This window comes from Microtus oregoni, unplaced genomic scaffold (genome assembly GCF_018167655.1).
Source record: "Microtus oregoni isolate MIOR12 unplaced genomic scaffold, Mior012 000008F_ref0000371, whole genome shotgun sequence".
NCBI classification, from domain to species: domain Eukaryota; kingdom Metazoa; phylum Chordata; class Mammalia; order Rodentia; family Cricetidae; genus Microtus; species Microtus oregoni.
In genome coordinates this window covers 4,275,489-4,563,846 of record NW_024543067.1, presented here as the reverse complement: position 1 = coordinate 4,563,846, position 288,358 = coordinate 4,275,489, and the positions used below count along the sequence as shown (strand labels likewise).

The window sequence follows — 288,358 nt, the reverse complement described above, 5'->3', positions numbered from 1 at the left end:
GTAGTTACGTTTGCAAAGCTGTTAACAAACAACTGCCCTACACGCCTTGGGAAAGGAGTTATTTATCTTGGCTCAGGATTTCCTAGGGTTCAGTTTGCATTTACTCAGTCCCACGTGCTGGAACAGTACTCCACGGTGGCAGGAGTTTGTGGCCAAGAGCAGCTGTCCATATCACAGAACCAGGAAGCAGAAGCAAACTAGAGAGTAGCAGAGGAAAAGACACCATTTAGGACCTACATCCTCTAGGACGACCCCATCTCCGAGCCATCACAATGATGAGGGACCAAGTGTCCAAGCGAGAAACCTATGGGGCACTTTTCAGATTCAAATATAAAACCAACTGTTAGAAACTGGCATGCGCTCAGCCATTGGTGCTTCAGTGAGCCCTTCAGGTGACTTAAAGACAGGTGGAATACAGGCATCTCATATTCAAAGGTTCTGTTTGCTTTGTTTTAGGACAAAGACCTCGTCCTTGGCGCGTACACATTTCAACTCTCTATTTCCAGGCAGGGCTGAGGATCTCTGTTGAGGTCCTCTAAGTTCACTGAGTGTTCACTGAGTGCACAGTAGACTTAGGCACTGAGCTAGGTCTACGGCCACGGCTACATTTGTAGCTATATTCACACAAACAAAGCAAAGTCTCTTTTTCTGAGATGATCACAAGCTAGGAGGGCAGCAGTGGTGTGGATGGATGAATTCCATACAGGCTCATGTCTGCTGTCACGGTAGGTAGCCTGGAGCCCAAGGGAAGGTAGTAGATTCATTGAAAAGACCAGATAGAGGGCCAGAAGGAAGCAATAGCTGAACAAAGTCTTTGTGTATGTGTGTTGTGTGCATGTGCACAGGTGTAAGCAGGTGTGTGCATGTACAAGCTTGTGGAGCCCAGAGGCTGGTGCCAGGTGTTTTCCTCAATCGCCCTTTACACAATTATGACTTTTGCATATTTAAAGATATATTTTATTTTATGTAAAGGAGTGTTTTGCCTACACGAATGTCTCTGTATCACATGCATGCCTAGTGTCTGCAGAAGTCAGAAGAGAGCATTGGAGGAGTAGTTCCTCTGGAAGTGGAGTGATGGACAGTTGCTTGCACCATGTGGGTACCGAGATTAAAATTTGGGACAAACCAAGTGCTCTTAACCACTGAGCCATCTCTCCAGGTCTCACACTGTTATTTTGAGAAAGTGTCTCTCATTGACTTCGAACTCACAGATGTGGCTAGGCTGGTTGGCCGTCAAGCCCAGGAGCCCTCCTTCTTGCTGTCCTCCCAAGTACTAAGGCTACACTCATGACACTATACCCAGCTGTCACAGGGGTGCTGGCAACTGACCTTGGGAGCTTGGGTCCCTTATACAAGCAAGTTCTTTACCAAGAGTCATTTCCCTGTGTTTTTTGTTTGTTTGTTTGTTTTGTTTTCTGTGGTTATTTATTTATTTTATAAGATCTTTGGTTGTATCCCTAGCTGGCCCAGAACCAGGTTACACTGAGGTTGTTGCAATCTTCCTGACTCCCAAGGGCTGGGATTACAGGTGTGCACCACCCTGACCCAGTGAGCTAAGTCTTGAAGGTAAGGAAAATGTTCTAGGGAATGCAGGATGCCCCTTTCAGGCAGAGAAATCAGCGCGTGCAAAGGCTCTGGGTCATAGGGAAAACCTGAAGGAAACGGCTTCATTGGGAAAGTCCAAAATGCTTCGCGGAGATGAAATATCAGAAATGAAGTTAGGAGTGTGGCGTCCGAAACTGGACAGGTAACCCCTGTTCCCCGGGGGGATTCCTAGCTCATGGGAAAGGCCTCAAAATGTGGTTGTACCTGGCATTGGGTGCACGGGGCCTTTGTGACAGGTTGCTGAGCTAAGTAGCCAGACTGAGCTTCAAACTTAGTGGTCAGCTGCAAACACCACTCCGGCCCAAGGAAGAGAACTCCGCGGGAGAATTTCACACAAGCATGAAGTTTGCTCCAAGGTCTGTGAAAGGAAGACAGACTGCACAGGTCTGAAACCACAGAAACTCCACCCCCACAGCACACAGACAGCTAGATGTCCCCCATCCCTCTTGGAATAAGCAGCAGTATCCATCCCACCGCGCTGAGAGACTTCTGCCTCAGTGCGCCCAGCACAGACAGACGACGCTGGCAGGGCTGCTCTGTCTTGCAGCCGGGAGCCTGCACACAGCTGCTAAGTTTCTTCCCCCCTCACGTTCAGCTGGAACATTCTGCACTTTCTTCCTCCAACTCTTTCAAAGCAAGTCATTTTCCTCCTGAGGAAGGACGCCCATTGTTCCTGTGACATTAAAGATAGGTCTTCAGTGTTTTCTCTTAAGGCAGCAATTGGTGGAGTTCAGCTGTATTCTGGGGACTAGTCAGGAGGAGACAACATTATACAAAGAGACGATGTGAGACAAAAATTGCTCTCTTCAGCCTTCCCAGCCTCTTCCGTATGCAGATTTCAAGCCAGTGCTCTGCCCTGGTGCGACTGGGCTTGCGGGGGAATTGGAAGGGAGGGGCGGGATATGTGGGTCTCCTCGAAGCACCCTTCCAGCTGCCCGGGGAAGCTGGGTGGCACTGGGAATTGGTGATGGACAGTATGTGACGGGAAGGAAGGGCTGGATGGCAGGAGATTAAAGAAGAATGCCTTTCTTGCTTTGTTTTTCTTGGGAATTTCTTCGGAGGAGTTGTGCAAGGAGGACTGGTTATCCAGTTCAAGAACTTTCCTTTCCAATGGAGGTACGCAAATTCATTTCCCAGTGCCTCTTCCTGACAATGGCACGGTCAAATGTTACTCCTGAAGTGTGGCCCTCGCTAAGATCGGAGCAGCGAGTCCGTTGCCTACCAAAGACATCATTTCTTTTTTTCAGTCATTAATTCAATTTGTCTATGGTCTTTGGTTCCCACTCTTGGGAAAATCACTTAGATTACTTCATGCGTCCATTTCCTCTTCTGCAAAATGGGAACATGTGTTATATGCAGAAATGTGTGACCTTTTGATGTTTGACATGATGTTGTCATCTACGAAGTCTGTGTTTCAGTGTTTAAAAAAATTACAAAAATATCTCATAATGGCTCAGTGTGTAAAAGTGCTTGCCTGATGATCTGAGTTCGATCCCTGGAACCTGTATAAACATAGAAGGAGAGAACGATTTCCCACAAAGTGGTTTTTTTTCATCTATACATGAAAGCTGTAGCATATATAATACACATACATATATATGTGTGTGATATATATGTGTAACACACATATATATGTGGAATATATAATATACATATATAATACACATACATAATGATAATAAAATGTTTAAATCTCATAGATACTAAATATTTGTGTGCACATGTGTGTGAGTGTGTTGGTACATACACATTAGTGTAGTATCAGCAGAGGTCAAAACGGGGAGCCTGATTCTTCAGAGCTGGAGTTATAGGGTACTTCGGAAAACCACCAAGCAATCTTAACTGCTGAGCCAGTCCCAAATGTCACAACATTGTAAGCAAATTTACAGATTTGTGTTGGGCTGCATTCATAGCTCATAGGTATCCTATCACATGCCATGATAACTTGGTACATGTTAAAGTTGAATTTCCTCATATGGCTGTTGTATGTGCTAAATAATACATTGCCTATAACCTTTATGGTTCTTGGAAGCTTACATTCTCTATAAACATTTGGTGTATGCTGTTGCTTGCAGTATCAAGTAGTCTACGGACTTTTACTAAGTACCACTGCTATGCTCCTGGCCTCTGAAGAGAGGACAAAGAAAGGACCAGGAAGCTCCAGGTGATCTGTGGAGGGGGCAGAGCAGGCTGTGACAGGTTGGGGGTGGAGATGAAAGCCAAGAACAGACAAGCCCTGCCTACGACGCAGATGAAAGAGGAACACCCAGGTAAGGCCAGTGTCCAGAGAAGAGGTGGTTCGTCTGGTGACGTGGTGGATGACCCTGGACAAGAAGATGCTGTTGAGCCTCCAAGTAAGTCGGAGGACTTCTTGCCAGAGGATTCAGCTTGTGTCAAGATAGTCCAAGCATGGGGCCAGAAGCAGGGGGTATGGGAAGAGCTGCCCTATTGGGAGGTGCAGAGGGCAGGGCTGGAAAGTTTAGGTTCGTCTTTGGGGTGTGTTTCAGAAATAGACGAAAAGTTGTGCAAAGGTTAATTTCTGTAGCATTAGCTTCCTAAGGAAGTGTTGATATTTTGGTTCGCTTGCTTTGAGACAGGGTGTCATGTAGTCCAGGCTGGCCTTGAAGTTCTGATGTTCTTGTCCCCCCCTCCTCTTAAGTACCACAATGAGTGGTATGCAGCCCCCCTCACTCCATGCCAAGTTTATTTGTTTGTGTAGGGCTGAGACCTGCACCTAGAGTTTTGTGTATATTGAAGACACATGCTACAAACTCAGCTGCATTTTCAGCCCTTATGTTTGGTTGTTTGAAGCCTGGTCTCAGGCTGTGTTTCAAGCCTTTCATGCTGGCTTTGAACTTTGAGTGATGCTTCTGCCTTCGCTACATGGGTACTAGGTTTAAAAGTGTGAGCCACCACACCTGGTTTTAAAGGGAGTCCTGGAACATTTTCCTGACTCTTGAGGCTGCCTCCATTGGAAAACCTTTCTTTCCTATAGGCAGGCTATGATAAACAAATCACGGAGTCTAGTGGCCGGCAGGTGGTAGAGGAGATCCAAAGGTACCAATGGCTAAGGGTGACACTGTAGACTTTTAGTCCCTTCTAAGTCCTTTAACTTAGGCCTTTGTGGGTCTAAGTTGGTTAGCTCCTCTGTCTGCCTCATCTCCATGAGACCCTGATCTTGTACCTGCAGAAATTTGCAGATGAAGGCACTCAGCCCTGTTTGAAAAATGCGTAGGTAACAGATTTATCCATCTCTCTGTGGTTTTCTGCACTCACTTCCCGGAAGGAATTGTGAGCAGCTTTCTTGTCTTCTGGCTGCCATTTTCACCTTGGGAGACCAGCTTTGGTTTCTGCAGTTTACAGTGATAGGAAGAAGAAAAGGAGGGAAGGAAGAGAAGGAAGCTGCCCTCTGCTCTTCCTGCTCACCTGGTCAGATTCCTGGATGGGCTGAGTAGAGGCTGGATTCTATTCTGCCCAACCAAGATGGACTTCTCAGGAGTGGGTTCTGCCAAGTAGAAGAAAAGCTGGGTCCACGCCTAGGCCTCAAAGTCTCTTCTGCTAGCTTTGCTCAGCTCCTTTAACCTTTTGGCTTAATATGCAGACTCAAAAGAAGAGCCCGAGGAACCAGGTAGATTATTATCTCTCCAGCACCATGTAGATTATTCTGGAATTAGACCACTACTGTCAATTTTATTTGGTGATTCCAGTTGGGCCTCTGAATTATCCCTGTAATTTTGTGCACTCTGTGTATCTCAGGCTGTCAGAGAAATCCTATAATTAATTTTCTAGGTGACAAAAAATTTTAAGGAATAGCTAAATAAATGGAGCTAAATTTAGAGTTCTGACCCTGTACAATGGAATGTGGCAAGAGGCAGGGGAGCGATCTGTGGCTGGGAGAGGGAGAGTCTCCCTTCTATCCAAAAGGTGGCAGCAGAAATTACCTCAATTAACTGAAGAAGAAGCCAGGCCTCCTCTGCCAGCCCGCCAGGAGCCCTGGCACACTCCTCTTCCCTTTTCTGCCAGAATTCCAGGCCACTCTCACCAAGCCATCCCCAACTCCATCTGCTGCTCCCGTCTGGGACTGATCCCCAGGCCCCCATCACTTCATGTCTCCTCCTCCAGTTCAGCATTCCAGAAGGAGCAGGGTCAGGAGTTCACACAGCAAAGAAAGCTCAGCCCAGAGCCACTTAGCAAGGAGCTCAGAGAGAAGAGGCCAGGGCTGTGTCTGGCCCGCACAAACTCCATGGACAGTGGGAAAGGCCTTGTGCAAGCTCAGTAGTCAGTCAGATCTCTGGGGAAACATAAGATCCAATGTTTATCAAGCTCTTCATCCAAGTCTTTTGTATTTGATTTCATGTATTATTATATGGCCTCACGATTAGCCCAAGCTACCCTGAACACACCAAGTAGTCCAGGATGACCCCATATTCCCAATCCTCCGAACTCAGACTTCTGTGTGCTGACACTATAGGGATATGCCACTACACTGAGCTCTTTTGCCTCTTTTTCCTACCCCCACCCCCACCCCCGCCACCCAGCCTTTTTAAATGTATTTAGTTAGCTTTGATTTTGTTTTTTTGTTTTGTTTTTCTGTTTGTTTGCTTTGAGACAGCATCTCACTACGTAAGCCTGTCTAATACAGTCTCTCTGTGTAGCCCAGGCTCGCTCAAGTGCATGGCAGTCTTCCTGAGTGCTGGATCATGGACATGCACCTCCAGGCCTACCTTCGTCCTAGCTTTTCAATGCTGAGAGTGCTCTGTGCTGGATGTCTGTACATGACAAGAATAGCTTAGTGCTCACTGGGAGCTAGAACTGTCTAGGTTTTGGTTTTCTGGCAGTGAGCAAAAGACCAGTCCTTGGCTGCATTCTGCTTACCTCCTCATAGAGGTAAACGTGGTAACTGACAGACAAATGTGCCTGCTTAGACATGGGGACCTGGAGGAGGAAGGGCACAGTGAAGTACCAAGTGACAGAAGAGGCGGTCCCAGCTTCCAGGAGGGCGCTCAGGGCCAGTATGGCTGAGGAAAGCATAGGAGTCGGCACCTGAAGGAGCCGAGGCAACAGCCCTGGCCTGGGGAGTGGGATTGGACTAAGGCAGAAGGCTACGTGAGAAACCCCTGAGACAGGAAATGCTAAGTGGCCTCTCACAGACCCAGGGTGAATCCTCTAGGAGAGGCATATGAAGGGAGACACGTTTTAAAAAATAATTACTGTTTTAATTTCACTGTGGTTGTTTAGACTGGGGATAAGCAAGCTCTATGTGTTTATATAGTCAAGAGCTAGGCTTAGTTTTTATGTTCTTAAGTGGTTGGGGAAGAAAATCAAAAGAAGTCTGTTTTGTGACATGTGAGAACTAAAGGAAATTCAAATTTCCCAAGTGCTAAGTAAGGTTTTCCTGGAAGAAAGCCACGTTCATTCATTTATGTCCTTCCTATGGCTCCTTCCGTGCTGCCATGGAGGAGCTGGGGTCAGGACAGAGACCGTATGGCTGTGAAGAACAAACTCTGTACGTTTTGACATTGGATAGAAAATTCTTATTAATTCCTGGTTTCTGCAATATAAGGAGAGTGGCTATGCCTTCGTTTTGAAGTCAGGAATGAACCCCTTTGGACGAGTGGGCTGTCCCTCATTTCCAGAGAAGGGGCAGAAGTACCAACTCCCTTCAGAGACCTCGGAGAGCTAATGAAATAAAGACTTGATGACACTAGTGAGTGTTTGGTATTTGTAGCTCTTGTAATGATTAAGCCTAATAACGTACAGAGGTCGGTGGAAGCATGCTACCGACCGAGGGATGCTCGCCTCCCCCTGGAATCTGTATGTTACAATGGTGTTTGAGCCTTTAGGGCATAATTACATGTAGATAAGAGCATGAGCGTGGAGGTCTCAGAGTGTTTGACCTTACAAATAGACACTAGAGTGTACCCTCCTCTCCCAATCAGGGGAGGACACAAAGAATTGACAGCCAGGCAGTCATCTGCAAGCCAGAAAGTTGGTCCTCACCTGAACCGCAGAGGCATCTTCATCTCGGGTTTTCATCTTCTAGTGAGTGAGAACTGAGTGTCTGATGGATGCTCTCCGAGCTGGCAAAGACAAGCAAAGAACCACTGTCCTTTTCCAGGAAGCCAGAGAAGTAGTCGCTTTTAGAGAAGAAATCAACATTTCCCAGGTGAAAAGAGAAAAAGAGAAAACTCAATGCTCCTGCCAAGCGCTGGTGGTGTGAGTTGGGCACGCGGTGATTGGGGAGTGGAGGCGGCTCATGTCAGAGTAGTGATGGAGGCTGGAGAGGAAGGAAGCATTTAGTACAAAGGAAACTGGAAATTCACGCTAGCGAGAGGCCAGGTACCCCGTTCTCAAAGCGACCTCCTGCATCGAGTCTTGCCCATTTGATCTTTGAAGTGTTCCATTTACTATCCCCAAAGTCATCTCAGAACGGAGGGTTTTGGAAAGCCAGCAAGTGAGGACACCTGCTGTTTATTCTTTCGTGGCCACAGGCTAGCCAGCTAGTTTCCCAGCCCCTTCTCCATGGCCGGTAGCCTGCTGATCATGGAGATTGAGGTGAATAGGGAAGACGGGGCTCCTGACATCTGCCCGTGAAGAAGGAAATACCCCTTTCAAAGAAGAACGCAAGGTACCGAGAAGACAGCACACTCTGACCTAATAAAGTCTCGGTGGATTTAGGCTGCAGACGTTGGAAAGTTTTTGAAGGGTTCTAAACAGGAAAGCAACGTTCTCAGTCTTGCCTTTAAAAGGATGCCCCTGACTCCTGCCGTTCAGAAGGAGCGGGACTAGAAGCGGCTGCCACAGTGGTTCATGGAGGACACAGTAGAAGCGGCTGTGGAGATGAAGGATTGCACTGACCGAGGAAACAGAGCAGAGAGATCTGGCATGGGAGTCAGGAGCCCGATAAGGGTATGGAGCTTGAAGATGGTGGAGGTGACAGACAGAGTACTCTGTGACACTGTACACATTGTGAAGCTGTTTTCTGCCATGGGCAATAAGAGAGGGCACAGGTCAGGGAGAGAGGGCTAGGGGGTACAGAGCGCAGGATGGGGTTGCTGGGCTGGTGCTGCCTTTGAGGGATTCAACTAACTGGCCTGTAGCTCTAATTGAAGCTAGAAGTCAGGGAGTCATTAGTAAGTTGGTGGTATCACTGAGAGACAGATCCTCTTACTCATATGCTGGCTGTATTCATGGGATGAAAATGTGTGACCTAGTCAGAGTTTCTATCGCTATTTTAAAACATGATGACCAAAAAGCAAATCGTGGAAAGAAGGATTTATCAGATTTATACTTTCACATTGTAGCCTGTCACTGAAGGAAGTCAGGACAGGAACTCAAACAGGGCAGGAAACCAGAGACAAGAGCTGATGCAGAGGCCATGGAGGGATGCTGCTAACTGGCTTGCTTCCCTTGGCTTGCTCAAACTGCTTTCTTTTGAACCCAGAACTACCTGGCCAGAGATGGCACCACCGCCCACATGGGTTGTGCCCCCCATCACTAATTAAGAAAATATCTTATATTCAAGTCTTTTTCGGGGGGGGGGGTGTTTGAGACAGAGTTTTTCTGTGTGACAGCCCTAACTGTCCTGGAACTCACTTTGTAGTCCAGGCTGCCCTCGAACTCACAGAGATCCTCCTGCCTCTGCTTCTCAAGTGCTGGGATTAAAGCCATACACCACAGCACCTATCTTCCAGCCAGATCTTATGGAAGTATTTTCTCAGTTAAGGTTCCCTCTTTTCAGATAACTCTAGTCTGTGTGTCAAGTTGACATAAGACTAGACAGCACAGTGCACATAATATTCTATCTTTCAAACACATGAGTCTTTAACCCCCTATGATTGCCGTGTCTCCTCCCCTGATTGTACAGTTTTATAGGAAGCTGCCAACACAACAAACCATCTGAAGCCTCCAATGAAGCAATTATAGAATGTGGAAGAAACAATCAATTGACTGTAAACTCTGCAGCAAGAACTGCCCAGAAATAGAGGGCAGGTAACAGGCTGACTGCCATTAAGTCAATGTAACCTGATGTCTTATTGGAAACTGCCTGCCCCCCCCCATCAGTATGCACAAAGAAAAAACTGTCCCTTACAGACTACCACTGCCTACCCACCAATCAGTGCTAGTCTCAGAAGCATCGGTCTGTAATCACGAGGGAGAGGTTCACGTTGGGGAAGTTACTCGTGAAGAACTTTTGATGGCAGCGGGATCTACCCAGGCAGCAGGATCTATCCAGGTAAAAGAATTCAGCATTCCTTTCATTTGGCTCTTGAGACTGAACCACTCTGCTCAAGAGATGTTCAATCTCTGGCAGTGATGACAGCGTTAAGATTTCCATTGCACTGTGGCAGCCCTATGCATGCCATGCCTGTAACTCTCACAGCAAACTTGCCAAGTGGGTATTGTTTAGCTTCAACATATAATAAGGAAAGGGAGACATCGTCTAAGTCATTTGGCAGGTATCATAGAACTCTGATGCAAGCCAGCTGCCTCAAGCCAGATCTGTCTGACATCACAGTGCATCCATCTGGTCTACCTACCAACTGGCCACCTTTGTCTGAACTCTTTGTGTTGTATTTATATTTGCCCTATTCTCTTGATCTTTGGGCTATCAGAAGATCCTTACTGGTGCCACCACTTGCTGTCTTGGGCTCACACTCTGGAGTAACTTCTTTTTTCTTTTTCTTTTTTAGAATTTTATTTAAATAACATATTTTTCATTTATTTTACATACCAACTGCAGTTTCTCCTCCTATATACCTCCCCTCCCCAGTTTCCCATCTACCCCCTTGCCATCCACTCCTCCTCCATCTCTAGAGAAACTTATATGAGACCTTAAAGAGAGTGACGCTTGATGAGATGTGACTATATTGCCTTCCTTTCTTGCCCCTCTGCAGTACTTTTTCCTGTTTCTCTAGCCATTTCAAGCTCTGATGGCCATTCTTTCTTCCCTTGCAACATTTTCGCTTATTTAAAAACTCTGGAGTACACTAGATTCCTTACCCTACTCATAGTGGGGTTGTTTGGTAACCACTTGGATCAGATCCCCAGACACCAGCATGGTACTACACAGAGACATCAGTAATGGTGCCGATTATTATTATTTTATTGCTATTAAGGAAGATAGGACCTGCTCTTCCCTTCAGCGCAATGAGAGGCATGAGGTTCTCACAGCCATTAGCATCTTGATGTTCATGTATAGTGATATTTTATTTGTGTTTTATAAATAAATCTCAACAGAATACCAGAAGGTAAAACAAAGTCCCTAGAGGCCAGGCAGTGGGATCTTTAATCCCAGGATTTAGGAGACAAAGGTGGTTGGATCTCTGTGAGTTCAAGGCCACCCTGACTCACACAAGATCAATGCAGAAACAGATCCAGGTGGTGGTGGCTCACACCTTTAATCCCAGTGCTAGGGAGTCATATGCCTTTAATCCCAGTACTAGAGAGGAATATAAACCAGGACGAGACAGGAACTTGCTCTCCTTCAGTCTGAGGATTTCCTAGAAGTAAGAGTTCTCTAGTGGCGTGACGGCTTTGCTTTTCTGATCTTCAGGATGAACCGTAATATACGTCTCTGGGTTTTTATTATTCATGCTACATTCATGCATATATATACACACAATACTTCCCTGTTCCCCACAGGAAGCCAGAAGACTTGGGCTGTGTACAAGTTACTCATGGAGCCTTCACTTGTCTTGTTGGAAAAAAGTGTTTTCCCAATCACTTAAAAACAGGAAATCTCTGGATCCAGGGGTAGGTTGATCCCGAATTTCCTGAGAAACCGAAACACTGCTTTCCAGAGTGGTTGCACAAGTTTGCATTCCCACCAGCAATGGGTGAGTGTACCCCTTTCTCCACAACCTCTCCAGCAAAGGCTATCATTGGTGTTTTTTATTTTAGCCATTCTGACAGGTGTAAGGTGGTATCTTAAAGTTGTCTTGATTTGCATTTCCCTGATCGCTAAGGAAGTTGAGCATGACCTTAAGTGTCTTTTGGCCATTTGAAGTTCTTCTGTTGAGAATTCTCTGTTCAGATCAGTGCCCCATTTTATAATTGGGTTGATTAGCCTTTTACGGTCTAGTTTCTTGAGTTCTTTATATATTTTGGAGATCAAACCTTTGTCAGTTGCAGGGTTGGTGAAGATCTTCTCCCAGTCCGTGGGTTGTCTTTTTGTCTTAGTGACAGTGTCCTTTGCTTTACAGAAGCTTCTCAGCCTCAGGAAGTCCCATTTATTCAATGATGCCCTTAGTGTCTGTGCTGCTGGGGTTATACATAGGAAGTGGTCTCCTGTGCCCATGTGCTGTAGAGTACTTCCCACTTTCTCTTCTATCAGGTTCAGTGTGTTCTTGGGAATATACCCAAGAGAGGCCCTATCATACAACAAAAGTATATGCTCAACTATGTTCATGGCAGCATTGTTTGTAATAGCCAGAACCTGGAAACAACCTAGATGCCCTTCAATGGAAGAATGGATGAAGAAAGTATGGAATATATACATATTAGAGTATTACTCAGCAGTAAAAAACAAGGACTTCTTGAATTTTGCATACAAATGGATGGAAATAGAAAACACTATCCTGAGTGAGGTAAGCCAGACCCAAAAAGAGGAACATGGGATGTACTCACTCATATTTGGTTTCTATCCATAAATAAAGGACATTGAGCCTATAATTCATGTTCCTAGAGAAGCTAAATAAGGTGAATCCAAAGACAAACACATAGGCATCCTCAGGAATATTAACCTTCATCAGGCGATGAAAGGAGACAGAGACAGAGACCCACACGGGAGCACCGGACAGAAATCTCAAGGTCCAAATCAGGAGCAGAAGGAGACGGAGCACGAGCAAGGAACTCAGGACCACGAGGGGTGCACCCACACACTGAGACAATGGGGATGTTCTATTGGGATCTCACCAAGGCCAGCTGGCCTAGGTCTGAAAAAGCATGGGATAAATCCGGACTAGCTGAACATAGCGGACAATGAGGAATACTGAGAATTCAAGAACAATTGCAGTGGGTTTTTGATCCTACTGCACGTACTGGCTTTGTGGGAGCCTAGGCAGTTTGAATGCTCACCTTACGAGACCTGGATAGAGGTGGGCAGTCCTTGGGCTTCCCACAGGTCAGGGAACCCTGATTGCTCTTCGAGCAGATGAGGGGGGGGGACTTGATTGGGGGAGGGGGAGGGAAATGGGAAGCGGTTGTGGGGACGAGGCAGAAATCCTTAATAAATAAATAAATTAAAAAAAAAAACAGGAAATCTCATATTTACCCCCCCCCCTTTTTAAGACAGTCACAGGAAACCAGAATTACAGGGAAAATTTTTTAAAGAGCACATGATTTTTATTTGCTGAGAAACTAAAGTCCTTCTGTAGGTTGCTTTCTCAAGCATACTCCATTTTATTAAAAAGAGAAGGCTGACTACCTCTTAAGACTCTGATCCATCTTCATATTGACTCATCTGGAAATAACAAAGTTCCTAAGTCTCCTTGGCTAATCGCAGAGGTGCTTCTTTTTAAGGGATTTCTTGGTAAGGTATTTTACATGCCTTTTAGAGGACTTTTTCTCAGAAATGACTGATTGCATTCTTCAAGTATTCAATATGAACATCATTCCTGACTTCCAGTTTGTTCAGTAACTTAGGTTTCTCCAGTAAAAATGAGTTCAAGTTTCCAAAATCAAAATTCCCTCTCCTGTCAGATGAGTAAAGTCCAAATGAAGCCTCTAGGTTGACATCTTAGGTTTGTCTTTCTGCATCATCATCTTGACTCAGTGCCTGTGAAAGATCTAGGGTAAGACGGGAAGAAACATGCTTTGTGCCCATTTCCCCTCCTCTATGCTGGCATTCTCTAGTTCAAACTTAAGAAGGTCTTCGCTGTGAGTTCAATATGACTTCATCGACCCTGTTGTGTCTGCTGTCGATCTCTGTGAGTTCTTCTTCTTCTTCTTTTTCTTTTTTAGAATAGTTATTACTATTTATTTGTAACAAGGTCTTGGCTATTAAAGGACCACTGTAAGCCGAAATGACTAAAGGTTTTGTCTGATTATATCAACATTCCTTGCTCAAGGATGAAATGTTAGAATTTGTATATGTTTTTTTTAATTTTCTTTTTGTGTGACTTTTTGAAAATTGTTTTTATTTAGCTATATATTTTCTCCACCCTCTCCCTTCCTCCTCTATTCCTTTCTACCCTCTCCCATAAATACCACACTCCCAATTTACACAGGAGATCTTGACTTTTTCTACTTCCCATGTACATTAGAACCATGTATGTCACTCTTAGGATCCTATTGTTGTCTAGGTTCTCTGGGATTGTGATTTGTAGGCTGGTATTTTTTTGTTTTTATTTTTGTTTTTTTGCTTTATGTCTAAAAGCCACTTACGAGTGAGTGCATATAATAATTGTCTTTCTGGGTCTGGGTTACCACACTCAATATGATGTTTTCTAGATCCATCCATTTGCCTGCAAATTTCAAGATGTCATTAATTTTTTTCCATTGTATAGTACTCCAATGTGTAAATGTACCACATTTTTCTTATCCATTCTTTGGTAGAGGGGCATTTAGGTTGTTTCCAGGTTCTGGCTATGACAAACAATGCTTCTATGAACATAGTCGAACACATGTCCTTGTAGCATGATTGAGCATCCTTTCAGGAGGTTCCATTTATTAATTGTTTCTCTCAGTGTCTGTGTTACTGGGGTTATATTTAGGAAGTGGTCTCCTGTGCCAATGTGTTCAAGTATACATCCCACTTTCTTTTCTATGAAGTTCAGTGTGGCTGGCTTTATGTTGAGGTCTTTGATCCATCTGGACTTGAGTTTTGTGCATGGTGATAGATATGCATCTATTTTCATTCTTCTACATGTTGATATCCAATTATGCCAGCACCATTTGTTAAATATGCTTTCTTTTTTCCATTTGATATTTTTTTGCTTCTTTGTCAAAAATCAGGTGTTCATAGGTGTGTGTGTGTGTGTGTGTGTGTATGTGTGTGTACTAGTATTCTAGTATTCAGGTTTCGATTCAGTTCCATTGGTCCTCCTGTCTGTTTTTCTGCCAGTACTAGGCTGTTTTCACTACTGTAGCTCTGCAGTAGAGTTTGAAGTCAGGAATTGTGATGCCTCCAGAAGTTCTTTTATTGTACAGGATTGTTTTGGCTATCCTGGGTTTTTTGCTTTTCCATATGAAGTTGAGTACCGTTCCTTCAAGGTCTGTGAAGAATTTTACTGGGATTTTGATGGGCATTGCATTGAATCTGTAGATTGCTTTTGGTAAGATTGCCATTTTTACTATGTTATCTCTACCTACCCAAAAGCATGAGAGATCTTTCCACTTTCTGGTATCTTCTTCAATTTCTTTCTTCGACAATGTAAAGTTCTGATATGGGAGTTCCCTCTGTGTGCTGTGATTACCATTAATGAATAAAGAAACTACCTTGACCTATTGATAGAGCAGAACTTAGGTAGGCAGAGAGGACTGGACTGAACGTTGGGTGAAAGAAGGGTGGAGTCAGAGATGCTATGATCCCTGCCAGAGATAGATGTGCTGAAACTTTGCTGGTAGACCACAATCTCATGGTGATACACAGATTAATAGAAATGGATTAAATTAAGATGATCAGTGGTTTTTATTTTTCAGTTTGTTTATATGGTGGATAACACTGACAGATTTTTATATGTTGAACCATCCCTGTATCTCTGGGATGAAGTTGACTTGATCATGATAGATGATTTTTCTGATGCGTTCTTGGATTCGATTTGCCAGTATTTTATTCAGTATTTGTTGCATCAATGCTCTTGAGGGAGATTGATCTGTAATTCTCTTTCTTAGTAATACCTTTATGTGGTTTGGGTATCAGGGTAATTGTGGCCTCATAAAAAGAGTTTGGCAATGTTCCTATTGTATGGAATAATTTGAAAAGTATTGGTATTAGTTCTTTGAAAATCTTGTAGAATTCTGAGCTGAAACCATCTGGTCCCAGATTTTTTTGGTTGGGAGATTTTATGTTCCTATTTTTTTTAAGCAGTTATGGGTCTGTTTAATTTGCTTATCTGGTCTTAATTTAATTCTGGTAAATAATATTTATCCAGAAAGTTGTCCATTTCCTTTAAGTTTTCCAATTTTGTGGAGTACATGTTTTCAAAGTATGACCTGATGATTCCTGGATTTCTTCTGTATCTGTTGTTATGTCCCCCTTTTCATTTCTGATTTTGTTAATTTGGATATTCTCTCTCTGCCTTTTGGTTTGGATAAAGGTTTGTCTATTTTGTTGATTTTCTCAAAGAACCAACTCTTTGTCTCATTGATTCTTTGTATTGTTTTCTTTGTTTCTATTTTGTTGTTTTTAGCTCTCAATTTGATTATTTCCTGCCATCTAGTTCTCTTGAGTGAGCTTGTTTCTTTTTGTTCTAAAGTTTTCAAATGTTCTGTTAATTCACTAGTGTGAGATTTTCCCCAGCTTCTTTATGTAGGCATTTAGTGCAATGAACTTTCCTCTTAACACTGCTTTCATTGTGTCCCATAAATTTGGGTATGTTGTGGTAGTCATTTTCATTGAATTTTAGGAAGTCTTTAATTTCTCCTTTTATTTTTTCTTTGACCCATTGATGCTTCAGGTGATCCCTGTTTAATTTCCATGTGTTTGTGGGTGCTCTGGAATTAGTGTTGCTGTTGAATTCTAGTTGAAGTCATGGTGATCCGATAAGATACATGGGGTTATTCCAATTTTTTTTGTATCTGTTGAGATTTGTTTTGTTACTGAGTATGTGGTCAGTTTTTGAGAAGGTTCCATTAGGTGCTGAGAAGAAGGTGTATTCTTTTCTGTTTGGATGGAATATTCTATAGATGTCCGTTTAGTCCATTTGAGTCATAACATCTGTTAGTTCCCTTATTTCTCTGTTAAGTTTCTGTCTGACTGACCTGTCCGGTGGTGAGAGGGGAGTGTTGAAGTCTCCCACTATTAGTGTGTAGGGTTTAATGTATGATTTAAGCTTTAGAAGCGTTTCTTTACATATGAGGGTACCCTTGTATTCTATTCTTCCCCAAGCTTTCTCAGGCTTTCTGTGGATTCAGTTATCCACGTCTGGGCGCCATTCTGTAGGATCACAGACTTGTGCTGTCCCACCCAGCTGTAGTGGCTTTCCCTTAGAGCAGAGGTTCTCAGACCTGTGCATGTGTGTGAACGGCAGAGTGTGTGATAAAAAGATGCAGCTGTGCCAAGGGCATGAAGAGCCCTCAAAATGCCTTATTCTTTCGTGGGATAATGAATCCTGCTTTATCTGAACCACTGTGTGTGGCCACACTGTGTTTGGCTCCCATGTCACCCAGGAGTCCTTGAGGAGTGTAATGTTTGAAACCAAAACCAAATGAGCCCAGACCAAAATGGATTTAAAAGAAATCTCCATGACTTCCATCCCAACCGTGCACCTGACAGGAGATTAGCTTTAGACTATGTAAAGAACTCTGAAAATTAAACACCCCAAGCCCCTCATTCAGACCAATAAATGGGAAAATGCATTGAGCAGATAGTTCTCAAAAGAAGAAACACAAATGACCACTACACATGTGAAGAAATGCTCGACATCATTAGCCACGAGGGGAATAATAATTTAAAGTACATTGAGATTCTACCTCACCCCAGCCCGAGCTGCTATCATCTAGAAAACAAACGACAGTAATCGCTGGTGAGGATGTGGGGAAAGAGGACCTTTATCCCCTGCTGATGGGAATGTAAACTGCTGCGGCTGCTACAGAAATTATGTAAAGGGTCCCCCCAAAACAAAATTACAACTACCACGTGGCCCATGTACAGCTCCTCCTGGGTATATAGCCCAAGGAATCGAAGTCAGCAAACCACAGAGATTGCACTCCCATGCTTATTATTACACTATTCACAAAAGTTAAGACGTGGAACCAGGAGCTGGAGAGTTGGCTCAGTGGTTAAGAGCTCTGGCTGCTCTTCAAGAGGATCTGGGTTCAATTCCCAGCACCCTCATGGCAGCTCACAACCATCTATATCTCCAATTCCAGGGACCTGATATGTTTTTCTGGCCTCCTCGGGCACTGCACATGTGTTATGTACAGACATATGTGTGCCAGCAAAGTACCTATATAAATAAAATACAAATAATAAATCGTTGGAGAATGAAAGAAATAGAAACAACCTAGATATCCATGCAAATGAATAACAGAAATTGCACACACATATACACAAAACCAAGTTTTATTTGTTCATAGAAAAGAATGAACTTATATTTGCAGAAGAATGGATGGTACCACAGATCACCATGGTAAGCAAAATAAGTTAGATTCAGACAAATATCACATCTGATATCATATGTGGAATCTAGATGTGTGTATGTGTGTTTGTGTGTGTGTGTGTGTGTGAGAGAGAGAGAGAGAGAGAGAGAGAGAGAGAGAGAGAGAACAGAAGTGAGACTGTGAGGGAAGAGGAAAGAAGAGGGTGAACAAGAAAGAGTAACTGGGAGAGAGAAACTTACATGCTTTCTCTCATATGCAGAATATAGATATAAAACACCAGTGTGTGTGTGTGTGTGTGTGTGTGTGTGTGTGTTTAAAATATAAAAGCAGAAGAGAGACAATCTGGGTGGTCAGAAAGGGACCAGTTAAAAGTGGGTAGAGAGAGAATGGACAGGATGGGATAGTGGGGTAGTGATTATGAACAATGTATAATAGTATATAAGCATAAAATGTCATAATGAGACCTACTATTTTGTGCTAAATTAATTTTTACAAAGAAAATATTTTAAAAGATTTTGTTTGTCCAAACACAAAGAGTTCTAGAAATCATGTAGCTTATAATTCCACATAGGAATTCTCTCTCTCCTCCCTCCTCCCATAAACATGGTTGTGTATACACCATGTGCACATGCATTTCTATATGTGCACACATGTCTTGTGTGCTGATTTTTCTGTCCCCCTTCTAGTTCCATTATTCACCCTTCTTGAACACAGGAAATGTCTGCTTCCCAAATACTTTATGCTGGGCCTCTGGAGTCAGGATTGGGGTCCATTTAATAACATCAGTCGGGACACCAATCCTCTTTTTCTTAGCAACCTAACACATGCTTTCATGGGAGACTCTTTTGATCTTTTGTATTGTCTTTTGTATCTATCACCGAGGACAGTAAGATGGTGTGACCCATCTGGGTAAGTCCTGACAGTGAGACTTCTTTGGAGAACATTATGATGAGGCTGGGGATCCGTGACAACAGGACAAAGCACAGACTTAACCATCAGTAAACATCCCTGAGGGTTTTTACTTCCCCCTCCCCTGCAGGCCCAGAAACTTCTGAACCTCTATTCTGCTGGTTGCTGGAGTTCATTGTATTTTGTTTTACAGGCCTCACTTCTTGCTCCTTCCCCACCCCAGACAGTGAGTGGATATCCAGATTCCTGAAATAATGTCACATCTCCCTTTGTGCCCCTTGTGTCTAGCATCAAGACCCAGTCATTGTGGATGGAATAGAAATCGTGAGAGGGAATGTTTGAAAGAACCCAAGGTCAGAATGAAGTCCGTCATTTCTCCAAGCATCAAATAGAAGAGTACACCGGCTTAAAATCTTCCAGGATAAGCTCCAAGATGTTTAATTCTCATCCTTTCCAGAACTCTCTCTAATGAATGTAACCAAACACGTGAGAATTTGAGACCTTCCATGGCACCAGCTGCCTGATTTCCAACTAGAAGCCCTAGGCAGGTTCTGTGGAAGACAATTAGGTGAGTGCAGACAAGTTAATACTAACAGCTCATCTTGATGCCTGCACTGACCCTGGATTCAGACAAAGGTGTTCTTCCCTCTAATCCTCTGTGGCAGGACAGATGGTACTTACAACCCAGCTCAGCATCTGGGAGATGTTTTTCATGCCAAAAATTAAGATGCACATTCTCTTCCGTGTCCCTCACTTGCAGCTGGAGGACTTGGACAGTCTTGCCGGGAGCTTGGGCATTGTACAGCTCCCTTGTCTATCGAGGCTGCTGCTGCAGACACAGAAACTGCAGCAAAAGAAGGAAGCAGAGTTGCAACCAAGCTGGAAACTTCCTGGTATGCTGATGGGATTTTCCTGTCTCTTGAGGTTTGGGGCTTTTTATTTTGAGACATAGCTGTGTATACGATGCTGTCCTCAGCTTGCAATGTAGCTTAGGTTGGCCTCAAACTCGTCATTCTACCTCTCTTGACTCCTGAATGCTGGGATCATAGGCATACGGCCCCATGCCCAGCCAATTCTTTTAATTTTCCATCTTGTTGGCAATTGCTGTGAATCTACCATGTGCCAATAGATGCTAGAGGAGAAACAGATGATCAGCCTCTGCCCTGGAGAAACTCACGGTCTGGGTGCAAGTAAGCACTAAGTAGGGGTACTCCGAGACCCTGATGAATGCAGAGAGGAGATGGTTCACTAGTATGAAGGGAGGCCAAAATAAAACCTCAGATTTAGGGAGGCCACGTCATGACCCCCTAGATTTGTATAACTTTTTTGTGTAATATATGGTTTTAATGCTTGCACAAATTTGTCTCACTTTATTCCTTCTAACTTTTGTTGGACTGCAGTCCCAAACACTTCAGCAAACCCAGCAGCAGTCTGAAGATGCAGTTGAGTTGGTAGGATGCTTGCCTACTGTGTCCAATGCCCTGGGTTTGATCCACAGCACCACATCAAACCAGGTGTGGTGACTGTAATCCCAGTACCAAGAGGTAGGGGCAGGAGGATTAGAAATTCTAATAGCTATATGTAGACCCTCTCTGGAAAACAACAACGATTTAAAAAAAAAAAGGCAAATGGAGTTTCTCAGATCATTGGAAGGTGAATTCTTAGATTTTCACTCATCTTGTCTTTTGTCTTAACGTGTGTTGGAGTCTGGAGTTGGTGCAATGGTGAACCAAATCTCCATCTGATCCTTAAAGGCTGTAAAAGCAAGTCCCTTGCATCGCTGGTCATGTTTGTGGTCCTTGAGTCTAACTTAACGAATATGGTGTCTCAGTAGTGAAAAGATGGAGAAGCCGTCTCTTCCGCCATGACTCAGGAGAGCTGATATCCCTAACGATGTGACTGTTTACTTTCCTGGGCTCAGTGGCTTAGAACTCTCCCGAACCTAGCCCAGACACTCCAAACCGCTACTACCAACCCTTGCATTGTGCAGTCTGACTTCAGCTTAACTCTCAATATCGTTTGAGAAACAATTTATTTAATTATTGATCAAACTCGCTCACTGAGGTTTGTGGTTCAACCTTCTGCCTCGGCTAACTGGCCAGCCCAGCTCCAGAGACTGATCACACTCATCAGAGACTCTCAATACTGACAATTGGCTGGGAAAGAAGAGAGAGCCCTTACCCAACTGTGTGGTGCAAAATGGCTTCCCACACAGGTGTGGGGCAGATGCTGGCCATACTTTGAAAGACGGCCATGTATGGAGCAACTTCCTGTATTGCGTCTGTAGTTATTTTGGCAGTATCTGAGGGCTATGTTCAGTGCCGCAACCCACAAGCCTTACTCAAGAATCAGCTACCCCTGCTTCACTACCGATCTCTGCCAAACACGCTGGAACATCTGAGTTCGCTGCCCACCAAGATGGAATACAAACGGCAGAATCTAGTTGAACACATGATTCGGGGAATTCTTTGTTTTTTCCCTGCGATAATTGGGTTTATCTAAGGGTATGTGGCTGAACAGTTTGGGTGGACTGTCTATATAGTGATGGCCAGATTTGCTTTTTTGTGTTTGTTGACACTTCCTATTGCTGATATCCCCTCAAGTGATTACCCATTCAAGTCTTAGGCACAGAAGACAAGAAATCAGGGGACAGAGAAATTAAGAGACATGCTAAAAATAATTGATCGGAGCTTTGACGATTCAGCACCTGCTTTTATTTCCTGTAAGATGAGCTGAATTGCTTCCATAACCAAACCTGATCTTAAGCCACCTCTGTCTGCCCAGCACAGCTGTGCAGAGATCTAGCTGTCCTTGCTTCATTTCTAATCCAGCTGTATTTTAACTTATAACTATTTATACCATCTCTTTATAATCTTGTTATAGATAACAGGAATATAAGTATGCAGTGCTTCTTTCAGGTGTACAAAATGAATTAACACCTCAGAACTGGCAGTATTTTTTTTTCTGTTTCTAATGCAGTTTTGCAATAGTTCCCACTACCAAGACTAGGCTGTCTCCAAGCTAAAATCCTCCTGCTTCAGCCTCACAAACTGCTGGGACTGCAGGCACCTGCTACCCCACCTGGCTTGATAGTCTCATTTGTAACTATTAAAGTTTCATGATCCATGTGAAGCACTGAACTATTTTAATGGTGGTTTTGTTGTTGTTGGTGGTGGTGGTGTTTTTTGTTTGTTCCTTTGTTTGATTTGGTTTTCTGAGATAAGGTCTGACTATATAGCCTTGGTGGGTCCTAGAACTTGCTCCATGGACAGGGCTGGCCTTGAACTCACAGAGTTCTACCTGTCTTCTGCTCTGGAGTACTGGAGTTAAAGGCATAACCCACCATGATTAACCCAAATGGTTTTAATTAAAACTCATAGTGGAAAATAAAAAGCATGGGAGCATTAAAAGGAGCTATTTCTGACATAGTTATTTCTTTTTTTTTTCTTCTTTTTTTTTATTTTTTTTTTAATTTATTTATTTATTAAGGATTTCTGCCTCGTCCCCACAACCGCTTCCCATTTCCCTCCCCCTCCCCCAATCAAGTCCCCCCCCCTCATCTGCTCGAAGAGCAATCAGGGTTCCCTGACCTGTGGGAAGCCCAAGGACTGCCCACCTCTATCCAGGTCTCGTAAGGTGAGCATTCAAACTGCCTAGGCTCCCACAAAGCCAGTACGTGCAGTAGGATCAAAAACCCACTGCAATTGTTCTTGAATTCTCAGTATTCCTCATTGTCCGCTATGTTCAGCTAGTCCGGATTTATCCCATGCTTTTTCAGACCTAGGCCAGCTGGCCTTGGTGAGATCCCAATAGAACATCCCCATTGTCTCAGTGTGTGGGTGCACCCCTCGTGGTCCTGAGTTCCTTGCTCGTGCTCCGTCTCCTTCTGCTCCTGATTTGGACCTTGAGATTTCTGTCCGGTGCTCCCGTGTGGGTCTCTGTCTCTGTCTCCTTTCATCGCCTGATGAAGGTTAATATTCCTGAGGATGCCTATGTGTTTGTCTTTGGATTCACCTTATTTAGCTTCTCTAGGAACATGAATTATAGGCTCAATGTCCTTTATTTATGGATAGAAACCAAATATGAGTGAGTACATCCCATGTTCCTCTTTTTGGGTCTGGCTTACCTCACTCAGGATAGTGTTTTCTATTTCCATCCATTTGTATGCAAAATTCAAGAAGTCCTTGTTTTTTACTGCTGAGTAATACTCTAATATGTATATATTCCATACTTTCTTCATCCATTCATCCGTTGAAGGGCATCTAGGTTGTTTCCAGGTTCTGGCTATTACAAACAATGCTGCCATGAACATAGTTGAGCATATACTTTTGTTGTATGATAGGGCCTCTCTTGGGTATATTCCCAAGAGTGGTATTGCTGGATCCAGGGGTAGGTTGATCCCGAATTTCCTGAGAAACCGAAACACTGCTTTCCAGAGTGGTTGCACAAGTTTGCATTCCCACCAGCAATGGGTGAGTGTACCCCTTTCTCCACAACCTCTCCAGCAAAGGCTATCATTGGTGTTTTTTATTTTAGCCATTCTGACAGGTGTAAGGTGGTATCTTAAAGTTGTCTTGATTTGCATTTCCCTGATCGCTAAGGAAGTTGAGCATGACCTTAAGTGTCTTTTGGCCATTTGAAGTTCTTCTGTTGAGAATTCTCTGTTCAGATCAGTGCCCCATTTTATAATTGGGTTGATTAGCCTTTTACGGTCTAGTTTCTTGAGTTCTTTATATATTTTGGAGATCAAACCTTTGTCAGTTGCAGGGTTGGTGAAGATCTTCTCCCAGTCAGTGGGTTGTCTTTTTGTCTTAGTGACAGTGTCCTTTGCTTTACAGAAGCTTCTCAGCCTCAGGAAGTCCCATTTATTCAATGATGCCCTTAGTGTCTGTGCTGCTGGGGTTATACATAGGAAGTGGTCTCCTGTGCCCATGTGCTGTAGAGTACTTCCCACTTTCTCTTCTATCAGGTTCAGTGTGTTCGGACTGATATTGAGGTCTTTAATCCATTTGGATTTGAGTTTTGTGCATGGTGATAGATATGGATCTATTTTCATTCTTCTACAGATTGACATCCAGTTTTGCCAGCACCATTTGTTGAAGATGCTCTCTTTTTTCCATTGTATACTTTTAGCTCCTTTATCGAAGATCAGGTGTTCATAGGTTTGTGGGTTAATGTCAGGGTCTTCTATTCGATTCCATTGGTCGACTTCTCTGTTTTTATGCCAATACCAAGCTGTTTTCAATACTGTAGCTCTGTAATAGAGTTTGAAGTCAGGGATGGTAATGCCTCCAGACAAACCTTTATTGTATAAGATTGTTTTGGCTATCCTGGGTTTTTTGTTTTTCCATATAAAGTTGATTATTGTCTTCTCCAGATCTGTGAAGAATTTTGATGGGATTTTGATGGGGATTGCATTGAATCTATAGATTGCTTTTGGTAGAATTGCCATTTTTACTATGTTGGTCCTCCCAATCCAAGAGCAAGGGAGGTCTTTCCATTTTCTGGTGTCTTCTTCAATTTCTTTCTTCAAAGACTTATAGTTCTTGTCAAGTAGATCTTTCACTTCCTTGGTCAGGGTTACCCCAAGGTATTTTATGCTATTTGTGGCTATCGTGAAAGGTGATGCTTCTCTGATTTCCCTCTCTGCTTCCTTATCCTTGGTGTATAGGAAGGCAACTGATTTTTTGGAGTTGATCTTGTATCCTGCCACGTTACTAAAGCTGTTTATCAGCTGTAGGAGTTCTTTGGTAGAATTTTTGGGGTCGCTTATGTACACTATCATATCATCTGCAAATAACGAAAGCTTAACTTCTTCCTTTCCAATACGAATCCCCTTGATCTCCTTATGTTGTCTTATTGCTATTGCTAGAATTTCAAGCACTATATTGAAGAGGTATGGCGAGAGTGGACATCCTTGTCGTGTTCCTGATTTTAGTGGGATGGCTTTGAGTTTTTCTCCGTTTAATTTAATGTTAGCTGTTGGCTTGCTGTAAATAGCTTTTATTATATTTAGGTAGGACCCTTGTATCCCTATTCTCTCCAAGACCTTTATCATAAAGGGGTGTTGAATTTTGTCGAATGCTTTTTCCGCATCTAGTGAAATGATCATATGGTTTTTTTCTTTCAGTTTATTTATATGGTGGATTACATTGATAGATTTGCGTATGTTGAACCAGCCCTGCATCTCTGGGATGAAGCCTACTTGATCATAATGGATAATTTTTCTTATGTGTTCTTGGATTCGGTTTGCCAGTATTTTATTGAAGATTTTTGCGTCGATGTTCATGAGTGAGATCGGTCTGTAATTCTCTTTCTTGGTTGGGTCTTTTTGTGGTTTTGGTATCAGGGTAACTGTAGCTTCATAAAAGGAATTTGGCAATGACTCTTCTGATTCTATATTGTGAAATACCTTAAGGAGTATAGGTATTAATTCTTCTTGGAAGTTCTGGTAGAATTCTGCATTGAAACCATCTGGTCCTGGGCTTTTTTTCGAAGGGAGATTTTTGATAACCATTTCTAATTCTTCGCGAGAAACCGGTCTATTTAGATCATTCACCTGGTCTTGGTTTAGCTTTGGTATATGATACTTATTTAAAAAAATGTCCATTTCTTTTGTATTTTCCAGTTTTGTGGCATACAGGCTTTTGTAGTAAGATCTAATGATTCTCTGAATTTCCTCTGTGTCTGTGGTTATGTCCCCCTTTTCATTTCTGATCTTATTTATTTGCGTGTTCTCTCTCTGTCGTTTAATTAGTTTGGATAGGGGTTTGTCGATCTTGTTGATTTTCTCCAAGAACCAGCTTTTTGTTTCATTGATTCTTTGGACTGTTTTCTGTGTTTCTATTTTGTTGATTTCAGCCCTCAGTTTTATTATTTCCAGTCTTCTACTTCTCCTGGGCGCGTCTGCTTCTTTTTTTTCTAGAGCTTTCAGGTGTGTTTTTAAGTCCCCAATGTATGCATTCTCCGTTTTCTTTAAGTGGGCACTTAGTGCTATGAACTTTCCTCTTAGCACTGCTTTCATTGTGTCCCATAGGTTTGAGTATGTTGTCCCTTTATTTTCATTAAATTCAAGGAAGACTTTAATTTCTTTCTTGATTTCTTCCTTGACCCAGGTGTGGTTCAGTAGTTGACTGTTCAGTTTCCATGAGTTTGTCGGTTTTTTGGGGGCAGCGTGGTTGTTGCCTTCTAACTTTAATCCGTGATGATCTGATAAGACACAGGTGGACACTGATATTTTTTTGTATCTGTGGAGGTTTCCTTTGTTTCCGAGTATGTGGTCAATTTTTGAGAAGGTTCCATGAGCTGCAGAGAAGAAGGTATATTCTTTCCTATTTGGGTGGAATGTTCTATAGATGTCTGTTAAGTCCATTTGCTTCATTACCTCCAATAATTCTCTTAATTCTCTATTAGGTTTCTGTCTGATTGACCTGTCCCTTGGAGAGAGAGGTGTGTTGAAGTCTCCTACTACTAGTGTGTGTGGTTTGATGTCTGCCTTGAGTTCTAGTAATATTTCTTTTACATAAGTAGGTGCTTTTATATTGGGGGCGTATATATTCAGGATTGAGACGTCCTCTTGATGAATTGTTCCTGTTATGAGTATAAAGTGACCGTCTCGGTCTCTTCTGATTGATTTTAGTTTGAAGTCAGTTTTGTTAGAAATTAGTATGGCCACACCTGCTTTTTTCTTAGGACCATTTGCTTGAAACACCTTTTCCCAATCCTTTACTCTGAGTAGGTGCCTGTCTTTGTGGTTGAGATGTGTTTCTTGCAAACAGCAGAATGTTGGATCCTGTTTTCGTATCCAATCTTTTAGCCTGTGCCTTTTTATAGGTGAATTGAGCCCATTAATATTAAGTGATATTAATGACCAGTGGTTGTTTACTCCGGTTATTCTTATTGCTTTTGGTAGTAGAGATTGTGTGTCTCCTTTCTTTGAGATGTGCTCGTGAAGGGTCATTAGATGCCTGGGTTATTGTAGGCAGTGTTGGCAGTGTTGGATTCCTTGGGTTGCGATTTTCCTTCTATTACTTTCTGTAGGGCTGGATTTGTGGCTACGTATTGTTTAAATTTGTTCTTATCCTGGAATGTCTTGTTTTCTCCGTTGATAGTGAACGATAGCTTGGCTGGGTATAGTAGTTTGGGTTTGCATCCATGGTCTCTTAGCTTCTGCAGAACCTCTATCCAGGACCTTCTGGCTTTCATAGTTTCCATCGAGAAGTCAGGTGTAAGTCTGATCGGTTTACCTTTATAAGTTACTTGCCCTTTTTCTTTTGCAGCTCTTAATATTCTTTCTTTAACCTGTATATTTTGTGTTTTGATTATTATATGGCGAGGAGATGTTTTTCTTTGATCCAGTCTGTTTGGTGTTCTGTATGCTTCTTGAATATTTAAATGAATATCTTTCTTTAAGTTGGGAAAGTTTTCTTCCATAATTTTGTTGAAAATATTTTCTGAGCCTTTGAGCTGTGACTCTTCTCCTTCTTCTATTCCTATTATTCTTAGGTTTGGTTTTTTTATTGTGTCCCATAGTTCCTGAATGTTTTGTGTTGAGAATTTGTTGGCTTTGCTGTTTTCTTTAATCTGTTCGTTTATTTTCTCTATGGTGTCCTCAGCATCTGAGAGTCTTTCTTCTAGCTCTTGTATTCTATTGATTATGCTTGTTTCTGTAGACTCTGCTCGTTGGCCTAGATTTTCCATATCCAGCTGGTCCTCAGTTTGTATTTTCTTCTTTGCCTTCATTTCAGTTTTCAATTCTTGAACTGTTTCCATTACCTGTTTGATGGTTTTTTCTTGGTTTCCCAGGGTATCATGTACGTATTTACTCATTTCTTCAAACTTTTTGTTATACTTCTCATCCATTTCTATAAGGGCATTTTTTACATGTTGTTTAAGGGACTCTATTATCTTCATAAAGTCGATTTTTTCCACTTCTTCTGTGTTAGGTTGTTCAAATACTTCTGTTGTAAGATCATTGGGTTCTGATGTTTTCATGTTGTTTTTCGGATTATTGGGTGAGTTCTTGCCTTGGCGCCTGCCCATCTCCTCCTATTGATCCTATCCAATGGATCCTTTAGAAACCGGATCAGGTTTCCCTGCTGGCCAAGGGCTCCGCTTACAAAATGCCCTCACTCTCTTTCGTGGTTCCTGCTGCAGGCCAAGAACCCTCTCACCCCTCCGAAGGATCTTCAGGACAGGACCAGGCTCCCCTTGTGCCAGTGACCTGGCCAACCAAAGGCCTACCTCTTTGATTCAATTGTAGTAGGGCAATCTGCTCTCCTTATTGCACGCCTGTCCCAGCCGCTTGGGTCTGGCCGCTGCTCAGCCGCGTCTGGCGCTGCTGCCACCGCGGCGCCTCTGTGCGTCTGGCGCCGCCGCCGCTGCGCCTCTGACATAGTTATTTCTTTTCACCATTCATGAATTCAGCCACCTTCCAGTATTCTTTACTGACCATGGATAGGAGCTGGTAGAACTTTATTTAAAATAATGAGCTTACCTAAATCATTTTAACCAACTCTCCTTTTCAAACAGCTAGTCCCAAGGAAGGCTATGCTGGTTGGAGAGACCAACAACTTCTACATCATTTCATATTTATTTTCTCACTCTGTCCATACTGTAGCCTTGATGGGAAAGTCATTTTCACAATAAAACAGACTCTGCAGAGTTACTTTATCTGCCCAGGCTCACATATCTAGGAGCTCATGGCTCAGCTCCTACAGTGCCATGGCGTGACTGAGTATAACCTAGAAAGAAATCTCCTATGACCTACCTGTAATTATTACTATATCTCAAAGGTTATTATTTCCCATATAATATCTATTTCACCTAATCATATCTTTTTACTCAGAATGTGTCTTTTTGCCTTGGTGAGATTTTTAAGGATTGTTCTTTCTTGAGTAGTCTTTTTATTAGTAAATATAACTTCATACAAATCTTCTGCTATCCGCGACGGCTTTGTAAGGCTGATGACCCAAGGGGAGTGTACAAGCTTGGTAGCCCATCCTAGGAGCGGACAGCACAGATCTGAGAGTGAGATCCTGACGCTCCCAGACTGTCCTTGTCAGGCTCAGACACAATCAAAGCCGTTGACCTTCACCAGTTTTTATGAAACACGTGACTCTTTTTCAGCTGTTGCTAAGCCTTCTCCTTACATTTGTCCTATTGTTTCTGATCCCACATACATTTCTGATCCTATTAAATCCCACCCTAATTTTTTCTATCTTCCTAACTTAGCTTGATAGCATTGCTATTTTGCCCAACCCCTTCAATCTCCACATACATATAGACTGTTCTTTCTCTCTCTTCTACTCTGAACCTGGTTACCCCCAAATCAAAGTGCACAGCCATGCTATGGACTCACTTTATCTCAAATCCATCACCTCATTAGTGCAGGGCCCCTGACCCTATCAAGATGTTCACACGATACTGATTTTTTCCCTTGCTCCTCTCTTTGCTTCAAAACTTCACTTTCCCACTAGGCCAATCACCATTATTAGGTCCTACTCATTACACATGTCCTTGTGTCCCATGTCACACTGAAAAGAATGACCATCAGTCAGATTTCCCCAGCTCTGCCACTGGTGTCTTCCATGCTTGCCCAGCTTGCCTTTCTTCCTCCCACGGAGTAAGAGAGGTCTTTCTTTGTGTAAATGATAGTCTTTCTAGATCAACTGAAGACTTTCCTTAAATGTATTCAAGATTTTTACTCCTTCCTCTTCTTAATTTTTTCCTCAATCAAACTCCTTCCTGTTTTATCAACAGCCTCTGTATGCTTGTTCATTCCTTCACCTCAAACTAAAAATGTGGTCAAGTTCCTCATGCATAAACCTTTCTTGTTGGGTAGGGATCTCAGCGGTTGAGGATCTGCCTAGCATGCACAGGACCCTGGGTTTACTCCCCAGCAAGACAAAAATAACAAGATAAACAAAACCCCTTCCTCTTTCATTGTCTGCCCTACCTCTAAGGAACCATCCATGGCCACAAATTCTATTTCTTCCTTTCCCTTCAACACAGTTGTCTTTCTTCCATCACGCCTTTGTAACTGTTGATTTTCTCCAGGCAAAATCCAGAACTTTCTTAATTTACTTCTTTGCCATATCTGACCTTCTGGGATCTCTTCGTTTAAACCCTTTTCCTTTGACATTCCTCATACTGGTCTCGGTCTCACTCCAGTCTTTCAAAGCTGGTGTCTTCCATGACACTATTTTCGATGGGTGGTTCTTGCTCTCACTGTTTCTGACAGAACTTCACCACCATACCCAGATAGTGATGTGGAGGGGATGCTTTGCTAGCAGAGAGCACAGTGGAGGGGCCACTCAACACAGGAAACCCTAAGATGCTCTTTATTGGATTAAAAGAGCTGCTACTGTCTCATATCTATTACTCAACTCTATATCAAGAAACCTGATTTTCTGTCAGCACACAAAAGCAAATTTATCTCTTTCTAATGTGAACCTACATGAACTGGGTTAAAATGATATTTTTAAAAATAATAAATCAATGCATTATTTGTGTAATAAGTTGATATTAGAAAGTTCTGTGTTTTGTCTTGGGTAAATCAATTGAGAGTGGAATGTCTGCGTCATTGATTAAGTTTGTGTTTAGCTTTATAAAAAGACTGTTAAATATTTTCCAAGTGATGGATTCATTTACATTTTTACCACTAGTGTATGAGAATTCTAGTTCTGTATCATCCTAGTTAGGGTTGGTATTGCTATGATGGAACTCCATGACCAAAATAAGATGGGGAGGAAAGGGTTTATTTTGCTTATACTTCCTCAGTAATGTTCACCATCAAAGGAAGTCAGGACAGGAACTCAAACAGAGCAGGACCCTGTAGGCAGGAAGTGACGCAGAGGCCATGGAGAGGTGCTGCTTAATGACTTACCTCCACTACATGACTTGCTCAGCTTGTTTTTTTATAGAACCCAGGACCTCCAGCACCACCCACAACAGCCTGGGCACTCCCCCATTGATCACTAATTAAGAAAATGCCTTACAGCCAGATCTTAGGAAGCATTTTCTCAGTTGAAGTTAGAAACTTTCAGGTAACTAGCTTGAGTCAAGTTGACACAAAACTAGCCAGAACAATTGACCCTTCATCAATTTAACACACAAGCACATTGGTGTTAAGTCTTTATTGTTCATTTCCAAGATCACACATTAACATCAATATCACAATATGAAACATTATCCAGACTTTAAAAGTTCTGAAGTCTTTACAGATTCAAACTTTGACCATCTCTGGAACACAGCTTCTGCTTGCTGACCCGCAGGAAACACTCGCTTCTCAGAAGATTTCACCTCAGTAATGCTGGCTGGTCTCTTCTTAATCACTGCTAATGTCTCAGGTCCAGCTGACCAGCATCAAGTATCCCTGCAAAGCAAAGGTTTTGCTTCAGCAGTTCTGGGATCTTGTTAGTCACAGCTGATTCTTCAGCCCCAGCTAACCAGAACCACAGATTCTTCACACAAAAAGCCCAGGAGAGTCTTTGCTTCCCTCTGGAGCTTCACAAGCCAGGCCTCCATTGTCTGCCCCTCTCTCAACATTCTTACCTTCCAGACTCCTACAGAAGAGCCCACTGAGCTCACAACACTCAATAACTCTTCTAGCCCAAAGTTTCAAAGTCCTTTCACAATCCTTCCCAAAAGATGGTCAGGTCTGTCACGGCAATGCCCCACTCCTGGTACCAGTTTGTATTAGTTAGGGTTACTATTGCTATGATGAAACACTATAACCAAAATCAACATGGGGAGGAAGGTCAAGGTGACATTAAACTAGCCAGAACAATATTCATTGGGCCTTACCAGCTGCATTAATTTTAACTACTCTAGTGAATGTGAAATAGTATGTTATCAGGAGTTTAATTTAAATTTTTATGATGACTAGAGTTATTGAATATACCATTGATATATTTGTTAGTTATATTTGTCTGTCTTCTTACTAGTTCCAAACTTAAAATAACTGAAATAAAATCCATGGCCAGCGATTGGTGTATCTATTCTATGGCACAGTAGACAGCCATGGGAAAGAATGATGATCAACTTAAATAGCAGCAAATAAATTTCACAGACGGTAGGGTGAGAGAATGAAGCCAGATGTAGAAGAACATAGACTGCATGTATTCATTTATATGGAGGTCAAGGACAGTCACAGCTAACTCATGGAGTAAGAAATGCAGCAACCATTGCTCTGAGGGTGATTGATTGATAAAGAAAGCACACAAAAGAACTTTCTCCGGGCCCAGTGTGGCAGTTCAGTTGGTAAATCTGTTGCCTTGCAAGTGTAACAACTTGAGTTTGATCCCCCAGAACCCATGTTTAAAACAACAAGAAAGCTGGGGATTGTGTTACAAAATTGTAATTCCAGTTGCGGGGCATCAGAGACAGGCAGAGTCCTAAGGTTCCCCGGGCTACCCAGCCGTGCCTGCTCAGTGAGTTCCAGGCAAAGAAACACTGTCTTAAAAAAAAAAAAGTAAGAAAATAACAACTTAAAAAATAACCCAAGTGTTTCTCATCTGAGGAGCAACAACTGAGGTTTATCTTCTTCTTAACACACACCTAAACATCTATAAGCCTACATACCTACACAATACCTTTTAAAATACAACATTAAATTATTTTAAGCTTTTCTTTCTGTCTTTTTTTTTCTGTTTTTTAACTAGTGCCTTCTGTCTCTCCAGTCAGCATTGCGTGGCAACGCAGGAACCGGGGGCTCGTGGAAAGGTAGGAAGCTCGTTAGGCGAGTCTGCAGTTAGCACAGAGGGCAGAAGGTGAGGCGCATGTTTAATGGAGTGTACTGTGCTATCTGTGCTGAATTCATCTCTTAATTGGGAGGGCCTGCCCTGAAAGCCTTGACGCCTGTAAGCTACAACCTCTTTTTCATCAGCTGAAGCGTCACAGACCATTTTTAAAAATCTACTGGATGAAAAGGGAAAATGTCGCATTGTGTCTCATAAGTCTAAAAAAAAAAAAAATTGGTGGTCTTGGCTGTCCAAATCTCTGACTGGTCTTGCTGGTGGCTACCCTTGAGGCTTCTGTCCTAGAGTTGGCTCATCAGTAAGGGCGGAGGACCCTGAGAATGCTGAAATGCCTGGGTCTCTTGTTTTTTCTATCAGTTTCTTTTTCCACTATGGCTTTGCAACAGTACACCCAGATTCCTACATGCAGGCCCAGGGCTCCTTAGAGCACAGAATTAGAAGCCACCAAGTCCAAGACGTATGCCTCAAGTGCCTTGCTATCCCTTCTTGTGCAGTCTGATACTGAAAGAAGAGCTCAGTTCCAGTCTAGACTAAAGGGAAATGCCCTGGCTTCATTTCTGTTGCTGTGATCAAATGCACTCACAGAAAGCAACTTAGCGGAGACAGGGGTTATGTCTGCTTACAATTCTAGGTTACAGCTCACCAGGTGGGAGGTCAAAGCAGAAAATTCAAAGCACTGATCACATCACCTCCACAGTCAGTAGCCGAGAGCAATGACAGCATGCAGGCCACTTCCTTGCTTGCTGGTGCTTAGTTCAGTCACTCTACCCACGGTCTAGTCAGAACTCCAGGCCTAGGGAATGGTACTGCCCATACTGGGCTGGGTTTTCCCACGTAAGTTAACTTAATTAAGATAATCCCCCCACAAAGATGCCACACGCCAAACCAAAATAGACAATCTCTCCTTGGAATTCTCTTCCTAGGTAATTGCAGGTGGTGTGTTGTTGGTGATTAAAGCTAACCATCACGAGAAGGTGCTAACAACGCTTGCTTCAACAGCACTGTAATAGTGTACCAGGTATTTTGTACACATTGACACATTCGTACAACAGGTAAGAAGTTCCTGTCTGTTTCTCAGACTCTTTTCTTGATATTGCCTAATATTTTTATTTCTAGCTTCATGATCTCCCTGAATAATGTATTCACTGATATACAACAAAACCCCATCTCCACGCCCTTCCTCTCCCCACTGCCTGCCCCAAGTACTTGTAATTAAACCTAAGTCATCACACATCCTAAGCAAGTGGTCAACTTCTGAGTTAGATTCCATGTATGTACGTGTGTGTGTATGTGTGTGGGGGGGTGGGGAGGTGTATGTGTGTGAGGGTGTGTGTGTGCATGTGTGTGTATGTGTGTGTGAGTGTGAGGCTGTGGGGGGGGATGTGTGTGTATGTGTGTGTGTGTGTGGTGTGTGTAGGGGGCCGACCTCACTATGTTGCTGGTGTCCACCTCACTTTGTATCCCAAGCAGACCTTGACTTTGAAATCCTCCTGCCTCAGCTTTCAAATGGTGGAATTTACAGGCTGATTTGCTTTTCAGAGTGCTAATCTCTCCCTCATTCAGATGAATTTGCATATCTCCCCCAGGAGAATATTCATTTCCAAGTTCTTGATAGAGCATCTTTTAGCTTTCAGGTGCCAACAATTAAGGTTTTAGAGTGTCTCCCTTGCTATACCTTTACCCTCCATGCATGGGTTTCAAAACCAGAACAGAGGAAAATTCCAGTTGTTTTCATTGGTGCTTTGACAATTGTGGATATTTGCAAGAAAGCTAGGGTAAGACTATCTTAGAAAGCTGGGGATGGAGTGTGGAGGTAGAACTTTTGCCCAGTACTCGCAAAGCCCAGTGTAGCTCTGGACCATATAAACAGACTGCAGTAGCAAATGCTCTAATCCCAACACCAGGAGGGTGGAGTCAGAAGGGTAAGAAGTTCAAGATAACTCTCTGCTCTAGCAAAATTAGAGGCCAGCTGGGGCTCCATGAGATCATGCTTTTCAAGAAAAAAAAGACTTTGAGATAATACAGGCATTTTCTTTGTTCCTGCCACACAGACTTCTGCCCTCACGCAGCACAAGAACCCTCCACTTAGTTCAGGCAGCACTCAGAGGGTCTCAAGCTCATTGCATCCTAAAGGAAGGCCACAGACAAACACAGGAGAACAAAGGCATCCATTTTCAACCTTGAGTCTCAAAGGCACCCTTTCAAAGGCCAGACGAAGGAATACAGGTTGGTATAAAAGTTTCTCTCAAAAGCTTTGCTTGTGTGTGTGTGTCTGAAGATCAGGAGACACTGAATGATGATATAGGAAAGGCAACATTTACTGTAATTTCCAAGTCTTGGGCTGGGGCAGGGGCTAAGGAAAAGCAAGAGAACTGTATTAAGTATTTCTGAGTAGAGGTGCAGAGTACTGTTTAGATTTTCAGATATTGCAGGCTGGGGTCTCTGAGTCTATTCTGAAATGATGTTGGGGTGCAAAATGCTGACTAGCAGTTAAAGCCCCAGACAAGAAGCAGAAAGAAGCAGGACTGGGCAGGGGAGAGGCCAAACTGTGATTGAAGCCTGACTAAGTGTTGGGAGAAGGAACTCTGGAGTAAGCGTGATTCATTAGAATTGTTCCGTCTTGGGCAGAAAGACTGGAGCCCCATACCCCCGCTTTACTCAGCCCCTGGACACAAGCTGCCCTGCGGAGGGTGTGGCCTTGGGAACCGTCATGTTCTGCATCTGGAAAGACTGACAGCTGGAGAGCACCTGCTGTCTGTTCTCTGCAGCTGGACAACATCTGCCTGCAGAAGGAAGAAGTTGAGCAGAGTGTCTCCAACTCTGCCTCCCTGCTTCTCCCTCACTATGCAGGGGAAATAGCACCCCTCTATGTGGAAGATGATCTTAACTAGATATAGTAAGTCTAAAGAAATGGCCTGGACTGAACTTCTTAAGAATCATGAGGGGGAAGCACCCAGTGCTGAAGCAGAGAGGAATAGAGGCAAGGTACATAAAAGGTCCAAAATAGCAGACCATCATGGGAGAGTCTGGAAGCTTCCTGTGATGCCAAGAGGGACCAAGAAAAGTAGCCAGAGAATAGAATAAGGGATATGTCTTAATTAGGGTTTCTGCTGCAAGGAAGAGACAATAAGACCATGACAAACATAAAGGTTTACATTATAAGGGAAAACATTTCATTGGGTGGACTCACAGTTTCAGAGGTCAAGTTCATTATCATGGCAGAGAACATGATGACATGCAGGCAGACATGGTGCTGGAGAAGTAGCTGAGAGTCCTACATCTTACAGGCAACAGGAAGTTAACTGAGACCCTGGGCACAGTATCCTGAGCATAGGAAACTTCAAAGCCCACCTCCATCCTGACACACTTCCTCCAACAAAGCCATACCCACTCCAACAAATAATGCTACTTTCTATGAGATTATAGGGGTCAAGTGCATTCAAACCACCACAGGCTATTTGGAGTAATTGATCCTTGGGTTTGATGGTAGGGGAGGGGCCATGTATGGTCAGAATAGATAGAGATATATAGCAAAGACAGATTCAGACATAAAAACCTCTGAATGTTTTACAGTGTGTTTAAAAATACATATAGGCTTGGGAGAGAAAAGAAAAAGGATAGAGAAAGTTCTTCAAAAAAAAAAAAAGTAATAGAGCAGTCGGGTGTGGTGGCACATGCCTTTAATCCTAGCACTTGGGAGGCAGAAGATCTCTGTGAGTTCAAGGCCAGTCTGGTCTGCAGAGTGAGGTCCAGGACAGCCAAAGATACACAGAGAAACCCTGTCTCAAAAAAAAATCAAAAGCTAAAAAATATCAGAAATAGAGTAAAAAAATAGCCATGTAAAGATGGAAAATACACAAAGAGTCTGGATCATGTATATTATTGTGTTTTCTTTGAATTTTTGATTGTAAATGAACTAAGTACAGAGAGACATTTCATTGTATCGACTGCTAAGCTAAACCAACATGCATATATTTTAAGGGTATCTTGACTTTGAAAATTAAGTCTAAGGACATGTTACTTTAGAAAACAGGTTCTGTTTTTGTTTCCACAGAGGAGAGAAAGCTTTGGATTCCTTACTGGCCAATATTGTTTGAACAAACAAAACCCCCTGAAGTGATGGCTCAGGTGGTCCAACATTCATGACCGCTTCAGGACTGCTGGCTGAGATGGACCTACCACACAGGATCCCCCATGAAAGACCTGATTAACAGCACCCCTAATCAGCAGAAAGTTGTCTAAAAAAACTATGCCCAAATTTCCAAATATTGTTTATAAATGTTTGTTTTCATTTAAAAGGGGCTGACTATAAATGGTTAATAGTCAGTCAAGTTTTTCTAAAGAAAAAAGGGGATATGATACAAAAAATGAATACTTTAAGGTTAATTTTGTTATATGTATATTTCTGCTCTTGTTTAAGATAATGTATTTGTGCAGCCCATTTATAAATATAATATATAATTAAGAAATACAGATTAATAGTCTTCTATAATAGTCAAACTATAGTCATGCTTGTTAGGTTTTCTACATGTACAGAGATATATTTCATGTAGATAGGTATTCTTCAAACCTTTAAAGATCTATAGAATATGGAATTTAAAATGTTTTAAGAACCTAGACTTTTCTCAACAGTGAGACATGTCTGCTTCTGGCAGCACCAATTACTTCAGAGAGGTTGATGGGCATTGAAGAAACTTGTTGTGGAATTGCCTTCAAGGAGCAAGAAACTGCTCTTGCTTGGATTTCTTGATGGTGTGCTGTATGAACTTGACATACAGGACCCACAGAAAAGTGACCGTTGAACTTTCCAAAAGATGAGATGGTTCTTCAAGGTACCTGCCTCACAGAAGAAACTGCCAGACATTTTGCTGGACACAGAAGACAGCAACTGATAAATTTGGGCATTACAAGGCAGAACAGATCTTCAAATTTTCTGCTTCACTGAAAGTTTCCAGATATTATTGGCCTGTAGGCTGAAGATGGTTGCCCCAACATTACAGAAGAACTTTGGGTGACTATCCACACAGTGAGATGTCTCTTTCATTTCTAGAACTTTGGAAGTTGCTTACAATATACTTCCTGTTTACTTAGGTAATATTGTATCCATCTAGGGTCTTTTCCTTGGTTATGATAAAAGATAAATTAGATATAAAACTTTAGACTCACAAAGGTAGGATAGATGATAAAGTATTTTCCTTAATTTGTCAAATGTAAATGGACTAAATTTTGTAACTATACTTCTTTCTTGGTAACTATTTTGTATGTGAAATGTTAAGACCTTCCTTTTTAATTAGACAGAAAGGGGGAGATGATGTGAATGTCCTTTTATATATGTGCTGCTTTTATTGGTTGATGAATAAAGCTGTTTTGGCCAATGGCTTAGCAGAGTAAAGCCAGGTGGGAAATCTGCAGAGAGATATATAGAGAGAATAAAAGGAGTCAAGGAGATGCCACCTAGTCACCAAAGGAGAAAGATGCCAGAACATTACTGGTAAGCCACAGCCTCATGTCTATACATAGACTGATATAAATTGGTTAATTTAAGATGTAAGAGTGAACTAAAAATGTGCCTGAGCCATTGGACAAAGAGTGTTGTAATTCATATAGTTTCTGTGTGATTATTCAGGTCTGGGAGGCTGTGAAACGAAAGCACATTCTTTGTCTACAATCATGTTAGCTTATAAAAGTGAGATTAATTGAAGACTACCTGGAGCCAAGTTCTTAGATTCTAACTAGAATAGATGATGGTGTAGAAACAGGTCTCATCTACTTTTTCTGTCCACGGCTAAGTTGATCAAGTTGTGCTGAGGTCCACTACCTCTACCAAAAGAAATAAGACTTCTTGAGCAAAAGAAAGGGGCTAAAAAAAAACCCAAAGTGACTGAGGTAAAACTTAAAATGATAGAGAAAACCCCAAGTAACTGATTTATCAAGAATTTCATAGATTTGGGCTAGGGAGGTGGTTGTGCAAACCTACTGGGCTGGGTTTGATAGCTCATCCCATGATGAAAGGGGAAACCAACGTCTAAAAGATAGAAAACTATCACATGTGCATTCTGGTACATGTGCAAACACACACACACACACACACACACACACACAAAACATTAAAAGAGTGCTGGAATCACGAATATTTGAGTTTTCAATCATTAAGCAACACAGACGCCCTGGATGAATACTAAGTTAAGTTATAAGAAAAATATTTTGAAAGTGATATTTTTATTCATTTGCACCATAGATTGAAAATTCATGCTAGAATATAAATATGAAATGATCAAAGAAGCAATTATGACTTTAGTCAGTAAGAGAAAAAAAACTGTGAACCAACCAAAAGACCCAAGCTCGCTGTAGGCCATGCATGCAACTTCTGAGAATGTTATCTTAAACTTCACACTCCAGACATGACTGACGCAACAAACAGATACAGGTACTTCCATGATCAAGAACCCTGGGTTACTAATTTACATTTTTTTTTTTTACAATTGTACTTTCATGTGTCAGACCTAATAACAATAACAAGATACTACCCTGGCTGCAAAGAGTAGAGAAATTGAAAACCAAGGGACAGAAATGGTCTTAAACTATTTTGGGCAAGAAATACTGGCCTCTTGCACTTTAGGAGGTGGTAATGCAGATGAAAACCTTCACAATCCTCCAGATACACCTGGAATGATCTGGGGAAGGCTCATTAAGATGTGCTGCTGGCTAAAATGTGCACGAGGGATAGGGGTATGGCTCTAATTTGGGTTTTAAGCAACAGGGAAGAAGATGGTAGGTAGCATTTATGCATATGGGAAAACTTGCTGAGGGCTAGAGGCCAGCTTTGTGAGGAGAGGAGAGAAAGCAAGTGGTGTGCGTGTGTATGCATGTGTGTGTGCGTGTGTGTGCGCGCGTTTGTGCACGTGTGCGTGCATGTGTGTGCGTGTGTGTGCATGTGTGTGCGTGCGTGCGTGCATATTGAACTTTTGAAAGTATTAAACATTCGCGTGCTCTGGCATTGTCTTGTTGACATCCAGGTTGGAGTTTGCTGGTGAAGTTATTCATTTGAGAATTATGAACATAAACTTAGCATTCAGAACCAAGGACTAGGGAAGATCAGTTGTGGAGTTACTGAATGTAGCCGTAAGCGAGTCCAGTGTAGGGCAGATTAGATCTCTAAGGTTATTGCAGATGGTTGTTCCTTGCTTTACTGCCTGCATTTTCCAAGGTGTTCACACTGTGAGTATATTACTTTTATAACCAGAAGACAAATAAAAACCTTTATAAACCTGCTGCAGGTACTCAGAAACGCATCTTGGCAACTTCCCTGCTTCTTTTCTCAGGGAAAAAAAAAGGGGGGGAGGAGGCTTTTCACCTGGAATGAGCCTTAAAAATATTAATGCAGTTATTTAATTGAGCATCTTTGAGGCCCTGTTTGCATGCAAATCAGCAGCAAGCCCATCTCTTCTGCAGCGCAAATGAGCCACTCACAACCTAACCGGAGTCTTGTTGCTGATTGAACCTGTGCCTGATTAGGTGTTGCTCGAGTTCTGGAGTGTGTAATGGGGCTGTTTATTTGTCGGGATTGACAGCAATGACTAAGTTATTTTCCTCCCCCTCCCCCACTTCAGTGAGGAAGAAGAGGAAGTGGCTGTGCCTGCAATGCCAAGATCCCGATGCGTGTGTGTGTGTGTGTGTGTGTGTGTGTGTGTGTGTGCGCGGAACATGATCATCCTATTCAGTAAAAAGTATGGCAGAGCCTACACATCTTTGGGGTGTTTTACCAGAAACCTTAGATAAAGAGTTTTCATAGTTTATCTGGGAGGACATCCATGCAGTGCTAAGAGAGCTTCCTGGCCAGAGATGTATTCATCCAACTAAAAGTCACTAGTTCCCTTCTGTGTTCCTGAGCACACAGGGCAGAGACACAGATTAATATGACCTTGTATGTCTTTTTGAGGAATACACATTCTAGCAAATTGTTTTTGGATTCAGTTTGGTTAGGAGTGGGTTAAGGAAAGTTGGGCTTGTTATAGAAACACAGAGCCATGGAGAGGAGTGTGGCTCAAGGTCAAGGCTCCCCGGAACAGATAATAATGGCTACTGTCTATCTGTTGAACTGCTAGGCATGGACCTTCATGTGGATTAATTTATTTCTTTCAACGACTTATGCGGTAGGTAGTACTGGTTTATTGGAGGAAAACTCGGGCTCAGAGCTGTTAAATGTGAGATATTTAAAGGCAAAGAAGGGCTCAGGTTGTAGTCCAGCTGCTAGAATGCTCCCTTAGCAAGTATTCCCAGCACCTCATAAACTATGAATGGTGTTAAAAGTCTACAATCCCCGTTCTTAGGCTCCATACAGGAGGATCAGAGGTTCAAGACCACCCTCCACTATATATGAAGTTGGAAGCCAGCCTGTGTCAGAGCCCTTGTCTCAAAAAGAAAACAAAGAAACAAAAACAGAAAGGAATTGGCTAGGATCGGGGTGGAGGAAGTGTTTCAAGCAATTAGAACAAGATGTGGAATCGGATAGAGGTAAAGAGAAGCTGGGGGAACATAGACAATGGGTGTCAGCTCTGAGTGACAGTTGAGTTAAGTAGGGATCTGGGGCGAGGGCCTAAGGAGTGATGTTGTCGAGGGTCTTGAGATGTTGTAATTCAGAGCACCTTGGAATCAGGTTTGCTGCCATCTTGGCTGCCACATGTGGTCTGGTTAGACTGCAGGAGACAGATAGGCAGTGAAGGGAGGGGCCTTGATACACAGAGTAAAGCCCCAGCATAGGAGTGAGTGTGGTTACAGGCTGATGTATGCAACCATCTTGTGGACAGGTGGACCTACTAGACGTGAGACGCTAGTGGGAGGGAGGAACCAGCCAAGGCTGAGATCTCTCCTTGGCAACTGGGTTAATGGTGGTGTTTCCCAGGGACTTCCAGTCCCAGGGGAGGAGGCAGCTGAGTATGGGCAGATGGTGCTTGGCATTTTTTTTTTTTTTCAGCGTCTTGAGACTGAATCTCTGGGGAATAAGGCAAAACAATGACCAAGCAAACCGACAGAAAGAGAAGAATATCCCGCATGTGGGAACCAACCAAGCAGTCAACCAAACAGTGAGCACCTCTTACTCTGCCCACCCCCTCCCGCTACAGTCTGGAATGCCATTTTGTGCCTCTCTTTCTTTATCTTAGTAAAAAAAGAGTGGGTGACTGCCTCATTGGTCAGGGGTGCTTGCTATTCTTGCAGAGGACCAGGGTTTGATTCTCAGCATCCATGTCAGGCAGCTCACAAATACCTATTACTCCAGCGCCAGAGGATCCAACACCCTTTCCTGTGGCTACTTACCTGCTCACACACTCAGGCACCATTGCGCATGCACGTGCGCGAGCGTGTGTGTGTGTGTGTGTGTGTGTGTGTGTGTGCGCACACACACACACACACAAATAAAAATAAAATAAATCTATAAAAATTAAGCAAAAACTCTAAAAAGCATGCATTCCTGAGGTCTTTCACACATTTATTGCTGGCGTGGCCCTTTCTTCCCCTTTGCTCTCTGGGAGGGCTTAAACTAGTTACGGCTCTCATTGGTACGACAAAATAGCCAGCAAACGCAACCTAAGAATGGAAATATTTAATTTGGTCCACAGTTTAAGGTGTAGTGGCAGCAATATGAAGCCATGGTCACATCACACCTGGCCAAGAAGCAGAGAAAGGTTTACTGGCACTCAGATTGCCTTCTTCTGTTCATTCAGTCTGAGATCTCAGTCCATGGAGTGATGCCACTTACTTCTAGTGTGGGTCCTCCTAGCTCAGTTCTTCTAATCTGGAGACTCTTTGCAGTCACACAAAGTTTGTCTCCTTCTAAGACCTTTCAAGTTGGCAATTACTATTATCCTTCACAGGCCTTAGTTCTTCAAGCCCGTATGCTCCTTTTCTAAGGACCATGGGGGAGATTTCAGAAGTCCATTCTTTGAGGAAGGATAGGCAGGGCTTTACCTATGACCACCCTGTTTTACAGAATAGGAAAGAAGAGTGCAACATCAAATGACTTCCTGGCTCCATTTCAAGTTAACAGTGGAGCCAATGGTCAAAGAGACTCAGAAAATTCCAAGGGCCCCCACTTTCACCTGTTCTCATTACATTCCTGAGAAGCAGGGTGGATGCATGTTAGGGGCTGGAAGCACAAACTCTGGGCCCTTAACATGATAGTCCATAAACATGCTTTCTGCCATCCCATCCTTAGGTTCCTTTCAATGACTTTATCCAAATCAAAGCACAAACATATTAGGTCATAGGGCAAGCACATTTACACAGGAGAGTATGACTTTGTGACTAAACCAAGCTGAAACCAGCAGTGCTAGAGATGGCCACACAAATGAGCTCTCAGGGTAGGGTGCTCACCTAGCATGCAGGAAGCACAACATAAAACCTACTGTGACGGGACATGACGGGAGGGGAACGGAGCAAGAAGAGTAGCGTGCATCTCCGTCCACTTTAAGCCATCTCACACTCGCGTGTAATCCCCAACACCGTGAAAGTGCTAAGTGACTAGCCCGACTGCATTATGAAGGACCCAGAGACAAGAGCACCATGTCTGCGCATGATCAGCACAGACGCAGGTTTCTGTTAAGCAAATATTTTTCCTTCCTGCGGTTGCCTGAATGTGTAGCTGCAGAAGTTACATATGCAGAAAGCTGACTGTGCACGACCACACACTTCCAGGCCAGTAATAAAGATGGAGCAATTGGGAGAAGAAGAAGGTCAAGTTGATTGCCCAAAGCTATAGAGTCAGTGGACTAGTAAGGATCTGACTATTATCCGCAGTTCTCGGTCGTGACGTGGTTTCAAAATTCAGCCACTTTACATTTCGGGTTGCATGCCTCTTCTATTCCATGGTGCCCCAAACACCTGGGCTATCATCCAAAGGTCCATCAGAGGCTGGAGAACTGGCTTAGTGACTCAGAGCGTGTACTGCTCTGTAAGAGGACCTGAGTTCATTCCCAGCCTTGATTTCGGGTGGCTCACCACTGTCTCCTGTCCCAGGTCATCTGTTACTCTCTTCTGGCCTCCGCTGGAACTGCACCCAAGTGTGCAAACCTCTCACAGACACATACATGTTGTTAAAAGTAAAAAAATAAAACCTCTTAAAGGCTCCTCAGAGTAGAATCCCTTCCCTGGGCCATTGATAGAACCTATCCACCACTCTAGGGGAAGGTTTTGTTTTTTTCTGACACTTGCGCCTTGATTGTCCCTGTACTAATTCCTTTGTTCATTGCTGTGGCAAAAATGTCTGTTTTTTGTTTTTTTCCAGCAGTTCAGGACCCCAGCCCATAGAACAGTGATGCTGTCTTCTCACCTCAGTTAGCCTGATCAGAAGAATCCCTCACAGACGCGCCCAGAACTTCCTTCTGTGTGAGTCTAGATCCAGTCAAGCTGACAATCTATATTAACTCTCACAATCCCTTTCCTTCTTGGGTCCCAAACAGCACTCCCCGTTCTGAAATGCCCAGCAGCCTCTAAGCCGATGCTAGACCTGAAAAGGACAGACGGGAGGCAGGGCCACTAAAAGCCCGAGGAATGGGAGCCACGAATGAGCTTGGGCCTGTAGCCACAGTCTTTTTATACGGCCTCCTGGAGTGGGTCCTTTCAGCTCCGGGGAAAGGTCAGAATTTCAATCTGATGTTTTCACACATATTAAATGGGTTTCACAAGTACTGTTGCTGCCTGGCTCCTTTCTCTAAACAATGTGGTGAAGCTGCCTTTGCTGAGAGAAGCTACATTCCTTCTGCCTTGTGATGTGGTCTTTGGAAGTCATGCATGCAGCCAGCTAAACCAAACTTAGCTGCTTTGTTAATGAGAGCGAGCTTGAGAGAGAAAGGATGAATAGACAGAGCGTTTGCTTTCCAGGTTCAACTCAAAAAGCCAAATCATTGAAGAGGAAAGGAAGTCTCCTCTCTGACTCCCAGGATGACCTGTCCTTTCTTCATTCAGTGGGTGGTGGTGGTGGTGGTGATGTCTAGAAGGATGGGGTGCAAAGGAAGCTCCCCCATCTCCTCACACACCCTTCTAAGAGCTGTTCTTGCTCACATTAAGCATGCTGCCATGCCCATTCATGTGTCCCCACCACTAGCATGCTGGCATGTCCATTCATGTGTCCCCACCGCTAGCATGCTGGCATGTCCATTCATGTGTCCCCACCGCTAGCATGCTGGCATGTCCATTCATGTGTCCCCACTGCTATCGCTGCGAATTCTGACTTCTGCTACCTGCTTCTCTTCCAGGCTCTCCTCCTTACTCTGTTCAGGCTCTGTCTATCTCTGAGGAGGAAAGGATTGGTTAAAGGGCCCTTCAGCAAGAGTGCTGGAGTTCAGCACTCTGGGGTTTTCTTCAGGAGCGCCTGGAATTGCAGACAAAGACATTTTTCATCTACCCAAGCTGCATATTTTTACTTCGAGATTTTAAAAAAGCAATATCAAGCTCAGAGAGTAAATGGAACATCGATGCCAAATCAGATGAGAACTAACACTTGGTATCAACAGGAATATATTTGAATTTAAAAAGGCTAGCTGCATCTGACTGCAATGCGTCTCTGCTTCTGAGAGTCTGGGCTGAGTCGTGTGGGAGGAGGGGAGAGCAGAACGCTTCATCAGCCGTCCATCCATCCTTTTCTCCCTGAGACGTTATTGAGTTCTGATCCGGGGCCAGGGTCTGTGTATGGCAGCTGCGAGACAGGAAACAAATGAGACAAAGAGACGTGGTGGAGGAGCAGCGGCAAGAAGGACTCAGGCTGCCTATAAACCCCATCTGAGGTGTGAAGCCCCAGCAACGATCGAACCTCTCACTGAGGGCTCTAATCTACAAACCAAGTCAATAACAGCCGTCACCTCAAAAGGTTGGCGAAGCTAAGGGTGGACTGGATCGTGACCTGTCCATCCTAAAGACCCATTCACCTGGGATCCTCATGATCTGTTTGGAAAAAGGAGTATTTACGGGGTGTTGTGAGCGATCTTGAGACAATGCCATTCTCGATGGGGATGGGTTCTACATTCAATAACATGTCTTTAGAAGTGAAAAAGCAGCTCTGGCGACGTAATACTTGACTTAGCAAACACACTGCCCTGGGTTCTCATCCCTAAAAACATAGTAGCAGTGGAGGGAGAGAGAGAGAGAGAGAGAGAGAGAGAGAGAGAGAGAGAGAGGAGAGGATGTAGGAACATGGAGGAGGCAATGTGCAGAAAACAGCAGAGACTAGACTCATACATCTGTAAAATAAAAAAAAAAAAAACAAACAACACATCTCTGCCACCAGAAGCTAAGAGGAGCACTGAGCAGAGTCTCCTAAAAGCCTCCAAAAGAACCCCCGAGCCTTTCAATTTCTGTCCTTCAGAACAAAGAGAATATTTACACATATGTCAACATTGCTGCTGTTCTCACCCACCGAGCTTGTGGTCATCTGTGATGAGAAAAGCGAAGGCAAGGACTAAATGAAAGCTGGCGTTCTTGAAGCATGGAGACCTTCGCTGGAACGTGACCAGTCTTCGTGGAGCATGGCTGAAAACAGGGACTAGGAGAGTGAGGGCGAGGCTCTGCCCTGTGCCCGGGAAGGAGAGAGGGAGGGCTTCCCACCTGAAGTGACATTTTGGCTATGTAGCAGAGAGCAGGTGATTCCAGAAGAAAGGAGTTGGCACCAGAGCCACAGGAGGTATGAACTGCCTGACATTTTCAGAGAATGGTGACTGCCATCCTTGGAGGTGTCGTTTGAATTCTCTGATTGAATGGTGTTCCCTACATACTCCGGGCTCATGAGACTACGGAAACCTGTTTTTTTCTGCACCTGAGCCCAATAGAGAAGAGGTGGGATGGCAAAGAGGTTCCCTGTGTTTCCCCTGCAAGTGGGCCCTGTCATGTCCCTTGGTGAGCTCTGAACTTTGGTCAGAGTGACCACTAGGATTGAAGTCTCTCTTCCAAAGGGCTGCAAGAAACCACTGTTTCAGGCTCAATCAACACAGAGAACAGTCTTCCATTTTAACACAGCTTTGGGATCTTTTTACTCATTGAGCTCAGTTAACTAAATGGTAGTGAACTTGCCTTGACGTCAACTAGCTTTTACTTTGCAGCAGTTAAACCTGCTTCTGTCTAGAAATCCCAAACTAAACTACATGCCAATAGCTTAAATCCTTAAGTCCTTCGATTTCCCCAGCACCACCCTCAGCACTCCTCCAGGACATGTATGGACCAGTCACCTTCCATTTAGTGACCCATTGGGCATCACTGAGTGGAAACAAAGCACTCATACTCACGTGACCGGTCTCATGATAGCTGCTGCCATCTATTCCAGGAGAAATTGCAGAAAGAAGGAGAAAAGTAAATAAACAAATAAATAAATAAATAAAGGAGGATGAGTGAAAAGACCATCTGGAGAAAGAGGTAGAACCTCTAGCCACAGAGGAAAATTTTCTTAGAAAATTTCATGAGTCCCTTCTCTTACATTTTCCTGGTCAGAATTGGGACGCTTGTTGCAGAAACCTGTGGAAGCTGTGGAAGCCAGGGGTGGTGGTGCACACCTTTAATCCTGGCACTCGAGGTGCAGAGACAGCCAGAGCCCTGTGAATTCAAGGCCAGCCTAGTCCGCAAAGCAAGTTTCAGAGCAGCCAGGGCTAGGTAGTGAGATTGTCTCAAGCAAAACAAAACGAAGCAAAGCAAAGAAAGAAAGAAACACTGAAAAATATGTTTTCAAAAGCTGGGCACATCAGGCATGGTTGCTAAACACTTCTAATTGGGAGGCAGAAGAAGCCAGATCTCTATGAGTTCAAGCTAGACTTGTCTCTACAGTGAGTGCCGGGACAGTTGAGGCAACACATTAAACCACTGTCACAAACAAACAAACAAAAACAATCCGGGACAGCTGAACATTTACCCACTCCAGCTCATGTTAAATCCTGCAAGGAACCGGGTGGTGGTAGCTCATGCCTTTAATACCAGCACTTGGGAGGCAGAGACAGGCGAATCTCAGTGAATTCAAGGCCAGCTGGTCTACAAAACAAGTTCCAGGACAGCCAGGACTGTGGCACAGAGAAACCCTGTCTTGAAAAACAAAAACAACAAGAAGAAACTTAGCAAGGTACAGAGGCTTAATTAACCTGCCCAAGAGATAACACAATCAAAGGGTCCACTGTGGCTGAGTGAAGGTGACCCAACCTTAAATCTAGTCCTGACCAGTATCCTTTGTTTCATATGTCCGTGGCCTCTACTTCAGTTCCTGCCCTGACTTCCTCCATAATGGGCTGTGGTGTTGAAGTGTAAGTAAAATTTGCCCTTTCCTCCCGAGTTGCTTACAGTCAGGGTCACGGTGTTTTGTCACGGTGATGGAAACTCTAAGACAATGCTCTTTCATGCTTAACACAGCTTCGTGAAACTTGGCCCAGTGAGGAAGCTGCTGGCAAAATGCTAAGTGAAATGTAGAAACCATGGAAGGTTCGATAACCCCTAGGAGCTATGGATCACTTCCCCGTTTCTATTAGCCAATATACTATGCAGACTGGAAGGTTCTAATTTCAATGACTGCACAGAAACATGAAAAATATTTACACCGTGAGGTGAAGATTTATAAAAAATCTCTTCACCATATTGTTTATTCATTGATCTATTTTGTTTTTTTTGAGACAGGGTTTCTCTATTGCAGCCCTGGCTGTCTTGGAACTCACTCTCTAGACCAGGCTGGTCTCAAACTCAGAGATCGTCTGCCTCTATTTCCCAAGCGCTGGCGTTTAAGGTGTGTACCACCACTGTCCGAATATTCATATATGAACCATGGAAGGAGAGACCAACAACAAAAGGGCTAAAAAACATTCCAGAATATGAACGTGGGAGGGACCTAAGTTACTTTAATACCCTCCTCCCGGCTGGCATTTCTTTAAGAACTATAAAAATAAACTTATTTATTTACTTAGAGACAAGGTGTCATTACATATCTCTGACCAGTGTGGAGCTTGCTGCCCTGGAACTCAAGAGATCTCCCTCTGCCCTCTGAGTGATAGGATTAAATATCGACATCACCACACCCAGCTAAAAAGAAATTCTTAAGGTTTCACCTATGCTAAAAGCCCAATTCCGCCCCCCACCCCATTCACTTGTACAAGGTAGGAGGTAGTAGGTGCTTGATTTTGTTAAGCTTATTCCTAAGAGTGATGGCCTGACAGTGGGAAAAAAAAGGAAAAAAGGCGGGGGGGGGCGGAGATGAGGGTTGGGGGGAACATATCCTACAGCACCATTTGCTTCAGTATAGGAGGGAAGGCTCACTTAATAATAGATTTGCCATATGCCTCTCTAAATCAAGGGCATTCCCTTAGGCAGACAGAAAACACCCACCCTCAAGACCAGTACATAGAGGGCTAGCTGCATCAACGCACAGGCCCAAGGCTTCCTAAAGATCGAATGAAGGCCCCAGCAGAACCTTTGATGGAAGTTCCCTTTACAAATCTCAATTTTACCCTCCTCGTTTGTAAGCTGTCGAAAGACCCGAGCCACGTCAGTCTGTCTGTTCATTATCAAGTTGCTGGCACCACACCTACTAAAAAATGTATAAGCACCTGGCTGATGGGAGGAGCAGCCTGTGCTTTTGAAGAACACAAGGTTTCCGTGTCTCCCGTTGTTCTGTTTTGCACGGTGGTAGAAGCTCCTGGCTTACATTCTTTCTGGACTCATTGGTAGTCTAGACCAGACATTTTCCAACCCCTATGTGGATAGTTGGGACTGTGACCGGGTCAAGTCCATAACGTGCGTGTGCTATTACCTGGAGAGATTACTTGCTAAGCTCTCGCAGTGGCCCTGGGATATATGTGCCGTGATGAAAGTCTCCTCACATTACCAGACGGAGAAGCTAGGGTTACAGGAGGAAGGCCACACCACAGAATTCAAACAGACCTCTACTATGCTAAGCCAGAGGGGTTAAACTTCGCTTTGTGGCCCCTACAATGGCTAAGACATCTACAAGTCCATTCCCTCTACATAAAACAGAGAGAAAGCATGGGTTAGACATAAACTCAGTTAATGACGCTGTTCGTAACGGTTGTTAAAAGTCACTGGAGAACAGCATCTCTGCATCGAGGATGCCTGTTGAATGAGGAACTTATTGTGAAATCCTCCTACATCCTGAGGACTCCCAAGACCGTTAGAAGAATGATTCTCCTGACAGATGCTTGTTTTGTGTTCTCTACCGAGTGAGCCCAGACCCGGGCACCTGGGAGTCTATATAGCTTCACAAATATATATTTTTGTCAACTCGCAGCTACCATCCCTAGGCATCATCCTTGCTTATCTGAGTTTGTTTCCAGCACACACAGTGATCTCATTTCCCAACTCTCCATCGACCAAGGGCGAACAAAGTACTAAGGAAGGGCAAGGCAACCAGGGTGTCTTTGTGACTAATTCCTCCTCTGACTGCTAACAGGGTGGCTTAAAATCCTTTAAAGGAATGGTGATAATTTGTGCCTGATACACAACACAGTAAGGTAACTTGTGTTGTGGCACAGGGTTTGAGGAGGTAGAGGTGCCAATCGGGATCCTCCAGCGGCTGTGACTATCATGGGCTCAGAGCTCCTGGATGAGGTTCCAGTACTGGCATTTGTTCCTGAAGCTTCATTTTGATCCACAATTTATGTTGGAGGGGGGTGTACATGGTGTGTGTGTGTGTGTGTTGTGGTGGTGGTGGAGGGGGTAGTAGTTGTGGTGATCCTCTTGCACCAATCTCTTAGACACTGAGATTTCAGGTGTGAGCTACCACAACCAAGTGATTCTCATTTGTGGTGGAAAACATCCCCTCCATCAGCGTTTCATCCATGTTGCACGTCCTGATGCAGGAATGCTGACATTTAAAACTTCAGCTCACCCTTCACCCTGATCTCCCATTTTCCACATCTGTTTAGATTCAGTACGTAGACTGGAAACGGGTTTTGTCATTCCCTGCCAGCCTGCCTGTCTGTAACCACACCCACAAATGACTTACGACAGATGCACATAGACACATGTGAAAAAAATTCTTTATTAATTTCTCACATTTCATTACAAAATGTATGTTGCAAACAACTTGAATAACCTACTTGTGGTTTTTATTTACTTTTTTTTATTTTTCATTTTTTGTGTGTTTAAACCCTTGGCTTCAAGGAGTCAGGATCCCTCTTGTCCTTCATCAAGTTTCAGGAAACACTGATTATTGGAGTCAATAGGTTATCATTTTGCTATTTATTTTCTTCTCTCAAGCTCTGAAAAAAAATGTCCTCTGTATAAATTAAACAACAAAAAAAATGTTGTAAATTCTATGTCATTACAGTCAACAGAAACAGAATGCATCCAAAAATGTGTGGCCACAAAACATCAGGTATATGTATGGAAAAGGGGAAAAAAATGACATTCTAGCCTTGTTAAAAGGATAATGGTCCCATGTTTTTATTAACAGGTTAGCAAAACAAAATCCAATGGATTACAATATTTACATGTTATTTGAAAAATAAAGTAGTGATAAAAGCATGTCACAATTATTTTCTCTTTTTTTCTTTCGTTGTTTTGTTTGTTTGTTTTTGGTAATCATCGCAAACATCCAATCCAGGCATGAAACTGTTTAGTACATTGGAAATGAGGCCAATCAAAAACAAGTAAGGACACAAATGAATCTTTGTCTAGATATTTCACACTTTCCCCCTTTTTTGCTTTCCATATGATGGCCCCCCATCCCTAAAAAACATTAAATTAACACCCTACAAATAAAAATTTTAATAGCAAAAAAAAGCTGAAAAATTAAAACAAAACAAAACAAAAAGAAAAACATGCTTTTCAAGTAAGTACTTACTTCACAAGTTTGACATCTTTCCATGGATTTTATTTGAAGCTATGTGGGACACCGTCATCTCAGTAGTCCCTCATCCCTTCTGGCCCGCCCCCCAACCCATCAACCCTTCCAAGTTAAAAAAACAAAAACGAAAAACAAAAAACCAACAACAAAAACAAAAGAAGAAACATAGTAACCAAAGGACATACATTCGCCAACACACATTCATCACACATGTGTACTTATGCACACACACACACACACACACACACCCCTAAAACCTAAGCTTCAAGAAAGCTCTTCTATACTTTTTGGAACGAAACCCCTTGTTCACAATCAGAACATACTATAAATGTAGACTTAAGTTTAGTCTAAGATGCCCTAGCCAAATGACAAGAAAGAAAGAAAGAAAGAAAGAAAGAAAGAAAGAAGGAAAGAAAGAAGGAAGGAAGGAAAGAGAGAGAAAAGCTTATGTGGGGAAACAGACCAGCTAGATGGAAAGAGAAAAGCCCTTCTTCAGGCTCCCTGTAGGATATGCCATCTCTTGCCCGTGCTCGTGAAAGGATGGCTCCCCCAAGAAACGAGAAAACCTCACAATGCAGAAAGCAAACAAAACAGAGTTCAAATCACACACGAAAGCCAGCCCCAGTCGAAGAGAGATTGTTGGTATGAGACAGACAACGTGTTCGTTTAAGAAGCGAAAAGGTGAGAGGACCTCTTTGTCTGGCCCATGTGCTGCATAGCTGTGCCGGGAGGTTGGTTCTTTAAATTAAAAAACAAAAGAAAAACAAAACAGCAACAACAACAAGGGACGTTGACCTCTTTGTATTAAAATTATAAAAATTCCTATGCACACACGCACACACACAAAAATCCTCTACCGCTCCATCGACCTCCAATGAGAACAACCACAGACACACAAAGGACAACTCACATGGAAAAAGAACAACCGAATTTGTGCTGTGTTCGTAACACTCAGACCAAGAGGAAATAAACATGTGGCCAACGAAACCCCACAATCACCTTAAAATTAGTTCACACGAACCCTACCAAATTCTAAATTATAGCTGAACACTAAGAAACGGCTTACCTGGAGTACGGGGTGACAGTTCACACACACCTACCTAGCCATTAAAGTCTGTTTCTCTTTTTTTTTGTTTGTTTGTTTTGTTTTTTACTAAAATAATTAAAAAAATCACAGTATTTTAAGAAATAAAACCCGCGTGGGGATTTTAAGCACAATTTGTGTTCCTTTCTTTAAAAGTCTTTCTCTTTCCCCTCCGTTCACCATCCTGTCCAGCAGCTCTCCCTACAGTTAACCACAAGGGCGACAGGTAGTACAGAGAAACGCGGAGACTTCCCTTGGTTAAGTCTGAGGTACTAGGAAACAGGTGACTCTTGTATGCAGAGCAGTTTTTTTTCTGTTCTGTTATTATTATTATTTATTATTTTTTTCTCCCAAAGCGGCTGCAGTTAGGTCTTGAAAAAAAGCTTAAGGTATTAAAACTAGAAAAACGCACGGAAAGTTGTGCGCCCACAAAGTTGTTCCCCTAGGAGAACTCTTCTACTGTCCCCGAGCTTCGGTTTGCCACACACTGTCCGAGAGGGTCACGGCGAGTGCCCGCCGTGCCCGTGGAAGGTACTTCCCAAACCGCAGCCGACGAAAACTTCCGTGGTGACTGAAGATCCGGGAAGAAGGATGTAGGGACGGGACAGGAGCCACGTATTCCGATCGTTTAAATAACTTTAATTTACATACTCACTCACACAGCTACCAGTGCTTTGAAAATAGATTGTTTAGTCCTAAGAGCAGCTTTGTTCTCTCTTCTCTGTCCCCTCCCTTCTCAGCCCACGCCGGCCCGCCCACATTTTCATCACGGTTCAAGTAAGGTTTGATAAGAATTTCACCAAACTCTCATTCGTTTTTGGCCTCTGCATCCTCCAGGAGAGATTTGTCGGCAGCTACTACACAGATGGCTACGGTTTCACTCTTTAGGGAAAAGTCTATCCCGATTGGCTCATCGTCTTCCTTCGCCTCTATGGAGGGCAGCTGCATCCTATCGTCTACCATCTCTTTTGTATGGACTTCGTCTCTGCTCACTTGGTTGGTGTCATGCAATGCCCTGGGAAAACAAAACGGCAGAAACAGACGTCAGCCAGACGCGGTGGTGGCACAGGTCTCTAATTCCAACCATTACATAGTGAGGTGGGGATGGGGGAGAGGAGTTGGGGTTCAGGAGCTGAGTACAAACTTACGGATCATTCCCTGGGCATCATCATCTTTCTCTTTTAAGACAGGGCATTCTCACTGGCTAGGTCAAATCTAGTAGGCTGGCTAGCTAGTAAGCTCAAGGGATCCTTCTGGCTCTGCCTCCCCAGACCTGGCAAGCCAGATACACACTGCCATGCCCAGCTTTTGTTTTCGTTTAAGACAGGGTTTCTCTGGCTGTCGAAACTCTCTTTGTAGACCAGGCTGGCCTCAAACTCAAGAGATTCACCTGCCTCTGCCTCCTGACTAAAGGTGTGCACCACCATTTTTAACCTGGGTTCTGGGCAGGGAGCTGAAATCCTCAAGCATTTTATTAGCTGAGTGAACCTCCTGGGCCCCTCACAGGTATTTCCTCAGTAAACCAACAAATCTCATCTGCGCTTACTTCTCTGATCCTAAAAGCAAAGGAATTCGATGTGTATATAACTAAGTTGCCAGGGATTTTCTTTTTGTCATGTAAACCTCTTTCTTTCTAACAATTTGGATCCTGAAAAATATTCAATGTTGTCCTATGCTATGATTATGCCACGTTTTCTTTCCACCTTAGTATGTTTTGATATCTCCTTCCCTGAGCTACAGCGGGGAAATAGCAAGAACTTCCTCATGTTTAAACCCGTCGGCTGAGCTCAGAAGCTTATTAGGTCCTGGCCAATCATGATTAAGGAGCAACTCTAGTATTTAAGATTAATCAGGTCTATTACTAAATCACCCAAACATACAAAAATCTAAAAACCTGTAGTTCTATTCTCAAAAGTCTGGACACCTTACGGGCATCTCACACAAACCACAACTGACTTCTCTCTGTTTGGGGTGGACTAAGGGTTCCTTGAAGAAGGAGCAATTTTACCTTCAAAGAGGTGAGCAGTCAGAACCTCATAGGAACGTTTTACCTCCTTTACCTGGGAGGCGGGTGGGATGGAGCTGTATCTCTGAGGTAAGTCATGGGCATGATCAAGGCCATTCATAAAACGAGCAACACAGAAGCCAGAAACTCAGATCCAGATTCACATTCTCTCAGAGATGGGCAAACCAAGAGATACACTACCCTCGAGCCTGGGGAATCGCGTCACCTGATCTGTGTCAAGGGGGATGTTTTAAAGTGACACGGGCGGGCTGGTCTACGTACTCTCAGAGAAAGTCTAGTCTCCCTCCCAGTTCTCGATCACTTGGGACAAAGGTCTTCTTAGGGCCCCGACTTACAGGCCGTGTCTCAGCACATGTCGTTCCCACTCAGAGCCCTGAGAGAACGTCCGTCCACAGAATTCACATGGAAATCGCTTCTCCGTGTTCACACCAGTCCCGCGGTCAGAAAATCTCATCAGCTCTGCCAACAGAAAGGAAGGACCTGCGTGAGAACTGTGTGCTTCCGGAATCAACATTTGTGGGGAAATGGCTCCTGACTTACCTGGGAAGCTACCCCGTGGGCCATCACCAGACTTGATGCTTGGATAGCTCTCAGGAACTGTCCTGAGTTCCAGTCACTTAAGCAATAGCTTCCACCATTAACAAATCTCCTGCCAGAAAAGGCTCCTGGGTCTCCTCTGGGATCCCATGGCATCTATCTTCTAATTAACCCATCCCTTCTGCACACTCTGGGTGAGGGCTCTGACAGCTTGGCTGCTACTCAGTGTCTCTCTGAATCAGCTTCCTCTTTTCACCAAGAAGGAAACAGACCCCAGGAAGAACCCAGCATGGTCATATAGTATAGACCACAGGGCTTTTTACTCAATCCCAAGTGAGTCCGAAGCTTTATAACGTGAGTTCAACGTGTTCCGGGGACAGTTAGAAGCCCTGCAAAGAACCTCGTGTGATGGGGCCCTAGACAGTGTGACGTGGGTCGGGGTGGGGGCCTATATAAAAGCGTGTCTAGTACAGAGAGATGGCTCAGGGAATTAGTGTTGCTTGCCACCAGGCCTGATCTGAGTCTACTCCCTGGAACCCACATGACGGGAGAAGAAAACCAGCAACTCCTGCAAGTATGACCGCCGCATATGTCGCTCTCTCACGCGTGCCATAAATAAACACATGGAATCGTTAAAAAAGAAAAGAAGGCATGTCCTTAGTCAATGACGGATCCTGGTCCAGCTGCTCAGTGTTTATTCCTCAACCAGTGATATTCACAAATGCAGGGCCAGACAGACATTTCGGGACCGGTCTGGTGTACACATCAAATATTGACGCAGCTGTTTTGTTTACTCCTGTGATACTGGCACAAGTGAGGGGTCTGATAAACGTGGTCGTTTAGCTAATTGCTTTTAGGCCACACCCCGTGGCAAGCTCAAAGGTGAGGGCTCACATGGCCTTTGTGCTGTCCTGTGTCGTAAGCCCCCAAGTCTTACATTGGCCCACGGAGGGTCAAGACCTCACACTGGTAAGCCATTCTGCAAAAAGGATGAAGTTTGGGGGAAATCTGATCATCATCATCTCTGTGGGCCCCACAGACGAGATGTCACAGGAAGACATCTCCTGCTTGAAATGCTCCCATAGCTCAGGGAATCTTCAGGACACTAACTGGGGCTCTGTTCCCACAAAAGGCTATGTGAACAAGACCAGTTTTCACAAAAGACGAGACATCTCACAAATTAAGAAGATCACCACACAAGCCATTAAAAATAATTGCACAGACTATCTTCCTTGATTCTTTTCACTGGAAATGAGACAGCACCATCTGCTCCGCGCATTAATTCCTTAGCAGGGATTATCTTGGGCAAGAAATCAACAGAATGCCTTCCTGACTCCTCCCAGTTGCATAATGAGTGGGGGCGGGGCGGGCAGCGTTAGGCTTGGGTTCTTTCAATTTCTTCATGCGTGGCTGCTCTCTGAAATTCCCTCTGAGCTTCCCGGGCCGATCTTGCTGTGTGTCTGTGTTGAGCACACTCCCCAGCTCTCTTGTTTGGAAAGGAACTGGGTAGCAAGAAGGCCGTGGAGCCCCCAGCGGAAGGCATCTCTATGAAAGCCCAGATTACCCGTGAGGAGAATGTTGCTTGCACTTGCTCCTTTGCCCTCAGGAAACATGAAGCCAGTCATCTATTGTCTCCAAGGGCACATGCTCAGCTTCATCCTCAAAGAAGAAGCCATTCTACCTGTCAGATCTTAAATCACTCTCCCTCAGCTTGAGAGCTGAGCTAATACCCCCTCCTGTCCTCTGCTAGAAGCCAGGATGTCTGGCAAAAATACCCGAGGCTATTGTTGACTCTGTCTTCTTGGCAAGAATCTACTGAGGTGGTGGAAGATTGATTCTAGATGGTTTCAAAGGGGATGGGACAAAGGAAGCTGTTCTTGCAAGGACGAGTGGCAGGGAAGGGACGGTTTTGGCTTGCAATTCCTAAGGCACTAGGGTCAGTCCCCCATACTAACTTGTTTACCCGAGAAGGACTTTTGCATCATGTGTTTAGGTCTGGTGGATGCAGACACAACACTTTCCAGGGAGAAGCAGAAGGCCTGCCATTCTCTCTAGTTTCATCTGGTTTCCCGCTGAGAGCCCAATGGGCAAAGAGAGTCCGAGCTGGACCAGCCTGATTGCTACCTTACACATCTCACCATGGACTGTGCTTCCTCACGGCCTAGGCTTGTTTCATCTATTTTTGGGAGACATCACTGGGGAAACAGAGGACTCTGGAATGCTGATGGCTTCAGTAATAGCATGTGCTCAGCCTTAGACACGAGAAAGCCATGATACCCAATAAGGAATCTTTTATCTCCTAAAGAGGGACAGCAAGGTCAGAGCATCAGGAAGAAAAAGGACCCTCTGTGCCCTCAGTCGGAACCATCCTTTCCCTCCCTCTCCCTGAGGACACTCAAAACAGTGCAGGGATGGTAAGAATTTGTTATGAAGAACATGTTTGTGAAAAGGTTTTTTTTTTCCTTAAAAAAAAAAAGAAGAGAAAAAAAGGCATATTTCTGGGTTCACAATCATATCCTTGAGAAGAAATGGCGTGATCCACAGGTGAGCAAGTTTGGTTTGTGTCAGCTCACGAGCTGGCCATAGGAAGTAGCTTGACTAGTGAGCTTGACAGCCAGGCTCTGTTATCTTTGTTGGTTGAAGATTCAAAGGCCAAACTGGTTATCACAGTGGAAGGGCGTGGCTGAGAAACCCACACCAGAAAAGAACTACCTACGAAAGACACCTGGCTCAGGCTGACCCGATGTTCTGCCGTGGGCCCTTAGAGTCTAGCCCCAGGGCCCATACACCCTCAGATTTCATGGCTAGGTTCTCTTTGATAAAGAACGTTTTATCACTTGGGGGGTTGGAAGTGTGTGCAGTGTACAATGGAGCCAGAAGACTGTGAGATTCAACTTCGCTGGGTTTATAGTTTAGTTACCTACTATACTCTAAATAGGTCATAGGTCCATGCCTTGGCTATCATGTCATTTAATCAGTGATTTTGGCTGTGTTGGGGTGAGAAGGTGGCTTCTCACACAATAGGCAAATACTCTTATCAGTCAGTTACATCTCTAGGCCTTTCTTATCTTTATAATACCAAATAACCACAGAAGACCCCCCCCAAAAAAAACACAATAATCTAATGTGATCAAGATAAAAAGTTTGAAATCAGGCAGTGGTGGCACACACCCTTAATCCCAGCACTCGGGAGGCAGAGTCAGGTGGACGACCTCTGTGAGTTCAAGGCCAGCCTGGTCTAAAGTAGAGTTCAAGGACAACTAGAGCTACACAGAGAAAACATAAAAAGCTCCACATTCTGTGACTTTAGGATGATATTGCAAAGCTAAGGTAATCAAAACAGCCTAAAATCAGATTCATGGACCAATGGAGCAGAACAGAGTCCAGAAGTGAATCTTTACATTTACAGCCATTGATTTTTGAGAAGGTTGCCAATATCACGCAATTTACAAGAAAAGACAGTCTTGTAAATGATCACCAGGACAATTGGGCATCCTAGGCAGAAGGAAGAAACCAGATCCTGATCTCCCAGCAAGAAAAAAGAAAAAAAAAAACCTCAAAAGAAGAAGTAAGAGATTGAAATGCCATGTAAGCCCCAAGGCTGTAAACACTGCTGGAGGAAACAGGGAATCTCCATGACACCGGTCTCAAGATGGGTCTGAAGACGATTTTTCATGTTTTTTACATGACCCCCAAAGCACAAGTGAAAAGAGCAAAAAAAATAGACGAACAGGAGCTAAATCAAGCTGAAAAGTTTCTGAGCCTTTAAGGAGACATTGGATGAAAAGGCGCCCACAGAGTGGAGGTGACATCTTCAGACCACACATCTGCCACAGAGTCAACATCCCAGACGTATGCAGAACCCAAACAACTCAGCCAATACTTGAGTGAAGAATTTCCCCAATTAAGAAATAGACAAAGGTTTTGTACAAGCGTTTCTCAGAAGATATGCAAAGGACATCAGCTATAAAGGCATTCTGCATCACGAACAGGAGGGAATGCAAATTCAAGCCTTAGGTGCTGCTCCATAGCAGTTAAGAGTGTCTACGACCAAAAGTGGGAACGCTAACAAGTGTCGGTGAAGCTAAGGAAAGCACAACACTGTAGACTCCTAGCTAATTAGGAACAAAAATTAGGGTAGCCATTATGGACCATTCTAAGTTCCTTAGCAAGCTCACGACTGGCTTGACATCCAAAGAAAACCAGGCGAGTCTACCAAGGCCCTTTGTGTGTGAAAGGATACAGAAGAGATGACGCACACACCCACTGGTGTGCCCTTTACACCGTTCTCCTTTAAGACAGGGAATCCTGTCGTCTGAGGCAACACGGATGAGGGCTGCATGTGAAAGGAAATAAACCGTGTGCAAAGGCAAACCCTAAACGGTTTCACTCAATGTGAAACCTCAGTCAAACTCAGTGACGTGGGTATTGCCAAAGCCCATGGGTGGGCAGCTGGGGACACACTGGTCAAGACACCAAGTTTCATGTAGATAGGAAGAGTGAGAGTTCAGGAGATCAATTTTCTATCGTGGTGACTATCATTAATAACGTTGCTGAAGTTTGAAACTGCTCAGTTGATTTGAGTTCTTACTTCTCAAGATAAGTATGTGAGAAAAAAATTATATTAACTAGCTCCATTTAGCCATTCCACAATTTTAAAACACTTAAATATACAATATTTTTTGCTTGTCAATTTAAACCAAAGAACATACCAAAGTTCAAAGTCTGAAGATTTTAAGTTAAAAAAATCTCTATACCGTCCACCCTATCACTATTATACACCACTAATATCACTGCCACCATCACTATTATTTGATAGTTGGTGATCTCACCAAAACATGAAGCCAAGTCCTACAGACAGGGGTCATGATCTGACTGGGTAGCTGAAGAAACCCCTTCATGCTTCATGAGACTAAAGAAACAATGTTCAGTAATGGCCGTTAATATGATTTTCCTGTCACTGCAATGGTGGTAGCTACAAGCTTTTCCCTCATATTTACAGTATCCATGCATGAACTTTTTACTCAATCTGTAGTAACTCAAAGAACCCATCCCAGGCTACCTTACTTCTTTTGAATTTTGAGTATGTCTGTGGCTACGTGCAGGGGGTGCAGAACACATGGAGGCCAGAAGGAATCTGAGCTCCTAGAGCTGGTTACAGGTGGCTGTGAGCTGCCAAAACTGAGTGCTGGTAACTGAACTTCGGTTCTTTCAAGAGTAGCAAGCACTCTTAGCTGCTGGACCCTCCTCTTTCTAGCCCTCCATTCCCATCCCAACATACATGTAGGCACGCATACCTCAGTCAGCCTGAGCACGCCTAGAGTGTTCCATGTTTAACCAGCAGATAAGAACAACTTTTTAGATCTCCTAAATGAGTTATCTGTAACTAACACATTTTGGAATCCTTTTTATCTTAGAATAATGGCAGAAGGGCAGTTAAAATATAGTTCAAAACTCCCACAAAACCTTTGCTGTTGTTTTCTGCATGTACACAGAAGGACGAGAGAGACAGTCTCTCCCTCTTGACAGAGTGGAAACAGAGCTCTAAGGGAGTTAAGAGGAAGGCCTGCAGGGGAACGTGTAGAGAGTTCAAGTTCATTGCATCCTCTCACTACGACCCTAGCAGCATCATTCTAACGGAGTGTGAGGTTCCAAGTTCACTCCCGCTCCTCGATAGCCCCACAGTGTCATTCAGCCTGCTCTTTGCTTATCTTCATTTTGAAGGTTCCTCCGAACTAGTTTTCCTTGCCAGGAGCCATATTTTTTCCCTCCAGCAAACATATATCTATAATTAGGAAGAAAATCTCTGTTTTCCTTGGAGTGTCTATAGCTGGTAATAGTTTGTAAAGACAGGGCCCCTGATGCTGCCGAAGCCGGTCTGTTCTGCTACTTAACCAAGAAGGATCATTCCTTCTGTTCTTCCTACAGCAGCCTCCTGCCTCCCTTCTGTCTCGGTTGTGGACGCTCTGGGTGCAATCTGGAACTCAGAGGGCAGGGTGAGACTAACCTCTGTCTTCAGCCTTGCTGCTCATTTCGTCATCCTTGTCCTCATCGTCGCTGCTGGAACTCTCCATCTTCTCCTTCATCTGTTCCAGCTGATCCAAGTTAACCCGTCCAACTAGCTCGAAGTTCCGGCTGACCTGAAAAAGGCCCAAGCAGATGATGGAATAATGAACCAGACTGCACGGGCTCTCTCGGGAGGAGATCATTCCAGCAGAATTTCCCCCTATGTCTGTGTGTTTGCATCTGAGACCAAACTAACTAGGAGCCTGAGAGGTCCTTTTCTTCACTCTGACTCTCAGTGACAGAACTGTCCCTGACTCCCCACTCCACAGAGAACATCATTGAACCTTCTCATCAAACTTGTGAGACACGGGTACCGAACACAAAGCCCAAGGCATCACAAAACCTATAGTACTGAGTCAACTCTAAGTTAAAAAAAAATACGAGCATCTTTAGCCCCCCAAACTTTTAGTAGCTCTGCATGCAAAGATGCTCTTTGAGGTATCCTGACTACCGGCAATGAGAATCAGAACTTTCTTCCATGCTCCTGTCAACCACACTTCTAGGCTGTTCTAGCCAGAACCACAAGACTTCTGACTCTTAACTTTATAGACTCTTAGCCTCTACTGGAGACCATACTATTGCTACTAGTTTAGCTATGTATTTGAAACTGACCATAGCCTACTTATGAGACTAGGATTACCTAAAAAACAAAACAAAACAAAACAAAAACCTCACAGCTAAGTAACCTTAAGAGCTCATTCAGTGTGTGTTAACTATGGGGCTGATGAGATCCTTCAGTGGGAAAAGGATTTACTGCTCAAGGGTGAGGACCTGAGTTCTGGTCTCCAGCACCACATAAAAGCCCAGAAGAGAAGTTCCAGGCTCAGGAACAGACCCATCTCAAAACAAAGTGAAGAACATGTACACACACAGTGGATGATTTTTGTTTACCTAAAATGTAGTTAGGATAATGGGGGAACCTGAGCTTTCTTCAAAGTATCGCTCAAAGGAAGCAATAATCCAAACTAGAAAATCTATAGCGCTCTGGTTACGAGGTCAGTGGGAGCACAAAATTTGCCGTCTCTGTTCCTCACATCTGAACTTTGGCAGCCGCATGCACCGAGCTGTTAGGGATGACAGGCGAGGCCGCTAAAACAAGCCGGAGATTACAGCTCTGGATGAGGTGGGTGCTCCGATCCCCTGTGGAAGGCCAGGGAGGGGAGTGCCAAGACAAACATGACTTGGTTCCTGCCTCAGAAGCTCACAGTACGGCTGTCGAATGACGGCAGACATCAATAATTAGGGAGGCCGCTTCCACAGCTGCCGTGGTAGACGGCACAATGAGGGCACAGGAGAGGAAAGAGGGCTCACAAGACAGTTCGAAATATTCTCTGGGGCCAGGCTGGGACAAAGATTTGCTGAGCATCACCAATTCCATATGCCTGGCAGATGGGCTCGTCATCATTTGCTGTGGCAAATGTGAGAGAACTCGACTCAGAGGACCGGGGCCAACGCAGTGCTGAGAGAAGACTGAACACGGCCCTGGCAACTCTGGATAGAAGACTGGAACATCTGAAGGGAGGCAGAAGGCTCGCTCGTTCATGGTGGTTTGCTGGTCTACCTAGGAAAATGGAATCCATGAAATCAGTGGATTTTGCTCTCTCCTTGCCAGGCCTGGGGTTCCTCTTTGCAGCCCCTGGTTCTCACGAAGCTCATGGTACCAGAAGGAGATCTGTCATTAAACCAAATGCTCTGTTGTCTGTCTTCCTTTACAGGAATTTCTGATGAACTATGCTTGTGTGTTTTCCCTCCCTAGGAAACAGTTCAACGCTTTGGATTCTGCACAATGTTGAAACAGTATGTGGCATTTCCACGGTAGACGTTCATCCCGAGACAACCCAGGATTTATCTGTCCTGAAGATGTCTGTAATCTTTGCAAGGCAATTAAGACGTAAAACTATTTTTTTTTTTGCTATGTAATGAGAAGATTTCTAAAATTAAAAAAAAATCTTTATAGTGCTGGGTTATTCTAACGTTTAAAACCCCCAAACCAGCCATCTAAATGCTAATCTGAACACAGAAGAAAGAAGCCTTTCTCCCGCCCTGCTTAGCCCCACCATCTCTCTTGTTTGGATCACCATTGCAAAATTGGTTCGGCAGCATCCATTCTCCCCTTTTCCTGTATCTATTCCCCGGTGTGGTCACAGCCATCGTTAAGGAAATGTTAGGAGACTGGGGAAAGAACTAAGTCAGTAAGAGCTTCCTGTACAAGAGTGAGGAACAAAGTTTGGATCCCCGGGACCCACATAAAATGTTGGACGTGGTAGTGCGCCCTTCAGTCCTAGCTCTGAGGAGCTGGAGACAGAAAGATTTGCTGGGACTTTGGGTGGGTGAGCCCCAGCATTGTTGAGAGTTCCTGTGGAGAGTGATTAAGGAAGATACTCAGTGGCCTCTGGGCTCCATACATGTGTATACAAAAGCCCCATCTACACACACACACACACACACACACGCACACACACACACACACGTCACAGGCTTGTAAAATATCAATCTTCACCCTGAGGACAAAATCCATTGGGGGGGACGAGTGTGGTTTACACACCTTCTCCAAGCAACCCTTGTTCCCATCACCTCAACTCACTGAGCTTCCCAGCACATTCCTATTCCTAAGCCTGCACTCCGGAACCTGCTGTATCCCTCACACACAATGACACAGCGCACAAGTTTATCTTCCCATGAGACACCCAATCAGGATGCTCCTATTCCCGACCATTTATTCTCGCCATCAGAGCAGCCAGAGTACCCTTCCCTCTCTAGAAAAAGTAACAGCAGATCACATGGGACCATGGCCCATTGCTGGCATCTGTAATGCCTGGTGGTCACTAACTGACACCATGGTGCTGAGAATGACTTACGCACAGGCAGAGATATGACTCTTGTAAGCTCTTGTAAGATCACAGAGCCTCTCCCACAATGATTAGACTGCTCAGAAGCCGCCAGGAGTGCCAGGTGAAGACGCACACAGCTGAATGTGCATCAACACCTATTTACGGAAAGCAAGGTAGGGAATCTGCACTGCTTCGTTGGTCAGAAAATATGCTCTTGAGCTTTCCAACTCCTTAAAATTTTCCAACACCTTCTTGGATGATGGGTCATGCCAACTCAAGTGGTGTGTTGGTGTTAGCCCATGGATCACCCTTCTGCTAACCCCTGACTTAGGCACAGCTGCAAGCAGCTCGTTGGCTGTCTTTGAAAATCAGATGGTGATACAGGAAGAGAATCGGTGTGAAAAACAAAATAGTATCTGTACGATTGCCCGCAGGATGCAGATTTAAAATGCTGTGAAAGGAGCTGGAAAGGTGGCTCAGCGGTTAAGAGGATTGGCTGTTCTTCCATAGGACCCAGGTTCAATTCCCAGCAACCACATGATGGCTCACAAGCATCATGAACTCCAATCTCCGGCGATGCAACACCCTCTTCTGACTTCTGTGGGCACCAGGCACGCACACATATGCAGTCAAAACACTGGTTTACATAAAAATAAATAAGATAGTAATTTGAAAAGCATGTTGCATTCTCAGGTGGCAGTGCCCCTTCAAAGAGTTATGGTGAAACCTTAAAGAGAGGACACATCCAACGTTCATCCGGTTGTCCTGAATGGCAGGATTCCTTTCCTTTTTTCTGGTTGAATAATATTCCATCATGCATACCACAATTTTCTTCATTTATTACACACCAGCAGATGCTTTGGTGGTTTCCATGTAAACAATACGATGACAGCAGGAGCACATGGTCTCAGGGGAGAGGGGATACCAGATCGTCTTCTCCTTACATTTTCAGAAGAGGAACAGTTGGTCCAATGTACTCCACTCATGCCTCCCACTAAGCTGTATCTCCAGTCCTTTTACTGTTTTCTACTTTTTATAGAGGAGACAGCGTCTCACTATCATGGTAGGCTGTCCAGCCTGACCTTGAACTTACTCCAAAGCTAAGGCAGACCTTGACCTTCCAGACATCTTATTTCAGCATCTGGAATGACTGGATTCACCTACCTGAGTCACCAGGTCTAGCTCAATTTTTATCTTCTCGAGGAACCTCCTGCCCTTCTCCACAAAGGCTGCATGAATTTCCATTCTTACCAGCAGTGCTCAAGGGGGCTCTTCCTCCAAGGGTTCCACAGCACCACACGGTGAACCTCAATAATACATTGTTTTCGTTGTCAACTATGCCTCAACTAAGTTGGAAGAAAAGGAAAGGAAAACATCCCAGGCAAGTAAAGCATCTGGGTGGTCTGAAAGTTCTTCAGAGGCCGCTGTGAGCTGGGCTGGTGTGATATCTCATTATGGTTGCTTCTATGAGGAACAGAGCATGCTGGATCCTCAGTCTTGGTTTAACCTTGTGTGTCTTATCTGCTTTGGGGTAGCAAACACCTCTTACTTTGCTGTGTATGGCCAGTGCAGACTGTTAGGTCAAGTGTGCACTTCACATGCAAGGAGTTATTTAACTTTATCGGGTGACATGAAAACCCATGAGACTACAATGCATAAAGAATTCATAGCATTCGCCTCCCATGAATTTGATTGCTGGTGTGAAAATAATACTAGACATTTTCTATGAGATTAAAAAGTACTTATTAAATATCTGTTATAGACTATAAATGTATGCAGTAGTTTTGACAGTCATCCTTTTAACCTTGGACTGCTGTGTACACAATTACAGTTGTTTTCTACGTCGGAAGATGAGAACACATATACTAGAGTCATGAAGTGGGTTCTCTTCTCTTCAGGAGCCATAGCTCCGTTTGTTTTTTCTCCTATAGCAAACCACCCGTGACAGTACAAAAGTACTTGCAGGATGCAGGAAAAAATGCCTGCTATGGTGAGATTTGCTAGTCCAGGAAAAAAAGAAAAGAAAAGAAAGGAAAACGGTATCTATAACAATGTTGTGTTGCAAACTCTAACGGACAAGTAGCATGCCTTGAGATGTGTCCTTCAAAATAAAAGTTCTGTTAAGAACAGTACAAACAGAGGACCATGGAATAACTATACAGGTATGGAGCACAGAAGACAAGGACCAGATCCACTTTCTTGAAACACAGTCGAGTTTTTCACAAAGTTTTGACAGACAAAAGTCCAGATGAAGTCTACTTATTTGGAAACCTTGGTATGTAACTCCAGACACAAGTGCTGAAGGAAGCCAGGAGAAGGGCAGCATCAACAAGCTCTGACCCGATCAGCTGAGCTGTTGCCAGGCTTCTGAACCCAAAGCACAAAGGCAAAAGATGCTGGCAAGGCCACTAAGTTTCGCTAACTTGAAAAAACAGGCTTCTTCAAATTCCATCTTTGAGAAGCAATTCCAGATTCATTTAGTTGAGTGTCTATAGCAGGAGAGGCAGTGTTAGATTGTGGAAAGAAATTCAGGCCTGTGTCTGCAGAGAAGCAAGTTGGAGTGGGAGCCTTGGGTTTTGACAGGGGAAGAAAGTGGATACTTTCAAAGGTTATGGGTAAATAACATCTTTGTCTAATGCTGACTTGATAAATATTGTCCAAGGCTCTTGGAGGCACACACTTCTGAAAAATGGTCACATTTCTTGTCTGATTCTGGCTTCTCTGCCTTCTCAACCCCATGAAGAGACAGATGTCCAGTTGACACATCAACAAACAAAGCCAACAGGAGGGAGAGCAATGTTGAGATAACACAAACCTCCAGGGAGGCCTAGAGCCTGTGGAAGTCTTCGGAAGCCTTGGACTGTCCACTGGTAGTTAGCCCAGAAATTAATTGCAATACAAAAATGTGGATAAAGGTATGTTTGATAGTTTGAAATGAGGGAAGATTTATAGTATGGAGATTTTTAGAAATTATTTTATTAAAGAATAAAAATCAAAGATAAATATTAAGGAGTAAATCTGAGAGATACACAGAGTGACAGAGACATGATCCTGCTCTGCCCCTCTCCACTTCCTGGGTTAATGCCTCAAGTATGCATTAATAAGGTTCTATTGGTCCAACAACCAATTTGGTAGGGCATACTTTGAAAAGGCCGCACAACCCCTCGGACTCTCCTCTTCCTCCTCGGGGTGTCCTATGTCCTTCTGAGTCGGCCAGGAAACTCTTTGGTCCACCCAGGCCAACTGAATGTGAACTCTGTTTTCCAAATTGAGGTCAGACTCTATTGGTGGCATCAGAGCAACCAATACAAGCATCTCTCCCCCAAACACTGTAGTTTAACTCTAAACTCCTTTTCTGAAACTTGTACTACTGTGTATTACATGAATTCAGAAAACTGGATTAAGAGCCCAGAACTTGCTGTTTGTTTCTGGGTTGAAGGTTCTGTTGTTTCCTGAAAACGGCTGCTTGCCTGCACGCGCGCATACACACACACACACACACACACACACACACACACAGAGTCAAAAATACACATTTCTTGGAGTTCAATTGCTTGAGGCTCCATTTGTATAAAAAATTAAAACCACTTCAAAGTAAATTCAATTAGTAAATGTATAATGCCTGAATAGACTGTCCTAAATGTAATATACCGAACATGATAATTTTATGAGAAAACCAAGTTGGAAATAATATATTTTTACGTTCCTTTAAGTGGAAAAGAGATTTCAGGATCATAAAGAGCATTAACAAGGTACTGCATATGCTTAAATTTTTCCTTTAAAAATGTGTGCTTTTTTAAGTGAGAAATGTAAGTTTTTTTTGGAAGTAGTGTTGCTGACTGATTTCCTTCTGCATGTACAGGGGGAGGGGAGGAGGAGGAGAAATGGACAGAAAAGAAAATGAGGCCTTCCAGAGGATCTAGCGAGATGGGAAACAAGCAGGGAGTGAACGGGTGATAAAACAAAACAGCTGCACTCTTTGCTTTAGATCCCAGGAGATTACACAACTCCTTGCTCGCTGACGGAGAAGGGTCTGGAAGGACAAGGTTCTGTTTGTCACCTCTAAAATGAGGGTTCTGATTGTCGCCCCTTCTCCTCTGCACTCTGGCTTCTGAGGAAAAACATGGCAGCCTGCGTCAAGTGCCCTTGACATTTTGGTTCGTAAATGCAATGATGTATTTGACTTCGAGGACCCTTTCTGATATTAACAGCTTTCCGTCCACCTGGCACACGGTATTGGTGTCTTTAAAGATCGCTTCGGGTCTCCAGCTTTTGCAGGGAGCATTCAGATGGCCAAGGCTGATGAAAAGCCCAGCTCTGATTAATAAAATCCTTTCACGGGAAAACACATCCTATGGTGCCTTACTTTCCCTTAGGTTTTCTTCCCCACGCAACATCCTCTCAAGCGGTTTGAGACGGAATATAAAAAGCACTATACTTAGCAGTGTCTTATTGAAAATGTGGCAGCCATCCTCAACTCGGGTTTTATTGTTGGCAGCTCACGCATTAATCAGGCTCTATTGGTCCAACGATCAATTTCGTAGGACATACTTCAGAAACTTAGCAACTGCTGAGGACTTACTGTGGGGTTGAATTTGGGAATTGGAGTATAATTCACTGACCATTTAATTTATCTATTTTAAATGATCAACTAATTTTTTTTTTTTAAAAAAAAGTAGATTTACTCACTGGTACAACCCTCACCCAAGGCAGCTTAGAAATATCCTTCTCTCTGACCCATCCCTCACATCCTTTATAATCAAGCCTTACTTTCAAGATTCAGTCCCAGGCAAGTCCTGAGCTGCTTCCCGTGGCTACGTTTATGTATTTTCCAGAAAGTCACATGAAACCGAAGTCTGGCTTCTGTCCATCTACTGTGATCTGAGATCCATCCATGCCATGAAATGCTAGTAATTCATTCCTTACTCATGGGCAGCTTTCCACTGGATAGACAGTCTGTATTTCATCTACCCATCTACTTAAAGGCAGTGTGGTGCTGTGAAGAAGAATGGCCCCCACAGGCTCACGGACTTGAATGCTTGGTCATTAGGAAGGGTGCTACTTGGCAGGGATTAGGAGGTGTCCTCTGGTTGGAGTGGGTGTGGCCTCCTTGGAAAAAGTATGTCACCATGGGTGGGCTTTGAGTTTTCAAGAGTCCAAGCCAGGTTCAACGTCTCTCTTCCTGCTGCCTGGGGATCCAGGTGTAGACCTCTCAGTTCCAACTCCACCCTACCTGCCTGTGGACTACCATGTGTCCCACCATGACAAGAATGGACTAAACCTCTGATTGTAAGCCAGCTCCAATGAAATGCTTTCTTTATAAGAGTGGTCACGGCATTTCCTCACAGTAATAGAAAATTGACAGCCAGGATAGGATTGCTGGGTCTGATGTCAACACGATGCGTAACATTGAAACAGCTTGCCAAAGCACTCCAGAGCAGCTGTAATCTTGTACGCTCCTACCAGCACGCCATGGTGTTTTCCACCTTTCTCCACATCCCCAACAACACCTCGGTACTGACAGCCTGGGATCAACCACCTTGGTAGTTAGTGAAAACTTACTACCTCCTTAACCTCTGCTTTGCTGGTGATAGATTGTGCCAAGCATCTTTGAATGGAGCATTTACCCACTTTTTTGTCCTTTTCTAGAAAATTGGCTATTCAATTTTTCACTCACACTGAGTAGAACTGGTTCCGTGGCCTGGTGCAAATAATTGGCTAATATCTGTTTTAGGTTTGTTTCTTGGCCTTTTTTCTTAATGCCATCTTTTAAAGAGCAAACACTTAATCCTGATGACATTCAACTTATATTCTTTTTTTCTCTTAATGTCCACAACTTTTATGCTTTATCTAAGTATTATTCTGTTACCCAATGTCTCAGAATTCCTTATTTCACTAATGTCTATAGGTTATCCCAAATATTATGATCAATTTTAACAGATTTTTTTGTACAGTTATGTAAAGACCAGGGGTTGAAACTTATATATGTAAACCCAGCTGTTCCAGAACTACCTTTGAAAGAACGCCATCTCTCTATTGTATTGACATGCTTGGTGGAAACCAATGGACCACATTTACGTGACAGTCTATTCTTGGACTTTTTTTTCTTCTGTTCCCTTAGACTGTGTGTTTGTACTTGTAATAATGGCGCACTCTTTTAGTTACTATAACTTCACTTCATTTCGAAAGCAAGAAGGACTGAGTCTCCCAACTTTGTTTCTTTTCATCATTTAGACAAATTCAGTGATTCTTAACCTTTCTAATGCTGCAGTCCATTAATACAGTTCCTCATGGTGCGGTGATCCCAACCACAAAATTATTTCGTTTTTATTTCATAATAGTAATTTTGCTACTGTTATGAACCATAATGCAAATATCTGTTAAGCAGGATAGCTGATATGAGGCCCCGTGACAAGGTCATTCAACCCCCCAAAGATGTTGTGAACCATAGTTTGAGAAGCACTTGACTAATCCACCACCACACAAATTTTAGATTCCGTTTAACAATTTCTATAAAAAAATTACTTCTCAAAGTTTTGAACAGAGATTATATTAAATCTGTAGGTTAGTTTAGGAAAAATGATCAATACTAATTTTACTGTAGCTCTCAATAACTAGGTTGTTATTTTGATGCTAATAGATACAGTTAGTCTTTTATAATTTTTGTTTTCAGCATTTAGGAATTCAGTTTTGTGTACCTATCTTACATCCTGCTACATCGATAAGCTCCTGAGTATTCTAGTAGCTTTCATGTAGTTTCATCAGGATTTTGTAGCTACTAAGATTGGCAAATAAAATAAGCGATATTTCTTTCTGATTCATTCTCTCAGGCCTTTAATTCCTCGTTTTTGTGATAAAGTCATTAACATCTCCATTTGCATCCTCAGCAAGTCTCCTGAGCACACCTCCAGCCCCATACCTTTCCCATGTGTGCACTGTTCACCCTGACGACCAGCCATGTTCTCCTGGGGCCCAGCACCAGTGCCCATCATCTGAGAGCTGTCATTTAAGAGGTGAATAAAGAATAGAAAACGAGAAAAAGAAAGTGCTTCTATCTAACATGAATCTCATAAACTTAGGAACAGAGACAAAGATGGAACTCACTGGGCATGCTCAAAGTGGCGACTCCTCAGCCCTTGGAAGGTGCTCATTGGATTTAACACACTCGTCAGCCACAAGAAAGGGCAAGGTTTAAAAATATACCATAACATGGTAAAGGTATAACAGAAGTGATCTAAAATACAAGATATTGTTACTGATTTCATATTTTAGGCCTTTGAGAGCATGGTTGCCTTTATGTTTTATACAATTTTTGCTGTATTGGAGCACAATCGAATTCACAAACAGTGTATGGAGCATAGATTGAGTGCCAACATGCAGGAAGTACAAGGATTTTGTCTGCTCTTACCAGGCCTCTGAGCACCGTACAACAATCCCCGTGGTTAAACCAGAAAACAACCGCCACACTAAAGCGGCTTCTTAATGCATACACAATCGGCAATGGGGCGAAAGTAATTACTCAGGTTTTTCTGTTTGAAAAGTTCTGAAGCTGGTCCCCTCTTTCTGGAGAACCCCACTTCCCAACCCACATTCCCTAGCTCCAGACTTCAATACCCTGTCCAGGAAGCCTTTGGCTGGCTCCATTATTTTGTTTGGTTTCTAACCCTCTCTGGGTTTCTTAGTAGCTCAGAAGCCACTGCAACAACTCAAGAAGAATTGAGACTAATTCAGTGGTTGCCAGCCACTGTCAACAGCAGTGACTTGTCAATAGGCTATTCTCAGAAACAATTACTAATCATAACTCCTCCTGTGCTGGGGGCCATGTGCAAAACCTGGAGTGCTCACCTAGAGCCACGGTAAACCAAATAAGCCCTACCCCAAGTAAGACAGTCAGTCATGGAGGATGGCTCTGATTCTCAGCAAACCACAGAAGAGAATTTACTCCACAAATCTCCATCACATGTCCTTCTTAATCCATCAGAACAATCAGTTTCTTAAATTGTTCAGATATACATAGTGATGCCTTTGAAAGTCTCTGTCCTTAGCAAAACCCTGGAAAGAACTTACATGACCGAGAGTCAACGGGTTGGGAACTAAGAACCCACACTCTGTCTCCTTTGGTTGGGCAAAGTTTTATCCGAAAACTACTGCGTTCATTCAGTGATGCCCTGGCCATGCTTTCTTTCTTGTTGTGGTAATGGTGGGTTTGAGCAATTGCCAGTGAAATCACAGAAATCAAAGCCCAACAGAGCCACTGACTGCCCTTTCCAGGAAGTCTGCCCACTGTGATAGCAAAACACATTTAAAATAAGACAGCAAAATTGTAGTCAGGATATAAAACAAACAAACAAACAAACAAAAAAGCAAGATAAGGCGCTTTATACATAATATAAACAAAATTCTGTAAAACAAATAAAATCAAGTAAAGAAAAGTAAAGATCCCCTAACATTTTGGATGGTGGTGGTATGACTGTCTTTTCCACCCTACCTACTTTTCTGAACAAGGTCTACAATGATCCTATATTTATTTTATTCTAAGAAAGTGAAGGCTTACTGTAATTATTACTTTAATTCATCTCTCTGTCTCGCACACAGTAGGTATGACAATGGTGACCTGTCTCCCCAAGGGGGCCCTCCCCACAGGAGTGCGGAGGTGGGGAGGGGAGGGAGGCCGGAAGTCCTGGGCTAGTACCTTATGCTCATCCCGGAGGTGACTGTCCAGTTCTTCCGTGTGCTTGGTCTCATAGTAGCAGAGCTGGCATTTGTAAGGTTTCAGTTCATTGTGCTTTTCTATGTGTTGCTGCAGGCTCTCGTCACTGGAGCATGTGAAGGTACATTTATCACAGCGGAAAACAACTCCCTGCAAGTATTTTGACAGTTTGGAACGGCACACTTCAATGGGGACAACGCGCTCTTCTGTGGAAACAAATTGAATGGAGAGATGGGCGTTTTTACCGACAGAAAGCACATGTTCCTTCTCTGGGACATAAAAATAATGGACCCACTCAATTCCGATAACTCCTCGTGGGTCTTGGTCTGTGAACAACACACACATGCACAGTGGCCCTCCCTGATGTTCCCATATGCCGCACAATCCTCTGGCACACCTGGGTCCTTTGAGACCAAAAGCTTCTGTGTACTTAATACCAACAGTGATGTAGAAATAGATGTGGAGCGGGCAGAAAGGTGTTAGATAACTTCTAAGGGGAGGCGGTGAAGGCAGGTTGGGCATGGAAGTGGCTGCCATCTTTACCAACATTAGCAACCATTGACAAAACCCACTATAATGTCCTTTGGCGAGGGCAATGATGACTGGATGCCAGGTATCTCCAAGAGAAGGAAATGGGTATCAACTGGGTACCCAAGTGCCACCACAGTGTTTCCCCTTCTGATAACATCATGGTTAGAGTTACTCCCATTTTCAGGACAAATAGAAATAAGGAACAGTAGCCTACTTCTATCCCGGGGATGAAAGCCAGCGTCTCATACAGGCTCGGCTAGCATCAGTAAAGAACAAGCTTTAAAAACGTTCTAAAGTTCAGACACAGCAATGGACAGGGCTGAGAGGTGAACCCAGGTTGGCCTCATTGCTACTTTTATTCCTATCCCCCCCCCCCCCCAGTGAAGATGTTTTCAAAGATACCCCCTCTTCCATCCCGAAAGCAAGGGGCTCTCAACTAAAACAAATCTAGAAACCGCCTAACAAGTACACTTAGCTTACAAGGGAAACGGCTGTGGGCAGCATTGAGGAGGGAGGTGGGGACCCCTGTTGGAACCTCTGAAGGTCTGCGCCACTCTAGAAAAATCTGTGATCCAATTGCCACAAGAGGAAGAAAACTCAGCAGGAAAGAGCGGATTTGGGTGTCTTTCTCAGCCACATGCCAAATGTTGGAGGGCTGGAAATGCATGCGTGTGTGTATTTTGCACTCTCTCACCCTTGTGTTTAACTGCTCAAATTAAATTTCACACCAGTCTGCCCAGAGTATTGGCACATGTGCCAGATATCCATAACTGGGATAAAATTAAAATCTGTGCTATATATGCAAGAATCAAATATAGCATGTGTTTTCATGCTGAGTCTGGATTTCAGAAGACTCCGGAAGTTTACACATGGACGCACACAACATATACTTATAGTATTTAGAAACAGCAATGTATTATTAAGTCAGAAAAGCATGATTTTATTCCCAGAGACACTGAGAAGCGATGTTAGTCTTTTGCACGCCCATGCGACTGCCTCCTCCTTCGTTACTGGCTGCCTTCGGGCCCGAAGGAATTTCTCCCACCCAACGTCACGTCTTCATCTCAACCACAACATTCTAACTGTGGACCACTCACTGCCTTGGAGCTCTTGAATATAGTGCCTCATCGGCCAGCAAAATGCTGGGCAGAGAAAGCGTGGAGGGTGTGTGCCTACAATATACTCCCCAGAGATCTAATGCATATGTTATTTTCCCTCTACAAAGATCCAGTTGCTTATTTAGAAATATAAATATTTTTTTAGACTAAAGTATAGCAGACAGCTAAGAAACACATGATTATAAAGTAATCCACACATTTTCTTAGAATAGCAAATATTTAACAGTCTTCTGAGCCATTCAGTTCCACGGTTTGGTGTAAGTGGAGGGCGGGGTAGGGGGAGAATGCCTTGGCATAAGCTAGCTAGCCTGAGGAAGTCTGTGCTAGAATCTTCTACTCCCCTACGCCTGGGTTCCTTAAGATCATGGCTGACATCTGGGGCTAGACAGTTCTTTGTTGTGGAGCACTGTCCTGTGGCTTGTAGTATGTTTAGCAGCTTCTATGGTCTTCATCCACCAGATTCTTCTAGTGATCGTTCCTGTACACCCCAAAATTCCAGCACAGCAGTGCACCCCTGGGAGGCTGGAAGGGCTGGTGGAGAACCATCATGCTTAGCAACACCAGGCATGAACTTCGGTGACATCACGTAAAGTAGACCTGACTAAGACCCTAAACGCTGTGTAGGGGATAGCAAGGTAGCAGTGGCAACAGGGATCAATTTCATACTGAGGTTGAACTCACAGAAAGGGCTGCCATGATCATGTTTGGCACTTCCTTGAGGCCGCAGCCCTCCTGTTCCTTCTATACTTGTTCCTGATTTATCTTGTCATTTTTACTGCTTCCTCTTTTATTCTTTGGCTCCAGCCTGGCCCATCTGCCCTAGATCTGTCAACTTCAGTGGAGATGAGGAACAGCTGGACACACTTTTCCACGTAACAATACCTCGGATGCCACGAGGACAGCTATTCAGTCACTCAACGGTCTGTTTCCTTGCAATCAATTATTGGGTCTCCCAAATCCCCTTGGTACAGATCCCCCTTTCGATTCCTCTACCACCTTGGTTACTTTTCTTTGCAGTTGCTAATTTCACGAAGCATCATTAAGAACTTTACCCAAAGGTCTAAGCATTCAGAGTCATGCTCTGGAGTTCAAATGCTAATAGCAATAAAAACTAACACACGACTTTACAATTGATTAAAAGCCTATTATGAGGCAACCTCTTTTAGGTGTCACAGGGTTACATATGGATATATCAGTTAATATTGGTGTTACCATTTGAAGATATCTGCACAATCCACCCCACACAATAAACAACTAAATGGACTTTTAAAAATTAAAAAAATGGAATACAAAACTTCCCATTTCTAAACTAAGATATAAGTTTAAATGGACCAAATCCCTCACTTACATACATGTGTAAGCTAAACTGGTATGGACTGACTCCTGCCTTGGCTATAGGAACTCATATTTCTGTGAGAACTCATGGGTCTTTCTTGACTTCACACCTCTCAAAATTACCCTGGCCAAGAAATGGCCTGAATCAGGCCCATTGTGACTCAGCTCCTGGTGAGGGTTGCAAAAAAAAAAAAAAATATATATATATATGGTAATGTCACCAGCTCACCACAAGATGGATGGTCCATCTCATCACCCCCTCCTCAACTGGCACTTGCTGCCACAGTGAGACGTGAAACCGGAGAGTGTGGCCTCCGGAGTGACGACACGGGTGTAGCAAGGGCAGAGCAGAGCATGCTGCAGTGCAGCCAGGAGCCCAGGAGGAAAAGCTGCAGAAATGAAACCAAACCACTGAGTGCCAGTTCTCAGCGGGAAGCCACAAGGCCATGGAGCCCAGAGCCGCCAGGGAAGAACTCTCCTGGAAAGAGCTCTGTAAATCTTAAATAAGGCAGCGCAAAGCTGGAACTCCTTTACAGCCACAAACTTGGTGTGCAAGGCATCAACCCGGAAGACTGAGCCCAAAGACTCATCACTACTTGTTGAACAACTGAGTGACAAAGGCCAAAGACCAGAGAAAACTATTAAGTCCGATGTCAGCACACTTGGGAGATGGAGGCAGCAAAGTGCGGGGCTAGCCTAGGCAAGGCACTAAGTTTCAGGTCAGGTTCTGCTCTGTAAGACCCCATTTCAAAGGGGTAGGGTGAGGAAAAGGACAAGGAGGAAGGTGAGGAGAAGTAGAGGGATAGGAAGAGGAAAAGAAGGAAAAGAAAAAGATACCATTATTTTCAAAAAGCCATAAATAGATAAGCATAAGCCACTAGCTCCTGGTAAGAGCTATTAAGTTTTGGCATTGGCTGATTTCTAGAGAGAGATAGGAACAGTTGATACCTCTATCACGTAAGGATACTGATGGAAGGGACCATATAATTTCCCTAAATCAAAATAATATTGTCAGTCTGGTTGATTTTCTCTCTTAAAACCAAAGTGACCCTAACTAGTTAGCGGCGATGACTTCCATCCAGGATGCTCACCTTCAAGGCTCAGCTTCCCTCAGCGTTCAATTACTAAAGCAGAAAACAGAACCTTGAAGTTAGTGCGCCCACTGAAGAGCAACCACCGTGACTACACAGCCACATAACCACAGCGTAAATATGCGTCAAAAGCTTTAAGCCCCACAATTCAATCTGTGCTCAAATTTTCAGGCTCGCTATGAGGGACAATTGAGCAAGTGGTGTACGGGCGCCATGTTTCCAGTCATGGTCTACACATAAAGCCTGTACTCATGAAGCCTCATTCGCTGGTTATTATGTCTCTCTCCACTAAAGGTCAACTTCCCTCAGAGAACAAATGTTGCCTGACTCTTGGGGGCTGGACTACCCGTTTCTTAAAACGCCAGTAGATAGGCTACAAATCCATTTCTCAAACGAAAGCTCACCCAAAGTCCTACCAGATGGATTCATGAAACAAACTGCCCAGTTAAACTACCAGATCTCACTGGACGTTGACTGATCTAAATCCATAGCTCTTAAAGAAACAGAGAGGTCTAACGATCCCTTGCTTCAACCTCAGCTAGACTGTTATTTAACAGGTGTCTAGCTGGCACTCCGATTTAAAACGATTTTTCCTGACTTCCTGTCTGTCTATTAAGTAAAGGTCAAACTTCTGCATCCGCCTCCAAAGCCTCCAGAAGACACTTTCTTCAAGGCTTCCTGTTCTCTTAGGGTACCTGGAATAGTTTGCTGCCGTGCTGCAAACAGGTCCTGCCCCCAGTGGCTTAAGTGGTTTATTAATAAATTACCCTCCCAAGTAGTAGTTGATAGTATCCCCTCAATTTATGCTCATTTGGAACCCCAGAATATGACTATCGGGATAGAGTTTGGGGATGTAATTAAGATAAAAGAGGTCATATTAGATGAAGACTGGCCTACAATTCAATGTCTGATGGTTTTATATGAGAACTCACAAAAAGAAACACACTGGGAATGAGAGCCCAAGAAGGAGGCGGAAGTTGGGTGGAAGCCAATCTAAGCTAAGGATACCAAAGAATGCCAGAGAGTTAGGGCATGATGAGGCATCAAAGTTAGAATCTCACACAGCGTAGGAACATGATCTGTCACTGACTTGAATTCCCCTCATCCCATCAAGTAGGGTTTTCTTTTTTTTTTGTTTTGTTTTCTAGTTTTTTGAGACAAGGTTTCTCTGTGGTTTTGGAGCCTGTCCTGGAACTAGCTCTTGTAGACCAGGCTAGCCCCAAACTCACAGAGATCCACCTGTCTCTGCCTCCCAAGTGCTGGGATTAAAGGCATGTGCCACCACCGCCCAGCTCAGTTATCTTGAAGTTTTACACAAAGCACAGCCTTGTTGATAATTCTTGCTTCTCTAACTATTTAGTGTCACCAAGTTGGTAGCCATGTATCTCAGTGTGGCCCACCTAAGTTTTCCCTGTGAGATGCTGCCATGGTTCGGGTCGAAAGGCACCTTTGTCCATGGCCCATCTCTTTCCCAAACACAAACAGGACTCCTAGACACCCATCATTCACTGTCTCGGATATGCTCTGCATGTGTTTATCTTGAGGAGGCCACGTTTGGCTTTTCTATACTCCACCATCCACAGACGGCCACACAGAATGCAGCAAGCATCAAGCAAACAATGAGCATTTGCTGAACTTAGGAATCAGTAGGATGTTCCCTTTGCCATGGCCAGTACGCATCCTTGATTAGTTCCCATGCAGACTTCCATGGAACAGACTCCTCTCTCCTCCTCACTGACTTCAGTGCATCACTGTGCCCCCGCAAAGAGTGATGGCGACTCTCTTTGTCAGTAGCAGGTCTGTCTCGGGGCCAGGTCTGAAGTTGTTTTTCTTGCCTTTCATCCCAAGGTTTTTAATTAACCGAGGCCTCAGAAACATCTCATTCTCTGAACCCTAGAGACTAAAGATGTTTATCCATCCAGAGCAGGCAGTGCACAGGTGCAGAAGCCTCATCTTATTACTCTGGGATCAGCCCCAGGGTTGATCGGCAAGGCAGACATCTGACTGCATCGCTGAGATGCCAAGACCTCTCTGATCTGCCTTCAAGTGGAGTCGGACACCCGAGCCGGAAGTCAGTAGGTACAGCCCTCGGCCACCTGTGGATTGGAGTCCTCCTCTTTGACATCCATCCCCTACAAAGAGTTTTGTCTTTAGGCCAGCTTTCACCACCTCTAGAACACTGAACAAGTGACACCAGCTTCCCAAGGGGGTGAGAGGGAGGCCTGGGATTCAGAGCAAGAGCTGTGGATCAAATGCACCTGGGTTCCAATCCTAGCTTGTTACCCAAGAGCCCTTGGGCTGTAGGGAAGTTTTTCTGAACCTGGGTCATATCAACCATGCTGGGTTTGGCAAACTAGCGAGCTAACTAGAAAACACTTAGCATAGTGCCCATGACTGAGTGAAGGCTCACTAATGGCAGCCACACTACTGATCCCTAGCTGCACATTTTGGGACCATATTTCTATCTTGGTGAGGACAATATTCACATATCCAGAAAACTCTCTCCCTAAGCAAACAGAAGAGGTGATGTCACCAATGATGGGAAATGGAAAGAGACACAAGAACAAAAGATTGGGACTGATTCCCTACCTGCTGGAGGAGTGACTCTGGCTAAGTTACTTTAGCTCTCTACAGCTCTACTGAATAGATTGATATGCCCGAAAACCAAAACTTTGCCAGCACCAATGTGATTGGATATTCAACTGACATTCTACGTAAACATTCCAAAATCTTAAGCTCTCAGAACTCTGAAACACTTCTGGTCTCTGGCATTGCATATTCTGGGACATGCAACATGCAGTGTATGTTACGAAGGGCCCAACACACAATGTTGTGTATCCCTGCCTGTTCACTGCAGAGCTTCCCAGACTTCAGGGTCTAGATTGTAGGAAATCGCTTAATAAACACCCCAAAGCCAGCTGCTTCTGTTTCTTTCCCTATCTTGGTAGGCAAAGATGTCAAGGACAAATCTGCGGGCACGGTTAATGAAAGATGGGGACCTTGGGCACTCAACGGCGTCTCCAAACTGTTGCTGAGACCATTCCTATTGTCAGTAGCACTTTCTGCTGGCCTCGTTTCTGTTCACACTTGCCTTTGCTTCTTCATTTGTTTTTAATACAACAGCTCTGCGGGACTGACTTTGAGCTACTTTAAATCCTTTGTGTGATGAAGCAGAGTTCCAAGAAAGACACCGAATTAAAAAAGCAGAAAGGAGACAGACAAGCAAAAATCCCCATAGTCTTCCTCAGCTTTCAGCTTCATAGCTACAAAACAGGAGGCCATGTGTTGGCTGCTGTTGCCTATAGCGCTGTGCTGACGATGGGGCAACTGGGTGCTGGGAGCTCTCTGTCAAGCGCTCCTGGCCTCTGTGCAGAAAGACTCACCCCCGTCTCTGTCTTCCTTAAGTCAGCTCCGACAAGAAAAGTCATTGAGCTTGTCAGCCATCAAAGCTCTGATCCTGCTGGGCAGCAATATGGGAAGTGACAGGAGCCAGTGAGGATTCACGGCAGTCAGCAAGGACTCACCGATGATGTTCTCTGGGCACCGGCTCCACCGATGGCCTCCACCCAAGCTGGGATGAGGCACACAGCTACAGGAACACATGGCTCGGGGACCAGAAGCCAGGTGACTGAGGCAAAACACCAGGCAAGAAGCCGAGCGCCAAGAATCCCTGACTAAATACTACTGCGCCGCTTTTGCCTGGCTCACAGGTGGTTGGCCCATCCGGGTACCGTCTCTCATCTTAGTAGACTGCCATGGAAGGAAGAAACAGACAGAGCACTGCAGATGTTGCGTTGTCTGTGAGATTTGGGATGATATAGGCACATCACAGGCATGCTGTCCAACAGTTCTGGGGAAAGGTACTTTGTAAATGTCTCCACCCTTGCATCTGAGGGACCTGGGCAGACAAGGTGATGGACGCCATTGCATCTGAGGGACATTGAGGCAGGAAAGCAGAAGACATATTCTCCTTTGGCCAAGTGTGGCAAACACTGGAAAGCTTTCGAAGGGTAGAGACAAAAGAAAGATGATGAGAAAGAGGAGGGAGACAGGAAGGAAGAGGAAGCAAGGGATGGGAAGGGATGCAAAGATGAGAGACTGCAAGACAAACAAGACTGGCCGTGGGTACTCATTTCTCCACCTATCCGCAAGAGGATCTTTTGGTCAAAATGTGCCATCAGCATATTTTCTTCCCATACAAAAGACTCCCATTGGCTAGAGATGTTTTAATTGGCCAAAGTGAACTAAAAAAAAAAAAAAAAAGCCCAAGAGGGCTAGTCCATGTCTATAAGTCTAGCAACCCCAGGAAGTAACTGAGCCAGGGGGATTTCAAGTTTGAAGCAAACTTGGGCTACATGGAGAGATCCTGTTTCAAACAAAATCAAAGGAAACAACCCACGTGCTCTCATAAGGGTCCCTGCTGAGCAGCGGGAACGCACATCCAACGACCCCCCACTGTGCGTCTACTAGGAACAGAACCCTACCAGGAACCCCACCAGCTAGCCTCTCACAGAATGATCCCATCTTACAGAGAAGCTGTACAGAGGAGGATCCAAACCAGAACGATCTAGCGCTCAATCCATGGGTTCTCTGCCCAGCAGTCTGCTCTGCAACTCTTTCTCCCTGTCCATTTCAAACCAAACTCCACTTGGTGCCTGGGAAAGAATCATTTCCGTCTTTGCCTTCCTTCCCTGGGCTCACTGTCCAGAAAGCTAGAATCCCTTGGTGGCAAGGCATTCAGAATGGGAAATTCCTGATGTCCACAACCCCGATGGAAGGGTTCCTGAGATCCCCTATCCCATGCCTCCCCCAGGAAGGAATTCTACTGATGTGTCTTATCCACTGAATATCGGCAGTTGTCACTGTGACTCTAGCCTGGAGGAGCAAAGCCCCGGGGAAGAGGGCAATGCCGCAGTGGTCCACAGGCAGCATCCTCAAAATGCTGCAGCGCCACCTCCCAGGAGGACCCAAGACACCCGAGCCAGTTTGAAGGTTACCTCGGTGCAACACGATGTGGTCGATCATGTTGCGTTTGTATTTGGTGTGATAGAGGCAGAGAGGGCAGCGGAGATCTTTGGGGCCTTCCTCTGGGACCGCAGAATGCCCAGCTTCCACGTGCATAGTAAAAGCAGATCTAAGAGAGAAGGGACAGAGACCATGACTGTCGCGGGATGTGTCTCCTGCTGGCACACCTCTTGCAGGTGCCCACAGATGGCGCCCCTGCTTGAGAAGCCTAAACTGAAGCTGTTGTGTTTGTTGACCACAGCTTCCTTGGGCCAGGTAACCCATCAATGGACATAACAGGGGCAACTACTCAGCTACTTGGCTGGAATTGAGGTTTTTTTATAAAGACATAAATACCCTAAATATTTTATTCCTGAAAACTAGAAGTTGCCTATTGAGCCAGCTCTGGTGAGCATGTCTGTAAATGCCAGCTACTCAAAGGGCTGAGGTTGGAGAATCACAAGTTCAAGGCTCAGGTGGATTAAATAATGATTTCAAGGTGAGCCTAGATAACTAAGTGAGAACTTGGATAGAGCGCCCAGCACCACACAGAGACACAGAAATTACGTATTAAATAATACAAAAACAAGAGGACCAACTCTGCCTCACGCAAGTATTGGAAGGGCTGTTTTAAATCTTGGCTGACTCCTAACCTGCCTTCGCAAGTCTTGGCACTGTCGCCCGGAAAGCATGAGAACAGGTTGTTCAGGTGTCAGTCACGGCGACTGCGACCAGGCTCCCTCAGCTTGGAAGTGCAGCAGCTTAAACGTGGAGGGGCCCTGATGCCTCTGCCTCCCCTTGTCTCAAATCCTTAAACTTGACAACCCTTGAATGTCTCATAACAAACACATGGCGGGCAGGAGAAACTGCTCAGTGGGTAGAGACGCTTGCTGTGGAGTCTGGTGGACTGAGGAGCCCCATGATGGGAGGAAAGAACTGACCCCCACACAGGTGGGACCTCTCGTGACCTCCTTAATGGCATGTGTGTGTGCAGACCGATAAAATGGATAAGTAAAAGGAATAAGTTCCTTCTATTCTCCTTTGGCAACCTTCCTCTAATGAGTTCTTTCTCATGCTTCCTTAAAATATACATTTGTAAAAAAGAGAGAGAGAGAGACCTAGTGCTTAACACACACACACACACACACACACACACACACACACACACACACACGGATGCTCTCTGAAAGAAAAACATGTACTGGACCAGGGCAGACCTTTGATCCAACCCCACATTGTTTAGAAGCCCATACACTCTGATCGTTTGTCTTCATGTGACCCTTGACTCCTTGCCACAGGTCCCAAGTAGTCTTTCTGAAACTAGCTTCCTTCTGGAAAGACAGAACCCAACCATCCTTTCACACCTTGATAGAACCTTCCTGGAGCTGCAGGCAGAGAGATGTAAGGGAAGAGTGTGGTGAGGGCCAGAGCAGGGGCAGCCACTGTGGTGTTCCACAACTGCTCTTCCCGACACTTACTTAAAGCCTGTATAAAAGGAGCAGTCTTTGCACTTGAAAAGCTTCTTCCCTCCGTGTTTGTCCCGGTAATGGCGCCTGATGCTCTGGATGTAGCCCGAGGAGAATTCACAGAATTCGCAGTGAAGAACGGCTTCTGCCTTCTGCTCTGTGCCAGCGGCAGTCCCAGAAGAAGGCACGGGGCTAACACGGCTATTGTTTCTTGCCAGGGCAGCCGACTGGTAGTGATTCAATTGTTGCTGAACATCGGGGGGCTCCGAGTAAGAGGAGTCTGTGGAGAGACAGGGACAGTGACCTGGACCACCTAGGACATAGTGTGGGGTGGTGCTTGCTTCAAAGCCCCTCACCTCAGGGTCTCCCCTACTAGATTTATTAAGACATAATCAACAAAACAGAACACATCTATTGGGGCTGGGGAGCTGACATGTGCTGGGGATTGGCAGCGTGTTTGCAATATAAGATTGAATTTCACACTGGCACCTTCACACAGTAGAGCAGAGCTGGGGAAGTGAGATGGGAAGGTACCTAGAAGCTACAGACCAACTAGCCTAGTCACATCATGCCTCAAAAATCAAGGTGGACAGCAATTGAGGAAGACGAGAGATGATGACCACTATCCTACAATGTGTCTGCGCATGCGTGTGCACACTCACACACAGACCTTACACCACGAAACTATTACCACAGTGAAGTTCATCAGCTCATCCCCTTCCTCCCGTGGCTAGCTAGCACTCTCTGGTGTGTGGTGGGCACTATTAAGACCTTAGGTTCCAAGAGCATCTTCCAGTATTAACCTGCTGCACACAGGACCCCCTCTCTCCTTCCACCTGAAGTTTGTCTCTTCTGACCAGCATCACCTGGTCAGTCGTGAGTAGTTTTTAAGGGGGAGTGACACCTCTCATCTTCATGTCACTCACCACCCCGGAGCTGGGAAGCACGCGCAGAGTGACAGAAAGGGACAATACCCCTTTGCGCCTGACTTTGAGGGCTCATGACCTCGTGTTTTGTTTCAAAGCAAAATTCCGAGGTTCAAAGTTTCAAGGTGAAGGAAGATAGGAGGCTTAGTTTATTTTCTAAGGAAACTGGAGTGTGACAATAGGCTACCACAGGACATCCATCCTCACAGGGGGAATAAACGAACCAGCCAGTGCACACAGGGTCTCAACGATGCAACAGCCCTCCCCCGCCCCGCCCAGATTTTCACACCAGCCACATTATTATCATTATTTCAAAAGCCAGTCTGGAGCAGGAGTGCGCAGGCACATGGCACGCCGACAAATACGAAAATGTTTTCTGCCTTTGGAGTCAAGAGATTTGAAATTTAAAATCTAAAAATCCGATAGTGTTCTCCTGGAAGAGCCGTTTAAAGCTTAGTCAGCATTAAGATGGAGATTTATTCACAAATCCCATTAAAATGAAATTCCAAACAAGTCTCTCTGAAAGGTATTTTTAAGTATGCAGCTCTGAGGGAGGAGGATGGAAACGGAGAGCAAGAACCTTAACCCCAGGAGCGCGAGCAGCAAGTCCTGGCGAAATGGGATGGGGAGGCTAGGGGGAGCACCTTTTCCCAGCACACTCCTGGGGAGTCGGTGATCCCAATTCAACAATGCTGTGCACACAGCCTGCGGCTGCCTGTGAAGACTAAGGAGGCAGCCTGTGGAACCACCCTAAAGAATGGAATGAAAACAAAGGGTCTCTTTTTTCTTCATAAGCAAAGAAGGGACAGACGTTACACAAGCCTTCTCCCCATCTGATGGATGCTTCATTTTCTCAGGTACAGTCCCCCCAGATGAAATACGGACTAATCTTGTAAAAATTAATACTTGACCACACCAAGATCAACCATCATTTCATTGGTCTCTTGGCCAACAGTGTGGGAGCTGCCTTCCTGACTGCAGGGTGGTGTATTCCTGCCCCACCCACCTCTGCCGTAAAACACTAAGATACCTTTCACTTCTTGTTGCTCTGTCTGTCCCCCAGGGCATGTTCCTTAAGATCGAGAACCTCTTTTATAAACAAGCCTGCCAGGAGCCAAAAAATAAAACAAAAGGAAAAGTAACTCAGTCTACAGAGCCTCCGGGTGTTCACCTACAGGTGTGTATGCAGGAGACAAAGGAAGATAGGAAAGGCACAGCCTGTGGTGCAGTCTCAGTTCCTTATCTCCACTCCTTTATTCCTCTACCTTCTGCTGATGAACCCACTCAGGACCACAGGAATGGACTGCCAACTTCTCCTTCTTTCCTTCAATAGTAGGCTTGTTTACCATTTCTCAGATCGTGTCTCTGTTTAAGCCCCAAGACCCCGTTACACCACACACTTAGAGATGTTCCCAACACTCCACTCCGCCATGAACGCTTTCCCAGTGAGGGCTGGGCACAGCCAGCCAGTGTCCCCAGAACTCCCAACCCTCTTGACAGAGAGGCTGTCCTCTAGACACTCAGCCCTGCAGCATGGCTTTTCTGAAAGCAACAGGCCAAAGCCACATCTTGCTGGAGGAGATCTGTGCCCCAACCACAAATCCACCCAGAGAACAATCCCATGTCCTAAGGAAAGGTCTGTTTCTTACTAAATGGTTGAAGCATCCTCAAGAAATGGCACACATCTAGGGAGTCTCACAGGTTTGTTTTAATGCCGAGCACATCTCAGACACCAGGTACCTGACAGCTGAAATCCCTTGAACACAAAGCTATAAAGAAATAAATGGCTCCTAGGCAGGCATTAAGCCAGGCTAACCCTTTCTTCACCTGCCACTCACTCAACCAGATTCACCTACCTCGCCCTTAGGCCGACCCCTCTAGCCGGGAGCCTCCTTCTAGTGAACACACTCTGTTATTGTTGTTTCTAGACTCGATTGCAACATTATCCCATCTCTCATAAAACAAAAGCAAAACAGCAAAACCACTCAAACTCTAAAATGTAAATTTATATAGCATCTGAAAAATGGAAGCAATCTCAGCGGAACATTTCAACAAACGAGACTCAACAATTCCAAAGAAACAACGGCCGCCATCCATGCTCTCAACGCCTTTTTTCATGGTTCAAATTAGGACAGGTAAACAAACTCTCTCACAAACACGAGCGAATCCCAGCAGCTATGACACATCTTTAACAGTTCCCAGGGCTGCAGCAACCCACTTTGTGGGACCTGTCAGAGCTTGGCTTTCTCCCAGGTCCTTTGTTTGTAAATAAAGTAACACTCTGAGCACTGATGTCAAATGCATTCATTTGTATGACTCCTCTGATCTTGTAAAGGCCAGCTTGCTATGCAATAGAAGATACCAGTTTGTTCATGAATTGCAGGCCTGAGTCCCAGAGGAGGCAGCGACAGGCAGACCTGTTCAAGGCTAGCCTGGTCTACATAATAAGTTCCAGGTTAGCCAAGGCTAAGTAGTGAGAGTCTGTCTTAAAACAATAATGAGATGTTGGACCAACTGTTCTCACACAATTATAAAATTTCTCATGCTGAGACAGGGCTAGAACAGTACACACAGACAAATGAAGGGCTAGCACTTGGGAGGAGGCAGGACTCTAAGACAGCCAGAAATTTTAAAGCAGAAAGAGACTGCATTCCAGAGGCACCTTCCCAGCCCTCTCTGGTTTACTGTGTTCCTTAGAGGGCTACTTGGATCTTTCTTGCTAATTCTAGGTCCCCTGGAGTGTGAGCCAGAGCTAGGTGTCAATCCTCTCACTTTCAGCTTTTCTTCATCCTCCAAACTTTAGCCACTGCAGAAACAACCACAAGAAAGTGGCCTTCACAAGGCCAAAGGCAGAAAGGTGAACGTTGTAAGAACTGTGTGCCTGGAAGAAGGAGCCTTTTGATGGAGCCACAGTGCTGAACACACATTTGTTAGCGCTGTCTTGGTGCCAGGGTACGTTGCTGGCTCTGGGAACTCAAGGCCAAAGAAGTCACGAAGGGTATCTTCAGATCTGTGACCATTACTAAGTGGCTGCAGCTCCCTCAAGAAATAGCTCAGGGGAACGTGCTGGTAGTTGGCGGTTAGGGAAACACAGACCTTCTTTACATCTCCAAAGCTCATCCCACCCTCTGAAGCAATAAAAGAGGCACAGAAAACAAGTGCACAGCCTCAGAAAGCTGCTCTGCCAGGGGACTGAAGACAGGAAGGCAGGAATCAGCCACTCACGGAAGGATGCTCTTGCGTGCTGAAGTGATACAGATCGGTGCCATTCTGGAGGTCAAGGCTTAATGTTCTGCAGCTCCAAAAAGAAACAGTGAGAGACAGACAAGGGTAGCCAGCCACCACATTCAATTGTACGGGAGCTAAGTTTCTATGTAGACTCGGGAGACAGCCTCGATGGTTAGTGGGAATCAAATACCAGGAAAAAGAAAGACAAAAGAATTTAAGGTAAGTCCATTTCTGAGGTGGACAGAAGGCAAAGGATTATTCATCAGCAAATGTTTACTGGCCACTGAGTAAACAGGACACCTGTTCCGGGACCGTAAGACTTGATCCCTGTCTTCAAGCAACTCATTGTCTCAGGAAGACATATAAGTGACTGGTTACGATACAATGCAAACAACTGGACATTTTAGAGACATCTGCAAAGACGGGGAGAGGAAGAGGGACAGTCAGCATCATTTAGTGACTGATTGTGGGAGTGCAGGAGACGGAGCAGGGCTGTCAAAGAGAATCCTGAGTATCCATTAATAAATATGTCTGGTATTAATTACTGCACTAATCAGTGAGATCAACATCAGAACTGCAGATACTGAATGTTTCATGACCCCAGCTGTACTTGTACTTTACAGCATTCATTCGGAGATGAGTAAAGAGAAATCTAAACAACTACATTCTTACAATGGAAAAGTAAAGATGACGGGCTTGAGCGATGGCCTGGGGGCAAAGAGCATGATCTGCTATGGCAGAAGACCCAAGCTGGTTCTCAGTACCCACATCTGGTGGCTCACAAACTCCTATACACCTAGCTCCAGGAGATCGGACACTCTCTTCTGTCTTCCTCAGTTACATACACACACGTGTACACACACAAACACACACACAGGGTATAATTAAAAATAAAAACAAGGAACTTGAGAAATGGCTCAGGAGTCTGGAAGAACCAGGACCCACATTGGTAGGTAGGTAGTGGGTAGCTACAACTTCCTATAACTCAAGCTCCAGGAGATCTGCCTCCCTTTTCTGACCTCAATGGGCACTCAAACACACACACACACACACACACACACACACACACACACACACACACATATATATGGATGAAGACACAGACATACACAAATAAAATGAAATATTAAATGTGAGTCCTTTTAAAAATGAAGATGAGAACTAGGAGAGTGGATATAAATAGAAACACAAATAGAAAGAAGGTGGTATAGGTTGTGGAAGCAAAACTTTAAAATCTCAAAGTCCATAGTACAAAAACATCAAAACTGAGGCATGCTGATGTACCCTTGTAATCCCATCGTCACTCGGGAGGCAGAACCAAGAGGGTCGCTACAGGTTCAAGACTACATGCTGTCTACATGCTGAGTTCCAGGCCAGCCAGGCTCATGTAGCAAGACCTCACTCTAAACAATCAAAAGGAAGGTTTAATAATAATACATGGATCATAATTTTCTTCAGAAAAGCAGATGATGCACCAGCTAAAGGTTGGTTAATTTAAATGCATGTAGAGATCACCAAAAGAGGATGGGGATTAAGTGGAGATGAACAAGAATGGGGTCCACTACCTCCAGCCAAGAAATGATAGAAGGAGAAGAGCTAGAGACACACTGAGCTTCTGGCATGGCATGCAGTTTGGATGATAGAACCATTTAGAAACTTTGACAAAAGACAAAAGCAATCAGAGATTTATGTGTATGTCAACAATATCCCAGGAATCCAGAGAGAGCAGAGAATTCTGTAGCACTGGGAAACGTAATGCCCTTTGGGGATGATAACACCAGTCCTTCATCTGCAGCTGAGGAAGGAGCTCAGGGGATGCCTCAAAACCATTCAGTATGCTACAAACCAGCTCCTCAAATTCTTCCTCTCGCATTATGAATGTTAATACTCAGTTCCTGTATTCATTCACATTAGAGGTGTAACACGTGCTAGGCAAAGACCTCATGACACCCCGCCCCCATCATCTCTGCTCCTGTTCTCCATCCCATGCCTTTACACCCATTGATCTCTTGGGTCTTCCCATTCCACAATTACAACTCAGCGTCATGTCTGCTCCTTCGTCCTGAATGATTGTGGTACACGGATATATCTGATGTGCACACGGCTCTTCAGTCTGGCCCATCCCACGGTTTCAGATGGTTTCTAATTCCTTGAACACGTCAAGGACGTTATTGATGTTGGTCCTTGGTCAGGTCAGATTATTCACTGTTCTCCTGCAATTCCTACCCAGCCTTTAAAACTGTTGAGGAGCTTCCTCTTCTGTGAAAAAGTTCCCATCAAATCAAATGGACTTTTTGTTCTTCAAGTCTATACTCTGTCAATGCATAAACATCTGCAATTCTCTCCACCACCTTATTATACATTATACCTCATGCTATGTTAAGTTGTCTTAGGCATTGCCAACATACTTGGCCAGATCAAGGCTGCAGACAAATAAAATAAAATAAAATAAAATCCATCTTATGGAGGCATTTTCTCAACGGAGATTTCCATCTCTCAGATAATCCAAGCTGGCATCATGTTGACCAAAAACTAACTAGCACATATGCAAGACATAAAGATCTACCACACAGCAACATGCAGGGTAGTTAATATGATACTAAATATTGAAAATTTGGAAAATGTTTGCTAGGCTGAATTTGTGAAGAAAAATATTTATAAATATATAAGTATACATGCACATATATGTTCCTGAGTGTGGTCTAGGAATGGCCCCCATTGACTCATATATTTGAATGCTTAGTCATTAGGGAGTGTGCTTCTTGACAGGGATTAGGAGGCATGGCCTTTTAGAGTAAGTGTGTCACCAGAGCTGGGCTTTGGCATTTCAAATGTTCAAGCCAGGCCCAGTGACTCTCTCTGTCTTGCTGCCTATGAATCTTGATATAGAACCATCAGGTCCTTCTCGAGCACCACATCTGTCTATGTGCCGCCATGCTTCCCATCATGCTGATGGCGTATCATGTTCAACTCCCTGTGTGCCGCCACGGCATCTCATGTTCGTCTGTCTATGTGCTGCTATACTTCCCATCATGCTAATGGCATATCATGTTCATGTGCCTATGTATCATCATGCTTTCCATCAAGTTGGTGACGTATCATGTTCATGGTGTCTCTTCATAGCAATGGAACACCGGCTAAGATACTGAGTATGTAGCATAGAGTTGTCAAGAAAACTCACGAACTTCAATAAATACAAGTATATGAAAAGATTTCTTGCACTCTATATAAGGTCCGTTGTACCTCAATTCTACTCTTTCTCAAGATACTTGCTGTTCAAGAAAACTGGCACGCAGAATTATAATAAAAACTACAGGTGGTCAATATAACTTTCTAGTTACTTCTCCTGGGATGTTCTGTTTCACTGGGCCATTGCAAAAGAAAACTGTGTACAAAACGAAGCTATCAGACACATGCCATCTCAATTCTGGATAGTGTCTGTGGGGGACCTTAAATCTCTAGAGACAGTTACATTATTTTATTTCCTCCTTTTGATTATGTCTTGAGAATCTCCAGACCAGGGACCCTGGCACCTTCCTGTCTTCTTTCATCGGTGGAGTTCTCTGGTCTGGGTGAGTAAGATTATGATACAATGGCCAGGGGAACAATGGATGCTGGATGACTATATATAGGAATTCTAGGCTTGGTTGTCATGGAAACAAACGGAAAAACAAACACCTAATCCTGAAAATAAATCTGAGGCCAAACTTGAAGGAAACAGACTTTGAAAACTTCCTGTTGCTCTGATGAGTGAAAACAAAACTATGAAATATGATCAGGGGTTAGATGGGGGGGGGATGTCACAAACAATACAGAATACCCTCATCTTCACAACCACAGAAGCAGCCAAAACACCGGCATTCTCTCTTTTTGAGTGTGACTTATTTGCCATCACACTTCAGCTCTTTGGTCTTGGTTTTGGTTTTTGGAGACAAGGTTTCTCTGTATAGCCCTGGATGTCCTGGAACTCACTATGCAAACCAGGGAGCCTTGATCTCAGAGCTCTGGCTGTCTCTACCTCCCAAGTGCTGGGCTCTAATCCACACTTTCCAAGGCTACTACACACATGGGCATCAAGCTATCTACTACTTTCTAAATTTTTGTAAGCTGACTTCCTTTGGAACTTTGCTCAGGGCCTATATTAAAACAAGAACCCAGTAAACCCGCTGTAAATACCCAGAGTTCAAACTGAAAACACGGGCCTGCAAAACTGAGACTTAAAAGCAAAATCCAATTGGCCAAATGCCACTCGCATTTTGGGCGCCAGTTTAATAGAGCCTTCCCACTGAAATACTGACCTACTTTCCCAGAGACAAGCTTAGATCTTAATTACAAGGACAATGGTTTCTATACACTGGAATTTGAATGGAAAGGCATTTCAGAGTCCACAGCCATTCTAAGAAGCCAAGGGCCCTCATTTCTGGCTGTACCTCTGAATCAGCTGTGAGACAGCGGGTGCAGGAACATCTGGAGACCATGCACAGCATTCTCGTCTCCCTTTTACGCAGCCTTTGGTAGACACAGATGTTTGCGAGATGCTCAGCTGTGTACGAGTCACACCCACTGAATACACCGTGACTGAACACAATCAACATCAAGGCCATTTATATAACAAGAGAGCACTTGGCCACCAATGGCAGAGTATTCCTGGGTTACCTTCAGGCGTTTCCCTCCACCAGGAACGTGCTCTCATTCCAGATACGTAATGCGCACATTGCTCATCTTACATAAGGGCTTATAGTGGCTCAGAAAAGCCGAGATGGCTTCTTGTTAGGCAGACAGTCAACAGGGAAACAGCAACCTAACCTGGGGCTCCTGTGTGGCCCAGTTTTTTAAAAGTGTCCTTTTCTTCCCCTCTGGCCACAGGCATTAAGATACATTCTTCACTAGATGGCATTCATAACTCAAAGCCTCTGTTCTTTAACAGGCTAGAAATTTGCAGGAAAGCAAATGAATGCAAGGGAAAGGGGCCTCTTCCTAAGATTTTTATTGTCCTTTCTCTAAGGAAACTCTGGGTGGCATCTGCCATTGTTAACTGAGAGGTTCTCACGATACCAAATGCATAACTCACCTGCAACTCCTTTGAATTGTGTGATGAGGAAGGAATGTTTCCCGCTGCTCATTTCCATCCTATAGATGGCTTTATCACACTGCGCTATCCTATAAAAAGCTACGGAGCTCAAAGGCTCCTTCCTTTCTAGAAACGACTTGTCCTCCTCCACAGAGAGCTCCCAATAACCTCAGAAGGTACTTAGAGCTCACAGGCCCTATGGGTGAAATCTTGGTGCTTCCTCAAGACCTGCCTTGAGGGGAGATGCCCACCGACTTCATGGAGCTGGCCACAGTGTATGCAGGGCTGGCTACGAGCCGAGCTGTGTGAGCCAGACAGGAAACCATTGTGGAGATTGCTTAAAAGATAAATCAGGAAGAAAGTACATCTGGCCTAAGCACATAAATTTAGAGACATGTAGGGCTCCGAGGGACGGTATGGAAATCAGGAGGGAAGGGAGACGCCTGAACAGAACAGGGATGAGCAGCCTCACTTCAAAACACAAAGCTATGCTAAAACAGGGCCTGAGGGGCTGGAGAGATGGCTCAGTGGTTAAGAGCATTGCCTGCTCTTCCAAAGGTCCTGAGTTCAATTCCCGGCAACCACATGGTGGCTCACAACCATCTGTAAAGAGGTCTGATGCCCTCTTCTGGCCTGCAGACATGCACACAGACAGAATATTGTATACATAATAAATAAATATTAAAAAAAAAGAAAAAAAAATAAAAAAATAAAACAGGGCCTGAGCTGGATTCTCTGAACCAACAAACCCAGTGGGTTTCTTAGCCTTCATGCCTTAATTTCCACATACTCTCGTCAGCGGAAGAAAACCCCCCGGTCTGGGTTAAGCTGTACTTTTAATCACTGTTAAAGCAGTAGGCTCTTCCCCTAGGGTAGTTCCTCCACCCACTTCAGATTCGCCTGGAGGAGCACTGCTCAGTGAAGCTGCCTGTAGTGTGTAATGTACATTTCCCTGGGGCTGGAGGGCTCAGAGAGTGAGGCAGAGAGATTCACCTAGTACTGGCTTTATGTTGATGGCTCTGTTTGGTATGGGTTGATGGTCTCTTACTGATCTTCACTGTGACCTTACAGAACTGTTGCTTCCCATTCTATAGATGAGAAACCTGAAGGGGAGAATAAGAACCAGACAATATTCCCTCTTTAGAATGTGCTTCAAAGACCCTCACAGCCCTGTAGAAACTCTCAACCAAGCAGACTATTGGTTTGCCATTTGTCAAAAGGAGATGACAATGGCCAACTTGAGTGATAACAGTGTGTGAAGGACGGGTAGGGCCTATTACATAGGCAATGCTTCCAAGACTTCTCAGTGCCACATCGATTAAAGCCCACATCATACAGACTTTGCATTGAATAAGAGTATTCCAGGGTCGTTTTTCACAAGTGAGGGATGGGATCACTGGGCGACAGGGTTGAATAGAGTGGCAACTGCTCACATGGCCATGATGATGGGACAGGGTAGTCATTCCATCTCTGTGCACAAGGGAGACGCTCACAGGTCCTCTTTGGCTGGTTGTCTCTGGGCAAACCTAAATTCATGGCTACTGTGAGCTTGATCCACATGTTGGAAGCAGACATCAAAGAAAGGCAGGGGTCAACCTAAATAATCAACCCAAATAATACAGACAGAATGGTCACCCTGGTTTTGTTAGGTAACAATGCACACAGGATGGACACATATCGGCTTGTTCAAATGGGCTTGTCAGAACAAATTTAATTCCCAAATCGCAGTGAATTTTCTAGCATATATTCTGGCGTTCATTTCCTTTTGCTTTTTTCAAACTTGTTTGCAGTTTGAGAAAGGTTCTTGACGTTCAGTTTATCGGTGTGGCCTGTCCACCTATGGGTGGCTTCCCAGCCACTTTTGCTTGCTTTCCTGTGAGAGCATCTCTTGCTATACCGTGCTCAATGCCTGATGTCTGCGAGGGACAGTGTCACAGACTTCTAGGTCTGCATGATTTTGGACTTTGGGTTTTCCTGTGACTGACTAGGACACCTTGGGTTCCCTGGGAACCTGGCCTAGCCTGCCTGGCTTCCCAGGACTGTTGGTCCACTTAATCTTTCAACTGGAGGTCCATAAAACAGGTGGAAGGGTGAGCAAGTACAGAAGGTCACACAGAAAGAACAACTTGGTCACGATCCAGAGTGTGAGGCCTGAATCAACTCAACAAGGCACCGACAATCTGTAGCTCAATGCGCAAGAGTGAAGACATGATGGAGGGTGACCCAGGGGGAGAGTGGGGCCCACATAAGAACTTTCTCTGCTGACTTAGAACTTACTCTGAAAACAAAGTGTACAGTCCTTAAAGGGCTTGAGACAGGGCGGGTGAGCTAGAAGCCCTATATTTGAACTATTTCCATGTCTAGAGCATTTACTATTGCCCTGGCCCAAACCAATAAATAAAGCAGCTTGCTTTAAACAGACTCCCCTTCCCTACCGATGACACAGTCCCACCAGCAACCCGACCCCATGCTCCATTAAGTAGAAAACACTACTGTTTCTCGTCTGGATTTTACTGGTGTATTGGAACTGTTTGTCTGAAACTCAGTCCCTACTGTTTCTGCCGCACACATCTGGAATCGATTACAGGCTTAGCCAGGGACAGGAAAGAAGGCAACTCAGGGGTCTGCCTTTTCTGCTCCCTATTTACCCTTCATGTGCAAACAAAGAAGCACAGGCAACTCTGTGGTATATTGGCACACTGCAGACAGTGTGCGCTCGGCATCCAAGTGGGCAGTCAACAGCCTGGGATCTTTGGAACGTTCTGAGATCACCGAGTCCCAGTATCACCCCCAAAGGGCCCAGAGCTGCGTTTTGCTCTGTAGTTTTAACATCCACGTGTCAACTCAGGGACACTTAATACCCATGTCCTGGTTTCATTTTAGTCTCAACTGAGTAGTCAAAATATTGTCAACTAATAGCATATTCTTCTGGGTTTATTAGCTCTTTAGAAATGGCTTGCTGATTCACAACAAATATAAAATGGCTCTATATTAGTAATTTTAAAAAGATGAATTATCCTTAATTATGTGTATGAGTGTGCATCCATGTGCAAGAGTGTCCTGTCCATGTGAGTGCCAGTGCCCAAGGAGACCAGAAGAGGATGTTAGAATCCCCTGGAGCTGGAGCTAAAGGCTGTGGTGAGCAGTATGCAGTAGGTGCTAGGAACAGAACTCAGGTCCTCTGCAGGACCTGTACGCACTCTTAATGGATGAGACAGCTCTCCAGTTCCTACATGAGCAATTGATAGGGACAAAATTAACCGAACTTCGTATTCCAAGAGCTCTTGGTTTAGCAGGGGAATCAGGACACCACACAGCAGTGAGAATGAAACAAACATCCCTGGGAAGTTACCTGCACGGCTGGAAAAGTGTGGAGCTCTGGAGATGCCTGTGCGCACACGCACACAAACACAAAAGTTTCAGATCTTGATTCAATGCTTTAAACTTCTGGAATGTGGGAGGCAAACAGCTTTCATTTTGCATTTACAGGACCTCTCCTCCAGGAAGACGCCAGCCCTGTGCCAGGTGTTTAGAACAGGAAGAAGATAAAACCTTTGCCCCTAATGAGTTCCCTTCGGGCAATATAATGGAGATAACAGAACAGGCCACAAGGAAGGGCTAAGGAAAAAAAAAAAATCACAGGATCACGAGATTGGAGGGAAGAGACTGGACTCGTATCTGGAGCCATCACAGAAGTGCAGGGATCTGCACAGAGCTTTGAAGGCTAAATGGGGTCTGGAGATGGAGAGATAGAGAGATGGATAATGGGGGAAAGCAGAGACAACTGCAAATAGGTAGCAAGAACCAGGCTCATTGCAATTTGGCAAAAGCAGGACAATGAACAGCCAGCAGCAGAAAGAAGCCTGGAGATGGAGTGGGTTTGGAGAGCCCTGAGTCCAACAGCTTTTAAACAGGCCATAGGGAGCTGTTAAATGTTTCTGGGCAGAGAATGAGAGCAGTGAGAATATACAGAATAGAGGTGGAATGGTAATAACTTGGGTAAGAGATGAAACAGGAAGCGACAGGACAAGGAAGGCAACTGACTGCCTGCTATAAAATGGGTCCAATATGGCCAGCAGATGAATTTTTGATGAATCCCAAAAGTTTGGGGCCTGTTTGGGAAGTGGTTGATCTGGTCCAGGCAGTACGGCAGAGTGAGAGTTAGGGCATGAGCTTGTGAGGGGCAAGAGCAGAGGAGCGCACAGACAGCCAGGCCGAGGTAGAAGCGATGTTGGCAGAAGGGAAGCCATTATCTGAGAGTCCAGGGGGCCTGAAATAGACAGCAGGATTAAAACCCGGGAAGAGGATTCGCCTACAAGAAAGATCAGCAGTTTTAATTACCATAGAACACACATACACACACACATACACAAGGATGGGGCAAGAGACGAGTGTGCAAGTCACTGAAGGAGAGAAAGGAGCAGCAGATGTTCGGTGCAAGAAGCCAGGCCTATTTCCAGAGTGAATGGCGCAGGAGTCAGACAACAGGAGACCAGTTCAGGAGAGCGGTTCCATGGAATGCTGAGAGGAGAATACAGACTCTAGCAGTTTTAGGCAAGAAAGACTGAGTGGCAAGGAAGTCAGAGAGGGAATGAGGATCCTTTCAAGAGAGATGAGCAAGGCAGCCAGGGCAACTACAAGAAAAGACTTGCAGAAGGTCGTATTCAAAAATGGCTTTAGCATCTCGAACACTGAGCGCTTTCCTGGGGCTCACAGTGGTAGTTTTCCTAGCATTTTAGGGGAATCTGGCATATCAACAAATGAGGTTTAAGGATGAGGCGTGGCAGGGCATGGTGGCAGCTGCTTTGAATCCTAGCATAAGGGAGGCAAAGGCAGGCAGATCTCTGTGAGTTTGAGGCCAGCATGTTCTACAGTGAGTTCTAGGCCAGCTAGGGCAACATCCTGCTTTGTTTACAGAAGCAGAGCGACAGAGAGAAACAGCTCTGGTATCACAATTGCCAGCACAGGACCCCAGCCCTGCAAGTGTTGTCAACTCAAGCAACACCACTCTCATGAACTTACTTCTCTTCATCCTAAAACAGCAGGGACCTGGTCATAGTTCTTGTTTCAAGGGATTGTTGTGTATGTAGAGAAACAATTCCTACTTCCAGTATGAAGGTAATAAATGAGAATTATTAATTAAAATATGTATCGCTAATTGACCATCATACTAGGAACAGGTCAGTCAGAGATTGGGACTTAACATCCCCTTGGCCCATTCGGGACACCAAATGTTAAAGTTTCTGATAGAGGTGGTTTCCATTAAGCACCAACACTCAAATTTATATAACTTGGGTTACGGCATCAGGATCACTTCCCAAACACTGAGTTATTTTATATTCGAAGGAAGCAAAGTAAAGAAACTTCATTTCAGAGCCAAAGGTATGACATGAGTTTTAGGGGATTCTCTCCTTTTTAATAACCGTGATTCTTTGACTGGCGGATCACTTCCCAAACACTGATTTATGTTGGGGAATATTATTTTCAGGTGTATTAATTTTGTTCATGCTGCATTTGATGAACTGTAAAGCTGTGATTCTTTCCTTGTCTAACACACCTGATCCTCCTAATAAAGAGCTGACTGGCCAGTAGCGGGGCAGGAGCAAGGACAGAAGGGGTTAGCAGGCAGAGAGGATAAACAGGAGAAGCGAAGAGAAGAGAGAGAGCAAGGAGAGGAGGACCTCAGGGGCCAGTCACCGAGCCACACAGCAAGTCACAGAGAAAGAAGTAAAGAAAGGTATACAGAAATAGAGAAAGATAAAGCCCAGAGGCAAAAGGTAGTCAGCATAACATAAGGTAAGAAAAGTTGCTAAAAAAAAAACCAAACCAAGCTAAGGCCGGCATTCACAACTAAGAAGAAGCCTCTGTGCGTGTTTACTTGGGAGCTGGGTGATGGCCCCCCCCCCCAAAAAAAAAGTCAAAAAAGTAAAACACCACACAACAGAATTATTTTAGATTTGACAAAAGCAAAGGAAAGGAACTTTATTTCAGATTCCAAGGTAAGATATGGGTTTTAGGGAATCGCCCCTCTTTTTAATAATCGCTATTCTTTGACTGGTGATAAATGATCATGAATTGCTAAGATATTTACCTTTGCTGTACTATCTTAATAATATCTAATAATAATTTTAGATATTAGAGCACATCCATTTGATCCCTGAAATGACCTCAGAAAGTGGGCGTTGCTGTTTTACATATTTTGGGAAAGCAAGACTCAGAGAGGATTTAAGGATAGTCATGCATGATACCGAGCTAGCTCAGCAGGGCACCCACCAAAGAGCACACATTTCATTGCAGTGTGAAAGCTACTTCCTAGACCCCAGCCTGCAACAGCCCTCGAATCCCCCTCAAACTCAGTGATCTGAAGACTAAGTCAATGAGAACGGCCTGGAGAACTCATCACAAAAGGATCATTTGCCTCATTTTCAGTAGCTCTAGTGGAGTAAGAACGATCTTTGTTGGCGTTGGCTCAGTCAAAAACGAATCCAGTGGCGCACAGTAAGGGGCACACCCCAAGTCAGCACTGCTACATCGCCCCCCACCCCCCGAATTCCACTGGAAAGGAACTGTTAGGAGTTGGGGCAGAGGAACCGTAGAACATCTGGACGCTTTCCCCGAGGATGACTGATTGGCACCACAGAAACAAAGAATGAGCGTCCGGGGTGGAACTTGGACAGGCTGAAGAAATAATCAGGTGTCGCAGATCTGTGGCTGTCGATAACCTACGCCTCCCTTCTAGATCCAGGAAGCTCAGGGGTACAATGTAAGCTGCTCCCCACCGTCTGGAAGTTGGCTCTGGGGCACAGCTGGTCCTATGTGACATACTGAGCCCCCATAGCCCCTCCTGAGACAAAGATGACTGAGGGCAAAAGCAGCCACCAAAGCTTCCTTTCCTATGTTAGTTTGCCTTCTCTGATTTTAAAAAAAGTACGCAAATAAATAAGGAATCTCACGTTGACTAGAATCACTACTTTTTCGGCCAACAGTTTTCAGTCTTCGTTCATAGTAGGTAATATTTATGTCCTGAGCACACCCCCGAGGTATATGGGAACTCAGAGGATATTCCTGGCAATCAAAGATTGCAGGAGTAGAACCACGGACTAATGTAGCCTTTCAAAAAATAAAAAAAATAGCAAAACAAAAAACTCCCAACTATCTTAAAAGGGAAAAAATATTTTATTTGAATATCAAGCTTGATCTTTCAAATAATTAAGTTTTCTATCTGGGAGTAGTGGTTCACACCTGTAATCCTACCACTTGGGAAGCTGAGACCAGATTGTCGTGAGATTGAGACCAGCATGCATGGGAGATAATATATGTGTATATATATGTATTATATATTATATAAATGTATCTTAGATATATACAAATATATGTATTTAAAATTTAAACAGTTCAAGAACGATCTTGGTTATAGATTGAAAACCTATTTCAAAAATTAAAAAAAAATCATCAAGACTCAAAAAGAGTCATTCTTTTCAGGGACACATTATGGAGGTTATAAACCAAAATGCAAAAAAAAATAATAATCCTGCAGACGAATTAGGAAAAACCATCTTATTTTGTTGCCATAACAACATATAGAATTCACTAATTTTTAACGTGTCTATGGGGAATTTCATTGACAATTTAACCGTCTGCCTGTGGTTTAGTTATAGTCAACAGGCTTCTGCCTGCAGACATGTTGGTGGCATTAGTTTAGCCTGCGCACAAGGTAGATGTGAGTTCCTTCATCTTCCTTTCTGCAAATTCCTAATTAAAAATTTACCCAGGGGCAAAATTTCAAAACACTGTAAAATCATCATAATAATAAAATCACAACTTACAAGTACAATAATTTGTGATTGCCGTAGCTATTAACTACACAGCTGCTCACTCCTTTTTCTTTGGGACAAGAAAGATAGGCAGCAGCCATTGGCAACTTCATAACTCTGCTTCGATCTTTTTTTTCCAGAAATTACTGCGACATACTCATGGATACACTGACATTATATCGAGATAAGTCTGAAGAATCTCATGTTTATTTTTAACAGTAAATCGGATTTGTGATTAACAAAGATAACCTGGGAAAACAGCTCAGAAAAGACTGAGGTTAAGAGCCAGAAAGATGAGCCAACATCAGTGGAGGATGTGAGGACCGGAAGGGGCTGTTCAGGGTTGGGATTCAGTGATTGTACTTTTATGTCAACTTGAAACAAGGTAAAGTCACCAAAGAGGGAGCCTCAATTGAGAAAATGCCTCTATAAGATTTTTACGATCGGGCTGTAGGCAAGGCTGTGGAACATTTTCTTAATTACTCATTGATGGGGGAGGGTTTAGCCCACAGTGGGTGATGTCATCCCTGGGCTGGGTCCTGGGGTCCTGGGCTCAGGGCTCGGTAAGAAACAGGCTGAGCAAGTCACAGTGAGCAAGCCAGTAAGCAGCATTCCTCCAAGATTTCCGCCTCCAGGTTCCAGCCACGCTTGAGATCCTGTCCTGACTTCTTTGATGAGGAGCCTTAATTGGTAAACCTTTTTCCTTGACAAGTTTCTTTGGATACATTGTTTCATCACAGCATTAGTGACCCTGACTTGGATAGCAACTTTGGATCTGGAGGGAGACAAGGGAGCCAGAGAAGCCAGTGGGCGGGAAAAAGGCTCCTCTGAACAGCTAACCTTAGTGTCTGCACCAGGCTTGGGGCAAAGCTCAAAGCAGGAGCTACAGAGAATTTGAGTTTCTGATGCTGGATGTGAAGTGTTATGGTCAAAGCAGCTACAGATGGACAAGTGGATTCAGACAGGGGAAGGTAACTCTCCCAAGCTGGGGAGCCCAGTTTTGGCTAAATCGCTCCATGAATATGATCTAAAGTTTGATGGATACAGCTGTATGAGAAAGGAAGACCATGAGACTCACATCAAGTTCACAGAGGGGGATAAAAGATCACTCCGGAATGTCAGAAAAGTAAAAGTAAAAAGGGAATAAATACTAAAGAAAGAAGTGCAAGTAGTCTTGAGGAAAAAAGAAGGGAAATAAGTTATTGGAGTTACAGAAAGTGAGAGGAGAGAGAGAGAGAGAGAATGGAGGGGGTTCATCAGGTTAAAATAAAAAAAAAAAACACTTCCATAGAAGCCTGAGTTCAATCTCTGGGATCCACATAATGGAAGGAGAAAACTCCTCCAAATTGTCCTCTTACATGCTTTCTCTCTCTCTCTCTCTCTCTCTCTCTCTCTCTCTCTCTCTCTCTCACACACACACACACACACACACACACACACACACACAGTGAAACATAGATGGTGGTGCCAGTAGGGCCAGAAGCTGCCCAAGTCAGTTAACTTAGAGGAAGGTGTGATTGGCACAGGAACATCCTGGGATACACACAGCCAGACCCAACCAGCCTTTCCAAATACTACCCAGTTGATGGTAGCTTCTGAACGCTCAGGTGAACTTGTGAAAATCCTCAGGCCTCTGCAGAAGACAGCTGTTGCTTCATTGGCTTTCTTTGTCTGTCATTCCCTTTGCAGCTCTAATTAAAGCCAATTTAAGAAATATTTATTAAATGGCCTGCCAAGTGCTAGGCCTCTGGAAAAAAAAATAGGAAGCAGAGGGCACACGGTTTGTAGTCAGAGAGACAGATATGGTAGCTGATAATTACACAGATATTTGGTAAGTCGAGAAATGGAAGTGGCTAGAAGGGTCAAAAGCTATCAAGCATCAAACATGCTTCGTATTCGTCCCCCGGCAAAATCTCACTTTCAGCCCATTCCTCTAAACAGGCTAGACAGTCTGTAATCTTGATTTTTTGGCACTTAATTTATAGACCAATTTGCTATGTTTTAAAATGAATTAGGTTTCCAGAAAATAGCAGGGATATGGGTTCTATTAAAGTATGGGGGGATGAGGGATGAGCACCCCTGAAAATAAAATTAACATTTGATTAGGAAACTTCAAAAGTTTTATATGATTCTGAGAATCCTGCCTTATACACATACACACATACATACACATATGTATGTATGTGTGTATGTGTATATATATCACATGTAAAAACATTTAAATACTTTAACTACTCAACATTTGTTGTATTTCTTGTGTGTGTATGTGTATATATATCACATGTAAAAACATTTAAATACTTTAACTACTCAACATTTGTTGTATTTCTTGTTGAGAAAGAATGCTTTTGGCTTGTTTATCTTTAAAACTAGATTCTTGAATTTCAAATGTATATATATATATATATATATATATATATATATATATATGGTTCAAGTGATGGATTGCATCAAGTGAGAACAAAATCACAAAAGGGAAAATTCATTTTCAATCCATGGTTCTAGAACTTTAAAAATAATTAAAATAATAAAATAAGTTGTTTTGTTGTTTCATCTATTTACAGAACAAATGTGAAGCCTGTCCACAGTGAACTATTGGTAGAGCTTTTTGCTGGGTAGAGGGGCCCAGTTCACAGGTGGCTCCAACCTTTTCTGCTAAGCAGGGCCATGAAACTGTTCTCTAACCGTAAGTGGGTAAAAATATTGCAAACAGTGGAGGGGAGGGGGATTTTATATAGCCACATCAAAAGGATGACTGTGACAGATCACTGTTTCTCATAGATTTATTGCTTATGTGGGCATCTGTGTGCATGTATGAACACATGCATGCTGTGCCCATAGGGGTCAGAAACGGTATCAGATCCCTTGGAGCTGATGTTATATGTGGTCGTGAACTGCTTGATACGGGTATTGGGATCTGAACTCTGGTCCTCTTGAGAAGAGAGTGGTCTTAACCTCTGGGCCATCTCTTCAGGCTGCTCCTATTTTTAATACAATCTCTTTCCTGAAGAGACAGAGACAGACTTTACTGCTCAGAAATACTGAGCATTTTCCACAGCAGTGAGTCTCCCCTGCTGTTGATTTTTACAATTCAGTCTGCTCCTAAACAAATCCATGGTCTTTCCCCCTGCACTTCCATTCCCCCACTCTCACTACACACTCTCCCCTCCAGCGAGACAGAAGTTCGGTCCTAGCATGAGATCCATCTCTTCCATCACGTCCTCTCTGGGCCAATTCCTTCTCCTTCCCAGAGCGACAAGTCATCACAAGCTAGAAAGACAACTTTTCACTTCATATTTCCAGTCCTTTAACTTAATACTACCTGCATGTCTAGTAACTTAAGCCCCAAATAGCAAGGAATAATTCCAAAATCCCCCAAACATACAAGAAGAGGTGTGCTATATATACTAGCCCGTCTCACTGCCTAGCTGTGCAGTTCTGCCGTTAGGCCCCGACGAGGCGGAAAGGTAGACAAGCACAGGCTTTGGATTTAATGCACGAAACCCAACTCCAGCACATGAGTTTTTTTTAAACTCATCGTCTCAGCCCTTGGAACTTAAAATTAATCATTTTTACCTCACATTCATGAGACGTATTAAGGCCGATGATCAATTTAAGGCAATCTGCAGAGCTAAGTCAATAAAAATGATTGCTTTTAATCACTTAGGAAGCAAACAAGGAGACATGCCGAGTCCTTATATAAACTACAGTGGGTAGCTCTCCCTCTGGCCCAAAGGGAGACAGTCACTAGCAATGCTACAAAGTAAGAACTAGATGAAGGGTTGGGAAGGTCTGACGTCTGAGCGGCTTCAGCTGCACTTGTGGCGGGGAACTTGCCCTGCGTGAAAATAAAAGATGATGTAAGGGGCTTGGCTTGTGAGATCCGTCTAAGAATACTGTGTGTCTCCAAGGAAGCTGGAGACCCGAGCAGCGCAGCAGGCTCCCAGGAGCAGTGTGCTGCTACAGGAAACTTAAGCTGGGCCAGCACTCTGCCTAACACCTCCCTGGGTGGAGCTTGCAAAAGGATTAGAGCCCAGAGGCCAGAACTGATTCCCCTCTGGGCCTTGGTAGCAAGGGACAGAGCCCAGCAGAAAATAAATACATCCTCTACCTGAAACCTTGGCCGGTCCCGTTGCCTTGACCTTTCCTTATATCTCTATTTTTGTTGAACTACCACCATCACCACTGGGATAGAGGATTCTAAATGGTGTAAGAAATGTACATATTACTACGACATCCCTTCCCAGCCACATCATTAAAACTTGGATAACTTTTAAAAAGAAGAAGAGTAATGGCTTCCAAAACTATTTTTGGTATCTTGTTGTCAACTGTGCACTTAAAAGAATTCTTTTCACAAGCCAATCTTTGTCAAGACATGTCCTGCGCCCCAGCAGTGACACCCCACATCTTTCTCCCCGAATCAGAGTTAGTTCCTACTGTTCTTTGCAGACTCCATACCCTATCTGAGGCATGCGTAAAATTCTCTCCTAAACAGCCATATTTGCAAGAGGAGGAGACTTCTGGGTCAGGTAAGTCTCAGGACAACTTAAAGGGCTTTTGATTAAATAAAATCAAAGTAGCACATCAAGGTTTTGCTGCTGTGACAGAAAACTCAAGGCAGGCAATAATATGAAAAGAGATTTTTTTCCTTTCCAAAAAGAATAAATATTATTCTAAATGACTGGAGTAATAACTCAGTGTATTTTCTACATAGTTAAAATGGGATTTCTTTTCTTTTAGGCTGTTGGTTCTCAACCTGTGGGTAAGGACCCTTTTGGGGGAAGGTGTCCAGTGACCCTTTCATGGGTGTCACCCAAGATCATCAGAAAACACAGATGATTGCATTATGACTTAGAACAGTAGAAAGTTACAGTTATGAGGTAGCAATGAAAGGAATTTTATGGTGTGGGGGGGTTCATACAACATGAGGAGCTGTCTTGAAGGGTCACAGCGTTAGGAAGGTTGAGAACCACTGCTCTAAGCCATTTCTCCTGGGATTCTGGAAGTCAGCAGACAGTCTCCACCTAGTCACCACGGCTACCAAAGACAGATGTGGAATTACGTAGTCAACTCCAGTGTGACTTGGAACTAGTTCTGAGTGTGCTCTGTAACAGGCGATTTATATTTCTGACGACCAAATGTCCCTGTTGGCTTGCAGAAAGGGGGATGGGCTAGTTGACTAGGTTCCCAAGACATTGAAAGTCTACACTTGAACTGTTATTTATTTCTTCACACACACACACATACAACACACACACACACAAATGTGGCTGGCTCAAAAACATTAAAATTCACTGTCAAACAATTGAAGAGCATTTCAGGTTTCAAATCCCAGGCATGTGGGTTTCTTTGGAACAGTCTATCACAAGATCAAGTTCAAAATGATCATCAATCTGGAGGGTTTCTATCTGCCACTCACGCCAGTGCTTAGAGCTTTTCCTCTGGAGACCACAGAGTGCAATCTAGAGTCTTCCCTGCCACTCTGTTTCCAGGGAGTCACCAACTCTGAAGACTCTACAGGAGAACTGCCATGCTTTGCAATAAGCATAAAATAAACTCCAGACTACATTTTATGAAGGAATTCTGATGTCAAAGAGGGAAGGTTAGTGGTGTCTGGTCACATCATTCTGAGACCAGCTGAACCTATTAAAAATTATAGTCAAGCCATTAAAATTATGTCTTATATCCCACGTGCTCTAAACGATGTAAATCTTTGTATCTTACAGTTATTCATGCAAAAGTCTCTATTTCATTACTGTCGTTTTTAGAGAAACCACCTCTCTCTCTTTTTTTCACCCCAAGAGAAATCTGATTGCAATTGGAACCTGTGTGGAAGGTCTGATGGCCTAGCAACTAATTGGATCCTCTCAAAGGTTGAATTTTATGTTTGACCTATTTAGAGACCTGAAAAGCATCTCCACAGAAAGCACGCATCCCGGACCTCAGTTTTTAGGTGTCAAGTAGCACCATGGTCAAGATTAAATGAGTTGATAGTTTAGAGATAGCCTCGACACCATCCTCTTTTTGCGCTCACCCACGTCACCCACACACTAGTGCGTTTAAGACTTGCCCCATGTCTTGCATTTGACACCTTGGCATATTCCACACATTAACCAAGTTGACCATGATGAGCTGCACCAATGTGTCTTTTAGAGCCATTACATCATTTCGTATCAGCAGCCTGGTGGAACAATTCTTCGGGGGAAAAAGAAAGTCCTACTCATCAACGAGTTTTGAGAATCTGCTTCAGTCTCTATAGGATCATTGAGTTTGGAATTCATTTTTCCCAAAACATTATATGTTCAGAGACATGAAAAATAAACTGTCCACTGATGGGGCAACTGTATACACTGACTCCAAGAGGCAGTTCTGTTACCTGGCAACCTTCTAGCAATACCCATCCCTCTCCAGCTACCCCGGCTCAACCTTCAGTTTCCTTCCCACACAGATGGTCAGTCTCATGCAGAGAACAATGGCGATAATTCAAATGCTACATGAAGGCAGATCCGCTCACTATGGCATGATGGTTGCATCAGAAACTCTCTGTGAGAATGGTCCCCAAGGCTTCATCTTCAAATTGTTGCCTTTTGAACATCACTCTTAAGTGGATATAAACTCGCTTAGCTCTGGGGAGTTTAGATAAGTCTGGGAACTCAGTACAGTGGACTGCATTGAAAACTAGGGAGCTTCCAAGAAACCAGTTACAAGAATACTGCATTTCCCAAATACCTACCTGACTGTCCCATTTAGAATAGGGACAGAACCATAGTACATCTACAAGTGCAAATACAGCCTTCGGGTAAGGGACAGAAGTGATAAAAATCAGGGCAGGGCCCTGAGAGTTTAGAAAGCGTGCTTCAAAGGAAGGAAAAGTCATAAACTATAGAAAGACGCAGTCAAGGAGAAATCCTTCAGCATGCCCCGGGAAGCTTAGTCAACAGGTGTGGGCAGGGAGGAAGAAGTTAGCAGCTAGAGAGGGGAGCAAACATCAGGGTTGGTTGACGAAGGCATTCTGCAATGGGGAAAGAAGAACTGAAGTCAACTTTGAGTGAAGGTAGAGGACGGGGATTTTCAGAGGTGAGACGCCTATGGTTCCTCAGGAAGATATACCTCATTTTAAAAAAAGGTGTTTGTCAAATAATCTAGAATTTTAAAAAAAGCAACTAAAAGCTAGGTGGTGGTGGTGCACGCCTTTAATCCCAGCACTCGGAGGGCAGAGGCAGGTAGATCTCTCTGAGTTCCAGGATAGCCTGGTCTACAAGAGCTAGTTTCAGGACAGGCTCCAAAGCTACAGAGAAACCCTATCTCGAAAAATCAAAAACCAGGTCAAACCAAAACAAAAAGCAACTGAAAATGTTATGGTCACAGAACATAGCCACAGAATAGCCAGGAACAGTGGCAGAAGCCCAGGACTCCCAGGCTCTGAAAGCTGTAAGTTTGAGGGCAGCCTGAGCTACATGATGGGTTCAAGACCAGTCTGTCTTAAAAAACAAACAAATCACATTACTCCTTACATTTCTCTGTTACCTCAAAATTGCCAAAACCGAGAAAGTTCTCATGGCTCATTATACTTTTTACAATAATTCATAAAATCAGAGACTCCTCCAATGGAGTGGTATAATGATTAATTCTTTGTGTTTTTCTTGGTATTTAACTAGTGTCAGGGTGGAGAGCTCACCTCTCTCCTCTCTCTCTCTCTCTCTTCCTCTCTCTCCCTCTCTCTCTCTCTCTCTCTCTCTAGTTCTACCTTCTGTTTTAAGAGTCTCATGGTAGCTAATTCTTAAAGCAAGCAAGGTCATACGGCAGAACTGGATAGGCAGAAGAAACAATTTGTTAGCTAGCTTGGTTGGTTTTGGCCCGGGGAAATTCAAGGAGGAAAAAGGCAGGACATAGCTGAATTACCAGTTACATATCCATTGCTCATGTCTTGTGTAGCTTCTCAGGCCTAAACCAACCTTATGGCTACACTCTATTGGCCTACTTTCTTTGTTACTTTATATCTGTGCCTGTACACAGTTCTCTGGTCTGAAAGCGGAGACTTGGAAACAGCCTGAGAAAAGCCAGTCCTATATTTTATATGGCAGGAGAAGGAACACGGTAAACACCTCCCTGCGGAACACTTCCCTCTGTTGACAACCTCACTGTCTCCCCTTAATGCACTGTTTTGAATAGCAAGCGAGTGCCATTTCCCATTATCCAGCACACAAAACCAATACCACACACAGCCGTCACTTTTCTTCCCAACCACTGATCATGCAAAGTATTTACAGGAGTCGTGAAACATGTCAAGACTGACAGCTCAGAGCCCAGGAGCCCTGCTGAAGCGCGGAACAGGTGTGTGGCCAGGCAGCTGGGGTTGAGGGCTGCCCTCTACCTCCCAGTTTTCCTTTCTCAGCTTCCCTCCCCCCTCATCAGCGCATCCCTCTGGGTTAGGATTGAGACGAGCAGAGAGAGAATCCCCCCCCCCCCCCGGACTATTTCCCTCTGCCAGAAAGAACTGGCTTGTTCTCAAGACAGCAAGCGTTTGCCCACTGCAAAACAGCAGCGAGCGTGTCAACTCGTTTTACTCTCATGGCTCACTAGGGATTTAGATAGCCCAGGACATGCTGGCCGTTTCCCTGGGTTTATGGATCTCCACTCCCCCTAGGCCTGCAACACATTTTTGGTTCATGCATTCACAGGGTCCTGGCATCTGCTGTGTGGGAAACCCTAAATGAGAGCCAACAGCCCCACAGCTTCTCCCTATTAAAATGTGCAATTGGATTTCACATGTGTGTTTCAAACACCATTCAAAGCATGATTTACAGGCTACCGTCTAGCCCCACAGCTGTTTTTCCGTCCTCCAGTCTGAGCTGTTTCTAGGAATCTGCCACGAGCTGCCTGGCAAATTGTCCTCCTAGCGTGGGCCTCCTAAGTCATTCCTGGCCGTGCTAAACAATGCAAGATCTAAAGCAGGGCTTGAAGAAAATACTTATCGAATGCATAGACTATTAATTACTCTGTCCACACAATTATTCCTTCACTAGAACAGCCTATCCGCTGCCTCCTTTCTGCTCAGCCGACCTCCTAATCAACTTTTTTTGTCATCAAATTAAACTAATCGTGGCTGGTCCTTGGATATGGGGCTATTTACGTGCATTAAAAACAGTACAGGGCCGAGGAGTTTTGCGCTGGTCTCGGGCAAATGGTTACCACCTAGAGCTTTCAAGCAAATGTGTCCTTTCTCAAGGCAGAAAACAAAAAGCAGCACTGTGTAGAGGAAATTACCTTCCCGCGGCTGTGAGCTGCAGTCACTCAATGTCAGACCGCCGTGTTGTTGAGAACCCACCCTTCTCCACAGTCCAGCTTCTGAGACTCTGACACCCCCCCACACACACCCCCTACACACACACACACACACACACACCCTACACACACACACCCACACACCCCCTACACACACACACACACACCCTACACACACACACACACCCTACACACACACCCACACACCCCCTACACACACCCCCTACACACACCCCCTACACACACACACACACACACACACACACACACAAGAAGGTTGTACTTCATTCAGGCGTGGGGCTGTAGTAAGCTCAGATGTGCGAGCCAATGTCTTCCAAGCATTTCATTTTCTGGTGCCATTTTCTGAGGGCCAGAACCGTCTTGTGTTTGTTTAGGGTTTGTCTCTGCCTAGACCAGCTTGTAGCCAGCACAGGTTCAGAGAGTTGGCAGCACCCAGCTTTTTAGCCTGGGTGAAAAGGAACGAGTGAGGACTCTAGGGGATCCCCTTATCCCGGGACTGAGACCAGACTTGCAAGGGAGATGAAGGAATGTTTGATACTGGGTGGAAAAGGCTTTACCAGGAATAGTATTTAAGTGGATCAGTTTCACCCAAGTGGCTACAGGAGGATAGCTTCCATTTCAGATTAAAAGACAAGAATAAATAAATTAATTAAAATTCACAATTCAGGTCAGATTTGATTTTTGCCCTCTGGTCACAATACACCCAGGGAAGAGAATCGGAGGGTGAAGGGGGCTATTCCTTTATTCTTTCACAGGTACTCTCACGCCACTGTAGCCTGGAGAGTCTTACGGAAGACACAGACAGCACCGACCTCCTTCTGCAGTTACAACTACATCTGTGGAGGTCATGTGCTCAATCCCTCAGAGGCACCATAAGAAACCCCCTGTTAGTCAGAAGTTCTTACGTTCCCAGTGCTATCTGATGCTCAAGACTTTTTTTTTTTTATTTTAATTTTGATCTCAGGGCTTACCTCTCTCTTCCCGCCTATTCACAGACTTCACAAATAAAGATCATTCATTACTATTTTGATAGTCTGAGAATTAGTCTATGTTGACAAGCTGGGCTATCGCAGTCTCGAGACACCTTCAAGAACCTCTTCATTTAAGCCCTCACACGAATAAGCCCAAATCCACAATCACTATAAATGGTTCCAAAGATCAGAACTGTGACCAAAAGATGAAAACCACAAAAGTAAAATGGCCTCTCACCGACACTTCCTGTGTGTCAGACATAGAGGGCATTTGACGTGGGCACCTTGTCTCATTAGTCTCTCCAGACAAGCAGCTGAGGCTTGTACATATCATTATTCAACCTCACATACAGGAATAGAAAATACGACAGCCTAGGGAAACACGACAGCCAGAGGGAGACAATAGAAATCCTTGCCTATGCTCCACTTTCTGTCTCTGAGCTCCTCCTATGGATGGAAGAGTAGCTCCTGGGAGAAAGGCTGGGAGAACCGTAGACCACAGCAGTTATGGCTCAGATGTGCTACGGAAGGTACCATGCATCAGAGGAGAAGGTTAGAGCTCTAAGCTCTCCTATCATCTCCAATTCTCTACTAACGAGCCCATCCTACAGGCATTCTGGGAAAGATGGACAACCCATGTCTGACCAAAACAAGAAGGTGTCCCTTTGCTCTCAAAGCCATGCCGAATGACTGGCTCCAACTCAAGACTGTCGCTTTGGTCACAGCGCACATCTCTCAACATCTTCCTCATGCCTGACCTTCAAAACTACGAAACAGTGCAAGGCAGTTCTAAACCCATTTCCCAACTAATGCTTCCACGACAAACGCCAGCTATAAGAAAACACAGACGGCTCTTAACATGTCACGTGACCCACTCTGATGAGAGAGCCCCATTCACTGGCTCTTCCCATCTATGCTGAGCTCCGGCTAACTTACACAACTGACACTCCATACACCGCACACAACATTTTCTTACAAGACGAGATAGTCATCAAAACAACACGGAGTCTGTCTTGTATTCCATTCCTGTCTCACGAGAATCTCCCATGGAAGAACCCAGCAACCCAGCACTGGCATGGCGCATCCTAGCCAGCATGATCCTCTATTGGTATCTGTGGACATTATTACTGGGGCACCATGCATATTTAGACTGTGCACCTCTTCCTACTCCAGAGTTTTCCTTTCCTTCCATTCATTTGAACCATCATATTTTCATGTAAGCATTTCGCTAGAAAAAAAAATTTAGTTCACCCCATCCTCTGTGGTGATTCCATCTGGAGAACCCATTCTTACCATTGGAGTCTTCCACTTCCTCGGTGGGGGTCGCCTTTTGAGAGGAGTGGTGGGCGTGTGAGGACAGGAGACTAACAATCCGTGGCCTGGGAAGGGTCAGGGCTTTTCCGTGAACCTTGAGGGAGTGTTCCTTCAGCTGGCTGATTGTCATGGTGGAAAAGGAGCACCAAGAACACTTGTAGGCATGTTCACCTAGAAGGAGATGGTGGTGAGGTAGAGAGGAAAGGTGGGAGTCAGGAGGAAGAGGGCTAGAAAGCAAAACCACACCGTTAATTGGCTCCCTCTAGAGATGCGCTTGAAGGGTGCTTGGTCTAGAAACCCTCCGAGGACAACTCCCTGCCCATCCTCACAACCGCAGGTCCTAAAATAGAAGCCCTGAAGCTCCATGGGAAAGTCACCTGTGCCTGTGTGTCTCTTGTTCTAGCTATAGCAGTGAAATTTTAGGATGGTTCCCATTTATTGTGCCACCTAATTCCGAAAGGGTTAAATCTCTTCTTCCTGCTCTACGCTAAAAAGCGATCACGGCAGGTTGCAGTCAACCCCAGAAAACAATAAATTTAATTCTTTATCTCAATGGCTTTTCCAAGCATGCTGTCCATCCACAGGAGAGCTACTGTGTTGATTCTCAAGTTTAATTTTGCTGAACTACACAGCTCCTCATCTGACACATTCTTAACCATTTTCTCCCCACATTGATTTGGGGTTGAGGGTAAGCTCATCATGAACTTCCATTTCCTATCTGAACAACAGTATCGAAATGGAACAAGTCTTTGGGAGGGAGAATTATATGTGTTAAGCATAAGGGAGAAGGGGAGCATGGATACTGTTTTCAGCATCCCATAAATAATGCATTTGAACTGAACTACAGCCCAGAAAGCCATGATCAAATTAAGACAAGAGTGTGGCTGGCTTACCTTTGCTGTAACCCAGCTTTTTACATTTTAAGAATGAAGGTTGTCAGTGAGTTTGTCTGATATCAAACAGATATACTCTAGTCTGATCAATCTGGAAATCAATCTCATTTAGAGTAACAAGAAAGCAATTTGGCCCCCGATCTAATAAGGCTACTCCTGAGAGTATTAAGAAAATAGCTTACAAGCCAGGCATAGGGGTTCACACCAATAACCCCAGCATTTGAGCTAAAGCAAGAAGTTTGTGAGTTTGAGGACAGCCTGGCTGCAATAGCAAGATATGGTCACAAAAATCCCAATGAGCAAGGAAGGGAGACAAGGAGAAAGGGAGGGAAGGAAGGAGGAAGGAGGGAGGAGGGAGGGAGGGATACACCCTTAATACAGAGATACTCATTTGGAGTTTAGTATTATTTGTAAACTGACAAGGTGGCTCAGTGGGTAAAGGCATGTGAGGTCAAGGCTCATGACCCAAGCTATAATCCTGGAACCCACATGGTAGAAAGACCTGACTCCTATAAGAAGTCTTCTGACTTCTACATGCACAATGGCACATGCTCTCGCGTGCACACATGGACACACACACACACACGCAAACAATGGTACACACACAGAGAATGTAAATAATTTGATGAAAAAAATTATACTATTTATGCGGGAAAGATATGAAACAACCTAGATTTTGGAACAAAAGAAAACAATTAGACAAATGTAGGTATATGCTCTGGGTGAACCACTGATAAATTAAATTCTTCAGAACTTGTTATAAAACAGAAAATTAATAATAAGTTGAAACATGAAACATACTTTACAGACATTATCATCAAAACTGTGGAAAATAATTACACAGAAAAGTTGACAGGGAATATCAAATATTAACAGTAGCCTTTATAGAATAGCATTACTAATGACAGAATAGATTCCTTCTGTTTTCAAATTTCCTTCAATAAATATGCACTTTAAAAACATTTTCTTAAAAGTGGTATGTTGCTATGTTACTGAAGCTTGGCTCAAACTCCTGGACTCTGGGAATCCCCTTCTTCAGTTGCCCAAATACAAGAACTAAAGATATGCCCTCTCTTCAGATTAAATTTAAAAACCAGGAGACAGTGAGTTCAAGGCCACTCTGAGCTATATAGCAAGACCCTACCTATACACATCAATAAAAATAAATGAAACAATCAACTGAGAATAGACAAATTGAAAGACTTATAGCAAACATATGACTTTTTTCCAAACCAAGGATCTCTCAGTGGCTCAGAGTCAAGCTCCAATGGGGTACTGACAGCAGAATTATATTGCTTTTATTTCTAGATACTTCTTCTGGTCAACTATTGAGCAGAAGGAGGCTAGCCAGCTTAATAAGCTCTAGAAACATGCACTCATCTTAGTGTTTTGAAGTTGTAGCATCTGGACTGTTTAAAGACCTTCACCTAGGCCAGAGCATTCACCTAGCCCCCCACTGGTAAAATTGGCTTTTGACAAGGCAAAAGTCAATGAGAAAAGCTCACCAGGATGCTGTCCCTGCTGAGTAATTTAGGATTTACATGAGTTTCTAAAAGTAAGATGAACTCTGAAGTTACTCATTCCTTGGACTTCAGAAGTTTTCCAGAGACATAAAAATACTACCGGAAACAAGCCTACATGGCTAGCCTCCTTGCTCCAACTCAGATCCCCAGTGGGGCTAAGGGTAGTTGTGTGACTTAAGCAGTTTCATGGCCCTAAAACAGCTCAACAGGTTTAACAATCATGAAGCAGAGGAACGATACGGGTTCTGTATGAGTAGGTGGCAAAAGTGAAGAGCCAGGCTCTGGGCAGCTTCTGTGAGACTGTTCAGAGCCAATGCTACAGAAGGCACAGAGAGAATTACACAATGCTGCCCATTTTGGAATGCTGTAGGGTTGAATATGATGATGACTGTCACAGCTTAGTGCGCAGCCTGGGACGAATACCATGCAGTGACAGAAACAGCACTGCTCCTGGACATGCGTGACTCAAGTGGAAGAACATGGCTTACCTAAGGGCATCTCCTGAGAAATCTCATGCTTCCTGAGTTTTCTGTTAGCTACATTTTATCTCAGTTGGTAGTTAGCTCAGTGGATGTAAGAGTTCCTTTTTAATATAATTCCATCATCAAGCCAAGGTAATTGAGAAATTTCTTTTAAAACCAAACCAACATATTCTAAGTTCTTGGTAGCATCAACCAAACAAAGCATCGGTGATGACTTTGGTTTTATGAACAAAATTTAATTTTGTATTCTCTTTAAAACTGAACATGCAGCCATCCCAAGAATAAATCATGCTCATTCGAAGAGACTTTAAATTTCACTCAAGGCCATGAGGTAGCTAACTCAAGAGCCGCTGAAGAATCCCACGAATACCAACTCACCAGCATGGGCTTTGAGGATGTGTGTCTTTAGCCGACTGTTGTAGGAGGATTTGAAAGAGCAGAGCTTGCAGCGGAATGGCTTGTGGTGTCCGTGATGGGTCTGCATGTGGCGATCCAAGCTTGAGATGGAAGAAAAGAAAACCAGGATTAAAAACCCGCAAACACTTTCCCGTTGCCCCTTCTAACATCAGACTTCGAAGCTGTTCCAATTCTTCCCTGTTGTTGTCTAATGACACAGGGCGTCATTACTAGTCAATCAATAAAGAGGCCAAGTTGTGAGAGGAATCTTAGCAGGAGGAGAATCTGGATTAAAGGATCTTTCTAGAAGCCCAGTGTGGTTGCACATAACTATAATTGTAGTACTTGGAAGGTAGAGGCAGGAGCATCAGGGGTTCAAGACCAGCCTTGGCTACATGGTAAGTAGAATAGCTGCATGAAATGAGAGAGAAGAGGGAGAGAGAGAGAGAGAGAGAGAGAGAGAGAGAGAGAGAGATTAAGGTGCATGGCATGCTCCTGCTCCCACCAGGTGCCTTGTCCTCCGGATCTCTATCCATACAGAGCACGGTGCAAGTGTGTTTCAAGAAATTACACATGCAAGGAAGGGGTGAGCCGAAACCCTGTCTGTAAACAGCAACCACAGTTGCTCATATCACTCTTCCAGAAGCGGTTTATGAGGACACAACTTAATTAGAATGAACCCCTAGCACTTCTTAATAATTATTAGTCTGAAAAATAATAAAGCTAACCAACAAGGTGTGGGATGTTCTCATTTGTACAGTACTCCAGAGGTCTGCATTCCATTCTCAGTGACTCACAGGGAACTCTTGCTGCTCACCACCGAAACATGTACTGTTCTTCTGAGCGCCACCGCTACAGGACCGATGGCCTCCAGACAGCTCCCTCTGGATGCCCTTTAGCTAAGCCTACACTCATCCCGCGCTACCCAAACCCAGCACACTTTCCTACAAAACCAGTTCCCCTCATTTCTGCAAACGACCCTGCCATTCTCTCAGCCAACCAGCCTCAAACCTGGATGCCACTTCTACTTTGTTACATGGTCTTTACCGATTCATTCCTGAAGCCAGTCCCCTCACTTCTTAAATGAGCTCCTATTATTTCTTCTAAATTGATCTCCCTGGCTGGAGCTACACAGTTAGACCAACTGAGACAGAATCCTAGATATTTACTTATTAGCTATTTGGCCTCAGAAAAACTCTTTAGTCTCTTCAGGCCTCACTTTTTCCATCTATAATATAGAGATGATAATGGGGCCATAGCTCATAGGGCTGTTTTGTAAATAGAAAGAGGTAATAATTGAAGATACTTAAGATAGTGCCTGTTATATCAGCAGGTGCAATAATTGTTAGTAATTATGAATATGTTACTCATTCCAGACTCTTCCTTTTGCCAGTACTGTAATTATAATGTACTAATTCCTGGCATTTAAAGACAACCTAATAGGATGTCTATTTAGGTAGCCAGGAGGTAACTTCCACTATTCCTTTTCACATAAGTTAAAGCTTATTTAAACTACCAGGTAAGGCCTCAGTGAGACTGACATGTTCTCCTCCTCGGACCCTCTCTTCTCCCTCCCCTGGCGTCTCAAACTATGCAGGTTCTACCTTCCCATGTTGAGACTTGACTCAATGTCCATAACCTCTAAAACCCTCCCAACTCTCCCCCAGGCAGAAGGTGCATTGTTCTTTGTTAAATTTCACAGCACTCAGGACTGGGGAGATGGCTCAGCAGTTAAGAGCACTGGCTGCTTTTCCAGAGGACCCTGGTTCAATTCCCAGACCCACATGACAGCTCACAAGTGTTTGTAACTCCAGTTTCAGGAGATACAACACCCTCATACATACCTACATGCAGGCAAAAACACATAAAATAAAGATTAAAAAAATTTAAAAAGTTCACAGCGCTTTACTGAAATCTCATTTTAAGAAGTGTACCTTATCTCCCCAGTCCTTTGTTGCTGTTATTCTTTTTCATAAGTCAATCACATCCTACTCTTCTTCATATTTTCCCAAGACAGAGTACAAGGTGTATATTATTCTTTTATTCAAAATACCTTACTGAGGGCCTATGTGTATTGTGTGGTATGGTTTAATACTTAAGGAACTGAGAAGAACACCAGTTTTAGTGCTGCAGTACGGATTAGATGATAGGCTCTGGACCAGAATAAAAAGTATGCCGTCTATCTTGCTCTCCTGAGACACACGGCCTCCTCCTGCTTTTGAGAGTTCCGTCTGTACTTGGTTTCCTTGAAGTGAACAAGTCTCACTGATTTTCAGTTGCAGCAGGAATGAAAGTTAAGCTAGCTACCTTCAATATTCTGCCAGCCTTAAGAGGAAGAAAATTTATGCGACAAAAAGTTTACTCTTTTCAGAACCGCCCCCCCATCACCCCAAATTCCCGCTTTTAAAGCTATGGTGGAGTGACGGGACATGGTACATTCCTGCTTCTTAGACTCCCCAGAATATTTTTTTTAACAATTTGAAGGAGAGAGAGAGAGAGAGAAAGAGAGAGAGAGAGAGAGAGAGAGAGAGAGAGAGAGGGAGAGAAGAGAGTTTGTTTCGCACACACTTGCCACAGCATGCATAAGGGAGTCAGGCCACCACTTGCACAGGTCAGTTCTCCTGACTTCTCCATGTGAGACCCTGGAACTGAACTCAAGACTCAGGTTACCAAGCTTGGCAAGAGGTGCCTTCCCCTACCTCTCTACCTCGCTGTTCCCCAAGCAATCTCCTTAGTATCCATAGCCTTGTTACCTTCCAGTGACTCGAGTATGGTTAACAGGACTCATTTGCCCATTTCATGCCTCAAGTTCCAAAATAGAATTTGACTTCTTCAAATGATACTCAACTTTTGGCTAAATATTTGAAGGCCCTAGCAGTAAAAAATTCTTCCCTTGGGTAAACCATAACAATTCCACAAGTTCCTGATTTTTAAATGCCTATATTGGCCAAATCTAATGTCATCTCATCAATACTCTTCTTAGGCCCATTTTATAGATGGCAAGAGTCAGGGCCAAGGTCCCTCTTTGTTTGGGGACACCTTAGCACAGGTAGGGACTGGGAGTTGAGCTTTCATGATCATCTGAGTGTCTGTCTGTTTCCTGCTGCAGCTTAGCTACCTTCTCTAAAATATCCTCTTCCAATGACCACGGCAGATGACCCAGTGACACTTACTTGTGTCGGAAAGCAGAAACAAAGGAGCAATACTGGCAGCTGTACTTGTCCTCGCGGGTGAACATGGCCAGGGCCAGGTGGCTCCTCTCATGAGAACGCAGCCCCTGCATGGACATCAGGACTCGGTCACATTGACTGCAATGGTATCCCCCCGGGCGAGTTTCATCCTCCAACATTCCACCAAGCCAGCAGTGTTCACCATCCACCCGGCCCACCAGGGTGCCACTGTCGTCTCTGGCTGCTTCCACTCCATCCAGGAATAAGTGGGAAGGGTCCTCAGCCTCCTGCTAAGAGAACCACACACACACACATGCCCCACCAACAAAATAAATATCCATTGTTATCACCCCGGCTTCCTTCTTTACCCGTCAATCTCCCAAGCTTGTCAGCATTTCCTGGCAACGTTCTCTCCTCTGCCTCTCTGGTTCCCCACCGAAGGAGGGCAAGCTTGAGTATCATTTCTTTCACAGCAGTGTTGGTTTTGGGGTGACATACTTTGGAACTAGAGAGCCTGAGACATGTGACATGGGCTTTCCTGGTCTAAAGATGGTTTATTCATTACCAGTCTTAGAAAGAAATTTTAAATTGTGATCTCTATTCCAAAATAAAGTTGGATTAGGATTATAGCTCTAAAAGAAGAAAGTAGGGGACCTGGAGAGAGAGGGGAGAGAAACGGGAGGGAAGGGGAAAAGCATAGTCTAGCTGTGGTGGTTTGGATGAGAATAGTCCCTGTAGATTCGTTTTTTGCATGCTTAGTCCTAATTGATAAACCATTTTTGGATGGATCAGGAGTGTGTCCTTATTGTAGGTTTGTCACTGGGGATGAGTTTTGATGTTTCAAAAGTTCATGTCAGGCCCAGTCTCTCTCTCTCTCTCTCTCTCTCTCTCTCTCTCTTTCCCCCTGCTGCCTATAGATCAGGATATAAAACTCTGAACTACTTCTCCAGTACCATGCCTGCTAGTTCTCCCTCACACTCCACACACCCACCATGATAATAATGGACTAACTCTTTGAAACTATAAGCAAGTTCCCCATGAAATGTTTTTATTCATAAAAGTTGGCCGCTGGGCCGTGGTGCACAGGCCTTTAATCCCAGCACTCGGGAGGCAGAGGCAGGTGGATCTCTGTGAGTTCGAGGCCAGCCTGATCTACAAGAGCTAGTTCCAGGATAGGCTCCAAAGCTACAGAGAAACCCTGTCTCAGAAAAAAAAAAGTTGGCCTTCGCCATGGTTTCTCTTCACAATAGGACAGTCACTAAGACACTAGCCACCTAAGAATTTTGGGCCATTTGGAGATGAAGCTGAGGAGAGATCTTTGCTCCCTGCCCCTCTCTCGCAGATAAAAATGCCACCTCCTAATGAAGGTTAATGTGTGATTAATTCCAAAAGCTAAGGAGCAGGCTGATTCTTATGTCATCCACTTTTGAAGTAGCTCCTTGGATTACTGAGTTTTCTCTCGTGTGAGTCTAGGAAGCAAGCCTGGGACACACTACATCAAAGTAGAAGCTATCTTCTTTGTCCGTGGGTTGCCAGTGTTCTCATCAAAGACAAGGGTTCAGTGTTCAAGAAAAGATAAGCTTTACCTTCAGAGTAAACAGGACACAAAGGTCAAGAAAGAGCAAATAATAAAAACATATTCCAACATCCAGATGAAAAGGGCAGAAACCTGAATTAACTTCTGTGTTCAGAAGCAGGAAGTACCTAACTATATTCTGGAAGGTATGGTGGAGAATTAGCAATTGAAACAGCAGCTGCTTTTGGATTATGATATTCAAAACGGATAGTCTAGTAAAGACAGGGACAAGGGGAAGGAAGACACTGGTTGCATCATATGGAAAGATGAGTGTAGCAGACAATCCAGGTCTGAAAGGCTGTTAGGTTTATATTTGATCAATGCCCCTTGCACAACTCAGAGAACCTAGAGAGAAGAAAAATGCGGATTCTCCTGGACTGTCGCATGCTCGGGCAAATGACAGTATGGATGAGGCAGTGAGAGGCCCAGGTGACAGGAGCAGAGCTCACTCAGTTCCTCCCATGGGCTCTGGCAATTCAGAACAATGATCTAGTGTCAAGCAGCACGAAATAGCATGACCCCGAGCCTCCTTACATGAGAATGCAGGACCATCTTGGTCCACCAAACCATACCCCAGAATCAGAAACAATATCAAAGCCAAACCTTTCCCTGAACAGAATGATTCGGAAGGTCCAACCTGCAAAGAAATCAAAACAAGCCAAAGCCAGCCAAGCATAACTCAAGAGTGCCCGCATCCCAGGCCACACTCTGCCCAGCACTTCAAGTGATGGGTTAATAAATAACGCAGATATGTGCATGGGAATGCACACATGCACACACATGCACACACACATATGTTCGCACACATACACGCCAGGTACCTGGACCTTCCCCTTCTCACCTTCACGGCAGCTGACACAGACGGGACATTGCCATACTGGACATGCTTCCGGAGGTGGTTGCAGATGGCTCGAAGCGTTGGGTGCACTTCCACGCAGAATTTACACTTGTAGCCCACCACTTTCCTCTCCTTGATCTTTGGCACCTCTTCTAAGTGACCGAAAGGCTGGTAAAATACAGTGGTAGCCATCAGTACACCACACCCTCCCATAAAGGCAGGCGTTGCACTCTTAGAGTTTACTGGATATTGTACTTTAAAGAGGTTAAAAACCAAGGAGACAGAAGCAAGTTTTATATATATATCAACTTCATCAGCCATGACACATTGCCTACTAGACGCAGTCACTGGAACCCAGTTAGGCTCTGTCTGGTGAGGAGCGAGGTCTGTGGAGAAGCCCGTCGTAACTGCTACTAAGTTACCTTGGCTTTCAGGTCAGTTTTGTCTATGCCGGTGAACTGTTGCGCAGCTATTCCTTTAACGAACTTCTTGATTTAAAATTAAAAAAAAAAAAATCTATTCCTTGAGATGTTAGGTTCCTGACACAAACACTGGAGACCAAGCCATAGCTGAGAAGGGCTAAGGATACCAAGAAACAGCCCACAAATGCCTTCGGAAAATCAAGCATTGTCTAACTAGGCTTCAGCATACACTACTTGGCAAGAAGACATACATAGAAACCACTCCAAACCTCCCCTGGGGAGCCATGGGAGGAGTCAGAGGGAGAAGGGGAGGGGAGCAGGACCGTGGAGTGGGGTGAGTATAGAACGGGGGATAATCAAGCTCGAAATGTTTAATTGACTTATTGAGCTCTCTGGCAAGCTAAGTCACTAGGAAGCCTGCAGCAGTTTGGCTGGCAACGAAGAAGTGCATGTGGGCACCAGTGATGAGAGGCCTCCTGGGGGAAGGGAAATCAAAACATATCCTTACCCTCTCTTGTTTGAAATCTGCAAAAGCACCATCTGCATATTTCTGCTTGCTCAAAAGCTGTTTCCTCCTCTCCTGACGTTTGGCACGCTTCTGGAATTCCTCATTGTGAACGTTCAAGTGTGAGGTCAGCTCGGCTGTGCTTTGCAATTTGCTATCGCAGTGCTTACACTGGAAGGTGGAGTTCTGGAAGCGGGGACCGCTGCCGAGGATGACGAAGTCCCTCTTGAGGTCCCGGCTGTGGTGGTCTGTGTAATGCATGCACAGCAACTCGGCCGTGCTGAAGGACAGCTTGAAGCATTTGATGCAGCGGAACGGGAGCCACTCGACGTCCTGAGCTTCGCCCTCCATCTCGGTTCTCTCCAAGCCGCCTCTCTCTTCTTCTTCCATCAGTGGGGGTTTCTCGTGTTCGTCTGCGTAGACAGCCGTGAAGTAGCCCCCCAGCTTGCTGGCATGTTGCTTCTTTGGGAACACCCCTGGGTGGCGCTTCATATAATGGGACACGATGCCTTTCTTGCTAAAAGACTGGAAGGAGCATAAGGAACACTTTTTCTTCTCCACGGCCCGCCGCAGTTCCTCGCTCAGCTGAGGGGAGTCGTCTTTGGGTGGGGATGGGATGATCACCTTGTTGGGTTTGTCGCTGATGGTTCTGGAGGCCGCAAGGCAGTGGGTATAATATGCATCAATGTCGTGGCGCTTCTGGTAGTGGGCTGCCAGTCCCTTGCGGATGGGATTGGTGTAGGCACACAGGGCACACTTGAAGAGATTGTTCTTGCCCTCGGGCTGGGCACGGACATTATTGTGCTTGATCCGGTAGTGCCTGGCAATGCCCTTCCTTGTGGAACAGAAGTACTTGCAGAGTTGGCACCGGAACACAGTGTGGGAGACCAGATGCGAGGTAGAGAAGTGAGAAGTAGACATGGGATCCTCTCCCATCTCCTCCTCCGTCACTGAGACCTGGGAGGGGCTCACTTCAGTGGTTATCTCAGGCTCCAGGGAGACAGGCAGCTTTGGGGGAGATGGGGAAAAGACATCAAACTCAGGCTGGTTGTGGTACTTCTCATAGTGGATTTTGAGCTTCTCCAGCGTGCCGTGTGTGTATGGACACAGCTTACACCGGTAGGCACCATACCCTTGTTTGAAAATCCTGCTCGTCTCCTCCACGTCATTCTGGGTTATGTCGGCAGACTGCTCCACATCGTGCACAAAGTCCTCGGCGGTCACCTTGATGGCTGGGTGTCGCTTCTGGTAGTGGGTTAGGACGCCGTGGATGCGAGTGTTGATGTATGGACAATGCCTGCATTTGTAGACCGCCCCCGGGTTGATGTCGATATCCTGTGCGAAATCAGCAGCCTTCACTTTCATGCCTGGATGCTTCTTCCCGTAGTGGGTGAGGAGGCCGTGCAAGTTGTTGTACTCAGACTGGCACACAGTGCACTGGTACGGGGTGGAAGAGATGGCAGGGTTCGCTGAAGCCAGATGAATGCTTTTCTCTGGGGAAAGTCTTACATCCTCTGGGCACTCGGCTTCCTGCTCAGGGAGGGGGGTGGGCAGACTGTTTTCACAATTCACGGGGCCTATCAACTCCTCGGGTGCAAGGATGGCCTTGTCCACGCCATCTTTCTCCTTGATGATATCCAGCAGCACGGACTCGTCACCGTTCATGGCCCAGGGGTGGAAGGCTTGGTAATGATTGGTGATGTCCCAGATGGAGACAGCTTCAAAAACACAGTCCCTACACCTGTAAGTTTTGGCTTCAGCTGGCATGGTAAGTGTGGGAGAGGATGGGTCTGGTCCAGCCCAGAGTTTGGTAGCCATGTAGGTGTAATCTACATAGTGCTCTGGGTGCCTCCTTTGATAATGCAGGAGCAAGCCACTGGGCTCCATGTGGGAGTAGATGCACCACTCACAGTGGTAGCCAGCTTCTATCAAGCCATCCAGGAACGCCCATCGCATGATGGACGTGACGGTGGCCTTCAGGGCAGGGTGGTCTTTCTTGATATGCTTCCTCAGGGCATAGAAATAGGGGGAGGTATACGAGCACTGCCTGCATTTAAGCGCTCTAAGTTTCGTCTTGTCCCGCTCCATACCAGAAGCCGGGAGAAGCACACAACTGGCAGCCTTCTGGTTTCGGTCACAGAGGCTTCTGATGGTGGCCGTGTGCTGCCGGATGACATCTGCATTGGCCTTGAAGTCCCGGTGCTTCTTCTGATAATGAATGAGGACACCTTTGACTGTCCGGTTCCCGTAATCACAGTGCTGGCAAAAGAACATCTCTGTCTCCACGGGAGGGCATTCTCCCTCAGAGCTGCTCCGGTTGAGCTGCATGGGGGCATGAGGCCGAGGGGAATCTTGGAGCCCTTCAGTCCCTCTCAGCATTGCTGCTGTGGGGGGGGCCTGTCTGATATATTTGGCAGTGACCTTGATTTCTGGGTGTCTTTTCTGGTAGTGGACAAGCACCCCCACAACCGACCGGTTGCTGTAGGAGCAGTGTTTGCAGTAGTAAAGCTCAATGCTGAGGTCTGGTGGTGGGGGCTGTGGGGGGGGTGGGGAACCCATGTTGGACATTTTGGGAGACAATGGAGCACCCACCTCAAATGATAATTGGGAAAGGGCAGAGCCTCTGTCCACAGACACCATGCGCATAGTTTTCTGGATCCTAAAGTACGAGGCCTTTTCTTCAGGGTGTTTCTTCTGATAGTGAACCAAGACAGAGTGCATGTTGGGGCTCGCAAACGAGCAAACATCACAATCGTAAACGACCACCGTGTTGACCGAAGGGTCCTTCTGGTTTTCACATTCCGGAGTAAAAGTCTTGGGAGGAGTGTTTTTGTTAAACGTAGCGGGCATACCACCACCACGAGCCACGGGAGTGGATGTCGCCATGCTCTTGGGAGCCGAATTCAGAATCTCCCGTAGGGTCTGGGACTCAGCATTCAGCCCTTCCTGCTGCTCAACGACGTAGCTCGAAAAGATCATGGCGTTGTTGATTTTGACTGTGGGATGCATTCTTTGGTAATGTGGCATCAGGCTCCTGACATTTGGGCTTGTGTAAGAACAAAAGCGACATCGGTAGATCAGGTCCGAATGGTCAAAATTGAGTACATTCATGGCCTCTGGGTGATGCTCACCGTAATGCTGCTGGAGGTCTTCAAAGTTGGTGTAGTCAATGTAGCATTCCAGGCACCTGTACACTGCGCTGTGGTCATTGGGATCCAAGATATACCTAAAGCTAAACTTAATGTAGGGGTGCATTCGCTGGTAGTGCGTGCTAACACTCCGGGCAGATTTGTTATTAAAGTCACAGTGTTTACAATAGTAAAGCCTTCCAGAGTCACCGAAATCTGTATTTTCACTATTGTGTTCCGTCCCATAGATAGGGGGTTGAGTGTTCAGCAGGGCTGCATTGGACACTTGGTGATCTTTCATGCTTGTTGAAGAGCCGTAATAGTCCTCTTCATCTTCAGAAAGCGTGAGTTCAATCTCGGCCCCATTGGTGGCATTATAATCGTGGGTCATACTTCTGTAGTTGGGCTCCTTCTGGGGCTCACTGGCCCATATCTGTTGGGCTGCGAAGGAAGCAGGAACCTCCAGGATGGGTTCTGCTGGCTCCTCTTCCCTGTCTAGCTCAACCTCTATCTCTACTTCATTGTCATCCTCTTCCTCCTCATCGTCCTCGACATTGATGATCGCGTCCTCCTGCAGTTTGGTTTGGTTGATTTTGCTCTGCAGGTTGCTCGCTATCTCGTCAATCCTCGTCCGCTTCTTCACGGGCGACAAATCAAGAGGAAAGTCATTCGCCAGCTTCCTAGAGGCCTTAGCTACAAAGTTATTCTTGGAGGACAACCCAAGAATTGAGGTCTGACTTTTCTTCACAGTGTTGCTGGAAGAGGGGTGGCTCTCTGTCTCGTTTTCCAGTGGTAGGCTTGAGGGCTGCCCCTCGAATTTTGGCAAGTTGTCACAGAAGGAGTGCTTGTGTTGCTGATGGACTCTTAGCCCTTTGAGAGTCATGGTGGAGTAACTACACATGGTGCACTTATAAGGGTGTAACGGTGGGACCTGTGTGGGTGGCTGTGGCTGCTGCGTTGGTGGTGGCTGTGACTGGGGTGGCACCAGGTGTGGTGGCTGCAGCTGCGGCGGCGGCTGCTGCAGCGGCTGGGGTGGTGGTGGTGGTGGCGGCGGCGGTGGTGGCGGTGGCTGTGGTGGCTGCTGCTGCTGCTGCAAGGGATCCAACATGACTCCTGACTTCCTACCGTTGATGCTAGCGCTCTCATAAGAGACCATACCTTCGTTCAGAGAGGAAGAGAGGCTCTCACTCTGCGAATTCACAGCGTCCCAATCGGACGTACCCGTGTGACACTGTTTGTGAGCCCCCAGTTTCAATGAGCTCTTACAAGTAAATGGACACTCATCACATTTGTAGACGGCGGTCTTTCCAGACAAGTGAATGTTTTCTATGTGGCGGGAAATGCTGCGCCGATGCATGGTGAGGAAAGGACAAAAGGGACACTGGAATCGATTCATGAACCTTCTGAACGGAATCCCCTTGGTCTCTAACAGTTTGTTGCCGTCAGAGCCCATCAGCTGCTCTGCAGTCAGGCCTGACGCCTGATGATCCATAACACTTAAGCCGTTCTCACTGTCTATCTCATTTAACTCCTCGTCAGAGCTGGAGTCATTCAGAATGCTGTTCGTGTCCAGGTCAGCCGATGAATTAGTCAGGTCAGACGTTCCATACCGGGACCTATCTGTCAAGTTCACAAGGCCAGAATTATGAGGTGACTTCGGCTTCATCTGAGGGTAAGACATAGAAGAAAACTTGGAAGCTGAAGAAGAATTGGGTCTCATGATGGAGTTGCCGACGGAGCCCCTGAAATTGGAAACATTAGTGTTGGGCATCTCCCGGCTTGCAGCATTCATGGACAGGTAGGGGGAGGTGGACGTGGGGCTGGGTTCATTATTATTCTGCACTTCGGGCGCATTCGTCCCTTCTTGCTGCCCCCTGATATTAGAAAGGATCTTGACCATACTCCGGTGTTTCTTCATCATGTGGTCGCACCAGCGCTCTCGGCGGGGGGTCTGGTAGCTGCACCACTCACAACAGAAGTTGCCGCGAGACTTGGTCAAAGGCTTAACCATGGATTCTAAGATGCTGCGCTCCACAACCTCCGCTGGGAGTTCCTTGCAGGGGTCCTGCAAGGACACGGGAGGGACTACGGGGTCTGGCAGTGGGGCAGGGGCAGGTGGTGGCGCCGCGGTCTCCTTCAAACTGTTCAAACTGTTTTTGTGGTACATCTTCTGATGCTTGATGATCCTCGCCCTCCGAGGCGACTTGTACGTACAGAACTGGCAAGAGAAGACCTTTCCAAATCCCTCGTGCATCATGATATTATAATTTAAGGATCCTGGCACAGGAGGTCCTGGTGGACTCCCTTCAGCTTGAGCTCCATGGACCTTTCTAGTATGTTCTATGAGGAGATTTTTTGACCTGAAGTAGCGTACGCAGAACTTGCACTGAAAAAATTTGTTGGTTGGTTTGGGATTAGGGGCAATATGCTGACCGTAATATCCTGGACTGTGGCCATAGTAACTTCCGCTCCCCAATGCACCTGCACTTTGACCTAAAGAGAACATTTAAGAGGAGCACAATGAGAAAAGTAAAAGAGAATATAAGATTCACCACACAAATCAGCACGGTTACAGTTTTTCTGTAAGTATCACATTCAACAGGCACGATGACTCAAGATGAAGTCCTGAAGACTATCCACAGAGCACTAACAGTGAAGATGTTATGGATAGTTATAGGTACAGAATAAAGAAAACTTTCATCAACTGTAAGATTTATTCTAGAACTTTCCAAGATTCTTTGTTTTCAAACTTAAAAGTAGGACACACAGGGACACTACAGGGATCATCTCCTAGGATAACTAAGAGAAATATGATATCTACATAGTAAAACTAGCTAACAGGGAGTAAGAAAATGCAGAAGCTGCACATAAGAACTATGGTTTCCAGTTAATAATAATAATTGTCATTATCATCATCATCATCAAAGAGCAATTAAGCTCTGTCAGACATGGAAGTTTAGTGTAGGATTACCTGATAAATCTTCCGCAATCACAAACTCATCCTTTATAGAAGAAAACTCCACCTCTGTCTGGTTGCCAGCATTCATGGACCCGGACGGTGGCTCGTCATCATTGTCCTCTGCAACATCTGTGGGCTGCAAGAACGCAGTATGGACATCCTGGATGTGTGCCTTGAGATCCTCATAAGACGGGGCTCGGAAGTCGCAGCCATCACACTGAAGCACCTCCATGGTCAGGGGCTACCCTCTCACATAAGGAACCTGAGGCGGAAGACACAATGATGCATCACGAGGCGGGCGCTCACCACAAACCTTGAGAGGCGACAGCTTGGTGAAGGAAATGAAAGCCAACATCCCTACACTTCCCCTGCTCCTCTCTGTCAACTCGAACACTGGCCACAGAAAGGCAATCAGATACAACAGAGACAAAGTCCTTGATTTCCTAACTTCAAAGGAAAGAAACCCCAGATAAATGTTTTCTGCCTTGACAGATCTTCAAATGCCACTTGTCAAGGAAACACTAATACTTCAAAAGTTTGTGCCGTTTTTTTAGTTTCTCCACCACATCCACAATCCTAGGTAACTTAATATTGATTCTGATTTCTTCTTGGACCTTTTCTTTTTGAACTAGAATCTTCTTAGAAGGAAAGAGGACATACCCAGAAAAGGGCAAGGAAATTTCCATTTCTTTTCTCCACTTCCATCTTATTACATTAGTGTTTTAACACCAAATGCTAATAGGATTGGTTCTTAGAAATGGCTGTGGCTTTTCGTACTGCTTTTATTATTTTAATAACTTTATTGATACTGGGGTTCACATCTTTCTTCCTTTCCCCAAATAGTGCAGCTCTCACCCATGAGGTAAGTGGTTATTCGCTCTTTTACTACCTACCAATTAAAACCTAACAGCTTCTCCAATCTAATTAGGCCATAAAATATTTCTCATGAGATTTCCAAGCAACCAACTTTAGATGACAGTTCAGTTTCAGGTTTCGGATTGTACTTTGGCACTTCGGTTTACCTGAAGACCACAGAGACTAGTAGTTCTGAAGAGGGGCTTCTGAATCAAGGCTTTCCTTTTCCACTCCATTCCCTTTTACAAGCGTCAGGTGTACACTTAGATACAAAACAACAACAAAATCAACCTGGGAGCCTGGTGTGAAATAAAGCAAAACGTGGTCCATTCATCTTATTCTGTAATTTGCTGTGTGACTAAAATCTATGGAAAGCCTCATGCTAACTCAACACAAAGCCCCACCATGAAAAAGTCAAAAGCATACTGGGAAGGGGCAGTTCTTTTTATGTTAGCATATGTTCCTACAAGGAGATAACTGGTTACTATCTGAACGAGTAAGTTGCCACCGAAGTGCATCACAAGCCCTACGAAGTCTTTGTCATCTAGAACCAAGTGTCTTAAGAATTCAAGCTGCAGCCAAATCCTTTTATGATGCCATTTTCTATACCTCACATAAAAGTCACGTGATTTCTGCTGGAGGAACAAAGTCCAGTCATGATGTGTCAGTGAAGTGCAAGGAGCCATGGGCGTGAGGGTTTGCTATCAAAGAATGCTTCAGCCAGGAGCCTGCTAAAGCAAGTTCTGCCCAAGTTCATTTCTGGACAGAGCTTCGCAGAGTGAGACAGAGAGAGAGACAGATATTTTGCCTCCTCTTCTTTCACCCAGCAATTTATCCTATTTCAATAAACATGAACTTGGGCACCAGAGTCCTTTCAGCTAACTAAGTCTCAATATTCCAGATACACAAGCTTTTATGTCTGAGCACCACCAGCCTAAATTGTGTGGAAGAGGTTGCTATCAGCTCTGGATCAAATTACAGCAGTTGCTGAGGCCCCACCCCACTTCTCCTTTCGCTCAGTCCATTAGACCTGAAAACAAATTTTTCCATGGTGCAGACGACTCCTGCATTTAGAATGCTTCACAGAAAAAAAAAAAAAGCAGATCATCCAATACGCACTCCCCATCCCCCAAGCTTAGTCCTTTCATCTCAGCCAAGCAAGCCACAGCTCTGCTGAATGTGTTTATCACACTTCCAGGAGATAGGAGCTCCTGCGTCACTGAATCTCTAAGACTCACTAAGCTGCCCTAGTCCTCTGAGCTGGAGGAGCAGCCATTTTAGCTCAGAGCCTCTCCTCTGTGCACAACATGGCTTCTCTTAGATTCTACTAGGCTGACAATCACCAGTGAAACGCTACAAGGGCAGGCTGGGCTCCTAGGCTCTGCTCTTCCCAACAAAGAAGGAACTGTTTTCATTTCTTCCCCAAAAGCAGCACCTTTCTCCTCCTCAAATGCCATTCACCAAGATCTCCAAAGGCTCTTTTATTCCATGACTGATAGGCTGGTCCGTTCATCCTAAGCAGAATCCTGGTTAGATCAGGACGTCCCTGGAGCAGATTTAGGGGTGTCCTGGAGAGGGGACCTCCAGAATGCCTTGGTTTCTTGGGAGGCGTCCTTCCACACACAGAAGACGTACCATCCGAGGCTGCTAGCCAGATTCCAAAGTCTAATGACCTTTGTTAATCACCAGCCAGCCTGTCTGCCTCAGCAGACCCTGCCAAAAGACACACCCTTCAACACAAAGGCTGTAGCTATTCCTTTAAAAAGAGGTTCTGTGAAAGCTCCATTGTGTAGCTCAGAGGAAAACAAAATCCCTTCCCTTCCAAACTTCAAGCCTTTAGAAATAAGGCAACAAAGGGCTTTCTGCTGCGTCTCTTTTGGAGACTTTGAGCCTAGCTCGCGCAAACCATCCACAAAAATGGCCCAGGAGAGCAGATCCACCTTCAGCATTGAGGCAGCCCAACCTCGAGATGAAGTTCGTCTCTCCACACACTCCTCTAATATCTTGGTGTCTTCTGAAGCTGTTATCTATCAAGGATGCTAACCTCATTGGATGCAAACACTAACAGTCTCCTTGTTCTGCTACAAAGGAGATTAAAGGGTTATAAGATCAGAAGGGGTAAAAAAAAAAAAAGAGCCACTGATTTGGAAAAAGAAAGAGATGATGAAAGTGATTTTCTAATGGGTTCTACCTTTAATGTTGTTGCAGTCTTGACCTCAAAAATAGCTCAGAGCCTTAGAAGAGGTTAATCTCCAGGCAGCTCATGCGGACACCAGCAGGTAGAGCTGAGTGGCCTTCAATCTGATGTTCGCACCGATACTGAAAGGAGAATGTAGCCTACTTGGAAAGCCATTTTGTCTTTGTGTACAAGGCGCTCCTGAATGCTGACAGGAGAAGAAAACAGAAATGGCTGGCGTGACCCAAACAACCTAAGGAACTTGATATATTTAGGAGACTGTAGAAGTACACACGGGTAAAGCCGCAAGAGCAGTGGGGTGGTAGAAAAGGACAGCCAGCAAGCATGCTGAAGGTGGGGATGACCCATCCATCCTTCAGGAGGTATGTTTGTGGAGCAGGACATAATCCTCTAAGAAGCCAATAACATGGGGGAGGGGGGAGCCTGTATCTTTGACTGTTTCATCCACTCAGAAGAGCAGCAACCGGAAGAGACTAACCTAGCAAGTACGTGCTTTGAAACAGCGATTCAAAACGAAGAGCCTGGCTCTCCTATTTACCTCATTTAATCACACACGCAACTACGAGATTAACCATCTTTTCCTCACTTACCAAATCAGCACAATCAAGAGGAGAAATGGAATTCTCTGAACCAACTGAAAAGAAATGTTGTTTTTAAAGGTCAGGGGGATCATTACATAAACCAAACAGACTTCCCCACCTCCTGTCCCTCCCATATCTCCAGGCTCCTCAAGGTCAAATTCTCTTCCTTCAGAGAGCTCCACACCTAATGTCATAACACCTGTGAAGCAAGGATACCTCCTTCTAAAATGCCCTTCACCCCCAGTGACCAGTTCTCAATACAGGAAATTCTAAGCCATCTTAACTGTTCCTCAAACTAGTTTTCATGAATGATTTCTTTGCTTCAACCTTCAAAGTCTGAATTCCAACTGCACTGTTCGGCAGAGAAACTCCCAAATCCATTGTCTATGTTTAGCAATGTCTTGAAGACATACCGCCCATGCTAGAGATCTGGGAAACACACAGAGGAACGACACATCCTGCCCTTTCTCCAACTCAACACTCATTTTCATTGATGCCGTTGTCCACCCACTGGTGCTAAGAACTTCAGGGTCCATTGTACCCCAGGTTTCCCTTCTGGGGAGGAAAAAGCAGTCATTCCAAGTGCACAGTGTCACTGTGCGTCGTTCCAAGCGCACATGTCATTGGAGGCTGGAGGTGTCCTTGCCGCTTCACGGCCTTCAAGAGCCCTGACACTTTCAACCCTTGTCCAGGTCAGCTTGGCCAACGCTCCTCTTCTCGCTTGGTAGCCGAGAGTAGAAGGTGGTCTTTAACTACCTCCAAGAAGTGGCCAAATGAATCCAACCCAGGCTTGCCTGTCTAATCCTCTCGCTGACCGCAGGACTGCAGAGCAGAAACGAAGCTGTGAAGCCCCACAGCCATGTGATTAAGTAGCAACTAATTATAACCTTCAAAGCCTTTGAGAACCAGATCCAGATATACCAGAAGGCGCTCTTTCTCTGTCCATTCCAGAAACCTACTTTCATTTAGAAGATAGCGAACTCCCCAGACCTCCTCAGTCACAACTCTAATGAAGGGCTCGAGTTAACGCCTGCTATTTGTCCTTGCTTCTCTTGCTTTCCCCTGAGGAAAAGCGTGAATCATCCGAGGAGAAGATAGGCAAGAGAAAGGATGCATGAATCTCCCAACAGTCGGGCCAGAAATACAGAAAAATCAGCAAGCTAACCACCCCCCTGAAAAACTGTGTATTTACTGGTCAGAGGCTATTCACACAATGACATCAATGGGCTAGGAGATAGAATAGGCTGATATTTCTAGAAACAAGCCCAGAGCCTAAGAATAAGACGGAGACATCAAATACTAACTGACAAATTTGTAAATTCGGGGTTGTTACTCTTAGCAATGAAGGGTGTTTTGGGTCGTTATTAATCATGTGCTCTTGCTGGGGCCAAAGTGAAAGGTCTACTTATTTAAAACCATTGAAAGACTCTTTCTCAACAGTACTAATTGGGAATCTGAGGTGGTAGCTCTTTCAGAAACAGTAGTGAGAGAATGCAAGCTACAAAGACAGATCATCTCATCATATAAGCCCATTTTTTCATATGCATATTATAGCTATATGTATATTATATGACTATGCGTTGGCGAACTAGCTAATTTTTTTTGGTTGAACTTGATCTCTGATGGTTTAGCAAGACCTAGGACAGGCCTGTTCTGAATCAGCACAACTGGTGTGTGTGTGTGTGTGTGTGTGTGTGTGTTCCATTCCCGTGTTAGTTAAGAAAACAGCAACAAAGGAGGCCAACACCGGGCTCCCTTCATTGATCCCACAGCATTCGGTAGTCGTATAGATCGTGGCTCAGCATGTGGTGTCTTCAAATGTCCTATCAAATGTTTATACAGTTTGCTACATGATCTAAGCAGCGCTGTGTGCTCTTGGCAATTTACCACATTAACGGAAGGTTTAACTTATCAGGGAGGATAAATAATTAAGGAATTCAGAAGGGAGACACAGCTGTTCTTGAAAAACAAATTTTGAGAAGAGAAGAGAGCAATTTGCAGTCATATATATATATATCCCCCCATATGAAACCGAATTGAAACAGTAGCAGGAAATACCCTGAGACTAAATCCTGCCAATGCATGCAGCCTCTGCGGTACATGACCAGTCTTGTCCATCTGCAGGACCTTGTCCACAAACACAACGTCTAAAGCAAGCAATCGACAGATTAACAACCCAGTCACCGTCAGCACAAGGATGAGAGTCTCCAAGTTATCTCTTATTGTAGGATTGCTTTGCTAAATAAAGTTTCCAATGTCACAGAGCACACCAGAGTAATATTTCACAGCGAATACCTGTGGAGGTCATCATTAAGAAGAGATGAGCATCAAGAGCCGTACTTTAAGTAGCTAAAAATGTCAGCTATGTAAGCAAGAAGTGATCCAGGCTGAGCAACCTGTTACGAAAGCGGGTAGTGAGTGTCTTGTACAGAAAGATACTACAGACCTTGTGGAGAATTCAGGCATTCCTTTGCAATGATATAAGGCGAACTGAGGCCAACCAGCCAATAGGCAGTCTGCCAACACTCCTGTCCTTAGCAAAGGAAGCCTGTGGATTGAACACGAAGATAAAAAGAGAGAAAGGACTAGAAAAGAAAGGAAGGAAGCTGGGTGGTGTCTTAGCAGCTTTAGACTTCATTGTCTATAAAGGCAAACCTGTTGTTCACCAGGTAACTCTTAGTTCTGAGAAGTGTCTGGGGCCATTTTCTTGAGATGTGGTTTAGAAACAAAATGAAGATGCCTCTCCCACACTAAAATTCTCAAAATGCAACCAGGACAAGAAAAAAAAAAAAAAGAACCTGGCTCATCATGTTCTTTCAAATAACGGGAAAATGTTCTTGGTGTCAAATAAATAAATTAAAAGTGATGAGGCCAGAAGGATTCCCTGAAATGCCATGAGCTCGCAGGGAAGTTCTTTGAAAACTTTGAACCCTCGAATTTCAAACAAGAAAATTGATTTCTCTTTTCCAGAGCCAAATCTCACCCAAATGGCAGAGATAGGACATCGCGGTGTTCCTTTATAGAGTCCTCAGAATGCAGACTAGGTTTTCTATGCACACTTTCCACACTATAAGGACTCTCATTATCAAAATTGTAAAATTAAAGGGAAGTTGCAGACAAGCTGCTGGGTTTTTATTGCCGAGCTGATTAAGACACAAAGTAAGCAGAAGCCTCCGTGAAAGCCATCTTCCATGTTAAGAAAGACCAAAAATGAGCATTTCCTCTTTCCTCAGGGGCTTGCCAGTCCAACTGGTCTTGGACATTGGATGAGCCCTCACAGCCCAGCCCGAACTGCTCCTGGCTCCTAAGCCCCAGTCACACAAACGACACCAACTCTCCATTGGGTGTCAATGAAGGAAACCATCCTACTGTTTATCTATTGTAACTCGAAGGCAATAGCGGAGAACGGGTGCTGACTTGTGGCGTATTTAAGAAAGATTTGTCGGAGCAACTCCTTTTATTTGGGGAAGGACCCACACTCCCAATCTAACCGCTTGGGAGATTTGTTCACCTGCTGTTTGCTCAAAAAATTTGGACAAGTTCATGTGTGACATGGATGGGAGATCATACAGACCACACTTTCTCTTAGATGTGGAAATTCAGGTTTACCACAAAAAAGACAAATCCTGAGTAGGATGTTGGGGGTAGAGGTGGAGAGAAGATGGTTAGCAGGGTTGGATAGAGTTGCAAAGATAAAACTTATTTTTTTCTGGTGCTAAGGATCAAACACAGGCTCTCATACATGCTAAACACTACTGTCTGAGCAACTTCCAGGCCATTGGGTGGAATGACTTCTAATCTTCCATATAGCACTGGGGGGTAACTAGCTGACAATAGCTAATTGAAAATCTCCAATAAATAATAGGGAGGATTCCAAATGTTGCCATACAAAGAAATGATACAGGTGAAGCAATAGATATGCCATTAGCTTCAATAGGATCAACACGGACATATTTAAAAAAAAAATCACACTGTACACCCAATAATATGTACAATCAATATATGTCAATTAAAAGCATATTAATTTATTTTTTTTCTTTTTGGTTTTTTTGAGACAGGGTTTCTCTGTAGATTTTGGGGCCTATCCTGGAACTAGCTCTTGTAGACCAGGCTGGCCTCAAACTGACGCCCGTCTTGCCTCTGCTTCCCAAGTGCTGGGATTAAAGGTATGCACCACCAATGCCATCTTTTCATTTTTTTATTGATATTATTGAGCTATGTATTTTTCTCTGTTCCCCTCCCTTCCACGCCTCTCCCCTTCAACCCTCTCCCATGGTCTCCATGTTCCCAATTCACTCAGGATTTCTTAACAATAAAAAAGAAACCATCAAACTAGATACACTCTTAACATGAGAACTGACCTAAATCTACCTGAAAGGGTTAGACCATGACACAATTGCCCTTTCAGACAGGTTTCTTTTCTCATACAAGGCTAAGCATGACAAGACAGGGCTGCTCAGAGATCTAGCATTGAGAGTGTGTGCTCACTGGAAAGCCAAGCCATGGCTGGGTCTACAGGGACCTCAAACAAGATTCAGTCTTTATTTACGAAGCATTCTAAGATGGGGATGTCTGTTTGGTTCATATATTGATCTTCTCTTGGCTTCTACCATAGCATAGCAGAGCCTTTCAGTAGACTGTGTTCCTTCTTTATCAAATTAACAGCCCCCCCCCAAAAAAACCCACAAAACCAAAACCAAAACAAACCAAAACAAAAACATACCATTTATTTACATAAGAGACTAATGAGTGCATAATAAATGGGATTTTTTTTTCTCTTGGGTTTGTTTGTTTTTGTTTTGTTTTTTTGAGAATGAGTCTCAGGCTGATCTTAAACTCACTACAAAGCTAAGGATGAGCTTGAACTTTTGACCCTCCTGACTCTACCTCCCCAGTGCTAAGATTATATTTGTGCACCACCATGCTTGGTTTATGGAACCAGAACTTTGTACATGGCAAACAAGCCCTCTAACAACCCAGTCACGAGGAGACTGTCTTTGACAGCTAAGGAATATTTATTCTCTTACAATTCCCAATATATTTTTCACCACATCAATCTGCTCTGGCCAACTGCTGTCCCCCAAGAACTAGCAGCAAAGCTCAATGTCTGCCCATGAAACTCTATGGACTTTTATGACCCCGTGGAAACACTACTGTGCTTAGACACTTGGCCAAGCCCCACATTCCAAAAATCTTTAAGGATAAGACCCAGTTCTGTTCAAAAAACTTAAGATATGCTTGCTGTCTGATTCACTACTGTGCCATTAAAGAGAAAGAGGAAAGAAAGAGCTGGCGGGTGAGCCTGCAGGAAAGCCTATCCAGCCAATTAAAGAATTTGTTCTCAGGTCACTAAAACCAAAAAGTGACAGTAGGTGTGATGTCTCTGCCTGCCATCTTTATCTTGAGCAAGTCGTTTGAGGCTCTTCCTTTGATCGTTTGACCTTTTTATATAAAACACCAGTTTTACAAGATTTCTTTCTCACATCTGAATAGCCACTTTGCTGATTGAGTTCATTGGGTTGTTTTTTTTTTACCATTTTCCTGTGGCTGTCTTTCCATCATTCACGACTGCACCCAAAGACTGTCTCCAAGGGTCTTCTCCCGACAACCCCATTTAATGTTAGGCACTACCTTCCCCTGTGAGATGCCCTTCCCATGACTGCACATGCTCAGTTTCTCTCAGGCTTCCTTCTTTGCTTTGTTTCAGGTTTGTTCCCCATCTTTCTGCCCCCTGGCACACACACATACACACACACACACACACACACACACACACACACACACACACACAGTGGAGTATTTCAGTTGACTTTGTCCCTGATAAATGAATCGACTGAAAACAGGGCTATCTGTGTTTTCCACATCTGTCTTGTTCACATTGTTATGTTCAGTCCCGGGGACAGTTATTCAGTACAACAGACACACAGCAAATAGAAGTTGAACTGAAGTCATGGAAGGGAATAAATGAGTCAGAGCTTCCAAAACACAGAGTCGAACATACCACAGAAGACTGGCCATTAGCGCCTGCAAACCCTATGTCACCAGCAGTGACTCTAACCAGAGCCAATTCTGCCCCCATCATCTCATGAAATGAATGAGTGAAAATAGATCCATATCTATCACCAAGCACAAAATTCAAGTCCAAATGGTTCAAAGACCTCAACATAAAGCCAGCCACGCTGAACCTTATAGAAGAGAAAGTGGTACGTACACTTGAATGCATTGGCACAGAAGACCACTTCCTAAATATAACCCCAGTAACACAGACACTGAGAGAAACAATTAATAAATGGGACCTCCTGAAACTGAAAAGCTTCTGTAAAGCGAAGGACATGGTCAATAAGACAAAACAACAACCTACAGAATGGGAAAAGATCTTCACTAACCCCACATCAGACAGACGTCTGATCTCCAAAATATACAAAGAAATCAAGAAACTGATCATTGAAAGAAAAATTACCAATAAAAAAAATAAAGTACAGACCTAAACAGAGAACTCTCAACAGAGGAATCTAAAATGGCTGAAAGACACTTAAGGAAATGTTCGATATCCTTAGTCATCAGAGAAATGCAAATCAAAACAGCTCTGAGATTGTAAGAATGGCCAAGATCAAAAACACTGATGACAACCTATGCTGGAGAGGTTGTGGGGAAAAGGGAACACTTCTGCAGTGCTGCTGGGAATGCAAGCTGGTACAACCCAACCCCTTTGGATGTCAGTGTGGCGATTTCTCAGAAAATAAGGAAACAATCTTCCTCAAGTCCCAGTAATACCACTTTTAGGTATATATCCAAAGGATGCTCAATTGTACCACAAGGACATGTGCTCAACTATGTTCATAGCAGCATTGTTTGTCATAGCCAGAACCTGGAAACAACCAAAATGCCCCTCGACTGAAGAATGGATAAGGAAAACATGGTACATTTACACAATGGAGTACTACACAGCAGAAAAAATGACATTTTGCATTTTGCAGGCAAATGGATGGAGCTAGAAAACATCTTTTTAAGGTAACCCAGATTCAGAAAGGCAATTATCACATGTACTCATTTATAAGTCATTTTTAAACATAAAGCAAAGAAAACTAGCCTACAAACCACAATCCCAGAGAACCTATACAACAATGAGGACCCTAAGAGACATACATTGGATCTAATCTACACAGGAAATAGAAAAAGACAAGATCTCCTGAGTAAATTGGGAGCATGTGGACCATGGAAGAGGGTTGAAGGGGAGGGGAGAGGCAGGGAGGGGAGCAGAGAAAAATGTAGAGCTCAATAAAAAAATCAATAAAACTAAAAAAAAAAGAAAGAAAGAAAGAAAGAAAGAAAAAAGAAAACTATTGAAACCACATTAAAGCCATTGGGTGATTACTGACATACTAGGAATTCCAAGGCTTCTTCCATGGAAAAGGAATCTCCAGTAGACTTGTTCAGTTCATGTAGATATCACACTGCTAAGCTGTCTGAATTGATAGATACTTGTGCCACTCTGGGGACCATATCTCCACCTCCACTACACTACTTTATGCTTCTCCACAAAGTACAAAGCCCAAGAAGCATTTCTCCCCCTTTTATAGACACTGTGTTCAGCAGAGGAAAGCTGAGCACACTTATGTAGGAGCAGCTCCTCCCCCTTAGCTATGCTGTGATTTGAGCCTTCCAGAAGAATCTACTCTAAAAGCTGATTATCTACAGGCTCAGAACATGCACTAGACAAGAAATCTTAAAAGACTAGCTAGCCCAACCTGCTCCAACATCTTCCTCTTTCAGATTATAAACGGAAGTCTTAAGAAAAGTAACCTATCCACGACTTCCCGGAAGGAACTTTTGAAATCCAAAATTTGAGAACAGAAGTTAGCAGTAAGGGCATACATGCTTATTAACAGCTTTTCCCACTTCAAGTCATGTTTATTCTCAGCAGAAGGATGAGTTTCCTCACTGGGGAGGCAGACCCTGTCACTCCAGCGTCTCCTCTGCTCTGAATTCAGACCCAGGAAAGGTGCGAAACCTGTTGCGTATCAAAGACCGTCTTAGGCATGCAAGCGGCATGTTCATCCTTTTGGAAAGCACATGGGGAGATTGAAAATTGCTGACAAAGGTATGAAGAGAGGAAGGAGTGCTGTAGCACTGAATTATCTGTTTTCAGACTCCAGGTTCACGGAATCAGAGCAAGGTTATGCAGGAGCTTTATGCCTACCAAATCCACCCGGTGAGAAACATCGTTTTGTTTCTCACAGAAAATGTGCTCTGTCTTTGTTGACTGAAGAGCTCAGCTGAGAGAGCCTTAGGGACACCTTGAAATATTAGGGTCAGATCCATGGAAGGCAGAAAGCAGAAGTGCAGTTAGAAACACCTGGCAAGGAAGACAGCTTCCCTGTGGTTTATCCACTGAGCCATTGAGACCAATAACACCAGAGTGTTGTTGATAACTCTCGCCAAGTCAAAGAACACATTTTCATCTCAAACTCACTGCAACGTGGCATTCCTTCCTTTCTTCCTTCCTTTCTTCCTTCCTTTCGTTCTTTCTTTCTGTTGTTTTATTTTGCTTTGTTTTTCGAGACAGGGTTTCTCGGTGTAGCCACGGATGTCCTGAAACTCACAGGCCAGGTTGGCCTTGAACTCAAGAGATCTACCAGCCTCAGCCTCCCCCAAATGCTGGGATTAAAGGTGTGCCCCACAAATACCAGTCAGGGAAATCCCCACCCTCAGGCTGTTCCTGTTCCCCTTTACAACAAAATTAGCCAGACAATAAAGCAATGGCTGGGTCCCAGGAACTGGGAAAGAGATTAAACAACCCCGGAAGGGGATTAAACCAGACCCTCCCCAGAGGTGCTACCGGAGACTTCCCACAGACCTCCAGCACCACAGGGTTTCAGGAGGCCTACAAAGGAGGGAGAAGGCTGGCCTAGGGTACCATGCTATCTATTCAAAAGACTGGCTCCCTTAAGTTCTTATAAATGTGTCTCAGTAAACACAATGGTTCACCCAGCTGAATTTCTCACTTTGGTAGGACAATGTCTTTCCCATCTGGAGCAAACAGATATCTCTTTGCTTTATCCCAAGAAACATCCTAAGACAAATGCGATTAAATGAATACTAATTAGACAGTTTTAAAGACCCGGTAAGAGGCTAGGCGGAGGTGGCGCACACCTTTAATTCCAGCACAGCGGAGGCAGAGGCAGGTAGACCTCTGTGAACTCCTGGTCAGCGAGGTCTACAAGAGCTAGTTCCAGGACAGCAAGGACTGTTACACAGAAAAACCCTGCCTTGAAAAATAAAAACACCAAACAAACAATAACAAAAAGACTGGGTGACCTTTTGGATCAGAATACTTCTAAGAGTTGTGTAAAGCCTTAGGACTCTAGAATCTTCCAAAATGGAAGCCTTTGTGATGAATGAACCTTCTCCACAAGACAAGTGGGCTGATGTCTGACTAACAGGGCAACGCAAGGCTAAACTGTCAATAAGAAACCCCAGAAAACACAAAGGTGTTCGCAAATTCCTCAAAAGAAGGGTCTATGCATCAGTCCAGCCAAGAACTTCCAGGGGAGGTGGGTGCTGCTGCCAACCAAATCTTGGCTAAGGGAAAATATAAAGGAACGGGGCTTAAACTTTAAAATCAGAGTTCAGAGACAAATCATTAGCTGTGCTCTTCCTTACAACACAACCAGGATCCCTTAGACTGCTGGAGGACTCCAAAAGAAAACAAACCAGTCAGCCTCAAACTCACACTTTGGGGAGAACTGAGCTGGGCTTAAGGAGATTTTACTACCCAGAAAATGTAGGGGTGAGGAAGGGGTCAGAAATGGTTCTAATAGTTACAACTCAATCAACAAGTTAAGGAAAAATATACTGCAGGAAGGTACAAGGAAGAAATGGCATGGAAAAACCAATGAACAATCTCTTCGGGAAGAACAGGACACAGAAGAAAATTATTATATACAGCAATTAACAGAGAGTTGATGGAGGATGAGATCAAAGATGAGATGATAAGACATCAGAATGAGATCAAAGGCAGCTGGCACTTGAAGAAAGAAACTGATGCCACAAATAATACCACTGTAGAACTAATAAATGTATGAAAGTTAGAAGAGGAACAATCCGCAAACCAAAAACAAAGTTGATGATATGGAAAACAGTCTTCAGAACACTGCGCGAGAGGCAGAGGAAGGGGACAAGCAGATGAAAGCAGGTAGGGAAGATGACAGATAAGGGCTGAGCAGAGATCCAACAGACAGATGAAACGTAGACTAGAAGTCGACAGCAAAGCAAAACAAAACAAAACACGCTCAGATCTGGGGATAGAGAGTAGTTAAGACGACAGAGTGGCTGACGCTCTTGGAAAAAGTAATACAGAGTCATCAAAACTGAGACACGTGGTGATGGGGGCTTCAAAGGGGAAACACGAAACTCTAATCACTTTGGGACATACAGGGGAAATGCTAAGTGACCTTTGGGTTTTTCACTGAGACATTCAGCAATGGCCAACAGTGAGGCAGTGTCTACACAGACTTGAGAAAAAAAGAATTAGGACCCATGTTGTCAGTCCCCAACTAAAACGCCCACCGAGTACAAAATTAACAAAAATGGAAACAGAAGACAATAGCATATTCACGATTAACTCCTTTTCAAAGGGCTACTCAGGGCACTAAAGCGATGGCTCAGAGGTAAACAAGAGGGTACCTCTTGCAAGGGCCAGACCTAGATTCCCAGCATCCACACTGGGCTGCACACAGCTACACTTGGGGACCTGAGACCGCTGACCTTCTCAGACGCCTGCACTCACGTGCACACACCCACACAGAGACAGATAATTAGAAATGAAATTTTAAAAAGTACTCCCTGGCAAGCGGTACACTCAAGCAAAAGAAAAGTTCCCAGCTCGAGACCTCAAGAGGGAATGCTCAAATTAGTAGAGGCCATGTGCACTGAGTCCGCTTGCACTTTTAACCACAATCAAATGATTTATAATACTTGCGAACAAAATATAAACTTTTAACTGAATGATAATAATAAATGATTCTGTAATAGTCCCCAAAGTATACACAAGGTTAAAGAAAAAAAATCTTCAAAATATTTTAATAAAATGGCAAGGAGGCGTGAAGAGGGTAACCATATTTGGGTGAATAGTCATAACCCATACAGAGTATTGTGTAAGTAGCTGATAGTGAAGTTAATAAAACTCATGAAAGGGGGGAATGGGTGGGGCTGTGGCTCAGCTGGTAGAGTTCTTGTCTAGCATGCACGAAGCCCTGGCTTTGATTCCCCACACTGCGTAAAATTATGTAGCGGCACATTCCTATAATCTCAGTGCTCAAGAAGTGAAAACAGGAATAAGAAGTTCAAGTTCATGCTCCACTGTGTAGTAGCTTTGAGGTCAGCCAGGGATAATGAAGTACTGACAATAAAAAAAAAGCAAAACAAATAAATACATAAATACATGAAACTTCAGATAAAAGTATAAGTGCGCTAATTAAAACGAATGTTTAATTAGTAATAAAATAACACAAATTATGTAACTTTCAATCACCAGAGGGAGGAAATCAGAGATAACGTGGATGGTGGTGTAAATGCAGAATTCAAAGAAGATTCAGCGAAAATAAAAACGAAAATGTAGACAGTTAACCAAGTTCAAGTGTGTGAGTTTTATTGATATGTGTTAATTGGATTGCCCCTTCTCTGGAGAGAATCCCAGAGTAAATGAAAAACTAAAACTATAATTGTGTTCTGCTTATAGAAGAACACATATAGCCAAATGACACGAAGTTTGAGAGTGATGACGTTGTATCAAGAAGGACAATAAAATAAATAGGGCCTCTCGTCAGTATTATCCATGGCTAAAGTCAAGACAGATGACGGGGACAAATTCTCTATAATGTAAGAACACAACCCACAATGAGGGTTTACAATGAAAACTTGTGACCACCTAACAGCACCAAAACAATGGCAACAGATACAAGAAATAGGTATAAGCACTTAATAGTCTGCATGGAGAAAGACAACTAAGGATATAATTAATATCATTAATAAAATTGAGTTAAGAGATACATTTCAAATTTTAGATCCTAGAAATAGAAAACACACTTTTGTGTTTTTCAAGTATCTGTGCGATATTGACAGAGGATTTCAAGTCCCCATGGAGGCTTCCAGAAGTCCTTAATGCCCAAATTGAGAGGGAATAAATGACAAATCAAGAAGAGCGTCTATCGTTCCTGTTTGCAATAGAGCTCAGGGGAAAGGAGGCAGATTCCCAAGCACTCAGGTAATTGTTTTTAATATTCTACTGAATAATTTCTCAGATAATCACAAAATCTGAAGAGGAGACTGTAAGTTTTAAACGGGTACAAATCTAAATGTGGAATTTGGCAAAAAAAAAAAAAAAGTAACTTAGAGGACATCTTGTAGTTATACCAAAATTTATACATTGATTAAACCACAGGGCTGGCGGTGTAGCTCAGTTGGTGGAGTATATTCCTAGATGCATGAAGCCCTCAGTGCAACCCCTGGTACTATGAAAATGGGTTTGGGGGCCTCTACCGGTACTCCCTGAACCTAGAAGGTAGAGGCAGGAGAAAGAGTTCAAGATCACCCTTAGCTATGGTGGTGTGGTTGTAATCCCAGAAGTAAGGAAGCAGAAGCAGGAGGATGGGGGTTCGAGGCCAGTCTCTTGCTAAGCTTTGATGTTAGAGGTTATTGAGGGCTCCAGGAGATTCATAATCCAGCAAACACGAGTAGATGAAAGAAACCAGGTAAGAATTCGCACTGTCTGCATGCTGTGGAAATACTCACCAATAATGCATTTCTATCAGAAAAGAGACAGGAAGCTAAGTAGTGGGGCTAGGGAGAGATTAACTTTGTCCAATCCCAAGAAATGATGTGAAATTCTATAAAATTAGCTGAGGAATTTAGTCTTTACAATAAATAAAATACATTCACAATCCAGGGTAATTTGGTGAGAAGACTAGCCACCAGGGAATTTCAACTCCTTATTTCAAGTTTCTCCTCCAGCCACCTTGCATTCTGTTTGCAACCTGGACCTCCGGATCTCTAATAACCTCATTATCACAGAAAATCTGAACTCAGATAATCTAGCCTTCAGGTCACGAACATGATTTTCAACTGAAACCTGTTAAACCTCAAGCCTCAACCAATAAGTTGCTACAATCCCTTTAAAAGGCTTTGATTTCCATGAAAAGAACAGCGGTTTTCCAGTTCCATCTTAAAGGGATTCAAGAAGGTAGAGGGAAAACCTGCCCAAGTTCACAATCCATTTGTTTTTCCTCTTGTCCAGAAAAGAGTGGATGAGAATTCTCCTTCAAGTTCTCTTTCCATAGCCTCAAATAGGTGCCTCAGAAAATCCAGCCGCAAAGCCAGAAGTTTGCAGAGCCAAGTCTGTCTCCACTCCACAGTGCCTGGTTTTGAAAGAGGTGTCCATTTTCCATGGTCTTTGTCTGATCCTCCAGACAATCCCCACCACCACCACCCACCCTGTCACAATGGAAGGTACACTCCCATTTCCCATCTAAGTGATTACCAGACTTGGGCTCCCGTTCCTTCACGGCTTCATCTGGAGTGCCCTGATAGTAGACAGAATAAGAAACCCTGATTTAGCTCTAATCTCGGTAACTTTGTGTTTTGTTTTGTTTTGAGCCAGAGTTTCTCTCGTAGACCAGGTTGACCTTGAACTCACAGAGATCCACGCGCCTCCTGAGTGCTGAGATTAAAAGCAAGCTCACCACCGCCCAGCTTAAACGCCGTAGCTTATAAACTATTACAAACCGGAAACTCTTCAAACCTCTACGTCTTCAGTTACACAAGGAGACGCATATGTCACAGGGCTGCTGTACGAAATGATCTAGATAACGAATGTCAAGCTTCTCGCATCATTCTTTGGCAGAAGCAAAGACTAAATTATAATCGCCATAATTACTATTAATTTTTCTTTTTAAAACAAACTGCTTCTGTGCTCCTTGAATTCCAATCCTCTACCACTGACTTTTCTATCAGCCAGGGTCAAGAACACCCTTCTTAGGAGGAATGATGGGCTAGTCTGACTTCAAGCCCTTGCTAAACCCTTGTTTATGCAGTATGCTCCATCAAAGCCCATTTTCCTTTAAATAACTCCTTCCCTGGACACCTTAACTCTTCGGTCCCCCAGCACCATCAGTTTGCATGCTTCCTTCAGACTCGAATTAGAGCATAGCTTCGCAACCTCAGCACTCCCTTGACAGCAGAAGTCAGATCACTACTTCTTTGGAGGGTTCTCTGGGCATGGAGGATATTAGCATCATTCTAGAAGCTAGCTACTCATCAGATGCCGGGAGCGCCTACATTTGAGCCAGGAATAATAAGCATCGTTACGTCTACTGATCTCCCCAAAGACATCACAAAATGCCCCCTCGTAGGGCAAAATAATTTCCAGTTGAGTACCATTTTTTTTTCTACAAAGCCCTTTCTGGTACCCCAAAGCTATGTTAAGACTGCTCCTAGGTGACCCTGAATCTCACATGCGTTTTCTACACAGCACTGTCTACCTGTCTTCCCCACACAAACACTGAGTTCCTTGAAAGCAGGAGTAGAGCTGATCAACCCCAGCTCTAGCCGCAGTCTAGAACCTGCGTTTGGTCCCTCGATCATGCGGAAACAAATGGGAGCTACAGTTTGATGGGAGATTTAAGGGTAAACTCTACGTACACAAAAATGCAAACTTTGGTTTCAAGGAAACTTTGTTTAAAGAGGCACAAATGTTGGGAAATGCTCTTAGCACATTAAAGCAGACAGGCTGTGTGTGTGTGTGTGTGTGTGTGTGTGTGTATGTGTGTTGGGGTGAGGGTGCAGAATGGGACGTGGTAAGAAGCACAGCTAAGGTCCCGTCTGACCATGAATCAGAGGCCTGGTGATTGCAGGCCATTCCAGGACAGATCAGCAAAGCCCTTCTGAGGCCTTGTTCCCTCTTCTCAAGGAGATGTCATCTCCATCCCTCGTCAATGCCACCCTTGTCTGAAGACTCGAGACACATTTGGCAGTGTGGGACTTGATGATGTGTTTCTACCTCTGTCCTCCTTCTTTCCGTCCTGGTGCACATGACTCTGTCCCTTTATACTGCTCCTGCCTCTAGCAATGCCATTTCAGACAAAGGGTGTCCTCACAAAATCTAACTTTCACTCATAAAACATGACTGCATTCCAGAAGACTAGTCCATTTGGAGGATGAGACTCGCGGGGGGGTCTGGAAGTAACAATTCCATTTCTATGGAATTGCTCAAAACACAAAGTCCTGAAAAGATCCACATAACAAATTAAGAATGAGGTCACTGATAGACAAGGCTCAAGGCAGAGTAGGCAGAGCTTGAGTCATTGTAGCTGAGGACCCCAAATAGCTAGCTCCTGCACTCCAAAATCTTGACTTCCCCTTAAGGAATTTCTAAGTTGGAAAATACAGCCCAGCCTTTTACTATTAAAAACACAATAATACACATGAGTATATAAATAATTGGAGACACGGGCCCCAAGCCATCAACAGTGAGTCTTCAGCATGGAGTTACAAAGTACTTTCTCTTTGTCTGAACTGCAGCTTCTATAATGTTTGTAGTTTTTTATTAGTGTGTGGGTTTTACAAGCTGGAAAACCTTTTTAAAGTTTAAGTGTTTTCACTAAAGAACTAAGAAAACAAGCTAACTCAGCTCTCTTTGAAAAAAAAAAAAAGACAAAACAAAAAAAAAAAAAAAAAAAACTCCAGGTCCACAAATGGCTAGCCAGCCAAGCAGCCCACATTTTAGAGAATGTGGGGGTGTGTGATCACTTTGGTGCTTAAATACTTTATGAGTTCACACAATAACAAGGTCATGTGACCAAAATGGCACAGCCAAGACTGACCACAGAACACTAACTGCCTATTAGCAGATGGACCAACCTCAGTGCTCTGCTAGCAGGCTTCATAAACTTCAGCCCACACCAGACGTGCCTCGTAACAGAGATAGGAGGATGTAGAAGGAACGCTCAATTGAGCTTCCATTTTAATCAATCAGTGAACTCCAACGATCGATCTACCTCACGCTTCCCTTTGCTCCATCATGCACATGCAGCGGGGAAGGAGGTACAGAGACTCTTTTCTTCTGGGACCATATTCTTGACCAGTTACCTCAAAACTCACAGAAACACCTTAAATGTCTCTCCAGGAAACCTGAGAAGCAATATTACCCTCTTAAGCTATGTGGGACAGCAACCACGCTCACTTCATCCCACAAAGGAGATCCTGAGATCAAGGCGGGAAATCTGAGATTCAATGAGGTCAAGCCTGGCTTTGAAGTGTCGTGCCACTGCCAAACTCCACCCCATCTCACATTTAGAGACGTGGAAGAGGGACTCTTTGACCAAGAGCCTCTCTGCCTTCATTTAAAAAAAAAAAATAAATTATTTCCAATCGAGCCCAAACTGATGACTTATTGATCGGCTACCATGTGCCAACATTATTCCCTTATGGAATATGTATGGGCCTGTCAGAATAATTCTAGGCATGGAAAATTTTTTTTAAAAAAGAGGAAGTATGACGAGGGAGACAAAGACTGGTTTAAGGTGTACCTTTTCTGATACAGGAGTTAAAATATACTGGGGTCAAGACCAACACCCAAAACATAGCAAATGAAGACTTCTAAACACTCTTAAATATAGATCATGATAGGTACACTTTCCCAATACAAAGGCAGAGAGAAGGGTGCCAATCTGGGCAAGTGGGAAGAGAAACGCCATGACTGAAGGTAGGAGGGTGGGTTTAAGACGGAAAATTCTTGAGGCTGGGTGTGGTAGTACATACTTAAAATACCAGCAACTTAAGAGACTGGAGGAAGGAGAATCAAGGCCAACCTGGGAGTTGAAGTTGGACTCTAAAAGTAACAGCAAAAATCCAAATCCAAAAAACACGAGCAAAATGTTCTTAAAAGACAAAAGATCTAGCCCGGCAGTGGTGGCACACACATTTAATCCCAGCACTAGGGAGGCAGAGGTAGACAGATCTCTGAGTTTGAGGCCAGCCTGGACTACAGAGTGAGTTCCAGGACAGCCAGGGAGGGCTACACAGAGGAACTCTGTCTTATAAAGCAAAGAAACAAGAAAGCAACAACAAAGACAGAAGAAAAGCCAGGTCTTTAGCAAAGAAGATTAATAGGACCTACTTCCACCTACCGTCTTGACCTCAGGCAAAATACCAAACACCGTTTGTTGACCCGAAGAATAGGATTGAAGAAGATACCATCTACACAGTCTCAAATGCCAATCTCCTCTCCCACCCTATGTTTGGACAGCTACAGGGACCACTTATTAGTCTTAATTAGAGGAAAGTAGTAGAATGGTCCCTGTGTCCTGGAGATGAAAAGGCAGAGCTATGGAGGACATCTGGAAGACACAGGCCGCCAACCCTGGCAGCTGCCGAGATGGCTGTCCAGGGATGAGATAAAATAAGTCTGGGTTAGGAAGATGCACTGGGGACCCAGGAGAAAGGTGAAGCCTACAAGATAGTTAGAAAGGAGAATGCACAGAAGCTAACAAGGGGTCAACGCCATCTGCTAACCTGGTCACCAATCTCTAACTTGTCCAGAGATGCAGCCGAGCTTGGCTTTTTAAAATATATGTCAAGCACAGTATATTCTTTGTGATAGAAGAAAAATTATGCCTTTAACTGTGTTTTAAAAGATAGTTTGAGCGGGTGGTGATGGCACACGCCTTTAATCCCAGCACTCGGGAGGCAGAGGCAAAGGCAGAGGCAGGTGGATCTCTGTGAGTTCGAGGCCAGCCTGGTCTACAAGAGTTAGTTCCAGGACAGGCTCCAAAACTACAAAAAAAAACCCTGTCTCCAAAAGCAAAGCAAAAGAAAACAAAACAAAAAAGACAGTTTGAAATAGTTCAGGCACATAGTTGAAAGTGTACCGTTCCATGAAAACTATATCCCTGTATATTTCCTATTTAATTAGAAAGGAGAAGAATTAGCTAAGTCAACACTGCAAGTTGTGCACACACACACACACACACACACACACACACAAACTTTCAAAATTTCTAGGAGCCAGAAATAGGTGTAACTATCCAAAAATATTATTCCATCAACCAGTATAAAGACATATTATATATGTACTATATATATATATATTAGTAAGTTTCAAAATTCAGTGTATTTCAGGCTTCGAACAAACACATCCACCCAGACCTGGCACATTTCAAGTGTCCAACAGCCACATGACACCACAGACCAGCAGCCTTGAAGGATCCCATTGAACAAGGTACTTATTCTAGAGTTCTCATGGGTCCTCACCTTGCAGCAGTCACCTCAGGCAGCTAAACTTCTGGAGAGATTTAAAATGCTAATCTAATTACATCTGGTGATAGACTGTCTGCCCTGAGAAACATTTCCATTCTTCTTAAGATGATGAGCAATGAGTTACAGGTACTGTCTATTAAAAAAAATGGTATTTTACTTTATGGGCACTGAACTATTACTGTTCTGCATCCTCTCTGCAATACAGAGGTCTTTTTTTAAAAGTGCAATGCATACTGCCATTCCGTCGCCTAGCTGGACATTTTCAGAATGTGCCAACTCCAATACCAGTTCAGTTGAAATCTGTCCTTCAGCTCACCAGAGCTGCTTGCAGACCGTAGCACCTGGTTTGATTAGCAGTATTCAATGTGGTAGTCACAATCACAGGCTGAGAGCCCACCAGTCTTTCCCACATAACAATTGCTTAGACTTCTTATTACTATTATTGGGAGGCAGAGATAGGGAAGGGGTTGAGAAAAGCTCTCACTATATAACCCTAGTCTTCCTCTGCCTCCTAAATGCTGAGATCACAAGTGTGAACCTGAACGTCCACCAAACATTTTTTTTTTTTTTTTGGTTTTTCGAGACAGGGTTTCTCTGTAGCTTTGGAGCCTGTCCTGGAACTAGCTCTGTAGACCAGGCTGGCCTCGAACTCACAGAGATCCACCTGCCTCTGCCTTTGCCTCTGCCTCCCAAGTGCTGGGATTAAAGGCATGCACCACCACTGCCAGGCTCCCATTCCCTTCCCTCTAAAAAGTGGGAAATAGTAGTGTTTCCCGGGATTGCTACAAGGATTAAATGAGGAACTATGGGAGAATTCTTGAAACACATAGTCCCATCAATAATTCTTCATCTTTAATTCCATGGACTTAATAAACCCTCCTGAAATACTCAGGGTCACGTGTCTCAATCTCAAGCATGCTCCCAGGCAGCTTTGCTCAAAGCACACAAGCAGCCTGGCTTCCCATTCCCAGCCTGTCCCAAAACACATCAGCAACCATGTGTAAGCCACACAACCCGTCTGAGCCTCGGCTTTCTCTCTGGCTACACAGAAGTAACATTTCTCATTTGCTAACTAAGAAGAACACTACAGTTGCATTCTCTGCAAAATGCAAGGAGGATTACATTAAGCAAATCCAGATGGCAGGTGATCTAGCCATCAGAAAATAGCTTCTGAGCTAGGCACAGAGGTGTCCCCCGTCAGTTATCCAAGCATTCAGGTGACAGAGGCAAGAGAAGAGCTTCAGGTTTGAGTCAGCCTACCTGGGCTGCATGGTGAGACCAAGTATCCAAAGAACAGAAGGAGAGAGGGAGAGAGGGAGGGAAGGAAGGGTGGAGGGAGAAAGGAAGAGAGGAAGGAAAACAGTTCCTATCCTCTCCTTAGCCCAGTAGCAACTTTTCTTTCACTTCTCCATCTGGGCCCACTTGTTGCTTTAAACACATCAGTTTGGAGGGGACCTGAAGGACACAACTTCAGAGTGGAATAAAGGGTCAGGGAAGCAGTTATGACACACTCCTGGCTGTTCAGTGAGTAACAGTTACCTTACCAAATCATTGTCAAGTTCTTAATCACCGCTGCAATCCATCTAAGCCACGGTAAGCCATGCCAGCTCCTGGCTCTGAGGACTAAGCTGAAGAGCGTGGAGATTTCCTTCCATGATGATACATCCTCACAAGGTTAGAGGATGTCCCCTGAATATCCCCAACTTCCTTTAAAAGCCTAGGAAGCATCTGCCGATTGTGGTGAGTCATCCATGGGGTCCTGGAAAGGGCTGGTCAGAAGACAGGGCTTGGGTCTCTGTTCTGGCAGTCAACCAACTCTGTGACTTTGGGGAAGTTGTTTGACCTCTGTGGGCCACTGAGAGAGCTTGTTTCAAGGGGTTGCTGAGGAGTGTGTGTATTTATACAGGGTGTCTTGAGAGGCCCTGCACTCATTTACAATGAGACTTGCATATCAATACAAGGTGTGGATTCATCTCAACCTCCCTTCCCTCCATTGGTGCTTTAGTCATATATTTTTAGGAATTGTAAGAGAGAAAGGAATTCTTCCTCTCTCCCACCTGAGTCGTCCCCTCTCTTCTCACCCAGCTCCCAAGTCAGTAACTAGAGATCCAGACCTCTGCCTGCAGAGAGCAGGAAGAGGATGAGGCCAAAGCAAGAAGCCCGGGGGCCAAGATGACTCATGGCTGTGGAATCCATTAACTGAGGAATGCTCCCTGCCTTTCTCCTCCACGTCAAGCTTCTGGGTTAGCAAGGTGCAGATGACTGATAGAGGAAATAAAAATAAGCCCCTTTCTCTTTCGATCCAAATTAATTGGTACCTGCACACGAACATGCACACGTGTGTGCCTCCAGATCCACAGAGCACGTTCGTCTATTCAGCCATATGGAAAGGGGAGCTGGCTTGTTTGGAAATAGAATGTTTGATCAAGTGCGGAATACCTTCCACTTGTCATTTTCCACTGGAGAAATCAAACCTTATAAATCTTCAAAGAGGACGATCTTAAGAAAGGGGAGTCCATGAAAAGAGGGGAGATTGCCCAGTTGTGGTAGCGGTAGTGGACAAACACAGGGCCATGCAGATTGCATGAGGAGGTTAATAGTGTCAGAACGTTTTGTTTAAAAAAAAAAAAAATGGTCCAAAGCCTAAAGCTAATAAGGTTGCTTACATGCTTATATAGAAAACCATTTAATCTTCTGTCTGAGTTGCTCTTTAGTTAGACGGATGCCAGGATTACAGAACAAGAGTAAAGGACCTCAAAGGGGACATTCCAAATACCTTGTGCCTAGATTTTCTCACACTGCGATTCATATTAAAATTCTATTAAACCAGCGGCTAATAATTTTCAAATGGCTCATTAGTTCTACCCATGACCTTGGGCCACTACCAATTTCAAACCCTGTCTTCAAGACTTAATCAACAATCCTGGATGGAGTCCTCTTCTCCTAACAGCAAATGCATTGAGGGAAGACCAGGGGGCTACACAAAGACTCCTTGTCGGATGGGGATGATTGTGATATGGAACCCAACCTAAAAACACCAATATTCCAGGTAGAAAAACTGAGAGTTTCTTCACTAGAGAAACGTAATCAAAACAAACAAACAAAAATCTACAATGTTTTCCAGTCTTTTTAAAGAAAAAAAAATTATTTTTCTTTGTTTAGCACCAGAATGCCCAGATGGATCTCTCAGGGCTCTGGAAAATTCTCTTGAATGTGCTTGATCAACAATGGGAATTCATCCAAAGGGAAGAAGCAAAAAAAAAATTCCAGGAAAATATACCCTAAGCGCCTTCAGATAAGCCCGAGAAAATGTCCCCTTTTCTATAATGAAGGGCGTGGAAGGCTGAGGAGCTCAGAGAAGTGATTTCATTTTCAGACTGAAGACGACTCAGGGAGAGATCAATAACCATGAGCCGGAGCCCGCCAAGACCAAAAGGAAAGTCCTTTACTTGGGCTTGGCAGAGAAAAGATTTTTCTCTCTCATGACCATCTTAACTTCAAACGCAAAAGCAAGAAATGCCAATCCACTCAGAACTTCTCTGGCTCTGGGTTTCCATTTTTTTCCACAGAGAAGAGAAAAGGCGGCCCATTGTGTGTCTCTGCCAACAGACAGGGAAGGACAAAAAAAAAAAAAATCACTGTTCCTTAACTTTCAGAGGACAGAGATAACTCAGAGGAAACAAAAACAGGGATGGACAGAGATTATTTTGAAACTAAACATTAGATTTTTTTTTTTAAGATATCAAGAAAATCTGAGAATTCCAGAAATTTTCAGAATTCCCAATGACAAAGCAAAGGCCTCGTGGTTTGTGGATGTGGAAAATGCTCTCTGCTGCTTTGATCCCTTCTTGTACCTTCTTTCAGGAGTTTTGTTCCAGGAAGAGAGCTTGTCTTCAACGTAGTGAAAATATCAACCAGTCTCCCCTTTCCTCGAAACCCAACCCCTCACTTCTTCAGTCCAATACGCTTTCAGTTCCACCTATGCCTAGTTCCTAATGCTCATCAAATTAGCTAAAACTCTTGAGTTCTTGTACTAGCTGGATTCTTTATTAAAAAGAGAAAAAAAATTCTTCTCTCCACTTCAAGGATATACATTCTGCGGACGCCACTAAGTCTTCAAGAATCAAAGTGGGCAAGTTGCTTGGATCATCTCTTTGTTCCCTGCGCTGGCGCGTCTCCAGGCAGGAGAATGCGGTAATCTCAAGATAATTGAACAACACAGTCCCTCGCTCGCTCCCCACCACGCAATATTGTTCAGCTTGACAGCATGATGCAATTGACACAGGCTTTAGTGCAGAGGACAAAGGCAGGGAATGACCTCGAGAATTCCTTACCAGAGCACATGCCCTCTGACCCCGTCACATTTGACTACCCGAAGACATTCACCAGGGCTCTAAAGACAAGCCTGAGAGCATCATTGGGAGTGGGCAATCAATTTTTTTTTTCTCATCTGAAATGGAGAATGTGAATGTAAGAAACTGAAGCCCAGGCCTGGTCATTCATGACTATAATCTTAGCCCTTAGTCGGAGGCAGAGGGATCCTTGTGAGTTTGAAGTCAACCTGGGCTACAGAGTGAGTTCCAAGCCAGCAAAAGCACAGAGGAAAACCATGGCTGTAAACAGAGAAAGGAGGGCAGAGAGGAACAAAGATGCAGTACTTTTCGAGTCATTTCATATGGTGACTTGGGCTATACACCAAAAGGATTTCGGAAGATAATTTGGAAAATTTCTAATCTAGAGACTAGTACTCTTGGAAGGGGTATTGCAGATACTATTGCATTGATGACTGGAGATTTTTCCCCCTGTCCACATACACAGCAAAACTGAAGAGAGTACACAGCCTCATCAAAGCCAAGGATGCCATTTTGCATCTTCCACTACCAAAAGAGTAACTTCTATCACCATATTTTGTAAACTTTGAGGCAGATCATCATCTAAGAATGCTCAAGTGAGCCACTGAGAATCAATGAGTCTAATCTGAGAACTCTGAGAGCAAAGCAGACAGGTGAGGGAAGAGTATGAGACCAACGTGGGAACTCCCTGCAGTCCAAAATATGAATTCTCAAAAAAAAACCAAAAAAACAAAAGGTCATGCCCATTATTAATCCATAGATGCCATAGTAATTCTACATTTTAGCCACTTGAGCAGAACAAGTCTAAAAGGATAGCCAGGATGTCCAAGCAACTTTATTTGGGGGAGCTGATTGCCAGCAATAAAGGGTCAGATAGAAGCCAAAGAAAATATACCACAATGCATCACGTCTATGTGGGCAGTAGGTTATACATCTGGGGGACTGCAGACGTAGATACTAGATTATAGGGGCAGACTGAAGGTTTTCCATTTCTCTAGAGGCAATATTTGCCACAAACCTGGAAGACAGAAAATACTCAACCACCTTTTGGTGGTTGGAGGGCAGGACGTAGCTCAGCGGCAGAGCATCTGCCAAGCATACCTAGCACCGTAGCCATGATTTCCAAGCCTGTCACAGATGGATTTAATTAATTAACAAATAATTGAACAAACAAACAAATAAACAAATGAGAGAAAGGAAGAAAGGGAGGAAGGAAGAGAGGGAAAAACATGAAAAACAAATAAGGCTGACATCTAGCTTCAATAACAAGGAAACAGGCTCGCTCTCTTAAACTAACCAAGCATAGAAATCCCGACCACAGACACAAATCAAAGAGCAGGGTGGGGGGCACCCAGCTCAGCAAAGAGTTCTCCAAACTAGCTCCTTTTCAACCAGTCTTCCCTGCCCACCGCTGGTGTGGCTTTCCAATCCAAAAGAGGGAGCGTTGACAGCCACAGCCTGAGCTCGTTAACCGTCACAACTCCCTGAACTTCCAGAGCGCCAGGGAGCAAAAGAGACACCAGAGTTTCACAAGAGAAATGGGGGGAGGCAGCAATTTCAGAGGTTCCCCCCCCCCCATTTAAAAGGGGTGGAGAGGAAGAGCGCATCCATGGGGTAGATGTACGGGACTTCCACCTTGGTGCCCATTAGGCCAATATTTGAAAAACCAGGTGTGTACAATTTGCTTATTAAAGTTCTCACCCTGGGGCAACTGACAAGACTCATCAGTCCTGGCAGACAAGTGCTATGACCCCAAGGCAAGTTAAGGCAGATCCAGAATATTTTAAGCTAGAAAGAGAATCTTTTTGTTAAAGGGAGCAGGAATCATTCATTTCACCGAAAACAACTGTCGGGGGAGGAAAGGGAATTAAGAGTGGTTTGTTCCCAGTTTTCTGTAAAAATTATACCATTGTATTCCAAAACAGGCTCAGGATTAGAGAGAGGTTCCAGAAGGAAAGAGAAAGAGAAAAAAAAAATCTATATTCACGATTCTGCAAGAAGTCGTTCATCAGAAGGCCAAAGCTCGCCAAGGTCTTAGAACTAACATGTTGTTGTTATTTTGGTTTTCTGAGATTAGGTCTGCTTCTACAGTCCAGGCTGAACTAGAACTCGCTATGTATGCAGCTCAGGATAACCTTGAGCTCATGGTGGTCTTCGCACCTTGGCCCCAGAGTTCTGGGATGCTGGTGTGAGCCACCATACACTTAGCTTGAGCCAAAATGTTTAGACACCAAGATGACTCAGAAATCTGGGTGAACGCTCTCCTTCTTGGCTGCTGGGAGAACGAGAGGCAAGAAGCTGCCTCGAAACAGATCACTGTGGCATTGCTTAGGGGCAGTGGTTCTCAATGATTCTGGTGCTGCAACCCTTTAATACAGTTCCTCATGTTGTGGTGACCCCCAATCATAGAATTATTTTTTTATTTTTTATTTTTTATTTTTTTTTGGTTTTTCGAGACAGGGTTTCTCTGTGGTTTTGGAGCCTGTCCTGGAACTAGCTCTTGTAGACCAGGCTGGTCTCGAACTCACAGAGATCCGCCTGCCTCTGCCTCCCAAGTGCTGGGATTAAAGGCGTGCGCCACCACCGCCCGGCCATAGAATTATTTTTGTTGCTATTTTATAACTATAATTTTGTTACTGTTGTGAATCGTAGTGTAAATATCTGTTTCCTGATGTCCTTAGGAAGAGATTATTTGACCCCCCCCCCAAAGGGAGAAATGCTGGCCTAGGGACACTGCCTGATGCTGAAGACACCAAACCAATAAATAACCCCAGTTTGCTTGCCAGCCCAGCTAAGTGGGACAAACGGAGTCACCTCAGTGGGAAACAACAGTAGCTTCTCCTGCTATTATCAGCAGCGTTCATCTCAAATTTGACATTAACAGATTGCTCTACCTGTGAAATACAGCTCCCTCCCCGCTAAACACTGACCCTATTCAGGCCAAAGTATTACAGGTTAGAGGTTAAGAGGATAAGGGGGAGAGTTCTGGGGAGAGGTATCCTGGGGGCTAGAGTCTATCAATTATCACATACCTCACATTGTTCTAGATAACCACAAATCCACAGCACCCCAGATTGCCAGGCATATTGCTCCTCTACATCTGTTCTCACAGCAGCTCATCTTTGGAAGTTGAAAAAGATTCCAAAATTTTACTTAACGTCTAAGGGTCTTGTTTTAAGAAAATCTCTGACCAAAGACTTTTCCTCATCTAAATTGACCAAATATGTCATGCTAAGGAGAGCTCCAAAAGGCCTTCTCCATCCTGGCTATATCATTCTAACTACATAAAATTTATAGATTCTAGCATGTCGTAAAGCAGGCATCTTCCCTGTGAACTTCTGGATCGACACTTGACTTGTCTCATTAAAATAAATTAGAAGAAGAGAGAAAGAAAAGGGTGCATGATGTTGGCTTGACTTTGCTCAACATCCTAAGAGGTTTTATGCAATTTAACAACTTAGTCACCTTGGGCAAATCTCTCAAGTGTTTTTGGATTCAAATTCTCTAGCTATAAAAGGAGATTAAATAACCTCCAAGTTTCCTTCTGGTTTCAACACCCTGGTAACTGGTAGGTAACCCAAGGAAACACCTTGGTGTCTTAGTTAGGGTTTCTATTGCTGACCACAGTGTTGACCACCTTTGGGTGGGCTACTCAGTCTAGGGGTTGTAACCCACCCTGCAGTCAGTTATTCCAGGGTCCTGGAGAGGCACTATCTGGAAGATAATGGGCTAGGAGACAAGAAGGAGGCTAAGCTGGGGTTCCTGTCAAAGCCTCCATTTATTAGAGATGGGGTACAGCTTACATAGGGTAAGGAGTTGGGGGGTGGGCACAGGGGCCTGTGCTCTTGCCACATGGTTCACGTTGGTCACGTGGTCCAGGAGGTTACCTTCGGTCAGGTCACGTAGGCCAGGAAGTCACAACTAGGAGTTGACACACCAAGTTCTCTAGATAGTTTGGAATGTGGGGTGGGTTCCGCTAAGAGATAGCTCTCCATTAACAGCCAATTTGGGTGTGGGGTAGGCTCTGCCAATAGAACAATTCCTAACACAATTATAGGTGTGGGGTTCTCTGCAGACTCCCCAGGGTGATGGTTCCTGCAATGATTTTAGGAGGAAATTGGCTCCTGACACCACAGTAACTCTTATAAGGGAAAAATATTTCACTGGGGTGGCTTACATTTTTAGAGGTTCAGCCTATTATCATCATGGTGGGGAACATGGCAGTGTGCAGGCAAACATGGCGCTAGCTACATCTTGATCTGCAGGCAACAGGAAGTGGACTGTGACAGTAGGAGTAGCTTGAGCACAGGAGACCTCAAAGCCCACCCCCACAGTGACACAAGACCACACCTACTCCAACAACGCCGCACCTCTTAATAGTGCCACTCCCTTTGGGGGCCATTTTCCTTCAGACCACCATTCTTGGTGTAGTGAAGCGAGGATCAGGGAGCCAAGGTCCTAGTTTGGCCATGCATCTAGCTAGTCTAGTATACTCTAGACTAGAGGTTCTAAACCTTCCTAATGCTGGGACCCTTTAATACAGTTCCTCACATTGTGGTGACCTCCAACAACAATTGAATTATTTTATCGCTACTTCATAACTGTAATTTTGCTACTGTTATGAATCATAACAAATATCTTCTATGCAGGATATCTGATATGTGAACTCCCGTGTGGGTCCCAGCCCAGGTTGACAAACACTTCTCTAGATGATTCTGACATTTTGAACCTTTTCTCTCTTTCACCTACAGAAGAGAACTCAGTAGCTGGCCTATGAGATCACTTCAGAGAAGGTACAGAGAGGCAGACAAACCAGACAGCATCTAAGAATGGTTCTAAGAAGATGGAAGGGCAACAGGGAGCTCGGAGATCCTCAGCAGCAATGTACAAAGCGTGCTTCCTGTTAGCTGATAAGGCCCAGGTGAGGGCTATCACTGATTCAAACCCCTACTTACCATCCATTACCCTGGATAAGACACAGGGACAAGCTATTCCCAAGCTTGTATCTGCTCCCCCGTTAAACATTTGCTTTGTTTTTCCATTTTAAAGCATTTGGAAATAGGATGCCTCCAAGAACATCAAGTGAGAAGGTGTTTAGCTAGGGGCAGCAACTATGGGAAAGTGCCACCTCCTGTCATTCACCTTCTCCGGCCCACTGCGGAGCTCTCTGCTTGATCTCCACTCTTTCCCAACAAGCCCAGACAAGGGCCCCCGAATCCTCAAAATGAAGCTGCAGGCAGTCTCCACCGATCAATCAAAACTGGCATCTGAAACAGTAGCTATCTGCCAACACAGTTAGAGAGGAATAAGTCCGGATCACCAAGGCAGGAAGAGTGCCACTCCAGTTCAGGTCTCCCCAGCCAACTTCCCTAAACTATGGACTTTGGACCAATCACTTAAGCCTTTCCAGAGCTGGCTGCAAATTGAAGGGGCTGGGTAGGACGACTTCACAGTCCAAACACTGAGTTCACATTCTCTCCCCAGGACAGTAAGTAATTCCTTCCCTTTCAACCCTCTCTCTCCTGCTTTTTGGAGCCAGCACTGCTGTAAATGTATCTGGGAATCAAGGTTTAGAACTTGCTCCCGGTCTATGTCTGGATCCTCAAGACTGAATCCTGGCATTTATTTTTAAAACTGGGATCCAGTATCATTGCCCAACATGCAGTGGCTTGACTCCTGAGAGCTGGGCACCCTTGAGTCATTAACAGCTTTCGAAATGGACAACGACTTCACATAGCTGAGGAGAAATACTTCAAGCTTTAAATCTGCGGATTTACGAGGAACGTAGTGAAGTCAGGAAAAGATAATGTCTAAGGCGACCCAGTGAAGAAGCAACTCCAACCATCTTCTTACCTCCCAACCCCCATCTCTTTTATTAAGTCACTAGTGCTGGAGTCCTTAATGCAGCCTGTCAACCAAAGACCAACAAACCCACTTCTTCCTCTCTAGGTGTTGGCTATTATTTTTAATAAAACAAATAATTCAACTTTGTTATTTCATTCAAAACAGGCATCACACAGTTTGTAGGCTACTGTGTACATACTTTACCTTTTCCTGGGGAACACAAAGCCTCCGTCTAGTTAGATGAGGAAGCTCCCAAAGAGCAAATAATTATGAGAACATGACTCTTTCTGACATCCGCTCCTTTTCACCAAGTGGTTCTTACACGAAGAAGGCGGGGGTGGGGGGGGTGGTACAGGTGGTTACCGGCAGCTCTCAGACATCAAGGAGACTCCAAAACACCAAGCGGTCAACACCAGTCTCATGAGAAGAATGGCCATGGCAAGTTGTCCTGGTCTCAAGTCCTGAGAGTCTCATGGGCTCTGCACCATATGCCTACGGAGTGACCTCATACCAACTTCGGCTGGGGAATCTGGAATGGGACCGGATCGTTTGCCACAGTGATCTGAGTCACAGCTCAGCAACATGTCAGGGTTAACAAGATCACATGTGCAGCTGCCACTTAAAGCCTTGGAGGCACTTCAACCTCTTAACTTGGGTAAGCATTAGGAGCCTAGTAGGTAGTGTCCAACTCCTCAAAATAACTTTAAACTATACTCCCTTCTTGGAACTTCTAAGCATGCCAAGGACATGACCATGAGTGCTCGGGCTGTGAATACTGCCTTTCTGTTACTAAAAGCGACTGGTCATCAGATAAATTTCCTCAACTGTCTTCTAGAAAGTTCTTCTCAATTGTTTCTCCTCTTCTCAGACAACACTCTTCTCAACCCCTATGAAACTTTTAGCCTGAAAAGAGTAAGTAAAGAAGAATCTTTCCTTTGATAACACACATTCTGTGGCCAACTCCCTGTGATGAGCTTGGTATTTCTTGTACCTGAGTGACCTCTCTTTCTGCTGAGATGAATGCACAATACGTCCTAGGGAAATATGGTGGCTCCACCCACTGCTTTGAAACAGAATCTTCATCTTCCAAAGTCACCCCTTACCCTTTGGGGCAAGGTTTACTGAGCTGGCCCAGTCAAATCACTCTTTACATTAACCGGTAGGACAACATATCAGACATAGCACTGGCCCTATGTCAGGCTGATCTTGCAACCAAGTCACTCTGATTCACAAACAGGTCAGTTAACAGTGCCTTAATGTTAGAGGCAACGGCTTCAAAGCAGGCCGGGTCTGAAGCTGTATGGAGAAAGTCAACAAGTGCTCCTCTTTCTTCAATTAAAAAAAATATATATATTTTTTTTATTTGGGTAAATGAGTAGCAACTTCTTTGTATTTAGATATTAACATAATGACTTCCCTTTGTTTCTGTCAAAAGAATTAAAATGAAAAACACGCATCTACTTTAATTGATGAAGGCAGATTTTGCTGACATTGCTTTCAGGGTGGAAGAGATGAAATAGGGCAAAGGAAGAGAGTGGCGAAGACGGAGCTTGACAGTGAGTAGCCTGCCACCGCATTTTCCAAACGTAAATCATTCATATTCAGTGCCCTTAAGGTGCCCTAAAGGGACTAAATTCCCAGGGAAGAAGATATGTAAGCCTATTATTCCATAGCGCCACTGACGATCAGCTACAGTCCTTCGCCACTCCAACAATGATTGCATCTCTGTCCCTGCTGGCAGGACTCTGGCCTCAACACATTCTCTGCTCCCATCTTGTGCCCAGCAAACCTAGAAGCTCAGTTTCAAGAAACCTTTTCAGTTCTAAGTTCTCAGAAGAATTCTGAAGATCAACCAAGCTTAGGGATCATAGTTTCATAGTGACTTTTAAAAGGAGATGCTCAACTTAAGCCTGCATGCGCACATGCTTTCTCTCTCTCTCTCTCTCTCTCTCTCTCTCTCTCTCTCTCTCACACACACACACACACACACACACACACACACACACACACACACACAGAGTTCCTCAAACAGTTTTCTTTATGAGCAGAAAGGCTTTTCCACTGCCGCTCAGATATCCACAATTGGCAGCCTAGGCCCACAGATTCTTCACATTCTGAAGTTCGTAAAACAAACACTGTATGTCTGGTGTAAAGTTTGCTCACCAGCCCCCATGACTGCTGTGAGCTCCTCTACCCATCTCAAAGAAACTAGGGCTGCTGATTCCAGGTTACAGTGCTACATAAAAGTCAAAGGGGCCTCAGACTGCGCTCTGGACTCCAGCCAAACTTTAGACAAAAAGATTTACTAATCCCTTGTATACAATATAAAAAATAATAACACAAAAACAAAACCACCTGCCATTAGCCAAATCTAATCTAATCCTTCCTTGCAGTAGCAATTCTACTCAGAAGACTTCAACATTGATTTTGGCCTGGCTTGCACAATAAATGAACTAATGATACAGGCCCATGTCCATGGTACTGTGGGAAAATGCACCTTTTTGCCGCGAACTGGGATGAAAAGCGAGGATTAAAACCAGAACTTGCAAACAAGACCACAAGGAGGAAAATCTTTTCATTTCCACCCATGCACCATTCTGTCTTTCCCAGCCCGGCATCAATGCGGTCCCCTGCTTCAGAAAGGCTTTGAGTTTCTGCTATTACCCTAGTCTCGCTTTAACACATACTTTATATTAGAATGCGTTCCAGGAAGCATATGGCAAGAGAACTAGGTCAACCATTAACCAAATAACAGGAAACTGTTCTGCAGCGCACCCTTCAAAAGCTTGCTTAATGAGCTGGCTCTTCAGAATATGTCCTTCCGTCAGGTTGGAGCTAACAGGATCCATGGGTTTCTTTAATGCAACAAGGTCACCTACGTCCTAGACGGCTTCAGCACATACTAGACTTTCAACAGTCTAAACCGTTCCATTGAAAGGTTCAAGAACTGAAGTCAAAGGTTCAAAGAAGAATGTTTTCTGAATTCGCTTGACCGCCCGCAAAGAACTTCCACTATTAGCCCTGCTCTGACAGCCAATTCTCTAACTCTGTCAGGCTGACAGGGGATACTTCATACTCAACCTTTCTCTCCGGAGCATTTTCCCTCTGGGTTGCTTCTGGCGTCCATACCACCATTCACATACGCCACAATCCACTTCACAGGTCCAACCAAGGCCTAGTTTCATGAAAAACTACAAATGAGTTTCCTCTAGAATCAACTATGGCCTTGAACAACTTCATATTCTTGAGTATTGGCTTTTTTATTCTAGTCTTTGTGAATCAATGCTAGAAATATCTAATCATGAGCTGGAGGATCATGCTTCGTAAACCATCATCCTCAAATTAGTATTCATCTACGGCTACCAACAACCAGTCTTTCCTTGGCCTCTGTAACCTAGATGGCTAACCATACGTTCTGACTTCTGAAATGTTACGTAACACGGATTTGTGGAGTCCGGGGGTTTCCTTTGTTGGAGAACTTCCATGTCAAGATAAATCTTCACTAACATTTACAGCTGTCTGTCTAGTGGGATTTTTGTCAGCAATTAAGGCAAAGAAGAAACAGAGAGATACTACTTTGTTTCACAAATCTAAATGTCTTCTGAAATACTTGGAGGTTTTTTGAATACATCTACTCTAGGCACTAAGCAAAACATCAGGGATATAGAGGTGACCCTGGGAGACACCCAGCCTGCCTTCCAGCAGCTTCTGTCTAGTTCTTTCAGCAACTGATATGAAAAACAACTTAACTATTGGCCATCAAAGTTCATTTTGCCAAATGCTAACTAACTAACAGTAGTTTTTCTTTAAGAGCCATCGAGGTTTCAAAGAACGAGAGGGCAAAGAAAGGGAGAGTCAAAGAGACAGTAAGATTGTTAAGTCTTTTGGATCCTGGATAACTACACCTCCCACTTCTGTGCTAGTCTTGGACAGTCTCAAGTTTTGTGTAAAGGTATTAGTAGCGTATGAAGCAATAGTAAAAAAAAATATTACAGAATCCAATCTAAGGAATTTAATAAACAACCTGTAACAATGTTTAAGATAATGCAAGCAGAGGTTAAGTTACTATTTTTTCTCTTTCCAGGTTTCTATTAAGCAGCTCTAGAATAAAAAGCATTGCTCAGTCCTGAAGCCAAGACGTTAAATGTTTATCAGTCCCACCAATGGAGGCTATAAGGAGCCCCCTGAAGGGGACTTCATGGGCAACTCAAGGGCATTCTAGTTGCAATCTCAGACAGGCACTGTTTAGTGTGCTCTGCCTACCACTGTATAAAAATGTAAGGAGAGGAAAGGCAATTGCTATTTTTTATATGCCCACTATATGTCAAGCTCTGCTGTCGAGATTTATATTCATGATCTCATTTCTTTCCCCCATAAGAACCTTACAAAGTAGAATTTTCTTTTTTCCAGATAAGGAAATTGGGGAACAGACTCTGAATCATTCACTCAAGGTCAGTCCTGTGGGGCCATTCACACCACAGTCCTCGCTGCCAAGGTCTTACCAGGGCTCCAGATGCTGGTAGCCAAGAATTCTCTTCTACATGGCCTTCCTCATGACAGGTAGTCAAGAGTTCCTCCCTCAGAAGGGTTTCTCAGAGTGCAGAAACAGTGCTGATGTTGGGTACTGAGGGCCCAAAATCTGAACTGTTCCTGAGATATGAAACGAGAAAAACCCAGCGGGCGCTCCTGCCAATGGCCGACTTTACTCATCAGCTGGAACATGCCAAGACCTGCCTAGAATGACGCAGGAAAGGTCACCGTGGGTGATTCCATACCCCTCCAGATTGCTACAAAATAACAGCTCAGTGCGAAGACAGGCCGATCCCTGGAAAGCTGCCAACATTGTTTCCTAGGCCTCAAAATTCTTCAGCTACTTGCATCCCTCAACCTGAGTCCAGCTCAAGAGAAGCAGAAAGAAACTGCGGGTCTAAAGGCTAAAGGACCAGGAATCCATGGGCTCCGTGTATCTCGGAGGCCTCATCTTCACTTTGGCCTCTGGGCATTCCACTGGAACTCACTAGGGAAACAATGTTTTCTTTCCCTCTTTATCTTGAAGTTCTGACTGCAGACATTTAAACCGAAAAATTCTGATGAGACTCTCGCGGTTATAAAAGACCCAGTTTATACCATTAAAATAAAAACAGACGCTGACAACCACACCACTGTTCTAGCAGCTCCGTGGATAGATACCGGAATGCTAAGATGGTGGAAATGTAAAGCGACGGAACAAATGAATGCCAGGTCCATACTTGGGTTGGGAGATGCGGCTAATTTTAGAAGACTGGTTGACACCAGAAGAGACAGAGCCGGATCTTGTCATTGGCTTAATGCAGCCCTCAGAGATACATCTAGCCAGCTCCACTTCAATGTTTTCTCACCTATGGGAAGCAAGGGAGCAGGTAGCTGAAAGGAAGACTTGCTTCCTATGCTGAGGTTCCCCACAAACTGTCCAGTCCCACTCCAGTCTCTGAACCAAAGGCGTCCTGCCATTGGTCAATAGTCAAAGATGGTCTCATTTAGGAGTATAGGACAATAAGTTTTGCAGTACTTCTACAGATGAGTATCTGAGGCAGGTAGGTATTTTATTCACAAGAGCTCTGAGAACCCTTCTGAGCAGGCAGCAGAAAGTTGAGAGGGCTACTGATTACAGAAAAGCCTGTCAGCCCCATTTCTGGGGAAGCTCTAGAATATTCCATGCTCCAAAAGCACACAAAATACAGTGTCGGACACTGTCAGGGTTGGGAATCGTATAGCATGGTGAATCCGCTATTCCAAGAGTAAGTGACTCTCTTCCCATCTCAGACAACTGTGCAATCCCGACTGTCCAGCAATGTGTACTCGAGAATGTCAAGGTTTCAGGCTGGATGGCCTGATGCACTTGCTTATCAGCTTTTGAGTTTAACAGGGGGAAACAATCTACCCCTCAGATTGTGGAAGCATTCTTTCCAGAAGAACTAGACAGCCCTGATGGCTCTCTCGAACTACATAGCAATTATGTAATTGCTAAGCTTCTGCAGAATCACAGGAACCATTCCACAGCCTTCTTACGGACTACAGCTGCAGCACAATGTTCAAAGATGATTGCAGCCTTTGAATGGACGGCCAGTCTCAAAGCGGAGCACAAAGGGACCTACAATGGAATTCCATCTCAAGCACAAAGATGTTCCTGTCTAATGAAGCCTCTCTCCTCCTCCCAGCCTGTGCAGCAAACTCTTGCCCCTGCCAGCCCTCCATGAGGGTGGACTGTGGCTTACTGTTTACGCTGACAGGTTCCAAAAGAGGCAGAGACACCAGCTGAGGCTTTGCCACGGACCATACACAAGATAATCATTTAACACGTAATATGAAAGCTCCAGACGAGGACAAGAAGCAAAGGGGGCGGAAAGCATCTCCCTAGGCTTCCTGCACTGGCATGAAATGACTGCTTCCTTTCCTTCTGCCAGCTCCAATCCTTCATGTTGACATTACACATCCTGTACTGTAGATCCACCCCCATGCTGCTGCTTGCCCGGCTGAATTATCTCCTGCGTCACAGCGGTGGTAACAGAACTGCTGGCTCGGCAGACCTGAGAACACCATTTCAAATGCTTAATGCATTCAGCCACTGGACACATTACCAGGGCCGTCAGGGCGGTTTGTCTGTGGTCCTCTCAGCAGCCATGCAATACTTGACCTAACCTTCTGCTAACCAGATGGTCTGTTTGCCTCTTGGGACCAAACCATTAAACTTTACTTTATTAAATTCCATCCAAATGTGGGGACAGTTTACAGCAGCGTGTCTGGTTCATCTCCAACAGGGTTGCTAAGATGAAAATGACCTAAAAATAACTGGAAACTCTACTTCACACCAACAGAGAACAAGATCATTTGGAGTAAATATTTAAATGATCTGCCAGATTAGGAACCACAGCAGCGCTAACTACATAGTTAGTAAATTGTATTGTACACACACACACACACACACACACACACACAAATAAATGAATGAATCTACAGTAGAAGAATCCACTACCCACAGCCTAAGCCACCCTGCATCATGGCCCAGGATCCAGGCCATGCCCATCATAATCTCTCAATCACCCAAACAAAAAAATCTAAACACAACTCTACTAGACAGATCCCATATTCCCTGAGCTTGACCGTCAAGGCACACTACAGGTGGGCCTGGTACTCAAAAAAGGCTCAAAAAAAAAAAAAAGGTTTCATGGATAGGTATACGAGTGAGTAGGCATAAATTCCTTTAAAAGGAACAACTCCAGCGTAGCACATCCCAGTGAAACGAAGACGTGAAATTCTTTCCAAGTCCATCGTCAACCCACACAGAGGCATGCATGTAAACCAGGTCTCGGATGAATGGCAAGGGGTAAGCCATCTGCACCAGAGTCATTGGGTGGCCACTCATTCATTATTTCAAACGACCCGCACAAGTGGCCACTTCCTGGGCACCCGGTAGGGTGCTGGGCGCTTTGCATACACTCTATGCCTCTTTGCTTCCTGCCAGAGAGAACGGAATTCTCCCAAGACAAGAAACAAACACAGAGACTAGGAGCCATCAGGATCCTGACCTAGGTTCACAAAGCCAGACAGTAAGGGGTAAGGTAAGGGTGTGAGTTTAATTCTTAGTTCAAAGCCAACTATTTTTCTCTACAGTCACGGGTAAGCAGGAATCCTGTAACAGGTAATTAACTGAACACACAGGAGGGCAATGGCCCTATGCTCAAGTCCAGGAAAGCAGAAAGCCTTTCCACCCTTAAGTCTTTAGGTGTGAGAAGCATCTCCTTTCCCTCCCACACTTCTCTGAAAACTGGGGGCAACTACATAAGAACTACTACCACAACCATGGCCGTACCTCCACTCTTAGTTTTGGGTCCACCCTCCACGACTAACAAGCTTTTATCTGGGGATAGCCAGATGGCTCACCGAGCACAGGTGTGTGCTGCAAAGCCCAGTGACTGAGTTTGTTCCCCAGACCCCACACCGCGGAGGAAGAGAACTAGAGCTACATCCATGCAGGCACAACATTGGTACATATAAAACTAACAAATCCAAACAAAGTTTTTAAGAAAAAGACAATTCTCTCAAGGTGTGCTCCTTCACACACACACTCACACACACTCACACACACACACACACACACTCACACACACACTCACACACTCACACACACACACACACAATGAATGAATGAAAAAAAATTAAGTCTCACATTTACAAGACTCTTGGAAATCTCAAAGACCAATGACTACGAACATGACCATTTTCTCAAGCTGCTTTGGACACAATGTTTAATAGCAACTATAAAGTTTTTAAATAAATTTCATAACTTAAAAAAAATCCCACTGACATTTGTCTTTCTGGAAAATTCCCAATGTAAAATAGAAAGAAAAGAAAAAATAAACTTTATGGGTAATTTGCTTTCCTCCCCCTCCTCCCCCTTGACTGGGCCTCACATAGCCCAGGCTGGCCTTGAACTCCTTAGCCCCCGGTCCTGATTTCCCAAACCCTGAGATTATGGGCACACAATACATTACACCACCTGTGTTGGGAGATTTGCTTTTAAGTGTGAAAAATCAGGATGCGGTTTTACCAAAGAAACATCCAGACCTTCTTTATCTTTGTCACCAACACATCCCACCACCACGACCCTGTGAGCAGAGTGGTCTATGACCAAAGCAGAGCAGGTCAGGGAAGCCATGTAGGGCCCCACCGACACCTGCCAGTGTTCCCCACAGTTTGAAACATCACCTACTTACTGGTAAGATTGTCTAAAATTAGCCTCCCCGTGGCCGACATCTCAAAACACCTGATATTACCAAGTAGACCTAAGCTGCTAGAACAAACAGTTGCACAAAGAAAACCCAAGAACCCAAGGCATCTCTAACCAAGGTTTTAGGGCAGCGCTCAAATTGGCTTACAGCTTACCTTCCACAGGCAATGCCAAGAGGCAGCCAAAGTTTACATCAAACAACACTACTAGTATTCCCCTTGCAGGAAGTACCATTTTCACAGATGGCTAGACAGTTTTTGTCAGGAGAGCATCAAACAACAGGAAGGGTAATAACATCTAAGAAGATCAAAGAGCTTCACCTTTACAAACACTGTACCCTTAAGCCTCTCTAAGAAATAACAACGAGCCATGATAGGCATCTTCTCTACCCTGCAAACGCACTCTTGGCAAGAGGAAATGGCTTCAATGCCGGTCAGTTTCCACCTTTCAGGAGGCTGAGGCAGGGAAGACTGAGTTCTAGGCCAGCCTAGGCTACTCCATGAGAGACAACACCACCACCATAGAAAGACCTAGAACCGCAGCTGGGTTTCAGACCAGCAGACCACACTGGCGCTGTGTCTCCCTCTGAACGGAACCAACACTGATTGCTCAGCAGGGAAGACACAACAAGAAACAGGCAAGTTCAGGAATGGATATGGAGGCCAAAGACTAGACACTGAGGACAGAGGACTGTGGCAGGTTTCTCCATCACCAAGCAGTAATTCTCCTCCATCCCTGCTCATCATAACCCAGCACTCAGGAACAGGAGAGAAGACTCAGGGGTTAGGAACACTTGATGCTCTTGCAGAGGACCTGAGTTTAGGTCCCAGCACCCACATGAGGAGGCTCATGACTACCTCTGATGCCGATTCCAGAGGATCCAATGTCGTCTTCTGGTCTCCTCAAGCACCAAGCAGGCATGCATCCAGGCACTCACACATACACATACAGATAAATAAATAAATCTTTAAAAAGGGAGAGAGCTTGGAGAAGAGTACATTAAAATTAAATAAACAAACCAGGACTCTCATACATGTATTTTTGGAGCCCTTATGCCGGTTTTATCATGACCTAAACCTTCTGTGGAAGCAGGAAGGAAACCATAGGACACAGGGTTAGTGACTTAGGCAAGAAGATACAAGGAAGGTGCAAATGTCAACCATGCTCACAGGCCAGTAGGCTAGACACACTCCATCCCACTGGCTTCATGGAAACCCCTGCACTGAGAAGGGAATTTTTAGTAGAAAAATTTGTGATACTGATTTTATAGAAATAAATGGTGACAGATATCCATATTCGCTCTCTCCAAACACACCACACACACACACACACACACACACACCAGCGCAGTTGCCAGTTGTTCTTTAGACAGATGAACTAGCCATGGTGTACAAATTCCAAGCGCATTGCTTTCCCCCCCATAGCTGCACATCCAAAGCGAAAGGCTGCCAGAACGACAATCTGGCCCAATGATTCAGTTTCACAGACTTACCCACTGCTGATAAAGGTTGTTGTTTGTGTTCCTAGAAATCGCTGCCTCTGTTTCGGAGGTTAAACAGCAAATAAAACCGGGTGTGGGGGCACACACTTGTAATCTCAACACTCGAGGCAGGAGGAACAGAAGTTCAAAGTCATCCTTGGCTACAGAGTTTAAGGCCAACCAGGGTGACAGGAAGCAGGCAAGTCTCAAAAAATCGAAACAAAACACAGCATACAGCAAACCATTACCATAGCAATGAAGTTATGAGTTCTTGCTCTCTCTGACTCTGTCCGGCTACAGAAGAGGTGTACAGACACTTAGGTGTGTCTCTAAGTACCCAGGCTGGTCTCAAACTCTCTACATAGCCGAGGATGACCTTGATTTTTGATCTTCCTACTTCTTCTCCCTCAGGACAAGGATTTCCAACAAAGGACCACCACACCCAGTTTAAACAGAGCAGGTTGGGGTCCAGCCCTCGGCATTGTGTAGGTAGAATAGACAAGCACTGAACCAATTGGGTCCCACCCCACCCAGTCGTTCTCCTCAGAAGCACAAATACATTGAGAGTAATTTTCATAAAATTGGGGGAATTGTAAGGAGTACCAAACAAAATTCCCATCTAGAGTTCCTCAGACCTTAATGTTGACATGGCATTATTTACAAACAAATGACTCTCACTTCAGGATTCTGCCTTATAAAGCAAGTTAGATGAAGCACATTAAAGCTACCAGCAGAAGAAAATGCTAAGAAAAAAAGCATTCTAGCCATTTTTTAAAAAAAAAAAAAATTATGCTTCAAGACTCTGGCGTGCTAGTGTATTTAAGGTTTTCTGTCTTATTTATTGTCTAAAACTTTTTTTTTTAAATATGGAACGCTTCACGAATTTGCGTGTCATCCTTGCGCAGGGGCCATGCTAATCTTCTCTGTATCGTTCCAATTTTAGTATATGTGCTGCCGAAGCGAGCACTATTGTTTAAAACTTTAAGAATATGCTTTTCTGTAGAAGCCAACGCAATTTAAACAGAGTGTGTGTGGTTGTGCAGGCAACAATACTATCACAGGCCATTCTACAGAGGAAGGGGAGTGTTCAGGGGAAGGTCACAAGAGAAGTCAGGGATTCCCCATCCAGTGCTGCTCCAGGTAAGATCACAAACACCTGTGCCGGGGTCAGTTCTGATAATTGCAGTTGACGTCTAGAGATGGGGTTATGAATATAATTATCGTGAAGCAGCAATCGGGCAATCACAACCCAATTAAGCCCACTGACTAGATTATCTTGTTTTCCCCCTAATAATCACATAACATTTAACACATGCTAATTTCTGGACCTATAGGTGATGCTTGTTCATTCGTAACTAACAAGCTGAGTCATCGGTCAGAAAGGGAGTGCACCAGGACACAGGGCACACCAAGTCAAGCACAGGGCAGAGACGGACATCATGGCTAGCCAACATCTGTTCTTGAGCACCTCTTACAACCTAGCCCCGCCCAACTATGAATTGGTGGCGGCAAGTGGCTTAGGGACTGAGCAAACGTTCAAGTGGCTGGAAAGATAGATCTCTTGTTTTCTTGAAAGTGCTCTGGTTCATGTAATCTACACAGCGTGCTTTTTATTTTTTATTGATACGGTTGATTCTGTCTTTGAAAATGTACTTTTTTTTTTTCTTTTGCAAAATGACGGCCAATCCCTCTGCCAGGCCTGCATACATAAACCTTACCCTCTTCCCCCCTCACACACGTCCCAAGGCCTCCTCTCTCTCCTGCAGTACCTCTCATGTTGAACATGCTCCCAAATTGAACATCGTATGCCCAATTGCCACGGTCCCGGAGATACAGTGAATTCAGTTTGCTCCCTTCAAAGCAGTTCCCAAAGGCATTCTGGGTGGGATCCTCTCCAAGGAATTAAGAAGACCACAGAAATGAGTTGACTGAAGACTGGGTCTTTGAGATAGGCTGAAGTAAGGGAAAGTTTGTGTGACTCCCAGTTCCTCTGAATTAGGAATTCTGCCTGAAGAATCATGGACTTTGATATAACTTACTCTCTTCCATGAATACCTCCTACACTCCAAAGTTCTTTTTTTTTCTTTTTTCTTTTCTTCTTTGAATACAAGATCTCTCTACATAGCCCTGACTGTCCTGAAACTGACTACATAGACCAGGCTGGCTTTAAACTTACAGAGATCCACCAGCCCCTGCCTCTGCCTCTCAAACTTCTCTATCCAAGCAACAGCAAATTTGAGGGTTGAGAATGTAGCTTAGTGGTAAATTTCTTCCTTACCATATGCCAGACTCAACACAGCATAAAGAAAGAAAGAAAGAAAGAAAGAAAGAAAGAAAGAAAGAAAGAAGAAGGAGAGAGAGAGGAAGGAAGAAGGAAGGAAGGAAGGAAGGAAGGAAGGAAATAATGGTTTGGGTAAGTCTGACAGGCAATTATCCTAATGACATGAAAAAAAAAACCCTATCTTTTCTTGTGCACTTTGGAGACAGGGGATACGTTTACCCTTCTACAGAAGTTTTGGCTATGTATCTGTCTAGGCACCAGAATTCAGAGGAACATTGACTGCTACAGTGAAGATGGAGGCTGATGAGACTACTCAGTCATCTGTGTCCAATGGCTCATCTCACAGAATAGTCCACGGTCCCATACACCTTAAGAGCATACAGACCTCCTCTATCTCCGTGAGGACAGACAGTCATTCTCTGAAGGACATCTGTGGCCACCTATAAATAGTGCTTCTTTATAGTACAGGAATGGTTTAAGAAAGAGGCAAAGGAAACCAGAGCGTGCATTGTGTCTCGATGGTCTAAGCAGAACACATGGTGACCACTGAGCAGAGCCGGGAGCAACAGTGCCCGCTTTCAGGAAAGTCAGCTCCACTTTTCACTCACTGACTTTTTAATGTCTGTCTGGTGTAGCTTCTGAAAACACTCTTCAGCCTCTGGCCACCAAAGCCAATACAGAGCACCGAGATTTCCGAAAGGGACCACAAGAGAGAGACAGCATGTCTGTCTGCCAGTTCAGACAGGTGCTCGTTTTCAAAGCTCAATCTGCAAGTCAGACAGTGGGGGCGCACACCTTCAATCCCAGCACTCGGGAGGCAGAGGCAGGCGAATCTCTCTGAGTTCGAGGCCAGCCAGCTCTACAAAGGGAGCGCCAGGATGGCCAACGCTCCATAGAGAAAACATGTCTTGAAAAACTTTAAAAAAAAATCTCTAGGTGGCTGAAGAGGTGGCTCAGTGGTTAAGAGCATTGCCTGCTCTTCCAAAGGTCCTGAGTTCAATTCCCAGCAACCACATGGTGGCTCACAACCATCTGTAATGAGGTCTGGTGCCCTCATCTGGCCTGCAGACATACACACAGACAGAACATTGTATACATAATAAATAAATAAATATTTTTAAAAAAATCTCTAATGAGTTTGATATAATTTAAAAATATATACTACCCCAAGTGACTCTTACAAGGTCTCCTTTGGAACTCAGAAGACAAAGAGCATGCTCTTGGTGAAACGCTTTCTCAAGTTATTGGAATGGGCTGTCTCTTTCCTCTTAACCAATACATTAGAATCAATCAATTTTCCATTATGTGCAGATTGCCTTCTACAGCGCAGAACCTCCTGGCTACTGGAGGAGACAGACTGTCATAGACCTACGCTATTAGCATATAGGTCAGGTCCTACCAGCGAAGAGCAAAGGCTCTGGAGAAAGGCACCTCTCCTGTGAACTCTGGCTCCCCTACCTCTTAGCTCATGACCCTGGGCAAATTATCTCCCTAACCTTTGCCTTTTCCACCACTTGGACAGTCCGTGGTTCATACTAAATGTCAAATAAACGGTACCTGGTACTCAGACCAACTTTGAGCCTTTCCAAGGAGGAAATAGCACATTGAAGCTTTATGTGGGACTCCTACGCTAAATCGAAGTTAGCAGAATTTTTTGATGGAGCAACCGTATTTACTCTTTATTGTTTTCAGTCGATAGTAGGACAGACAGCATCCAGCTGACACCAGAAAGGGGAGAAGCATTTGTGACTAAACTCTGACATTCAAATGAAAACACTCCCTTCATATTTTCCCCCTCCAAGTTACTACTATTAAATACTACAGTCTTCAGAGACAATTCGCGATGGAAACAGGGGAGAGAAGTGATTCTGATGGGCAAGTGTTTATGTTGAAATCTTTACAAGATCTCTGCCTGCTGTCTACCTTAGGGGAGCTTTAGTTCGTAGCCCAGGGTTCGCATTTTGCCCCAACTGAAGAACCCCTAGAGTTGAATCCCCATGAGTTGAACGGTTGTTGTTCAGTTGCTGATTAATTGTTCATAACACAAAGGGCGACATAGCCAGGGATGAGAATGGCTAAATATCTTGATCCCCAGTGACCTGGTTCTAAATTTTAAAATGCTGGCAGTAGTCTGGTCTATCAGCTTCTGCTGACCTTTGCCTCAGTCGAATGGTTTAACCCTAAACAGGACACCAGGCAGTGGTCACAGTCCATCCTTTTCCTCTCTGAAGTGAGAGGGTCTTTGTTCTCCCTTCCTTCCAGAACCCAGAGTGTAGGCTGAGAAGCGCTAGGGATGGCTTAGAGAGGACTATCACGGTTTCTGCCCATCAATAATGCAGCCATTTGCTGCAGTACTCTTTTCTCCGCATCATCATTTTCCAGGAAAATCTGCATCAAGCCTACTTAACTAATTCCCTCAAGTTTCCATCTGTCCTTTATCAAAAAGGCTGCAATGGTAACCCAGAAGTCACACGGATCATCTCCCACGTCCAATTCTAGTCTTTCCCAAAAGGAACTAGTAAAGAGTGTCTTCGCCTTGCTCTTCATATTTCACGTGCGACGGGTAGCAAATTACAAGGCCTTTCTTCTGTTTGCTCTATTGTTTCCTTCGGAGCAATGCCTTACTTCCCAGTGGACAGACCTCTTCTGTTTTGACTCGTCAATTATTCTCCTATCCCACTTCTTCTCCCTTCCCCATCCAAGCAGGCTCTCTCTCTTTTTCCCGGCAAATTTTCACCATAGAATTACAGCTATGCTTTAGCCTACTTTTCTGTTAGCTTCACAACCCTGTCTATTTTCTACTTGTGCTGATGTTACTGTTTGCTTTTCTGACAGGCTAATCCATGTATCCTTTCAAGGCCTGACTTCCCCTACCATGCTAGCAGCTGGAGCCCTAATTCACAGGTGCCTTCCAAGGCTTTTCATTAGCAACAGAAATGAGATGGTTTAGAAACCCATTTCTTAATCCGCAGGTGAGTACTGGAACCTTTGTGCTGCAAGCATCTCTCAAGTAGCCCACATTGGGCCACTGCACAATTAGTTTTCTGGGTAATAAGGTACAGTGTGCTAGGCATGCTTGCAATGTTAACAGGGAGAACATGCCCTCCAAGGTAACCAGCTTCCACCCCCCATTCCTTGCCCCTGGTATTTCCAAGCTCAAGAGAGAAGCACTCAGCAGACATGAGAAAAAAAACTGAAAAATAATGGCTTTGCCTTCTTACACCTGCATAGGGAAGAGAAGAAGGTAAAATCCGAGGGCCTTAGCTTGTGTTCTGGTCCAACTGGCCAGACAAGGGCTTAAGGAGTGAGTTCGGCCTTCCCCAGCTGGGCTCTGTGGCAGATAAGCCTCTCCACAAATCCTGGGCTTAATTACTTCTGACACAGTTGTCCTGCCTGAGCCTCCAGCTCTTTTTATGCTCTACCCAATACGAATCCAAGGTAAGACCCTGATGTATTCACTTTGGGCGAATGCTTGCTTCCCTTCTGAGCGATCCTAACGTATTTAGTCAGGAGCCACTGGATCTGGGGAACTGTTTCTCTGGCTTTCTTTAATGGATTCTGTTCAAAGTCTCCTCAACTGCTTAGCCAATAACTTTCCGAATTAATCAACCCTTGTCTTCAAGTATTTTTTAAACAGGTAAAAAAACTAACAAGCAAACAAAACCTATCAATCTCTTCCCCCCTCTTGAGCAGGCTCCACCCTTTGAGTGAAGGTGGGGTAAATATGGATGGGTAGAGCATTAAGCATCTTACTAATAACTCAGAAGAAATAAACAATGATCTGAACAGGCAAACACACCAAAGTATGGAAATCAATACCAAAACACCCATGGGCTGCCAGGAAAAGAAACCTTCCCTCCAATACTCCAAGAAGAACTCAAGAAAAAAAAATGTGTCCAGGTAGGAATTAAGAAAGAATGCTTTGAAGATGGGGAGCAAGGTGCTCTACAGAAGGGAGGTGACTGATGCTACCAGCACCTTCTCCTACCCTGTCACTCTACCCACCCAAAGGCTCCAATAATCAATTGGCGCTGGAGCCAGACATCTGAAGACTTCACAAATCTTATGGGTGCTCTGAGTGCTAAGGACCACAGTCCTTAGCAAGAAGATCAACCTGACGACAGAGTGTCCATGCAGGAACTGTAAACCCACGACTCTTCTGATGGCCTTCTCCTTTATCAGTCGTATGGCTCTGGGGATAGAAAACTCAGAAGAGCTTTCTAGTAAGCTGCAGATTCCATCCAGAGTCATAAAAAAATCCATGTCCCTGGATTTAGAAAGTTCTCCTGGGTCCTATAAATCCAGGAGACAGTTCATCTCTGATCACCTTGGTTTCATTGCCCGCCACCCCCCCCCCCCACCACCACCCTAGACTTTTTCTTCTTCCTTCAGCCCTGGCATGCAAACCATGCTGTTTTAACTTCTTTCCTGTTCTCCCTGTTCTTCTGGAACATTTTATTTTCAACAGTCAACTCATTTGGAGGAGTGCCACACTGAGGTTCAACTGCTTACAACATTAACTATGTTTCTGCCAGAAGTCCCGCATCCAGCGCTACCTTCTCTGGGCTGCCTCGGAGATGAAGAATTTATTCATTTGTTTGGAAGACGCTTTAGAAAGTGTGGAAACTTCCAAACATCACTCTTCTTTCTTACAACATTGCTCGCGCTTGTCCAAGAGGAGACAGACATGGAAACCCATCTCACCCTTTCCAAAGTACTCGCCCAAGTCATTTGAATGATGACTGCCTGTTTACTGGGGAAGTGGGAAGCCATTGATCTTCAAGAGAGAATTAGGATTCAAAAAGATACATAGAAGGCCCATGGTTTTTTGTTTGTTTGTTTGGTTGGCTTTTTTTTTTTTGAATAAGTAGTGAATACCAGAAAATCACCAGTTAAGACTAGATTCCACCTCTTGACCATTCATCAATATTACAAAACGACATGTCTAACAGCAGCCAATTTGAATTTGCACCATGTTGCAAGACAGATCCTCAGAGTCCAATTGTGGACTCTTTTGAAAGTTGCAATAGAACCAGAGAAATTTCCAAAGAAGGGCATTTGAAAAGCACTTCTAAGCTCTGGATGGTAGAACAAGAGAGGAAAACAGAAAACTTAAAAAAAAAAAAATACAGCTACCACCCAGTAGCTGAAGTTTCACTAACAAAATCGGTCTCCTCATCCATGAAAGAACTCATGCCCTGAGTCCCCACGTGTTAAATCCAACTGCAAACAGCAACAACAAAATCCAGGGACCTGTCCTACAAGGGCAGGACTGCCGAGCTTCTTGGAGAGTTCTAGCCCTGCAGAGGACAGCTGTTGAACAACTACAGCTCTCAGAAACTGGTGAGGTAGTGGAAAGGGCATCAGGCTGCAGCTATCCAACCCGACCTGTGTTCTAGGTCTGGCTTTGTTACAGCTGAACTTTCTGACCCTATGCAACAAGTCACTTCATGCCTGTGTGCCAGTTTCCTCTTGGGTAAAATGAAGGCGCTGAAGGATATTTGAAATATATTATCTCTTTAAGGTATATAAAAAAAATACCTAGCTTTAAACTGGAAGTTGTGTCTAGTGAATATTAACTCCTTAGTATTCTTCACTTATAATATAAACATTTGTCAGTTTTTAGTGTTTTGGATGCTAGTTTCTGCTTGGTTTTGTCTATCACCCTCAAACCCTCAGTTTATGCTCCCTATTCCACAAAATGCCTCTTTTCCTTTCTTATTATTTTAAGCAACCTTCCCCAAACTAAGACTTGTGCTATTAAAAGAGCTTAGAACTTCCCATTTCCTTGCTAGGGCTAAAATTAAACTGTCCATTCCTTAGGGCCCCACATAACATCTGCCAGATGTCTTGGCATATCACACAAGGAGAGGAATTTTCTTTTAGCATTATCTAGTCTCTTCTCTGTTTTCTCATAATCAATTAATAGGTCACCAACACCCAGATAATGTTTCTCTCAAAGCCATCAACTTCAGAAGCTCAGGACTCCCAGACTGCTCTCCCAAATGCGCGCACATATCACCTGACAAAGGTCTTTCTTACTGAATTGTGTCCATATACCAGGAACCTATTCCCTCCCCTCTTTCTGTTTCTCCCCTAGCCACAAAAGTTCTGGGGACTGAGCTTAGGACCTCACTCAGTCACTGAGCTACAGCCCCACCTTCGTTGGAATTTCTGGAGTTTCCAGAGTTTCAGACATGCAGTCAGAGTCATGCACAATCTGCGGTTGGGATGCGTTGCTTCTGTGCTTCTTCATCTCTGACTGTGACATGACAAAATAGCACTCCGGTGCTCCAGCACCTCGGCTGGCAACTTAAAATACTCAACCCAGACCCATCAATTCTCTATTAAGGAACTGGATGAACTATAAATCTGGAAGACACACATACCAGAAAGAAGATAAAGGTTACCTTAACTAACGTTCTCAAGATAAGGAATAATTAAAGGAAGACTAGGCCCTATTAAACTCCATCACTTAAAACAAGACTCATTCTGATGGCAACGTTATATCCTTCCTTCTTTCAAGAAACTGACCACAAGTACTCTAAAACCCATTAGGAAAGTTGGAATTCCCACCTTCTACTGTCTTCCAGAAGACACATTAGGAAAAATGGACCTAGAAGTTGTCTCCAAGATGGGGTAGGGATGGGGATGAGGTAAGGAGGGTCTTCAGGCCAATGGGTATTGTGTATGAAACCAGTGAGAGCAATATTAGTGAATAAGAAGAATCAACAACTATCTCTTGTATAACAGGAATAATCATGGACTTGATATCTCAAATAAAAAAAAGATCTCTAATCTTTGACAGCAAAAAAGAATGTTCAAACTGATTTTATTTTTTATTCCTTTCACGGTGCTCAGTTCAAAGTATTTGTCTCAATTCAAGTGTATAGGTTTAATGCCTTTCAAAATGCCATTGGACCTTCCATATTGATTAAGTACAAAGCCCATGGAAGTGTCTTTTAGATTATGAAGTTAGAATACATTTTCAAACTCCAACACATCTTTCAGGTACTACATTGTCCCCACTTCCAGATGCCTTCGAATCTAACCCTACCTGAGAAGACAGCAAATCATTTGATTTCCAAGGGGAAAGCACAGTGAGTCAAGCTGTTGTAGTGACTGGCAGCTTTTCATCTCCCCAAGTCCCCCAGCCAACCCACTAAAACAAAGCCACCACTCACCCCACTATTAACAACCATAAAAAAAGATAGCAGGAAAGTTTGTTTCAAGATCAACATATTTATGTTTACATAAACACACAGTTAATTAGATGCAAAATTATCTGATAATTACTTGCCCAGACAGCTATCTACTGCATTTAAACTGCCAAGCTGAACATGAGGCATCTCTATGTGTATCACCAAACTTAAATATAACACGACAACTTAAAGACCAAAGTGATTCAGTCAAAAGATAGCATTCTAAAATGGGGGGAAAAAACGGAAGGTCTGATTCCAGGCAAGAATTGTTTTTCTAAACACTGCTGCAGAATTCTAGGTCTTTATTAAAGGGGCAAAGATCTGAACATCCTATTTTTAAATGAGCATCCACTGAAAACCATACATCTTCATCTGTACAAACAGGGTTTTACTTCATTGACCATGGACAATTATCAGCTAAAGAGCCATGTATTTCCCTGTCTCCTTTCACACCCCGCAGAAGAACAATAACCCTCAATTAATGACACAACAGTTTGGTTTGAAAAATGTGATGTTGTCATATACAGCAGTGTGCATTTACTGAATGACATTGCTACCAGCCACTCAACAGAACATAATCACATCTGGAATCGAAAACCACTTCAATATGCACACACACAAAAAATGGAGACAGAAGGAACTTTGCGTACAAAAATCTGACACATAATGAGAAGGCAAGGAAAAGGCCGGTGTGAATGGCTCACCAATGTCTTCCTTATTGCTGTTGAAGCTGCTACCTTTCTGCATTTCTCCTTAGTTGAAAGCAAAGTCCAATTAGCCCCCTTAGAATCTGTTAATTGGTTCTGAATCTCCTCCAAGTTTGCATCGCACTGCGAAGCCTTCCTCACCTATCTCAATAGTCCATCTAAAAACCTTCCAACATCTTCCCTCATCCTCAAGATGGCTACCTTACCTAATGGAAAAGCAACATCTTCATGGTTGGCTTTTACAAATCCCTGAAGCTTTTCAGAATTCAGTTCTTTAGTCGGGTCAATTACATACGATCTCTAGAACTAATCAGTGAAAAGCTCCACATCATTGTGTGTGTGTGTGTGTGTGTGTGTGTGTGTGTGTGTGTGTGCGCGCGCTGAGGTAGGACTGGCTCCTGTTTTCAGTCCATACTCACAAAATGTCTTCCTACAAGATTAATAAATTCCTCCAATCAAAAAGGTTAAGATACCTGGACATAAGGTTTTCTCAACTGATATCATTTGTTTCCATAGTGACATTGTTAAGAAGACAGAGTGATATTTCTGAAGACTTGCAATCCTGGAGAACACAGAGAGGGAAACAGCAGAAGGAAAGGGAAGGGGGAAACAAAGGAACTAAGAAGGCCTGACACACAAATGGAGCAGCCTGAAGAGACAGGTAGAACCCGAAGAAACTGCCAGTCTGAAAGGGTTCCTCTGAGATCTGGAAGGGACATAGTCTATTCTTTCAGGCAAAAAAAACCACCCCAAGCCAGACAATAAAGTCTTGCAATGCATCAGAATGAAGATAACCAAGCCCCAGAACTCAAAAGAGAAAAGGAAAAGAAAAGCGAGAAAGAAAGAAATTCTCAGGACCATCAACCACCCTCATACTGAGGGAATAACATTTCCTGGAGACATTCAGGGGACTTGGAGCTGCTGGAAGTTGGGAGAAGATCTCAGTGGAAATGTTTTAGGTTTTGCCTTGCCTTTCCTGAGGGAGATCAAAAACCCTTCAGGTCCACTCCAAAGGAGAAAAAAATTCCAAAAGTTTACTTTAAAATGGAAACAAACATCTCAGTAACTTGTGAAAGCTCCTTGGGTAGGAGAAAAATCCTAGGAACCCTTAAAAGCCCTCATTTCCTTGCTTAATGAATAGACAGTGAGGAACCACCACAAGGAGAGGGAGAAGGAGTAGGCAGGCATGCCTCTTCTTCCAGCCCTCACCATCAGAGCTTCAAAATGGAGACATCCATAATTTTATAAACACTTCTAACCCCAGCTTTGTCTCCTGGAAGCCCGCTCTCCTCCATTTTCTGGTGGAGTTACAGCATGACAAGGCTTAAGGCTTTACCTGACTCAGTTCCCAGCTCTCAACCCAACTAGTCATTTCCTCCCCAAACCTGCAAGCAACCTCCAGAAACAAAACCAAACCAAGCCAAACAGCCAACACAGACACTCAGTCACAACCCCCGGGAGCCCTGGAGAAAGCCCCAACTGGTTGGTCTTTTCCCATCCCAGGCGCGTGCTTAAAAATGAAACTTTTTTTTCTTTTCTTTTTTTTTTCTCTCTCTCTCTTTTAAGGTTAGGGAGGAATATAAAAGGAACTCCAGGCAACCTCCTCCCTTCCCTCTCTGTAGGTTAGGAGCCACAATGAAAAGAAAACCAGGGTTCCTTCAGGAATGGTGAACAGCCTGGAGAATGAACGTGAGAAGGAGCTTTGTGTTTTGGAGTCTGGACTGGAACCAAAGCAGACAGCTTGCAAATGGAGGACAGGGAGATAAAGAAAGGGAAAGAGAGGGGCTGCTCCAATGGGGGGCGGCTGCGGCTCCCCCCCCCCCGTGCCTGGAGGGAGGGCAGACCCCTGGGAACCGCACCAGGAGTGAGGCGCCCCCCCTCCAGGCCCCTGCTTTCCTTTCTCCTAGCCTCAGAGGAAAGCCAAGCGTGTGTAATGGCTTCTCCTCTCCAGAAACCGTTGTCCTCCTCCAACCAGACGCTTCTGAACCTTCAGCTTGGAGACAGCTCCTCAGCTGTCCCTCAACCTGCGCCCCCACCCGGCCCGCAGCCCCCGGCTCGTCGCCTCTCTCCTCCCCAGCAGCGGCGGCGGCAGCCACCCCCTCGACACATCCCGACCCCGCATCCCAACTTCGGAGAGAGAGAGGAGAGAGGAGAGAGAGAGGAGAGCCAAATACCTGAGGAAGAGAGGGGTGCCAATCCGCACGGCTTTGCCATCGGGCGGGGGACAGTCAGACAGAGGAGGGGAAAGGAAGCAGAGGGACAGAGAAAGAAAGAGGTCAACCCGCTCAGGTCGGGGCCGCTCGCTCCGAGCGCTCCCTCCTCTGACCCCTCGCTCGCTCCCTCTGGCTCGGGCTAAGGTCTCTCCTGGCCTTCAGCCCTCCGCCCCCCTTCTCTGTCCCTACTCCTGTCCCCACACTCGGAGCATCCGTCCTAAGCCTCTAGCTCTAGCCTCTCACTCATCTCATTTTTTTTCCTCTCTCTCTCTCCTCTCTTCTCTTCACAGAACTATACGAAATTAATTAAGCCACAGGACTCCCCCCCCCCCAGCAGAAGGCAGAAGGAGCAGCCAGCAGGAAAAGCACAGCCACCTCCACAGCTACCACCACCTTCTCCTCTTCCTCCTCCTCTTCCTCCCTAGCTTCTTCTCCTCCTCTTCCTCCTCCCCCTGCTGCTCTCCCTCCTCCTTCCCCTCCTCCTTCTTCTCCTCCTCCTCCTCGGTCTTTCCTCTCTTTAGCTTCTTCTCTCTCCTCATAGCCAGTCCATGCAGGGGACTTCCTCTCCTCCCCGCGTCGCCGGCCCTCCTTGGCCGAATGAATGAGCGCGTTTGTGCCTCCACCGCCCCGCGCTCTCCTTCCCGGAGCACTCAGACCACCCCGGAGGTGGTGGTTAATTGCAGTAACTTACAGAAGAAGCGTCCCGGCGCCGGGAGGTGCTTCGGGTTCTCCAGCCCCACCGCCTCCTTATCCTCTTTCTCTTTCTCCTCTTCCTGCTCGGGTTATTGTTGTGGAAGTTGTTTGGGAGTCTCATGTGCTTCTGCCGGGTCTCAGCAATGGAGGATCGCCATCTTCCCTGCCTTCCTCGGCTCCTCAGACTCGCTGCAGCTGCAGATGACCTGAGATATCCGTCTCTCTCCCCTCTCCCTCCCTCCCGCCTCTCTCTCTCTCTCTCTCTCTCTCTCTCTCTCTCTCTCTCTCTCTCCTCTTCTCTCTCCTCTCCTCCCTCTCCCTCGCGCGCTCTCTCTCTCTCTCTCCCTCCCTCTGTGTCTCTCTCTGAATAATGAGCAACCAGAGGGAGAGAGAAAGCAAGACAGAAAGAGAGAAGACAATCTGCTCCTGCCACACAAAACGCCGGAGCACCAGGGGGTGCGCGAAGCCTTTCTAATAACAACAACGTGCAGGAGAGAGGAAGGAAAAGAAAGAAAGAAATGAGAAAAGGGCTGGGGGAAAATAGGAAGAATTATCCAAGAGCTGGAGAAGCGCAGGAGAAGCTGGAGGAGATGCTAAAGCTGCGGCTGCTGCCTGCCCCCCTCCCGCGCTGAACCCCAGAAGGAGGCAAGGTGGTTGCAAAGTTAAGGCTGGGACATTGTCTTTGTCACTCTGAACAACACAGAGCCAGGCCAGGCCAGTGAGATGCAAGAGGAGGAGGTGGCGGTAGAGGAGGAGGAGATGGTGGTGGAGGAGGAAGAGGAGGAGGAGAAGGAGGCAAAGGAGGAGGAGAAGGGGAAGAGAGATGAGATGAATAAAGACCTGCGGAAAAGGCGGCGCGAGGAGCGCGACCGCCGGCCCCAGGCGTGCGCGCTCGCGTCCCAGAGGCGCCCGACCTCCCTGGCCAGAGGAGCAAGCCCCCACTGAGGACCCTGTTCGTCTCGCACCATCAGCCCTGCCCCAGGCACCCAGCCCCGGTTCCAGAGGGTCTCTCAAAAGTATCCATCTAGAGGCCAATCTTTGCAAGGAACAGAGATGAAGAACTGAAGGTTGCAAGTCTAAACCCACATCAGCCACGTGGGGCTTTTTAATTCCTCTCCAGCTTGCAGTGTATCTCCAGTGAGGGGCTCAAGTTGTCCATTACTGGCACGTATTTTTTTTTAAGTCTTCCCTCTCTAAATAAAGGCTCATTGTGCGTTTTTTGTCTCTTCTGATATGGAAAGGGGGAGAAGGAACCCATCATTCTGATCTAGAAGCCACCACTTTCTTTTCCGAACTTGTGAAATGTTTTGACGGCGCACCAGAAAGGGGGGGGGGGTGTCGTACTTAAATAACTTTCCACCCTCGCACCCCGCGTTGTTTGCACTTTCCGGCTGATCATCTTAAAGGCTTGGAAAGTAACAATCATCGCTCCTAATGATAAGGTGTCATGGTGTTGAAGACAAGAGAGCCGAGCTCCTGCATCACACCTTGAATTTTATTTAGTGTAATACCCCCCCAATCGTTCTGAACTATCTCTTTCTCAAAGAAGTGGATTTCCACCCCCTCTCTCACCAGGTCAAAGATTTCCTAAGGCTTTAATTTGATTTAAGACGGGTGATGGGGAGGGAAGGGGTACAGTACAAAAAAGAAAAAAAAATCAATGCAGCAAGTCAGGAGCAATTGAAGTTCAAGGGCATGGGCTGGTGGTACCATTTCTATTTCTCAGATCCTCTAGCTGGACATCAACAGCCCCAGGAGAGAAAAGCAGCGCGCGGGGCAGAGACCTTAATTAAAGTTTCTTTTGTCCGTCCCTGAATTAGGGGTTGTTGCAGGATTCCTTCGCATTGAGGAGCGCGCATCCGGTGAAGGCGCGGTGTAGAGAATCCTGGGCGAGACTGTCCTCTTTAATACTCACCCCCTCCCCCCTCCCCCCACAGTCGGGGCAGCTAGACCGGTAAACCCGTACAATAAAAGCAAAGGAGACGCGCAAACGGAGTTGGTTCCCATCTGATAGTGGCGTTTCCTAAGCACATCTAAAATCCTCATTTCCCAAGATTTTCCCGATTGTGTATTCCAGGGCAGAATGTCTCACCCTGACGCACGCTCTAACCCCCTTCCAGTCAACACTTCCTGCCCTTTTCTCCTCCCACTCACATTGAAAAGCTCGGGAGCCCTAAAAGGGTGTTGATGGCTGGGGGTGATAAATAAATAAATAAATGACACTACGCGTGCGGGGGCGAAGAAAGGAGGGGGAGGAAGAGAAGGGGGGTGGGTCAGGGAGAGGAAAGCGAGGAGAAAGGACTCTGGCGAAAGGGAGCCGGGAGTCAAAGAAAGCAGAGGAAGAAAGGGTAGGAAGATCTCTGAGGCTGCTCCGCGGCAAAACCCTCCTGGCTTTGTGCAAAGGGAGAAGACTCCCTTCCTTCCAGGTGCCAAAGGGACCTGAGCAAATCAGTCTGTCCGGAGCTCCTCCCTACCGGGACCCCAAGGGTGTCTGAGTGCTGACCGCCGCTCCCCATCAATTCCTCGTGGCCACGAAAGGAAGCGCGCCAGGTCTGCGCCGTCCTGACTGATAATTTACCTCTTTGTCTTTAATAAAAGGCTGACTTTTTTTTTTCTGTCAAAAGCTCTGCACCGAGCAAACTAATAATAATAATAACGATAATAATCGCAATCGTATTTCAGATTGAAAGCTCCTATCAACTGCTGGCATTCCGAGGCTGCGATAAATATCTTCGACGTGAAGGTACCTTGTGGGCTGGCGTGGTTCGGAAGTGCGGGGATGGGGACCGTCTCCCCCCCCCCCCCCCCAAGGCGCGGGGACGCAGCAGCTGGGAGGGAGGAAGGAGCGGAGGTCAGAGGAAACCTGGGGTTTCCAGGGCTTTCGCGGTCGGGGGAATGAGCCCTGGGGAGGAGCCTTGCGCCAGCGCCAGCGCGCCCCAACACGCCTTCGACCTCATAAACCCACTTGGCAAAGGCCGGGGAAGCCGCTGGCGGAGCGGCTGCGGTGAACTCCAGAAATGAACCTGCGGCGCGACTCCACGGGCTGCCACCCTGGCCAACACTCACCTCGAGCGACCGACATTGAGAGAGCTCCCGACGCGGCCGTGGGGGGACCTTGCTCCGCCCTCCCGTCCCAGGAGAAGAGGACAAAAAGGGGGGGGGGGGAGATGGACTTGGAGATGGCCCCGCCCTTCAAACGCTCCAATCCTTGGAAACCAAACCTCCTCTCCAAGCTTCCACGTCTAGAAGGGACAAAGACTGCCAGGAGATCCTGGCGCTGATGGGGAGGTGATGGCTCCTCGTGCTTCTGGGGTGGGTGCTTTTGGGGAGTGAATATCATGGCTAAGTTTCCATCCCAAATAGGTCACCGAGGGATGATCTCTGGAGGACAAACTGAGTCTTTTGGTACAGAAGCAAGCTGACTTTTCAAAGCTCTGAAGCAAGCAAACAATTGCAAAACTCCGGCACAGCCTTGCTGTGTTGAAAGTGGAAGACTAAAATTTCTGTTCATGATGCCACAGTCCTTTTTGGTTTTTTTTTTTTTTCTACCTTTAGAAGTCCCAAATTCCCTAACTCCCCAACTAAAATAAATGAAAGACGTTAAACCTAAGGAGAGTGGGGAGGTTTTCGTGTTGTTGTTGTTGTGTTTCCCTTTGCGGGGGGGGGGGGAGGACTTTCTCAAATGACAGAAAAACAGTTGGGTATTAAAGGTGGGACAGTGAAGGGAAGCAGTGCCTGGAAGTTGTGGTGAATACACTGGGTCCTAAAGTAACTGCAATGATGTTTTGCCATTAGCAGATAATTTAGATAAGCAGGAGAAAGTTCACACCTCCTGCTATTTCATTCCCTACAAATTTGCCCAAAGATAATGTAAGCCTGGATTATCTTCTCCATCAGGAGGTTGATGCTTGACAACTTCCTTTTCTTTCTTCTCTTTTCTTCCTTCCTTCCTTCTTTCCAAGGGAAAGCTTCGATTTTAAACACAAGCAACAATGGGAAGGAAGTCTCTGACATACACATCGAGTTCCTGAAATTTATTATTTCATGCTGTATCTTATGCCATTATCCCCTGGAGTCAGATGGGATTTCAAGATTTTATTAATGGCCTAGAGAATAAGAATATGTCAAAAGTCTGGACTTATCTTCTCCTCCATCATGAGTGACTGGCACACAGACTCTTCATAAAGAGAAATTATGGCTCATCAAAAGAGTGACTTTATGAACATTATTAGAATAATAAATCTTGCAATTTTAGTTCAAGAAGTGGAACTCCTGTAGCCAAAGTGACCCATGCAACTAGGATTCACATATGTGCTTGCCTGACACTAGGAGGGTGGGGATAGTCTATAGACCATTTTGCCTACTAAAGCCTTGAAAAAGGAAAACACTAAATTCTCTTGAAGAAAAATATTGATTGAGGGAATGGGAGTTCCTATTAATCCTACAGGAGAGTCTGAAAGAAAAAACCCAACTGGGCCACAGGTTACATTAAAAAGTTAAAGGCCATCCTGGTCCACAAGAGCTAATTCCAGGATAGGCTCCAAAGCTACAGAGAAACCCTGTCTCTAAAAAAAAAAAAAAAAGAAAGAATTTCAACAGAAATAATTATTTGTAGAAATAATTGTCTAATCTCATCACTCAAATATTGACATTTTATTGTATGTGTATATAAATATATATGTACATATATATATATATCATCCTTGTTTTTCAGAATGCTAAAGTGAAAAGAGAAAAAAAATGTCAGTTGCTATCTTCACTCTCTACATTCCAGCTGGAAAATTGTTCAAGATGATTTTAGCAAAACAGAGAGCATATGAATAAAGACCATGGCTTTTCAAACATCATAATTACTCCATCCTCAAACAGTAACTATTTGTTGCTCAGTCCTTAACACGCTGGCCCTTCCATCTATGTCAAAATTCTATGAGCTGAGTTGATGATTCCCAACAAACTATTTTTAATACCTAAGATCTTTACTCTTGTTGTTTTGAAGACACACTGAATCTTCCAAACGGTGTTCTGAAAGCAAAATGAATAACTACAAATCTTCTAAATATTGAGACAATGAAGTAGCTAGCACACCTTTTGTTATAATAGAAAAGGGTATATTTTCCTAACCCAGATTCAAAACATGTACCTGGTTAACTGACGTCCATATCTAGGGACTTAAAGAAGACAAACATATGTGATCCCTTAGTTTGAACAGATCTCAGTGGAAGAGGAATTGTAATAACTTATATTAAACTTTCTCTCCATGAATCTTTGTATATATACCTTTAGATACCCAAGAAGATGTTTCAATAGTAATATTCTCAAACGTATGAGGAAGTCTTTCTCACATAGGTAGAAGTTAAATTTACATTTCCATCAAACTTGTTACTATAATATGAAACACCTGCACTATCATTCAGCCTTTGAATATTTGTTTAGTGTCTGCGATGCATCATAATGGAAACTGAACACTAGGATACAAAGATAAAGGAGAGAAGATGAGTCAAACTGTTGATACATGATGTACTTCCTGAACTGTCTGCAGAAATACATTTCTTGGTCATAGGAATCTTAATCTTTTTTTCTTTTTAACATACACAAAAGCAGGATAGGAATTTGGCCAATAAGGAGGATCTGCTTGGTTTAAAATTTTCTACTCCTGCAGCAAAGTCATTTGGGAATAATATTTTTGTTAAAATAATTTTCTTGGAGTTCATTTTAAAGACTGTAGAATCAACAACATGAAATTCTTACTTAGATCTTTCTGAAAAGAAAGCAGTGGGGAGGTGCAGCTCTGTCAGGGAGCCAGTGCCTAGCATGTACAAGGTACGGGGTTTAATCTCCAACATTGGAAACAAAAATAAAAAAAAAAAAGAAAAGAGGGGGATTTAATATCAGTTACTCTTAGGTTAACCAAAATTCTGAAGAAAAGAATCAACTGAAGAAAATGCCCGTTTGTAGAGGCTCATGTTCTCACAGAAAGACCAGCATTTCCGCAGTTCCACCATTTGGACTCAAACTGAAGTCTAGAGAGGGGAAGTAACTTGGTTAGAACATAGAATTAACTGGTCAGGGACACCCAGACTTAGAATCTCTGCAGCCGTGGTTTAACATGATTCTCATACTACCTCCAAGATTTTTAAATTTTTTTTGACATATTTTCATGCTACTTAAAAAATAATTTAAGGGGCTGGAGAAACGGCTCAGGGGTTAGGAACGTGGGCTGCTGTTCCACAAGACCCAGGTTCAAGTCCCAGCACCCACATGACAGCTCCCACTGTCTGTAACTCCAGTTCTGGGAGATCTGATACCTTCACACCAATGCACATATAATAAAGTTAAATAATTATAAAAATATAATCAATATTTCAAACATTAAAATTCATGTGCTAGGGGCTATGGATCAATGTTAAAGTACAAAGTAAAGGGTATTCATTATAAGCAACAATACCTATGAGATCCCAGGTCTCACCTACTGCATGTGTACACCACTTTCATTGCAGCCTGAAATAGTTACATATATTGATATGTTGAAAATATTTTAAGATTTTTGGGTCATTTCATAAATTCAAAAATAGCTTAAGAAAAAAGGTTATGGGATCTGATAGTACCTATTGTACAAGCAAATTATATTTTTGGTAAGAATTTCAAAATACCACATGGTTTTTTTTGTTTGTTTGTTTTGTTTTTGACAAGGTCTCACTATAAAGCCCAAGCTAGCATCAAACCTGCAACTAAGCTGGCCTATTTAGTGGTGATTCCCCTGCCTCTCCTTTCAAGTGTACTGTGCTTACAAATGGGGACCACCACACCCAGCCAATTCGTGAGTTAACAGTATACACTTAAAGCCTCAAAATGCTCACACCTTTGTTTCTCTAGTTCTTCCTCTTAGATTCTACCCTGAGCAAACTGCCAGAAAATAATTATGTAAGAAATGACAAAGGGGGCCAGGTAGTGGTGGCACACGCCTTTAAGCCCAGCACTCTGGAGGCAGAGACAGAGATTTCTGTGAGGTTGAGGCCAGTCTGGTTTACAGAGTGAGTTCTAGATGCATTGCATATAAGTAAGACATCATCGATGAATAAATAAAGGGTTTTCGTTTTATTTTGTCTTTTTTTGTTTGTTTGTTTGTTTGTTTTTAGTTTTCAGTTTTGGAGACAGGATTTCTCTGTGTAGCCTTGACTGTTGTGGAACTAGCTATGCAGACAAGGCTGGCCTAGAACTCACAGTGATCTGCCTCCCTCTGTCTCTCTAGTATGGGATTAAAGGTGTGCATCACCACCTCCTAGCATAAAAAGTATTCTAAATGAGAAATAAAGACTGTTTGGTAAATAATGCTCCCCATTATTATAAACTTCAAATTGTTTATAAGAATTTTATAATTAAAGAGAAAAATATCCTGTTGTTAGTTAGAAAAACCTGTGTGATGTGGGATTTTACTTTCTGTGCTGTGAATACCATTGGTTAACAAAGAAGCTGTTTGGGGTCTATTGTAGTACAGAATGGGGCAAGGCAGAAATTCCAAGCAGATAGATGTAGCAAGAGAGTAGGCGGAGTCAGAGAGAAGCCATGTAACCCCTGGAAGAGACAGACACAGGAACTTTGCCCCGTAAGCCACAGTCACATGGTGATACACAGATTAATAGAAAAGGGTTAATTTAAGATAAAAGAACTAAATAGAAAGACGTTTAAGTTATTAGCCAAACGGTATTAAAATAATATAGTTTCTGTATGATTATTTCGGGTCTGGGCAGCTGGGAACAAATGAGCAGTCTCGGCAACAACTGTGTACATATTGTGATCTTGTTCTTTTTTTTTTTAACATACCCCAAAGATGACCTTGAAAGGAAACAAACTATTGTGTTCATAAATTCACTTCACATTAAAAAAAAATTTAGAAAATGTAGAACTTCGGGCTGGAGAGATGACTCAGTGGTTAAGAGCATTGTCTGCTCTTCCAAAGGTCCTGAGTTCAATTCCCGGCAACCACATGGTGGCTCACAACCATCTGTAATGAGGTCTGGTGCCCTCTTCTGGCCTACAGACATACACACAGAATATTGTATACATAATAAATAAATAAATATTTAAAAGAAAATGTAGAACTTATATACAAGCTGTATAAATTTGATAGTTTTATCATGATTCATAAGCCCCATATGCTATAGTGTCCAGTGACTTCTTTGAACTGAATCATATATAATCTTTTTAGGTATTTAAAAATGTCCTCATATTCAATGTCAGCTCACATCTGATAATCACAGGCATGCTTCAAACAGCATGTCAATATGAATAATAAGACAGCAATTCAGTAAATGGTTTTCACATAGATATTTCTATTTGATTCTCATAGGGAAAATAGGACAAAGATTCAGGTGAGTATTTTTAATTTATTTTATATAAGAAAAAGAAATTTCAGACAAAAGAGATTAAATGTCTTACAGTAAAATGCGCTTCCATTTTAATGGTGGCGGAGACTGAAACCCACTACTGGGTGCAATGGCACTACCTGGATCCTAGTAGTTTGGAGGGCGGGGAAGAACTGGAGTTCCAGATCATTCTTGCTATGTGGGGAGTTCAAGTTCAGCCTGAGCTACAGGTGACCATGTTTCCCCCATCCCCCCCCAAAAGAAAAAGAATCAAGATTGTAGCTCAAGTGGTAAGGTGGGGGCCTACTATGCATAAACCCTTGAGTTTATCCCCAAGACTGCATAGACAGGGCAGGATGGATGCCTGTAATCCAGCACTTGTGAGGTAGAGCCAGAAGGGAAAGAAGTTCAAGATCATCCTGAGCTACATTGTAGCCTTGAGGTCAGCCTGGGATACATGGGAACCTGACTCAAAAAAGAAAGAAGAAGAAGAAGAAGAAGAAGAAGAAGAAGAAGAAGAAGAGGAGGAGGAGGAGGAGGAGGAGGAGGAGGAGGAGGAGGAGGAAGAAGAAGAAGAAGAAGAAGAAGAAGAAGAAGAAGAAGAAGAAGAAGAAGAAGAGAATATCTGGTATTTTAATTCCTACTCTTATACTTTGGAATTCAAATAAAAGTTTCAACTTTTTATATGGACTAGTGTTTTGCCTACATGTCTGTATCTGCCTATCTCTGCCTCCCAAATGCTGGGATTAAAGGCGTGTGTGCCATCACCCCCCAGATAGACCCTACAATATTTTCTATTGGTGAATCCATGGAGAGTTTTGATCTTTCTGAATACTTCAAAAGTACTTACTATGGAAATCTAATTTTTAGAAATTAATTTACAGAAATATTTGCAACTTCATCAAAATTTTAAATGCAAGAGATTTATTATGATGTCAATGTCAAAGAGTAAGTACTTGGTTAAAGAAACTGCATTCATCCCTATACAACTGCATTGTATAGCTATCAAGTTGTTCCAAGGGTGTCTATCATTTATTAATTCCTTTTTAGTTATTTATTTTTTCCTATTTTTGGTTTCTTGAGTAGGGTTTCATGTGTTCCAGTTTTGAACTTCTGACCTTCCTGTCACTGTTTTCCTAATGCCGGATTGGTAAGAAAACTTAAATGCCCATTGAAGTATTTACTGCTCTTCCTCCTCCTCCTCCTCCTCCTCCTCCTCCTCCTCCTCCTCCTCCTTCTCCTCCTCCTCCTTCTTTTCAGTTAAAAGACTTTTACTTCCAAGGCAGCTAAGAAATGGAAGTGGAAGCTTGTCTTCCATCTGCCTTCCTGAGCATAGGGTTTAGAGATGTTAATGGGATAAGGGACCTGGATAGCCAGGCCAGGTGGGGTGGTTCCTGCCAGTAATCCCTGAGATTTGAAAGTAAAAGCAGGAGAGTCAGTCATAAGGGCTAGAGATACAACTCAGTAGGAGAACACTTGCCTCCCATGTGCAGCTGGGTTTGAACCTGGGCACCACCAAAACAAAAGCCCAGCAGTGTGATTCAGTTGTCTGCGCATGTGTAACCAACCTCCACAGTGTGGCTCTCTGTAAGATGTGTCAGGCACTAAGGGTGGCATTGTCAAGACTGCTGACATTTAAAAGTCACCCACAGACACCTGCCCAAGACCATGAAATAAAAGTCGGTATTTTCAGCATACATGACCTTTAACTTTTGTTCCAAAGATTTGAGTCCACACCCCTTAGCTCTGCTGATTCTGAGCGTGTGCTAAAGCAGACTATCACGGTGGCAGGAACATCATGGTAGAAATAGAGGACGCACAACTTGAGACAAGCAGATTTGTATAATGCACTACACTGTATTTGTGACTCTGTGTGTGATATCTTTATGTGTGTGTATTTGTAGGAGTGGGTGTGGAGGGTGCATGCCTGTTTGTGTGAGAGTGGGTGTGGTGTACATGTGAGTGTGCATATGTATATGAGTGTGTGTGGTGTGCATGGGAGTGGGTTGTGATATGTATGTGATGTGTATGTGGGGCATAAGTATGTGTGGGTTATGTGTGTATGTGAGTGGATGCTGTGTGTGTTGTGTGTGTGTGTGTGTGTGTGCATGGCCAGACATTGGAAAATGGTGAAACAGGAGAGTACATTGAGAATATTAGTAATAGTTTGGGGTTATAGTTTTTCTAGGTGATGCAATTCTGGGCATAGTATATCAAACATTTAGACATTACTACAGTAAATTTATCTGAACTTTAAAAAGCATTATAAGTTCTGGATGGATTTTACCAACACAAAAATTCCAAGAATTACATACTTGTAATTTCAGTGTACAAGGAGAGAAAGCAGAAGGATTACTTTGAGCCTGGGCTACACAGTGACTTCCAGGCAAGTCAACACTACAGTAGAAGACCCTGTTTCAAATTAGAAAAAAAAAAAACCAGCAGGTTAAGGTACACATTAGCCTACCTGACAATCTGAGTTCAGTTTCTGGAACCCACATGGTAGAGGGAAAGAGCCAACTCCTTAAACTTATCCATTGACCTCAATATCTTATAACCAAAATAAAGAGATGAAACACAAAACCTCCTCTATATCATAAAGATTGACTATACCAACAGCTTTCAGATTTATAAAAGACAATTTAACTTTGAAATTTTATTTATGTCATTTTTAGGACATTGTTATTTTCTACTGTGGTGATAAAATACGATGACTAAGGCAACTTTTGAAGGAAAACATTGACTTGGGATTGTTCTTTCAGAGGGTTAAAGTCCATAATGTCAGGGCAAAGGCAAGAACAAGTGAGAACTCAAATCTTGATCCACAGCTAGGAGGCAAAGAAGGGGAGACAGAGAGAGAGGGAGAAAGAGAGAGAAAGAGAGAGAGAGAGAGAGAGAGAGAGAGAGAGAGAGCGCTAGCTCACTGGGGATGATACAGGTCCTTTGAAACCTAAAAGCCCATTCCCAGTGGGTTACAACTTCCCCAATAAGACCACATTTACTTCAACAAGGCCACAGCTTCTAATTCTCCTCCAGTTCCGCTCACCAGCGACAAAGCATTCAAACATCCGAGCCTCTGGCAGTCATTCTCATTCAAGCCACCATATGATGCAAACTGCATTTAGTTTAACTTCCAAATTCCCCATATTTTTCTCCCATAATATAGCTTGAAAGTTTAAAATCTCTTCAGAGACTCAGGGAGACGCAGGGCAATCACTTCATTGTAATTCCCTGGAAATTCAAAAATTAAGTTACATACCTCCAATGTAAATGACATAGAATATACATTACTATTCCAAATGGAAGGAATAGGGATATACTGAGGAAATACTGGACCAAACAAGCTCAAAATCTAGAAGGGCAAAATTCAACCCATGTCTTATGTCACAGGACTTAAATGGATTCACTCTTCCAGTTTTGTAGCCTGCAAAATACATCTCTTCCTCGAGTTGATTCTACTCCCTGTGTGCACTTCTTGACAGGTACATCTCATGACTCTAGCATCCCTTAACATCTTGGAGTCTCCAATGTCATCCAGAATTCACTTTCACAACCTCATGGAACTGCCTCTCAGGGTCTCTATGACTTGTATTCTTCGGTGGCTTTCCTTAACTACAGAGGAAGACCCCATTATTCTTTTACTTACGTATACTTTGTGACTCTAGACCCAGAACCCTGTGGATGACATTGCCAAGTCTGATCATCAACTTGGGATGGAACTGAATCACATTTGTAGAACCTTTCCTTTGTTGTTGCTTTTCAGAAGCAGAAAACTCCTTAAGACTTTTGTTTTCATAAATTGGAAACTTAGCTGGCTGGAGTTTTACCCCAGTGCAGGTCAGGCATTGCCTTGATCTCCTCACCTCTTTCAACACAAACCTCAGCTACATTATATTTTCTGCTGTTCTTTTTCTCTCCGAGTTGTATATTTTCTATTTCTTTTTACCCTGCTTGCTCTTTTTCACTGTAGACCTGCATTAAGAGTGATTACTAATAACCGTACAACAGAGTCAATATTAGACTGTCTTGAAATCTCTTCTGCCAAGGAAATTGATGTGCTACTTTCCTATTTAGTCTCAGACAAATTCTTAGTTCAAGGGTAGAAAACAAACCACATTCTTTGCCAAAATATCACAAGAATGGCCTCTAGATTAGTTGCTAGTATTGTACCCCTCTGAAACCTCTTGAACTGGGCATCCACAGTCTTTATAGCTCTCAGCACTACTGGCTTCCAGGATCCTAGTAGGACCACCCATCAAGCTTTGCTTATAGGGTTCAACAGCTTTCCTAGTTCAAAGTCCCCAAATCCTATACATTCCTCAAAAACAAACAAAACAAAACAAAACCCAGTATGGTCAGGTCTGTCACAGCAATAGCTCATCTCCTGCTAACAACTTCTTTCTAGTTACTGTTCAATTGCTATGACAAAACACCATGACCAAGAAAACTTATAAAAGAAAGCATTTAATTGGGTTGGCAGTTCCAGAGAGGTAGAGCCCACAATGGCAGAGCCAAGGCATAGCAATGGAAATAGTTGCATGCGCTCAAGATGCAGGGAGAGAATACTGGAATAGCAGGAGCTTTTAGAAACATCAAAACCCACAACCAGTAAGTGGCACACCTGCTCCAACACAGCCACCTCCTGGGTTTCACCATCCGGGGACCACCATTCAAATGTCTCATCCTGGTGGGGGGGGCATTCTCATTCAGATCCCCACGCACACACCTGAGAGTGAAGGCATTGTTTACTCAGTAGACTGCTTCCCTAGCAGTCAGAAGGTCCTGGATTTGGTTCTCAGCATAGTCTACACCAGATGTAGTAAGTAGTATGTGTTTATACTTCCAGATGGGGACAGGAGGATCGGAAACCGAAAGTCATCCTTAACTACATAGCAAATTCGAGGTCAATGTGGGCTATATGAAACCAGGTGAAAGAAGGAAGTAAAAACAGAAAGGGGGCAGGGAAGATGGAGGAAAGAAGGAATTAAGGCAGAAAGGTGAGTGAACAAGCACGCTCAGAACCCAAATCCTTGTGCCTTTATTGCTTTCATTTCCCATGCTGCTTTGGCTTAGGGTTCAGTACATCTAGTATAGGGTATGCTAACACCCAGTTGAGTTTCCTTTTCAGGCACAAACCAAGAGCTCATAGCTGAGGAGATGCCTTCTCCATAGCATAGAATATGCACGGCTGCAGTTTGGGTTTCCCAGCAAGATGCTAATAACAGTCAGGGTTTTACACAAATTCCCGGTTGGTTTTTTTTTTTTTTTTTTTAAATTTATTTATTTATTAAGGATTTCTGCCTCGTCCCCACAACCGCTTCCCATTTCCCTCCCCCTCCCCCGATCAAGTCCCCCTCCCTCATCTGCTCGAAGAGCAATCAGGGTTCCCTGACCTGTGGGAAGCCCAAGGACTGCCCACCTCTATCCAGGTCTCGTACGGTGAGCATTCAAACTGCCTAGGCTCCCACAAAGCCAGTACGTGCAGTAGGATCAAAAACCCACTGCAATTGTTCTTGAATTCTCAGTATTCCTCATTGTCCGCTATGTTCAGCTAGTCTGGATTTATCCCATGCTTTTTGGTTTCTAGCCATAAATAAAGGACATTGAGCTTATAATTCATGTTCCTAGAGAAGCTAAATAAGGCGAATCCAAAGACAAACACATAGGCATCCTCATGAATATTAACCTTCATCAGGCGATGAAAGGAGACAGAGACAGAGACCCACACGGGAGCACCGGACAGAAATCTCAAGGTCCAAATCAGGAGCAGAAGGAGACGGAGCACGAGCAAGGAACTCAGGACCACAAGGGGTGCATCCCGGTTGGTTTTATGTATCTACAGTGCACAACAAGTTGATTTCTTTGGCATGTTGGCTCTGAACGTTGGCTCATTCTAAAAAGAGGTTTAAAGCGAGTCTTAATTTAGAATAAAGAGGAGCATTTGAAAATAAAGACAAAACTCTAGCAATGAATACCTAGTCAGTTTCTAGTTCTAAATTTTATTAAAACGGTGGCCTTTGGCAAACTGAATGTATGCTTTAGCATCGCCATGCCTCGGTTTCCTCTTCTAAGAGAGAGGACTGAATCAAATGCCTGCAGAATCCCTATGGGGGAGAGAGGCATAGTAACACCTGCCTGTAATCCCAGCACTCAGGAGGCAAAGGCAGGACAATCACGAGTTCTAAGCACGCTTCTGCTTTATGGTGAGCTAAGTCAGTCAAGGTCCCATGAAAAGCTCTCAAAGCAACACCACCAACACTGCTATTCGGGGTTTTTATAACATAGCAGTTTGGCAAGGGACACAGGAGGTTGGCTTTGTTTTCTGTTTGTTTGTTTGTTTTACGTACCTGTGCAGCACAATGCTTGCCTAACCTTCACTCAGTTCCCCCACCACTCAAAAGCACAGGACTTTGGTGACTGCAAACTAATATGATCTGTGTATTTATACCTTTTTTTGTGAGGCTGCATAGATGAAGTAAGAGCCACAAATTTGGAGTCAAGAGCAAGTTATCTAGTCCAGGAAATCAAACCCCAGTTATGTACCCATAACTTAAAAACACGCATCGTTCTTTAAGCCAAAAGATCCGCACCCAGAGCCGGAGAGATAGCTCAGGGGTTATGAGCCCTGGTTGCTCTTTCAGAGGATCTGGGTTCAGGTCCCAGCGCCTACATGGTCGCTCATAACTATATATTACTCCAGTTCCTGAGGATCTGATACCCTCTAATCACTCCACAGGCACCAGGCATCTTTAGGTGACCCATGCTAACTAACAACTTACCCAGCCAACAGGTAAGTTTGCATTTTTCACTAAATTGTTTTGATGATGGGTCAGGAGATGGCTCAGTGGGTGAGAGTGCTTGCTGTATAAGTGTGACTACCTGGCCCTGATCCCTAGAAGTCACACCTAGAGAAGAGAACAGGCTACTGGGCACTGTCCCCTGACCTCCACATTCCAATAGTGATAAATTTTAAGTCAAATACTTATTTTGATGATTTTCAACTCACTTCAAGTTCTTTTCTGACCTCCAAGGGCCATTGGAAAAGCTAATTGTGTTTTCCATACATGAACATCTTGTGTTCCTTGGGAATGCTTAATATAGCTACCTTCCCCATTTTTTTCCTCATCAAATCCTCCAAAGTGATTTTTACAGACAGGATGGGAGGGGAAAAGACAAAGGAGGCATAAGGCTTTCCGAGGGGAAAATGGTAATTGTGCTTTTATTTCACATAGAGATGTAAATGGAGAAACAGAGCCTGTTCTGCATACCAGGGACACCATAAAAGAAAGCTTGATTCTCTTGGTTCTTGGGCTGCCTTTCCTCAATGTCGGGGAGGCTCACAAAGGAATTACTTCTCTTATTGAAAAAGGAGGTCGGTGATGTTCCCCTTTGACTCGCTGTGGAGCTCAGCGTTTGAAATTAGTCAGGACTCTTTTCATGTCATGAACATGAAATTATAGTATGAGCTTGATAATTAAATTATGTCTGTGGATACTAGAATTGAATGATAAAGCTTTGGGGAAAAGGCCAATGACGGTGGCACTTATTACAGTGTCACTTGGCTACAGCCTGTACCCCAGATCAAGTAAGTAATCCTATCCCAGGCGCTGACAAAACGACAAAATTCAAGACACCTCCAGCCCATTGTCAGAGGCATGACCCAGGCACATAACCTCTCATCAAACAAAAGGACATGGGGTTTGCGAAGGAAGTCCCCGAGTTGGTTTAGCAGCATTTGCTGCAAAGACTGAATCTGAGTCCCATCCTCAGGACCACGTGGTGGAAGGAGAGAACCAACTTCTGTAGGTGGTCCTCTAACTTCTACATGCACCTCATAGACTGCTCGTGCTCTCCCTACCACGCGCTCACATACACTTGTAAGTACATGAGTGCACATACCCATGCAAACACTTGCATGCACATCTAGCAAATACATAAATAATAAGTAAATAAGTACAATGTATTATTGCACAGAATCTAGCTGGAGGCTAAGAAAAACTCTGCTCCACCAGGTCAGTAATAGGAATGCATGTCTGACATTTGTCAATCACCCTACAAGTTCTGACATGGGATTGATCTGTTTCATACTCTGAAAAACCCATATGAAAGCAGTTCAGTATCTTGCCTACATATGGTCCTTTAACTAGGATTTGAATTCCAAACTTCTTTTCATGTTCTTGTATTTTTGAGAAGGGTTCTTATTATGTAGCCCTGGCTGACCTAGAATTCCTAATATAGATCAGACTGGCCTTGAGTGTGTAGAGATCCTCTTGTCTCTGCCTCTCTACCGTTGGGATTGCAGGCATGTGGCAGCATGCTCAGCTGATGACATCAGACAATGCTCCCTTTCCTCCCTGGTTTAAACTGGAGACGCAGTATGATACATTACCACTGCGATGTGGTTTGGGGCTTGTACAGTTGGCTTTGCTGCTGGTGGTGCTGGTTTTGTTTTTAACAACAAGGTCTCACTTTGCTTCCCAGGCTGTCCTCACACCCACTGTGATGTGCCTGCCTCAGCTCCTGAGGGCTGGGGTTGTAGCTGTGAGTCATCAAGCCCTCACCCATCTGCATGGATTTAGACTTATATTTTAAAGGCATATAAGTGGTAGCAAATACAGTAAAGTCTTTTTGTTCAGTGTTGAGCATCAAACCAAGGGTATTGGGCATGCTTGGCCACCAATGTGCCCCTGAGCTCCATTTATAGCCTTAGTTGAATTTGTTTTTTCTGTGTTAAACTCATTAGCTATTTCCTTATGTTTCCACCATGTGAATAATATTAAAGAAGACTTTAAAAGCTCCAACAGTGGGGCTAGAGAAATGGCTCAGCAGTTAAGAACACTTGTCACTCGTCCAGAAGACTCAGGTTTGGATCACAACACCCATGTCCGATGGCTCACAATTGCCCACAGCTCCAGCTCCAGGAAATCAAATGCCCTCTTCAGCCTCTACACACAGATAAAGATAAAATATTTTGTCGACAGGGTAGCATATACCTTTAATCCCAGCACTTGGGAGGCAGAGGCAGGAGGATCATGAGTTTAAAGCTAGCCTGGTCTACAAAGTGAGTTCCAGGATAACCAGGACTACACATAGAAACCCTGTTTCAAATTTTTTTGTTTTGTTTGTAAAAGCCCTACTAGGTGTGATAGTATTCTCCTAGCACTCAACAGACAGAGGCAGGTGGATTTCTGTGAGTTCAAGGCCAGCATGGGCTACACAGTATGCTCCAGACCAACTTGGGCTACATAGTGAGACCCTGCCCCCCCAAAAAGGGAAAATATTTCTAGTTTATCCAGTTATCTACCTGAGAAAACTCTATTATTGGTTTTATGTACTTATCTATAATCAGTTTATTCCATTTATTTATTTATTTTGACACAGGGTTTCTCTGTGTATGACTCTTGACTGTCCTGAAACTCTCTGTAGACCAGGCTGGCCTTGAACTCAGATCTGTCTTCCTCTGTCCCCTGAATGCTGGGATTAAAGGCATGTGCCACCACTGCCAAGCCAGATTATTCCTTTTAAATGTAGAGACATAACGAGCATTAGGTCTTAGGAACTATTTCATCATATTCTAAGTTTGAGTTTGGGTTGTTTTTCACAAGTTCCACTTTTTCTTCCACTCAGTGGCTCTTACAGCGCCTGAGATTCAGACACCGGTGGGCAACAAAGCCAGTCAGAGCCTTGCCACAGCTCTTTCTTTTTCCTCCACTTCCTCCTCTTATTTTTTATCTTCTTGATGCTAGGTCTCACCCTATAATTCAGGATGGCCTTCAATGTATTGTTTGGCCCATAGCAACCTCTCTGCCTCAACTTCCTAAGGGCTAGACTTACATCAGTTTTTAATTTTTGAAAACTTTTTGCATTGGTTTAGTGGTTGGGCTGGGTGATTGTGTGTGGCACAAGAGCAGTGATTGGAAGATGACTTGTGGGCACTGGTTCTCTCCTTACTCCATGTCCGCTTTAGGGATCAAACTCAGGGCATCAGGCTGTGTGCCAAGGGTTTTTACTCTCCGAACAGTTTCCTGGGTCATGATAAATAACTTTTAAAAATGAATTCTTCAATTTCATGACTTGGGTCAAAGAGTCAGTTACTTTTTAGTGAATTCAGAACTGTTAGGGGCATGTGTTTGCCTTTTCCCCTTTGTGATGCTGTGCCCGCCTTGCCCTGCATCACCTCTCGCCTTCCCCCTTGGCCTTTTCTCTTTCTTTCTTCTCATATTTTTGTTTCTTAGGTTTTAAATCATCCTGAGCAGTGGAATTTCAATACGATCTTTTTTCTTTTTTTTTTTTAAATTTATTTTCCCTTTCCCTTTGCCTTCTTGTCCTCATTTATTCTTCTTGCCTGTTGTGCCCGAATCTCGGTTAGTTTTTCTGTCTCTTTGTTGTCTTTACTATTTTCACTGCTGATATCTAAAATTATGTCCCTTCGATTTTTTGTTTCATTCTTTGTTATGGATAAAATTGTGGCGTTAAAAAGGCAGATGACCAGAGTAGCCAAGTTGTTTCATAGCCTGTTCTGACATTATGTCACTGTAACCTGGGAGTGCCATGGAACTGGTAAAAGGAAATCTCCAGAGTCTTTAGCTTTTGAGAATGTGTTTGGTATCTATTAGCTGTGTAGATTACTTATGCAAAAAACCTCCTCCATCCATGTGTCTGTAATGTGGGCACAGCAGGGAAAAAGCCCCAAGAGTGTCTAGGGTACTTCCTTCATCGTTAGTATATCTTACCAGAAAATTATAAGAAATGCCTTATTCACGAAATGTTAGAAGAATTTCCCCTAAGATCAGGCAATTAGAGGGTGGGAATGCAGTTCAGTGAGAGATCGCTTGCCAAGCATGACAGAATGGCTTAGACCCTTGGGAGTGTACACAGTGCTGTTCCCAGCAAAATTAGGATTCTCTTAGCAAGACTAAGCACCATATATACAAATATATGTACAGACACGCACACACAACACACACACACATGAGAGAGAGAAAGAGAGAGAGAGAAATAAAAGGGAATTTTTCTCTTTTCTTGCTATCTACTAATGAAAGTAAACATTCCGTTGAGTTTCTGGTCTCTGAGGTAATTTCTGCAACAGTGGAATGAAGCGTTAGAAAGATGGAGCTCAGATGCGTTGTGGTGGTTTGAATGGAAACTGTCTCTCGTAGGCTTGAGTTTCAAACACTTGGTTCCCAGTTGGCGTTGTTTGGGAAGCTATAGGGAGATTGGGAGGCTTATTCTCGCTGGAGGAAGTACGTCCCTGGGGGCGGGCTTTGAGAGTATATAACCTTTCCCTACTTCCGGTGCTTGCAGCTAAGGATAAGAGCCCTCAGCTTCCTGTTCCTGCCACCAGCTTGCTACTGGCTGCCTTGCCTCCGCTCCCTTCAGGACTCTCATTCTTCTGGAACCATAGCCCAAATAAAATAAACTTCCCTAAGTCACCATTGATCATGGTGTTGTATCAAAGCAACAGAAGAATAACTCATGGACCCAGTACCATACTTTGCAAATGCAATTCTTAAACAGAATTCTTAAACTGAGCTGGAGAGGCGGTTCAGTGGTTAAGAACACTTGTTCTTGTTGAGAACCTGGGTTCAGTTTCCTGCACCCACATGGTGCTTCACAACCATCTGTAACTCTAGTTTTGGGGAGGGGGAGTGTCAGAGTCTTCCTTCTGACCTCCAAAGGCACCACCAATTAAAATGATCAAATCTAATTTCTTTTTTTTTTTAGAATTTCACAAACAATCCTCTGAAAAATATTAATAGAATTCATTAGAGTTCAAAGACATTAGTGCAAGGCAAGCATGGAAAAATTAACAATGTTTACTTTGACCTGGGGGGTACACACCTGAATCTCAGCTACTTTGGAGGTGAAGGAGGGAGGACCACAAATTCAAGGCCTGCTTAAGCTGCATAGTAAGTTCAAGGTCAGACTGGGCAATTTATAAACAAAAACAAAAACAAGAACAAACTATTTTTGAAACCCTGAATAATTAAAAAAAAAAAAAGAAAATACTTCTAAACCTAAATCATGGTTTAGGTGCTCAGCTCCCAGCACTTAGGAAGCTAAGGCAGAGGACTATGGCACATAGCTCTGTGAGTGAAGGTGTTTTCCCACCTGCTAGTCCAATCTTCATAAGTTTGGAAGCATTCCACAGCAGTTAGAGAAGCTGAATGAAGTGCAACCTCTTTTTTTCCAAGGGCATCTGGGGGATGACAGTTCACAGAGGCCAGTGACTCCTTCATGCCTTCAAAGACCTCAGGCTTGCATCTTCCTAGCCCAGTTTTATAATTTGTTGACGTCATGTCTACAACCAGCCACCACAGCCGCTCATGTTCACAGAAAACCGAGAGAGAGAATGGAGCTAGCAGAAAAGACTTGTCACCGTATCAAAAATTTACCAGTGTTTCTCTTCTATTTCATAAAGCTAGGTGACCAGTGTGTCATGAAGAATTCATGTGGCACAAAGGCATTTGGACTGACAGAAAGGCTTAGACCCTTGGGAACGGACACATGGATGCTTCCAGCAAAATCAGGATTCTGTTAGCAAGAGACGAGTGTCAGAGGGCCGGCCACCTGGCCGGTGACGCCAAGGATGTGCCACTCGGTGAAGCAAGGTGGGACTCAGCAGGGACCAAAACACCATGGAACTAAGAAACCCACTCATGTATGTGTCCATCAAAAAAAAAATACATAATGTATCTAAAGAGTGAAATGTACAAGATATGATATTGAAGGGCTTTACTGATAGTTTTGAATTTCATCTATCGATTGATTTTGAAACACGCTCTTTCTATGCAGACCTTGGCATGCCTGGAAACCATTATGTAGACTAGGCTGGTCTCAGACTTACAAAGGTCCACCTGCCTCTGCCTGCAAAGGGTTGGGTGGGACTAAAGATTTGTGCCACCATGCATGCATGACCTGAAAGATTTTTAGAAGAAATGCATACACGTAAAAAAAAAATTGAGACAGGTTATTTTCCTTTGTGAAAAGTTCCAGTATGGTAATGTATTGATTTTTTAAATTACTAGTCTAAAGATCTGTAACAGTCTTATTCAAATCGTCATCTTTCTTGCCTTGAGAACTGATCCCAGGTTTGTGTTAGAGGAAAGGCCCGTCTGAGCTCCTAGCATTAGAAAGAGAAAGTGAAAGACAGTGTGGGAAGTGCAGTAGAGGGGCTGAGTTTCAAATTCTTTTTATAAAGAGATTTAAATATGTTGTGTGTATGTGTGTTTATGTGCATGTGGACATGGGTTCATGAGTGTGGAGACCGGGGATCAATGCTGAGTATTTTCCTTCGTTGCCCTCTATCATGCTTTTTAAGATGGGAGAGAACCATCTTCTCCAAGTTGTCCTCACAGAAATGAGAACTCATCTGTTCGATTAGACTGGAAGGTCACTGTTCAACTAGATCAGGGGCCAGTGAACTCTAAGACTCTTCCTCTCGGCACCGCACCAGCGTGCCTGGGTTTTGAATGTGTGTACTGGAGACCCAGATCCAGGTCCTCAGACCTGCACAGCCATCACTTTGCTGAGCTCTTTCTCCATGTGTGTGTGTGTGTGCATGTATGTATGTATGCATGCACTTGCCACAATGCACATGTCGAGGTAAAAGGACAACTGTGTGGAGTTAGTTCTCTCCTTTCATCTTTATGTGGGTTTGAGGTATGAAATGGAAGTCTTTAGGCTTATGCGGCAGGCACCTTTACGTGCTGCAGACGTCCTGTCCTCCTAGATCTGTCTACATATTTCTAAGTGCTCAAGATATTTCAAAATCAGTATTATCACATCTCTTTGGCAATTAAAGTATTTTGTTTGCCTGTTTGTTTATTTATTTTAGAGCTTTTTGAAGCGGCGTCCTTTTAGGTAGCCAAGCTCCCTTGGAATTCCTAAGTACTGTGCCCTCAGGTGTGGATAACAATGTTTGAGCTGGGAAACTCAGCACTGGGGTTAATCAGACTGTGTTCTACTTCTGTGCATGTCATACAATAGTTGTGTGGATTTAATATTTTTAAACTACCATGTGCTTGTTTGTAGACACAGTCACAGGCCTCCCAGGCGGGTCTCAGCCTTGCAATGTAGCTGAGGCTGACCTTGAAATCCTGACCATTTTGACCTCCATCTCCCAAGTAGTGGGGTTGCAAGTATCTATCACCATATCTAGCTTTCCGTGTTTTCCCTTCACAATTAAATGAAATATTAATTTACAGATGGAGCAGTAGATTAAGTGAGACTATTATTTGTGAAAGACACTTGGCTTCTCTTAAGTGCCCCATGAATGTGGGTTTCTTAAATGGCTATCTTTAGAGAGAAGAAATTATAGAATCTTGGCCTGGCAGTGGTGACACACGCCTTTAATTCCAGCACTTGGGGGGCCAGAGGCAGGTGGATCTCTGTAAATTCAAGGGCAACCTGGTCTACAAAGCAAGTTTTAGGACAGCTAAAACTATTACACAGAGAAACCCTGTCTTGGAAAAAAATTTAAAAAATAGAAAAAAGAAATTATAGAATTTTTTTATCTTCAGTTTTTGAGACAGGGTCTCTGTAGCCCATGGTGGCCTGAATTTACTAGTACTAGCTGGCTTCAAACATGGGGCTATTCTTCACCTCCTTACTTTAGTCCCCAGATTCTGGGATTATAGGTGTTATGTATCACTGCTGGTTTATAATCTTTTATAATTTACCTTCCTCCCAGAAGTTAAAATAAAACTGGTTAGTTTGAATTATTTTGGTCAAGCATTTTTTTACTTGAAACTTTTATTGAAAATGGCAGACATGGCTCTATGTTTTCAGACAAATTAAATATTCGGTTTTTATATGCAGTGAGCAGAGACAGCAGTATTCACCATATGCCAGCCAGTGTGCAAGGCACATGGAGGCGGAAAACTGAAGCAAAGATGCTTCAAAGTGACTGAGGGTCGTTTTGTGAGATAAACGCAATCCTGGAACTAGTTCTAAAATTCTGAAGGCATAGAAAAAAGAAATGATGGAAAGTCACAAATTCAGAGAATTGCTTTGTTTTAGTTTTTTTGTTCTTGTTTTTGTTTGGTTCTTTTTGAAAAAGGTTTTTGCTGTGGAACCCATGCTGGACTCAGATGTTGAAACTTGTTGCCTCAGCCTCCCGAGTGCTGGGATTACAGGTGTGTGGTACCGCACGCAGCTCAGAGTCTCATTATCTTTGGATTCGAATGAACAAAGATATTTTGTTCCGTTTCCCATCCAGTGCAAAAACTTTATTCCACGTTTCTTGGAAGACTCAAATAGTTTCTGCCCGAGTGAAAATTGCAATTTACTGATGTTGGTGATTAGTTTTGAAACTGCCCTAGCGGTATTTTATCAAGTTAAGCATCACACAAAGCTGAGAGGTGGTTGCCAGCACACAGTTTATAGACAGACACAGAATATCTGGTGTCACATAGCTGGTTCAAAAGATGGTAATTTTAACCTAGATCAGCTTTGTCCCAGGGTCCATGTTCTCCACCTGAGCCAATGTACACGCTTTGTCTTCATTTCTGGAAGGTTTCCCATGATAGAAATCCAATATAGTCAAAGGCACCTGCTTGACTTATAACATTTTCTCTTCCCTTCAGTCTCTGTGGTTTGTCTGTGCACAGATCAAGCACGCATGCTCTTTGTCTATCCATTTTCTTTACTGCACACTGCCTGACTCTGAGGTTGGTGACTTTGGTGGCTAAGCTTTTAGTTCTTGAGAGAAACATGGATGACATCACTCCAGTAAGATTTGCTGCCCTTCGGGAGCATTTCCAGCTTCTGGCCACTGTGCACCAGAAAAGCTTCCAGAAGCTGCTCCGTAACACGTGCTTTATTTTCTTGTAACTTTACAACCGACATTGAGTCACTGGGATCCGGCCGTTGAGGTCAGCATCTCTGGGTTTCATCTAGTTCTACTTAATTTTGGCATATCCATCTTATTAGTGTTCATTCAACTTCTTAGTTCTGTTTTTAAATGTAATTAGTTTAATAATGAATGTATTTATTTAATTTTATTTTGAGGCAGGCCTCTCACGTGCTGTCTCGATGAGTCTTGAACAATTATGTTGCTAATCTTGAACTCCTGCGGCCCTGCTGTCTCCTGTAATCCCACGTGTTGGGATTACAGGCATGGACCCAGCAATTTTTAAGATATAAAATTGAATTAAAAACAAAACAGAACAAAACGAAAACGGACTTGCAGGGGATAAAGACAGCTCAGTGGTAGAAAACTTGCTCAATCTGTACAAAGCCCTGGATTAGATGCCCTGAACTGGAAAAAAAAATGAGATAGGACCTCACTATGTGCTCAGATTGGTCTCAAAATCCTGGGTTCAGATGATTCTTTAACTTGGGAGTCACCCAACCTGGCTGGATTTAAACTTTGGAAAAATCAAGATTTTATCATTACTCTGTTAAGTACAGTTCAAAATTGCTTTTGCTCTATCACTTCAGACTGTCAAACCTTTTCAGTTTTGCTATTGTTTTCCAATTTATTAGATAATTTCAAGTTTTATGAAACCCTCAGTCCCCAGAGCCCAATGCTTCTTTGCTCTCTTTTGAGGGATTGAGGGAACACGAGGGAGTCTGAAACTGTGTTACTAATGACCTCTTTACGAGTTGGAAGAGGTTCATTAATCAATCCTCTCTGCTTATCACTGTTCAGTCAACTCTCTTCGGTTGCTATCGTTCAATGAAGGATAACTTCACCTCTTAAGTTAGCATCCCACCTATGGTATTGTAAGAAACATAAATATGTCCCTTTTTTCTTTTAGAAAGACAGCCCGTTTTTCTTATAATTTAAATTTATTTGTGTGTGTATGTATGCTCACACTCACACCATGATGTGTGTGTGTGTGTGTGTATCAGAGAACTACTTGCATGAATTAGTTTTTTCTTTTCACCGTGTGTGTCCCAGGGATCAAACACAGGTCATCAAGTTTGGCAGCACCTTTGCCCATTGTGTCATCCTGACAGCCTGAAATCACAATCCTGAAACTTGAGTATATTTTCCTGTCCTTGTTCATTTGGCCTGGTTTCTCACTGAACCCACATTAGATCTGACAATCATCACATTCCTTCCTAAAAACACAATCTCTTTTATCTCCCTGCTTGCTCCTCTACAGAGTGGTCATCTCTCCTTTTTATTATTGTCTGAGAACTTAGGTAAAAATTATAAAAAGAAATTCAACTACAAAGGCAGAATTGTTCAAATAAACCTCAACCACACACATACACACAAATGAGCAAGAAAAATAGCAGCAGCGCACATAGAATTTGCACTCAGGAATGTATAACACGGATTTTACATATGTGTTTGGAGGGGGCCAAACAATTCAAACATATCATTATTGACATGACATGGTGCTCAGATCAGCTAAAACAGATTTCTGTTGGTATTGTTCTCTAGGTATTTATGCATTTTTGTGTCTACCTATCTATCTATCTATCTATCTATCTATCTATCTATCTATCATCTATCTATCCATCTATCTATTTTACTTTGGGTTTTGAGACAAAGTCTAACCGTGTAGCCTTGGATGCCTGGAACTATGATGTGAAACTCTTGGGCATGCAGACATCTTCTCATCTCAAGGATCTATGTCCTGGTTAGTTTTTATTGTCAACTCGACACATTTTAGAGTCAACTGGAAAGGATTCAATTGAAGAATTGTCTTGATTAGATCGATCTTAATTGATGATTGATGTAGAAGGACTCAGCCCACTGTATGTGGCATCATCCCTAGGCAGGTAGGTATAAGAAAGCTAGCAAAGTGTGAGCCAAGCAGTAGGTCAGAAAAGAGTTCCTCTGTGGTTCCTGCCTTGAGTCCCTGTCCCACAGTCTCTGGACATCACAGTAGCTGTAGAAACATTCAATCAAAGCATGTTCAAGAAGTGGAGAACACGCTGTGGACGAGAAACACTGTAGACGAAAATGCTGCTGTAAGAAATAGAACCCAGAACCCACGGGACCCGAGGCATGGCTTCCTGCCGTAAGTGAACAGAACAGCGCAATAATAGCTCCTTCAGTTCTTGTTCAGGAAAACTGAAAGTTACGATGAGCTATATTAATTTTAATTTTATGTGAATTTCCTAGGGTAATGAAATGACTATGCTAGTCTTAGATGTGCCTTGAATTTAATCTCTTAATGTTGTTGATGTCAGGACTTATTACAATTTTTTCCTTGTTTGCATAAGTGAATGATTCAGTGTGCTCTAGCAGGAAAATTAACAATCTAATTACTTTAGCAATCTAGCATTGTTTAACGCTTCAGTCTCTCCAAACTTTATGATCTTGCTTCTTTCTTGTCTTCCTTCCTTCCTCCCCACCCTTTTCTTTTCTTTTCTTTTTTTAAACATGTAGCCCAGGCTGGTCTTGAACGCACAAGCCTGTCATATAATCTTTGTTATTTCAACATGTATTATTGCTGTTTTGCTGGGGATCAAACCTAAAAGCCTTCCTCATGCTAGTAAGCATTGTACCATTGAGTTACATCCTTGGCATTGCTTACTTAAAAAAAAAAAATCATGTCATTTGTTCATTCACAAACACATCTGGAAACTCCATGAGTTTAACTCATTTTCAAAGATATCTCACCACTGAAAGTGTTCTTTAGTTATTGCACAGCTGATAAAGCATCCTTAGTTTTTTAGCCATTGGTGCCTGACTTTAAAGGAAAGCACAGCTTATGCAGACCCACAGCACAAGGTTTGGGGTTGGAGAGATGACTCAGTGGTTACGAACACTCGATGCTCCTCCAGAGGGTCTGAGCCAGTTAGTTCATAACCTCCTGTAATTCCAACTGCAGGGGATCAGACACCCTTTGCTAGCCTCCACTGGCACCACACACATATGGCATATACTCACAAAGACATGCATGGAAATAAAAATATGAAAATACACCTGAAAAGCAAACAAAAAGCAAACTGTAAAGTCTTCCTGACCAGTAGCTTCTATGCATTGGCCAGTGGAAATGGCAGATTCTTCCTGGCCCACTCGCTAGTGACTGTGATATACCACAGAGGTTTGGATGCCTCAAGTGTTTTGACCCAACATGGTACTGTTAAAACCTCTGTGAAGGTCACAGATAGAATGGAAAAAATGACACACTGGAATCAAGTCTGATTTGCTCACTTTTATGTATAGGAGAAAACTTTTTTCCTGTTGTTTTAAAAGCATTAGGGAATAATTTCCAAAGAAAAATAAATTAGAATTGAACTGTTCTTTTGCAACTGTCAGCATGAATGAAGCATTAATTCTTTACCAATTCACTTATTCTCTGTCCCTTATTTGAAATTGGGTTTTATAGTGATTTGTAATTGTGTCTAGAACAATAACGTAGAAGCAGAAGTTTGTTTGGTTTTTGCTTATATAGTGACTTGGTTGCTTTTAAGACAGAGTCTAGGGTAGCTCAGGCTGACTTTGAATTTCTGGGATTAGAGGTGTGTAGCAGTACACACCTCTGTGTGTTTAGTGGGAGTTGAGGGTGTCTTCCTGTGTGCTAGGCAAGCACTGTAGCTACTGAACTACAGCCTCAGCCCCGACTGATACAATTTGTCCCCCTGCAGTTGAGGACAATCTATGATAAAAAAAAAGATTTTCATCACAGCTAATTTCCAGCTACCACTGTGAAGTTTTTGTAATGAACTCTGGAAAAGTGGTTTTGCAGATTCTAGATGCAGGATTCTAAAATGTCACCTGAGTCATCAGCCTGGTTAAGTTTGGTTATCTAAGTATTGCCATAAAGATTTCCAGTGTTGAAAGAACAGAGAATGCTTGACCAATCAGGGAACTTCAATTACCAAGTTAGCCAACCAAATGAAGCTACAGAAATTATCATCATGAGAACTCTAGGAGTCTCTGGGTAAAAGAAATACTGAAATATTTTCATTCAGTTATTTTTTCTCTCTCTCTCTCTTCCTCCCTCCCTCCCTCCCTCCCTCTCTCCCTCCCTTCCTTTTTTTTTCCCCCCTGTACAGACCTGACTGTCCTGAAACACACATTGTAGACCAGGCTGGTATTGAACTCACAGAGATCCTCTTGCCTCGGCCTCCCAAGAGCTGGGATTAAAGGTGTGTGTCACCACTGCCCGGCTCATTTAGCTATTTTCTAACACACCAAGTAAAAGCCTTGCAAAGGAAAGAATCATACCAATTTGGGTTGATTCATCTAGCAAAGAAGAAGTTAAGATTTACAACTATAACTTTCAGGGTTGGAGACATAGCTCAGTGATATGGTACTTGCCTACTACAACACACAAGGACCTAGGTTCTTCATCTCTCTCCCCAGTTGCTTCCAAATGCTCAAGGGATGATGATTAAACAAAACCAATGCTCTGCACATACTTCATACTTCCTTATTTCTAGAAGGACATGAGCAAAGAAAAACTACACTAAAAACTGGAGTCATAGGTTGACATAGTTGTAAAGCTTATTAAGAATATATTAGACTATAAGAGTGTTTCCCTTTTCCTAGATGTCTGCTGGAATCACAGCCTTCTCTCTGTCTGATAATTTTGATGTGATTTTGTCATAGGCCTAATGAACTTCATCTGTTGACCACATTGCTTTAGCTTGTCATGACAGACAGGAGCATACCTAAAGCCTGGGTGTCTTAGCTTATTGAGCAATGTGTGAGTCTTGGCATCCAAACATTTACAGTATCCTTGAGCAGATGAATGATTATTTCAGGTAAGGGGAAATCACGATCCAGGGAGGGCGGTCTCAAGGTGAGGGTGGGGGCCTGGAAAACTCATCTGCTCACATTAAAGCATCAGCTTAGCTCCGGCTGAAGAGTCTCATCTCCCACTGTGTCCTGTCTTCAAAAATAAAAGAGAAGAAGCTAGTAATGAGCACATATGTGTCATAAATCACACCGACGGCTGTTAGAAAAACGAGCAAGGGTTCACAACAGTTTCAGAGGGCCCAGCTTTTTTCACTCACCTTGAGAAGAACCTCTTGAGGGAGGACACAAAAGCAATTCCTTCTCTCTTCCTACACCGGCCATCAGCCGTGTTCTCTTTGGGCTCCTGGCATCTGGGCCCAGTTGCTGGGTTACAGGCAAATATAATCAAAACAAACACTAAAAGGTACTCTTTTGGCTCTGAACGTGTTGGAAAGGTCTTCTGCCTTGCAGCGTCGGTGGCGCTGGTGACTTTCTCATTACTTGGTGTCCTTTGCCTTCCTTCCTGCAGTTCAACTCTTGATTAGGAACTTGGGAGCAGAAGTGACTTGTCATGAGACCATTAGACCTTCAGACCTCTGCTCTAACTTCCTGTTGAAGAACCGAGCAGTTAGCCTGCTCCCAGGGAAACTCTTTCAGCAGATTCTGCCACCCTACCCCATCCTCTAAGAACTGGGTGCTGTCGTGTGGCTCTTTCACAGTAGCCTTAACCCCTTCTCCCCCATTTTTTCCCACTTACTAAGGACAAATTGCCAAGGAAACAAATGGTATTTTCCAGTCAGGGCGATGGTGCCAGGTTCAGAGAAGCACTTCCTGCCTCTCAGCTCTCGTGATGTGTTATACTATATTTGAACTTGGACAGGAAAGCTACAGGCATGTTTAGAAGTTTGGGAAATAATATCTATGGCAAAAGTCAACGTATTAGCCAGTTTGTCCAGAGTATTTTATTAAGGTCCATGGGGGCGTCAAACATTTTAATAGAGTCAGGGCATTCCAGAGTGTTCTGCAGAAGTTAAAGGAACCAGGATGGTTTTTCCTGGAGAAAGGGAGAGGAGCTGTCATAAATCCTCCACCATTTAAAGAGGTTTTTTATTCAAAGAGTAGGAAACGAGTGAACCCCAGCTCTGCAGAGGAAGAAGCATGAAAAGATGCACCTTGAAACATAGGCCTTCTGCTTCTTTCCAACAGCGTGAATGTCTAAATACCTTGATGCCTTCCCCAGAAAGATGGCCACATATCCTTTCTGGAAACTCACGCAGCAGGGTTTGAACCAGTCCATGGCTGTGTGGCCCTCTGAGTGTGCGTGGGTAATATGAACGCCGGAGTGGGAATGATTTTGATATAGGGAACGTCCAACCACGACTGAACTTTGAACAGCAAGCACTCACTGTGTCTCCAGAAAGGTCACCAGTAAGTGTTTTTATTCCTGTGTTTTGTAAAATCTGAGCCAAAGATGACAGGATATCTTTTCCAGGATCACCAGAAATATGAGTATTGGAAACAAGCACATATTTTTCAAGTGTGTGTTGTATTTTATTAAAGGTTTTCTCTAGTGGTCTTTCCAGGCTGGGTGATGGGGGTTTTCTCTTTTTCCTCTGTTCCTTCCCCTTCAGTCATCAGAGCTACTGTTCTTTGACTTACTACTGTGCCTAGCCTCATGCTCTGAGTCTTATTATAAATTCATCGTTCAAGCCCCTCACCAGGTAGGCATTGTTATTTTCATTTGCCTCATGAGGACACCAGGATGGAGACAGAGTCTGCTAAATCTGCTCAATCACAGTTACCAAACTAGTAGGTGGTGGGGCCAGACCTGAGAACCCTGTTTCTGGACCTAAGGTTATTTGTCCACGGTACTGATGGTCTTCCATGGGGATCCCAACTTAATAATACTAAAAGGATTAAGCTATTGTTAGTTAAATGTAACTCATGTGTACTGCCCTTTCTGAAATGGCTAAGACATAGATGATCTGTGTCAACCAGCACATTTGAGAAATGACTGGCTATGGAGACTGGGGTGATGGCTCAGTTAGTCAAGTGTTTCCCTTGCAAGCCCAAAGGTCAGACAGAGTTTGATTCCCAAAACCCATGCAAAAAAGCCATGGGAGGGGTTTGTAAAACCAAGTATAGGAGAGGCAGCTGAGGCAGGTGAATTCTTAGGCTTTGCTGGCCAGACAGCTTAGCCTATTTTGTGAGCTCAAAGCCAGGGAGAGATCCTGCCTCAAAAACGAGGTGGATGGCGCCTGAGGACCAGAGGCTGTGTTCCGGCTTCCATATGCACATGCATGAACATGCATGGCAGAACTCTCACACGTGATGACAGAGAGCCTAAAAAAATCACTTCACAATGTTCAAAGCAGAAAATTGGTTTTCTTGCTATCATCTTTGCTAAAATGTTTTTTTCCACAGTGACAATATAGATGTAAGATTGAATTCATTCAGGAGGCATTTCGTAAAAACACCAGTGTAGCATCAAATTCTGGAAAACTTTTTTAATGATGTTGATATTTTGTCCAACAACTTAATACGATTTTGTCATTTGGCAAAGGCATGCTATTGGCTCCTGGCTTCTGGAATGTTCCAAAGACCTTTTAGAGATGTCTTTCTATTTGAACCTCTTCAAGCTAGAGCCCTCATACTTTTTTTGCCTCTTAAAATCAGATTTACCAGGGCTACAAATAGATCAACCATTGATAGAAAGTGCTAGAATCTGGTTTGATTTTAGACAAGACTTAAAAAAAAAAGTTACTTCAAATTATATTTGTGTGCAGAGGAGGAGCGACGTGCGTCTGGGTGCTCACAAAGGCCAAAGAGGATACCAGTTCTCCAAGAGCTGGAGTTACAGGTGTGTGCATAGGAGCAAGTGCCCTTCACAACTGGGCCATTTCTTCAGCCCTAAGCCTTTACTAGCCCAGCTGAGGTTTTTCCTCTGCAAGGTGATAACAAGAACCCCGAGCTCCCCCAGTGGTTGTGGGCTTTCCAACGAGGAAGAAAATGAAAAAGGAAGAGAGAAAGCTTGGTGAGGTAGGTAATGGGTGGTGATGATGGCTCTCCCATATGGAAGGGTTTAAACCTTGGTGAACGTTTTTCCCTGTTAGTGGTGGTGCTGAGAACTACGTGTGTGGCAGGCAAGCACTCCACTATTAAGCTATACTCGGTCATTATCATAGTCAAACCTGAATCTAGAAACTTCTAACAGTGATGTCTGTTAGGATTCAGGCATCTGTACTGGCCTGCCCTTAGGTCCCGAGGGGATACATTCTCAGTTGCAGCCATTAAGATCACCTGTGCACACTTACTAAATTTCCTTTTAAAAAGTGGGCCTTGCCTACGACTTCTCTCTCTCTCTCTCTCTCTCTCTCTCTCTCTCTCTCCCCCCCTCTCTCTCTCTCCCTCCCTCCCTTCCTCCCTCCCTCTCTCCCTCTCTCTCTCCCTCTCTCCCCCCTCCCCCCTCTTGTCCCAGGGACTGGTGTCTGCCCCCTCTCTGCCCCTTCTCTGTTTCCTTTTCTGCCCCTTCTCTCTCCTCTTCTAATAAACCTCCCATGTGAGCCCCATTGCATGGCGTGACTTCTCTTCGTGGCGTTTTTTAAAATAAATTACAAGGGGCTGCAGAGATGGCTCAGAGGTTAAGAGCACTGCCTGCTCTTCCAAAGGTCTTGAGTTCAATTCCCAGCAACCACATGGTGGCTCACAACCATCTGTAATGGGGTCTGGTGCCCTCTTCTGGCCTGCAGGCATACACACAAACAGAATATTGTATACATAATAAATAAATATTAAAAAATAAAAATAAATAAAATAAATTACAACAAAGTCGTTAATTGTTTGTGTCACCCAATCTTCAGATTCTGATTCTCGGTAGAGATGAGACTGCCTCGAGGGGATTATGTTTGTCTCTTTGCTTTGAGTTTTCTTTGAGCTGGACCCTTATAAAAACAAAACCCCACTGATTTCTCTGTAACATGTGTTTCTCTTCCCACATTCCCTACCTCTAGTGATGCTATATGAATTCACTATTACAACCCAGTGTCTCATGTGAAAATCTTTCTGTCTCTGCCGCTGTCTCACCTCCACCCCAGTTCACATCTCTCCTCTCCACCTGGGCTCAAATTCAGCTGACTCTATTCCAGGTGCTATTGCCCCAACCAGTGTTCTAGGCAATGGCGGGACCATCTTTCATCAGGATTATTGAATTATTTTCTTCCAGGAGAAATGGAAATACAATGTCTGTATAAAGCCACTGCCTGTCAATGTGTCCAAGGAAAGTCTATCAGCAAGAGTCTGCCTTGCGCTGTTTTCCCCCTGGGCCAAGTTCTTGTTCTAAGCTCCCATTTTTGAGAATAAGGTTGGACGACCCACAGGGAGAAGAGCTGCCTGTGTATGAACTAGGCAAGCTCCAGGGCCTCTTATGTAGGGCTGGTTTTGGTTTTCTGTTGACCTTCCTGGGGCACGGGGTAGGTTGGCAAAGGTGAAGGTAAAGCTGGAGTCTGTCTTATGTCAAAGACTACACTGACCAAGAAGGTTCCAAGCCAGAAAGGCAGCGGGGTAGGTAACGGAGCAAGGAAAGCGTCCCTTTTGATGCTTCCCGACATGGGATCCTTATGGAGAATGATTTATAAAGCCCACCTTGTTTTTACCTTGCTTCTTTCCTAGGAAGCTCTGGCTCCTGGGGCCATGGTCCAATTCTGAGTTCCTGGACTTCATCTGTTGCTAAAGCTTGGCTGCTGCCAGGAGCAGTGCTGAGGAAAGGAGACAATCTTAGTGTGCCCAGACCCAGGGTGGCATCACGTTCCAAGTTGTGCTCTTTAAAAATGAAAAAAGAAAAGTTTAAAAGTAGAAACGAATACGACACACGGAATAGGAAGCATTCGCATAGATCTTGTAAGTGAGGTGGGGCCCCATCAGGAACCACTGCTTGACTTCTTTGTGGGAGCATGTGTGTATGCATTGTGTGTGAGCATGTGTGTACACATTGTGTGTGAGCATGCACAGCTAGTATGCACTGTAGTTACTACTGAAGGCACCACTAAACCAGAGTATATGAGCAATTTCTTCTAGTCTTCTCTTGTTAACTAACTCTGTATCTCAAACTGACACATAGACAATCTTTCTCCAAATCAGGGTGATCATATAATCCCTTCATAAAGAACTGCCCTGTCCCCAGGAATCATTCACGAGCATGGCCTTGAAGGTCACCAATAATCCACCTTCAGCTTCCTCCAGGTTTCCTTGTCGCTGCCCTGTATGCTCTCCTGTGTGCCTTTTCCTCTTGTAGCCTTCATTCTTATGGCTCCCAGTACTAAAATGGTGTTTTCAATTCCCTGTCTATATTCAAGTCAGCCCTCCTACTGCTGTGACCCTCTAATGCAGTTCCTCACATTGTGGAGACCTCCACCCATGCAATTATTTTCACTGCTGCTTCATAATTATAATTTTATGACTGTTATGAATCGTAATGTAAATATTTGATAGATGACCACTGTGTATGGGTTCTTTGACCCCCAAAGAGGTTGTGACCCACAGGTTGAGAACTGCTATTCTTGAAAAACTACTTTTTTCTGATTAAAGATTAAATAGAATCATATAATCCCTTTACCCAGAAGCGGGATATCTTTAGATAGACTTTCTCATCCTTGTCTCACAGAGCCATGTACATATTATATATAGATATGCATATATATTCAGAGCTCTTCTTTCTTACTTGACATATGATGAAAAATTGGCAATGCTATTAAATATTTTTAAAAATAAAAACACCGTAGCTGGATGTGTCGACTAAACTTGGAGGTAGAAATGGGGTTGAGGGATTAAATAGCATCCTCAGTTGCATAGTGAGTTCAAGGCCAGGCAGGGATAGATAAGACCTCAAAAAAAGCCTAAAACAAATAAGTATGCAGATTTGCTACACACATTTATATACATATTCTGTATATATTACTATGAAGATATTATTAAACATTTAAATAATTTATAATATTTTATCTTTATAAATAATTCCTTCATCTGCCTCTTTATTTAGGTCTCTGAGTTTCTCCCCCTTAGAATTGAATATTATATTTGAATTTCTTGGATAAAATTATAGCAGTATTTTTATATATTCCTTGATGTCTCATAAAAACTTGGCACAATTTTAATTTGTATCAACACTAAGTATTGTCCTTTAAAAAGTCTGCAAATCTGATAGATAAAAAAATAATTTTGTAGCTGGGCAATGGTGGCATATCCCTTTAATCCCAGCACTTGGGAAGTAGAGGCAGGTGGATCTCTGGGAGTTTGTGGCCAGTGTGGTCTACAGAGTGAGTTCCAGGAGAGCCAAAGCTATTACACAGAGAATCCTTGTCTTGAGAAACAAAAAATAAATAAACAAATAAATAAAATTTGTAGTTTACCAGTTTTTTCTTTTCTTTTTTAAAAGCAAGGGTTCCCTGTGTAACAGTTCTGGCATTCTTGGAACTTACTCTGTAGTCCTGGACTAGGCTGGCCTTGAACTTGCAGAGGTCGGCCTGCTTTTTACTTTCAAGAGTTGGGATTAAAGGCGTGTTCCTCCACTACCTGGCCTGTAGTTTACTGTTTTAGTTTGAATATTTTTGAGTAGTAGCAAAGTGAATATGCTATGTTTTGATCTGTGCTTGGCAAATCATCCTGAACGAATATGAGTGCACCCTTAGATGGATTATTCTAAAAGTAGACAAGAAAATGAACATCAAATTTCATGTTATTTGCCTATGGCCTTTGCTTATTTTTTTTTCCTTTTATTAGGGAGACTGTTCACATCCCCCCCACCCCATTAGAAACCCTGCTTGTTCTTAAAAGCTCAATTGTTTTTTTCAATTTTCAAAATACTTTCTATGGATGGTATTTTGAATTTACCTTTGAAAACCTTTCTTTTAGTGTCTTGGCTTAACATTTTGTTTTGTTTTTCTATCACGTATCATTTGTACCTCTGTTCACAGATCAATTTCTGCCTCATTGCTTGTTATCTTCCTCACTTAAGTAGGACACCTTTGCGAGTAGAAATGTTTTTTTTTTTTCTTTTTCATTTCTTTCTGAATCTCTCTCCAGGAAAAGGCAAGAATCAGGTCTTCAGTGATTGTTCGTGATCTTTGCTAGGAGAGAAAAAGCTTTTCTTTTTAAGGTGAAGTGTTTTGTTTCTATTTTTACTTACATGTATGTGTGTCTATACATGTGTATGTACACGTGTGTGCAGATGCCTTTCAGGCCAGAAGAGAGCGGTGGATCCCCTAGAGATCCAACAAGCCACTGTGAGCTTCCTGCTGTGGGTGTTGAGAACCAAACTGGGGTCCTCTGCAAGAGCAGCCAGTGCTCTTAACTGCCTAGCCAGCCATCTAGCCCCTTCAACATGAAATGCGATGTTCACTTTCTTGTCTGCTTTTAGAATATCCCATCTGAGGGTACACTCATATTTGTTCAGGGGGATTTGCCAAGCTTGGATCAATAGATTAATATCTTCCTGGGGCATGAGGAAGGGGAGCAAGCATTGCCCTCTCGTGGCTCTGCTTCATGGTACTTCCTAATCTCGCTTAAAATCGTTTCAGTACTGAGAGGCTTTGCACGGAGGTGATGCCATTTCTCCTTTCTCCCTCTTCCCAACACCTGGGTGCTCTGCTTTAATAGATTGACGGGACATTTGAGACCACTTCAATTACTCTTGGAAATTGGTTGGAAGTTAGAATCATGAAATGCAATTGCTAGACAGAACGTCAGAGATTGTGGAATCCCAAACCTTTGACTCTACCAGTTTCTACTCTTGAGACTTCCCTCGTGTGAGTTGAATTTGGCCTACCACAGAGAGTCAAACTCAGGCCCAGACTCAAGATATAATTCTCCCTTTCACTGCCCATCTGAGAGGCCATTGGTCTGAACACTTCCCCAGGAGGGGAGTATAGCTTTAACTTGGAAATCTGAACCAGTAGCAGGTGTCTTTCTAGGGTCCCCCAGTGGCACCCTTGCCTCCCTCTTCAGTGCCCTTCTCCAGGGATGGCATAACCCCTGCACAGCAGCTTTTGCTGTCAACTTGTGACTTTTCCACATCTTTTAAAAATTTATTATTATTTTTCATTTTTGGTGTTTCAAGACAGGGTTTGCTCTGTAGCTTTGGAGCCTGTCCTGGAACTAGCTCTTTGAGGCTGGCCTGAAACTCACAGAGATCCACCTGTCTCTGCCTCCCGAGTTCTGGGATTAAAGGCATGCACAGCCACCAATTGGCTAAAAATTTATTTTTGAGACTATAATATAATTCCAACATTTCTCCCTTCCCCTTCCTCCCTCTAAGCCTTCCTGGATACCCTTCCCCACTCTTCTTCAAGTTCATGGCCTCAGATTTCCCAAGTTATTTTAGCAAGTTTTCTGAAGAAATTGGTGACAAGTTGAACCTCCTGTTTGCCATACTATGCTAAAAACATTTGCAGAATTAAAAAAAATATCGTTTCTTCCCGTTGTTCTAATTGAGGACAATGAGAATTGAGGCTCATCACAGTTAAGCTAAAAGGTCATGAAGTCCTGGAGCCCACATTTTCCTACATGAGGTTTCATTGTAAAGAAGACAATTTGAACCCCTCACACACTAAATGCCTCCCAAGTTTGTTGCTTCCTCCTGCTAAGGCAACCACCCAATCTTTGGGGGTAGAGGAAGGGTCGTCTTAAGATAGATCATTTCAAAAGTTCTTTCTATGGACTCAGAATGCGTATGTGTTTATAGGACTAGCATGAAAAAAATACAAAGAGAGTAGGCCATCAAAGATACTCATCAGATGAGAACTGAGGAGACGGCTTAGACAGTGAACTTGAGGGCCTGAACTGGGATTTCTAACACCCACGTGAAAATTCAGGTGCTGGGCCACACACCTTTAATCTTAATTAGCCGCAGGGCTGCAGAGACAGGAGGATTCCCACGGCTTGTCAGCGGCTGGTCTAGTTGAATCAGCAAGCTCTAGGCTCACTAAGAAGACCGATCCAAGGCAGCAACATTGGATCCCACATGACTGTACACACACATGGGCTTAGACACACAAAACAAAAATGAAAAACTTTGTCAAATGAAAGCGAATGATAGAACAAGAGGATTGTTTCAATCAAGAATATGTAGGCCAGTAGGATAGCTCATCTAGTAAAGTCCCTTGCTGCCAAGCCTGATGACCAGGGCCTACAGGGTGACAGAAAAGAACCAACTCGCAGGATGGGTGTACTTGTGCCACTGGCCCCCAAAAAAGTGTAATAAAAACTTTCCTAATGGTCTACAAGAGCTAGTTCCAGGACAGGCTCCAAAACCACAGAGAAACCCTGTCTCGAAAAACCAAAAAAAAAAAAAAAAAAAAAAAAGAAAGAATATGGAGTCAGGCACAGAGGCATACACCTTTAATCCCAGCACCCAGGAGGCAGATGCTGGTGGATCTCTGTGAGTTTGAGGTCAACTGAGTCTGCATAGCGAGTTCCAGGACAGCCAGGGCTACATAACAGAGAAATCCTGTCTCAATGAAAAGAAAAGAACAGAAGAAAAGAAAAGGAGAAGCATGTGAGCTGGGCATGGTGATGTCTGCCTTTAATGCCAGCACTTGGGAAGCAGAAGCAAGTGGGTTTCTGTAAGTTTGAGAGCAGTCTACTCTACATAATAAGGCCAACCAGGGTTACACAGTAAGAACATGTCCCAAGGAGAAAGGAAAGAGGAATATGTTTGACTTATTAAGGAAGATGAGATTTAGGACCGAAGATGCCAGGAGGTTTTGTCCCCTGGAAAGAGCATGTTTTGAGGCACTTCAAAGGGTCAGAGTGGCGTCATACCTGATGACCTTAGGGTCACTCAAGACTGTATTTAAATCTTAGTTTGTGGCAATTTCTTCACTTCTCTGTTTTCAAGTTCACTCGCATCCATTCTGAGAAGCGACATTACCTAGATCTTGGGTATTCAGCAAGATACCGTTCATTTATTCACTGATTCATATTTTTGACAGAACTGTTTCTAATATTTCCTATTTATGTGATCCTGAGCGGTAGCATTGAAAGAGCCATCCATATATTACCCAGGATTCCTGCGGCAAGAGGATGCCTCACCCTGCAGACACATCTAAAGTGTTTGTCATGGTGTCAGGCACACTCCAAGCAATAAGTGGCAGATGTTGTTATTATTACATTATTATCCTTATCAGTATGCTTTTCTACACCTGCTTGCGATTTTGACATATCTAATATTTGATAATAGGTGGGAGGCCTAGTTAACATTTTCCTGTATTGGCATTTCTAATTAAAGGATAATGTTGTAAGGTAACAAGCAATTACTGTTAACAAAGGAAGTACTGTATAATCAGAACCTTGCTTCAAAAATGGAGGGTTTCTTCTCCACTCCCTATGCGACTGCCGTTCTGCCTTTTCCTGCACGAAACACTGGCACAGTGCATACCTATTAGCTGGAAAAAGAACGGATGAATGGATGGAGGTGGCACCCGCGCTGAACACAGTATCTGGCTGGTGCCCTTGAAGGAGGATGCTATGGTACTAGATTGTGTAATGCTGGTCTCCATGAAACAAGAGCTCTAACGTCCCCTTCATAAACTCACGTGACTTCACTTGAGGGAAAGTCTAAGGTGGGAGATTTAGTGGAAGAAAGATATTTTTAATGTCACTAGCAAACAATGGGGAAAGAAAAAGTTCAAATGCTGTTTATGCAATAATCATCTTCCAAACACTCCTGAGGGAAGAAGATGCTGAAACAGATATGCTTCTATGTATCTGTACATTCCTCAAAGGGTGGCGTGAAATGTAACAGTTTGTGCTAGGGGTTGGTAATAATTTACTGAGTTTGGAGGTCCATATGTTAGGATTTAATGCCCTCTTCAATAGAAATAACTTTTATGTGTACTTAGGGTGTGTATCCTTGAAAGTGTTCGATAATGAAAAGAGCATGCCGTGTGGTGCTTAGGAGGGGTCCGCTCGTATCAGGTTCACATGCATAAAGATGAATTTGTTTATGTGGGTCAGGTTCCATTTCAACAACTATCAGTTTGCAGGAGATGAAAAAGTCCCAGGTAATAATGTATTTGTTTCCGATTATAGGGTCTACTCATTTCTTATTATGCTCATCTGCTCATATGAATATTATTTAAGAGGTAGCCTAACAAACCCCACATTTTTTATTGAATTTCAGATTGTGGAATTTAATCCCTGTATTATTTGACTCTGATTTAACGGGTAGGTTTTTTTTTTTTTTTTTTTTAACTATCTGGAGAGATACTGGGCTCTCACAAGCCTTTGCCAGAGCATTTGTGGCCGGTGGTTCCAATGTCTTCACGTATAATTCAGACTCGTTACCACCTTAGCAAATGAACGTGATCAATGTGGGGATATTTTTAACTTTCAAGACGTGCTCACTGTAATTTTGATACGGAGGCCAAATACTGCTGCTAATGAACTCACAGGGAAGTTAAACCTGTCTTTTCCATATGCCCACCTCCCCTCCCCTCCAACACATGCATCACTTCAGATAAACATTGTAAGTTACAAGTATAAGACTCATTTGCTGACATATTCCAGGAATTAAGATCTGACCCATAAATTCCACTCTACAGCAGCCAACTGTTTTTTTTTTCTCCTCTTCTAAAAGAAACCTGCTTTCATTCCCCATGTGTTGAACGTGAATCGGGGCACCAGCGCATCAGGAATGAACACTCTATCTATCCGCAAGAGCTCATGTATCTCCATCCATAATTGCACGTGTATGTATATGATGATCGCGTAGTGTGTAAAAACGCTGTTACGGTGAGTGAGCACTTAGGAAAATAGAAATCAGTCAGTACCAGTTTAATCCAGACAGGGTGTGGGTAGGTAATATAAAAGCATTTTTTTTTTCCTGTAGACCTCCTAAGTTGTCTGCAGCATCCCAATTCCAAACTAAAACCTTCATTACTATTCCAGTCATAGAATTCAAAGATGAAAAACACCTATTAGGTTACTTAGCTTATCCCCTGAGGGCCAGCATTGAAGATTACTCCAATGGCATATTTGATTTCTTCTTCTCTGTCTTCAGCGCTTGGTCCATCTTCCTTAAAATGTCTGTGCTGACGGGGTTTCAGTTTTTTTTTCCCCCTGAGTTAAGTGTATTTACTTGGACTCTTTTGCATGTCTTCAATATTCAGATAAGTTTTGGAGTCTGCAGAAACTATTGTAATCAGGTCTAGGCAGGTGACCTTTCCCTCTTTATGGGATTGATCATGTGGCTACGGATCACCGCATCCAAAGCAACGTCGGGGTAATAATAGCAATAACGGCTGCATTATCTCGCCTTCATGCATATTTATGTATATGCATGTTCATCGTTGTCAACAATTGCTTTCTCAGATTGCTCATCAGCAGAGGCTGGAGAGAAGACAAGCAGATCATTTGAGGTCTGTGAAACTCTGCATACCGAACTAGCCACCAACCAGCTTGCTCCAGATTTTATTATCAGAGCGAATGGTACCTGGTAAGGAGACCTTGACTCAGCGCAACCCAAGACGTCTGGAATTTGAGGTCGGGAGTTTCAGCTGGATCTAGCAGAGTGAAGGGTGAAGGGTTTGAGGCTGAAACTTTTCTAGGCATTCATACATGTGAGCCCAATCATTTGGAAAGTGCATGCATGTGTGTGTGTGTGTGTGTGTGTGTGTGTGTGTGTGTGTGCATGTATGTGTGTGTGAGCACACACACTCTAAAAGACCTTTCCTTTACTGAGAAAACTGAGGCACGAGACCCCTTGCTCCTTGCAGCAGGACTGGTGAGGGTTCCAGCAAACTCATCTCAGAGTACTGGAACCTCTGTGCTGCCTGGGGGAGTGAGGGGTGCTGACTGAACATACGTTTGGAAGTCAAAGGGACCTTGTGTAGAATATTGGTTTTGTCTCACAAATGCACAAGTCAGCTGTACCAGGCCCATTGTCTGGTAGCGGGACTAGCAATAGCTTAGATTGTATGAGGAATACAGAATTGTATGTCTAGTTCTTGGGCAGTTTGTGGCAGACAGCAAACAAAGGTTAGTTTTCTCTTTCTCTTCTGTCCTTCCTTCCTTCATTCCTGCCTCTGTATTTCCTTCCTTTCTTCCATCCCCCTCCCTCCCTCTCTCTTGCTTTTTCCTTTCTTTCTTTCTTTCTTTCTTTCTTTCTTTCTTTCTTTCTTTCTTTCTTTCTTTCTTTCTTTCTAATACACTGTCTCATGTAGGCCCAGGCTGGCCTCAAACTGGCTATGCAGTGGAGGATGACCTAGACTCCTTGTCCTCCTGCCTCTCCCTCCTAAGTCTTAGAGGCAAGTGCCATCATGTCCAGCCATGCTTCCTTTTTAAGCGCTTCTTAATGTCATGGGGGGGCTACCCCCTTACTTTCTTCTCGCCTGTTACTTAAAAGTAAAGTATTTCCAAGTGTCTGCTTCTGATTCTCCGTGTGTGTGTGTGTGTGTGTGTGTGTGTGTGTGTGTATTATATCAATGCCTCTCTCCTTCATTTTACCTTTATGTTCATTATTCCTTTGGTGGTTGCTCTATGAAGACCACCCCCAAGCTAAGAATAGAATTTTTTTTCTAAAAATTTGTTATAATATATATCTTGAAACACTTTTTCTTTTGAATAGGATGCTATATATGATAGTGAGGTCATTATGCTAGTTCACAAATCTTTTTAAATATGCTGTGTCTAAATTGTCATGTGTTAGTAGTCTGTAGCAAAGAAGATAGTTGATTTGCTCACTATAGACAAATTCTTCTGTTTGTCTAGCTTAATGTGTTCAACCCAGAACCAGGGCCTGAGAGGAGACACATCTGGGTACCACAGATTCTATTTTCATCTGATAATGGAGGAACTACAGAGAATTATGGCTTTACCTACTGGCTTAGGGTTAATCAAATGCTTCTCCTAGAACCAAGAACTGAGAGTCAGCATCACACCAGGAAAACACCGTACTCAAGAATGGCTAGAGACAGGGTTCTTGTTATGACCACATGGTAACAGGCAGGAATGACTAAGCTGGTAAGGGTTAGAAGGGGACAGGAAGCAGATGTCCAGCAAGAAACCACAGGGCTCAGAGCATCAGATGAAGCAAATGGGTGTGTCCAGGTCACATGAGACCCTATAATATTATGGTTGGAACTAGTAAGGGCCTCCATATTCCATTATGTTCTTCTTTGAACTAGTTTTAAGGGTTTTTACAGTCAACAAGTTGAAGGTCTCAGAGTAGAAGCCTTCTGAACTCCACTTTTGGCCATTTCTAATGACCTTGCTAGGTTGTAATCACATGTGATGGCATTAATGGAAGGGCCCGGGGTTGCCCAGGGTTGGAAGTGGAAGACGGTGGCCACCCTGGCCCTGATAACAGTAGGTTTTTATGAACTCAACTCACAGTGTGTCACGCTCATCTTCTCTGTTTTCCTGGCCACACATCATCACTTTTCCTGTTTTTTTTTTTTTTTTCTGATTCACACTGCTCGTATCTTGAATGCCCTTTTGTTCCTTTCTGCTTATACAAAGTTTACCTTGCCTTCATTATATCTCAAGATGAGTCATGGAGAGTTATAGAATTTTATGACAGGAAGGGGACAAAGCCATCTAGTTCAAAGGCTTCAAGAGGTTGTTAAGGTCATTCTACCAGAAAGTCATGCTGCCCGAGATTGAACTTAGGTTCTGATTTCAGTATGCCTTCCATAGACAGTGTTTTATCCTCTTGTAGTATGGGATGGTGGCCATCTCACAATGCGACATTTAATGCTGTGTTCTCCTGACATCTACTTGGCTCTTGTGTTTATCTTTAACAGACTGCAAACTTGTTGAAAGCAGAAGTGATACTTTCTTTTATTGTATTTCTTCTAGCACACCACATGATGCCTGGCTTTATGGTCACCAATAGCAGCTTTATGTGTTTCTTAAATGTCAAATGAAGTGATAAGAAGCTGCAGAAGATTCCAGAGTTGGATGTCCAAAAGATGTTCTGAGAGTTGACAAGTCCTATGGATTATTACTATTTTTAAACATCTTTTAAAAATTGTATGTGCATTGGTGTCATGCCACAGTGCTGTGTCCCCTGGAACTGGAGATACAGACAGTTGTTAGCTGCCACGTGAGTGCTGGGAATTGAACCCAGGTCCTCTGGAAGAGCACCCAGTGCTCTCAACTGCTGAGCCATCTCTCCATCTCCTGGACTATTATTATTTTTAAACAACCACTGATGTTGGAGATTTTGTTGTGAGGTGAAAGACTTAGTTCTTTAGGCCCTCTGAATGGAAGCTGAATCACAAGGCTGAAAGTTTTATTAATTGCTTGGTGGTGGCACTAGCCCAGGAAATGGGGCATTTACAGCGATGTCCCTTTCCAAGTGTGTGGATGGTGCGATGTGTCAGTTGGGCTCAGTGGGATCTCCCATGGATTAATTGTTTCTGGTGATAATCATGTTCCCTCTCCAGCACTGTTACAAATGGCCCTTCTCTGAGAGTTTATTCTTCATAAGCAACGTGGATGCGAGGGGATGTCAGACTTTATTTCTGTGTCTGGAAAGTATCGTCTTGCCTTCTGATTTTCCTACTGACAAACTATCTTCATGGTCCCAGACTTCATTGGTCATACATTCTGGACATATGCTTTGAGAGATATTAATATAGGTTCAGCCTAGATCATGCTGACCAGTAGTAAGTAGTAGTTTAAGGTTTTGGGGGTTCTTTGATTCACAAAGCAACTCTTCTTCACTAGGGGTAGAACTGTGTCTTTGCTGTTAGGTCAAGTCTCAAAGTGACTGTATCATTCATTTTGAGAAAAACAATTGGGATTCCTAATTCAAGAAGGATTGGCAGCTTCCATATGTTCTCAATATTAAGATAATCTTTACTCTAACTCTATATATAGTTACTACTTGTTCCAAATAGTGAGACAGTGGAAAGATAGCAATCCCCACACTCCTTCTCTGTGGGTCCTCTACCTTCAGTGCTTTTCATGACCCAGTCTGCTTGCCTCATGTGTCACCTCTGTTGATGAGCAGTCTGAGAAAGACATCGATGATGTACAAGGTCCATACGTACATGTGTATATGTGCAAAAGTAACAATTAAAAAGGCATTAATAAAATACTGAGAGGTGGCTGGGCTAAAATGTGATTTCTCCCCCAACTTTATAAAATAAGTATTAATTACTTTATAGTCAAAAAAAGGAATGAATACTTTTTTTTTTTTGAGACAGGATTTCTCTGTGTAGTCCTGGCTGTCATAAACATGCTCTGTGGACTAGGTGATCCACCTGCCTCTGCCTCCTGAGTACTGGGATTAAAGGTGTGTGCCACCCTTGCCCAGCAGGAAGGAATATTTTTAAGTATTATAAAAAATAACAGTCTTGAAACTTAGAGAACTCATCCACATCTTCGATGAACTTTAAATGATCCTACTTTTTGTTTTATAATAAAAAGAGAAAGACTGGGGGCTATGAGCTGAAATAAGAAATAAATCTTTTCTCATTTTTGATTTTCTGTGTTATGTGTATACTCACTGACATCAAAATAAATATGCTTGTTAATTTCCCTAAGACCCTCTGGTTATGAGATGCTGAAAGGGAGATGCTGGTGTTCTGAGAGAAAAGTTTAGCTGAAATTTTCTATGTAATTATCAGCAAGACAATAAATCTTTCTGAACTTCAGTTTTATTTTATTGGAGCACAGTCTCAAGTAGCTCAGGCTGACTTAAACTTGGTGTGTATTTCGAGATGACCTTCAGCTTCTGATCCTCTGGCCTCCATAAGACCTGTTTTATACAGTACTAGGGATTAAATCTTGGGCTTTGGGATTGCTAAGCAAGCACTGTACCAATTGAACTACTTCAAAAGTCAACTTTCTTATCAATAACAAGTAGAATTATTATAAATACCAACTTCAATAATATGTGCCAGTTTCTTTGTGTTGGTGTAATTGAATGGTAAAGTTCTTACCTAGAATGTGCAAAGCCCTCTGTTCAATCCCTAGCAACACAAAAATTAGATAATGGAATATGAGATGCTGATATGTCTAATTATAATTATTCCATCCTAGATTCCTAGGCATTGTTATAAGCCTCACTTTATGAGGGTTAGCAGAGGCTAAGACCCTCTTTTTAAGCAATGCTCAACTTCATTGGCTGGTCCTCTCACCTGTGACCATACCAAGAAACATCACTGTGCCCTCCCCATCTCTGTCCTTCTTCCAACCTTCTGTTCATAGCCTAGTTTAAAAGTTCCCATTCCTATGATGGCTTCTCTGGTCATTCTTCTGGAAAAATTAGTTGTTCTTCCTCTGCGCTGACTCCTTCTAGAATTTCCTGAAATTAATTGTTTGTAAATACTTGTCTAGCTAGATGAGTTTGCTGAGGGGAGGGCTATGTTGAGACTGGGCGATACAATGATAACCCTTCCTTGATGTCTACTAGAATCTGATGAAAATGTGATACTTATCTTTGCTACAACTGACTGCCTGCTTTTATTGCAGTAATTTATGCCCGGAGAGGTTGAATTGAACAAATTGCTATGAAAAGGGATATTAGTTGTCATCAGCAGGCTTTCAATAAATAATTTTTAATAAATGAAATAAAAACTTTAATAAATAAAAAAATTATACAAAACTCCAGTCCTACCTCAATAAAAGAGTTTTCTGAGTGGTCGAGGAAACAGCAACCCTTTAAATGCATGCTTACATTTTTAGTGTTGATAAATAAAATCTGATATAGCAATACACATCTGTAATCTCACCACTTAGATGATGGTGGCAGAAGGGGTACAAGTTTGAGGCTAGCCTGGGTTATATATAGTGAGACCCTGTCTCAAAAGAAAATAGATAGATTGTAAGTTTAAGAAGAATTGTGTATTGCCATCTTCAGTGGTTGAGTTCTCCAAGGATGTATATCAATATCTGAATGAAAAACAGTATATAGAAATCAGTTAATAGACTTAAATAGTTAATTGATGAAGTCATATATCTTGAGTCTGGTGTTTTCCTAATGTAAGGTTTGTTTGTTTGCTTGTTTGTTTTTCTACTGCCAGTGGTCAACTATTTCTGGAAACATTAACAAAATGAGCCCACTTCATTTTATGGTTAAGTATCTTGGGCTTTGAAATCAGAGAGTTTTGTGCCCAGATCCTGATTTTCAATGTGTGATTGATTGCGGAACATCTCCAAGCCTCCATTTTCTTGTGCATAAATGAGCAGCAGGGAAGGTATCAGGATGCTTTTGGCTATAGGCAACAGTCATTTTGTTCTGTCTAGAAGATTTGCCTAAGCAAGAACTTCAAAGGCACAGCAAAAGGCTCTTGGGAAATGCTCCTCTATCTTTCAGCATGGTCGTCATCAGGACTGACTTTTGGAGGGACATTGGAGGCCTCACACTCCTTCCAATGTCTCTTGCTTAAGGGGTAAAGAGAATTTGATCTGGAGACCGTTGAGTTAGTGGCTTATTCCCATTGTGATGGCTGATAACGAAGAAAGAATTATCTTGAAGGGCCGGGCCAGTCACTTCAACAAGAACTAGCATTGGGAAGTCAGCCTCAGACTCCATGGAGCCTTTTATAAAATTAATTTTTGAGAATTTTATACATGAATACTGCATTTGCATCATTTCCACCATTGCTTTTCCTTTCTCTCCTCCAACTCTTCCTGAATCTCCTTCCACTTCCTCCCAAATTCTTTTCTTTAATTATTATTGTTAAATAAACACAGATACTAATGTACACATACAAACACACACAGGTAACCTCTGAATCTATTCATTCATACATGTGTTTTGGGCTTATCACTTGGGATTGGATAATTTATCAGGGGCATGTCCCTAGAGAAGTCCCATTTTCCCCTTCTCAGCAGCCGCTGATTGCCTGTAGCTCTTTATCTTGGGATGTGTCTTGTGAAATTTCTCCCATCCTTGTTGGCATGTCAACTGGTGGTGTCATTCGGCAGGTCTTGTTTAGGCAACCACATCGTTAAGATTTCATGGGTACAGCTTTCTTGTCATGTCTAGAAGACATTGTCTCTCAGCAGGCATCCTTGTCCTCTGGCTCTTAAAATCTTTCTGCTCCTCTTCCATACAGAGTCAACTTTTAATTAAGGCAAAAAGAAAAACTGTATAATATTTTGCTTATTGTTTCATACATGGTAAGCTTAGGACAAGCTTGTTTTAGCAACCAAACACCACTAGTTTATGCTTTAAATGTTCACCTTAGATGTGGGATAGGTAACAATTTGTCTTTCACTATTGTGTGTGTGTGTGTGTGTGTGTGTGTGTGTGTGTGTGTGTGTATCTGCATGCGGAGGAGGCCATCCTCTTCAGTTAGGCACCTTTTGTTGTTGTTGATACAAGGTCTCTCTGTTACTTGGAGCTTGCCAAGTAAAATGGACTGAGTGACCAGTAAACCGCAGGAAGCTTCAAGTCTCTGTCTGCCTTGTGCTGAGACTGCAACCGTAGGCCACCGTCCCTGGACTTTTCACATAAGTTATGTGAAACGCAACTCAAATCCTTTGAGCACAAGGCAAGCTCTTTGATAACTGAGCCATCTCCCTGTTCCCACCCTCTATCTTCTACTTAAAGTCATTCTTTACTTGAACTTAGGTGTAAATAGTCTAATATATAATATTTCATATTACAAGGTAGCAAGAACAAGGCTTCCTTGCTTCCTCTTCTGCAGAGGCTGTTTCATAAAAGTTAACCAGATTTTAAGCTCTCAAAAGTTCTACCTCACATCTGTCCTAATGACTCACCTAGATACTGGGACATCGTATACTATCTTGTCTCTAGTTTTCCCAGGGAGTTATCCTTGTCTACAAGTTTTAGCCAAAATATCATTAGGAGGGATGCCTTTGGCACACTCAATAAATTTATTATGCAAAACAAATTTTGCAGGTTTTTTTTCTTCATATTTTGCCAGCTACGGAATCTGACTGTGAGGGTCTCCGTGCTTTGATGACTGTCTGTCTGTCCTTCTCAGGTGCAGGACTTTGGAAATGATCTGAACAGCATGGATTTTGTTGTGAGCTTGGTCTTATGTTAAGAATGAAGCCATTCCCTGTGTAGTTCAGTGCTTTTGTGTGATGTGTGGATGAAGAAGACCTGGCCCACTCTTGTTTATCTCATTTAGCAGTTTGGTCACCTGTACAGAGCATTTCTTTCTTTGTTTTTAAAATGTAATTTATTTTATGTGCATTGGTGTTTTGCCTGCATGTATATTGTGTGAAGGTGTCAGGTCCTCTGGAACTGGAGTTACAGACAGTTGTGAGCTAACGAACACAGGCGTCCCTATGGGGTACAGTTCTTCTTTTTACTTCCTAGTCACCGTGAATTTTCAGTTCACAAAGAGCAGTAAATATGAAGCCCCAGCTCATGTGCCCCAGAGTGGACCAAATGACAGCATCCTTCATCCTCCGCAGGCTCAGTCTGGGACTGAACGCAACCTAATCCCTCACCACACTTGGCTTTTTCCTATATTCCTATCGTGGTTTCCTAAGTCTCCCAGCTTCTCCAGAGACACCTTCTCACTCACGTGCGGATCCTCTGTGCAAGCCCTGCTTCTGGGAAACCCAAACTGAAAACCTGTGCTTGTGCTAGAAGCTAGAATCATATCACAAGGTGTTATTTTTCTTGATGCTTATATTAAAATAACAAAAATGTTCTGAACATGCAGGTACTATCAGAAAGTGTTCAAGATAGGGCTTTTTTAATGATTCTCCAGTTTCATGTTTTATGTTGTAAGAAAACCATTTTTTGGGAAAGAGTACACATTGGGTAAAAATATGGACAGGGAGAGCTGCTAATATTTTGAACGTAGGAAATGCATATTCTTTCCCCTGTGGTGTATATGTGTGTGTATGCTTATGTGTGTACGTGTGTGTGTGTGTGTGTGCATGTGTGTATCTGCATCCATGTGAATTTGTGTGTGTGTTTATGCATGCTTGTGCATGTGATATACATGTTTGTGTGGATGCCTGAATGTACTTGTGTGAGTGTCTGGAGCATCAGATCCAGGGTTTTGCTGGGCGGTGGTGGCACATACCTTTAATCCCAGCACTCGGGAGGCAGAGGCAGGTGGATCTCTGTGAGTTCGAAACCAGCCTGGTCTAAAAGAGCTAGCTCCAGGAAAGGCTCTAAAACTACAGTGAAACCCTGTCTCAAAAAAAAAAAAAAAAAGAAAAGAAAAGCCAACAACAACAAACAAATGAAAACAAAACAAAACAAAAACAAACCTAAAACAAAACAACAACAACAACAAAAAAATAAAACAAAAAACCAAAAAACAGATCCAGGGTTATATATATACTGAATAAGCGCTCTATCTCTGGGCTGTACCTCTAGTCCAGATCCTTGTGTGAAGAAGGAGGATGAGGATGAGAAAGACGAGGAGGAAAAAGCAAGTAAGTAAAAAGCAAAACAACAACCAAACCAGAATTACTACCCCCCCCCCCCAAAAAAAAACCTCAGGGAAGTTGACATTGAAGGTAAATGAGACTACCCACATATTGAAGCTGAAGAGATGGAACCCTAAGGCGTGAGTCACAGAGAAAACACAGGTGGTATGAGCAGGGCATTCCAGCGATTCAGACTAACTCATTTTGGAATACTTGGGGAAATGTCGTCAGCTTTGCCACACGTACCTCCCTGCTCTTTCCCATCTCACCTCAAGCTAGCTCCATTTCTACATCTCCCCGGATCTGTTTCTCTCGCTGTCCCAAAATAGCTAGTCGAGTTTCGTTCCATCTCCTGATGACTCCAGCCACAGCAGGACCAGAAATGCCAACAGAAAGAGCAGCATCTGAAAATGTGGCTTTCTTAATGCTTATATATATTTTCCTGGAGTAGATCACAGGCACTTGAAAGGGATCGTAAATATACCATTAAAGAAACCCTCAGCCACCATTTCGGCAGCCAGGCTAGTGTCAAGAGTTGACACCGCCCCGAGAGGAGGGAAAAGGAACAAAATAAAATTATCTGAGTCCAGACAGCTCCACTCTGCACAGGCATTGGGTGAATGACACTTGGGGAAACACACATCAATATCTTTTAAGTGCAAACTCTCCCTTAAACCCTTGGGCTGATGACAACTTGACACACAAAACACATAACTCTGTGGAGGTTATTTATTCTAAGATAGACGACTGTCCATTTCTCCTGGTTTTTACTTCTTCCTTTGTCATTGTTAATAGTTCATAAACATCGATGTCCCTATTATGTATAGCACTAGGTCTCTATTTGAAGTCACCATTAAATTGTTCCCTAAAAACACTGTACAGTGACCACAGGCCTCACGGAATGCCAACTTTATAATCTTGCCCTCTCTCCCTTGGGCTTTGCATGCTTATCTGCCAGTCCTGTGGCTCCGAGTGTGTAATCAGGCCCCGTCTCCCGCTGAGCACCATCAGGAAAATGGCAGCTCTTGCTGAGAGACAGCCGAGCCCTTCCCAGTCATGGAGATGGGGGAACATGACAGATATGACAGACATTTCCAAAGCCGTGTGAAGCATTAATCTTAATGTATGCTGTGTGCCCCTACTTAGTAAATATTTATTTGACTGTGAAAGATAGGAGCAGTAATCACTGCTTTCCCTCGGATAGAGTTGCTGGTTGAGCCCCAACCCCCCTTACCTTGGGGGAGGCTCAAGACTCCTTCTAGGAGTTTTAATACAAAACACAAGAAAAGAAGAGATTCAAGAGGCAAGATTTCCATTCTGGAGTCAACTTGAACAGAAATTCTCATCTATTATGTCTGAAGTATTTCCTTTGTCAAATGGGCACAACATACAGTAGCTCAGTCGCTAACAAGAATGTTTAGCTAGAAAATAATTTCTAGGCTATCTGACTTGCCAATGAGAGCCAACATAATCTGTTCCAGCTTCCTTGCCTGAATTTTCTATTGTGGTCTTTTGAGTTATGTTCTGTCCAGTCTTCTCAGAGCCTCTGTCTGGGGCCATCATGATATTCAGAGGACTATTTTCTTCATTAAATTAAATGGACGGAGAGATTGGAAGGTGGCAGAATGAGTTGTAACAAATATTCCATTTACACGAAGTACTATCTCAGTTACCAAACACTTCCCTGTGCTGCGGGTGCCACCCTCTCTACATCACTACAGAGGAGGGAGAGAAAACCGAGATGTGTGGGGAGAGTGTTCTTTCTCCAGGGTCACAGAATTGGGATAGCAATCCAAAATTTTCAAATCTGGGCTTGTAGTCTGTCTGTGATTCACCGACGGGGCATGACATACTTAAAGGCACTTTAGAAATCTTAAATCTTTATAAAAACATTACTTATTGCTACCGTGGAGAGCAAAAAAGGTGCTTGTTAGTTTTGTCTGGGTGGTCAGCCATCCGGGACATTTCTAAGGAGGCAATGAACCCAACCAGGGTGAGGGGATGAGCTCAGACTTTTCATATCAGCTTGGTGTGCACTAATTAAAAAGCATGCCTTGATAAATGGTCCAGGATGGCCAAGTACACAGCTTCTCACAGATGGGTACAGGAAGTCACATGCTTGGCTGGCGGGGACTTGGTCGTGGATAAGATGCGGTCTCAAATCTCTTCCCTCAGCTCTGAGTGACCAGGTACATTAATATTTCTTTGTGTAAGTAGCAAGCTGTGGTGTGACTGTCAGCTAATTCCAGACATCAGTTTCCTTTGGTGCACACACGCTAGCAGTGTGCTTAATTTATGATATATAAATATTATAAATATGATATATGATAAGAAATATTACATATTTAGTATAGCATGCAAGGAGAGTGGCATATCCTGGACCATAAGACACAGCTCTAAAACATTAATCCACTACTAGTTTTTGTTTTAAATCCTTTTAGTCTATGCTGCGTATCGTGGCTAGATCTCTTAAATATCCTTTGACCTTTTGCAAACTGCTTTATTTACCCAGTTTGCTCTCTTCAATTCTCTGTATTAAGTGGAACTTCCTTGGAACGTTCTCTTGATAAAAATAGATATTATGTTTCCTAGGGAGTAGATATGTTTGAAAAATTTGTGAGATGTTGCTCATCCTGTATCTCTAACCCTTCGAGCAGGGATGATTAATATGAAAATGGATCACATATGGTTTACAGGTAATACGATTCAGGATCTATGACTTCAATAGTAGTCTTCCACTACGTAACTAGAGTAAAAGTTGAACACTTGGCACAAAGCGACCTATAATCTTAGATCCCAAACTCAATGTCAGATTTAATATTAGTGCTGATTTTGGAGACAAGATTTTACTTGGCACCGTACTGAATATCTTCACATCTGTTACCCTATTAATGCTTAAACAGACCTGTGAGGGAATGCCATGTTTAGTGTTTATAAACATGGATAATGAACTTGTGGGAGACTTGTTTTTTTGCTCAAGTTCTGATCTGGGGTGTGCCCTAGAATGGATCTTTTGGTTGCTCTCTTGGCTTTTCTTTCCCTTTCTTTCTTTTAAAAAATTGTATGTATACTAGTGTTTTTTGCCATAGGTTTTTGGGTCCCCTGGAACTGGAATTATAGACAGTTGTGAGCTGCCATGTGGATGCTGGGCCCAGGTCCACTGGAAGAGCGGTTAGTGCTCTTAAGTGCTGAGTCATCTCTCCAATCCCACTCTTCCCCTTTCTTTCAAGCAGTATCTCAACTCTGTAGGTTATGCTGAATCTTTCAAATTTATGGTTATACTCCTGCCTCAGCCTCCCAAGTGTTGGGATTATGAACTACCACACCCAGCATGAACCCAGAGTTTATAAGTTGCAATTCTATGATCAAGTGGTGATTTGGCATAATTAACTCCTTTTGTTAACCAGATACAATAAGTTGGACAACGAAGAAGGCGTCAAGCTGTCCTTGTTTATCTTGTCCACCAGTCATCTTGAGAGACCTGTTTGCAGTCCAAAACCCTCTTTTGGTCCAGCACTTAGTGTGAGAGAGACAAGCTGATAATGCTCGTGCTCATGAATTCTCTACGCCTGGGTTAGTTACTTTTCTCACTGCTGTGACAAAATGTAAGTCAAAAGTAACTTCCAGAAGCACTTGCTCTGGCTCACAGTTTAGGCTACAGTCCAAGATAACAGAGGTCATAGCAGCAGAAGCACAAGGCAGCTGCTCACATGGCATCCTCTGTCAGAAAACAGAGAGAGGTGGATGCTGGTGTGTTTGTCCTGGGTGATTCTAGAGTCTGCATTTTGATGATCAGTTTTAGCCTTCAACAGTCTTCCAAGGTATAGATATGGTGACTGTATTAATCAGGGTTCTCTAGAGTATCAGAAATAATAGCACTGATATGTATATATGAATATATATGTATATTAATATATCATTATACATCTATATATGTATATGGATATATACACATGTATATATATATACACACATATAAAAGGGATTTATTAGAATGACTTACAGGATGTGGTGCAGCTAGTCCATTAATGGCTGTCTATCAGCAGAAGGTCCAATATTCCAATAGTTGTTTAGTGCATGAGGCTGGATGTCTTAGCTGGTCTTCAGTATATGGTGGAATCCTGAAGAAGTAGGCAGTAACGCCAATGAAGGAATGAACTTGCAAAAGCAAGCAGGCAAAGAGCAAAAAGTTGCCTTTTCATGCTCTTTACATAGCCTGCTCCAGACGATGTGGCTACATTAAAGCTGGAACTTCACACCTTTTCAGACCTGGATGAAAGGTGGATCTTCCCACCTCAAAAGATCAAAATTGCAAGCGGGTCTTTCCATTTCAAATGGTTTAATTAGGAACAAAAGTATCTCTCACAGGTGTGCCCTGCCACTTGGGTTTTAGTTTATTCCAGGTGTAGTCAAGCTGACAAGCAAGAATAGCCATCCCAACACCTACTGTAAAAAAAAATGATAAGGTCTGGTCCTTCATTTGTTTCAAATAACAGGGTGGGGGATGATGTTGAGGTGGAAATAGGTTCATCACAAATGTGTTGGAGATGTGTTTTTGGTAATCTCGGTTCTTCTAGAAAAGTCACCGAAATCATCATAGACAACACAGGATAAATGAAAAAAGTCACCGAAATCATCATAGACAACACAGGATAAATGGATTACTCACTTGTGGAAACTGATCCTTGACTTTTTGACTTAAAAGGAAGACACATTGGGAAAGATAAGAAGGATGTATGAACTTTGGTTTCTTCTTTTTTTAAAAAAATAAAATTTTCAAAAACTTTAATTTTAATTGAATTTTAATTTCTACAATGAAAGGATGCAGTTTCTTGGCCATTTTGTATACATCTGTGTTCTGAAGATGCATTTATGTTTATGGTATAAAGAGTGAGTAATTTATACCTGTAAGATCTGGGTCTAAGCCAAGTAGAGGCAAAGTTCATATAATAAGAAACTACGATTTCTGTCAGAAGGTAGTAAATTCCTCCAAATCCAAGGAAGGTTTTTCTCTGGATGAAGTCAATGCTTCGTAAAATTTCTCTTCTTTAGACATTGAAGTGGCCTAACCGTGGTTGTATTTTGTGTAATGAGACCATTGTAAACGTTAAATAGTTCTAGGACTGCTTGAAAACATTGCTTTTGAAGACCACGTGACATAGATTATGTCTCAGTTAATCTCAGCCGAGTGAATACAACGGAAAGTAATGCAGGCAGCCAAGAAGATAGCAGGTTCAGCTTTTCTTCCTGTAACTTTCCCCAGCTTTCACTACTTGTGACTAACTTACTACTCCTCAGTTTATGTCTCTGACTTAGAACGTTGCAGGCCACAATTGTTGATGCTTATTGTTTCTTGTTCCTTTCTTTTGGTCAACTATCTTATCTTGTTCTGTTAGCCCCACCAGCGAAGCAAGATTAATTGAAGTACAGTTCATAAAAACTCAGGGTCAGAAATTGGGGTTCAACCTGAAGATCCGAAAAGCAAAAAGCTAGCCACTGGCTCTTACATTGACCTCAGTCTGAAAATGGTGATCCTGCCTCCTGGAATCTCAGAAGGAGACTGAATCTGAGAGGTGTCTTTCCCCATTTTATATTCCTCACTAGGAATTAAAAAGGTGCCTGTCATTGTGGATACTGAGATTAAAGGTGTGTGTTATCATAATCTGGTCAGCAAAGCTGGCCAATGGGACTGTTTTCCTCTCAGATCTTCAGGCAGTCTTTATTTATTGAGATACAGTTGAAACGCCACTACATGCCGGGGCACTATTCTCCAACTCCAGTTCTTCCAATTTGTTTCTCTATAATTTCCCCTACCTTTCATTTTTCTTGCCAATATTATTGTAGCCATTTTCTGCAAACTCTGATTTGGGATTTGCCCCTCTTGAACTCATTCTACACTCTTTTGTGAGGATTTTCTTCCTAACAGAGTTCCATAATGCTATGTCTCTGTTTAAAGACCATTGTCTCTCCTTGAGTGCAGGATAAAGTTCAAACTTGCTCAAAAGGTTTGGGAGACTTTTCAAAATTCGAATCCAGTTTTTCTCTTCTTGGTACTTGCCACTACACACGCTACAGAAGCACCGACCTGTGCGCTCTTAGGATGGGTTTTCTTAATTCTGTTCATTTCCATAAGTGTTTCCCTCTGCCTAGAATCCCATTCTCTACTTTCCTCCTCTAATGTTCCCTCTCATCATACTTGGCACCATGACTGATAACACGTGTATTCATTGAATTTCAGGTACTATTATAAATAGTTCATGCATATCATCTCAGTTAATTAAAATATTCCAAGATAAGAGTACTATCCATATTTTGAAGAAAAAGTAATTAATATGCAGGGGGCTGGGGTAGGAGTTGGAGAGATGGCTCAGTGGTTAAGAGCATATACTGTTCTTGAGAAGATTCCTATTCATTTCTTAGCATCCACGTTAGGTGGCTCACAACAGCCTATAATTCCAGTTCTAATTCAGTGTTTTCTTCTGGTTTTAGTGGAGACCTGTCTCACATCCACATCCCCACACCCAGACATATACATATGTATATGTATATATAATAATAATAATAATAACAAATAGAAATAATAAAAAATAAACCTTTACAGTCTTGGATAATAGTAAATTTTACAGGATATTAAGACAAGTAATTCTAGAATGATTTCTACAGCATAGGGCTCAAAACTTTAAGTAGAAAAGGTAAAAGTGAAAGCAGTGTTGGGGAGCCTGAAAACCAACCATGATATGGCTTTGTTCTTTACCTTCAGGGTAGTAGCAATTGGCCTTCTCCCATTTTGAACAGTAAATTTATCTAGAAGGAACCTCTTCCCAAGACTCTTATGACTTTCAGCATAACCTGTCCAGGTAAGATGAATAGATCCATGCGAACATCTCTACTTGTGTTCTACTATGTTGATAGATCGACTAAATATTGATTTGGATGTTTGTCTCTTCATCACTGGACAATGGATGCCTAAATACTCAAGAATAGTCTTGTTTCTCTGTAATTGGTGTGGTGTCCAACTTGATGTTTGGCATAGAGTAGGTCTAGGGTATTCATTTCTAGAGTAAATGAGTGAATAGTTCTCAGGCAGTCTAAAACCCTTGTTTCTGGCAGGTACTAGCTATAACAGATTTATGATGATGCATAGGTGTTTCTTTTACAGCATTACTCAGTGACTATGAGGAGAAAGCTATGATGCTTGGTTTTTTTTTTTTTAATCTGGATGTAATCATGGAACTCTTCCAGTGAGAACATCCTGCTGTCCAATTCTGTGTCTAGAGATTAAGACAGTGTCTATATTTTTATGCAGCATAGCCACTAAACACATGTTAATGACTTTCTCTAGTGCTTTCCCGAAGCATTTCTATTCTTTTCTAACATGAGAGGAACAACTGGACTTGTTGGCCTTCTAGATCATTAAAAATTTTATTAGATAAAACTTTAAAAATGTGTTAAGTGATTTTTGATGATGTGGGATTTTGATTTGTATGCTGTGAATATGTTTTATTATGGTTGGTTAATGAACAATGCTGTTTTAGCCAACGGCTTAGCAGAGCAAAACCAGGCAGGAAATCTGAACATTGATACAGAGAGAGAGAGAGAGAGAGAGAGAGAGAGAAGGTGGAGTCAAGGAGATGCCATGTAGCTGCCGTAGGAGAAGAACCTGGAAACTTTCCAGTAAGCCACAACCTTGTGGCAACACACAGATTAATAGAAATGGGTTAATTCAAGATGTAAGAGCTATCCAGAAATATGCCTGAGTCACTGGCCAAACAGTGATATAATTAATATAGTTTCTGTGTGACTATTCGGGTCTGAGCAACTGAGAAATAAAAGAACAGTCTCTGCCTACATTCAATAGTAATTGTTTTCATGCATAGCTTTTTTTTTTACTACAAACAAACAAACAAACAGAACCAAACAAAACACTAGAAATTATATTTCAAGGTTGACTATAATGTTAAATGGTGGAGGTGGGTAAAATAGTGTTGTTATATACTAAAATTTTGACTTCCAAAATGTTAATTTGTGATTTATAATTTGTGTAAATTTTATCAGGCAACAGAAAACTTTCAGTGAACTGACCTGTTTCCTCTTGGTTGCATGACTAATAGGTTCTCATTGATAGATTGGCACAAACTGCCAGTAGGTCCAGGTAGACCTACTGAGCCAATACTGCTAATATAGGCAGGGCTGACAAGGCTATAGAGTGTGTGCAGAATATATATATGTGTGTGTGTGTGTGTGTGTGTGTGTGTGTGTGTGTGTGTACTAACATTATGGTTTAGACTTGAAATGTCCTTCTGAGTCTCAAATGCTGAAAAGTGCTATCCCTAACCTGATAATGCCAGGCACAGAATTTACAGAAGTGGTTAGATCACAAGGGCACTAACTTCATCAGTGATAGACTCATAATTTGATAGCATTATTGAGAGGCCAAGGACATTGTAGAAGCTAGAATCTAGCCGTAGGAAGGAAATTGCTGGAGACATGCCCTGGAGGGGCAGATCATCTTTGTTTGACATAATCTTTATTTTCCTTTCTCTCTCTCTCTCTCTCTCTCTCTCTCTCTCTCTCTCTCTCTCTCTCAATCTATCATTAATTTTGTACACATGTGTGTGAGTATGTGTGTATCATGGTGCATATGTGAACATCAGAGAACATTTTCAAGCCATACAAAGGAGGTCAAGTCAGTTCTTTATTTTCACCGTAGGGGCCCTTGGGATTGAGCTCAGCTCCTCAGGCTTGTTGGTACATGACATTACTGAGTTATCTTGTAGGCCTGGGAAAGGTGTGTCTTGCATCCAGTGCCCCATCTCAACTTCTTTGCTTTTTGATGTATGGGGTTTATGAAGTATGAGGTGAGTAACTTTGATCTGTAGTGTGCTCCCTAATACGATGTTCTGCTTCACTACAGTTGCAGCCTAAAGGACTGAAGCCATGAGCTCATATGACATCTTTCCTGTGTGGCTTGTCTCGGATATTTTCCACAGAGACAGAAAGCTGTCTGCTACACTAACAGGAAGAGGAAAAATAATAATGATGATTAGGGACAGTGGTTAGAGTAGTAGAAGAGAACCCGGATGATACAAGTGAAGGCAAGAATCTAGGTTTGTATACAGGCTAGGAGAGGACTCCTGATCAACACTGGTAGGACAAAGACAGTATGTAAAATATAGGAAGCTTGGTGAAGACCTACCCAGTTTAGAATGAGGGTCTAGCTGAATAGTTATATAATATAAACATAGATGAGCCACCTTGAGATCTGTACCTTCCAGGTGACACCTAAAAACACCAACTATTTTTTTCACCCATCTATCCAAAAAATCATAACCCCCTTTTTGTTTCCAATTCAGTCTCTGATTGTCTCTCAGCCTCTAACCTCTTCCCACTCCAGTTTCCTTCCCTCAGTCTAGACAGTGCTTTTATTTTCCTATTCTGGGAACATTCCTCCTACTCTTCAGCCCAGACAAGGATTCTAGTGATCATAAGTTTGCTCTCTCTCTCTCTCTCTGAGGATGTCTGCATTAACACGCTTCTGTGAAGACTGCTTCTTTTTGTGGTGTCTTAGCTTCATTTTTCTAAAAATGGATTTTAAGTTTAAAATTTATTTTTTATGTATCAGTGTTTTGCCTGCATGCATACCTGTATATGCACTGTGTGCGTGGTACCCATGGAAACCAGAAGAGGGCATCGGATCTCTTAGGACTGTAGTTATAGGTGGTTTTGAGCCGCCATATCAGTGCTGGGAATCAAGCCTAGGTTCTCTGCAAGAGTAGTCAGTGTTCTTGACTACTGAGTCAGCTCTCTAGCCCCAGTTTTGTCTCTTCCAAGATTTGATGTTCTGACACAAGGGTATTTTATGAGGAAGGAATTTCTTCTTTTTTTAATTTTTATTTATTTATTTATTTATTTATTAAAGATTTCTGCCTTCTCCCCACCACCACCCCCATTTCCCTCCCCCTCCCCCAATCAACTCCCCCTCCCTCATCAGCCCAAAAAGCAGTCAGGGTTCCCTGCCCTGTGGGAAGTCCAAGGACCTCCCACCTCTTTCCAGGTCTATTAAGGTAAGCATCCAAACAGCCTAGGCTCCCACAAAGCCAGTACGTGCAGTAGGATCAAAACCAAGTGCCATTGTTCTTGATTTCTCAGCAGTCCTCATTGTCCGCTATGTTCAGGGAGTCCAGTTTTATCCCATGCTTTTTCAGACCCAGTCCAGCTGGCCTTGGTGAGTTTCTGATAGAACATCCCCATTGTCTCAGTGTGTGAGTTCCTTGTTCATGCTCTCTCTCCTTCTGCTCCTGATTTGGACCTTGGGATTTCAGTCCGGTGCTCCAATGTGGGACTCTGATTCTGTCTCCTTTCATCGCCAGATGAAGGTTAATATCCAGGAGGATGACTATATGTTTTTTCTTTGGGTTCACCTTCTTATTTAGCTTCTCTAGGATCATGAATTATAGGCTCAATGTCCTTTATTTATGGCTAGAAACCAATTATGAGTGAGTACATCCCATGTATGAGGAAGGAATTTCAAACAGAAGGCCTGTATCCTCAAATGGCTTTTCATAAGTGATGGTTGCTTCATCGAAGATTATCTGTTGAGCAACTTGGACAGTAAAAGCTTTGCAGAGTTCCCAGAGGCCATCTAGAGCCAAATGCTTTAAGCATGGATGCTGCGTGTGAGCTTGTGGTTCCAGTGACACTCATGACCAAAAGGGCCATGATGGTTTCAAGACATTTCAGTTATCTTCATAAAACTGTTCACTTTTCTTTGGAGACATGATCTCACGTAGCCTAGCATGGCTTTGAACTCACTATGTATCTTAGAATGACCTTGAATTTCTGAGCCTCCTACTTCTACTTCCTGAGTTCTAGGATTACAGATGTGTGCCTCTATGTCTGGTTTAGTTGGTGCTGGGTATTGAACAGGCTTCTTGCATGCTAGGTAAGTGCTCTACCAACTGAGTTCCACCCCTAGTCCCTTTTTTATTTACTATTATTTCCATGTATGTGTGTATACCTATGAGAATGCATGCCACACATTTTCGGTACCTGTAGAGGCCAGAGGAGGGCATTAGGTACCCTGAGCTTATAGGTGATCATGAACTTCCTGACATGGGTGCTGGGAACCAAACTTAGCTGCTCTAAAAGAGGAGGATGCATTCTTAGGTGCAGAACCATTCTCCCCCTACAGTGCTTGTTTGAGACTATCTTGGCATGCAGTCCAGACTGATCTCAATCTCTTGACTCTGCTGCTACAGTCTCCCCAGCACTGGGATTATGAATGTGTCTACCACTTTAGCTAGCTTTGTCTTGTGAGCCATGAGCGTGAACTTTTAATATGGTTACATTCAGAATACCCAGCAGAGACTCAGGAAGTTTGCAGAGGGTTCTGCCAATGTGCTAAGAGAAGGCTATTCAAGCCATATCAATGATATCACAAGTATGAAATACATATCCTCTGAAAAATAATTTGACAATATCAAGGGTCTGAAAATGATCATTAGTTCAGTTTCTGGGTGTCTATTTGAAGAAACCAAACTTATTAAAAGATCCATTGTACGAAGATCCATTGTAAGGCTCTTTTGGTAAAGATCAATTCAAAAATGTGAAAGGATCATTATCCTGAGAAAAATAAAAATTTTGATAATAATGTCCAATAGATTATTAGCCTCAAGTGATGCAGTGTTAATTATGGCATATTTTAATATTCAAAAAATGTATATAGTATTGTGACAACTTTGTAAAAAATATATAAAACGTATAAAACTATGCATTTTTAAGATTCTATTATTTATTTTTATGGTGTATATGTGTGTATGTGTGTGTGCATATGTGTGTATGTGTTCATGCCTGCAGAGGCCTTAAGAGGGCAAAGGATCCCCTGGAGCTGGAGTTACAGGCAGATGTGAGCTGCATCATGGGGGTTCCTGGAACCAAACTGTAGCCCTATTGCAATCGCTCTACACGGTCTTAGCTACTGGACCATCTCAGTCACGTTTACTTTTCGAGACAGCATTTTGCTATTCACTCTTAAAAAGAGAGAAATATACATTAAAATGTTGTAGTTTACTTAGAAGAGTGAAATTATGTATTCCCCTTCCTGGCTTATTCTTAATAATTGGCAATTGTGTATGAAGACCGGGCAAATCCTTTTGTAATAATATTAGCAGTCAGATCAGCAAAAATATTAAATACCACTCCGACTAGAAAGGTTACCCCCTCTGAGCACTGAAACCTATTGTTGTGAATTAAGACTACCCCCCTCCATTATGCCCGTCCCCCCACACCTTTGGATTCACTTTGGAAGTGCAATGACACCTCTGAGCACAGTCTCTAGCATTGTCAGCTGTGAAATGGTTGTAATCTCAAGGAATGCATGCTGGTCTTAACAACCATGGCAACAGACTTCAGAAACGTCAAATGGAATGTATCTGATTAAGGCTCTGCTGCAGCTCAGTTCTATTTGGGTCTTGTTCTCCCAGCACAGATATAGTTTCGTGGCTTAGTCTTGGGGATGCGCTGTTGAGAGAACCTTGGCATCTGCCGTGAAGCCTTTGCTGTCACTTGTTTTCTTGACCCCCCCACGTCCCCCCAAGATTTATTTTCTTTCAAACAAGGATAGAAATAACTACATCTGGGGAGGCTGACTAGAGCGAAGGAAACAGCTAATATGCAAAAGTGCCACGCGAACAGTAGTGAACCATTCGGCGCTCAGGGAAAAGCTTCAGGGAAGGCAGGGTGGGGTAAACCTGCCTTAGATTCCTGTCTCAGTTAAGCTTTCCGAAGATGGCTTAAGGCTCCAGATTCTTAGTTTCACCATCTGTAAAGTGGTGATTAGAATATTTATCTTGAAAAGTTATTATGAGGATCAGAGGGACTGTTTGTTTAAAATGCTTTATCAAGGCATTTAGAATTGTAAACTTTATTATTTATTGGAAGCAGCTTTACCTTACAGTCTCTGGATATGTTCCTAGTCTTGACACTATATTTGAACAGTCAAGAACTCCTCATGACATGGCATGGACACTAGCAGCTCCTCTGGATTCCAATCTAATGGGGTTAGTTGAGTGTGCTCCCCTAGGAATATCCCATGATCCTCTCCTTTGGAGAACTCGCACCCTATATTACTAGTCGGCTGGTCTCCGCAGCATTAATGATAGAGATTCTAGAATTGAAGTTTTTCTTGATCAGATGAGCTAGTTTTAAAACTTTGCAAAAATCTCTTCTCATGGAAGCCCCTTGACTTCCTTACCTACCCACATGGCCTCCTTTCCATTTAAAAATCAATTATTTGAAAATTCTTGCATGACATATTTTGATCATAATTACTCCCCTCCTCCAACCTCCATGTAGCCCCAAATGCAGCCCCTATTCCCAATCCACCCAATTTTGTTCTCCTCTTCTTTTTCTGAGGCATCGTTTCTCTGTGTAGCTTTTTGGTGCTTGTCCTGGAACTAGCTCTTATAAACCAGACTGATCTCAAACTCACAGAGATTGTCTGCCTCCCGAGTGCTGGGATTATAAGTGTGCGCCACCATCACCCCGCTTGTCCCCCACTTTCTTGAACACAGCAAAAGCAGTCTGTACTGCCAATATACTCTTGGATGTGTGGCTTTCCATTAAACCAGCGGCTTTCAACCTTCCTAACGCTGCGACCCTTTAACACAGTTCCTCATGTTGTGGTGACCCCCAACCATAAAATTTTTCCACTGCTACTTTATAACTGCAATTTTGCTACTGTTATGAATTGTAATGTAAACTCCTGATATGTGGACTATTCAATATGTGACCCCTGTGGGGGTTGCGACTCACATGTTGAGAACCACTGCCCTAAAGCATAGTGAGTCTACCAAGGATTGCAATAAAAAAAAAAACCCAGCTCTCCTCAGCAACTGTCAACTTCCAATTGCTCCCTACCTAGGGGTGAGACTTATTTCATGCCTCTCCTTTTCAGGCTGGGATTTTTATCTGTCCCGAGCATCTACAAGTCTTATCCTTGTTACGACAACTGCCATGAGTGTCTATGTGCAGCTGTCGTGGTGTGTCCAGAAAACACTGTTCCCTTGCAACCATCCATCAGCTCTGCATCTGTAACTTTTTCCATGCCCTATTCCACAGTGATTGTCCTTGAGGCTTAGGAGCAAAGGGTTCAGTAGAGATAGCCCATTTAGGACTGACCACCCATCTCTCTCTGAGTTTTTGAGAAAGGCTCTACTTTAGCGCCATGCCCAATCCATCTCTCCACTGTCCTGGTGATGAAATTATAGGTGTACTTTCCCATGCCAGGCTATATCTTTGATTTGTGAGATACATATGAGTTAATCACATAGCCTTGTTGACAGAGTTACTATTTTCCCATGGTCATTACAAATGACCGTATTATTTCAGTTATGCAGACCCTTACAGGAGTTGGTTTGTGGTGATCTTTTCAAACAGAATAATCACGTGCCTGTGATGGCAACAGCTCTGCAGTCACCTGGCTGGATGTTAATTTTATTTGGAAAATGTCAGACTCTCAATAAGGACTAATGGTTCAAAGAAATTCTGCTTCAGTAAGTTGTTCTCAAACATGATCTCAGTTTGAATAAGATAGAAACTTTGAGAATTCTTGTCACACCATGAAGTCATCACAGACTTCCTGGAAGTTCTCTATCTAGCTAAGGAGGATTGAATGAAGACATCCCAGAACACAAGTTCTATGAAGGATGCTCAATAAGGAGCTCTTCAGGAGAATCTGGAGCAGCCATCTGAATGGAGGATGTGCTCAGGTTCAGGGTCCTGCCTTCTGTTTATGAAGCAAAGAAAAGGAAGACTTTGAAATGCATCTTATTCATTTTCTCATTTTAATAGGGACACCATTTCCCCTCAGAGGGGAGGATTCAGGAAGAGCAGACATGGCTCAGCAGTTGAGAAATCTTGCTGAATAAGAGTAAGGACCAGCAGTCAGACCCAGAACTCAGAGAATAAGCAGGTTGTGGCTCCAACGTATGTCCAGCCCATAACCTCAGCACTGTGGTGAGTAAAAAGAGGATTGCTGGGCCTTATTGTTTATCAGTCTAACAAAAAATTATAAACTCTTATTTCATGGAGAAGGAGTGAGGCAGGGAGATACAGATGAGTGTACCATTGTCCTCTGCATGTGTACATGGGCGCATACACCATAAACATATAACACATACACAGAAAGAGAGAGAGACAGGTGGGAGAACTATATTAAGACTCTGATTATGATCCCAACACAGAGATACCTTACATTCAAGAATTGCATAAGCATGTTTTTTTCTCTGTAGCATATATAATGGACAACCACCCACACCTCCTCTGCTCACCTCCTTCCTGTCTAACATACACCAGAACCAGCATTGATGGGTTCCCAATAAGGGTTCTCATACAACTGAAAACAAATGCTTCACTTTGAAGCTTGGATGGGGAGTTAGTGATAGGGTATGAAAATGTAAGAGAAAGAAGAATGACATCAGCATCCTTGGGGAGGATGCAGGACTTCTAAGGTGGTAGAGAATGTAACGGGCATAGCCCTCATTCAGAGCACTGCTAAGCCATGGTTCTTGTCTTTTCCCTTGTTTTCACTAGGAGAAACTCTACCATCCAACACATTTACATCATAGCAAGAATAACAACAACTGACCGCTTGGTAGATAAATTAGTGCTTCATTCATTCTGAGTTCTCAGCAAACACCACTATTGTTAATATCACAGTGTCAGTATTCCCCATGGTACTGGTGCTCCTACCTCTTGCTGTATATGTGTATATAACCTCAAGATACACCACTCCACTGATTCCTACCTGAAAAGTGGATAATGCAGAAGTTGATGTGGAAAATGAGATCAGGGCAAGGCCTGAGCAGTGTTGACCAGACAGGTTCAAGCTTGGGGTCTGCTTTAGAGGTGTAGGCATGATTTGACTGCACTCAGAAACATTTTACTACTAGGAAATTCATGATGGTGGTGGTGATGATATACTGTAACTCTTTTAATACTTACATCTTAAGTCCCTAGAGTGGTCTAGAAACTGCCCTGAGTGTCAGGAACACAGCAGTAAGAAAACTGGGCAAAGTCTTCCTCTTATGGGCTCTGTATGGATATAAATACCTGCTAAGGCACACAGAAATTGGAGTGTCAGGGGCTGTGGTTTTATATCTGATGGACAGGGTATTTGGCTCAGAGATATTTGAACAGAGACCTGTAAAAGAACATTCCAGAGTAAGTAAGTGTAAGCACGCTCTGCGGTCAGGGAGAAGCTAAGGTAGCCAGGCGGAAGAGCAAGAGGTTGAGGGGGAGTACAGCATGTGGACACACTATGCAGCCTTTTCACTGCAAAGCATCCAGGTACCTTGATCCTGAACAGAAAAGGATAATGCAGTATGCCTATGTGTGCTTTCCTAACCTGTAGACAAAGTCTTTGAGACAGGTCCAAGCCAGAACTCATTTCTCATACTGAGTTTGGAACATTTAGGAAGGAAAATGGGGGCTGGGGATGTAGTTGTAGAGTGTTTATCTCAAATGTATGAAGCCCCAGGTTTGATTCCCTGCACTGTTGTAGGAGGCTGCTTGTTCATTTCCCAGCTGCCCAGACTCCCAAAACAATCACACAGAAACTATATTATTTGCGACACTGTTTGACCAATAGCTTAAGCGAATTGTAAGCTAGCTCTTATCTAGAATTAACTCATTTCCATTATTTTATATTTTACCATGAGGCTCATGGCCTACTGGCAAGGTTCCAGCTAGCGGCTTGCATCTCTTTCCTCTGGAGGCTACATGGCATCTCCTGACTCTGCCTTCTTTCTCCCAGCATTCAATTTAGTTTTCCCTGCCTAGCTCTACTCTGCCCTGCTATAGATCCAAAGTTTCTTTATTAATAAACGGTAATCACAGCATACAGAGGAGGATTCCCACATTACAGCACTGTACTAACTGGGGCATGGTGGTGAATACCTTTAATCCCAGGATTTATAAAGTGAAGGCAGGAGAATCAGAAGTTCACACTCATTCTCAGATATAGACTAAGCTTGAGACAAGCCTGGGCTACATGAGGTCCTATCTTAAAACATTATATTAAATAAAATAAGAAATTTGGCGTGAGCAGAGTAGCGCAGCGGAAGCGTGCTGGGCCCATAACCCAGAGGTCGATGGATCGAAACCATCCTCTGCTATAACCTCGGGGGCTGGAGAGATGGCTCAGTGGTTAAGAGCGTTGCCTGCTCTTCCAAAGGTCCTGAGTTCAATTCCCAGCAACCACATGGTGGCTCACAACCATCTGAAATGAGGTCTGGTGCCCTCTTCTGGCCTTCAGGCATACACGCAGAAAGAATATTGTATACATGATAAATAAATAAATATTTTTTTAAAAAAAGAAGGAAATTTGATGATACCAATTATAAGCATCCGGTCATATCCAGCCAACATTGATGTAGATGCTGGGTATGTGAATCTTGTCTGAACATTTGCATATTAATCACTTTATCCACTGAGCCATGTCTGCAACTCCACCTAAGTCACTTTAAAGTGATGATGATATTGATAACCACTAAGCTTGGTCCCAGGAATAAACAATTGATGATTGAAAAGAAAAAAAAGGGACAATAAAGTCTATTGCCATTGTACCACAAAATGGAAAACCAACAAAACATAATAATGAACGTTTCCAACGCAATGAAGTTCCTTAGAAATCTCTTCTACCGAGCCATAGACACCCTTTATTTTTGACTCTTTGTAGTAAATATACTTACATTCATTCTTCCCTCTTGCAAGCAAGATGTCATGCTTTACTGTTCAGTCCATTTAAAGTGACACGAAAGTTTACAACTGGGGCCCATGTTTTCCTGGCTAGTGTGGTGCTGTGCCAGGCCTTTGACTCTGAGGTTGTTAATTCATGTTCACAATCACCCTATTAGAGAGGTGTTATCACTCCCACTGTGTAGATAATATAATATGACTCAGAATGATAATTTCCCCCCACATCATAGAACTCTTTGTACTGTCCTGTCCCACGTCTTTACAAAGTCAAAAAGAGAGCAATAGCGTGCTGTGGTTAGGATGTGAAATGCCACCCTTTAGACTCATGTGAATACTTGGTCCCCAACTGGAGGTGCTGTTTGGAACCTTGTGGAATCGTTAGGATGAGGAGCTGTGCTGGTGAAACTGGGTCACTGGGGCAGGCCTTGAGGTATTCATGTAGCTTGGCCCCATTTCTGTTAGTGCTCTCCTTCTTGACTACAGATGCCATGTGGCCTTCCCTGACATGATAGACTGTAGCCTTAAAGTGTGAGAGAGAATAAAAAAAAAAACCCTAAAACTCAGAACACCTTTCCTCTCTTAAGTTCTGTCTTATCAGGGGTTGGCCACAGTGAGGAAAGTACTTAGGGCACAGTAAACCCCCTGACTAGTGTTGGGTCAGGGCCTACGCCATTCAGCAAGGTAACTACTGACCAGTGCTGGATGACTAGGAATAAGTGCTGGACCTGAAACTCAGAGATCATGAAAAGTTTCAGGAAGCATTTAGTTCTCAAGAGAGGGGCTTATGAGGTTATATAAGATAACTTCAAATTGTATTAAATTAACTAAAGCGTATGAATTTGTGATGGTCATATAACACTTGAAAAGGCACATAATTCTGAAAAGTGGCGGTACACACAATCAATCACAACCCTTGGTGAGAAAAGGGCAGAGACGGCGGGAGAATCAAGAGTCAAACATCATGTTCTACTACACAGTAAACTCAAAGGTGCCAGAGCTACCTGAGATCTTATCTAAAACTGAAACCAAAACATTTCAAATAAAATAGTAAAATAATTTATACTCAGGGATTGGGCTGTCTCAATGAAGCCTACTAGGAGTTTTCACACAGCTGGTAACAGAATACATGTGTTCAGAAAGACCATGTGTGTAGAGGCACAAGAATAAGCTGCAAATCTTGATTTCCATGCCAAAGCCTGAAAACAGTGCAAGTGCAGGGTATGGCATAAGTCCAAGTTCTCAGAATCTTGCCTTCTCAATCTCTTGTATTTTGCATGTACCTACTGTATTCGGGTTCATTTGTTTGTTGCTGAGGCTGTAGATCAGTGGTCAGAGGGATAATCTCAGCAACCAGAGGCCTGGGTTTAATCCCCAGCACCACCTAAAATGGGGTGGTGGCTGCACACTCCAGTGCATTGAATTGTACTTCATGGAGGTAAGAGCAGATGTCACATTTTCAGCTGAAAAACCAGAGAAATTATCTCATAAAAGCTTTCTCACTCCGACTTGTTGGAGGACAAGACACATAGTCTTAGAGAATGTTCACCTTTGGATAATAGGTTTTGTTGTCTATCTTAGATTTCACTTACTCCTACTTAAGAGACTCTTTAGACTAAGAGATTGAAGGGGACTTCCAGGAATCTCTTGGACATGGTGAGCCCACAGATGGTTCTAGCCATTGTCATATTTTGAAAAGACATTGGGAATAGAATTCTCTGAGAACTTTTCTGAGTCCATGTTAGAACCTGGCTGAGGTTGGTTCAACCTGAAGATGGACTCAGCATTTTGAAGTGTTCTTCTGGTATCTCTCTGGTCTTCTGGCTGACTCCTCCAGGTTTCTCATCCAGCCCAGGGCTTGAGATGTATGAGAATTCCTTTGGGAGGGTATCTGGATCCTTGATCTCTGTTGAGAGCATGTGAGACAGGAGCATGAGATGTTCTGGAATGCTCACCTGTTACCAGGTTGACCTTCAGGCCCACATGCAGTTCTTAAGGCCTCAGGCCAATTAAATGTAGGTCCTCAAGCTTCCAGGCTCAGTGACACCCAGTCACAGAGCCAGCCCCTTTGTTAAGGTTCTTCCACACCAGGAGGCGAGCATGTGATCTGTTGCAGTCATTGTCATCTGTGTTCATGGGATCCACGTGAGACTGTCTGGTTTCCTGACTATATTCTTCTCCTGACTTATGTGAGCTGTGTCCAGTGTTTGTGTTGCTACAACAAGATTCTCAAGACTGAGTAACTTCATAAAAACAAAAATTGACTTCTCATGGGTCTGGGAACTGGAAGCCCAAGACCAAGGTGCCAGCAGAATGGATGTTTATTGAGGGCTGCTCTCTATTGATGGAATCTTGAATACTCCATCATCTGGAGAGAACAAAAGCTATGGCTTTAGACTAGAAGGCAGAAGGGAAACAGGTCTCACTGGCATGTGAGGTCTGTGCAGTCAATAGGAGATGATTTTGTCAGAAGAATTCTTCTACAGTTGGTGGAATCCATGGATTCAGAACACATGAACTTGAGCTAGCTATATTATCACTTTAACATGGAAGTAATATAAAAGGATAATTTGCTCTTTTATTCATACCAACTCTTGATAGGAAACCTAAAGTGGATTTTATACTCTATCTCAGCATGGACCAGCTTGGTAGCAACATATAGCTGGTAGTTACCTTGTTGAATGGCGCAGGCCCTGACCCAACACTAGTCAGTGTGGGTATAATTACACCTGAAAGAACCTAGAGCTTGGGAGATGGGATTCTCGGTGAGTGAGGACACCTGTGATCAGGAGAGCATTGTCCACCATCCTCAGCCTCTGTCCTCTCTCGGGGACATAAATTAACTCACAGAAAACACGAGTTGCAATTTACCATGAGCCAGACCCTGTGCTGAGGGCTCCATCAATGTCGTGCGTTCTGTCCTTGGATAGTTTGGAGGGTTTTTTTTTTTTTTAAATAACCTCTTAGGAGGAAGAAGTTCTGGAAGTTGTCCAAGGACAGGTATTGACTAAATGGCAAATGCAGGATTCAAGTGCTTTCTCGACCCAGTTCTTGTCAGCTGCACCATGACTTCTTTCTCATGCCCCCTGGGACACTGGGACTTGGAGTCAGTGATTTCCTTCCAGCTCTCCCCGCTCCCGCTCACTCACCCCTCCCGGCTGACTTGGCATGGGAATCTCAGGAGACAGCGAGCTAGGTCTCCCTGATAATGGATGGGGACAAGCTTCTGTGACACGTAGTCCTTGGGAAGGCAGGCTTAAGAGCAGCACTTTTCTCCTTTATTTCTGAAAGTGGGTGCTTGGAGACTCTGGCAGACCGGCAGCTAAAGAACAGTGGACGATGGGAAATACGAGGAAGCGCACCCACAACCGACTGCTCGGCTCATGGGGACATCGTACACATCGCAGGAGCTTGTCCCAAGTCTCTGGGGACAGGGAACCTCTCCTGTTACACAGCTGGTTTAGCACATTGCCTGACCTGGGAGGGGTGCACTGGAAAGCCCTTAGGAGGAATCCTTAGGGACTGGAAGGATGCCGGCTACGAGACGGGTTTTTATTGGTGCAAACACTCCCAGCTGGTTTGGTTTTCTCCTGGGAAGGAAGAAAACCTTCCTGGGGGAAGGCGCGTTGAAGAGGCTGAGTTATGAGTTATGGGTGAGCTCAAGGACCTTTGGAAGCGTTCACTGTGACGGAACGTCCCTTCACGCTCTTGCAGCTTCTATGCCGCCGTAGTAAACAGAATCCCCATTTTCATCTACTTTGCCGGAGACCGGAGGAGGCAGAAGTGTAGGACCCTTGTGAGGCTATGAAGGCTGGAAGTTTATGCCCCATCGTTAAACATTCTGTTGCTAGAATAAAACAAATCACATTTGTACCCTAGACCAAAACATTCTGTAGGCAAACCACTCCCTTGGTGGAATCCCAAGTTATCTCCATAAAGAGAATTAGTTGGGTCCTTAGACTCTTGTTTGACGTAGGAACAGATCTACTTCTCTATTCCTGGAGTACAGGGCTGGCTATTAGCCACACCTGTTAACAATAACCTTGAGAGAGTAGAATTCTCTGATTCACAACTAAGTGGGACCTTTGTTTTGATGTAGAAGGACAATAACCTTGCAGGAACTAAAGGTCCAACTCTCTGACCTTTGGTCAGCGTGGAACAGGCTCACATTTTTGGACCTCTACACATACTTTGTAACTGTTAAGAATATTATCATTACGTGACATAATTTCCTTTTCCTCTGTTCCTCTCTCCCTCCCTCCCTTCCCTTCTTCTTTCCTTCTTCCCTTCTTTTCTTTTTAAGACAAAGTCATACTGAGAAGCCCTGGAACTCACTAGTAGATCAGGGTGGTCTTGAACTCACAGAGATCTGTCTGCCTCTGCTTCCTCAGTGCTGGGATTGAAGGTGTGAGCCACCACACCTGGCCTAATAAAGCTCTTTTTTAAAAAACGTGTGATTTGATCCTATTTTGTGGACATAGTGAAACTTTCAGTGGTAATTCTTGCTTTCTGTTTAACACTGATGGCTAGGGCATGGAGAACAAACTTTAGATTTAATCATATGTAAGTCATAGAAATCGTAGAAGATTTACTACACAGCTTTAGCTAATTAAAATTTCCCCTTGAGTTAACTACTTTTATTTCAATCTCCTTAGATTAAAAACTTTCCATAATATGTGTGTGTGTTCCTGCATGTATATATATGCACTACATTCATGCCTGGTGCCTCAGAAGAAAGAAGAAATTGTTAGATCCTTTGGAGCTGCAGTTACAGGTGGTTGTGAGCTGCCGTGTAAGTGCTTGGAATAGAACTAAGGTCCCCTGGAAGAGCAGCAAGTACTCTTACCTTCTGAGCCATCTTTTTGTCCTCTATTTCGCTCTCTTTTTAAAAAAGGTGTGTGTGTGTGTGTGTGTGTGTGTGCATGCGTGTGCCCACGCTTGCAGGCACCCACAGAGCAGGTATTGAATTCTCTGGAGCTGTAACATGTCTATCTGGGTGCTCAGAACCCCATTTCAGTCCTCTACAGTAGAAGCAAGAACTCTTAACTGTGGAGTTAAGAGTCAGCCCCTGCGTCTTACCCTTTTCCTATGTGTTTCTCAAATGATATGCTCTTAATTCAGTTTATCAAACAGTGATATATTACTCATTTTTCTATGTCCTCTTCTGCTCAGGCAGAGTTGTGAAGAGTCAAATATTGTAATAATATTCTTTACCCTTTGGATGTAGGAAAAGCAGTATTTAGAACTAGCAGACTGGGACTGGAGACATGGTTCACTGGCTAAGAGCACATGTTGCTCTTGAAAACACCCACATTGTGTGGCCCCCAAATGCCTTTAACTCTAGTTCTGGGGGATCCAGTACCCTCTTATGGCCTTCAAAGACACCCTTACACATGCATACACACGGACACACTCACACATGGAAACACATATGCAGTTTGAACATAAAGTAATCTACAGGCCTATGTAAAACGCATAGTTCTTTATCCAAATTCTTCCTGCCTTGTTCTACCTGTTAAAGGAAGCTGTGTGAAATCCTAGCTGTTTCCTATGATGTTTCTATGAAATCTACACAACATGCATATAGTGTTAGTTTTTGGTATTATATATCAGATTACTATTTCTTCCCCTTTTAATCTCTCAGGCTTTCAATACAATTACAGAACAATTTGGTGCCAAATCTGAAGGCAAAGTGACACCGTCACAAGGGCACAAACAGTACACAGCCCAGGCAAGTACTATAGATTTTTTTCCATATGACAGTTTCGTTTTACTTGTGGTTAACAATGGCTTCAGTTTTTTCATTAATTTCCTATTTACCTATCATAAGAAAAATTTTCTGAACATAGTAACAGATAGCTCAAATCCCCAGTAGTACATATTATAAGTGCTTAAGAAGATAAGACTGGACCCTACTGTACATTTTTTTTCCTTCTGGAGAATTCTTATTCAGAGTGTGCTCATCCCAGGTTCGCTCCAGTCGCTTGTGTGTGCTGGCTGGGTAGGCATAAAGAATTCTCTGTCACTCCCCAGTGTTTGTGTTTTCTCTCCTAAACATTTGACATGAATTTTTTTGCTAATACAATCTTTTGCTGGGGCACCTCCTTTAGCAGTTCCTGGGTTAAGGTGTCTAAGAGGTGAACGTTTTGAGGTTTTGCATGTACAAGAATCTGTCTATTTTCCTTCTGCTCTGAATGATAATGTCGATCGGTATGATTTTGTGTGTGTGTGTGTGTGTGTATATGTGTGTGTATGTATATGTATGTGTGTACGTATGTGTGTATGTGTGTGTATGTATGTATGTATGTGTGTGTATGAGTGTGTGTATGTGTGTATGTGTGTGTATGTATGTGTTTGTGTGTATGTTTGTTTCCAGGTAGGTTCTCGTGTAGTCCAAGCTGGCCTTGAAGCTGTCACACTTAGGGTGACCTTGAACTCCTGATCTTCCCATTTTCACTTCCAGACTGCTGGGGTTTCAGGCCTATGCCGCCACACTTGACTTGATATAAAATTCTTACATTATGAATTTTCTCACAAATGTCAAGACTGTGCTCCACTGACTGAAAAATCAATGCTGTTGCTGAGAGGTCTAATCCTTTTTGTGTGCCTCCCTGCTCTGTGACCTGTAATCTATTTCTAGAGGTTTCTGTACTTTATGTCTGCCTCCAGGGCCTTGAAATTTCAGGATAATCAGCCCTGTCAGAGTTCCTTCCACTCTCGTCCCGTTCATACACGGGCTTTTTCCCCCTCAAGGTTTGTGCCCTTTCTCCCATTTCTTCTTGACTTTAGTTTCCTTTTTCAGAACTTTCTTCCTGGTTGATTTTCTTCTCAGTTTTCGTGTGTTTTTCTTTCTTTATGTGAAAATTTCATTTTATTATTTTTTTTTAATTTAGTTTTTTTTCTGAAATAGGGTCAACGTGCCTGGCCTGGAACTTGTAAGACGAGCAGCCTGGCCTCGAGCTCAGACTTCCACCTGTCTGCCTCCAAAGTGCACAGCCATGCTTGGCTATGCAGTTTTTCTACTTGAACACTTCTAATTTTCCTTACTCCAGTACTTATATTAAATATTGACATATTTTAAAGACAGAAAATTCTCTTCTAACACAATTTTCAATAAAGAAAAACCCTCCCTTCTATTTCCCTTTCATAGCTTTGTTTTATGGGTGCAATGTTTTACACCATTACAACCATTGAACAGAATTCTGCCTTTTTCTTTCTTTCTTTCTTTCTTTCTTTCTTTCTTTCTTTGTTCGTTCCTTCCTTCCTTCCTTCCTTCCTTTCTTTCTGTCTGTCTGTCTTGTTTTTGTTTTTGCTTTTATTTTTAATTAATTAATTTACTTTCAAACAGGTTCTCTGTGTGCAGCCCTGGCTGTCCTGGAACTCCCTCAGTAGACCAGGCTGGCCTTGAGATTCCTCAGCTCCACCTGCCTCTGAGCCTTCACACCCAGCACCAGGGTGCTTTTAAAAACATAAACCTTCTCTGGACCAGAAAGATAGCACATTTCGCAAAGGTGTTTTCCACCAAGCTTGCTGGCCTGTGTTTCATTTCTGGCACCCAGAGGCAGAAGAAGAGGACCAGCTCATCCTTGGACGGGCTGTCTCCTGGTCTCCAAGTGCTGCGAAACGTAAAAAAGTTAAAGTCAGTTTCCTTATGTTTTCTGCAGCCTTATTTCAATTTCCCAAGATTTAAAAAAAATTATTGGTTTCAATTCTTTTAAAGAAGAAGCCGTGATGGTGATTTTTCATGAGTGATCCTCCACTGTCCCAGTTTAAAATGGTGCCACGTGTGGAAGCCGCCCCTGCTTCTACGTGTGCGCGCGTACTGCTTTTAACCCGGTGGGGTTCAGCCCAGGGATCCAAGGAAGCCTGACCTTTGGGAGCTGCAGAGTTTGTGTGTGTATATTTTTCCTTATAGAAGGCTGGGGTGTGAAGTGGGCCGAAGTTGATAGCACAGGAGGTAAATGGAATGGCTCAGTCTGATGTCTTAACCAGTTCTCTGCTGAGTCTTGTCCCTGAGTCTGGGATGCAGCGGATGAAGGATGGAAAAGGGATGAGTCCCTGGCTACCCACACAAAAGAGGACTAGAATCCCAATCCTCGCTGGAGATGCTCCCAGCCAATCCTTTATTCATTTCTGTACTCTTTATCCTGCTTCCAAGTGCTAAGTGTGTCTCCCCCTACCCAAGGTCTTGTGAGGGAAGCCGCCATTAACCTCCTGTGCTTTTGCTTCTTTCACAGGTTTGCTTCTTTCCACAGGTTTGCAGTCTTCTCTACTCTGCTGGGTTCTGAGGTCTATCTGTGAAATCTTCTCCGTTCTCGTTTGTCTTGTCGCCATGGTTTTCTCTCATTTTAGGTTTGTCACAGGAAGGAGAAAGGTGAAATAAATCTAGCATGTTTAGCTACAAATCTGCTTAAAAATTCCCAGTGAATACGTCATCATTTAATTTTTAAGTAAAAACTTATTGAAGTATAATATTAACATAATGATGCATTGGGGTATAATCTATATACATGTACATATAAAGCTCTGTGTGCATTTTAAATGTACATAAAATGAATACAAACAACCCTCTAACCACCAGTATCAATCCAGAGAATATAGCCACATAACCACCAGTATCAATACAGAGTACTTTTATTGCTCTGGAGATCTTTATTGCTCCAAAGATTCATTTCCCCAATTCTTGGTTCCCAGCACTCTGATTGACATTCTTTAACTATGATCATAAATGTATTAATTTTTGTTTAAGCAATGGTAAGAGAGATTGTATGGATTATAAGGGTTCAAAAGCCCTTTTTGGTTTGAAAAAAAACTAACGGATTTTTAGGAGAAATATGCAAAAATACTGTTCTATTTGTATAAATCAAATGTGCTTGCCAAACATTACTAATTTTTAAGGCAACTCACACATTATTAGAAGTTGGGTGGGGTACGGATATTTTTCTAAGAATGGGTGGAGATAGGGTAGTTCATTACAGTGATATTTTATTGTGTTTTAATAAATAAAGCTTGCATGAACATCAGAGTGCAAAGTTCGCCACACTAGTCTGCCATACGGGCAGGCAGTGGTGGCACACACCTTTAATCTTGGCATCCATGCTACTTAGCCATAAAGGCGGGGCTGTGATGGTGCACACCTTTAATCCCAGCATTAGAGAGGAATATAAGACAGGAGGAGACAGGAGCTGAGGGTCTCATTCTACCTTCTGAGGTGTGGTGGAGAACATTGCTGTGTGCAGGCCCGATGAGGACAGGATCACCCCCTTTGTTTTTCTGAGCCTTGATAGAGGCAAGAACTCTCTAGTGGCTTGGTTTCTTTGCTTTTCTGATCTTCAGCTTGAACCCCAATATCTGTTTCTGGTTTCTTATTAGTCATACTACAGTTCATGGAGAAGGGTGTGAGCATGACGGCAGAACAGTTTCAAGGTACCCACCCTATACCCTTCCCTTTGCAGAATTTGGCAAGTACAGAAAAAAGATCATACACCTCTGAGGAAGGCTGCTGGTTTCATGTCCTCGAACCCTTTCCTATTCAGGGCAGAAATGAACTGTGTTCTCTGGGAACTTATGAGAAACAGATTGGGTGGCTCATTTAGATGTTGTTTCTCTGATCTGTCAGCAATACAATTCCAAGACCATGTAGTTGCTCAGTAGCAGTAGACACAAGCAATAGCCTACAGCTTTGGATTTGCCAAACATTTGAGTGTTCTGCATTTCTTCCTGCTATAAACAGACTTGGGGGGTGAAATGTCCCTAGACTCAGAGTTACCTCAAGTCTTTGGACATGTTGGACAAGGACAGACAACTACCCACCTTCAGGGTAAAGTTGGTTAAATAGCTGGTTGGAATTGTAGGGCATATAAATATTTCGTTCTCTTTTGTATTCAATGAAAGCGTTGGAATTTAAAAACAGACTCTTTTCATTTATTTACCTTTATATTTACTCTTATTTGTCTCTTAGGGGGAGACAATCAGGGCTGTGCACCCACTACAGTGAGCTTGTGGAGGTTAGAGGACCGGGAATTGAACTCAGGCTGTCGGGCTTGACAAGCGCCTTTATACACTGAGTCATCTTGACTTTTGATGGCAGAAATGCCCTTTAGAGTGAGCATGTGTTCCTAATGGATGTGAGGTATGAAGACACTAAGTGGAAACGGGAGAGGAGAAACCATTTCCATTGTTCCAAACACTTAAACCTGGTTTGAGGAAGATCAATAACCATATCCAGGTTGTTCTGGAAAAAAATGGAGCAATTAAAATCCACTTTATACATGAGGCTGCATCCTGATTTTCCCTCCTGAATGCTGAAAGGGAAGCATAATTGGAAATTTAATATTTTAATTTATTGCAAGTATTTCCTAGCTAAGATTTCTGATAACGTAGAATAGCAAAAACCTGGCTGGTTTCCTACTGAAAGCAATATTGTAGAACACAGGACAGGAGCATACATGCTATGAGAATAAGCTGGCTCAGGTGGTGACTTCGATTTTGCTGTATTGAGCAGCAAGACCACTGGGGCCTGGAGATTTTAGTTTTAGCTTAATTTTGTGAAAATTTATAAGAAGTTTGATGGACTGTAGAATATGGGGTATTCTCAGAGCTAGAGGGGAGGCCTTGATACCTTAGTGAAGTGTGCTCTTGCCCAGGTCTCAGGGCCTGGAGAGGGGCTGTTGCCACTCCTACTATCACACCTACTTATTGCATACTTTAAGTGTGAATTGCTTGCCGGCAGGTAGTGGCGCATGTCTTTATCCCAGCACTTGGAAGGCAGAGGCAGACAGATCTCTGTGAGTTTGAGGCCAGCCTGGTCTATAGCACCAGTTCCAGGACAGGCTTCAAGGCTACAGAGAAACCCTGTCTTTGGAAAAAAAAAGGGGGGGGATTTCTGCTTTCATGGGAGGGGGCAATGATAAGTGATAAGTTCAATTCATCTTGTTCAAGCTGCTTCATATTTAAGTATGGCATTAACACAAGTCTAGGCTGTAGGAACCTGATAATTCTAGTGTGGACTGGGCCAGGAACATGCCCAACGTGTGATCTTAGGCAAAAGTCTCATTTTAATTCCTCAGGTTTATTTTTTGGAGGGAGGATGGGGAGACCATAACAGGAAACCATTTTAGACATTTTAATGCATATCATTTATTCTTGGCACTGGTGAGATGGCTCAGTGGGTAGAGACACAACACTAAGCCTAGGTTCAGTCCTCAGAACTCACAAGATAGAAGCAGAGAGCTGACTCCTGTGGGTTGTCTTCTAAATGCCATATGAACCAGTTTATGTGAGTGTACAACATATGTATATGTATAATATATATTATGTATATGCAGAAACAGACACACCCGGATGTGTAAATGTAAAAATGTATTTTTTTTTTTAAACAGCACATCACTGAGTGGCACTAACTCATTTCCACTACAATGTATGTAGCTATCGTCATCCTTCAGCCTAAAAGTCTATTGTCTTGAACTGAAATTCTGTGTCTTAGTCAAAGTCCTATTGCTTAGAAGAGATTCCATGACTGTAGCAAGTTTTATAAGAGAGAGAACATTTAATCGGGGCTGGCTTATGTTTCAGAGGTTTAGTTTATTATCCACTTGGCAGGAACATGGTGGCACAGGCAGACGTGGAGCTGGAGAGGGAGCTGTGAGTTCTACATTTGAATCAAAAGGCAGCAGGAAGAGCATCATTGGGCCTGGCTTGAGCATCTGAAACCTCAAAGCCCACCCCCAGTGACACACTTGCTCAACAAGTCCACAGGTCCTAATCCTTTTAAATAGTGCCATTTCCTCTGAGCCTAGGGGGTTATTTTTATTCAAGCCAGCACACTCTGCATCCTTTAACCACCAGCCTCCTGGCTCCCCTCCCATCTCTCATCTTTCTGCTTCCTGTCTCTAGGAGTCTGGCTGCTTTAGGTATTTCATATAGGTGGATGCCTACAGTATTTGACCTTCATTGTCTCACTTCTCTCAGCATAGTGTTACCCATATAGTAGTATGTTCCAGAGTCTCATGTTATCTTTAGGGTGAGTGATATCTCTTTGGATGAATCGTACTTCATGGGTGGTTGGGTTGCTTCCGTATTCTTTACACTCTAAACAATGATGCTGTATGCATGGTGTATAAAAGCCAGTCTGACACTTCACTTCTTTGAGGGTGTGTATCAAAACTGAAAACAGTAGATCCTATGATAACTCTAAGTTGAGAGCCAATGCCATATTGCTTTGTAGAATAGCTGTGCCATTCACATCTGTAACACATGAACAGTGGTTCTGTTTTCTCAGAATTTTCAGTGCTCATCATTTTTGCCATAACTTTGTTGAAGTAATGGGTATACGGAAATAGCTCACTCTGGTGATTATCTGTATTTCCTAAATGATTGGTGGTGTTAGGCATCTGTTTATGTGATTATTAGAAATCTGTATGCATCGTTTTAGAGGAAAACCAATTCAAATCCATTTGAATTGGGTTTTGTTGTTGAGTTGTAGGAGCTCTTTGCATATCCTGAACCACATTTCCTGGACACCTGGAAATGGTTTCTTCTATCCTGTGACTTTTTCCTCCTTTGATGCACAGAAGTTTTTAATTTTGTTAAGGTGCAATTTACACAGTTTTTGGTTGTTGCCTGCACTTTTGGCAGCAACTTTTCCTAAGCTCTTTGTCCTTTTGATGTTATTGTAGGTGGGATTGGCATCTTAATTTCCCCTCCGGTTTGTTCATGGTTACTGAGGAGATATGGAACTGATTTTTCTGTTTTTCTTTTTGGTGTAGGGGGGTAATAAAGCCTTGCAGAGATTTGTGGGGATTAAATGCATGCTTAAGAGACACCTTTACAAGTCACAGGTGCTCAATAAATGGTAACTATTACGATTGTTAAGTTATTATCATCAATATTAGGTTTCCATTTAACCTAGTCAAAAACCAAACTGGAAGGTCAGGGAACAGGAGCCCAAGTTCAGTAAGAGCCTGATTTAGAGTTAAACCAGACTCTGACCTCGTGACCTTGAACAAATTATTATCCAAGTGACCTCGAACAAATCACTTCATAACTCCAGGCTGTATTTTGTCCATTTAAAAATCGGGCACCTCAATGTTCAACACTTGCCATCTCAGTACAGATAGAGGCATGTACGGTGGTACCTATTCCCATAACTAGAGATTAGGGTCAGGAGAATTACAGCCAGTAGCTAGAATCAAAGCTTGGCTTCTGCAGTGACTGGTTGTAAAAGCTGCTGCTCCTGTGTGCCTCAGTTTCTCCATTTTTAAAAGGGTGATTATAGCGGTGTCTTGCAAGGGGTACCATTTGAGGATGAAGTGAATTAAGATATGTAAGGGACTCTGTGCCTCCCACCCCAAAGCTTGGGAAGTCAATCGTTATTGCTACGATGATAGCTGTGCCAATGTTTTGCGATGGGATGTCCACAGACCCTTTTAGAAAACCATTTATAATTCCCTCTCTCATGCGGTGAATGAGCTCTTTTGAAAACAAAAAGGAGGAATCTCCACCCACAGTCTCCACCCCCCCCCACCCCTGGGGGGGGGTGCTTCCTCTGTCTTCTGCCTGCAGTGACCACCTGGAGGGGAGCCCCCGCCCCAGCTCCGGCAACAGGCCTGCTGAAGAGCTGAGCAGATGTTTCTGCTCGGCAGACCCAGGCATTTCCTCTCCTGGAGAAGCACATGCCAGTGCAGTCAATATCTGGAAACCCGCTGCTTCACAGTAGGGCTGAGGGCTAAACTGGTACTTTACTACAAAATCGTAATAAAGCAATTTGAATTGCTTTTCATCCTCCCTGCTCTTAACGGCTTTTAGGTTCATATGAGACCAATCAATTAATCCTGCTTCGGAGTTACAGGAACGTGGTGGTGTTTCCCAGCTCCTGACTAGGAGATGGGCCCATCACAGGGATTTTCCAACTTCTTCCCTGAGGACCTCTCAGGCTGGCATCTGGGGCAGTGGTGTCCGGAGGTGTCCACTTGGCTAATTCCATCTTCTCACTGTCTGGCAAGCTCCCCAGGTGCTAACAAATGGCCCCTTAAGCCAAAGACAAAGCCTGATTGTGATTCTGCTTGGAAGAGCCATTCTCCTGCCTGCATGCGCACGCACTTCCTTCAATCTGGGGTTTTTGACCGGGAGAGTTAATCAGGTAGAAATGACGATTCACTTGGATGGAAACTGATAGGGAAATCTTGAAGAGGAGCTTCTTTGCTCTTCCTGACCAAGTAAGGAGTTTTCCAGAAGTTTCTCCCCTCCACTTAAGGAAGTGGACCCCAGCATCTCTGGGGCAGTAAGTGAGGAGGGCGGTAGCCAGGTCTCAGAGAGTAATGAATGACAAGAATGCCAACAGAAATGGAATAACATTTAAAAAATGTGTAGGCTATTAAGGCATGACTTATTTTGCTTTTCTTATTTTCATTGACCATTTTTCCTTTAGGAATTAATTGCTTTATTAGCAATAATAAAGTCCAAATCAAAAGGTGAATGACAAATCCATACATAGAGGACCACAGATTGAAAGTGGTTAAGGCAAGTGTCCTGATTTGGGACAAACTGGTAATGGGACAGGGGCCCAGCACAGGACATTCCTCCATCTCCCCCGATTTTCCCCAGTTGTCTCAGGATCTCAAGCACAGCCTGTTTAGACATTTTCCAGTTGTGAAGAATTTCTTTCTAGGCTGTTAAAAATATTGACCTTGACAACTTTAAAATGATGCCCTCAAAATTGGAATAATTTCCATTCTGGAATTAAGATAATGCCGACATTTCTGCTGGCAATGACAAGGACGGGAGCGGGTTATAGAAATCCCAGATTTGAGGGAGTAGAAGCATTAGCATAGACTGGTCTGCTCAAGATATTCAGAGCGGTCACCTTCCCCTGTAAATGAATCTTTATGTCTCTCCCAGGCGGGCCCAGAGTCTGAGCTATTTTGGGACCTCCTCTTGGAGCCGATGATCTAGACAAGGCTTGGTGAAGGCCTCAGACGCTGGCCACACTTGTATAAGAGACATGGAGAGGCCAAGGAAAAATCCGCCACTGTCTGGCTGTTGTGTATTTACTCCAGAGGTCTCCCCTCACTCTCCCTCCTGGGTCTCAGTCCCAGGGAAGTCAACACAGAAGCCATTCAGGCCTGCTCTGGGCTCCTGGCCCAGGCCCAGCTCTCTCTGCCAGATTCCATACACACCTGCTAAAGCGATTCCTTTCTCCTGGCATTCTGTGATATTTTCAGCTAGACCCAAAGTCACGATTCTGGTTTATAGTATTTCTCTGATGCCTATGCAGACCACCTGTCCACCCCACTCCTCAGTAGCTACCCCAGGATTCTGGCTCAAAAGAACAGAATCAAAAGGAAGCTTGGCTTAAGCCCTGTGTCGATACCTGGGGAATGGCTCAGTGGTAATCACATACCACAGGGACAAAGGAAAGCAACAGTTTCCATTTGGAACTCTCCTTCCTCCTTGGCACCAAACATATGCATACTTCTATACGTAAATACCCCTAAATGGCTTTGAGGTATCACCCATGTTTCATAGAGGAAAGAGAAACAAGTTTAGAAAAACCAATTTCCTCTAGACTGCTGACTGTTGCCTGGGTCAGTTAGACTCTAAGTCTGGGGTTTGGCAGCTTCACCTGTCATTGCAATGTGACAAGCCAAGAGATAGCATAGATGTAGGGGTTTGAGTTAGTCATTCCAATGGAATTGAGAGGGTGGAAGATCCTAGAATGATCAAGGCCTCTCAAGTAGGTAGCCTGAGATGGGCTAAGCTCACAGCAGCCTCAGTCCTGGGGAGTTTTGGAATTTTGAGATGGAAAGGATTGTGAAACAACCATTGCAAGCTTGAGGGAGACAGTAGTGTGCTCAGGGCAGTCTTTATTGTCAGCTTGAGAGAAACCTAAAATGACTTGGGAAGAGGAATTCTCAACTGAGGAATTGCTGAGATCAGACTGGCCAGGAGACTCATCTATAGGGCAATGTCTTGATTGATAATTGATGTGGGAGAGCCCAGCTCACTGTGGTCCTAGTGTCTGGAATGTCTAAGAAAGTCAGCTGACATGAGCCCGCTAAGGAGAAGGCCACAGAGCTAGCCAGAGATCTAGCCAGCAAACAGTGTCCTTCTATGGTCCTTGCCTCCAGATTTCTGCCTTGAGTTCCCACTCTGACTTTCTTCAGTGATGGACTATGACCTGGAAGGATAAGTCAAATAAACCCATTCTTCCCCACATTCCTCTTGGTCATAGACTGAAACTAGAACACACAGGATTCTCAGCTAGGGATAGCTTTAATGCGGGAGTCTTTGGCAGTGTCTCGGTATATTCTCACATGTTGAAGTAGGAAGTCAGAGGCTACTAAATGTCTTCTGATGCTCAGGACCATGCCCCTCTCTACATGCCAGCCAGCACAAGAACATTATTTGGTTAAGTATTATTAGTAATATGAGGCTGAGGAATGACTGACTGTATTCATTCCATTTGCATAGGTGTAACCAAAGCACCACAAAGAATGCCTGAGATGTATTTTATTTGGGCTCATGGTTCCAGAGGGTTTGGCCCATGGTTTCTTAGCCCCATGTTCTTAGGCAGAGCACTAGTGGGAGTGTGGGCGGGAGGGGCTTCCTCAACTCATCTAGACTAGAATCAGAGAGCAAGGAAGAAACAGGGGACCAGCTATGACCTTAACTAACATGTCATTTAGTGGTCATTTCCTCTAGCTAAGCCCCACCTTCCAAACCTTCCACCATCTCCTCAAATAACACCAAAATCTGGGGACCAAGGGCTCAGCACATGAGCCCTCGGGGGACATTTCACGTCTATACTATATCAAGAACTTTGATGTAGGGGAAGGTATGGTGATAGAGACATGGATACTGGGATGTTGCAGACTAAGTTCTTTATTGTTGCAGTCAGGAAAAGGAGGTCCAGGACGGCAAAGCCACTGACCTTTGATCACCCAGAAAGATTATGGCGGAGCTAAATCTATATCCCATTGCACACAAACATATAACACATGTAATATTAAATGTCAATAGTAGTAAAATGAAGACCATGGCTGTAATACAGACATAGAAAAGAAAAAAAAATATCCATAGGTGTTATCATCAGGAAAAGTCACATGACTCTCCATATGTGATTACAGGAAAGATGAGAGGGAGACACCGCCCACATATAATCTCTATTTCAGCAGCTGGAGAAGAGAGTGAACTAGACACAGAGGAGAAAAAACCAGCTCAAAACCGTGCCAGCTGTAGCGACGGAGTGCAGAACTGAGTCCGTTCCTTCTCGCCGTTCAAACAAAGCCTTTGAATGCTCAGCCAGGAACCTGGGTCTTCCTCCACCTGAAGAGGTACGAGGGAAAGGATGTTTATGGAGTCAGGATGTGCATGGATGGGAAGTGTTTGCCTAACATATAGGAAGTCCTGGTGTCATCCCCAGCACAGCATACATGAAGTATGGTGGTGTGTGCCTGAAACTCTAGTACATGGGAGAAAGTGGAGGCAGGAGGATCAGGAGCTCAAGGTTGCACTTGGCTATATAATGATTTCGGAGTCACTCGGGGCGACTTGAGACTCTGTGCAATGTTTTTTAAAAAAGGAAGAAGAGAAAGTGCTGGCATCTTGGCACTTGTTAGATTAAAGGTTTGAAGTCAGGCCTGAGGACCTTCGTTTCATCCATGGCGGAAGAAGAGAACCAACTGCCACAAAAAGTCTCCTGACCTCCATGTGTGTGCAATGTGCATGCGCACGAGCACACACACACACACACACACACACACACACACACACACACACACCAAATAAATAAGAATAATAAAATCTCTACTGTCACCTGCTTGTGAGATAGCTTTGATCGCATCACCTGCGGCTGCGTTTGATTGCTGACTCTGGGTTGGATGTACAAACTGCTTGACAATTTCTGGGGGATAATTAAGCCTTATGTATGAAGAACCACCCTTTGATACTGCCATTTTACCCATTGGCATCTGTCCTAAGAAAACAATCAGGGCTGCAGATAGATTTATGCGCAGAGATATTATGGTAATAATAATGACTGGGATTTATCAAGCTCCCGCCATATGCCAGACTCCATGTTAAGTGCTTTTTACACGCAGGCTCTTATTTACCACTCATAACACCACGATGAGGTGCGTATGACTCTCATCTCCGTGTAGACACGGAGTGGCTGAGGTTTACTCTCTGTAGTTTGTCTGGGGCCATGTTGAGATACCAGGGGTGAAAAGCCAGGAAGACAAACTTCCGGAGCTTCTTCACTGTAATCCCATATGCTACAACTTTATTGGGGAAAATTAGGAGAAGCCTAGAGGTCTAATAGTGATGTGCTGTAGTTGGTGAACTGTGACCTGCTTGGTTTTTAGGCCTGGAGTTAAACTAGACCATGCTTTTCTTGGGTGAAAAGAGGACATTGAATCTATTTAGTGGCTTTCCAGATGGTTCACACTCAAGCAGAAGATTATTTAGGGCTTAGCTCTGGCTGTTGAGGGAAAACATAGTGGACTGGAAACCAGACAGACCTCAGTGTGAGTCCTGGCTGGGCCACATCCTAGTCCAGCCTTTGCTGAATCACCAAACCTCATTCTCTGCATCATTAAAGTGGACAAACAATGTTCACCTTGTGGGGTTGGTGTGGGAAGCCCAGGATTCTTGGATGTGTCTGGTGAGACATGGTCGGCTTCACCAAGTTTCAGGTAGTGGAATAGACAGAGGTAGAACCCTTTAGTGGCTGAGACCCTGAGGATGGATCTCAGACACACTCAGGACAACAGGTAGTACGGAAGCCTTCGCCTTTCTGTGGTGGAGTCTTAGGATAGCATCGGGGCATATCCTCTGAAGGCAAAGGCCAGGCCCAGGGGCCCTCGCCTTGAGGCAGTGAGGACAGGTCTCCAGGACCAGCCAGGCTGATCACTGGAGGGGATCTGCCTCTGGTATCTATTCTGACTTCAGGCACCTCCTGCCCATCCTTGCCTCCGGAGAATGGAAGTTGGACTGTGACGTCAGTGACTCTGCTCATGTTTTCCGGTCAGCCCCAAAGAATCCCTGCCTCAGAGGTGACTCAACTGGGGAAGGACAGGGTTTGTGTCCACTAATCCCAAGTGTTTGACTCACAGAATGTGAGGGCTGCAAGAGCCTCAGAGACCAATCATCCCTGTCTGTGTGTCACATGGGAGCTGAAGAAGGAACAAAGGTAAGGGGTGTCAGAGGCAGAGCGCTGCCCCATGCAAACACCAAGTCAGAGTCCAGAGAGACTGTCTCTCCTCCACCACCTCACTGTTGCTGGTATGGTTTACTCACATACTGGGTAGCTTATTGATCACATATGGACCTAACATATGCACAATGAACCCAAGGGGGTGTACACCCAGTCTGTTCACAGATACTCTCTATTTTTACCCCCAAACCTCTTTGGAATCCACGGTCATCTCTGCAGTTATGTGCTGAGTCTTTGGATGTGTCTAACTAGTTGTCCCATCTCCAGCAATGGCCGTTCTCAGATCCTTTCACCCCTGCAATGAAATCTTTCCATGCTTTATCACTTACTGGACAAAACCATACTTTTTTTGAGAAGGATGCTCAAGGTCATTTATGATCTGAGCCCAGCTTCCCTTGCCAGGCTATTATCTCAAGGCCTGCTGATGAATGGTAGACTCTTGTCACACTGGAAGGCATAGTCAGAAGTGTTACCATGCTTCTAACTATTTCATAGGGTTCCCTCTGCCTAGAAGACCAGCCTATAGTACTCAAGCTAGCAACTTTGCTCTTTTTTTCTGTCCAATTGAAACACCACCTTCTCTCTGAGCCAGCCACCACACTCGGCTCCCCACAGGAAACATATGTCACCCATCCTTGCTGTTTCTGAGGTCTGCATAGACTCCTGTTGCATCTCTCCTGTGGAACTGAAATGACTTATAGATTCGCCTGTTTCTTCAAGGAAGCTGGATGTGGACATTTCACAGCAGGGACTCTCTCATCCACTCTCCAGTCAGAACATGCAGCCTGACATAGAATAGGTGTTCAGGAATGCTTTATGAGCTAATGAATGCATAAATTGTCGAATTAGCATATGTATTTATTGCTTATGGGTTTCTCCATCAAGCAAATGGCTAGATGGATGTTCACTACGCCTGCAGGGTATATTTGGGCAAGTCAGAATTAAATTGCAGCCCATGTAAGACAGAGAAATGAGCAAGAATAGAGAAAACTACCTGTGGTTTTTAAATACAGCCCCAAATAAAAATTGTAAGAAGTGGAGGTGGAGAATTGGTGTGGAACTGGCTCTTGAACTGGCATTGCCTTTAGAATTAGAATTGAGATGACCTATAAATGCTCTACCAGGGAGGATGTCTAGAAGGAAAGGTTCTGGTGGTCTGTCGAATGCTGCCGTGTTGCTGTGACACAATGTGCCCTAGCCAGGCGGGATGAGGATGCTGCTGTTATTAAGAGTAATTGTGGGTTTTGTGTGTGTGTGTGTGGGGGGGGGGTTCAAGACAGGGTTTCTCTGTAGCTTTGGAGCATGTCCTGGAACTCGTTCTTGTAGACCAGGTTGGCCTCACAGAGATCCCGCCTGGCTCAATTACTGCTGAGAATTTTTGTGTCCATGTTCATCATGGACATTAATCTGCAACTTTCATTTTGTGATACTTTTTAAAAAATATTTTTAAATATTAGGGTAATAATACTAACTTCATAAAAAGATTTTGGTAATGTTCTTTCCTTTTTTATTTTGTGGAATTATTTGTGCACAGTTGACCTTATTTCTTTGAAATTCTGGTAAAATTCACTACTGAACTCATGTGGATGTGGACCTTTTCACACAGGGAGTTTTGTTTTTTAAAATTACTTCTTTAATATCACTCATTGCTATAGATCTCTTTAAATTGTTCATCTAATTTTGATTTAATGTTATTAATTCTTATATATGTAGAAATCCATTCATTTCTTTTAGACTTTCCAAGTTAGTAGAATACATGTTTCTAAGGTAAAAGCTAATGATTTTTGAAATTTTACTAATATCTGCTGTTAATATCTATATTTTCATCTCTAATTTTATTAGTTTGAACTTTTTCTTTTGGTTAGTTTGGCTAAGGGTCTGTCAGTCTTAACTTATATTTTCAAAGAAACGACCCTAATTCATTGAACCTTTGTACTTTTTATGTCATGAGTTCCGGCATTGATCTTAATGATTTAGTTCCCATCTTCTAATTTTTGCACTTTCGTGTATGTATGTATGTATGTGTGTATGTATGTATGTGTGTGTATGTGTGTATGTATGTGTATGTATGTATGTGTATGTGTGTATGTATGTATGTATATGTGTGTATGTGTGTATGTATGTAATCATGCATGTGTGCATGCATGTGTGTATGTATGTGTGTGTGTATGTATGTGTATGTGTGTGTGTATGTGTGTGTATATATGTATGTATGTGTGTGTATGTGTGTATGTATGTGTGTATGTATGTATGCATGTATGTATCTATGTGTGTATGTATGTATGTGTGTATGTATGCATGTGTATGTGTGTGTGTATGTATGCATGCATGTGTGTATGTATGTATGTATGCATGTGTGTATCTTTGAGCATGGGTATATTTGTGAGTACATGTACCAGGGAGTTAGAGGACAATTTGCAAGAGTCAGTTCTTTCCTTCTGCTCTCTGATCTCAATGGGTCACACTCAGACTGCGTAGGAAGCTCCCTTATTCTCTGAGCCAACTTGCCCTCTCCCTATCTATTGATTGAGCATTTCTCTTTTTCTTATTTTTGCAGGTCAGTGATGTATACCAGGTTATTTACTTGAGCACTCTCTCATTGTATTAGTACTTCTTTCATCGTGTTCCATAAATTTCTGTAGCTTATACCTTCATTTTCATTTGCTTCTAGGAAGTTTAAAATTTTCCTCATTGATTTCTTCAAGGATCATTTATTTAGTAGTGCATTGCATAATCCCCATGACCTTGTGATTATTCTAAGGCTGCTCTGACTGTTGGTTTGTACTCTTATTACATTTGGTCAGATAAAATAGAAGGGACATATCAATTTCCTGTGTTTGCTGAGACTTGCTTTGATTCTTAATATTTTAAAGAAAATTCTGTGGGCTATTGAGAAAAATGTGCAGTGTTTGGATAGAATATTCTGTAGCTGTCTCTTAAGTCTATCTAACCTACAGTGTTATTTAACTCATATATTTCTGTTTAGTTTTGTTGGGAAGACCTGTCAGTTGGTGAGAGTTGGGAACTGAAGTTTCTCAAGACTCTTACGTTGGAGTTAATTTGTGACTTTACACCTAACAGTATTTGTTTTAAGAAATTGTGCACATGTGTGTTTAGAGTATATATATATTTCGAGCCATAAAGCTTTTTTTTGATGGATTGTCCCTTTAATCAATATTATTTTTATTTTTTCTCACTAGTATGGTTTGAAAACCATTTTGTCAGCTATTATAGCACTGACAACCATTTGTCTCCTAGGTCAATTTTTTTGGAATACTTTACCCCCCATTTTTACCCTAAAATAGCATCTGTCTTTTGTAGAGAGACACAGTGTTGGAGTCAGTAACTAGATAGTTCTTGATTTTTGACCAATCTGACTACCCTGCATCTTTTGATTGAGAGGTAGAGACCATTAATATTCAGCTATTACTGAAAGTTGTGTATTAATTCCTGCCATTTTGTTGATTTGATATTATTGGATTTTCTTCTTCCTCTTCTGTTTAACTCTTATTGTGGCATGGTTAGTTTTTGCTGTGGTTCATATATGAATTTACTTTTTCTCTTTGATCTGAGGAATTCCTTCAAATATTTTTTTGTACAGCTGACGCAGTGGTGATAAATTTCTTTGGTCTGTTTCTTATCTTGGGGAGTTTTTATGTTTCCAAGGACAGGTATCTTTGTTGGATATAGTAATCTGGGTTGACAGTTATTATCTTTTAAAGTTTGAAATACGTAAATCTAAACCCTTCTGGTATTTAAATTTTCAGTTTAATAATTTGCTGTTACACTTATGTGCCTGACTGATGTTTCTTGCTGTGACTATGAATATTTTTTATTCTCTATATTTAATAATTTAATTATAAATTGATGAAGGGAGTTTCTTTTCTAGTTTTGATTTTTTTTTTGCTTTCCTGAATACTCCCCGTACCTGGATTTACATTTTGTTTTTTTTTTCTCAAACTCTGCAAAATTTTTTTCAAGATTCATTTGAAAATATTTTCTTTGTATTTAGAATAATGTTCTTATTCTTCTATGTCTATGACCCATGAGTTTGGTTTTCTCAGAGTGCCAGTGCCATGTATAGTTTGGAATTCCCACTGGTACCTTCTTTTTCACCTTATCCATATTTTTACACCAATTTCCCCACCCTCTCTTTAAACTCACATATTTTGTTTTCACCTTGATCCATTCTATTGGTGAGACTTCTCATAGAACTTTTTGTTGGATTTATTTTGTTGTTTATTTCCAACATTATAGGTTCATTTTTCTTCACTATTACTGTTTTTGGTCCTCTTTTATATCTTGTGTTGCTTTCCTTATTTGTAGTCTCAGTCATGAGCTTGTAGTTTTTTTATTATTAATTAAATTTTTCATATATATATATATATATATATATGTATATATATATATATATATATTGAAGGTAGTTTCCCTCCCTTCTCTCTTCCCATTCCCACCCTCACCCACTTCCTGCTGATTGGGTGCACTAACCTTATGAGGACCTAAAGAAAATTTAGGATTATGGTCAAGTCCTGACTGGAGTATTCTGTGAAGCTTGATCATCTCAACCAGCATTCTTGAAGCTATTTTGGATGTAGAACTCAGAGGAAACTCCAACAGAGGTCCTCTGAAATGTTGGATCATCTGGGCCATTGTGCTCCTACTGGAGATTTTTCAGAGGGGTCTTCTTCCTTGATCAAACCTGATTTTTCTTAACCTAGAATGAATCCGAAGCCTCTCATTTCCTGTGGAAATAAAAGCAAAACCTCTTCTCCAAAGTAACACATCTTTTGACTTAAATTTTGAAGTTAAGGCACTTTCAAAATATATATGTTAAATTAATCCAGCAGCATTTATAATCAAATGTCTTTTAGCAGCTGTTGCTCCTTCCTCAGCCATCAAACAATTCAAAGACAACACAAAACAAAACACACAGCATCCAGAATTCTCTGTGTATTTCCATCTTTATGTGACTTTATTTTAAACTCTATTTCATTATTATTATTATTATTATTATTATTATTATTATTATTATTATTGACAGGGTTTTTCTCTGTATCTTTGGCTGTCCTGGAACTCACTCTGTAGACCAGACCGTCCTTCAGCTCAAACTGATTCACCTGTCTCTGCCTCCCAAGTGCTGGGATTAAAGGTGTGTGCCTTCACACCCAACTAATCTCTTTTCTTTGTTTTTTTTTTTTGTGTGTGTTTCTTGTATTAACTTTGCTGAGATTTACATACGTGATGATATTTCATTGCTTAGTAATTTTTTTAAACAGATATTCTTTCAGTTCAAGTGTTTTCAGTGGTCAAGAGGGACTTGAATATGTCAGGAAATAGTTTTAGTCTTGGGACTCAGGATACCTGATGTGGAATTTATTTTACCCACCGAGTAGATTGTTATCTGCCAGAATAACTACAACTGTAACAAGTTAACAATTTAAAAATGGTTGAAGGACAAAAAAAGCAACAAAAACAAGCATAGTAACGAGTATACAAGGATATTAATTTTTAACATTAGAATTAAGAACAAAGTTAGGTAGACAAATATAGGGATTAGTATTAGACTACAGTGGGATTATACTCTTGTACACTGCCAAGATTTGTCACTCGAATTAGTTTAATAAAATGCTGATTAGTCAGAAGACATCAGGAAGTATAGGTGGGGAGAACAGACTAGGAGAACCTGGGAAGAGAAAAAGGCAGAGATATAATGACCAGCCAGCCACAGAGGAAGCAAGGTGAGAATGCTGCACTGAGAAAAGGTACCAAGACACATGCCTAAATATGGGTAAGAATTATGGGTTGATTTAAATTGTAAGAGCTAGCTAATAACAAGCTTAAGCAATAGGTCAAACAGTTTATAAGTAATATAAGCCTCTGTGTGCTTATTTGTGTCTGAATAACTATGGGACTGGGTGGGACAGAAACTTCTGTCTACATTAGACTGACTTTTAAAGCATCTGGGAGGAGAATGGTGAAGTGTTGGTTGGTTCTATTGATTTTAGAGATTATTAGAGTTGTGGAAGATTATAACTAAGAGACAAAATGAAGACCATAAGAAAAAGAGGAAATGAAAAAGAAGTAAGAGAGGAAAAACATGCAATATGGTGAAAGGTTTAGTAAGAAATGCCTTGTCATAGACTTGGTGGAGAAATATGCACAGCAAACCTAAATTCTGATTAAACAACATGCTGACAAAAAGAAAAGCCATCATGACCCATATCTACAAGAGTAGATATTAAATAATAAAGAATAAAAGAATACTTATATAATGAGCTACCAATCTTTGCCAGGCAGCTTTTGTATACCATATCTGAGCTATCTTGGAGCTGGATTCTTATTGTCACATATCCTACCTGCTTTCTTGTAGAGATCTCTCCCCAGGGACCATTTTTGAAAACAAAAATGTCTTGAGATAGACTCCCCTTTAATATCACCCAAGTATTCAATCCATCCTGACTTTTGACATAGTCTTCTGACTTAGTGTGTTTTGGATCTTTACAGGAGTATGGACAATTTTTCAGTGGCTACACCACTGAAGAAAATGTCTGTTCATAAGTTAACTATCATTAATGATCTGTAGATCCTCAGAGAGGTGTTGGTTTCATAAGCCCTTCCCATTCCATTTTGATATGCAAAATCTTGTGCAGCTCTTGCATAGATAACCACAGATGATGGGAATTCCAAATGCAACAGCCATGTCCTCCCCAGAAAACAGTGTTTCACTTCACTTCACCCCTTTCTCTGGCTGCTACATATTTTCTGCTCTATCTTCTGTGATGATCCTCAAGCTTTGGTGTATTATACAGATGTGTCATTTAGAGTTGAACATCCAACAGTCACGTATTTTCAGAACTTTACTGAATTATGAGTCGCTGCAGTATCTGCCTCCTACTCAGGGAGAAAAAAAAATGTTTCCCTGACCTAAGTTGACATCAGCATGAATCTTTGGGCACTAGCATAAATATTTGAAGGCAACTTGGCAGGCCTGTCATGTCCACTTAGCAACAACAACAGCAACAGTAGCTTCCCATCAGAGTCTATGACATCTGAGACACGAGTTGTTGACTAGATTTACCTACAGTACCAGAGTGAGTAGCCTCTGTAGAACTGTGCTCAGATCCATCCATGAAGTAGTTGTTTCTGCTGTGACAGTCATGCCACTATTGCACCAAGTCACATCTTGCCTGGAGTGACATCTTGTTTTATTGAACTTTTGAAAGACAATAATTTTGGGGGAAATTTGAAGTTCTTGAGTCAGAAAAGGAAAGCCAAAAAATTTGAGCAAGTAATCTCATAGAGCTTACAGTGACTCTCAGTTGATTTGAAAATAATGCCTTTGAAGTCACTGTCCTATCACATGCTAATATTTGGTATTTGCCTAGAAGAAGTACAGAAATGGACTTGGAAGACATAGGTAATATGTTATTTTATTGAACTAAAATCACTATATCACTGTGTTGTTGAAGGCTGGAAGTCTGAGCTAAAAAGTTTTGGATTAGTCATTATTTTCTTCTGCACATTTAAGGCTTGTTTTTCCAATTTCACATATGTGTCTTAGCAGTGTGGGCTGAGCTTTCCTTCTTTATGGTAATGAAGCTCATGATGCTTTTGCCATCCTAGTGCATCTTCCTAAAATGCTGAGAGCTAGAGCATAGCGCCCTCTTTGTGCAGATAAAGAGCTTGAGGCAAGGTAAACAAAGTCACTTGTGAAAGAAGGAAGTGGCTCAGAGGAAGACTGAAAGCAATTTCAAGTCTTCTACTGCAGTGTTCCATCAGGGATTAGAGCTCCTGGCTTCCTGTGCTATCTTTATGACCTCTATGGATGCAGGAGAAGCTGTGTTCTGTAAGCTACCTTACATCAGGATGTTCTGAACGTTATTCTGGAGAATGCACAGAGCAGGAAAGAAATATGCCTGGGAAATCTAATGAATGCTACTGATTCCCCTTGTGCAGCTGGAATAGATGGTGCAAACCTGGAGCAATGAGACTGGAGACCTTGCTGTAACCATTGGTGACATCATTCAAGATCTCAAAGTGATACTTTATCCCCAGTGGGGCATCATTGAAGGTTTTAAAGGTGATGTAAGAAAGTGGGGGAGGAGGTGACATAACTGCTCAGTTGGTAAAGTACTCACCTCAGAAATATGCGATCCTACCATTTAAAATGTATTATTTAATTATTTAAAAAGCAATCTTTTCTCATTTTACATACCAATCCCAGTTCCCACTCCCTCCCCTCCTCCTGCTCCCTCTGCCTCCACCCACATCCACTTCTCAGAGAGGGTAAGGCTGCATCCTCTCCAGCATAAACTATCATTGGTGTTTTTGATCATAGTCATTCTGTCTTGTGTAAGATGGTATCTCAGAGTTGTTTTGACTTGCATTTTCCCGATGGCTAAGAAAGTTGAACATTTCCCTATCTGTCTTTCAGCCATTTGAGATTCTTCTGTTGAGAATTTCCTGTTTAGGTCTGTACCTCATTTTTAAATTGGATTATTTGGTATTTGATGTCTAATATTGTGAGTTCTTTATATATTTTGGAGATCAGTCTTCTGTCTGATGTGGGGTTGGTGAAGATCTTTTCCTATCCAGTAGGCTGCCTTTTTGTCTTATCGACTGTGTCCTTAGCTTTGCAGAAAGCTTTCCCATTTATTTATTGTAGCTCTGAGTATCTGTGCTACTTGTATTATATTTAGGAAGTGGTCTCCTGTGCTCATGAAGGTTACTTCTCATTTTCTCTTCTATGAGGTTTAGTAGGGCTGAATTTATATTGAGGTCTTTGATTCATTTGGAATTGAGTTTTATGCATGGGGATAGATATGGATCTATTTGCATTCTTCTACATGCTGATATTCAGTTATACCAGCACCATTTGTTGAAGATGCTTTCTTTTTTTCCCCATTGTATAATTTTAGCTTCTTTGTCAAAAATCAGATGTTAGTTTATAGGTGTGTGGATTAATATCAGGGTCTTCAATTAAATTCCATTGGTCCACCTGTCTGTTTTTATGCCAATACCAGGCTGCTTTCATTACTGTAGCTCTATAATAAAGTTTGATGCCAAGGATGGTGATGCCTCCAGAAGTTTCTTTGTTGTGCAGGATTGTTTTGACTATCCTGGGTTTTTTGTTTTTCCATATGAAGTTGAGTATTGTTCTTTCAAGGTCTGGGAAGAATTGTAAGAATCTGAGTTTTATTACTCAGAACTCATGTTTTTTTTGTTTTGTTTTTTCTTTTAAAGGCTGCGTATGTTGGTACCTCCCCAGTTGCAGAGGTAGAAGTAGTTACATCCTTGGTGCTTGCTGGCCATGTAGCCTAGACTACTTAGTGGGGTCCAGGCCATCTAAAAGAACAAGGTGGATGATGTCTGAGACATGGCATTTAAAATTGTCCTCTGGCTCCACACTAAACACACAAAGGAGTAGCGAGGTTTGTGATTTTTCATGGAATTATTGTCAGGTGGGTTGAGAGTGCTCTTATTGGCTACCCGCACCCATTCTACATTTCCCCCTTCTCCAACGCAGCCTCTACAAAACCATCTTTTTTTCTTTTTATTTATTTATTTATTTATTTATTTATTTATTTATTTATTTATTTTTTCAATACATAATGCAATCCCAACCTCTTACTTTCAAACCTATGCTAGCTCTGTATTTCCTTGTAGTGCTTTGGATTTTAAGCCTCCAAAACTGCAATCTTAATAAGACTCCCTCCTTCTCTCCCTCCCCCTCCCTTTCTCCTTCCCTCCTTCCTTTCCTTCCTTCCTTCCTTTCTTCCTTCCTTCCTCCCTCCCTTCCTCCTTCCCTCCCCCTCCTTCACTCTCCCTCCTTTCTCCTCCCTTCCTCACTTCCTGTTTTTCTCCATCCCTCCCTTCCTTCCTCCCTCCCTTTCTCCTTTCCTCCCTCCCTTTCTCCTTTCCTCCCTCCCTCCCTCCCTCCCTCCCTCCCTCCCTCTCTCCCTCCCTCCCTTCTTTCCTTTCTGCTTCTCTCCCTCCCTTTCTTCTTTCCTTCCTTCCTTCCTCCCTCCCTTCCTCCCTACTTCCCTTCCTCCCTCCCCTCTCTCTTTCTTTCTTTCTGAGGGATGAAAACTCTACAGGATGAAAATGCAAACTGGCATTCTAGGCTTTTTTCCCTATTGCCACTGTTAATTCTCCTACAGCTCCATTGCCATGGCTCATGCTGGTGAAAATCTCATAGTCATTACATCTGTGTATTGCTTTCATAATACTGCTTAAGCATCCTGTAAGATATATAGTCTCAGTGATCGAGATGCAAAGAAGCAAGGACTGTTCCACCTTGCTGCAATTATGTTTTTCTTCTGCACCAACTGTGAGCTCCTTAAGATCAACAGCATGGTTAAGGATGTCTCTCAGGTTAGTAGAATACTTGTCTAAGCCTGGGTTTAGACCTTACTTAGCATTGTATAAACTGAGTGTGTCGACCCATGCCTGTAATCCTTAGCAGTCATTTTCAGCTATGTAGTGAGTTTGAGGCCAGCCTGGGATATATGAAATCTTGTCTCCAATGAAATAAAATGGCAAAAAATGAATCACATCCAATTAATTGTGTACCTTTAACATGCAGTGCAGTGCTAAGTAGAGTGTGCACATAGCACACACTATAAGCCGCCAGGGGCCCCTAAGCAAGACTGCCTGGGTTCTAACTCCTTCTCTGCTACTTGCCAGCAGCCAAGGCGCCTCCAGTGTTTTTCATTTATAAAGTATCCTTGCCTTCTGAGGGGAAGTTCACATATGGGTATATTTACGTGCAATTATAGAGACAAATGGAATTAGTATCCTTATACAAAATGACTAAGGGACATGGGGATAGTTCAGTGACTAAGAGTGCTTGTTATTGATCTTGAAGCCCTGTGTTTGAATCCTCAGCACTCACCTAAAAGCCTGGTGTGGCAGTGTGTGCTGGCAGCCCCAGTACTGAGGGTGGAGTGCAAAGGAGATGGGTGGAAGCTAAGAGCCGATTGGCCGGTCTGCCTATAAGAAAACAGTGAACTTCTGGTTCAGTGAGAGACCTGGGGTCAAGGCAGCAGCGTGGAGAGCAATAGGCAAAGACATGGGACATTCTGCCCTGGCCTCTCCATGTGCGTGTAACACAATCGCACACTTGTGTGTGTAACACACAAACATGAGTAGAGCTTCTTGTTCTTCTTTTCCAAGTTCTGAGGATCTAGACAGAGCTGCCATATTTGAAGCAGAGAGGAAGCTCTCAGCCAGCATTAACTCTGGCGACACCTTTATCTTGGACTATCCACCCTTCAGAATTGTAAGCAATACACTCGTGCCGTTTACAAATTGCTCATGCTGTTATTTTGTTATAGTCACCTGAATGTTATAAGACAGAAATAGTCAGTTTTACGTTATAATGAGATGCCCGAAGCAAGCTAGCTTTATAAAGGAAGAGGTCAATCTATCCTCTGGCTTCGTAGCTTGAACAGCAGAGTGCCTGCTCTGCAAAGGACCCTTTCCTTGACTGCATGAGCTCAGCGTAGATAGGTGCAGCCACACCTGCAGAAGTGAAGCCATGGACCTGGCTGTGCCATGCTCAGGTTCTCAATAACAACTCTTCCGAGAGAGTTGCCAAAAACTATCTTAACTTATTCCAAGGATCGCACCACTTATGGGTTTCTTAAAAGTCTCCACCTCCCAGTATGACTCTGAAACCAAGTTTGGAAGAAACAAAACTTTGGAAGATACACTGAAACCAAACCCAGACTTTGGTAACATCCAGGCAAGGCAGACTCAGTGGGATCAGGAGACATCAATGCCTAAGAATCTCAAATGAAGGTTATTAAGGGCATCTTAGTAACAAGCTCTCTTTGGAGGTCACTGATGACCTAAAGCTTACAATGCAATGTCTACATGCCCCATATATGACCATAAATTTTCTATATATGATGGAGTATTTCTGTCTCTAGGTCATTTTTGGATGCCCATATAGCATCCAAATATCATGGAGATAAGTTCAAAGATGCTTGGGAAAGGCTCGTTCCTGGTGGTGATGGAGGTGGGAGCAGTGGGGAAGAAGGAAAGATCCAAGAGAAGGAGAACTAAGCGAAGTCCCAAAGATTCTTGTTCCATTTGGCCAACTTCCATCTCAGAAAGAGCTCTGGACGGCAAATAAAAGGAGAGAATGTATTGTATTATGAAGCTAATGGCCTGATCTTTAATATATTGAATGATTGCCTTATAAATAATATATAACTTATAAAGCCAAAAATGCTGGTTCTGTAGAGATGTTTATTCAGCTGCTAAGATACATATCTGAGACCACTTTCTGTTTTCCCATAAAAAACCCATTTCATTGAAAAACAAAAATAACATCCTTCTAACATAGATTCTGATGCAATTTTTCAGAAATGTGAAACTTGAAATATGGAATCTTCACAGTGCTTGTATGTTACTGTTTGTCTGAAAGAACAAGAGCCAGAAAGCTAACACGGAGCTGTTCACCTAGAGCTAAGACTCTAGTGTCCTGCCTCCCATTGGCCCACTGTGCTACCTGGGGCAAGTACTGTTCAACCGTTACTCAGACCAGACTGACCTCCCAAGAAGACTGATATTTTGAGTGGCAGACCCTTGAATTTTTTCTTTTTTTCATCTCAAGCAAAGTGCAGAGTAGCTACCAAGAGCAGTAAGGATCCTCAGAACACACCTTCCTACCCTTTTATCCCCAAATGAGCACCAACACGGGCTGCCTTCTTAGAGAGTTTCTTGGTGTTTTTCCTTGAAAGATCTTCAGAAAATAGATTTTACGATTTGCTTCTGTGATCCAATCTGCTGTTTTACAATCCCTACTCTCATTCTGGAGTTCTCTCTTTACACCATGGAATGCTGTAAAAAGCATGCATGTGCATGCACACACACACACACACACATTCTCTCTCTCTCTCTCTCTCTCTCTCTCTCTCTCTCTCTCTCACACACACACACACACACACACATTCACACTCTGACTTGCAGAGGACCTATTCAGAAGGAACAGATGCAATGAGTTACAGGTCTTACAAAGAGCACAAAGAAGCACCCAGTCAGGAACAGTGCTTGCCAAGATTTTAATTCATCAGTACAAATCCAAACTTACAAAGAACTAATCCCACAGAATGGATAAAAGGGGCGGGGGTAGTGGGGGAAGTGGGCATTTCTGAAAATTCACTTCTCAGGTCCACTAAACTCTTCACTGAGACTGCGTCATTTTCTTTCTTCTCCCAGTGGATAATAATTTGTTTCTCTTAAGAAAAATGGAGTGGGAGACATGGTTCAGTGGTAAAGAGCACTAGTTGCTCTTCTCAGCATCCAAATGGCAACTCACCATTGTCTGTAAGTATAGTTCCAGGGGACCTGACACACTCACACAGATATACATGCAGGCAAAGCACCAATGCACAGAAAATAAAAATAATCAAATAATTTTTAAAAAGGAAAATTGGAGCTGACAATGATGACTAGATGCAATTAAGACCATGCATTCATGTGTGCTCCGCTTAAGACCATGCATGTGTGGTCAACCGAATGGAGGTTTGGGGAGGTGCAGAAGTATGTTAATGACTGGATCATGGGAAAATGGCCATCGAGAAAAACAAATCCTTTCCCCATGACTCTGTCATTTGCAGAATCAAGGCAAAACCACGTTTCTTCTTAAGTGCGAAGACTTTCCTCTCTCAGGCATAGAATATTCTGCTGACAACTCAAAATGAAAGACCCACCAACATTGTCTTCAAGGGCCCAAGAGGCGCCTTAGTGATTCAGTGCACTTGATGTCCAAGTAGAGGACCTGAGTTCCATTCCCTGCACCCAGGGCAGTAGTTTGTAAATGCCTGTAACTCCAGCTGTAGGGCATTTGATTCCTTCTCCTAGCCTCAACTGGATCTCTCTCTCTTTCTCTCTCTCTCTCTCTCTCTCTCTCTCTCTCTCTCTCTCTCCCTCCCTCCCTCTCCCTCCCCCCACTCTCCCCCCCACACACACCCTGACAATAATAAAACATTATTAGCTCTGACTGGGTGGCAGTGCCTCTCCTAGTTGCTGTACCTTGGGGATGAGTCAGATCAAGAGGAATTGAGGGCAGGTGGTTGGTAGCGCATACCTTTAATACCAGCATTTAAGAGGCAGAGGTAAGCAGATCTTGGTGAGTCTGAGCCTAGCCTGGTCTGCAAAGTGACTTCCAGGGCAATCAGAGCTGTTACAAAGAGAAACCCTGTCTTGAAAAACCAAAACCAAAAGAAAGGAAGGGAGGAAGTGTTCACCCATTTCCACCATTTTCCGGAGATCTTCAACTTGGTCTACCTTCTTAAGGTGACTTGTCTACCTCACAGGTGACCTGAAGGTCTTTGAGTTTCTGTTCTTAGGTGCACCCAAAGCAGGTGTTCCGATGTGTATGTTCCACGAGTGCCATGCCACTGTACTTAGTTCAGACTTCGAGCAATGCAATGATTTCCTATCTCTGCATTCCCATTAGATGCTGAAGTCTTTATGGCAGGTTTGGGGATTCACTTCAATTCCCTAATAATTACCAAGATTGCAAGGGAACTTCTGTGAGCACCCACTCCCTACCTTCCCTGGTGGCTCAGCTCTGCATATGCCATGAGAGAGCTCTAATGGTTGCCAGGACTTCCTCACACTGAGTGGAAATCAATTAGGGATGGCCATGAGGACACAGATCCCAGGGCTGAGTGGTGCCGTGGAGATCTTTAAGTGCTAAGTGGCTGCAGGTACTTTATTCACATCAGTTGGGGAGGAGTCGAGGGGCCATAGGTGCTGTCTTGAAAGAATGGCATTTAATATGGGCATTGGAGGAAGGCGAGGACTTTTACAAAGGGGATTATGAAGGAGGCTATTCCCAAGGAAGAAAATAGAAAGAAAAGAGGTGTGGAGCTTGCTGCCAATGGCTCTCTGGTTCCAGTGAACTGGCTGGAGTACAGCTTATTCAGAGAGGCGAGGATGGAAGAGCACTGTAGGACAAAGGGTTGGGAAATTTAAAACTCACAGGTCCCCTTTCCTCGCTACTACTGACTGCTCATTTTGACTTCCAGCCTCTTCTGTAAGCTTCAACTTCTTACATCTAAGGCCTGAGTGCTCCCTTGGTCATCCTTACCTAAGCACAGTGCTCCTTAGAATGCGCCTTGCATACCGGGGCCAGTGTAAACTCCTAAAATTGCTTCCTGATTAGAGAGTAAATAATCCTACCAACGGACCCTGCTTTCCATCTTGTTTTGTCTTATTAGTTTTAAACCTCAATCTCGACTCTCAGTGACATAAATTTGAGCTATCTGCATGAGCTTGTATTTCACTGGTTGGCCCGTGCTAACTCCACTCTGTGACTAAACTGAATCCCTTCCCTGTGCACATCTATATACATACAGGGAGACACAGGAACTCCTACAAGAAGAACTGAGTGTAAAAATTTACCTTCATCTTTTATCAACTGAATGGCCTTGAGTAAGTCTTTTATTGACTCCGAATTTCCAGTTTATTATTATTACTTGCACAAAGGCAGATGTAAGCCTTATTTAATTACTTAGGACATGGTTACATCAGATGGTTAAAATTTAGGAAAAATACTAACCTTCTAAGTTATAAGAACCATAAATAATACATAAAATTATTATTTATACGTTAATGAATATTTGGTGTGATCAAAAATCTTCACTGTTTTAGTATTCTCTTTCCCTTTCTTTTTCTTTTTATTCTTCTCGCTTACATGGCATCCCAATCACACTTTTCCCTCTTTGCCTCCCAGACCCTTCCCCATCTCCTCTCTTTCCTAGATCCACTCTGCCTCCATTTTCCTTCATAAAACAACAACAACAACAACAACAAAGAACAGGCCTCCCCGGGATATCCATTGAACACAGCAAAACAATTTCCAGTAAGACTAGACATAAATGTTCCTATCAAGGCAAGGCCAGGCAACCCAGTAGGAGGAAAAGGGTCCCAAATGTAGATAAAAGAGTCAGAGACAGCCCTTGCTTCCACTGTTCCGAGTACAACAAGAACATCAAGCTACACAACCATAAAGTCTATGCAGATGACCTAACTCAGACCCATGTAAGTTCCATGTTTGTCATTTCAGGCTTTGTGAGCCCCTGTGAGCTCTACTTAGTTGATTCTATTGGCCCTGTTCTCATGGTGTCTTCCATCCCTCTGGCTCCCACAATTCTTCCTCTCTCTCTTCTTTGGGGTCCTCCTGCCTCTCCTAATGTCTGGCTGTGGGCCACTGCATCTGCTTCTGTCAGTTGCTGGATGACTCCTCTCTGATGACATCAGTCTATGAGTATAGCAGAATATCATTAGGAATCATTTCATTGACTTTCTTTCTTTCTTTTTGCCAGTTGTGTTTGGTTCTATCCTGAATCTCTAGGCTGTCTGTTTATTTGTTTATTTGAGATAGGGCTCAGATAGTTCAGGCTGGCCTTGAACTTGTTCTGTGTCTGAGGATGATCTTGAACTTTCAAACCAATGGCTTCACACATGCTGGGAAGGCATTCTATTAACTGAACTATGTCTCCCATCTCATTTTTTTAAAAATATTTATTTATTTATTATGAATACAATATTCTGTTTGTTTGTATGCTAGCACACCAGAAGAGGGCACCAGGCCCCATTACAGATGGTTGTGAGCCACCATGTGGTTGCTGGGAATTGAACTCAGGACCTTTGGAAGAGCAGGCAATGCTCTTAACCTCTGAGCCATCTCTCCAGCCCCCATCTCATTTTTTTTAAATGCTGAGTTAAATTTGACAACATTAAAAAAAAAACTGGGTCAAATGTTTCTATTTTTTGAAGTCTTTTCTAATATTCCAAGCAATTGAGAATTCTTCTCTTAACACACACTTTCAGAGCTGCAGTGTGCCTCTTATAGGCCATGTTCTAATTATTAGACATAAATGATTACTATATGTCATGAATCAGGCATTATGTTATTCAGGGGACTGGTCCATCTTTTACCCATATTTCCCATGTATAATTCTGGGCCTGTGTGCTGTCTAGTTTTGACTGTCAACTTGACTTAAACTAGAATCTCCTGGGAAGTCGAATCTAAATCGGATTATCAACACCAGGTTGGCTTGTGGGCACGTCTGTGGGGGATTATCTATACTGTTGAGTCAGGAAGATCCACCTTGCATGGGCAACACCATTTCATGGGCTGATCAGAAATGGCTGGACTGTACAAGAGTAGAACAGGCTAGCTGAGCAGATGAATTAGCAAGCATGTCCCAAGATGCATTCCTTTCTCTCTGCTCTTCACTGTGGATATGATGTGACTATCTACCTGAGTTCTTGCCTTGACTTCCCCTCAGTGATAGACCAAAACTTGGAATTGTAAGCTAAAAGAAACCTCTTTTTCCCCCATTATTTTTTCTGTCAGGGTGTTTGTCACAACAACAGAAATCTATCTAGAACAACCAGAGGATGGATGAGTGCTTTGAATTTATAAATAATTTATAATAATTTAACTATAATTTATAATAATTGACTATATATTTACAATTTATAAATAATTGCTCTCATTTGTGGTACCATTTCTACCAAGCACATGCTTGGAAGATGATGGTCGAGTGTGGGAAGCAGACTTCTAAGGCGATCCTGATAAATTTTGTCCTCTTCTCCGTTGCACATGCCCTATATAATCTCTCTTGCAGTGGAGGTGGGATCTGTTGATATGATGAATGCCACTCTTGTGATTAAATTACATTAGATGGTTAAGGAAGCTGCCCTGCTGTAAAGTGTTGAGGGTGTTACTTAGCTGATAGCTAACAAGAAGATTGGCACCCATATAGTTGCCACTAATGGACAGAGCCCCAAACTTGAATGACTTTGGGAGTA

General features: G+C 43.4%; 1 protein-coding gene, 1 long non-coding RNA gene, 2 other non-coding genes and 2 pseudogenes across 8 annotated transcripts; 3 read left to right on the top strand and 3 right to left on the bottom strand.

Moving 5' to 3' along the window:
* Positions 1-13,036: 13,036 nt before the first annotated feature.
* On the bottom strand, positions 13,037-13,371 carry LOC121451437 (annotated as a pseudogene).
* Positions 13,372-21,033: 7,662 nt separating this feature from the next.
* Positions 21,034-21,464, top strand: LOC121451662 (annotated as a pseudogene).
* A 29,066-nt stretch (positions 21,465-50,530) lies between these two features.
* Positions 50,531-186,265, bottom strand: Znf462 (zinc finger protein 462). Of its 5 annotated transcripts, none has more exons than XM_041657090.1 (14): positions 186,229-186,265; positions 127,691-127,940; positions 121,595-127,212; positions 120,668-120,832; positions 118,469-118,540; positions 118,254-118,357; positions 115,063-115,181; positions 111,766-111,957; positions 83,169-83,436; positions 81,684-81,820; positions 72,594-72,817; positions 61,012-61,144; positions 54,803-54,926; positions 50,531-53,456 (listed from the first exon to the last, which is right to left on the bottom strand). In XM_041657090.1, the coding sequence occupies exons 2-14, from the start codon at positions 127,908-127,910 to the stop codon at positions 53,249-53,251; spliced, it is 7,584 nt and encodes a 2,527-aa protein (XP_041513024.1). In that variant the 5' UTR covers positions 127,911-127,940; positions 186,229-186,265; the 3' UTR covers positions 50,531-53,248. The 5 variants fall into 5 exon arrangements, with proteins under 5 accessions (XP_041513024.1, XP_041513022.1, XP_041513025.1 ...); XM_041657088.1 differs by lacking the exon at positions 186,229-186,265 and adding an exon at positions 183,161-183,390; XM_041657091.1 differs by lacking the exon at positions 186,229-186,265 and adding an exon at positions 183,161-183,390 and having other exon boundaries at positions 118,469-118,537.
* Positions 170,927-171,033, bottom strand: LOC121452043. The gene has a single exon (XR_005974780.1). It is a non-coding gene; the product is annotated as a U6 spliceosomal RNA (small nuclear RNA).
* Positions 185,460-186,766, top strand: LOC121451513. The gene is made up of 3 exons (XR_005974735.1): positions 185,460-185,712; positions 185,845-185,905; positions 186,526-186,766. It is a non-coding gene; the product is annotated as an uncharacterized LOC121451513 (long non-coding RNA).
* Positions 186,767-250,652: 63,886 nt separating this feature from the next.
* Trnam-cau lies at positions 250,653-250,724 on the top strand. Its single transcript has one exon. It is a non-coding gene; the product is annotated as a tRNA-Met (tRNA).
* The last annotated feature ends 37,634 nt before the right edge of the window (positions 250,725-288,358 follow it).

Excerpts from the sequence above, each read along its gene's own strand:
- Znf462 (XM_041657090.1), bottom strand. The coding sequence starts at position 127,910 with ATGGAGGTGCTTCAGTGTGATGGCTGCGACTTCCGAGCCCCGTCTTAT. Across the intron at positions 118,541-120,667 it reads CTGTGTCAGCTGCCGTGAAG|CAGGAGGCTGAGGACCCTTC; the intron begins GTGAGAAGGGGA and ends TGGTTCTCTTAG. Across the intron at positions 81,821-83,168 it reads TCCTTTTATACAGGCTTTAA|ATCTGCTTTTACTATGCACG; the intron begins GTAAGTGTCGGG and ends CTTCTCTCTTAG.